The 248,321-nt window shown below is 40.5% G+C and overlaps 4 protein-coding genes across 7 annotated transcripts; all 4 read left to right on the top strand.

The window, feature by feature from the left end:
• The first annotated feature begins 6,120 nt into the window (after positions 1 to 6,120).
• On the top strand, positions 6,121 to 106,169 carry LOC149307304 (unconventional myosin-Va). Of its 2 annotated transcripts, XM_089538857.1 has the most exons (40): positions 6,121 to 6,360; positions 37,036 to 37,146; positions 37,538 to 37,709; positions 41,525 to 41,669; positions 45,822 to 45,978; positions 49,598 to 49,741; positions 50,961 to 51,042; positions 51,950 to 52,057; positions 52,927 to 53,033; positions 53,609 to 53,874; positions 55,461 to 55,542; positions 57,391 to 57,531; positions 58,946 to 59,071; positions 59,833 to 59,916; positions 60,455 to 60,613; positions 60,990 to 61,087; positions 62,893 to 62,979; positions 63,076 to 63,184; positions 64,593 to 64,804; positions 66,554 to 66,710; positions 71,247 to 71,486; positions 71,670 to 71,918; positions 72,879 to 72,972; positions 74,534 to 74,682; positions 75,486 to 75,596; positions 78,717 to 78,860; positions 79,903 to 79,956; positions 81,279 to 81,506; positions 83,464 to 83,564; positions 84,478 to 84,558; positions 87,580 to 87,778; positions 90,588 to 90,681; positions 93,042 to 93,188; positions 93,495 to 93,649; positions 95,515 to 95,604; positions 96,986 to 97,136; positions 97,588 to 97,870; positions 100,044 to 100,218; positions 101,113 to 101,193; positions 101,622 to 106,169. In XM_089538857.1, the coding sequence occupies exons 1-40, from the start codon at positions 6,334 to 6,336 to the stop codon at positions 101,772 to 101,774; spliced, it is 5,553 nt and encodes a 1,850-aa protein (XP_089394983.1). In that variant the 5' UTR covers positions 6,121 to 6,333; the 3' UTR covers positions 101,775 to 106,169. The 2 variants fall into 2 exon arrangements, with proteins under 2 accessions (XP_089394983.1, XP_089394984.1); XM_089538858.1 differs by lacking the exon at positions 84,478 to 84,558 and having other exon boundaries at positions 6,123 to 6,360.
• Positions 106,170 to 106,621: 452 nt separating this feature from the next.
• On the top strand, positions 106,622 to 166,354 carry MYO5C (myosin VC). Of its 3 annotated transcripts, none has more exons than XM_089538854.1 (41): positions 106,622 to 106,678; positions 114,341 to 114,451; positions 116,210 to 116,375; positions 116,462 to 116,606; positions 117,813 to 117,969; positions 121,069 to 121,212; positions 124,264 to 124,345; positions 126,335 to 126,442; positions 126,769 to 126,875; positions 130,331 to 130,596; positions 131,518 to 131,599; positions 132,878 to 133,018; positions 134,207 to 134,332; positions 134,971 to 135,054; positions 135,294 to 135,428; positions 136,878 to 136,975; positions 137,547 to 137,633; positions 137,761 to 137,872; positions 138,077 to 138,288; positions 139,621 to 139,786; positions 140,633 to 140,779; positions 142,607 to 142,771; positions 142,934 to 143,027; positions 143,623 to 143,686; positions 146,171 to 146,351; positions 146,702 to 146,795; positions 148,520 to 148,583; positions 148,680 to 148,760; positions 151,434 to 151,614; positions 152,868 to 152,961; positions 153,653 to 153,716; positions 154,366 to 154,522; positions 156,982 to 157,069; positions 157,792 to 157,890; positions 159,296 to 159,450; positions 159,981 to 160,070; positions 160,801 to 160,951; positions 162,383 to 162,665; positions 164,516 to 164,690; positions 165,488 to 165,568; positions 165,697 to 166,354. In XM_089538854.1, exons 1-41 carry the CDS (start codon positions 106,625 to 106,627, stop codon positions 165,847 to 165,849), a joined length of 5,244 nt encoding a protein of 1,747 aa, XP_089394980.1. In that variant the 5' UTR covers positions 106,622 to 106,624; the 3' UTR covers positions 165,850 to 166,354. The 3 variants fall into 3 exon arrangements, with proteins under 3 accessions (XP_089394980.1, XP_089394982.1, XP_089394981.1); XM_089538855.1 differs by lacking the exon at positions 106,622 to 106,678 and adding an exon at positions 107,491 to 107,581; XM_089538856.1 differs by lacking the exon at positions 132,878 to 133,018 and having other exon boundaries at positions 165,697 to 166,353.
• Positions 166,355 to 169,292: 2,938 nt separating this feature from the next.
• GNB5 (G protein subunit beta 5) lies at positions 169,293 to 202,809 on the top strand. Its single transcript, XM_089538849.1, has 13 exons — positions 169,293 to 169,335; positions 172,049 to 172,192; positions 173,478 to 173,589; positions 179,459 to 179,595; positions 181,713 to 181,754; positions 184,538 to 184,614; positions 185,548 to 185,680; positions 192,239 to 192,382; positions 193,798 to 193,889; positions 195,153 to 195,201; positions 197,210 to 197,306; positions 198,855 to 199,021; positions 200,813 to 202,809. Exons 2-13 carry the CDS (start codon positions 172,067 to 172,069, stop codon positions 200,822 to 200,824), a joined length of 1,188 nt encoding a protein of 395 aa, XP_089394975.1. The 5' UTR covers positions 169,293 to 169,335; positions 172,049 to 172,066; the 3' UTR covers positions 200,825 to 202,809.
• A 4,804-nt stretch (positions 202,810 to 207,613) lies between these two features.
• On the top strand, positions 207,614 to 223,735 carry BCL2L10 (BCL2 like 10). Its single transcript, XM_089538848.1, has 2 exons — positions 207,614 to 208,080; positions 222,518 to 223,735. The coding sequence occupies exons 1-2, from the start codon at positions 207,673 to 207,675 to the stop codon at positions 222,650 to 222,652; spliced, it is 543 nt and encodes a 180-aa protein (XP_089394974.1). The 5' UTR covers positions 207,614 to 207,672; the 3' UTR covers positions 222,653 to 223,735.
• The last annotated feature ends 24,586 nt before the right edge of the window (positions 223,736 to 248,321 follow it).

The raw sequence follows: 248,321 nt of genomic DNA, 5'->3' as shown, positions 1-248,321 counted from the left end.
TTTGCTTTTTGGCATATTTTGACATCTATAACGTGTAAAAACATATGAATTTCAGGATATTTACAATGTGAAAATGTGAGTAAACCTTGCTGCTATTCTCCAACACATACACATCATTTAGGAATTTTCTAGAATGGGAAGAGAAGGCGATGGTTACCTTTTTGTAGATATTATTCAAGATGGTCATGCGAATTCTGTGATTTGAAAATAGAAGTGTGGTTTGTCACTGTATAAATGCTTCAGGGGGGACTATCTTACATATTGGACACAAATTGATATCTCACACATGTAAAGTCTAGTCAACATTGATGGTAGCATTTTGTGTTTCAGAGGGAGTTCATATTCTTGTTCCCTGACACGTGTTGAGAATCAAGCTCTCAACTTAAGGGCAGTGTTCCTTTGTTACATTAAATGGTTGTTGTGTTAGATTGTTCCATGATAACTGTCATATGTAGTCTGTCCTCTCTAAGGTCCCTCTAAAAGGCAAATTTAATATGGCATGATATGCTAGCAAATCATGGCAGTTAACTCTGACCTATAATACAGATATAAATGGCTGGATTTCAGAGATACTGAACTCTGTCTCTCTTTGACTTCATCCCTTTCATAATTTAAAGTAACCCTAAATTTGATTCTATACCAAAAGTGGATCTCTTTTAATGTATGGGTAATAGGTTTATATTACTGGACTTTAACTTTAAGGTTGTTTGTGCAAGAATAATGCTATTACCCGATTTGTTGTAGGGGAACATATTTTCAAATTATGTAGCATATCCATTTTTCCTGGGTAGAAATGGTAGTTAATTCAGAGTTAATCCCCCTCTCACATAGGAATTCACATATTCATTGAATCAAATTTTACAGTGAAATGAAACTTAATAGACTAGGTTTGTTTAAAACAAGAACAAGGTCACATATGAAGCGAACTTTTACAGATAGCTGTTCTGGTAAATATTCACCATTTATTTTTGTATGATTAAGAGCAAAAGCCAGACCTGTGAGAACTGACTGCCACCTAAGCCTAATAGTTTCTAACAGAAAATGACCAGGCATATTTCCTAATTGTTACTACACTAGATCACTGATATCTTATGTAGGGAGGTATAAATAGCCATGTAAATCTCAACATTCCATTGCCCCAGTTATAATTTGCTATTTTGTATTGTGACTGTGCAAATTGTCCATGTCTGCCAGTGAACTGAACTAGACTGTAAAGAAAACAAGCTGGTGATCCATGAGAATATACTACAGAACCAACCAGTTCATCCTACTCTCTTGGTGAACTGGTGGCTCGGGATAAACGTCAACAACCGAAGGTAGTTTGGTCATCTGTGCTGTTAAGGACACAAGGAGGTAGATCGACAACAACTGTAGAAGATCAAATGGATGGCTAACTTGCAACCTTCAGCTTACTCCCAACAAGAAAAAGCTGTAAAGCTTTGTGTACATATTGTATAATATGAGTTTTACCATTTGATAAATGACCTTTTTCAGAGATCTATCTGCACTATCGTTTAGCAATCTATCCACTTTATGCAGTAATTAGTGCTTAAATATGTCTATAATGAAGACAGTATGTTGTAGTCCCCCCCCCCCCCCCCCCAAAATCTGTCCGGTCATAACCTAGTGGAGTAATGAAGTGATTCAAAACTGTTCTTCTCCCCACACTGATCCCACCTATTTATTATTCTTGGTCATAGGAGAGTATGTGTAGAGGGCACAAAAGAACTGTTTGGTTTGAAATGTTCCTTAATGCGTTCCTGATGCTGAAACAGTGACAATTTCAGTTGCTCCATATCGCCACCTTCCCTGTATAGTATGCATAATAAATTCAACTACTTAGTTTTCACTGCTCTGTAGAAGTCTGTCTGGTCTTTTACTCTGCTCCCCCGCCTTACTGCACTGAATTTATGAATTCTGACTAAATAATTCATGCCTGTAAACTTGCTTTACGCTTCTTTAAAAAGATATCTCTGCTTTCTGGTATGTTTTCAACTACAACACTAAAAGCGTTCTTTACTGTAAGCTTACATACCTCAGTGTTTAATTTTTCTAATAATAGTATTAAAATATACTGACTTTAACTCTGTCATGTGCTTGTTTCTGTGCTACTGAGATAAAACTAGACTATATCCCAAAATTCAGTAGTTTAGCAGGGAAGTTAATATTCAGCTATCTCATACTTGTCAGTGAAGATGAATACTTACTACAGTTTTCTCCTCACTGCATAGAAAATAATAATTGTTTTTGGCTGCTCTTAAATGGTATTCACATTTTCCAATAGGTTTCTGGAAATTACTTTGCACAGAAATACACATTGGTTTTTTGTGTGAGAATTGCATAGAGGAGGAAACACCTAGAAACCATGGTGTTTCCCCCCCCTCAAAGCCCTACAATTTACATTAAAATTGGATATATTTGTGCACAGAATGACTTCCAAAACTTCATTTTTGCTGCTGTATTCTTCCCAACTGGGCTTCCCATCATGTGTCATTTTGATCCCAGAAATGAATATTCTTTCCATCTGCAGTAACTAATAATAAGCTCCATTCTAGATTCTTCTGATAAACTATTTGAAGCAGGAATACAACATGGTCTTTGATATGTTGGGGCATGTTTGTAACCAGATTTGAACACATATTTGCACACTAAACTGAACCTAATTTGATGTGATGCAACATTCTTTTGTTAGTTTTTACAAATAGGCCAAACCATACATTTCACACAAAAACAAGGATTGACCCACCTCTACTATTCACTACTGTACTACTATCCCATTTTATCTTCCCTCTATAAACATAAACATTTTAAGTCCCCACCTTCCAGTTTAAAACAAAGGTGCTAATAAAGTTTACCTCCTTCGTTCCACTTGAACAAGATTAACCTCCTTGCTATTAATCGTTTATTTAAGCAGTATTCAAAACTTACCTTTGGCTTTTTAAATATAAACTCCAAACCATTAAAAAATTTACCACAGGCTTCTTTAATAATTATGGACAAGTTGTCCATTTCTGCCGTTTCAAAAATCTCGAGTATCCAGACTCTCTTTGTGGGTATCTTTGGGTTTCTCCACTTTTGAGGATATAGCAATCTAGTGGATAAAATAATATAGTGGTTCTAAGAATATTTTATGCTTTTAATGCCTTTACATCTATATGTGGGGCATCATGCCTCCCCTGCTCAACATAGTAAAATAAAACTATTTTGTTTGTTTAGTGTGTGTATTTTTGTTCAGACATTAATATACATATTTTAACATTTTGCAAGGAAACCGCTCTCCTCCTCCTCCAAGCAGAGGCTCCCATGCACTCCTTGCGTTTTATTTCCCCTGCAGGCTAGCAAAGGTTTGGGAAGAAGTGGAATCACAGCATCATAAGAGTTGGAACAGATCCCAAGGGCCATCCAGTCCAACCCTCTGCCATGCAGGGACTCACAATCAAAGGCAGGATCAGGGCCTCCATCTCCCGTGCCCCCATGTGAGTCCCACTTCACCATTTGAGAAATACTAAGTTCAAAGTCTTAATATGTTCATTAGAACACATGCATCATTTAAGTAGTGACCCGAAGCAGCTTTATTTTAGCCTGTCTGTATGGGCCCTTAGTCGTGCCCAAAATGGAGGCGTTGTGTGCTCCCTATAGCCAGCTCCAGTTAACCTGGCTGCAGCTCTTTCAGCCAGCTGAAGTTTCTGAGCACTACAAAGTGCAGTTGGCGCATGAGCTTTAGCTGTGCAAACGCACTCCTGGTCTCTGCTGAAACCTGGTCCTCCAGATTCAGCACTGAATCCAGAAGTACCCCCAAACTATGAAGCTGAGTTTTCACGGGGTGTGTAACTCCCATCTAACTGAATCCCTATTCCTAGATATGTCTTTCAACTGGCCAGGAGCACCTCTGTCTTGTCTGGATTAACCTTCAATTTGTTTGCCCTCATGGCAGCAGAATGTAGACTTTAAGATGCTGAGAGACTTGTGGCCTTTTTATTGAGTAGCAGAACTACCTGGTGCCTATTTCTAGGCAAGTAAAGTACTAGGATTGCAAACAGACTTACTAGGGAGTAAACTGCACTGCATCTACTTAGTAAACATGCATTACTTTATTACAGTGGAATCCTATGAAGGTTTAGTGAGGGATGAGTCTGTGTCCAGCTTTCTATAACTACACTGAGAAGCCTTTAAGGCCAGATGCTTTGATGCTCTAGCTTACTAAAGGTGGACTTCATCAGATGCACATTTAAGTGTCATGTTCAACTGGATCCTGATGTGTTTCTTTTCCTCGTACGATCTGGATGAACCATAGGCCACCAAAGTCTATACAATAGTAAAGCTATTAACATAATCCTAAGCATTTTAAAAGAAGTTAAATCCCAATGAGTATAATGAGACTTACTCCTAGTAAGTATATTTAAGCTTTATTTATTTTTATTTCATAATATTCTTTGTGGTTGTGTAATTTAATGGGACTACAGTCGCAAGTTTAACAGAAGACAAATCCTGCCGAATAGAGTAGGAGTAGATACTGGGTAAGCAGCATGCGAAGTCGGACAGCAACGTAAGTAATCCTTTGGGATTTCTTTACTACTTGTGTAGAGAATGCATGCAAAGCATAGACAGCGTGACGCCTCTGCTCTTTGAGGCATAATATTGAATGTGGGTATTTTCAAGTGTTGTGAGCTGCTTTGAAAAGTGGGATAACACTTTATAGAGTTGGAAGAGACCCCAAAAAGGGCCATCCAGTCCAACCCCATTCTGCCATGCAGGAACTCTCAAACGAAGCATCCCCATTGACAGATGGCCATCCAGCTTCTGCTTAAAGACCTCCAAGGAAGGAGACTCCAAATATTATATATCCCACTGTCAAACAGTCCTGTCAGGAAGTTCCTCCTAAGCTTTACATGAGTTCAAGGCTGTGCAATATCACTTATTCAACAATCCTGAACACATCCAGCGTCGGAATGAATTACAGAATCATAGAATGATAGAGTTGGAAGAGACCACAAGGGCCATCCAGTCCAACCCCATTCTGCCATGCAGGAACTCTCAATCAAAGCATCTCTGACAGATGGCCATCCAGCCTCTGTTTAAAGAGCTCCAAGGAGGAGGACTCCACTACACTCCGAGGAAGGAGAGTGTTCCACTGTGGAACAGCCCTTACTGTCAGGAAGTTCCTCCTAATGTTGAGGTGGAATCTCTTTTCCTGGAGCTTGCATCCATTGCTCTGGTTCCTAGTATCTGGAGCAGCAGAAAACAAGCTTGCTCCCTCCTCAATATGACATCCCTTCAAATATTTAAACAGGGCTATCATATCACCTCTTAACCTTCTCTTCTCCAGGCTAAACATACCCAGCTCCCTAAGTTGCTCCTCAAAGGGCATTTTAGTCGCCCTTCTTTGGAGACATGGCTCCAGTTTCTCAACATCCTTTTTAAATTGTGGTGCCCAGAACTGGACACAATATTCCAGGTGGGGCCTGACCAAAGCAGAACAGAGTGGCACTATGATTTCCCTTGATCTAGACACTAGACTTCTATTGATGCAGCTTAGAATCGCATTGGCCTTGTTAGCTGCCGCATCACAGCATTGGCTCATGTTCGACTTGTGGTCTCCTGGGACTCCAAGATCCCTTTCACACGTAGAAGTCTCTCATTCAGCCAGGTGTCATCCCACAATCCTATTACATCTGGGCACTTCATTTTCCCGCCTAAGTGAAGATGCCTAGAGAGGCTGCAGAGGCACAGTCTAGCGTCCCAAAACACACTCTGCAGAAGAGCAACAGCCCCGTCCGAGGCCCTTCGGCTGCCCTGGCTGAGCGCAGCGCTAGGGAACCCTGGGAGTTGTAGTTTCCTCGTGGCCCCAAGGGGCAACCTCTGACAAACACTACACTGAACCCCAGAGTTTTAGGGCAGTTAAAGCGGCCTCGAACTGGGTCATTGTTATCGTTATCATTATCATTACTTCTGCAGTGTGTGTGTTTTGGGCTGAACTCCTGAAGGGCGCTGCTGCTTCCAGGCTCTGCTTGTCCTTGTCCTACAATCCTCCATCCTTGCTCTGGAGAGGCCCTCCATCTTGCAGCCTCAGCCGGAGGGAGGGACCCACAATGCCGAGGAGGAGGAGGAGGAGGAGGCGGCCTTCCCATCGGAGGCATCATCCTCCTCCCCTTCATCCTCGCCATCCTCCTTCTCCTCCTCCTCAGGTACCAGCATTGACAACAACATGGCGAGGAGCTGCTGCTGCTGCTGCTGAGGAGGATCCCTTTCACCGCCCCGCCTTCCCCCGCCGCCGCCGCCGCCCTGAGGCGAAAGAAGGACTCTCCCCGCCGGCTCCAGCTCCCGGGGGAAAGCATGGCGGCCTCGGAGCTTTACACGAAGGTGAGGGAGAAGAAAGAAAGGGCGCGAAAGGGGAGCCCTGAGGGAAGGGAGAAAGGGAAGGGAGCCAGGCTCTGCGAGGGAGGGGGGCGTTGGCATGGAAACGGCCCTCGAGTGCCTGGCAACGCCGCGGGGGAGGGGGAGGGGGAGGGCCCCCCAAAAGAAGGCCCTCTGCAGGCCCTGAGGGAAAGCGGGCCTACTCCATTAACCCCCCCCCCAATACACACACACAGCCCTTGCCTTCCTGCACCTGTTTTGACAGTGGGGGGAGGTTGAGGCAAAGGGCCCTTTGGTGGCCTTAACCCCCCCCCCAAACTGGCCCCTTGCAGCCCCCTCCCCAGAGCCATTTATGATGGGGGCCAAGGGGAAGTCAAGGCAAGGGGCCCTTGGGTGCCCCCTCCCCAGAAGCTGGAAGCCCCATCCAAGAAGCCCCAAAGCTCTCTTGGCAGTGGGAGGGGGGAGGAGGAGGTAGGGATAAGGGGGTGGCCCTCCCCGCCTGGCTCTTTGTGCCCCCCTCTGAGCCACAAAGCCATCTTGACAAGGGGGGGGGGGTCAGGTGAGGTAGAGGCAAGGGGCCTTTGGGTGGCCTCCCTCCATCTGGCCCTTTGTGGCTTGAAAGAAAGGCCCCTCCAAACCACAGAGCCATTTCAGCAGCAGAGGAAGAGGAGGAGGCCAAGGCAAGGGTCCTTTGTGGCTTGGGAGAAGAAGGGTGACCCCAGGCCCTCCTTGTCCAGGACCTGGCCTCCACCTCAAACTTCCCTCCAGAAGGAAATCACAAGACAGGCCCTCCATTTTGAGCTTGAATAAGAAGCATGGCTTTACTTTTATATCAACGTTTTTAGCTTTTTATTTGGTCATGTTCTCCATCTTTTCCCCCCGAAGTGTCCTCTGTTTTGTGGTGCCTGGGCTTCCTTTGTGGCTCGGGCATCTGGTCAGCATGGGCTCATGGCTCCTCTCCCTCAAGGGCCTCCTTGGGCAGAGGAATATCTCTTGCTCTCCATCTCATGTCCTTCTCCTCCCCTTGCCCCTTGGTCTGTTTTTGGCATGTGTGTAAGTGATTTGAAACTGAGTGGGGGAGGAGAAGGGCTTTATATATGTATATGTATATGTATATTGCAATGGAGAGGGCACACTTTGCTTACCTACTGCATTGCTTTGCCATCCTCTTCCTCAGCCTTTCTCTCCTTGCAGTCTTTTGCATCCCTTGCAGACCAAAAAAGAGGAGACTTGTAGTCCCTGAATGGTTAGCAGCAGCAAAAGGGCATAAGCTTTGGATGAAGCGCAGCAGTACTTCCCAGGCTGGCTGATGTGTGTTTGTTTGTGTGTTGTGTGCGTTCAACTCATTTCCAACTTATGCCAACCTTAAGGTGACCCTCAGCCTCAGGTGAAGGCAATGGCAAACCTCCTCTGAACAAATCTTGCCAAGAATGTCCCATGGTATTGGTTTGCCTTCGGGTTGCCATAAGTTGAAGGCACATAACAGGAAAGTCAAACCTGTCAAGGGGTTTTCTTGGCAAGATTTGTTCAGAAGGGTAGAATTCAAAGATATAGGCATGTTAGTCAGTAGAATCAGTATGTAGAGAGAGTTTGTTGCACCTTTGAGACCAACTGAAATAAAGAGGTTACCAGCATGAACTTCTTTCGCAGACTACAATCTACTTCCTCAGATGCCAACTTCTTTATTTCAGTTTGTCTCAAAGATGCTACAAGATTTCTCTACATTCAGTTCAGAGAGGGTTTGCCATTGCCATCTTCTGAGGCTGAGAGAGCATGGCTTGCCGAAGGTCAGCCAGTGGGTTTTGTGGCTGAGCTGGGAATCGAATCCTGGTTTCCAGAGCTGTAGTCCAACACTCACATCACTACACAAGTAGGGCAATGGCAAGTCTGTGTTTACAATCTGCCAGGGATCACTAGTGTAGTGGTCCCCATTGGCTGCCACTCTTTCTTTCTTTCTGTCTGTCTTTCTTTCTTTCTTGGAAATGTACTGTGGATCAACAGCTGATAGCTTGTAAACTGGCATCAGTCCATGGACAACTACTGTATATACTCAACTATAAGTCAACCTCATGTACAAGTCGAGGGCAAATTTTGGGGCCAAAATTATGGATTTTGATATGACCCATGGATAAGTTGAAGATAAAACTTAGGGGCATAGAGCAAAGGATCTAAAAGGATGAAGTAAAGCAAAACAATGTCAAAGAACTTACAACATTCCAGCAGACATAGGTCTTTGTGCTCACTCCTAAGGCTGGGTAGATGAGAGAGTAGGGGGACTGGTGCTTCCAGGACAGATTATACTCTTGCCTTTGACAAGGGGATGGTTCCTTCTTTTAAATGAGAGTTAAAACACTGGGGCTGAACAGACAGGCCAAAATAAAGCTGCTTCAGGTCACTTTGGAAGTATGCTGTTTAAATGCTGCATGCGTCCTAAGAGGCCGGACGTTGCGCCAAAGCCGTGCTCCAGTCCTAAGGACTGGAACACAGCTTTGGCGCAGCTTCTGGCCTCTTAAGATGCATGTGTCATTTAAACAGCATACCTCCAAAGGGACCCAAAGCAGCTTTATTTTGGCCTGTCTGTTCAGGCCCAGTACTTACATTGACCCATGGATATGTTGACTCAGGTTTTTTGGTCAGTTTTTTGACCTAAACTTTTAGACTTATACATGAGTATATACAGTACTTTGAGCTGCACTGTGCTACAAGTCCACTGTGCTGGATTCATGAAGTGTTATCTATGTAATCATTGACTGATGAAGACTTGTGCGATTCCTGCTGCACATTTGTTTGAACCATTGTGTTTTTGGTATGATTCATTGGAATCAATGGTCCTTTCTTCTTCAGTAATGAAGTGGCCTCACTTGAGAATCTACACTCCTCTGAATTTGTGATGGAGTACAGATTGCTTGTCTTGGGGTGCTTTTTTAAAGCCTGCACCTCTCTGGTGGTGGACATGTGATAATAGATGCAAGATGCTTTTCGGGGTGGATTTTACTTGCCTTGGTTTTTCATGGTAACCTTCAAAGAATTGAGAATTTCATCATAAATGTGACTAATAGAAGTTGAGATTTTAAAAATAAAATGTGAGAAAGAAGTGAAATGGACAGAATCCTCATTTATGCTTTGAGTGCTGAACTCTTCACAGTGTGGGCTGAATCTCTATGCTCATCCATGTTCTTGTTGAGTTCCAGCCTTGTCATATCTCTTCCACCCCCAAAAAGGTTCTTACTTTTAGCTATTAAATGTCAGTCGTGATCCTCTGCATACTGGGTATAGTATACTGGGTATACTATAGTATACTCTGCATACTGCATATTTGCAATATGGCTATTGTAGGTAGTTGAGAATTTGGTTGGTTTAGATTCTGATAAGCATTTTCTGCAATTTACAAATGTCACCATGAATTTGACAGAAAAAAAAATTGGATTTGGAAAAATCCAAATGTGAATGAAAATGTTACTGACAGATTTGCTTGTCCCTAGCTTCTTGCCATTAGCTAACCCTAAAAGGTATTTCACTTTGGAAGCGTCAGCATTAATGAGAGAAGCAGTGAAATGTTGGGGAAACTGATTAAAAACAACTGTTATCTTAGCATAGCACCATGATGGTTGTCAAGCTAGGCTTTAAGTGTCTGTGGTTGCAGCTTCACCCACAATATGTTAGCATTGTATGTGTAGCAACACACATTAATGGAGCTTCAGTTTTTAAAAAGAGCAAGGAAGTTTACCATGGACAACCAAGAAGTCAAACAAATGGGTGCTAGAACAGATCAAACCAGAAACCTCTCTGGAAGTCAAATCTTGCTGAGAAAACCCTGTGATAGGTTCACCTTAAGATCGTCATAAGTCAGAAATAGCTTGAAGGCACACAACAACAACAACAGCAACAACAAGGGTTAACCTAGATATGTGAATGGCCAACTTTTTCAGCGTGTAAACATGGTGTTGATGCAATGCTTAGCACACAGTATTGTGGCCATTTGGTCTGCTTCTTACCTAAAAGCAGTCCATATGGAACAAGTAAAAATGTGTAGGATTACTTTTATAAGATGGCAGCGTATGCTGTTAACCATTAATCATTAACCAAATGCATTCAGTCCTCTGTATCCACGGATTCTGCATTCATGGATTCAACAATCCATAACTTGAAAATATTTTAAACATCCAAAAAGCAAACCTCGCTTTTGCCATTTTATATAAGGGACACCATTTTACCATGTCATTGTATATAATGGAACTTGAGCATCCACGGATTTTGGTATCCACAGGGTTCCTGGAACTAAACCCCAATGGATACTAAGGGATGACTGTAGAGAAAACAAGAAGCATCATTTTCCCATTGAAGTGCCCTCGATAACAAAGTAAAGAATTTTGCCACTTGGAGGCACTCGATCTTCTAGTAGCTGAAGTTGTAAATGGACCTTTTTATAGTAATGGATGACACTGCCCTTCAGTTCTCTATATTTCAACTCAAAACTGAGACCCATTATGCTCAGTGGGATTTACTTCTAAGCATCTAGGTACACAGCTTAGATGGTCTTTTGTTTTTTTCCTCCATTGAGTAGATGGCTGTCTTGGCACTACTGTTCACAAGTGGATTTATGTATGATCCATCAGAATCTAATATCCTTATCCAACACTTACTCATCCTGTGGGTATTCTGATATGAGTATATAGTTCCTGGCAGGCATGGGCTTCTTTATTCATTGTAATCTAGTAATGGAAGGAAATAGGCATGAGGAGAAATGAACACAGTTGTTTCTAGCCTAGGAATAGACAGGAAAGCTTGTATAGCTCTGAGGTCTCCTTCACGTGTCATTGCTGTTGTTCTGTGCCTTCAAGTAATTTCTGACTTGTCACATAGTTTAGCAAAACTTATTCAGAGGGTGTTTGATTTTGCCTTCCTCTAAGGCTGTGAGAGTGTGACTTGTCTGAGGTCAACCATGGGTTTCCATGCTCAAGTGGGGATTCAAACCCTGATATTCAGAGTAAAAGTCCAATGTGTAAGCCACTATACCATGCTGGTTCTTACTTCATATGTAAGAAGCCCTAAATCAGACTGTCTGTAAATGACTCATTTATTTCTACAGATATTCTGTGTAATGTAGTTAGGGTCTGGGTTGGATGATGAGTTGGAAAGTATCAGTCAAGGCAGAATAGTGATTATGGGGGGCCAGAGTAATGGGCATCATGGTAGGAATCTCTTCTGTGGGATAGGCTAAAGGACTTTATACTGTAGTTCAAACAAGAATGAAAGTATACCAATTCTTTACTTGTATCCCTCAAGAGAAGTGGCTGTATATTAGGGAGAGATGCAGAGGAGGAAATTGGCTAGGAAGCATATGCTGACATAGGAGAAACAGTAAAATTATGTATGGAACTGTAGATGTTTAATGTCTTCATATATAATAAATTAGATGTTGTTTGGAATAATTTGCAATAGCGCTTGCTTTATTGTGTTTTTTGCATGGCTGTGTTTTCCATGGCTGAAGATCTATAACCTGGTGTTTTTTCTTCTTCTAAATACCCTATTGGTGCTAGATCCTGTCACATCTTGGAAGCTAAGCAGGGTTGTCCATAGTTAATACTCAGATGGGAGACCACCAACAATACCAGGTGCAGTACACCATATTTGAGATGAAGAAACTGATAAAACCACCTCCAAGTATTCCTTGACTACGAAAACTCTATGAAATTCACGGGGTTGTCTTAAGTTGACAGGTGACTTGAATTCAAATATACACATGAAAAGTTTACATATTCATTTTTTGGATTATTCTGCCAAGGATACAGGTTTGGAGTATGTAAGCAAACCTTTTCTTTCTGTTACAGTACAACAAGGTCAGTGTATCAGGTCCTCTTCCCCTTTTGATTGAGGCACAGAAAAGTTGTTAACAGTTTAGGTTCTTCCCAATAATTGTCATTGCTCCATAAATGCATACTGCAGACTCAGTAGCTTTATTTGCAGATTTCCCTTCCCAGTTCCAACGAATAAGCAATAATGTGATTCCTAAGCTTCATTTTAGGCCGTTTTAAATTGTTCTATGAATGGTATGTGACCTGGGGACTAGAAAGCTTACTGACTGTGTTCCCTTAAAGTCAGAGTGGCTTCCTGTTGGCCTGTAGGCAAGCCTTTCTACAGTGGTTCCATAAATGGCTGATGATATATCAGTGATATATGTTTAGTTTGTAAGGAGTCTACATATGTCTTTAAGAACAGAGCATCATTTAATTTTTTTAAAATTTTTGCTTTTGCTGGCTAAGCTGAAAAAGCTTTTATGTTCCTGCTGTAAATAATCTATGTGGGTTAAGTGCACTTAACTCTGTATTGGATTGTGGCCATTGCTTTTACCATTTATCTCTCTGAAAGTCAGTGCTTTTGGGAAAAACAAGCAGTACCATATGTATGTTAAGAGGCCACTTGCTTTACATTGAACTTGCTAATTGCATGCTCTCGCTCCTTATAAATAAATTCTGTTTTAAAATCACAAATTTCACTTGTTGTTAACTGCCTTGGAGTTGACCCCGACTCATGGTGACCCTGTGGATGAGATACAGTGGTACCCCGGGATACGAATTCACCGCGTTACGAAATTTCCGGGGTACGAAAAAGTTACATTGGAAAAAACTGTTCCGGGTTACGAAAGATTTTTCGGGTTACGAAATTAATTTCGGCGTGAAATTCAAATCGGAAGCCGCGGCTAGCGGCTTTCCAGCGCCTTTTCGGGTTGCGAAATGTATCGGGTTACGAACGGCGCCGCGGAACGAATTAAATTCGTAACCCGAGGTAGCACTGTACTTCCAAGAGCTTTGTTCTCTACTGCTCTGCTTAGGTCCTGCAGACCTAGCCTGTGACCTCCCGGATTGAGTCCAGTCATCTGGCGTGGGGTCTTCCTCTCTTTCTATTACCCTCCATCTTTCTGTAGCATCATTGTCTTTTCTATTGTGTTATGCCTTCTTGTGACAGGGCCAAAGTATGACAGCCTCAGTTTCATCATCTTGGGTTCCAAGGAGAGTTCAGACTTGGTCTGTTCAAGAACTTGTTTGTTTGTCTTTTTGGCCATCTGTGGTATTCTCAGCACTATTCTCCAGCACCACATCTCAAATGAGTTGATTTTCTTCCTGTCTGCTTTCTTCACTGTCCAGCTCTCGCATCCATACATGGTGATGGGGAATGCAGTGTTATTGGACCAATCTAATTTTAGTGCTCAGTTGTATATCGTTACACTTTGGGATCTTTTTTAGTTCTTCTATAGCTGCCCTTCTCATTCCTAGTCTTCTGATTTCTTGACTGCAATCTCAGTTTGGATCAATATTTGATTCAAGGTGTGGGAAATCTTTATTTCAATTTGCTCCTTATCTAGGGCCCGGTACACACGGGCACTTTGTGGTGTGGCAGCGGCGATATTACGTTCGGGAGCCACCACACGCTCCCGAATCCTAATACGTACAGGCGCCGGCATCATGGCGGCCTCCCATCCATACAGGGGCTGCCATGATGTTGCTGCCACCGCCGCTGCCATACAACGACCAGATGTTGCTGCCAGGAGGTGGCGTCATGGCAGAGCCCCTTCGGCTTCCGGTGTCGCAAAAAAAGAAGCCGCTCTAGGCAGCCCTTTTTTTGTGGCGCGTTCGTGCTGCAGCATGGGGATGCTGCAGCACAGACATGGGGCTTACAGGGATGGCACGGAGTCTCCCGTCTGTACTGCCCCTAGTTTGAACGTAGATAGATCCTCTTTGGTCTTTATTTTTGTTTTGTTTATGTTCAGAATTAAGCCTGCCTTTCTACTTCTTTAATTTTCCTTTAAAATTGTTCCAAGCCTATGATGTTTCTGCTAGTATTATGGTGTCATCTGCATATCTTAGATTGTTTATGTTCCTTCCCCCTATCATCCCTCCTCCTTCTGAGTCTAAACCTGCTCTTTTTATGGGAATGCAGGCTTGCTGACCCCTTTGCCAATTGGAAACCATTCTGTTTCTCTATACTCTGTTCCAACAGTAGCCTCTTTTCTCAAATACATATTCTTCATCAGGACTATCAGATGTAGTGGCACTCCCATTTCTTTAAGAGCATTCAATAGCTTTTTATGATCTATGCAATCAATAGTTTTGCTATGATTTATAAACCACATCAGATTTTCTTCTGGAATTCTTTAGTTTGCTTCATTATCCTTCTTATGTTTGTCATGTGGTCCCAAGTGCCCCTTCCTTTACTGAACCTCACTTGCACCTCTGAGATTTCTCTCTCCATATACAATTGGATGCTGCAGAATTTTGGGCATAATTTTGTTTCCATAGGAAACTAATGCTATGGTCCTATGGCACTATGTTTCTTATAGGTCTTATATCTCACTTACTGTGATTGTTGAAACAAATTTAATAAGTTCTCTGCAGAATGGTTAGTCAAGTGAGCTTTTTTTCTTGGTATAGCATTACATACTGTTTATTTTAAGTAGTTTCTCTGTTTTTGTTATACGAAATGGAAGACTTTTTACTAGAAGGCAAATTTATGTCCTGTCAGCCCAATGGATCAATCCCTAGAATAGTCGCACCAGCAAATAAAATGCTTGACAGTTGTACATACAAGTCACAGTGACAGGGAGATACTGTAATGGTATGTTACGACAGCACTGGGAGTAAGGTGTAATATTTCTAGTCTACTGAGGCAAAGTAGACTTATTCTAGTATCCAATGTATAATGCTTTGTTAATTTGGTTTATGAAATATGTACAGTATTGTTTTCTAAGATCGTAAATCTTAGTGTATCTTAGTGTATCGTAAATCGGAGTGTAGTGGAGTCTCCTTCCTTGGAGGTCTTCAAGTAGAGGCTGGATGGCCATCTGTCGGGGATGCTTTGATTGGGATTTCCTGCAGGGGGTTGGACTGGATGGCCCTTGTGGTCTCTTCCAACTCTATGATTCTATGATTCTATGAAATGTTTCAATCCACTTTTTTTCACTTTGTTTTTCCACCTGCCCTTCCCTTTCAAAATAACTCTGATGGTTAGAAATACCCATTATTATCTTTTACAGATTCAGCCATGTGATAGCAGGAACTGTAGCCCATTCTTCAGATAAATAGGTTTTTCTGGGGCGGGGGGGGGGGGACCTGCCATAAAATTTAAGCAGCATGGTAAAACAGAAACAAGGTTGGCTGTTAGCAGTTAAACACAGGCATGGGTGAACAGCACTTGGCAAACAGCAGTGAGACCACTTTGTAGGTTGACAAATCTGAAGCAACAGTTTCATTTTAGAGATTTTTCTGTGAGTGAAAAAAATACAGAACAAATGATCAGCTAAATTTTTCCTCAGAGGGTTTGAATACTGGGTTTCTTCTGAGGAGGAAATGATATCAGCATGGGTAGGGCTGTCTGCAGTCTGGGAAGCAGAAGAGTTTATGAAAGCTTCTGTAGCTCCACATGGGGGTCATTGGGGGTGTGTTTTGTAATATGCGTTGTACAATCAAAACCTTGAAATTTAATTGGAATCTTTGCCCCTTGAGTATTGCTTCACTTAAATGGAATCAACAGGACTGTCTCTTACAAATGAACAAGAAAAAGCTGAACAAAATGTAAAATAATGCACTGAGCAAACACTCTCACTTTTGTTGGATATGTACATTTAAGATCTGAACATTTGAGGTTCTTTGAATGCAAACTAAGGATGCATACAGACAGGCCAAAATAAAGCTGCTTCAAGTCACTTTGGAGGTATGATATTTAAATGATGCATGCATCCTAAGAGTCTGGAAGCCGCGCCAAAGCCATGCTCCATTCCTTGGTGCCCCTCCTGGACTCTTAGGATGCATGCATTGGTTAAACAGCATACCTCAAAGTGACCAGAACCAGCTTTATTTTGGCCTGTCTGTACAGGGCCTAAGCCTATTTTGGGCATTCATTCAGTGTGTAGGAAAAGCATGCATTATGAAGTATATTATGTCTTTCTTGGAAATAAAGTAGCTTAGCTGTTGTTTTTCCCTGGCATAAGTGTCAGAAATAAAATAAAACATTTCTCATACAGTATAGTATGGGATGTGAAAGTGTGTGTGTTCTTAAGAGTGGTCATTATTTTTATATGTGAAGATCATTTCCGCATAGGAAAGAAAAAAAAAACCATTGTTAATGAAACAGCCTAAATTAAGGAATCTTGGTATGGTTATTTTCCAAGTGTTTGACTCCATTTTAAGATATTTCCTTAATACATGTATAATAATGAGAGAGTTTGACTCTTAAATACTTCTAAAACCCAAAGCAAAGCCAATTTACTCTGGGGTGTGGCAGTTCACTAGTAGATAAGTGCTGAATAGACTAAAATATCAAAACCACCAACCACTCCCTGGATTCTGTTCCTTAGTGAAGTGACTTATATGAACCAGCACCCTGCAAGATTGTTCATTAAATTTCTTTAAAGGGGATTAGAAAGAGCAAATTCCACACCTGCCTTGCTATCCTCCTCTGTAGGAGTGAATTTGCATATTTATTCCTGAAAAAGAAATCTATTTTTTTGTTTGCATGATAATTCCACATATGAATACTGAAACACATATACAAGGGTTAATTTGCAGTACTAACATGTACTTAGTTCCCATCCAAACGCAGATAGGCAATAGCAACTGTATCATAGCCACCTAAAGCATTTGGCATGGGAATATATCTATCGTGGAGTTATAACATAGAATCAAACAGATAATCACTGAATGCATTCCACGGCTTCTAGAGACAATATGGAATATCTGTACTTTAAATAGATGAGTCTGTTACTATATCTTTGAATGCCTTAAAATAAATCCAACCATTTTAGATGTTAAAGGATTTTAAAAATATAAATGCAAATAAGGAGGGTTGTAAAATAAGAGGAGGTGTTAAGTTAGGGAGGAATACATAAGATATAAATGTGGGCTGGGTGTGTGCATTCATATAAGCTGTTGTTATCCAACATTTATTTAGTTGGGGTTGACACCTGTAGAAATCACATTTATGTGTTTCCAAAGCAGTAGGACCTTCTGTCCATTGAGTGATAGTTGGTGTCCAGCCTTAGAGTATTTATTATTTATTTAAAGTATTTCTGTAGGAAGGGCTCCTGAGATGATTAAAAAACAGTTAAAACAACACAAAGATAAAACATTCTAAAAATACTTCAGAATACTATTCCAAAACTACTAAAAGCAGTCTAAAAATAATCTTAGAATCTAGCTTTGAAACAGTTAAAACAGCAAATCTGGGACCACATTGTTTGGGCTGCCTGCTGGGCCCTTAAAAGAAATGGGGCTAGCCTAACTTCCTTGGCAGGGATTGCGCTGTTTAGCTGCTGCAGGTCCATACAGCACTGTTCTACAGCACCACATTTCAAATTAGTTGATTTTCCTCCTATCCTCCTTCTTAACTGTCCAGCTCTGACATCCATACTTGGCAATAGGGAATACAACAGCTTGTACAATTCTAACTTTTGTGCTCAGTTGTATATCCTTGCATTTTAGGATCTTCTCTAGTTCTTTGATAGCTGTCCTTTCCATTCTTAATCTTCTCCTGATTTCCTGGTTGCAGTCTTCATTTCTATCAATGTTTGATCCCAGGTATGAGAATTCTTTTACTGTTTCTGTTTCTTCGTTGTCTAATTCAAATTTGTGTAGGTTCTCTGTGGTCATTATTTGTATCCATCCTCTGGGTCTTATTCTCTGGAGCTGCAGAAAACAAGCTTGCTCCATCTTCAGTATGACAGCACTTATGACTACTTTATCATGCCTGGTCCTGAGTGGCTGGTGAGAGCTTCTCTGTCCATACAAATGCCATTGCTGTGGACTGTGAGGGATAGAAGAGCAGCCAGGCCCTGCTTTATCATGCCTGAGTGGCTAGTGAGAGCCTCTCCTTGTATTCCAACTCCCATTGCTGTGGCAGTTGACAGAGAAGAAGAACAGCTAGGAACTGCTCAGCTTAGGCACCATTTCGCTTTACTTGTGTGCTGGCTCTTTTGTAAGCCTGAGGGCAGGGAACTGTCAGATTAACTAATTTTAAGATGTTTGGGAACATTTGTGGTTGAAGTGTGGGGTATAAATACTCTAAATAAAAAAAACAACTGGCTAATTTACAACAGAAATAAAAGCTTTCAGACTCCTCCTTGCTGCCCCTCTAGAGAAGATGAATGTAGGAATATTAGCCTAGAACTCACCATAGTTCATTCTTGTAACACTAAACTATAGTTTAAAAATAGCTGTAAGGCAATCAGTGTCTCTTCTAAGATCTGGTGACTGATTTAAAAAATTAGGAGATTTTATTTTTGGAAGAACCATTGCATCCATAACAAACAACACGTGGAAAGTTGTGTGTAGGGGTTTAAAAAGCATGACTGAGAACTCTCATCTCTCTTCAGAGAAATTTGGGAATATTCCGCCCCCTTTTTTATAAGCTACAAGAAGCACTGTTAACATTTGAAATCAGCAGGATGATGCAGAATCAACATATGCTGTTTTTGTAAGAATAATCGTGTTACATTCTTCTGTCTTCTTTCCTCCTTTCGACAGACAAGAAAAAGGAAAACATAGGAAGCAGCCTTATATCAGCTCAGACTGTTTTTTTTTAGGCCTGCTCTTGGCTTTCAAGAGTCTTTGATCTTTCCCATCATATACTAGACGGTGAAGCTGAAAGCTGTGTTTTCATAGTATCTGCCCTATCCCAGAACTACAGTTCTTCCTAAAAGGAGTTAATACCATGTGGGTGCACCTGATGCATAAGCAGTGGCTTGGACAGTTTCACAGTGGTTTGCTGACAAAACTGATATCCAACTCGATCTGGATACTACAAGTACTTGGGCTTCATTTGTTATCAAGTCCTTGAAACTGAGGGTATTTTGAAGAATGATGTGGATGAAACTTGCATTCCAGTCAAATCCAACTACATAATTGCTTTGGAGAAGCTATTCAGTGAAGTTGAGTATCCTGTTCAACTAATGATCCAGAATAATCTGGTGTGTGCATACCCAAAGAAACATGCAAGATACTAGTAAACAAGCATTGATGCTCAAGGGTGGGGACTGTAAACCCTTGAGATTCCACCTCTTTAGTGATGGAAAACAAAGTCTCAAGGAGCAAGCTTACAGGACTTGTGCTCAGAGCTTAAAAAAACCTTCATCTAGGCAATGCAAATTTTGTGGCTATAACATCAGAATTCAAATAAGTGTATATCTTTTGCAGTTTTGCAAGATTTCTCTTAACTTGCATTATTCTGACATTTTAAAATGATTTCAGTTATTTCTATTTTAAGTTGCTCCCTTTTTTTGCATGTGTGTAAAATGGCTGTTTGCACGAAACACAGTAAACTGACTGACTGACATTTTAAAATAATTTTTCAGAATATAATTCTCTTCTACTTTTCTTGGGGAGGAGAAGGAACTATGTATGTCAGTATGTTCATGCCCCGACACCACTGGAGAACTTATTTGGCAACTCTTCTGGCTTCTGAGATTGTTCATGTACTTCCCCAATCATATCTGTTCAACATAAGAGCAAAACAGTTGCCTACTACTACTACAAATCATAGCTCAGTTCTGTGTCCATTTTCCTTTTAACTTTTCTGAATTTCCACACCAATGCAGCATACTCATGAAACAAACAAAGGATAATTGTCTGTGTAGCAGGAACAACATACTAAGAGGTTACTTTTCTATGAATTGGGTTGCAGTCTTGTTCTTTCAAAGGTGGGGGAATCTCGGGGCAGGAGAAATCCCTTCCCTCTTGGAGTTCCTCAGATGGCCATGCAACTTTCCCATGATAACACAGTTTAACACTTTCCCAGGACCTTTCACACTACACAGTTATGGCACTATAAATCCAATTTAACTGCTGTTGTTGCATGCTATAGCATCCTGGAATTTGTAGTATGGTGGGGTACTAGACCTATCTGGCAGAGAATTCTAAATATTTCTTCCTAAGCTGCAGATCCCAAGACTCCTTAGTATGGAACCAGTGAATTGACATGGTATCATAGTGCTATGATATCATGTAGCATGAAGTGACTTTCCCACATTCTGTGCTTTCCTCCATTCTAAAAAGGGTGAAGCATATTTCCCAAAGTTTAGTTACTGGCAGCACAAGTTTAAGTTAAAATATTCTGATAGTCTGGCACACCCCATATCACCAGTTTCTCTGGAATTGGTGGCTCATGGCCTGAACGCTGCCTCACACATTTCATTGAGCAGAAGTATGGAGTCAGTATGCTAAACCTTCGATTCAGGTTTGTCTCTTTTTCTACTGTCTGAGTCCATCTCCTTCATAAATGGACCATGTATATTAATTAGTAATAACAAATTTACTGTAGACATTTCATCACCACCACATGAATCATTAAACTATTTAGACTGATAGAACAGAAAATATATTTAAGTATAAAACATAAGCATAATATGATATACAGTGGACCCTTGTTATAGGCTGGGGTTTTGTTCCAAGATCCCCCGTGGATGACACAATTCATGTATGCTCAAGTCCCTTTAAATATAATGACATAGCAAAATGGTGTCCCTTATAAACAATGGAAAATCAAGGTTTGATATTTGAAATTCATACTTTTTTTGAACATTTTCAAACTGTGAATCCTTGAATCCGTGTATAAAAAATCCATGTATAAGAAAGGCTGATTGTATTTATTTTGAAGCTGGAGTTCGAATCCGTACATTTCTTCCAACTCCAACTCCACAGCCCTGAGAGTAAGGGCCTGAAGAGACAGGCCAAAATAAAGTTGTTTCAGGTCACTTTGAAGGTATGCTGTTTAAATGATGCATGAGATCTAAGATGCTGGAAGCCATGCCAAATCCATGCTCCAGTCCTAAGGACTGGAGCGCAGCTTTGGCCTCTTAAAATGCATGTGTCATTTAAAAGTATACCTCCAAAGTGACCTGAAGCTGCTTTATTTTCACCTGTCTGTTCAGGCCTTAAGTCCCATGGAATTTATTTGGACTTAATTGGGAATAGGTACAGCACCTTTAAGCTATGTTTTACTCGAGGAAGTATTCGGTTCTGGTATCATGTCTACCTAGCTAAGGAGATCTGCATGGAAGCATGCTCATTTATTGTGATACCACCTAGTTTGCACTGGATTTTTCTCAGTCCATGGTTTGATACAGTTAGGGACACATTAATGCTTTTTAAATGGGGGCAGTAATGTGATCCTCCATATATTGCAACAACTAGCATCCCTCCCCATTGGCTATGTTGACTAGGGCTACATGAATTCCACACCTGTTTTAAATAGAGTGACTGACTGTGTTGTAAAAGTGACTGGAGAAGTGATGTGATTCAAGATAGCTGGGAACAGTCTTGTCTTGGTCACTATGTAGAATTGCTGCTATCTTTTCAGCAATTGCAGTTCTTATGCAGAGGTTTTTCAGTATATTTTGTGTGTAAGTAATGGGTGAGAAGAAGGGACAGTCAAAATTAGGACAGGGTTGACAGTTGATTCATGGACAGGAAAACTGAGTTATAGAGGCAGACGGCATCAAGACAGACTTTGTATTGCTCCCTGGAAGCTCCAGACCTTAAAACTTTTTTTAAAATGACTTCAGATTTTAGAAGCTAAATTTAGCTTCAGATTTCTTCTGCTTGTCAAATTATCATTTTTAATGGAAGGAATAACTTAGGTACATAATTTGATAAGCTGAAAGAGCAACAGTGCCAGCTGCTCGATGTGAATGAGGAAAACAAATTATTTACTGATGCTAGGAGCAATTTTTTTGAATTTCAGCATTTGATGACTATCACAAGATAGTGAGGTTTTGCCATTCTCTCAAGAGGCACAGAAAGAAAACACTCTTGCTCTTTGTGCTGTGAAAGAAGTCAACTGCACTTTTTTGAACAGCCTTGACAATGAAGGAATTCAGTGATCTGACATGGCTGTCACACATTGGCCTTTCCAGAGGCCTTAGGGTTTGTTCATATGTAGCTTTAAAAGTGGGTAATACCAGTCTTCTTGCAGATGAGCTAGAAGACGCTTGCTAGCATCAATTTGAATTGTCTGGCGGATCAGTTGCAAGACAGTGCGTCTTGTAGTATGGAGAACATATTACCTGGGGAGGCATCTGATCAGATTACCAAGACCTTACACCATCACCTATACTGGACAACAATCGATGATCTGGACTATATGTATGTTAAAGTAAGTTATATCTCTCCTCGTCAGTTGAGGATTCACTTGAATTAACTTTTCACTAATGCATGTTGTCTTCTTGGCCACATTGTCTACCAAGTTTGCAATCTTATGTTGTGTTTATAAATAGCTTGTTGATATCTATGGGCAGTATATAGTCTTATATACAGAGAGAGAGAGAGAGAGAGAGAGAGAGAGAGTTGTATAAATGAAAGTATTCAAACTGTGTTGGAAAGGTTTATTTCATGAGATTGTCTTGCAGGGTTCCAGAGGGGTAGTTGTATTCTTGTTTTTGTACTGGAAATGGTTATAGTTTTTGAACACGATTCCTCACATAAGATTGCCAAAGTGCTTATACATCTATTCAGATTTATTCTAAAATAAAGTAGTATCTCTGTGGAATTTACTTAGTTATGTTAAGCATTACTTTGGGGGATGCAATCTGATCTAGGTTCTTAGTTTAGTATTTTGTAATTCTACTTTGTAATATCTGATTTGAACCGGAAAATAGGGTTTTGGGGACTACAGATCTTTTTGGTTAGACAAGAAAGCATCCAACCTAATAAGTTTTGTTCCTCAGGGCTTTCTTTCCAGGGTGTGTCTTTCTAATAACAAGGGATGGGAAGCAATGGGTTTTTAAAAGAAAGAGACTTTTTAAAAGCCCCTTAATAGATTCTGGGTGAAGAATTCTGTTGTTGATTTTAACACAGATTACTTCCAGGCTTGTTAACTAATTCTTTTTGAAGGATTCTCCTGTTTTAAAAGCAGTCAGATTACTGTTTCAAAATAAAACAACATTCCCATTTACCATACTGAGTGGGGATGATAAGGTTTGTAATCTAACATATATGGAGGGTATCGGGTTTGGGACCTGTGTGGACGGTAGAGACTAGTAGAATGCGGGGGTTATTTAATATCCTAGAAGTCACACATCTGTAATTTAAAGATTTTAGCTCCAGGGGGCTTGCCTTATTTTCAAAGAATTAGATGTTCTAAATCAAAATTTTGGGGTTGTTGTTGACTAGGGTTAACTAGGGTTCTTTGAGTTATCTTAGAGTTGTTTTTTTACATCTTTATGGCTCAATAATAAATGTAGTGACCTTCATGCTTTGGAAAGGGACACATAGTCAAAATTTGCTGCCTTTTGATTCCTGAATGGAGCGATAACTTTATATATTGCATAATTTCAACAGAAGAGTTAGTTCAGCTCTATCTTAAGCCATTAATATTTAGTTTTAGGAAGTTCCCATGCTTACTTTAAAGAAAAAGATGTTCGACAAAACTAGGCATTTCAGCACGACTGTATTGTGCAATGTGAAGACTGTGTGTGCAAATAAACTATTTTGAAGAGGGCATTGCATTCTGATGGACATTACATTTTGGTATCATGAAACCGTGCTAAATGAAATGGCTAAATCAGACAATGTTACTTTCTTTCCTTTTTTAAAAGCCATTTATGTTGTTAACTGCCTTCAAGTCACTCTGCACGCATGGTGACCCCGTGGATGAGACATCTCCAACAAGACTCCTTATTCTCCACTGCTCTGCTTAGTTGCTTTAAATTCATACCCGTGACCTCCTTAATAGGGTCCATCCATCTAGCCTGCAGCCATCCTCCCTTTCTACTTCCCTCTGCCTTTCCTAGTATTACTGTTTTTTTCCATTGAGTCATGTCTTCTCATGACATGGCCAAAGTACAACAGCTTAATCATCTTGGCTTCCAGGGAGATTTCTGTCTTTGTTCTAGGACCCGTTTGGATAGAGCTCTTGTAGCACCTTTGAGACTAACTAAAGGAAGAAGTTGACAGCTTCATAGATTTAAATTCACTTCCTCAGATGCATTTGGAAGTAGATGCATGAGGAAGTAGACTTCTGTACAAAAGCTCATGCTGCAACTTCTTTCAATGAGTCTCAAAGGTGCTACAAGATCTCTCTACATACTGATTCTACAGACTAACACAGCTATATTTTTGAATTCTACCACCAGGACCTATTTGTCTTTTTGGCTGTTCACAGTATCTTCAGCACTCTTCTCGACCACCACATCTCAGATTAGTTGATTTTCTTCTTATCCACTTCCTTCGCTGTCCAGCTCTCACTTCTGTACATGGTGATGGGAAATACAGTGGCTTTTGCATTTCTAACTTTTGTGTTCCGTTGTTTACCTTTGCTCTTTAGAATCTCTTCTAGTTTCTTCATAGCTGTTCTCCCCACTCTTAGGGGCTGTTCAGACAGCCCCAAAGGGGCAGCATAGAGCTGCCCCTTCTTCAGATGGATTGGGGCCGTGGCAACCGCATGCTTTGGCCCCGATCCAGCCTTTCTAGGGCGCAAAAAGGAGCCACCAAAAACGGCTCCTTTTTGTGCCCTGGATAGGGCACGATAGCTGCAGTGGTGCGGCTATGAGGCACTCCTTTGGCTCTGCATCATATGGATGCAGCGCTGAAGGAACACAGTGATGCCATGCGTTGTGTGGAGCAGCATGCAGCATCACGGTACCCTGGGGGGCGGAGTTGAGGTGTGTGTCATGAGGATGCAATGCCCCGACTCCACCCCCATGCCGGCCCAAAGCGCTCGTCAGTATAGGGCAGTGATGGCGAACCTATGGCACGCGTGCCAGAGGTGGCACTCAGAGCCTTCTCTCTGGGCACATGTGCCGTCGCTCCAGCACAGAGTTTGCCAGAGTTTGTTACTAGAAAGCCAGAGGGACGTGGCACTTTGCAATTAATAAGTAGGTTTTGGGTTGCAGTTTGGGCACTTGGCTTCTAAAAGGTTCACCATCACTGGTAGAGGGCCTTAGTCTTCTTCTGATTTCTTCTTAGACTTCTTCTGATTTCTTCTCAATGTTTGATCCAAGATATGGGAACTCTTTTACTATTTCCTCGTTGTCTAGCTTGAATTTATATAGTTCCTCCATGGTCATTATTTTTGTTTTCTTTATTTTCAGCAGTAAGCCTGCCTTTGCACTTTCATCCTTGATCTTTCTTAGTAGTTGTTTTAGGTCTATAATGTTTTCTACTAGCAATATGGTGTCATCTCCATATCTTAGATTGAATGCCATTTATAATGCTTCCCATCCTAACAGCAATGTGGGCCAGTATGTTCATCATGTACCGGATGCTGTTAGTGTGACCACAAGATATTTTATTCCTGAGGCAGAGCGGTATACTATATAGTTAAAATTCATGGTGCCCAAACTCAATGAAACGATTTTGCAACCAGAGATAGAAGATTTTCTCTTGAAGTAAAAACATAGTGATAAAAGAATAATGGAGAGTTCTCTGCTTTTTCCTAGTCTTAAAAATCTGTATGAGGCAGCAGCTTCATCTTGTATAGCCATAGGGTCCGCCCTGCTGTTAACTTTCTATTTAAGTCTTACAAAAGAGCAAGCAAGACTTTTGAGTCCTATGAACATATTAAGAGGAATATTAAAGGCAGCAGTTTCTAGCTGTACACTTTGTTCAGTGAACAAGTAAACAAAAGGGAGTGAGAACTACCTGCCAAATTAAAACAACAACAACAACACAGTTAGACTTAAGGGATTTTTTTGAGCGAAGACTAGGATATTAGAATTTAGAAATTGCATTGCAACTCCCAGAATCCACCACTCAATATGGACAATGTCCATGCTCACCAATATCCATGTTGGCCAGGGGATTCTGGGAACTCTAGTCCCAAAAAAACATTTCCAGGTTTGGCATATCATTCACTGTTTGTGTCATTAAGGCATTACTTCTTTTTATCCACACATTTTGTGTTGTAAATTGAAGAGGTTCCTTTTGCCCACTTAAATAGTGCAGGATGTGAAACCAATGTGTGTTGCTGTGATCTGAGACTCTGCTATTGCTGAACATTCAAGCTAATATGAAATACATGCATAGAAAAGATGCAAATTTGTTTTTTTTTTTAAATAAACCCTAAATCCTCATATTAGGCAATCTTAAAGATAGGAGGAAAGCTATGCCTGTTTAGTCCCCTTCTTGGATTTTGCAGCAAGGAGTTCAGGCTTAATGGCAACTTTGTAAATATTGATGATGAGGCTTCCTGTCGAATTGTTTCCTTTTTATTGAGACACAATCAGGAAACTGGTTTCAATTTACACCATAAATAATTTGTCAAATTCCTTATCTACAGAGGAAGATAAAATTACTATTTGGGTAAAGAACATAGTTTCCTTTAGCTGTTTCTATTTTAGTGCTATGGTACAGTGTGCTTCTCTCCAGTTCATGAATACATCAGTCCTATATATATCTGGGAATAAGCCCTGTTGAATTCAACCAGAATTATTCTCAGGTAAGAGTTAATAGGATTGCAGTCCAGTTGTGACATGATCCTTTTATGCTTCTCTTTTGCCTTTCCTTGTGTTGCCCTAGTGGTAAAAGTGTTAAGCAATCCACTATTGAAATTGCTTCAGTATTAAACTACAAAAACAAATATAAAACAAGCTTCCTCTTTTTATAATGAGGAGGCCAGTAATAGCAAACAACAATTTGAATTCAAAGACATGGCCATTTTGGTCTGGAAACTCAGTATGCAAAAAGATCTTGTAGCACCTCTGAGGCTAACTGAAAGAGAGAAGTTTGTAGCATGAGCTTTTGTAGACTTGAATCTACTTGCTTCCCCATGCATCTAAGGAAGTAGAGTGAAGTCTGTGAAAGCTCATGCTACCAACTTCTCTCTTTCAGTTAGTCTCAAAGGTGCTACAAGGTCCCTTTGCATAAACAATTTGTATGACATTTTAGTCAGGACACATTGGATTATTTTCAGGTCAAGCCATCTGAATTTAGATTATTGGCTGATTTTTAAAAATGAGCATCTTTAGAAATAGTAGTCAGAGTCATCTGAGGAGTTTTCCAATCCATTTCAGTTAGATTTATAGCAAATCTTTTTGATGGATTCTGAGTAGCTAAGGAATTAAAATCTGACATCCATATGCAAAACAAGCTTCTGTACTTTTTCTGTGTGGTACACCTAAAATTAGCAGCAAGGCAGAGAAATTAGATTTCACTGGGGAACCCTTTAGTCTTTTTAGGAAGCTCTTGGGCTTTGAATCCCAGCAGACACAAACAAAAGGGCCATTTTAACCACAGATGAGAAAAGTAATTTTTAAATTACACATCCCAGAACACCCCCCCCCCCCCGGTCAGCATTCTGGGATTATATTCCCCAGATATATTTTTCCACGCTTTTAGCATAGCCTATACATTGGGGAAAGTTGCATTTGACTTAAGAAGGACATTAACAAGATAGAATGTGTCCAAAGGAGGTAGGTCAAGATGGTAAAAGGTCTAATAATGAAGCTGTGTGAGGAACCATTGAGGCAGCTGGGTATGTTTAGCCTAGAGAAGATAACACTGGAATGCGATATGATAGACATCTTGCCAGTATCTGAAAAGCTGCCACATAGAAGATGCAGTGAATTTGTCCGCACTGCAAAAATAATCCAGTTTGACATCACTTTAAGTCATGACTCGGTGTTATGGAATTCTGTCACTAGAACTCTCTGACACAGAAGGTTAAATGTCTTAAAGAACTACAGTTCGCAGTATCCCATCGCATTGAATCATGGCACTAAGTGTGGTAAGTAAGTGGTGATGTTTCTGTATTGGTCAGGTATGCTCTCTGTTGCACTTACATTAGAGGCAGTGCCTTGTCTGGTAATGGTATATTCACTCATTTTGTCCGTTAATTGGATAAAACCTAGCAGCATTTTTTTTTCTAGGCAGGAAAGAGCATCATGGCAATGTTACAGCGGGCAGCACCAGCTTGCTACTGATTCAGCTCTGGAAAATAATCATTGCTGAGAAGCTAGTGATCATATGATACTTTCTGTCTGAAGGTAAAAAAGATCCGTACAGTCCTATTGTGAGGTCTGAACTTGCATTGGCTGAATGGTGTGACAAATAATTGAGAGCTAATGTGGTTAGAGTGCTGAATTTAGTCTAAAGAAGCCAGTACAGTAGCTTGCTCAGCCATGAAAGCTGATGGGTAGCTTTAGGCCAATTATTTTAAACCACCTCACTGGGTTGTTGGGGAGAGGGAGAAAAACCTTGCATGCCACTTTTATTGGGAAGTTAAGCAGGATAAAATGGTACTGTAATTAAGAATGGTCTCCTGGGCTTGGCACTTTCATGTCTGCTTTTAAGAGCAATAAGGAGCAGCTGTGAGAGTAGCAGCGCAACTCTTTTTAAAATTAAGAAATTAGCTAAGAGTTTACTTAACACTAAATAGATAAGTAAGAAATATTGCACATGTTCCAGGAAATCCTTCCTAGTAGACTCCTATAGCGAGGAGTTCCAAGCATATTGTAAGACTGGAGCACTTCAGATTGCAGATGAGAATGATAAAGTTGAACATATCCTCCAGCTCTCCCAGTTTTGGCAGGGACCGTCCCAGTTACTCTTCTTCAGATATAGTCGGCCCTCCATTTTCAAGGGGGATCCGTTGCGGACCCCCCTGCGAAAACGGAGACTTGCCTATATTCAAGCCCCAATAATGGAGATCACCCCTCTATGAATATTCAAGACCACGGACTTCAAGCCCATGAGAAAGGAAGGGCAACTGTACTTTTAAAATGTCCCCACTTTCTCTCTCCTACTCCCACGCTTTCAGCTTACTGTATATACTTGACTATAAGTCGACCTTATGTATAAGTCGAGGGCAGGTTTTGGGGTCAAAATTATGGATTTTGATATGATCTGTGGATAAGTCCACAGTAAAACCTAGGAGCGAGTAATGAAGGATGTAAAGGACAAAGCAAAGGAAAACAATGCCAAAAAACCTACAAAATTCCAGCAGGCATAACTTTTTGAGTTCATACTAAAGGCTGGATGGATGAGAGAGTAAAAGGGGGTCAGTGCTTCCAAGGCAGATTCATCTTTTTTCGTTCACCAGGGGATAGTTTTACACACACACACACGTTAAAATACAGTACTCACATTGACCTGTGGATAAGTCGACTCAGGTTTTTGGGGTGAATTTTTAATCTAAATTTAATGTACATTTCTAGACTTATATATGAGTATATACAGTACTTCCATTGCTGTAGACCTGAGTTCAAAGAGCAAAAGTAGCTTGCACTCAGTTGACTCAGGTGGGAGATTAGAGCTTACTGTTTTCTGACTAGAGAAATGTGTAGGTGTTCTCCAGAGGTCCAAAAGAGGTAGCAACTGCTGATCTAAAGGGGGCTTGACTGCCATGAAGTGGCTTGTCATTAGACAGCAATTCAAAGGAGTACATGGACAGAAATTAACTAATAACAATTGTGTTCCTCTGCTATGCCTTCTTCTGTATGTTTCCCATTGGAAGAGAGAGATGCAGCACATTCCCTGCTATGTAGCAGATGCAGAGGTCATAAGAGGAGAAGCAACACATCTCTTGCTCTGTGTCCTCCTGGCAGGCCTACCAAGCAAAGGCAGCAGACTTCAGTTGCTTAGCTCCCACCTAAGCAAGCAAAGGAAATCCCTATCAGATACAGCAAAAGTACAAGATTCCAGTTTCTTCCTCCCTCTCACCCCCCTCCCTACAAAAGGCAAAGGAAACCCCTATCTTCCATCAGTGCCAAGATTTCAGTTTCTTTTTCCCATCCCCATTCCCCTCTCCTAGGTCAGGTCAAAGAAAACCAGTTACCTTTTCTTATTGCTCAGAATTACCCTCTAGAATCCAAATAGCCCCACTGTCTCATCCCACCCCCTTTGTTTTCTCACCACTTCCTCTTTTGCTTTCCTGCCTCAACTTCAGAGGCCTCCTGGGAGAGCTCTGCATTATGGACAAGACTTTCATTTATTTCATAGAAGAAACCACAAGGGCCATCCAGTCCAAACCCATTTAATTTTTGGAGAAACGCTGTAAATTTGAAAAGTAAATTGGGGTAAAGCAAATTGGAAATTGGTTATAATTTATTTTTGTGACAACTAAAAAAAACTAAGTTAGATTGTGACTATGACATACAAAAAGGTAACTTCTTTTGTGTTGTAAAGTTTAGTTATTTTTGTAACTGAAGGATGAATTTAGCCATTGTACATAGGTGTGTTTTGTTTCACATGTTAGTGGCTTGTGGCATTATGATGCTTAAAAAAGCAACTAAAATGGATTTATTATAGTTACTCTTATAAAATGAGAAATGATTTACTTTTCAAAATATACATACATAGGTTACTTAAAAATTTGGGTTAGAAGAGTGTCATTTTGGTCTCCCTGAGAAGGGAATTTCAGAGTCTAAGGTCAGCCACCAGGAAAGACTCTTTTGTCTTTCTTTCAACTATGCTTGCAATGGTAGTGAGACTGAGAAGAGGGCCTCTCCTGATGATCTCAGGTTCTAGGTAGCAATAGCAAGTACATTTTTATACCGCTTTAGCGAACTTAGGGAACTTAGTCACATTCACTCAGCCTCATAGCAAGGCAAATTTCTCTATAAACAAATCTTGGAAAGAAAAACTGTCATGATAGTTTCATAAGAAACTACTTGAAGGCAGACGACAACAACAACAACAACAACAACAGAAAGGAGGATCACTGTCAGAGGCTTTGTTAACTAGGGCATGACTATATGTTCGGAACAACCTAAAATGGAAGAAGGGGGCAATGTAGGAATCAACCAATGCCTTTAAGACTGATTTATTTTAGCATGAGTGTTTGTGAATATCAGGCCTGTTACAGACAGCCAAAATAAAGCTGCTTCGAGTCACTTTGGAGGTATGGTATTTCAATGATGCATGAGTCCTAAGAGTCTGAAAGCTTCACCAAAGCTGCACTCCAGTCCTTAGGACTGGAGCATGGCTTTGGTGCGGCCTTTGGACTCTTAGGCCGCATGTATCATTGAAATACCATACCTCCAAAGTGACTCGAAGCAGCTTTATTTTGGCTGTCTGTAACAGGCCTCAGTCTACTTCTTCAGTGCATGAAAGCTCATACCAAAATAAACCAGTCTCATAAGGTGCTTTTTGATTCCTTTATTCCTCCTGCTTTCCATTTTACACTGAACCAGACTAACATAGCTGTCTCCGTAATAAGTCTTAACGTATTTTTGTCTGTTTTATTTGGTAAGAAAAGGTGTTTGTCTTCTTTTCATATACTCAAACAATACTTATAAAAGAGTGTTGTTCAAATGTATGTCTTGCTCTGATGATACAGTGTCTCATTTAAGTTTAAATACTGTATAGCTATGCAAGATGTTTGTTCAGGTCCTGAACATTTTGATAGAGTTTGAGAAGCTTCTAATGTATTGTATCCTGCAAATATGATGTGAGAATGCCTAATAAAATGTTTGTTTATTTCTAGTGGTCAGTAGTGTCTTCAAGAGGTGAAAGCCTCAAGTGTGTCTTGTGATGTGAATGTTTTGGTGGTTAGTATGGTCTGATGATTTGTCCATGTGATCTTGGATGAGAGCATGAAGTACAAAAGAATTCTTGCCATAGTTCATGTCTGTTCGTTTTATAGGACTACATATTTTTCTCTATGCCCTTTATATCTAATCACATTTTGGCAGTGTGTGCAACAAAAATGATATCTTACATCTTTTCATCCTTCTTAACCGATCTTAACTGTTTAAGAGTTTCAGGGAGAAGCATTACTTGTTATTTACTAGTGTTTGGGAGGAAATAATTTGTCTGTGAGTGTTACTTGTGGATATCATTCTTCCCTTGAAATTTCTTTCTGATATTCTAGCAGGGCATCTGTGCTTCCTTCCAGCTGCCATTCAGTGAGCATTTTAAAAATTATGTCCTAGTTCTAGGTTTCAAAAGCATAGCTCTAGGTTTCAAAAGCATAGATAAATATATGCCCTTCTCCTTTGGGATAGAGCAGACTCAGGTTGAGAATAAATGGCAGCAAAATAATGCTACAGTACTTCCCTTGTAGCATAAATAGTGGCAGAAATATCTTCCGCTTTTTGACTTAAAAATTGAAATGTTTCTTGATTTTGCAGTAGAAGGATGGATGATGAAGCTTGGCAACAGCCTTCTGGTATTAGCAGGATCTTCATGTGGCTTAACTGTCTTAAAGAGGAGACTCAGTTGGCTCTGGAAGTCTGGTTTCTATGGTGATCTGTTTCACCCAATTCCTTGTTGTTGCAAGTACACTCGGTCCTCAACATTTGCGGATTTGACTTTTGCGGATTTGATTAATATATTCTCTCTAGGAATATCTAGGTCCTCCAGCGCAACTCTATGGTCAACTTCAACCAAAAGTCACACTGAAGGAACTAGAGATTCCTAGAGAGAACTCTCCACTAGGCATTTGTAGCTCCTCCAGCGCAATTCTATGGCCAATGTCTGGCAGATGTTGACCACAGAGTTGCACTGGAGGATCTAGAGAATCCTAGAGAGGTGTTCGCTCAGGTATAAACAGTGTTTTTGTTATTTGCGGTTTTTCCATATTCATGAGGATCCTGTGCTGCTAACCCCAGCGAATGTGGAGGGACGAGTGTATATGATGTTATGATTTTGCTACCAGATAACTGAAAATATGATCCTTCTGATATTGTAGCACTGGCTGATTGGTAAGAAATGCTACCTGCCACCTGATGATCTGGAAGCAAACTAGTGGACTGTGTTGATATACTATCCTTATTTGGTTCTCCCCCACTCTCTCTCTTTCTAATGGCCCATTCTGCATGTCCTGTTAGAAATTGTTTGATTGTACATTCCCCCTTTAAAGTACACCTTTCAGATATCCCAAATGGACAGAAGTATAGACAAGTGCATCACTTTTTTAAGTATTGTTTTACCAGAGGAGGAAGGTTAACACCGCTGGCTATTCTGGATAGGGTTGATGAGAAGTTACTGTTAGCAGCAGCTCTGGAGAGCCCCAAATTGTCCACTCCTGAGTAATCCCCTGATCTACCACTGGAAAGCTTCTAAGAGCTGCTTACAAATCAGATATGTTTTTTTTAAAGGGCAAGATTTTCATCTTTATTTAATAATCCCTCCTTTACCCACAAGGTCAATCACACCACAAGGATTATGGCTCAGGATCTGCAAGTGCTGGCATTGTGTCTCATGTTCCATCCTCCTAGGCTGGAACTTTTGACGTGGGTTACTTGGACTGAATATGGCCCAAGCAAATGCATCTATCTCATTGTCAGAGTGTGGAAAAGTTGTCTTTTGAACTAGAACTTCCAGAATATCCCAGACATTTGAGAGCCGTAGTCCAAAAAAATCTAACTTTTTCAGAGTTCTGCATATTGTGTATATGGATAGAGACTAATGAATAGTCTCTATCCATATGGTCCTCATGCCATTAGGCTTTAATTGTTGAAGGCACCCTGAATTAATGAACGCAACCTAGAAAGTGCTTTGTGGTTCTAATAGTAACCAAGAGGCAAGTTAACCATGCCAAGTACAATGGAAGGACATCTAAAAGTGTATGTGCCTTTAGTTTAGTTGGTACTGATAGGCATTATCTCTATGGTCTGTGTTCTATGTTCAGGCATAGTACCGAGGAGCTACAAAGGATATTTGGTGCTTCCATCTCAGTTTTCTTCTGACTGTTGGGCAGTCTCTTCATCTCTGCTACATAGAGCCTCTGCAGGGCACTTATGGGGCAAGTACATGCATGCACACTGCAGCCTTGTGCTCATTACTGTGTAAAATAGCAGTGTGGGCTTCAGCAGGTATATGAGTGCAAATTAATTTAAGAACTTAAAGTCTTTATTGCTTTGCTGTCCACCAGATTGCAATTATTTTTAGACACAATTTTTTAAAAACCAGCTAATAAAGGTAGAAGGTCAGTCAGAATAATATAGTTTTGGCTGCCCACCTGAAACTGAAAAGGAATAGAGCCAGTCAGACTTCACTTGGCAAGGAGTTCCACACCCAGGGTGCTGCTACAAAGAAAGCCCCGTTTCATGCATTCCCCAGCCTTGTCTCACAGAGTGATGGGACATGCAACAGAGTCTCCATTTAAGATCTCAGACGCCAAAGAGGCTCATGGAGAACAACACGGTCTTTCGGATATCATTGTCCTAAGCCGATTAGTGCTTTGCAGGTTGAAACTGACACTTCTTCTTCGTGGTCTCTGCGAAGCATACAAATGGGTTATTCTGCACCTGTGCAGCATTTCCGGATCCTATTGGAATTGCTAGGGAAGACTTTCAGTGCAAGTGTTAAAACTACATTAACATTGCTAGTGTGAGTGGTGTCCTTTCTTCCAAATTACAACAAATTTATGTCTAAAATTTATCTAGGGTTCTTGGGTTTTGTTTGTTTGTTCTAACAAGAGCTGTATAGTTATTGATGTTCATAGGTGGTGGTGTGTGACTTAAGTAGATGATGTGATAAAGCAGGCTTTTTAAAAAAATAAGCACACAAAAAGAACCCAACTGGTTACTAGATTTCCTATGGGAGGTATTAATATTGTCTACTCAGTCATGCAGGCCGACTTCAGAAGCTGTTCCAAGAGCATTAAAATGTTCTAAATTGGTAGCAACTGCCTCTTTGAGATTATATGCCCAGTTGCTCTATTTTTCACATCTAATGTGGCCAGCATTTCAGAATATTTAATGAATCTATAGGTCTTTCATGGGATTTTAGCACGTCCTGTGCTGTTTGAAAAATAGACACAACTAATATTTAATGGACTTTAAAAGGGGCATGTTTTGTGAATGGCAGATGGAACATTTTGGAGTGTATCTGCTGATGTTAAGAATCATTCCTCTGCCATACATTGGCACCATTTAGGGTCTTAGTTTAGAAGGCAATTTTTTTAACCTTCTAGCACTTTTTGTGCTACTGGGTAGGTTTTAAGTGCTGGAGGAGGCTGCAGAACCGACGAGCTAAAAATCTTGCCTCTACCACAAGAATCATGTTGAATTTAGGTCAAAGACTAAATCAGTCACTTATACAGTGATTTTCCAGTTAGACAACTCCATCATCTTTCTTCTGAAGAATGTGGCTGTGGCACAGGCAGATGGATATCTTCAAAAGAAAAATACACTGGAAGCCTCAGTTCTTGTATGGTTACATGGTTTTTCACTTTGGAAAATGAGAGCTTGCTCATTTATGTGTCTGCCTTTATGTATTTTAATCCACTGCTGAAAGGCATTCCTGTCTTCCCATTCCACAGTATAATAAACGTAGCTTATAATATCCCAGAGAAGGAGCAGACAGTCTGGGTTGTGGAAAATACACTGGAACGTGTCGTTGCAGGCCTCATGTGTTTTGCCTATATCTAGTTCACCCATCTCCAATTATGATTTAAATTCAACCCCACATCCTTCTATTATGCTGTGAGTGTATTGGTCACATTGACAACTAACCCCTTGCTAAAAATAAATAAATAATTGCATTAGCCCACTATATATCAAGAGTGCCTTGAAGACATTTTTGATTTTATGCTGTGGATTGTGTAACAATAAATAACAATTACCTCTAGCATCTGCATTTAGGAAGTATTCTGGGGTGTGGGAAACTGGAGAAAGGATGTTGCAAATGTACAGTATCAAGAGTTTCTGTCCTGCATGCTACAGTTCAGCCAGAGTGCTTCAGCGGAGGATGTGTAAATTTCCTCTTCTTTGCCACCAACTGATAAGCAACTGTTTAGTGCAAAGAGGTAACTCACCCAGCTAGGTACAAGAAAGAGTGTGCAGGGCAGTGTTGCCAACAAACCTCGAAGATATTCCCCAGAATGTTTGTCCAAAATCCCCAGAATTCCCCAATATTTATTATCATTCAGTCAAACTCCCCGGAAAGAAATTAATTAAATTCCCCAGATTTTGGGGAATTCCCCAGAAATTGCCAGCACTGGTTCAGGGACTTTGGGGGAGAAAGCTGTAGTCTTTGCTAGGGAAAAAGTAGAACTTGTCAAGTGAAACAGTATATCAAACAAATTTGCCCATTTGCTTGAACCTGAACAGAGCTGGGAAGTACATCTATAACACAGATAAGCTGTAAACTATGTACTAGTGAGGATATTTGGGAACAGTGTAGCTGGTATACTGTAGAATTCTGCTCCCTCAGGACTGAACCATGTTTTAAATGGGGTTTACTTTTGCTTAGTGAAGTATATATTCCTGATGCTTACAAAATACTTAGTCCTGGAGGTTTCAAAACTGTGTATGGCAATAAGAGAGCATAGAATATATATGATACACACAACTAAAATGCAATATTTACAATGTCCATAAAACTTACAGTAGTTTGGCTCCTAGTGCCAATTTGCAGACATAGGTAAACATGTGTTTAAAAATAATATATACATGTGCATAGTATTTGCTTGGCATGTTGTAGGCATCCCAAATCAGGTCTGCTTGGGAACTAACAACTTGAAAACAGAAATTTTGGTTCAGCCAGTGGGAGGTCAGACTTGGAGCCGGACGGAAAAACAACTTTGTGAGAGAGAGATATTTAAAAGTTTGTGAACAATGAATTTTAGTTTCAGCCCCGTTGTCTTGGGAGAAAGTGATAAAATGATACTTTAATTTATTTTATTTATTAAAAGAAAAATTAAGACACTGTTGAGAGAGAAGCTGAAAAGGTTAGTCCAAATGGATACATGTGGTTATGCTTCTTGTACTGGTATAAATCCAAGGTAAATTTCCTCCCCCTTTTTTTTCAGTATGCAAGGATTTGGATACCCGATTCAGAAGTAGTCTGGAAATCGGCAGAACTTGTAAAAGATTATAAACCAGGTGACAAAGTCCTCCATCTTAGACTTGAGGATGGCAAGGTAACTTATTCTTCTTTATTGTTAATACACTGAAATCTCTATTGTTGTTGTTTGCATTCAAATTCTTTCTGAGTCATGGTGACCCTGAGGTCTTGGCAAAAACACTTTAAAGGAAAAACCTTTTCCTGTTGAGATCCTATTTATTTATTTATTGGTGTGTCTGTAGCGTAGCTATGAAACAAAAGTTCTCAAAGCAGTACAATATATTTAAAATAAATAAAATAGATCAACTATGGATACCCAACTGTGACTGTTTACTTTAAAAAGTAACATTATCATGCTTTGTGTGATCTTTTTGTATGCATAAAACTTCCTTTCACTTTATCTGCTCTAGTCACAGAAGAGCCACATTTTTGTGACTTTAATATACATACTGTTATTTAATTTTCAGGATCTTGCATACAGCCTTGATCCTAAGAAAAAGGAGCTGCCGCCCTTGCGAAACCCTGATATACTTGTGGGTGAAAATGACTTGACAGCACTCAGCTATCTCCATGAACCTGCTGTTCTCCATAACTTAAAAGTTCGGTTTATAGACTCAAAACTCATTTATACATATTGTGGTAAGCACAGAACGAGGTTTTTGTATGTTGCTGTATCAGAGTACTAGGGAAAGACAAAGCTGCATGATGAACAGCTCCCTCTCAGAGTGAGTCTGTTTAACTTGAGTTGCTCTAAGAATCCAATATTCCTTCATTTTTAATTAGTGCAGTGTACAGTGTTTGATGCATAACAACAAAACATGCTAAAACTCATGAGATGGATGTGCAGTTGATCAGCCATCCAACAAAAAAGGAAATACTGTAGACTCAGTGGGGTCAGGGGGAACACAGGTATAAAAGCTGAGGCTGTAGCCAGAGAAGAGGAGGAAGCAATCAGAATGAACAGTGTTCCAGCCTTTGAAATTTGTCCCAGCCTTTGAAAACTGCCATAGGAAGATGAAGAATAAGGAAGAGCTGGCAACCTATCCAGGAAAGAAAGGCTTTCTTAGAGAGAGAGCCTCAGTTGGCCTTTTCTCCAAGTTTGGCTCTTGATCTTATGAGCTCCAGCTTGCCTTGCTCCTTCACACTCAAGCATTTCTCAAGAGCCAAGGGAGACTCCACTCTGGTAGAAGGGTCCCATCTACCATACCTGAAAAGACTATACAGTCTATTCAAGGAAAGGAGTTGTTCCAACATCCTTAGGAAAAAGCTTAGATGCTCCTCTCTTGCTATTCTGGTGTAATGAGTGGTTCTATAGAGTATAGCTCTGCGTAGAGTCACCCTCATGGGTGGTCTTAACTATGCTGGCATTGCAAAATAGGAGCATAGGCCTCTCTAGACCACCAAAAAACTGCTAGTCCTTCAGGTGGAAAACCTGGAAACTTTGTAACCACCCTGACAGGGTAGAAAGGCTGGGCATCTGAGCTGTGTAATGATTTGGGACCACTGAACATATCTGAAGTGTAATTCTTGACTATCTGGTTGGAAAGACATGGAGACAGAGGGATAGGATTGAGGGAGTGGAAAGCATCACACAGAACAGTACCAAAACAATGTGGAATAAAACAGCAGCACTAAGGAAAAAATCAGCAGGATGGGTTAGAAAACAAATAGGGATTGTAACTTGTCATGAATTATTAAGCAGATGATAAATTTTAGAATAAGTAATTAAGTAAAACTTCAAAATTTCTAATTGAATTGTCACAGTGGGGAAGTGAATTACTCAGTTTTCTTTGTTGCCCACTGGAAAATCAGATAGTTTTTAATTTAAAAAAAGAAATAATTTCCACTGACCACAGATAATAGTTGTCATGGTGCAACAGACAAACCTCTGTTGAAATTATATTGAATTATCTATATGTGACATAATAAAAATACAAGAATTTTGGCGCTTTAGAGACACTTTTTATATGCTTTTTCTTCTAAAAAGCATAATGTGTTGTCTTTAAAGCCATGGTAACATGTTCCATCTCTGCATAGTTGTAGTTCAGTGTTGCATTTGTTTTGTTCTTATACAGTCTACATGAAATGCCAATGCTACCACAACCATTTAGAATTTGGACATCAGTCAACCCAGTAAGATAATGTTGAGGGGCTTTTTGGCTGAGGAACCATGTTACTGCTGCTGCCGATGGCTTCCTTGTCAGTGGAGTGGTGAATCCACTCTGAATTTGATGAGCTTTTCAAGGTGCTGAAATTATTGGGCATCAGCACTTTGAAAGCTTCTTTAAAGTTCAGAGTTAAACCCACAACACGTTCATACACAAACCCTTCCCAGCATGGAAAATATCATCCACCACAATTGCCTAACACTGAGGGAAATCTATTGGATTTGCTTTCTGTGAAGTACTGTAAATTTCAAATTGAGTCTTCCTTAATGATAACAATAACACAATGTCTAATGGTTCCTTAAAGTAAGGGGCGAAGCACATGGACGATAAACAGCGGTTTCCGACTGCGGTCATGCTGGGATTACATTGACTGGACAGCCCACTCCCAAACTGGGCCGCTGCCTGCGGTCCCAAGCTGCATTGCCCAGGAGGTGGATTTAAATGGCTCCTTTTTGTGGTGGCTTTGGGCTATTTTAGGTGACCTCAGAGTGGTTACCAGCCACTTTAGGGGCATGCATTGTTTGAACACCAAGCCCCCGCAGTGACCAGAAGCCGCTTTATTTGGCACATATGTTCTGGGCCATAAGCTTTTATTTGGGATACACTTTTGTGGACTTTTGTATGTCCCACTTTATCAGATACAGGTAGTGTTGCCCTAGTTGGCAGAGAATTATACTCATACTTGGATAGGAGAACCATATGGAGAAAAGAAATGCAAAAAAAGCAAAAAAAGTTGAATGTCTTAACAAAATGATTTTTAAATAAACATTTGTTGGGAGGTGATATGGACTTCAGTGATGATTGGCCTTAATGACCCTAATATGATTACTATGCCTTTGCTCCACTTAGCCTGTCCATTCTGTACTGACTTGGATATAGTAGGGTTTATATCTCTTGGTTTCAATTGCTCTCACAGGCTCAACAAAGGAATTAATGTCGCATGCTACAGAACTCAGTAAATGTTGTAGAGGCAATTGCTCTTAAGATGCAGCCATATTTTAGCCCTTACAATGAGTATATTTTAAAAGAGCCTTGTTCAATTCAATTCATTTATTACGTCAAATAGCCAATATAAGAGCCTCCTTCATAGTCTGCCTAAATTTTTTAATGTGATACATCTATACTACTAATATTTGTGGAATGAATTCTGAAAATTCCTTGGAATATATCTTACACAACCACTAAGAATAGAATGTTTTAAAAATAGTGAGATCGTACAGTTGTATTACTGAAGCATGTATTCTATGTGGCCATCTAAACCCAGAGAGACTGGATCGTTGGAAATTTCTCATTCCTGGTCTAGATTAGCAGCTAAGAAAGCCATAGAAAAGACATGATAGCCAGATTGTTTCTTTTAAAGTGATCCTGGCATAGCATTGAGTTTACCTTGCCTAATCAGGTATAATTTAAGCTCTCATCTGCTGTAATTGAATAAAAAAGCCCCACATCTTTATGCATTCAAGCCATTAGGTTATACGCTCCTGAAATGTGAAGGCTAGAATATTTAGTAACCTCTGGTTTAGTTCCTTTAGGTATGAACAGTACAGTATTGCAGGGGTGAGGAATGTGTAGTTCTTCATGTAGGGAGGGAGTTGAACTCCCATCAACTCTAGCTAGCATGGCCTATGCTGATGAGTCATGGAGATACAGTCCAACACTGTCTGGTGAACCCCATGGTCCACCATCTTCATTTATTGTATGAAAGGATTCCATCATGCAGTTGTGGTCCAATACTGACCCACCAGGTCCTTGACAATTAGGAGAACATAAGAAGCTAGTTTAACAAGGCAGAAGAAGCATTTTCTGGCTTTGGGGTTAAAAATGAGGCAGGCTGGCAGTGTTTCTGTTTACCAGTATAATTCTTTGTTCTTTCGTATAGATCCTGGCCGTGTCTGTTATTCAGAAGCATACAAAAGTTCATATTTATTCTTTAATTCTGCCACCGTGTTCCTTTGAAGTTAGAATTGCTTTTAACTTAAGCTTATATGTTCATAGTTACAAATTCCATTCACTGTTAGTAGCAGTGGTGGTTACTAAATCAGATTATTTTATCGTTTGACTTAAACTAAGGACTTTCCCAGATAGTAACTAGTGCCATTTTAATCAGCTACATTTAATGTCACTTTGGGCTGCTTCTTTCCTTTTCCATATACACACACGCTTATAAAATGAAATAAAAGGCACTGTCTACTATTCCTTATTAATTGTTGTGCTGAATGAGATCTTACTTACATAGTTCTACTTACATAGTTCTTTCCAATAATATCTTTGTTTTTTTCTCGCCAGGCATAGTTTTAGTAGCCATAAATCCATATGAACAGCTGCCTATCTATGGCGAAGATATCATCAATGCTTACAGTGGCCAGAACATGGGGGATATGGACCCCCACATCTTTGCAGTGGCTGAGGAAGCATATAAACAAATGGCCAGGTTTGTGAGATAGGCATGTTCTTTCATAAGGACATAATCTTTATTTGTATTTATGTTTGTTTGTAAAGAAGACAGTAGCAGTGGGGAAAACCGCCTCTAGTTTTGGCTGTGCTTAACCTTTATAATAAAAGAAAAACTGAAATGAACTCATGATCATTTAAAGCAGGGGTAAGCAACTGCAGAGGAGACAAGGGTCAGTTTTCACCCCTGTACTACACTAAAGTCCACAGATCACTTTAAATGTTTTTAAAAATATCTGGGTAATTTTTTGTATGCCTTTCCCACTGAACAAGCTCCAAAACTGTTGCAAATCAAAACTTCTATTCTTTATTTCATCTTATAGTTGGCTTCTGGAGTGTTTTCAAATTATGCGGGGTGCTTGAGAGAGAAAAGTGCTTCATTTTGCAGATGTTTTGAACTGTCTGGGGAATCTGGTGGGAAATCACCTAGGAACTTTCAAAAAAATAGGAGGGAATCTGTAAATTTGGGTGAGATCTACCCCTGATCTAAAGAGTATATGAATTTGCACTGTTCTAGAATTCACCAATTTGCTTATTGGCTGATACTTTAGCAACAGTCCACTCATAAAGATTCATCACAAAAACATCCAGCTGCCATCCCAAAGGCAGTGGGGGTTACATACGGTTAGTGCTTGATCCTAAAGTTCATATGAGGTGTTGTGCTGGAAGCTGCTCACTGAGCATTAGCAGACGGTTGCAGCAGTGACCTCAAAGGAATAATCCCTGGAGAATAACTTTCACTATGCTGGCTCATCTTTCTGTCCAAAATACAGTTTGTCATGATTTTGCAGATATGGATGATTATTTGTGATGTCCTCTGGTGCGGCAGGGAGTGATACCCTGCCAAATAAAAAATGTATACAATAATGGAAAGTCTCTGTTGGTGTTCTTCAAATTGCCCTTTTGAGGTTTTATTTGAGCTTCTGTTACATCAAGCCAAAATAGATTAGATATGGTGTGAAAAAGACATCATTAAATTCTTGGCAGGTTTGACCCATGAAAATCAGGAACATAATCTGGAGTTACAAGCTTGGATGATACTGCGTCTCCCATTAGTAGCTTTTCCAGAGGAACTAGCATAATATCAGTTTGTATGTCCTTAAATCCATTTCTAGTAGTTTGTTATTTGCTTTGATTTTTAAAACCAGCTTCTCAAAATCATAGTGGCCAATTACAAGACCCATAGAATGGTTATCTTTAAATTTTCGGACAACTGATAACTAATATCCCTCATTTCATTTCTGAAAGGAAAAGTGATGTTTAGGCCTAAAGGCATTAAGCATCATTCTCCCTTTCAGAAATGAGATGAGGAATATTAAGTATCATTTGTCAGAAAATTTAAAGGTTACCATTCTATGGGGCTTGTAATTGGTCACTGTCATTTTGCAGAGGCAAATGGATATTACCGGACTCTTTTTTTCTGCAGTGAATTTATGAAGACAGTAATTAGCAAGATACTGAAAGTCTCTTTAAGAGCTGTTTTAATTGAAATGGAGTAGGAGCCGAAGAGAAATATGGCAAATTACACAGTTTTTGTCTGCTGGTTGGCCATACAAAAATAGTGCTACCAGCAGAAGAGCAAGATGGTAAGAACAGAATAACAAATGCAAATAACAGATTATGATACATTTTAGAGGAGGCTGAAGAAATGTGATAGACCAAAGTTTGTGCTAAGCCACAGAGATGGAAGAATCAGGAAACTGAGATCAATACATTCATTGCTATTCATCAGGATGATGAACTAGAGTTTGTTTGTTTATTTCATTGCTAATGGTTTCTCCTTTCCTCCAAGAAGCTCAAAGTATCATAAATCTCCCTCCTGTTTTGTCTTCATAACAACCCTGTGATGTGGAATAAACTGAGAGGTAGTAATTGGCATGGCGTTACCCAGTGAACCCCTTGGCTTAGTGGGGATATGAACCTTGTTTTTCTGATCTTACTCTGGCATGTCACCCCTTTGCCACAATCAGGGCTCCAATCTCTGCTCTGACCCTGAAATGCTCAGCTTTTGGAACATGGCCATGTCATTTGCTTTCAAAGCACATGATATATCTTCTTTCTCATTTTTAAAATGCTCCATTTTTGAAGAGGCTTTTGAAAATTGAGATTTGAATGTTTTGAAAGAGCTTTATATGACTGTAACTGACAACTATTTTAAAGGAACAACACAGCTGAATTTGTAAAAAGCAGTTACCAATTTTTGCTGTGCTGCCAGTTTTTTATTCTTTAAAGAATAAAACTGTGCTGCCAGTTTTTTTATAAACGTGGTTCCCCACCCCTAAATCCCTGGGCAATGGTTTCTGTGGAAGCTTTACTTACAAATTGGAGACTTAGGCCCAGTACAGACTGGCCGATTTTTTTAGGGCTCCGGAGGGCTGGGCATCCATATGCGCCCAGCCCTTCTAGCAGAGCCCATGCACCATCTTGCCGGTGCCCCCGCACACATGGCACGTGCAACAATGATGTGCAGGAGTTCGTATGCCCAAACATCTCTGGGCAAAAGAAGCGCAACAATGACACACGTGCGTCATTATCGTGCCCCTTCCAGGAAGCTGCTTTTAGCAGCAGCTTTTTGCTCCCGTGGAGGGGAGCGCATTGTTGCAGTGCTGTTTGGTTGATTACAATCTGTGTGATATCTTCTTAAAAGTGATTGGGTAACTGACTGATCAGATTGAGCTAGGTCGCTTACTCTCATTTTACATCATTAAAACTGCTTTCATGAAGCAAAAGGGAGAATGAGTTTGGTGGCATCTTTTAGAACCAACTGTTGTTCTTAAAGTTGTAAGCTTTGGCCTCTGTTTTGTCTGTAGTTTCCTTCTGGCCAAATCTTGAGACTGCTTCAAACATCTGGACAACAATGGCTCATTTATCGTCCCATAAAAAAATACAAAATGGTTTTGAAAGTCATGAAGGTCTCTACTCCTGGACTGGGAGACTACAAAATGCACAATGCGCTCTTGTTCAGTCACAACATTCACTGCAGAATAGACAACCCCAGCTTATTGTGTTTATATAGAGTCTCACTGTGCCAAGTACTTGCCAGATGGTTTTATAAAAGCCTGTATACACGAAATTTAATAGTGTATTCTACATAATCCTAGTTAACAGGGGCAGGGGAGACTAATTGTTTTAATGGTAAAAACAGTGCTAATATTCTTCAGAAAGATGACTCAAGAGCATTTATCACAAATTTTCATTAGCAATATATTAACCTTGCTCAACATTTTAGGAATGTTGTGATGGGAGAACTTCCCTGGCTCCCCTGCTGTCTCATTGCTGTCTGTCTTGGTCCATGGACTCTGTTGCAGAGCCCAGCTTCTTCAGCAGGGCTCAGCTGTATTTCTGGCAGAAACAGTCATCATACCAAAATATGACCTGAACAATATCCCAATAGAATTTACAGAGTTCTTCAGGGGAAGTGTGACCCCATCCAGAACTGGCTGGCATAACTCTATTCCTGGATTAGGGGTCCCTAGTTCTCTGTATAACAGCCAGGTTATTATCTCCAGCACCTGATGAAATCCTGCCCTCAAGAATACTGTCTCCTTCCCCCACATAACTCAGTTTAAATGCTTTCTGAACAGATTTTCCAGATGCTTACCAAAAATGTTCCTGCCCACTGCTGTGAGGTGAAATCCATTCCTTGCCAGAAGTCCATGTTCATGAAACTGCACATCATGGTCCAAGAAGCCAAATAGTTCTTAGTGATACATATGCAGAGCCAGTTGTTCAAATGTTAATACATACAAATTATGATATATAGTTCAAATGTTAGAATACTGAACATTTTTCTTGGCTAGTTCTATGTCTTGGATTGGAACAACATGTGTTTCAGCAGTGCTCATGGGTTCATAAAATGGAGTTTCTTTTTTGCTTGATGTTTGGTGAAATGCTACATTTTATATCAACAGCATATGAATAGAATATATTTGTGTTCCAAGTGCCATATGAAATACCTGTATACCTAAAAGCATTCTGTATGGGTTTTTTTTTTTTTAACCAGAGATGGAAGAGTGAAATTTATCTAAATTTTCAATCTGTTTGCATATATGTTATCTCAGACATAAGAAGCATGCCAAAGACAGGTAGAATCCACACAAATACAAGTGAAACAAATTTGTTTCCATTTCAGAGATGAACGGAACCAGTCAATCATTGTAAGTGGGGAATCAGGAGCTGGAAAAACAGTCTCTGCCAAATATGCGATGAGGTATTTTGCCACTGTAAGTGGGTCTGCCAGTGACGCTAATGTTGAAGAGAAAGTATTGGCTTCCAATCCCATAATGGAGGTAAATCTAGTAACATGGCTATTTTATAGATCTGCTTTGCTGTTTGGGATCTTCGTCCTCCTTGATTCCTAGATCCATGTTGATTCAAATGGTAAAAGATTTCTAAATCTCAGGATAGGTTGTTTTTTGAAGATGCCAGCCACAGATGCAGGTGAAACGTCAGGAATAAACTCTCCTAGAACATGGCCACATAGCCCAAAAAACCCACAAAAAAACTATGGATGCCAGCCATGAAAACCTTTGACATCACACTCAATAGGTTCTTAGAGAAGTGCTAGATGCTGAAGTAGAGAAGGCTTAAATCACTGCTTGGAATTTGCCCCTGAAAAATTGGCTGATAGAGGGCTTTTCTCTTGGCCTTTCAATAAATGCAAAGGAGATGGTAGAGTAAGTTGAGACAGTTAACCCCAGTTTCCAGAGCACTTTGCTTTATCAAACACTACTTTTCTTAAGGGGTTTTAAAATCTCCTTTTTTCTCTTATGCATTTTTATCATTTCCCTTTTAATTGTAACACCTTTAATATTCAATAGTTTGTTTCCTTTATTTATAATTTCAAACTATGTTTCCACTTTAAAAATACTGGAAATGGTGTACGGCATTAAAATATGTGTCATGTATCAAAACTGGAAACCTAAAGGAATGAAATGTCTCATTTTGTTTGCTTATTTGTTTTACTGATTGGTAAGCCACTCTAGGAGCCTTAAAGTTGAGTCTCATTACTGGGAGAAAGACAGTATATAATGAATAAATGTCTTAACCTTGTTGTACATTGCTTGGATGAAGTGTCAGGAGAAATACAGGTGCATACATGATCAAGCGAGGTAAACTGGAATTTGTTCAATGTGGTATAGAGTGGCATAGAAGAGTATTAGTATTTTAAAGTATTTTTACCTCCACCACAACTACCATCACCACCACCACCATCATCTCCACTGTAATCATTTATTCATTTCTATACTGCCTTTCTCCCAGTAATGAGACTCAACTTTAAGGCTCCTAGAGTGGCTTAGCAATCAGTAAAACAAATAAGAAAACTAAATGAGACATTTCATTCCTTTAGGTTTACAATCTTAAAAGACACAATGCAAAAGGAAGAGGAATAAATGGTGGATTTAATAATAACAATACAGTGCGCCCGTGTTATATGCGGGTGTGACTTATATGCTGAAAGCCACACCGGAAGAAGGCTTGGCATGCCCAAGAAAGGGTAATGATGTGTGCGTCTATGGCACGCACACTGCACTGTGGGCACAAGTCCCATTCTTTTGAATGGGGCTCAAACATACGTGGAATTCCCCTTATGTAGGGGGATTCGGAATGGATCCCCCCGCATAAGGGAAGGGCCCACTGTAATAAAATTTATTTCTACCCTGCCTCTCCAACAAGATCGACATAGGCTTGGAACCATTTTTAGTCTCAGTTGGCACTGGCCCATTGAATTAATTGATGAATAGTTAAGTCAACTGTTATGTAAATTCCATTGATTCAGTGGGACTTCTCAAGTTGGGAATGGCTATAGGAACTATAATGTCCAACTGATAAGTGCTATTCTTCATAGATGCTGAATGTTCACCAGATCTAGTTAAGAATTAAATCAATTTTCCTTTACCCCTTTACATTTTTAAAAAATATACTTTTTTCTTATTTTAAGAATTTCTTGAAACACAAACAAAAGTGGAGATGGCACTATTCACCATAATGCAACTTTGGTACAGGTGATTTTGATGTGTTCAGAGATAAGGTAATTTTGCCTGGTTTGCCGTGTTGTGTGGTGTTTCAAAGCAGTATTAGCGAATGCTTATCAGTGCCAAGCGAACAATCAAATGGATATATATTTTTCTCCCTTGTCTTGCCTATGTGTAATTATAAGAACCTTGCCTAGGGCTAGTTGCTGATCTGTGCAGCTGTTGTGATTGAGAACTGTGAGAAGTCAATGAGAGCTATTGTGAGGATGAATTTTATAGGGTTTGCAAAGTATGGCTACAATTAATATATCCTATAATCTCATTGCAGCCCTGTGATGAAGGTTAGGTTGCAAAAAACTTGCCCAAATCTTCCCAGGGCCTTTAGTTTGTATATGAGCAGTCCACTGTATTACTAAATAATAGTCAGTGTGGTACTATTTAATGCTTTAAAAATCTTTTTAAAATATCTGTTTAGCTAACTGGTTATATATTGTGCTTCCTATGATGGTGCAAATTGTGCAAATGCTCCCAACTCCAGGACAAATGGCTGCAGCAAAAGGCTAGAAAGTAGTAATAGTTTGTAGATGTGTGTCATAGGCATGCTCACTCATAATAGACAGCGCAAAGTCTGACTTATTAAATCATAATGTGAATGAAATATGTACATGTTCTTGTTTTGCTCTTTTCTTCCCATAAGCAGGTGAAAAAAAAATCAGAAGTGCATGGCTTTCTCTTGGGTCTGAACCTAGGATTATGGTTAAATTTGTTCAAACAAGTCAGGACTTGTAAGCGTACAACAAAGCCTTGCCTAAAGTTGGCTTATGATCCTGGATTGTCTCGTCACAATTCTAATTGCAAATTCAGTTCTCACACTAAACAATTCTATTCTTCTTTTTCTTTTTTTTTTTGGTTTTATCTGCTTGTGTGTGAAGGATACAGCTTGTTTCTGATGAAGTTTAGTAAAGTAGAATTCCAGACTTACTGAGATATTTGAATGCCTGGCTGTTGTGCTTCCTATGATATGCTCCTCCCAGAATAACAAATGCAGGAATAAGGTCACTGACATAGAGTGTAGTCTTTGTGTATGAATGTAGGCCAGACTGTCCCAAATGTACAGTTATTGTAACCCATGGAAGAAACCCATCTTTGAAACTAGGTTTGAGGAGTAGAGTTGTGTTCTACAAGGTTTGAATATGTTATTTCCCTGTTAAAGCTGCTTTATTTTTGAAAATGCAGAGGTTTGCTTGTGCCTGTAATTGACATGTATTTATAGTTGATATGGTGATACGACTATGATGTTTTTTTAGGACAAGCCATATATGAAAATTACATATGTATCCTGATTAAAGAATATTTAATTTGAATTAATCATAGGAACGAATGAAAGAAAAATAATAGTTCTAGAACAAGAGTCAGTTGACATTTTTAATTAATGCCTGCCTGTGTTGTCATGGAAGGCCAATCTTAGAAAAGGCATTATCTCCTCTGTGTGTAAGAAAAGAGGAATGGCTCTTCATATGCTAGTTCTAAATAGTTGTACTAAAATTATATATATACATTTTCAAAGACAATAGAATGTATTCTTTAATACACATTATACAGGGGTGTGTGTGTGTGTGTGTGTATACGTTCTTCTTAATAGGAGCACAAGCATATGCATGTCTGTTCAGTAGCAAGTCCTGCTAAATTCGATATGAAATATATACAGATCTATAAGACTGCATCCTTGAAGCTATTTTAATAAATTTGTGTAATCCATTAATAGGCAAAATAATATAGCCTAATTGAAAATCCATGCTTACAAGTCAAAGAGATAACATTACTAATTTCTTATCATTAAACTCATCATGCCATTGCAGTAAACTCCTCTGTCAGCTATTGCTGGCATCTTGAAACTATTAAACACTTTCTGTGTTTTTTTTTCCTTCCACAGTCTATTGGGAATGCCAAAACCACACGGAATGACAACAGCAGTCGTTTTGGGAAGTACATTGAAATAGGTTTTGATAAGAGGTATCGAATCACTGGTGCTAACATGAGAACATACCTTCTGGAAAAATCAAGAGTGGTGTTCCAGGTAAAATGAATGTAAATTTATCTTAAACTGTGTACATAGGAGTCATGTTAAAAACGTAGGTCTGATTCATGTGCCTAGGTAATGTAGCATCCATAGGGGAAGGCAGCTGATGGTACCCCTCAAAACATTTTCTAGGGCAAAAAACAGAAGAAACAATCATGTATCATTCAGCATTAAACTGCATTCACAAACACATAGGCTCCAGATTGCAAGAACGAACAGTTGCAATTTGATCAGGCCATAATCTGGACTGTGTCCAGTTCTGGGTGTCATAGTTTAAGAGATCAGAGACATAGCCATTTTAGTCTGGAATATCAGTATACAAAGGGATCTTTGAGACTAACTGAGCGAAAGACTTTGTAGCATAAGCTTTTGTAGACTCAGTCTGAGGATGTACACTGAGGTCCAAAACACACTGGAGAAATAATCCAATCTGGAATTGTTTTAATTGCCCTGTCTTATTCTAGGGAATTCTGAGAAATGCAGTTTTATTTAGCCTTCATTTAGCCTTCTCTGTCAGAGAGCTCTGATGTTACAATAAACTACAGTTCCCAGGATTTCCTCGCGCTGAGCCAGGGCAGATAAAGCAGTCTCAAACCGGCTTATTTCTTCAGTGTGTTTTGGACATAAGTCTTTAAAAGCTTCTGCTCCAATTTCTTTTGCTCACTTAGTCTCAAAGGCACTACACTTTGTATATCGATCTTTTGAGAAAGACATTGACAGGCTAGAGCCTGTAGAGAAAAAGTTGACCAGGATATTTAGGAGATTGGAAAAATTGTCCTATGAGAAGATGTGAAAGATCTGTGTATATTTATCCTGGAAAAAGTAAGATTAAGTGGAGATATAATAGCTGTCTTCAAATTGCTGAGAAGATGTGATGCCGAAGATTGTTAGAAAGTACAAGGAAGCAGATTTTGGCTAAACGTTGGAAGAAACAGATAGAGTTAAGAACTGTGCAACAGACATGGGAGATGGGAGATGGTGTGCTCTCTTTTGCTTTAAGCAGAGACTTGGATGACCAACTGTCAGGGATTAGATGAAAGAAGCTGGTGGTAGCATTTTGATGAATTATTGCAAGTTTGTTCAAAGAGAATCTTTGAAACTTCAGTTTCCATGCACTGCTACAACAGAATCAAGTAGTTTGTGAAAATAATAGGAAATAACATTTAAATAGAAAATTTGTCTTTAATATCTTATCTTTTATTTATTTGTATTAAAGGCAGAAGAAGAGAGAAATTACCATATCTTCTATCAGCTCTGTGCTTCTGCAGCATTACCTGAATTTAAAACATTGCGGTTAGGTACGCATTTATATCTGCTGTATTGTTTTTGCACTTACTGCATTATGTTGCTGGCATGGCATGTACCACAATACTATGGTGTGATTTACAACTTCTAAGAAATTACTCTTTATAAAGCATAGGCCTTTTTAAGGTGTCACACACTTAAACTTTGAATGTATAAAGGTGATCATATCTTATTAGAGCATGCATTGTTAAGCATATTTCATATATCTGAGAACACAGCATGGGTTTTACTGTTATCTTGATTACTCTGTCTACACTGAAGGAAAAACAAATCTGCAGCATTAAATCTTCAATTGAAACATCAACTTGATTCAGCTGAACCTTAATAACCCATATATTATATTTGCTTTTGTAACTTCAGTTCATAAGGCTGAGTTATAAATCGTTATAAATAAATGAAATGTTCTGCTTCTCAGTTTAACTTGAGCACAACTGTTTGCTCTTGCTCAAGCCTGTTAAGCAAGAACATTTTTGTAGGGCACGGTTGGGCAAAATGCAGCCCACAGGTTACATGTGTCCCGTGCAGGGGGGTGGGGTGTTCGAAACTGTTTATTTGGGCAACAAATTTTTAAAAAACACCCCAAAATGGCCCTGAAAACATGAGAAGTTCACCATATTTCTAGTCTCCCTTGTTCCAGTTCTTCTCTCCCTCCAAGGCCAGGGTGGTGGCAGTTAAGATGGTGGGGGTTCCTCCATTTAGGGCTAAATAAATAAATGACCGAAACATTTAAGAGTGGCCTAAAAACAGAACAAAATTCCCTAGAGGACATTTGAGGGTGAAAAATGTTTTGTTTTTGTCAAGAAAGGAGATACAGCTCTTCACGATCCCCCTGCCTTCAACGATTCTAGGGTGTATTTCTTTTAAGTAAGTGACAGTGATTATGTTTCATTGTTTAAATAGGGAATGCAGACTATTTTCACTATACAAAGCTAGGGGGCAGCCCAGTGATTGATGGTATTGATGACGCAAAGGAGATGACAAATACAAGGCGGGCTTGCACATTATTAGGTAAGTCTCAGAAATCTCAACAAATATATGCTTTACTTCAGGATTTGATGCTGATTTGAAGCTAGCAGTTCTGATGCTGCCTGAGTAAGCAGCAGTGCTCTGAGTAAGAGTACTCCTGCCTGGTAAGGGCACTGCTGTTTGTATTCTAATAAATCTGATTGAACTTATATATTTTCTTGAGGTTGGTATGACTTTACCACCTTCGCTAACTTGCTGGTCTCCCTGTTGTGTGAATCACAGAGACCACAAAGAGTTATGTACCTATAACCTAGTTCTTCAAGTGATTATCTATGAACACGCACAACCCTGCCCATTCTCTCCTCTTGGTGTTCTACATCCTTGGTCCTTGAGATGCTGCTGCTGTTGCAGCATCTTTTGGAACTTAGGTAGGTGAGCAGGAACAATGAAGGATAAAGTTGTGGGTGAGCAGAGCTACTGCACAAAAGCTTGTAGAAGGTTTTGAAGATGCACTGCATAGGCCTAGGATAATCCAATTGTGTGAGTTCACAGATGACCACTTGAAGAACTACAGTTACAGGTATACAACATGTCTGTATATACTTCACCCTGGGAAAGTCAGCTGAAAGGCTATACATTGCATAGATCCATACATCTAAACAAAATAAATATTTAATATCTGATGCAAAAGCAGTTTATCCATCTATACAAATCTGCCTTGTTCAATTATTAATGCCTAAGAAGACTTTTTGATAGGATTGCAGGTACTCACTCATTGATAGATAGGTTGAGTGGCACTTTCCCCATAGCAGTAGTTTTTGTCATCCTTGCAGTGAACTTTTTTGGATCATTAATTGTGCATGACTCTTATTTTTATCTTAACAAATGGATTTATTTTTTATTTTTGACAGGGATTGTTGATTCTTGTCAGATGGGAATTTTTCAGATCCTTGCTGCTATTCTTCACCTGGGCAATGTAGTATTTACATCTAAAGATGCTGATAGCTGCATAATACAAGTAAGTTCTAGATAAGCTTAAAGCTGCTGCTGCTGTACAATTTCTGATCTCCTTGATTATTCTTGCCTTTTTGCACTAGAGTTGAACTGCAAAAATGCACACAATTTCCATTTTCCTGCTGCTTTTACCTTCTTCCTCTGACCACATGGTCAAGTAGTTTCTTCCCTCTCTGTTCAAACTAACTGATTTAAATTTACAAACGATATATTTTAAGAGCAATGTTAACACATCTTTACATGAAATTCATGTTCTAGTGGCCAGAAATCACTCGTGTGATGCTTTGGAGACTGTGCAGAAATCTTGTTTTCTAGATGTGAAAATAATGGGTCTCACCTTAAGTACAAAAGCCAGCAATTGATAGAGTCATTCGCTTCCCAGGGCTTTCACAAATATATGGGATTAATTTTAAGAAATAAGAACAGTTATGGTATCAGTCTGTGTTCCACGGAATGTATTTCAAAACTTCTTCAAAGCTGAAATCTAAGATATGATTGAGGACTCTTTGCCTACTTGGGAGCATATATTGTTGATAGTAATTATTATTTTGAATTATAAGGTGTTTATTGTCATTGTAGCCAAAACATGAGCCCCTCAATATTTTCTGCGACCTCATGGGAGTGGAGTATGATCAAATGGCTCACTGGCTCTGCCATAGGAAGCTTGCTACTGCCACGGAGACGTACATCAAACCAATTTCCAAGCTGCAGGCCATAAATGCCAGGGATGCTCTTGCAAAACATATTTACGCTAATCTGTTTAACTGGATTGTAGATCATGTGAACAAAGCTCTGCATTCTCCCATAAAGCAGCATTCTTTCATTGGTGTATTGGACATTTATGGGTGAGTGGTTTCTGTCTGCATATCTTGATCCTTGTTATAATAACATTAATTATAGTGGCAATGTTATTAAACATATCACTATACCCATAGTCTTACTCAGCCAGATGTCTTCATTATATAATGTTGATTAGTGTGTGTGGATAGGTTGTTATGGAGTTATGTTAATGGAGTTCTTTTATCCTCATATCATCTGAAGCACAATGCTTCTCATTGGAATTAGTTCACATGTTCATTTGAGAGTCACTAATTGGTTATAAGAAACTATATGCTTTCCTATTGCCTGGGGCTGTTTTGGTGCCCTGAAAATGTAAGTTGAAAGTGGAAAGTGAAGTTGGAGTTGGGCACTCCTGCAAAGAGTTGGTTTCCTATCAGAGTGAGAGGGAGGACCAGCTCAAATGAGGATGGCCTCCATCCAATGGAGGGAATGAAAGGATCATGATATATACCAGTGCTCCTTTATCCATGGACTAGGAATGGGCATAGTGAGGTGGGGCCTTTCACTCCTCATGCTACAGGGTAATAAAGAGGCAGTGCATAGTCTCCCTCTTTCTTGAACCAGTTTGTGATTTTTTTTGCGCTCCCTTCCGAAATAAGGTAAATGCCTTTCTTCAAGTTGTCCAATATTTATGGGATGGCAAATTGGGGGAAGGCATTTGTCATCAGTTGTAGATTGAAGTAGTCCTCTTCTTACCCTAAAACTGGTATGTGCTAGGAATGAGATCATGACATACAGTGGCATTTCCTAGCCCTGAGATATTCCATTGTAGGAGCAAGATAGTGAAAAGTTAAACTTGTTTTACATAAGAGAAGCGGGTGGGCTGTGATAATTTGCCCTGTTTTATTTTGCTAGCATTATAACTGGCTTTAGTGTTTCTTTTTTTAGCTTGTTAAACTAGCTTACAGTTTACAGTTTAGCTTACAGTTGTAAACTGCTTAGACACTATTAGTTCAGTATGAAGTGGTATATAAATGAAGCTGATTGTTTTGTTTTTGTTTAATATATTTGATATGTTTTAACCTTTTAAAATAATTGTTTACATTATTTTTGAATTGATCATGTTGATTTTATTGTATGCTGCTGTGAGATCTTTATGTACAGGGTGTGATTTAAATATTTAAATAAATAAATTTTGCCCGTAGGCTTTCTGTTCTTCAGTTTTTTCACCCTTTGTCAGTTAAAAATTAACACTATAACAGTTAAAATGGAATAACCTGCACCCCAAATCCCACTAGAGGAGCCCTTAAAAATTTAGGATGGATTTTTTTGTGACAGAAGCTTATATTAGAGTCTTGTCTAGTCTGAAATTGCCTGTTCTCTTGGTTTTATTTCTGGAATAGTATGTCCACTAACTCATTCACACTTTTATTTGCTCTCAATCTATTTACCAAAACTTGTTCCACAATGATAAATTATAGGCACCAGTTTGCTTGTTACTACTTTTGAGTAGATTGATAATGGTCAGCTCTTCTCTTGCTAGCAGTACAGTATTAACTTTTTGAAAGTACTACAGCTTTGCCTCCTGCTCTTTGTAAGCATAAAGCTGCTCCTTTACCACTTTAAGTTGGCAACTGTCTCTTTTTTTTAGGTTTGAAACATTTGAGATCAACAGCTTTGAACAATTTTGTATCAACTATGCCAATGAGAAACTGCAGCAACAATTTAATATGGTAAGAAGGAAAAGGCTTTTCTGTGCTTCCATCCACAACTCACTAACAGTCCATTTTGCCAATGGATTACCACTGAACATCTCTAGGGACATGCCCACATCAACTTCCTTGAATAGCTTCCAAGAAAAGATGGTGCAGTCTGCATGTCATCTTGACACTGTGCCTAATCAGAGCTGTGTTTCTGTTAGTTGTGTTTAGTAGCCTTAGGAAAGTGGGTACCTCTTGCTTAAAATATTCCTTGGGATTTCTGGTGAACAATATTGGTAAATGTAGAGAACAACTCATATGTTGAACATCTGCACCATCTTAAGCAGGAGATAGGAGCCTTTATCATATCTTCATCATTTCTTATAATAGATGTGTTGGAATCAAGGCAGGAGGAAGGCAGTTGCCGTGCTTTCACTTCAGCAAATGTGCTACTAAGGAAGAACTCCAGTTTATGACATGACAAATTGTAACCCTTCATTGCCAGTGGATCTACTCCAGAGCCATTCCTATACTGCTATTTTGTGCGTATGGATGGCATGGAAGACTTTCTCCACAGGTGTGTTACTAGAATAGCTGCGCTTGTAGTTAAAAAAGACATTGGAATGGCTCAAATAGGATGTATTTTGCATAATGAACTAGGAAAACAATAGCTAACAGGACTAGAACAAACCAGGATCTGAAGCCACAAGTTTAAGTTGGTTTGAATCTTTTTTTGTCCTGAATCTGGTAATAATGTTTTATTTATATGCCGCTATTCGAAAGATCATAGCGGTGAACAGCAAGTAAGCTAATTAGCAAGTAAGCTAATTTTCCCCCAACAGTCTGGGTACTCATTTTGGCGACCTCGGAAGGATGCAAGCCTGAGTCAAGCTTGGGCCCTTTTTCTGGTCTTGAACTCGCAACCTTGTGGTTTCGAGTGAATGGCTGCAGTACAGGCATTTAACCACTGTGCCACCAGGGCTCCAGGTAGACACAACTTTCCTAGTTCAGAAGCAATGGAGAAGCTATGGTTAATTAATCCAGGAGGTTTTCAGTTGCAGTGTGTCAAGGTGAAAAGAAACAGTACTTACTTGCACAAAGCTTGTGGATATCTCAGCCTAATAAGCCAAGACATCTTATGTGCAAACCTAGTCTGTACTATAAATTTATTAACACCTGTTCCAGGTATGTGCACCAGAGGGAGCAAAACTACTCTGTGTGTTTGACTGCGAGTACAATACAACCTCCATATCCAGGGGTGGTGCATTCCCTGACTTACCACCAACAGTGGAAATTGTGGATAATAGCCAACCTTATTTCTGGTGGAAGTTGACCATAGAGTCACACTAGATGTCTAAACAGGTGTAATCTATAGGCATGTGGAACTCCTCCAGATGCCTAGAGAGACTGTATTTTTTCAGACATGGATAAATGAAACCATGGGTACCAGTCCTGTGGATATGGGAGTTGTACTGAATCTGCCATTTGGCTTTTCCTCTCTCAGAATGTCTCCCTCGGCGCCTATTCCTCCTGCTTTATGTAGTTAAATAGAATTAGTATCTAAATTACCTTGTTTGCTGTTTCCTTCCTGTCTTCTTTCCCAGAAGACTACTTAAGAGTACTTTCTTTTATTGTAATTGTAATTTGTTACATGCAGATTTCATTGTTCCTTTTGAAATAACTAAGCTCACACCAGTAAAAGTCTGCTTTTGTACTTTTAGTCTGAACAAATTCCAGAAAGATTGTCCACTTGAGTCTCCATCTAATTAAAATTGCCTTTGGTTTAAACTGTGTGTAACCTACATAAATGTACCATGAAGAAAGAAAGTCCCAAGTTGGTGAGCTGTGCTCTAATAATTCCATTTCCCCCCTATCTTTTAGCATGTCTTTAAGCTAGAGCAAGAAGAATATATGAGGGAGCAAATTCCATGGACCTTGATTGATTTTTATGACAACCAGCCCTGCATTAACCTAATAGAAGCCAAACTGGGAATTTTGGATTTATTAGATGAGGAATGTAAGGTAGGAGTTCAAATTACTAAAATTTTATGTTTCAAAGTTTGTTGGTGTTCAATTCTCCATAGTTAGGGGATGCGAGTGGTAGAGGTTATCTGACATGTTATTATTTGTATTTTATAAGTATTAGGAAGAACAGTTCTATTTGTTACAGGGTAAAGTGTTCAGTTTCTGTTTGCTCACCCTTCACTGCCAGAAGAGCCTCCATCTTTTAGTGCATCTTGTCTATACTTATAACTTGATATATTATAAGGGATGCATTGTTGCCCCAGGTATAAAATAAATGTATGACTTGATATTACATTTAGCATTTCTTCAAGCTTGGTCGTTTTTATTGATAATGCCTAGAAGGAGGTGGTGAATATTAAATATACAGTCAGCCCACCCCAATGGCGGGCTTGCCATCTGTAGATTGGAGCATTTGTAGATGGCCCCACCTCATTCTTCCAAATGGTGGCATGTGTATGTGGCTGCATCAGTGTCGCACACCAACATTAAAAACAACAGGACTTGAGGTTCCATGGGTTTTGGCATCCACGGGTGGTGGGGGTTCAGAATGGAACTCCCCCCATGGATACAAAGCGGGCTGCTGCCAGGATCCCAAATAAGCCACTGGCAGGAGCAGCTTTTTACCACTCCTTTTGCTGGAAGCTGCTCTGAGGCCACCTAAGATGGCCGAAAGCTGCCAGCAAAAGGAATGGTAAAAAGCTGCTCCTGCCAGCGGCTCATTTGGGATCCTGGTGGCAGCCCGCTTTAAGAGCTGGCTATCTGGTTGCCATGGTCCTGGGACGATTGGGGCCATCTGTTTCACTCCTGTGTTGTACTTCATTGTGTTGGAGTAACAGTCTTTCACACTGCAGAATTACAGCACTATGTTTCCACTAACTGCCATAGCTCAAACCTATAGAATCCTGGGAATCCTACTTTAGGGAAGGGTATTTAGAATTCTCATTCAAAGGACTCTAGTGTCTCACCAAACTGCAAACTACACAGAATAATCGTGCAGTATTAAAAGCTTTGCACATTATATTCAATATCTAATTTGATTAGCGTTCCCCCTCTGTTATACAGGGTTTCCCCCTATTTAGTTTTACTCAAATGGTGAAGGAATATGTTGTGTAAATCAGTTTATGTTATGGGACTTGGCTTAATTTTTAAAAAATTAAATGATGAAACAAGAATGGAATAGTAGCTCCGCCAGTATGCACTGAGATGTACAAATAGCACATTTAAAGAAGTATTTACCGAAGTAAATGGTCCAAGCATTTGTGTTCAGCAACAAAATGAGCTATTAATCCAATCATATTTGTTTGCATGGCAGTGATTTGGAATAAGTTACAGGCCAATACTGCATTTTAATATCTGCTTTATGTGACAAATTGTTCAAAATGCTTGAAATATTTAAATTTCCTTTTTCTAGATGCCTAAAGGTTCAGATAACAGTTGGGCCCAAAAATTATACAATACCCATTTGAACAAGACCGCGCTCTTTGAAAAGCCCCGTTTGTCAAATAAGGCTTTTATTATCCAACACTTCGCAGATAAGGTAGGGATTTTTCTTCTCTTGTAATCTGTAATGGGCCCATGATCTTTTTACTTGACTTTCAAGACTATTGGAGGAACAGTTCACTGTGATCCACAGCACTTTATGTGTGCTGATTCAGGTGCCACTTATAAGTTATTTTTAGCTGTTTTAAAAATATTCTATAGACTTTTTTGGTGGCAGTTCTTTTGCGGGAGTTTAATTTGAGGTTCTCAGTGAGTGAATAAGAATCAAATTAAGACACGTCAGACAATGATCTCTAGGTTGTTCACAGGAGATCTTCCAGTTTAACTATAAACAAAATAGTTTGGGGGTATCTACCTGCCTGTCTGTATCCTATTAAATCAAAATCTATTTTCATCAGGAGGGGTGAATCTTTGGCATACACAAGGGTAGGTATATTTGGCCTCCAGATGTTGTTGGACTGCAAACTCCTATCATACATATTCTTGGCTAGGTTGGCTAGGGCTAATTGGAGTTACAGTCTAACAGTATCTGGAAGGCTAACCACTCCTGGCCCCTAGAGAAGCATTGGAAGGTGACGCGATGAACTAGTCCATGACCCATAAAGATTTCACACACCATAGTAGCAAATCCTACATACCAATTTGTAAAGTAGCCTGTCTTGAAAGAAGCATTTGTATCTAAACCTTCTGTGAGATTTACTACATTTTCCCTAGTTTTCAGAATTTTTACTTCCATATTCTCATCCGTCTAAGATGGGAGTGCCGGTTGTTCATATTGTCTTATAATTTTCTTTTCAGGTGGAGTACCAGTGTGATGGCTTTTTGGAAAAAAACAAAGACACTGTCTATGAAGAACAGATCAAAGTTCTAAAATCAAGTAAGGTTAGTATTACTCCACTTTCCCTGCCTATACTGTGTTTACTAAAAGACGAGTTTTAGATCATCTTAGATCCAAAACAGACTGCAGAAATAATCCAGAATTGTAGTTTATTGTGGCACCACAGCTCTCTGACATTATCCCCCCGGCCCTTTTGTGTCACATATTGTAGATTGTGAGCCTGTGACCAAAGAGTTTTATTTTTAAATCTACGTTTAAAAAATCTACTTCCTGTCACTTTTTAATCTTTTTTAAAAAATTTAGGTACTTTAAAAATGATAAATATCAGTATGAATGATATCATTTTTAATATTTTTGGTTGCAAAATATATCCTATTAAAATTTTAGAAGTAGCAAATGTTTTTTATTCTGTTTCTCCCCCCCCCCCCCCCCAATCAGCAGTTAGAAGGTGTTGAGACTAGCAAATAAGTCTAAAGGTGATTTCTTCTTCACTTTTAGTTTTCCATTTTTATTGTCATTCTGTTAGCAAAGCTCTCCCTTTTCTAATGCAGCGGTAAACTTACTGTTCTTTATTTATATCAGTTTAAGATGTTGTCGGAGCTGTTTCAGGAAGAGAAGGACACCAGTCCCACTTCAGCCACCCCCTCTGGCCGTACACCATTATCTCGTGCAGCTGTAAAACCAGCCAAGTCTAAAGTAGCCCAAACAAACAAGGAACATAAGAAGACAGTGGGACATCAGGTGAGTAGGATCCATTGCTTTAAATTCAGTAACAGTCCCTTCCCCTGCTCCGTTGTCTTAATGAGACATTTTATTTGTATAAGACACAGGTGACGTGGTAAAAAACAACAACATTTAGAATAGGCTGTTTGGGTTCCTGGAGTATTGAAATAAACTGTGAACTATGTAATCAATATGAAAGATGTCAGCGTGTGTCTCCTAACAAATTGATCATATTAGATTATTTTGTGGTTATTTTGTACTTCCCAGAAACACTGTTAGGTATTGCTGGAATGAGAAGTTTTAGTTTATAGAATGATATTCTACTACAGAAGCCATCACAATGTTTCTGTGGGTTTTTTTAAAGTATTATTCTTTATTTGTCTTTTTCCTCTAGTTCAGAAATTCTCTGCATCTTCTGATGGAGACCCTTAATGCCACGACTCCACATTATGTGCGATGCATTAAACCAAATGACTTCAAGTTTCCATTTATGTAAGTTAGTTTCTGTATACTATCTGAAGCATGTCTTGCTGTTTAATGTACAGTGCAAAGAACAAAATTCAGATGTTTTCTCCGTTTCTTGTTTTGAACATAACAGAAAGTCTTCATTAGCTGCAGCCAGATACCTTGGTAAATGCCAGGGATATTTTCTGTGTTATTATTATTTTTTTGTGGAACTTGGAAGCATTAGATTACAAATCTCAGTGCCTATCTCCCATTTTATAATTGAAAAAACAGGTTTTCCATGCTCTGAGGTTTTGATAAAGTTTCCATGCTCTGTGATGGAACATGAGGACTTACCTTGATGTTTATTTAGGAATCAAGAAAGAGAAGCTGGGAGCTGTGTACTTGATGAAAGTACTTTCAGTATTTTGATTTTTTGTAGCACCCAACTTAGAGTATTTTAAATAAAAGAAAGCAACACATAAATTGAATGCCTCTTTAGAGAGGCAGAATAGGAATGCAAGGACTAAGGTAAGGTGAGAAACCTTTTCTAATTTGTTGCTGAGAAAAGGCCTTTTTCTGATTTGTTGCGTTGATGGTAACTTTTCCTTTTTATAAGATGGTATTTTGGATTGATTTTAATCGATCAGTTATGTGGTTCAGCACCAAAATGCTGGACAGTAATATAAAGACTCAGTCTTAACTCTACAGCTATGCCCCCCCCCCCCCCTCTATCTTGGTTGCATAGACTAAAGCAGAAGATGAATAGCTGTAATGTCTTTGGAGGAATGATAACATAAACATCTAATACATCCCATATTTGTAAAGAGGCATTCAATTTATGTGTTGGTTTTTTTATTTAAAATATTTTAAGTTGGGTGCTATGAAAAATCAAAATACCGAAAGTACTTTCACCAAGTACACAGCTCCCAGATTCTCTTTCTTGATTTCTAAATAAACTTATTTGAGGAATCGCCTGCTCCCACATAATCTGCCCCACACCCTCAGGTCCTCTGAGAGCAATCTATTGCAGCCTTTAAAAACCAGACTAACTGCTACCTCCCAGAGGGCCTTCTCTTCAATTGCTCCCAAACTATGGAATGGTCTGCCAGACGAGATCCGTCAAATTGCCAGCTTAGACAGCTTTAAAAAAGCTGTCAAGACAGATCTCTTCCAGCAGGCCTTTCCTGAATAAAAGTGCCTGGCCACAGAATGACTGCCCCCCGCATCATGTATCAGCCCACCGCTCTGTCCTCGTTGTATTTTTTATTGTGTTTTTAATAGATATTTTAATTGTAAAATGTTTAATCCTGTTTTAAGGGGGGGAATTTGGGACATAATTTTGTAAATGTGGATTTTAATGTGTTGTGAGCCACTTTGATTGTCTTGTCACAGAAAAGCGGGATACAAATAAAAGTTTTATTTTTATTTATTTATTTTATTTATGCAGTTACTTTCATGAAGTTTAATTGTGTTATCCAATTTACTCTGATTGCTCCAGGGGTGAGAATCACACAATCATTCAGATGTTGTTGTATGGCACACTCTAACCCTCATAGCTAGTAGTGAAGAATGCTGGTAGCTGTAGTCCAGCAACTTGTGAAGTTCCGTATCAGTCCCATCTCTGGACTAACCTGTCCTGAAGACTGTCTCATCTATGCTAATTGTGGGCCCATTTAATAGCTAAGCAATTAAAGTAATAGTTTTCTCTCTATTTGAGAAATTGTCCTTATAGTTTCATTTTTCTTTTACTTAATAAAAACCTTGTTATATGAATACATTGCTATCATTGGTAGTAATACCCATAGAACCTTATTATAGTTTGCTGATGAGATAGCACTTCTCACACATAGGTTTGATGAAAAACGAACAGTACAGCAGCTCAGAGCTTGTGGTGTGTTGGAAACTATCCGAATCAGTGCAGCTGGTTTTCCCTCAAGGTAAGCCTGCAAGTGGTGTCAAATTGTTTGCTGGAATATCACTGATACATGAGAAGCTTTTCTGTGGGTTAATGCCATGTTGCTTCTTGAACCCAGGTGGACATATCAAGAATTCTTCAGCCGCTATCGTGTCCTGATGAAACAGAAGGATGTTCTCAGTGACAGAAAGCAGACTTGTAAAAATGTTTTGGAGAAGCTGATTCTGGTAATAGACCTCTGTTTGGTGAAATTTGCTGAAGTAGGATCTCTGTTGTTAATGGGATAGTCAGGGTAATGGAAGACTGACATAGGATAATAAATTAGTACACATGTAGCTTTGCAAAGATGAAGTCTACACTTGCTTAAGCAAAGATGGATCCTAGTTCTCAACTGTGTCTCTTGCTTTTCCCTGCATATCCCTTCCAAAAAATCAGTTTTGCCTTTCCATTTAAAATGTCATAGAATATTCATAATTTTCCAGTGTTTAGGAGCCTTCACTTATGCTCCTAAAGTAAGGGTGGGCAAAGTGTAGAACATGGACCATATGTGGCCCCCAGGGGTCAAAGTATTTGCTCCAAAATGACATCCAGGGGATGTGTGGGTGCTTCCACCACATTTTGAGGGTGGTGGTGGTGGAGGAGGTCTCTGTACCAATTTAGGCCCAAGTGAGGCCTTTTTTTGAAATAGGAAGTGAACAGGAAAGGACTTCCAATCACTTCCTGTTTTGAAGGAAGACCTCTCTTGGGCCTAAAATAGCTCAGGAGGCCCCAATACATAGATGAAATGGAGAAAAAAACCCACACCTTTTGTGGAAGTGGGTACGGTGGGAGATGTGGTCCTTTAAGGTCTCCTAGGAAAGCAAAATGCTGTGTGTCTACACTAAGTAACCACATTGAATTCAATGAGACCTTCATTCAAGTCAATGTGTGTAAGACTGTAGACTAAGGCCTGTTACAGACAGGCCAAAATAAAGCTGCTTCGAGTCACTTTGGAGGTATAGTATTTCAATGATGCATGAGTCCTAAGAGTCTGGAAGCTGCACCAAAGCTGCACTCCAGTCCTTAGGATTGGAGCATGGCTTTGGTGTGGCTTTTGGACACTTAGGATGCATGCATCATTGAAATACCATACCTCCAAAGTGACTCGAAGCAGCTTTATTTTGGCCTGTCTGTAACAGGCCCAAGTTTCATGCTGTGGCAACTAGATTGGGGGAACCTTCTTTGGATGTCAACCAGAGAAGATTTAAAATAATGTAATGTCTCATATATATTTTCTCTGCCTTCTCTCACCAGCTTTTTAACGTGCTTCCTCAAATACATTGGTGTGTGCAGTCTTCATACTTTTTGGAAAGTATGAACAGTTATTAGAATAAATGATCTGAAAGAGGGTAAAGAATACTCCTTTTTTATCTGCTAAAATAACCTTTGTTGGTCAAAATAAGACTGGATAGTCCAGGTATATTTCCCCCTTAAAATTCCATGCAGCTGCACACTGAAAATAGCAGGTTTTTCAACTGTTCTGTTTGATTTGACTCTCAGAATTTCTTTTCAAGTGTCATAGGGTATGCTTACCTCCTTGCTAATTCTGTTGTCACTCTCAGCCTGACACTGATTGTACATTTCTTCTGTAAATAGGATAAGGATAAATACCAGTTTGGGAAAACAAAGATATTTTTCCGGGCTGGTCAAGTAGCATATTTGGAAAAAATAAGGGCTGACAAACTAAGAGCTGCTTGCATCCGCATTCAAAAGACCATCAGGGGGTGGCTAATGAGAAAGAAGTACTTACGCATGAGGAAAGCAGCCATCACTGTTCAAAGATATGTCCGAGGATACCAGGCACGATGGTAAGCTGGACACCTGGAGAAATGTCCTGTAATATTGTTCTAGATTGCTTTAAATAGAACATACAACCCTACATTCATTTTTTCCTATACTGATCAGGCACTAGACAGAGGCCAAAATTAGTATGCCATAGACCAGAACGGGAATTGTGTAGCCTTACAGATGTTTTTGGACTTCAGTACCCATCATTCCTCACCATTGGTTATACTGGCTAGGACTGCAAGAAGTTGCAGCCTCAGAACATGGACATCCACCCTTCCACCCAAGGACTAACTCTAAGGGCTAGAATAGACCCACTGAAGCAATTGTTGAATGTTAAGTCAGTATTTCTGTTAATCTCATAGATTTAATGCAGGTACTCTAGTTGGGACTATAATTGCATTTAAGTCTAAGTGTTTGTTGTTCATGAAGTGAAAATGACTGTACTAGCAGCTTGATACGTTTCTGGCACTGAGCTGTGTGGGATTTACTTCCCAATAAACAAGATTAGGTTTATGTTTAATAAAACTGGAAGGCTATTTTTAATGCTGTTTGGTCCCCCAAAGAGCTAAAGCAGTATTCCCCAAACCTTTTCCAACTACCGCTCCCTTTCGTCTTGGGCAATGATCCTTGTGCCCCAGCATATTTCTTGACATTAGATCCACTGTTCTACTGCAAATTCAAAACAACTCATCTTGGTCACTGCTCCCTTTGCATCTGGTCACCCTGGGAGCAGCAACCAAGCAGGCTGGCTGAAGAGCAACCGAGAAGTCTCTCACTCATGTCACCCCTCTAGCAAAGTCCAGAGGCAAGAGGCCTCTCAGTCGCTGCTCAGTTGCTGCTCCAAAGGTGACCAGGTGCAAAGGGAAGGACTCTCCATTCTTTTTCGCTTTGGTGGAGATGGGCACAACTGGTGCGTGTGTTAGGGGTTTACAGAGGCCACATGCCCTGGACTGGACACTGATGCAGAAGGGGAAAGGGAGAGATTTTAACTACAGGAGCCGCTCCAAGATGAAGGACTCTCCAAGAATCAATTCTAGACACTCCTCCCTCTCCTTCAGAGACATGTCTTCACTGCACAGCTTCAAGTGTTTCTCCCCACCCAAATGGGGCCATTCTGAGCCACAGTTTCCCAGCTGCCATCACCACCAGCAGCTAAAGGAGTGAGCTCATGTGGGCAGATGAAAAGTGGCCGACACCACCACACAAAATGATCAGCAAGGTTGTGTGGTGGTTTTAAGGGATCCTGAAAAGAAATGTCATGCAACTCTCATCCACCATGGGATGGTGATGGTTCCCTTTGTCTTTCTTGGACACCAATACTCTGACTGAAGGCTTCCCTGCCACCCTCTTTTCCCTCACGGCCCCCCTGCCACCTCTTTTTACCTCACCAACTTGCTGCTGTCTCCTTTTCCCTCACCACCACCCTGCTGCCTCCTTTACTTCTCACCACTCCCCTGGATCTTTTCACTGCCCCCAGGAGTGCGTATCACCCACTTTTGGAATCACTGGACTGAAGTCACCGAGATTTGTTCAGAGCTTGGAAATTGGCATTTTTTATTTACAACTCCCATAATCCTATAGGCTGTAACTGACGCTCGGAGACTCTGGGAGTTGCAGCCTAATACAGTTACTTTTCCAAACTCTGAAACTATGGTCCAGATCTCTCTACTGAATTGCAACTTTTCATAGGCATTAGCACTAAGACAGGAGTGTGAAACCGCTCTAGAAAGTGTATAATGGTTTTTTTTGTCTGCACTTTTCTTGATCAGCCTTGCCACCTTTCTTCGAAGAACCAAAGCTGCCACCATTATTCAGAAATTCCAGCGTATGTATGTTGCCCGCAAGCGATACCATTGTATACGAGCAGCTACTGTGGCTCTCCAGTCATATTTGCGAGGCTATATTGCCAGGAAGAAGTATCGCAAGGTAAGAAAACCTATTCTTCAACTCCTCATTTAGGTTTTGAATGATCTCTGGAACAGTTTATGTGTTAGTGCTTTCTTCAAGAGTGCTTTAGAATGGCTATTGTGTGCTTCATTATATATTTAAAGTTTCAGTTTTTATCATATTTGACATGATATGCATACATAGACATAGAGGATATAATATAATGCCAGTATTTGGATGCTGAAATTATGAGAAGGGTGTTGCGCATGAGCACTTCAGGGACTGCTTCCAGGTATGATGGGTCTAATGTGTGAATGAAGGTCCCTAGTCTAAGAATATCTGGATCCATTTCAGTTGGAAGATTTAATTTGAGGTCACAGGTTAGTTCTTACTCATGAAATGAATGGGAAAATTGATCTCTGGAGGGGAAACATAATCCTGTGCCAGTCATGGTAAGGATACCTTTAAACTTGTGAGATGAAAAATCATTTGTTTTATATGTATCCTGATTTATAGGACTCTTGTCATTTAAATTTCAGTTGTGACTAAGCAACTCTGCGTCTGTAAATGATAGTTTAGTTTGTGAATAAATCCAGAACTCAGTGGAAGACTAGCAGTGTTTTCTACAGCTGTTACTTCATATATGTGTGACAATCCTGGAGAAGATGAAAACGTGCCCCATTTGTGTTGACAGATAATGATACCTGTACTTAAGGAGGGTGTTATTAATGATGCAGTGTGGAATGTTTTGTTGTCTAGAGATGTGACTGCAACAGGTGGCAGTAGCTATTATAAAACTATGTGTAGAAGTCACATGGCTGTAATAACAATTTTGGAAAGATTGATCTACATGTTCTGGGGAGGCTTCCAGAAGATATGTGATGCCTGTCAGTTTCACAGGAAGCTTACCTAATATCTGAGTAATGTGTCAGGTAAAATTGCTAATACTGTAATGTGCCTCGAGTGTACTTGGATTTCATATAGTTTGGACCTGCAATATCTGCTGAATCAAGGTATTTTAAGGAAACATTAAAGACAACAGAATGTTGATAGCTGGAAATTATTTCATCATATGCCAGATGTCTTGGCATTACTTAATTACATAAAATTATAGGAGTGGTGATGGGATTTTAAGCACAAAAGAGACAATGATAAGCCATTCCAGTGTTTTAGAAGAGAGATCTTTTCTAATCTTCATTTTGTCAGTTCTACTTTTTGTAAATATTAATGTAATTGGTTTTGTTTCATGATGATAGAGGTATAATTTTTATGCTCTATGGTAAGGAAAGGCAAAGTTCCAAGTTGACTAATTCTCAGATTGAGTATATCAATTAGTACCAAGCAATTTAAGTTTATGAAATATAAAGTTTCCTCTACAATGATATGTAACATGAAGCATTGGTTAGAAACACTGTATAGATGAAGAATTTGCAAGCTGTTCATTAAATATCAAGAAGAGAGCATTAGACTGTGACTGAAGAACTTTTAAATTTGGTTTATGTATAAAAAATGTTGTCTGTAAAAATGCTTAATGTATAACAGTTACAAGACACTCTCTGGGTCTCTATGGGAAGCTGATAACACTGCCTCAGGGAAGAGTATTTACCCTTTCCCCCCAATAAATCTGGACTAGAAGAGGGAAAGTATGGAAAAGTTCCACAATAATGCAGTGTTCCTCAACTTGATGCCCTCCAGATGTGTTGAACTGCTGCTCCCATCTTGCCTAGCTACATGGACAATAACTAGGGGTGACATAAATTGTAGTCTATCACATCTAGAGGATGCCAGATGGGCAAAGGGTTGCTCTGATACATGTAACCCTCAAAATTCTTTATGCATCAGATATATGGGTTTTTGTGAGAGCAGAGTAACCCTCCTTGGATCCTTCGAGAAAGCTGAGATTTAGCATAGCCCTGCCCCCTCCATTATGTGTATGTATTAGACTCTTCCATTCTATTTTGTCCATCATGGCAGTAACACCTCCAGTAGAAATTCACTAAGTTCTGGTAGTGTTTTCATCATGTTTTCCTCCTTGATTTTTGAGAACATCTTTACTGTACTGTGTTGTTTTCTGTTGTTTTAAATATCACCCATTGTTTTGGGGTCACTTTCAGCCTAGAGGACTATGGCTTCTTGATTTCTCCTCAGTGTTCTGATTGCTAACCATAAAGTCCCTTTATCTGGCAGTCATGATCAATGTCTTTGATGTGTTAGATATTTGCAAGATCTGCCTGGGGTTTATTGACAAAGTAGGAAGGAATAGGTAGGACTACTAGGCTCTGACTTTGTAGGAACTGCAAGTCTGATCTATAGGACTGCCTGCAAGTTAGCAGTACTGTAGATTTACAAATCAACAAGCAGTCCTACTAGCAACACAAGATTCAACTCCATGTTCCTCTGTGCTTAATATTTTTCCATTTTTATTTCCCTTAGTAGACAAAGGAATTTGTTTGATAGTGTTTTCCCCCCAGCCATTTCTGCTTTTGTTACTCCAGTTGATTTTTCCACCACTTTGTTTTATTATCTGAAGTTGAAGCTTTTCTTAAAATAATTTGGGACTTACGTCTGTAAGACAATATGATAGCCATCTTTAACAGTTTAAAGGGATGTCACATAGAAGATGGAGCAAATTTGTTTTCTGCTGCTCCAGAGACTAGAATACAAATGCATGGATATAATTTACAAGAAAAGAGATTTTATTAGGAATAACTTACTGGTAGCTGTAAGAGCTGTTTGACAGTGAAATGGACTGCCTCGAAGGGTGGTGGACTCACCTTCGTTGGAAGTCTTTAAACAGAAGTTGGATGGCTATTTCTTGGGAGCGCTTTATTTGTGTTTTCCTACATGGCAGGAGGTTAGACTGTGCTGTTACTGCATTCCCTTCCAGTTCTGTGGTTCTGTCATATGAATAGCCTGCTGTTCTGTCTTCATGGAATATGTCAGTGGTATGATCACAGCTAAAGAAACCATCATTTGATCACTAAGCTACAGCATTTCTAGACTTTTTTGAATAAAATTTGGCTTTCTTGTTGCTATTAGCATGTTCACTGTGGGAGAGAACTCTGCGCTTTACAAAAGAATTCCCCATATCTTGTCTGGTACAAGGATAAGATAATTCAATAATTTACATTGTTTTCCTGACCCAAATAGAATAATTTCTTGAGACTTATGGAGCACTGATGGACTGATAGTAGTATTAGTGTTCCATATGTTTCAAGAAATTATACTACCAACTTTTTTTTTAACCAGGAGTCATCTATTTTGGTACACTTATTGCACTCCCTGAATGTAAGAAGGTCAGTGGCTGTCTGTACTAGTCAGACTGCATAATTCTTTCAGAGATGGCTTCCTTCCTTCCTTCCTTCCTTCCTTCCTTCCTTCCTTCCTTCTAGTCATTGGTCTAAAAAGTGTCTGTCTTCTCAAATCCTGGTGAAATAGTGAATGCCGTAACAGCTAGTCAAGCATCTGCTTCTACAAGCTATACAGACCCATTCTATAAGGGTTCAGGTTGTTTATTCAGCATTTTAAAGGGCTAGCTTTATGTAGGGCACTGATGTGGTTTGAGCCCTCAACCTTCATTAACCATTGCCACATTGATTTGAAAGCTTAAACAGAAACAAACCTTGGTAGAATAGGGCTGCCTGCCATACTCACATAATGTGCTTCCTACCAGTCATACTTTGTAACTTTGCTACATGTGATGTACAGAAAAATTGATGAAGTAAACCAGGTGCTTACCTGTAACTGACGTTCTTTAGTGGTCATCTGTGCATTTACAAAACTTGTCAAACCTCCAGTCAGTAGCTCATTTGGTTTATAAAATGCTATCTCTATCATGCATATAAGGAAGTGGGGTAGGGCTATCACAAGAACCAGTATAGTGTAGTGGTTTGAGCACTGGATTATGACTCTGGAGATTAGGGTTGAATCCCCATTCAGCCATGGAAGTCTACTGAGTGATCTTGGACAAGTCACATTCTCTCAGCCTCAGAAGAATGCAAAGGCAAAACCTATCCTGAATAATTCTTGCCAGCAACACCCCCCCCATGAAATGGTCACTTTAGAGTCTCCATAGGTCAGAAATGAGTTGAAGGCACACTAAAATAACAGCAAAAGTGCTAGCACAAAATTACAGCTTTCTAGAAGGGTTTGAGAAGGCTTAACCTGTGTAGGTTGCAAACCCATATGTCTAGACCCCTTGAATATTAGTTATACATAATCTACCTGCTTTTATCCAAATTTTGAATATTATTATGATTTTCTGGATGATTCAGAGTGAAGTAAGATTATACTATGTGTTTGAGTGTCTATATGTAAAATGAAATACAAATAACATTCTGATAGTGTTGCCTCAGAATTGTACCAAATGTGAACTTTCAGTTACCAGAACATATTTGTTTATGTACCAAGTAGACAGTTTTAGTGTTCTTTCCTAGTTTTACTGTTCTTACGTTTTCCATTCTTTAGTTTCATCAACTTTTCCTATAGATCTTTTATTAACCTCCTTTGGAAATATTTGTTAAGTTTTCTGGATTATAGGAAAAAGAACTTTCAATGTGTGTTTTTAATTTGTAGATGCTTAGGGAGCACAAGGCCACCATTATACAGAAGCATGTGCGTGGGTGGCTGACCCGCAGGCGCTACCACAGGACTTTGAGGGCAATTGTCTATCTGCAATGCTGCTGCCGGCGCATGATAGCAAAGAGGGAGTTGAAGAAGCTGAAGATAGAAGCACGCTCTGTGGAACACTACAAGAAGCTCAATGTTGGCATGGAGAACAAGATCATGCAGCTCCAGCGTAAAATTGATGAACAGGTATTGTTGTTCATGTTTTAGTAAAAGCCAGTTGTAATATTATCCATTTTCCCCTCACTCATAGCCTGATGGAATAGCCATATAATATTAGGTTTTTAGCACATCTTTTACTAACATGAACATTTATACTAAAATACAATAGGTTACAATAATTATTCTGTATTATTTTTGCTTTTGTTTAAGTCAAGAGACTCCAAATCTGTACTTGAGAAGCTAACCACCCTAGAAGCAGCATACAATTCTGAGACTGAAAAGCTGAGGAATGATGTAGAAAGACTTAGAATGAGTGAAGAAGAGGCCAAGAATACTACCAACCGGGTCCTTACCCTTCAAGATGAGATCACCAAACTCCGAAAGGAACTTCACCAAACACAGACTGAGAAGAAGACAATTGAGGAGCAGGCAGATATATATAAACAAAAAACAGACCAGGTAAAGGATGTCTTACCCTGCACTGCAGGACTTAAGACAATTTGAGGGTATATTTCTTTGACATAAAGGACAGAATATGTTTTCTAAGTGATGGAAGAGATTTCTTTATAAGAAATAATGTGTGACTACTGAGTGAAATACAACCACTGCAGTTTTCATCCTCCTTGCCTCCATAATGATGAAAAAGATGTAGGCAAGCTGGTTCTCTCTAGGTGGAGTGTAACTTCTCTCAGCCCCAGTTACTATTTCCTTGATAAGGATTATGGAAATAGTAGTCCAAAACGTGCCTGTCCTGATGTTGAATAACTAAAAATAAATGCTAGCAGATACATTTGGCATTTTCCATGTAATGTCTAATTCTGCTCTAACTTTTCAGCTAATGAAGTAAGAAGCAGTGACTTTCTGGCCTATATTCCCTCATTTTAGCTAATGTGCTTTCCCAAAAGAGCTATTATTAGCCCAGTCCTTGAAATTGTAGCACCACCATTGCCTTGTTTTGTCATGGCACTTTTTAGAGTTCAAGAGGACAAGTTCCTTCTCAAGGAATTTGCAATCTAAAATTTAATGTGTGAGAACAACAGTGAAAGAGTCTATGCATGTATTTTTGGTTTGTTCTTCTGTCTGGTCTGCAACCATAATAAATATTACTGTACTGTTGTGAAAATGAAGGGAAGTAGACACAGGGATGACTAAGATATGTATATACATTCCTTACATGTATTTATAAAAGCAGGGAATTGTCTAGTTTATCTGCCATATCATTTTCTTCATATCAGATTTGTCGAAAATGTTGCTAGTAGAGGACGCTAGGATATTAGTATAAGCAGTGCCAGTGTAAGTCTATTTTCTAACTTATAGCTTTGTCTGGAATCACATATTTTTTTTTTACTTAATTGCTGGCAGAGAATACTAGTTTAGAAAAATCATTTTGTTTTTAGCTTTTCTCATTTTTGTTTTAAGCTGGTGGTAGAACTAAAAGAGCAAAACACTTTGCTTAAAAAAGAAAAAGATGAGCTGAACCGGCGCATCCAGGACCAGGCCAAAGAGATAACAGGTAATTTTAATTCAGAAGTTTTGTTTGTCTTTTCCTCCATCCCATCATCACTTTTTAGCTATTAAAACTTTGTCCCCTGTCATAAAATTTCAGTTTGTGTAGCTGACAGAAAGATCCATGATTGCCCCTCATTATAGATCCTTCCTCCCCAAAAACTCCTCCTCATCATGGTATGGAGAACTTAACAAGTGAACTGGGCTGTACTAGTATCAGATTGATCATGTCTGATGCTGTGTGACTTAGGGCAGCATGCTGAGGATGTGTAGGGTCAGAATCAGAAGTCAGCAGAATTATCCCTTTATTCTTGCTCCTTCTTGTATTCCCCCTTTCCTATTGTGGCTTTGCCTACCTGGCTGCAGGAGATTTTGTAGTTTTGTATAAGGGCTACTAATTCAAATCTTTTTATTTATAATTGAAACAGTATACTAATATTAAGCCATTTAATTTTAAAAAACTGTTCCATTAGATGCTGTTTAGTTTCTTCATTTAACATTGTGCTATTTTGACTTTTTTTTAAAAATTGTTTTTAAGGTGTTTTATCTTGTAAGCTGCCTTTGGTCCCTTTTTGGGAGAAAGGCCCCATAAAAATGAAATGAAATGAAATTTAATGAAATTAAATAAATAAATAAATAAATAAAATCGTTCCTACAGTGTTAGCCTGGAGATTTAAGTAAACTTAAACTTAAAATTGATATAAAATCAAATATTAAACAACCATTATTGTTGTTTGACAGGTTACCTTACATTTGGGTATTGTTTGTCATTTCCCAATGATTGTATTTTTTATAAGCTACTATAAGGAGTCAGAAGTATTAGTACCCTTGCCTGTTGTGGACCATTGCCTTATAATGCACTGAGGGTTATAATGGAGAGTAAGTGGAAGATGCATCTAAATTGGAAAAAGTTACTTTTTTGGACTGTCTTCTGGAATCCTTCAGTGGCCATGCTGTCTGGTAGGTTCTGGGAGTTATAGTCCAAAAAAAGAAACTCTTCCAAGATTTGTGTTGGGGTCAGAGACTTGGGCATGAATTGGGGTAAGGAGACAGCGGAAAAAAGAGAGTCAAAAGACAGCAAGCCATTGTAGTATGGTAGTTAGAGTGCTGGACTGGCACTTGGAAAAACCATGCTAAGAACCAGTGAGCAGTGGAGCTCAATAAGTGACCTTGACCAATTACTTGCTCAGCCTGACCTATCTTACCTGGTTGTTGTGAAGATAACATGTGGAGGAGGAAAGGCAAGATAAAGTGGAAGTAATTATTCATAAATTAAACAATATGTGCATGATTATTGAGAGACCCAACAAGACTCCTCCTCCATAAATCCTTAGATAGTGGTGTAGTATAGGACAAAATGAGGCAAAAACTCAACATAAAACTAAAGAAAAGTTAAAGACAATTCTAATATTGGGTAAGTTATTCCAATGAGCCAGGCTTCTATGAGAAGAATAGCAGGAAGGACCCAAGTCCCTCATTCATTCTATTTAAAGAGAAGTTGGGGGCCAAACAGGCTTGAGATGTCTAGTTAGCAAACTCTTCATTTTACTGTTGTTGTTTTTTTATAGAGGTCATGGAGAAAAGACTTCTTGAGGAGACAAAACAGCTGGACCTGGATCTGAACAGTGAAAGGCAGAGGTATCAGAATCTGCTGCAAGAGTTTAGCCGGTTAGAGGAGCGATATGATGACCTCAAGGATGAGATGAAATTGATGGTGGTGAGTGACTTTTAGAAAGCCTGGGAAATGTGTGATGGGGAAAAGAATCCCATTGTGGAGAAAGATGGGATATAAATCCTGGAAAAAAATAAAATAAAAGACCAAAGACTGAGAATTTTGAGCTACAGACCTGGTTCCGGACACCCAGGTTGTGACAGTATAACTGAAAAGTAGCAAAGAAAGGGTAGCTTTATCCTTCTGCTTCTTTCTTAGCTCCTCTCACTTACAGTCAGCCTTCCACATTTTTGGGTTTAACTTTTATGGATATGATTATTCATGAATTATTTGCTACCTCCTCTACTGCTGCCCTATGACCTTTTTAATAGTAACTGGAAGCCTCAGGAGGCTAAAATACTGCAAACAAAGCTTGTAGGTCATTATATAAAAGGTGTAGGGCAGCAGCGGAGATGGTAGCAAGTCCTGCCACCCACCCACTTACTTTGTGAAGGAGCCCTGCTGCCTCAAAAGCATCCATGGTGGGTTGAATCTGCAGATCAAAATTTTTGTGTATGCTAAATATGGTTTGGGGGAGCCCAGAGGTATTCGTGATCTTTCCAATTTTGCAAATTTCCTATGCCCCTAACCCCAGCAAATGTGGATGGCTGACTGTATTTGACTTTTTTAAAAAGCAGGGATTCAAAAGCTTCCTGCCCCCACATATTTCCTTTCAAAGTTCTTACTGTTCAGATGATAAAACCACATCAGTCTTGATTTCTAAAAGTACTAAAGCACTTGAAACCTGGAATATGGAATAACAAATGCTGATTATTAGCGCTAAGGTTTGTTATCCTCTTCTCTTCCAGAACATATCTAAGCCTGGACACAAAAGAAGAGATTCCACACACAGCAATGAATCTGAATACACCTATAGTTCTGATATCACTGAATTTGAAGAACCACAGATGAGAACAGAGGTAAGCTTTGAAAATATAGGTGAAGGAGAATACACTCTGAAATCATGGTTGATTTCCCCCTCCAAACTGATATTTGGTGAATATACCCCCATCATTTTTCCAAATAGCAGCCAGTGATATTTTGAGAAAGGAACAGAACAAAAAACTGTAAAGAATGTATTCACAGTAGAAGAATGAAAGGAGACAAAGTCCCATGTGCTGTGTGAACTTTTATTTCTTAAAACACCTTTTAGGAAAGACATTTTATCTCTGGGAGCCTTAGCTTTTATGGAATTGTATATCATTTTCCATCATAAATGATACACATATATAGAATATTTGGCAGATTTAATTTCAAACATGTTTGTGTTGCCTTTCATCCGCTCTGGATATCAAGGCAAAAGAAATATTTATAACAAAAATACATTAATATAATAGTAGGTAAAATCCACAAAAAAGTTAAATTTCAACACATTAAAATGTCTAATAAATCAAAATGTTTTTGCCAAATGCCAAACAGATTGTAAAGTTGATACTGCATGAGCTTTTCTCAGATATAACTAGGATCAGAGCTAAACTGAGTTTGGAAATGTTTTGGTGGAATCTTAACTTCCAAACTCCATATCAGCATGGGCACTGCTCATCCTGGTGAGGGATTCTGGGAGCTGTAGACTGCAAAACATAGAATGCACCCTGCAGTCTCCCCAACATTTTCTTAAGCAGCTTGTCCATCACTGATACTCTTAAAAATGTTCCTAAGACTGTTGGTTGGAAATAGCTGCTTGAAGATATTGCTATAGCATTGTCTCTTTTACTGATAAAATAGCTCAGGATTTTTGAGAGCAAAGTGCTTAACTTCATTGGATACCTCAAACAATGTACTTTAAAAATTCAAGAATGGAGTAAGTGTCAAAGTAAGGAATCTTGTACCAATTAGTTCTTTATAAAATGTCAAGCTTTCAGCCTTTCATTTTCTTTAAGGCAGTATGTTCAGATGTCTTGGCATATCTCTATTGAGCCCCCAGAGCAGGGTTAAAAGCTATTATCTACAAGGTAATTTATCTATATGAGTACATAGTTATTTGGTTATGTTGGGGGAGGGATTTTTTTAAAAGAGCACCTTCTTAATAGAACCATTCTCTGCAATAACCAGTACTAGGAGATCTGGAATACTTCCATAATGATTACTCAGCTCTGTTACCATAATAGGAAATGAGTATCAGTTATAAATAATCAAGATGTTTCTCTTTTGTGATATTGGTTTATTTTAAATTCAGAACAAAATGATAAATATCTGGGGCTGAAGTGTTTTGCAAAAGTGCTATTCATGGTTTTGCCCCTTTTTTATTCTTTTCAGTACGTGTTGTATATAGATTTTTGGAAATAAATGAAAGTGAGCATGTGCTTTAAATCCAACTTCAAATAAGGGGGCTTCTGCTTGCACACTGGAACTTTCCCTTCCTCTTCTTGCCCTACAGTTCTCCTCCTGGTTTGTTTCAAAGCATCCCCAATTCCCTCTGTAGCAGGATTGAACTTTTTCAGGAGGGAAGGAATTAATTTTCCTGTCAGATGCTACTCTGCTGGTAAATGGACCAATAAAATAGAACCTTTATGTATCACTGCATGTTTACTTTTGCTTCCATTTCTCCATTGCTTCTGGAAGGGTTTGAAAAAAATATAGGGGTCAATTTCTTAGGATAAAAGACCATTGCCTTATAATCATTTATTATATAAAACCTCTCTCAACTCCTTTGTTCAAAGAGAGGTACTACAATGAGAAGATGTCCTTCACTTTCCTCTTTATTCTTGAATTATCTAAGAGTGTGACAGCTTGTCAGGTTTTCAGCACTCAGTTCATGTAATATACACTGTTTGCTTTCTTAAGTTTCGATCCAAAATTGTAAACGGTGGTGAGTATGTAAATATGTCATTACTGTGCACTTATACAAACTTACTGTGCTTATGATTTTCCTTTTAACCTAACCACAAACCTACTTTTTTTCTCCCCTCCCCTTCCAAACAAATAAGAAAGAAAGGTATGATTAACCATAGATTTTAAACCTTTTAGTTAGTTTATAGTTTGCTGCCTTTAAAACCTTAGGTTAGATGCCTTTAGGCTAGATTCATTTATCATTCAAATGACATTTTCAAAATTTGTGATTTGTAAAATAATCTTTGGAACAGCTTGAATGCAAGTAAGCAGCTCTCCTAATCAAGTAACACGTTTATGTACTCTGCATTATTCCTTTCTTACATTCTTGCTAACTCTTAAGGTCAGTCTATGCCTATGTGTTAACATGCTCACTGGAGCCAGCTTGGTATAGCATCTTTCTGGTGCTTTTGTACTGCTATTTTCCAATCTTCAGTGTCTGTTTCCCCACCAGAAACAATAACATGAATAATCTTGGTGGGAAACTTGGAATATATCTCATCGAACATAGATGAGAGCTTGTTTGAAGGTCAATGATCTGGCAGTGTGGGCAAGAAAATCAATTTTTTCTGCCACCATTGTGCCATCATTGGAGCTGTTTTGAGTGGTTAGGGGTCTTTTACACTCTGGCCCATGAGAGGACAATTCAGACCACTGAACAGTTCACTAGGAACATTTTGCCAAGTACTTTGCAGACAAAATTGTTCAGATCCATTCTGTCCTGAAACCTATTGTTGATACAGGCTTAGTAAGTTCCACTTTAGCTCCTGGTTGTTCAGTGCTAATGGATTCATTCTTATTTGTACAGCCCACAAATGTGGACAGAATCCTGTTGACCAGGGCTGACTACAGAGAGCACATCACTTCCTCCTTTTAGCAGCTGTACTTGCTACCCAGTCTGTTTCTGGACACAATTCATAGTGCTGGTGATAGCCTTATATGGCTTGAGTCCAGGCTAATTAAAGGCTCATATCCTTTCATATGATTATATCTGTTGGAAATGTGTGAGAGAAAGCATTCTCTGGGGCTACTCCCAGGCTCTGGAACTCCTTAGAGCACTGGGCAGGCTCCCTCCTTGTTGTCTTTCTGTCGGCAGATGATAACTTTAAAGTATTTGATTTTTGTGAGCCATCTTGCATTTCCATTTTGGGAGGGAAATAAATAAATAAATAAATAAACATTTTCAACTACCCATGCTTCTCTTGGGTCAGGAACCAAGTGAGAAGAAAGCACCTCTGGATATGTCTCTCTTCCTCAAGCTACAAAAACGGGTTACAGAGCTGGAGCAGGAAAAGCAATCCTTGCAGGATGAGCTGGACAGGAAGGAAGAACAAGCTCTCCGATTCAAGACCCAGGTAAAGGCCAAAAGGGTGTTGTCCTTCATTAGAATGCTGGTCTCTAGGAGTAACTATGAAAGTTGGAATTCTTCCATACTTTCTTTTCTTTTTTTGTTTTATTTTACTTATATATTGTCTTTCTCCTGGCATGAGCCCCAAAGAGGCTTTCAGCAAGACTGAAACAAGTGCATGGCTTTCAAAATTAAGACAGATGACCTCAAGGGGAGGTGCAGGAATTAACTAAGGCAAAGGTGGGGGATCCCCCTTTCAGTCTGAAGCCTGGGACTCCAGTGGAGCCAGTTTTAATCTCAGGGTCTATGTAAGCAAGTGGCCATTTGACTTTCCTTTGGTGGATTGTTCACTGTGTCAAAAGACAGCAGTTGTGGGCTCTTCCATTTGATTTTGTATTTACTGATTGGTGATGGAGCCCATACATCATCTTTCTATTTTTCTTCTATGCTAATTTTTTTAGACCCTAGAGCATTCACTCATCCTAATCTTTCATCTTATTTTAATTTTTCTTAATGTTGGGCCTTTCCAACGCCCTTGTCATGTCCTAGAGTTGCCTCGGGGCGGTGCTTCCAGACGCCCCTCGACCCTAGCATGTGATGAGGGCGTCAAAATGGCGGCACTCTGTAAACGCATGTGCTGCATGGCGCGGTGCGGCACTTGTGTAATGAGTGCGCCAGTGGTGCACTTGTTACTCCACAGGGAAGCCGCGCAGTTTGGCGGCTGCAGCTTCCCTGCGGAGAGAAAACAGGCGCCGGCACAGCACCGTCTTTCGGTGCTCTGTACCACGTCGTTGTCAATTAATTACCAGAATCACAATTTTAATTTTGGGGTGATCAAGCCACTTGCATTTAGGTTGCACACCTATATGTATACTGTACCTACTTCAGAGTAAACTTATTAAATTCAGCTACTTACAGATAAATATGCACAAAACTGGGTATTCAGACTGATGTGTCCAGGTCTTGCTAATGCCTCAGTATCTTCTGTGTTGCATTCTTATAGTACTAGCTAATGGTTGAAACTCTTTTTTGTTTTTCTGTTCACCTAGGAAGAAGAAAGGCCTCAGATGAGAGGTGCTGAGCTAGAATATGAATCACTTAAGGTAATTACACACACACACACACATTAAGAGTATGAAAGTTTAATATTGGTTATGACTTCTCAAGTCATAACATAAAACATTAGGCCTATATAGTCATTAAAACAGCAGCTTCAAAAATAATTATAGGTAAAAAATGCAAAGCAATGGTTACACATATAATATTTTAAAAATTATGAGCTTCAGTATGAATCACTTCAGGTAATTCTCTCCCTATGTTTATTTCCTTTCCTTTGCCATAGACAGTTTTTAAATTAGAAAAGCAGATTAGTATTTATACAGCACTTTAAAAAAATATTCAAAAATAATTCAGACACATATTTCTATCATCGTTGCAAATACAACGTGAGGGAAGTTGCTTTTCCTACCTGTTTATTAGTGAGGGAAATCTTAGACACAATTCTAGTGATTACAATGAAGTGCATGCACAAATGTGCCAGAAATGTACCTAGATTGCCCTCAAAAAAAGAGGTTGTATGCAGTGGCCATGATCCCAGTATGTCCAGAGAATTGTATAATGCCTTTTTGAGCTTGTTTAAAGGTCTGTTGGTGGCGATACGCATTTCATTAAAAATAGCTTTAATATACAGAAAAATTCCTGCTTTATTTGGAGGTGGGTGCTAATGTACCCAGTTACAAGGCCATTTTATGAGAGCCAGTGGAATATGATGGCTTACAGCTCAAACCTATGCATCTTAGAAATACATGTGGTTGTCTTTTGGTGAGGCTTACTCTTAGGAAAATGGATAGTGTTGCCAAAGAATAGTAGGCTTAAATGCAATGCAAACCATTGTAACTGTCCTTTGGATAAAAATTGCTCTGGGTGATATTGAACCAATCTGTCAACTCAACCTTCCTCACAGGATGGTTTTTAGGGTAGAGGGCTGGGTGAGGTTAAAGCAAAATTAATTTACAGATATTTCTGGCATGATCTAATGAGAGCTTGGAAACATTTATTTTTGAACACAAATCCCAAAATCCTTCAGATACCATGTTAATGGTCATGCTGATGGTGGTGATGGGGAGTCTGAGGGTTGTAGTCAAACCAGAAATTTCCAAATCAAGTGATGTTGTTAGTTTTGTGATTCATTGATGCAATCAAGCAGAAGGATAGAACTAGGTTCCGGTGTCCTTTAGGAGCAGCCATGACACTTCAAGTGATCTAAAGCAAATATAAGTATGTAATATATATAATGTATATAAAGCTCTACCAGCTGGTGACTAAAAACTGACCACTGACACCTGCATTCTCTGGATGACACAGAGAAGCAGTCCACAAAGATGGGTTATTCCCCACATGCCAGTGAATGTTTGTTTTATTGCAGCGCCAAGAGCTTGAATCAGAAAATAAGAAATTGAAGAATGAATTGAATGAGCTGAGGAAAGCCCTGATGGAAAAAAGCTCTCCAGACACTACTGCTCCTGGTGCCCCAGCATACAGAGTCCTCTTAGATCAGATGACCTCTGTCAGTGAGGAATTAGAGGTACGCAAGGAAGAAGTCCTCATCCTGAGATCTCAACTAATGAGCCAGAAGGAGGCAATTCCACCCAAGGTAAGGAATGGAAAAGAAAACTGGACCTACCATACATTTTCCCTTCTGCTTGACAGTGCAAGAGCAGCTACATGAGTGTGTAGTTGATTGTCTAGCCAGTATAATCCATGATTCAAACCAAAGCTTGGAAAAGTTATGCCTAACCTGACCACAGTGACTGGGGAATTCTGGGAGTTCAGATAGTGACTTTCCCAGGCTCTGGATCAGCCTGAATACTGTTAAGAACAAAAAAGCCAAACAAACAAAAAGCACAAACCTAAGATGGAAGCCCCATTTTGCTGATGTAAGATGCTATAATTCTATTGAGGCTTTTTAGAATTTTGCATTGTGTGGAAGAGAGATCCACTCCACATTGTGCCATTGACATGGAGGCCTTCATTAACTGTTGTTTTAATCCATGCGTAATTGATGGCTATGCCATGGGCCTTTGAAGCCTTCCTGAAATGTATTGTCAGAATGTACCAGACAAGAAAAATTTACAATGTAATAATAATGTCAAACTCTTCACTATTCATCAGAAGCAAAATATAGGATAGTGAGCATAAACCGAACATGTCCCAGGGCCTACAAATGCTGTCTAGATAAAATATGATATACCGAGGGCTGACTGTGAAGAAATGCATGGTACTGGTGCTATGCATGAATGATCATATATGCTCAGCTTTAATTGCACAGCCCTCCCTTTCTACATTGTGAGGCGAAAGGATAATTTCAACTGGGAAACAACAGGATGTAGACTAAAATAATAGCTGGCATCATTTTGGTTAGTCCCAACTAACTGTTGGTAAATCCCCAAATCCCCAAAAATAGGTAAATCTAGTTGTGGCTAGAGTAGATTAATCAGTCTACTCTAGTCATGACTAACAACAGAATTTAGACTACTGTATTATTTGTTTATCAATAAAGAATAAAAATAATTGTACATAGATCAGCATAAATACTAGCCAGATTTCTATTAACAGAGTGGCAAAACATGCATATATACCATTCTTGACCACTTACCCAAAGTTTACTTGGGCTTTTGTGTTGATTTGTGTATGGTCATTTTTAGTCCTTATTGACAAACTAATATTATTTTATAGTATACACTCTTGTTTTCCTGGATTAGTTTATTTTATTGATTTGTTGGTATATTGGCAATCAGGTATTGCTCTTGTTATCTTTCATTTCAATTGGGGCATCCACTCTGTATGTGCACTGCCACCATCATATTGTAACTACTATGGTTCTTGTACTACCCCACACCATGAATGTTGGGTTCTCCAGCCTGGCTATCCAATGTCTGTTGCAATGCATCTTATAATTTAGACTCACCAGTGAATTTCTTATGAAAAGAGCAGGGTCCAAAGCTTGCTAAAATTCCTTTTCCAGTCCCAAAGTAAGTTTTGAGCAGGACCTTTGCTAAGTCCTAAGCACCTATTCTGACAGTATCTGCTTGGGTACATGAAAAGGTAGTAAGCAGGTCAATTTTCCCACTGGGGCTCTATATCAAGGGCAAATACCACTGACCAAGTTTCTATCTTTATTTTCCTGCTTACAAATGGATTGTCAGGATGACAAGGTAAGTTAGTTTCCTTCTGCTGCCAACAGAGTGTGTGTGTATGTAAAATTATTTTTGCATCTCATTCCACTTTCAAGGAGCTCAGGGCAGCATTAATTCCCTTCCCACCATTTTATTATCTCAGTAACCTAGACAGTAAGGTAGACTTGGAGAAAATAACTGACCAAGGATTGTTTAGTGAGTTTCATAATAGTTTGAAGATTGGACCTCTGCTCTTCCAGTGCATTAAGATCCAACACATAGCCCCCTTCCCAACAGTCTGCCTACCCCTCTCTCTCTCTCTCTCTCTCATACACACACACACACACACACACTCATTCACACTCACACTCATATGCAATCTGACCTCTTTGTGTAATTCATTTTGTAAAACTGCTTTCTGTCATTCCTTCTCAGAACACGATGACTGACTCCTCAATCCTTTTGGAGGATGTACAGAAGATGAAGGACAAGGGAGAAATAGCCCAGGCGTATATTGGTTTGAAGGAGACCAACAGGTACTTCTACTTACATCGCTTCTACGTTTGATTCAGGTTTTCTTTGATGCCATAGGCTGTCATAACACAGAAGTTCAAAAACCATGTAATAAAAATGTTCAGATAGTAAACAATTCAACACCAAGTAGAAAGCATGCCAGTTATTTATAATATGGGGACGTAAGTATTGTCAACTTAGAGTGAAACTCTGTATTTTTGTCATTCGAACTGGATATAAGAAACAATAGCATTGGATCCTTATTTTTCTACTCTTCCCTACTTGTAATACTAACAGCAATAGCCACAATTTTAAACTAGCAACAAACTATGGCTAATGACTCCGATTAGTCTGAGGAGAGGAAAGCTAGAATTCCCAGTCTGAATGTCAAAATAAACCAAGACAAACGATCTGTTATTTGGTTAGTTTCTTCCATTGGGGAAAGAATCAAGTAGGAGCAGTTAGGTATCTATACCAGCATCTTGGCTTGATCATAATAAACCAGGATGTTCTAGGATCCTGGCTTATTATGACATGAACTCTTGGCCTATGATAGTAAAAACTAGTTGAGAAATTATTTTGTTCTTCTCCAAACCTTCAGTGCTACTTATTTATCATGGACAATGATATGCAATTACAGATGTAAGGGTAGAAAAGGCGCTAGCTGTGCCTTCTTACATGACAAGTCTCATTAAATTCAGGGGGGCTTCTTTCAAATTCTGCCTCTACACTGTATCTAGGAGGAAAACCCATTGAAGAGAAATGTGCCTAAGGTCACACTGTTTAAAGCAGTTTTAAATTTGTAGTTATGGAAATAATATATAATTTAGTAGCACTGACATGGCTTGCATTGTCCTTCTTAATAACATTTTGCACCACCATCATCATATACCCTTTTTTGTGTTTTTGCATTTTGAAAAACATTTTGCTTGGAAGATCGTCTCTTCAAGACTATCATACGCTGAATGAGGATGGAGAACTGTGGCTGGTATATGAAGGGCTAAAACAAGCCAACAGGTTACAACATTTCTCAGGATGGGTGTTGTTTCTTTCATCTGCATCCTTTCTTTCATGTTACTAACATGCTGTGGAATTGCTTTTGCAGCAAAGTTTCTTACAGTAGCTCAAACATATTTCATTTAATGAATGGTTAAAAGAAAAGAATGGAACTATCTAGCTCTGGCAGTCAGTATAACTGGACAAACTTTGGAGCTCATGGCCAGCAAGGCAGACATCAAAAATTACCATGCTAGAAGCTCTAAGTCAGTGATGGCAAACTTTTTAGGGACTGAGTGCCCAAACTAAAACCCTTTCTGGCACTGAGTTTTACCTGGTGCCAGGGGCGGGTCGTCGGGTGTGGGAAATGGGACCTCCGGGGCAGGACTTCCAGGGTGGAACGTCTTCCTCCCACCCTCCCGGGCCTTCAGCTGCCTCTCTAGAGGCAGCTAAAAACCCAGGATGGCTGGGAAAGAGGAGGACCAGGTGCACGCCTGTTCCTCCTTTTCCCCACTCGCCGCGTGCCATGAAAAATGGCTTCACATGCCATCTGTGCCACATGTGCCATAGGTTTGCCACCACGGCTCTAAGTCATAAAATGTTTGTCAGTCAGCTACAGTTAATGTTTGTCAGGAGAGAACAAGTAGGTGTGTGCAGGTGGCAGCTTCTGTTGCTCTGCTTTCACACCATATGTACCTACCCTCCTATCCTTGTGATGCTATAAGTTATTTCCCAAGGGAGCATTTCCCTATAGGAGGCTAAGATTCCATTTGCCATAGATTCTTCTCTCCTCCCAAACACACATTTAAAAAGTTTATATGCCAAGCTATTTATTATCCAAAACTGTGGCACATGGTATGTATAGTCCAGTACAAAACAATTACCCAGTTAGGGGCAGGGCAGGGAGAATTAAAAGCATTCTGTGCATTACTTGCCTTTTCTGTTTAATGCATGACAAATAGCTAATCTAGAAAGACAGATATATATATAAGAAATACTAGTATATAGAGAAATCTTGTAGCACCTTTGAGACTAACTGAAAGAAATAATAATAATAATAATAATAATAATAATAATAATAAATCCAGCAGTGATGCCCTTATTAGCCAACCAAAATGCACAATATACATGTTGTAATCTTTCGAAGCTTCACTGACTTCTTCATCAGGCAAAGTGTTATAAACCAAACAGGAGAAAAACATGTAAGATGTTAGTCACAGGCCTGCATTTTGCTGTTTCTGTTCTTAGTTAAGACATGGTTACCCTAGAACGTTTTTTGAAAGCAGCATGAGCTTTTGCAGACTTCAGTCTGCTTCCCCAGATGCTTCTTTATTTCAGCTAGTCTCAGAGGTGCTACAGGGTCTCTCTGCATACTGATTCTACAGGCTATCATGGCTATATCTTTGAATAAGATATACCAGCCGAAGAAAATACCAGTAGAATCCATTTAAGCTGCTTCATACTATTTTCAGACCTAATACTGGCAACAGAATCTGTGTGTAATACCTGCCCCCATGCATGTTGCTATCAATGCATCCACATTTTGACATTTCTTCCCCAAACATCAATTCCTGTTTCTGATAACTTAGGGGCCAAACAGACGGCTTCAAATAATTGGCTTGCCACCACCCCTTTGAGCGCTTGATTGGGCTGCAGCAACCACATGTCAGCCCTGATTTGGCAATTTGCCGGAACCAAAAGAAGCAGCAAAAAGCTGCTCCTTTTTGAGCCAGCAAAAAGCCATCCTTGCTGTGGCAGCAGCTTCTTTATCGCGTTTCTTCGGCGCAGTGTGTTTAAACTCCACCCCAGTGCCTGACCTTTTGGCCAGTCTGTACAGCCCCAAAGTTAATCTAGTAGTCAGTTGGTTAAGAGTGTAGTTCTGTGTGTACTTTAACAGAACAGATTAACTAGCTTAGTTACTTTGTCATGAATACTATTTTAACCAGTGTTTTTCCTTCTCTTATGCTGCTAACAAAACACTTAACATATTACCTACTGCTTTTGTAAGTCTGCTCAGAGTTAACATTGGGAGTAGTTACCATGCTGCAGAGAGAGCAAAGGATGAGGTGGCTCAGTAGCTTTTGTTTCTTGCTTCTGTGTTCTAGAAGAAAAGCATCTAGAACAAGCAGCAAAGAAATGAAAGGTAAATTGTTTACATTTACCTTCATGTGCTTGGTCAATGTAGCTGTTAGCTTGGTTTGCTTAAGTGTATTTAAAACCTGAAAGTGCATCTTCTGGAGCAGCTTAGATGAGGTACGTGCACATAAATGTACTAAATGTAGCATTATCAGATAATCACAGTTACTTGTACCATTCCTTCTCTTCAACAATTCATACATGCAGAATGATTCATTTGTTCACATTCCCAAACACATACTGTGAATCAGCAACACTACCGGCTTGGCTGCTGATTCTTGACTTTGCAGTTGACTCCAAAACCACCTCTAAATTACAGCCATCCATTTTAAGAATCTGCCGATTCATTATCAATATTTTTGGGGGATGTGTAGTTTTGTTTTCTGTTGGGACAATGTTGTTCCTTTTGGATTGCATTTCTTAATTTTCATGAGAACAGCTATAAAGGATCTTCTAGCAAACCTTAATTAGCAAGTGGTGCCATTAAATCTTCTGCCTGATATGAGCTGCCTGTTATTTAATGGTAGGCTTTGTCCTGTTAGGACAACATGCCCTTGTAATTCTGCATAGCCAAGGTGTTTTAAACAAGTATGAAGCCAAGGCAGTACAAAATAGGCGCAGTACTCATTTGTCTTTTTGTCCCATTGTTAATTAAATGGAGTCCTGATATATGGGAACAGTTTTAAAGAAGGCTCTGTGATTTTCTTTTTCATATAAACTGGCAGCTCTCTCTTATGTGTGGGTATGGGCTTATATCAACATACATACTCAAATAGCGACTCAAATTTCAGAACTTCTGTGCAAATCTGCAGTATACATTCTGAAAAACTGTTTTGCTTTTTCCCCACCTCCCCCCTTTCCCTTCTGTTTTCCCCAAATACCCTCTATTTTGCTGATTTCTCGCAGACTTTTGGAATCTCAGTTGCAGTCTCAGAAAAGGAGCCATGACAATGAACTGGAAGCCCTCCGTGGAGAGATTCAAAGTCTGAAGGAGGAGAACAACCGTCAGCAACAGTTGTTAGCACAGAATCTCCAGTTGCCCCCAGAAGCCCGGATAGAAGCCAGCCTACAGCATGAGATCACCCGCTTGACTAATGAAAACCTGGTATGCCAAATCTTGTCAAAAGAGGCACAAAGCGAGTTGCATTTCTATAGGCCTGGAAGCAAAATGTTGGGGGAGGGATGGGGATGTTGCCTTTAAAGTCTGATGTGCAGTAGGTTTTAAAGGGAAGGCTGCTCCTTCTAAAACAGAATTCTGAATCCTGTTGCTTTGAGACTAATTTAGCAGGACTAGACTGTTTTTTCTTCCTTGGGACAGTTGCCCTGCTCTATCCTGGAATAGGAAAAACACCCCTAATGTGATTCTCTTTAGTTTTGGAAGTCCTGTGGCCTTTCTGTACTGTTAAACACACATAATAGATTACCGCACTACACTCTTAAAGCACTGCCATTCCACTTTAACTGCTCTGGCTGCTTCCTGTTGCATTCTGGGATTTGAAGTCTAGGGAGAGGCATTTAGAATTCTCATCCAGAGAATAGCCCATTGAATTTGATGTCACTTACTTTTGACCAGAGATGCATACATAATCTGACTAGAAAAGATAGCTTTTAAAAATATATCAAAATGGTAAACATAAGTAATATTACAAGTGCAACAGTCTTAGTCTGCTTGCATACAAAGACTGAGGGGTGAATCACACTGCACAATCCAAATCAATTCAGTATCACATTCACACTTCCGCAGATGTGAATTGCTGCGGCGCCCCAAAAAAGGGTTATTTCATAGTGTGAATGATCCCATAGACAGTACTTGTAGGGAAGCCCTTTTGGTTATATTTCTGATATCTCAGAGCGTTCCCTACCAATTCAGGGCCACTGGGTAGCCCTAGGGTCTCAGAATACTACTGCACACTAGTCAAAGAAACTTGGCAATACAGCAAGATGCACAAAAGCCATTCAAGGCCCTCTTGTGTGTATATAGCTTCCACAGCTAAATTAGAAAGGTAGATAAGGTTGATTTCTGGTCTAGGGAACCAAACCTTGGCCAGGTACCTACTATTTAGTTGGACGTTGGTCTGTCCAGTCAAGGACTTCAACTTGGCTATGTGCTTGTCCTGTTTCATTAAGTCTGGATGATAGATGGAAGTAGATACATTGTATTTTGCTTCTATCAAGATGAAATTCTTCCTTAACTAGTTTACCATATGGGATTTAAGAATTGCAGGCATTCTTGCTTTTCCATGCCAGCTGGTTTTGTTATTGTGCTTCATGAGATTAACTCCATTGTGACCAGTATTCATGTTCATTCTCCAACCCATCATCATCTACACTCTATAACAGTAGATTGTATAACCTTAGAAGGCACAAGACAGCTTTTAGATGGTTTGCTGGTAGCTCTATAATGCCAACATACTGCTGCAAAAGTCACTCCCTTTTAATGTACCAGTTGGATTTCCCCACTTTTCCCCAGCCAAAATCTTCAAGAAGCTATCTGAAGATGGTAGTGCTTCTCCTTAGGCACACTGCTGCTTTTGCATACAGCATAATGAGAAAGGGAAGCCCCTTCCTAAGCCTGCAATACAGAAGAAAATTGACTTGCCTGGCAAGAAGCGAGAGTGCTCTTTTTCATCACAGGAAGCCTCCTCAGATTTTCACAGTGATGGCAGCTGGGTAAGGAAAGGTGATGCTCCTCCTCCTCTCTTGCTGCTGTCATTTTGAAGATCAGCTTCTCTGCCACATAGCATTTAGACTTACAAAACATGTCACTGCATGTGTAAACATACTTGGAGTTTACGCAGCTTTGCAGGTCTTACTCCAAATGGGTAAAACTATTTAGAAGGGTATGTATAGTTCTGACCTTCATAGGATGGGAAGAACCTATACTTTATACATGTTTTTTCAGTATTATGAGGAGTTATATGCAGATGACCCCATGAAGTATCAGACGTACCGGATTTCACTTTACAAACGGATGATTGTATGTACACAATGCAGACCCTCTTTCTTGTTTGCTGCTTCTGGAGAGCTAACTGAAGAGCTGGCTGCCTTGTCCACTAGCGAAGGAAATCCTTTTTGGAGATCTTCTTAATGTCACTCCTCTCCCCAGAGCTTATTGTTGTGTTAGTTGCGTTGGCACGTTTGTTTTTGTCAGTGCACAATTTGTTACTAATATCAATGTTGCAGCATGATTGAAGCAGGCTCTCTTAGCTATGAGGTTCTCATTTTGAAAAATTGCAAGTAATTCAGTATGCTTCCAAGTTAAATCAAGGGCAGCCAATTTCTGATCTTCCCAAATATTTTTGGTCTGTGTACTTATCTGTCTTTAACATTGGATACGTAGCTAGAGCTGATGGGAGCTGCAATCTGGCAACATTTAGAGAGTCGTGCATTGTTCAGCCCTGATTTATATGCAGTGCTGGAAACATTACAACTGGTGCCAAAAGATTTAGCAACAGGGTGGGAAGCTAAGCAGTGGGGAACCCTTTAGTCTCCCACCTGCTGTTGTTTTACTTCTGTGATTCTTCTCAAAGTTGGAGTTGGTCCTAGACTTACTGCCTCTTTTGTCCACTGTCCTCTCCATGAATAGAGATTGAAGTAGTCAATGTAGAATCTCCTTGGCCCTGTGAGGGAGAAATTACCAGAAAGCCAGATATGGGTATGTTGCCATCCATAAGATGTACCTATAGGAGAGATCTGCTGATCATGCTGCATATATTTCAACATCTTTTACAATAACATCTTGCTTACGATCTAGTCAATGTGCAGGCTTGCAAATTTCAGCCACATGGCACCATCACTTTCCAGCTGTGTTCATTTCCTCATATACTACTAACAGTGCTGGTGCTGTTTTTGTCTGTTGCATATATGGCATTTCTGAAGATTTAATCCTTCCCTTTCTCAACTTATTTTTATAGGATTTGATGGAACAGCTTGAAAAACAGGACAAGACTGTTCGCAAGCTGAAAAAACAGCTAAAAGTCTTTGCTAAAAAGATTGATGAACTTGAAGGTATGGTATTTGTGATCAAAAATGGCTTTACTTCTCACCTCTCAGAATAAGAGTTGATGTGTTTCACTACATGCTCATTGCCAAGGCAATGAACCTTCAGCTGTTAATAGTTGGATTAATAACTGGGAAAGTGTTGAATTTATGTGTACATGCCTATGAAAATATTCTGAAATAGTAATTAATATTCATATATTGACAAAAGTGTATGGTTTATTCTGGGAGCTCATTGCAAACTGGCTGACAGAGAATAGATGTTCATACTATTCTTTGTTTACCAGTGTCTTCTTTTTTGGTAAGAGCACATAATAATTTGTACAAAGATGGTTGGGCAGTAGGAAACCGCACCATTTCTTGAAACATAAAAGTGTGTGGCATCATACTTCTTAACAGTAATTTTTTTGCTTATGGGTTCTCCTCAACTCAACTTGAATGGCCATGTAAGATGATAGAGCTGCATACAAAGGAACCTAGGACTACACAGATAATGTTGTGATAATAATAGCTTAGCAATGGATCTCAAATTTGTTCCAAGTGAACAAAGTTTTCTCTACAGACTGAGATAGAATTCTTGCACATTTGCTGGTTTTCCATGTTAGTTTGTGGGTGCAGGTTTACTAGCAAGTTATCCACATCCAAAATGAGTGGATTAGTCATGTTTGGTGTACCATAATGAAATTAAAAACACTCATTAACATAATTGTGCTTTGGGGCCTTTTGTGAACCAAACACTGGGTAACAAATGTCAGCACAAGAAGCAGTAGTGACTTCCCATCTTATTAATCTTCATAGAAAATGCTTGCCAATGAGCCATCTATCTGCCAGATATAATATTTGCTGTACAGTGAAGGCTTAAATCCTTACTAAAACCATTTTTATCATGGGAAACACCACTCCTTGCTTGTCATAGTCCTTCTCTTGATTGTACTTTACCCTTTCAGGAAAATTACGCAGAGAAATTGCTGACTTTTTTGTGTTCAGTAAGCATTGTGTTGGCACACCTTAAGGGGGCGGGGGAAAAGTTGGTTACCTTAAGATTACATTAAGACCGTTTACTTAGTTCAGTAGTTGTAGGGAGTGGCTAAGGTCTAAATGTAGTCTTCACTTTGCCACACTAAATATAACTCTGAAGTACAGCCACAGATCAGTCTTATTTCAAGTGCTTAATTCCTGAATTACACAAGGTATGCAGGCAATATGTAGTATATTATTTTTTGCATAGATATCAGGGTGATATAAGCATCCTCTGGTTTATCTGATGTTCTGTTGACTGGCCCCACCAGCTTTTCTAGTGGTGTGTAGTTATATTAAATATTCTGGAGTGACACTAGATCAAGAGATACGGTAAGTTTCTAGTTGTTCAACATACCACATTTTGCTTTTAGTCTGCTTATTGAGAGCCTTCTTTTAGAATACTTTGGAAAAGCAAATCCTTGTTTCCAATATTTCCTTGATAGGACCTAGCAAGCTCAATTTTTATAGGAACAAATACTAAAAAAGATTTTTTACATTCACGTCTGGGGAAGTGTAAGAGCAAATACTGGTTGCATATATGACATGAAGGGATCTGTTTGATTTTGCAAGTGTTTCCACTTTTCACTCTTTAGTGAGAAGTAAATTGTACTAAGTGTCGTATGTATTTGTGTGTGTGTTTTGAAGGGACCATGGCTTGCTGGAGGTGAGCTGTGGAACTTTGTTATCTGGTTTCTTTCTCGTGGAGGAAGCTGAGGACAGTGAGGGAAGGAGGAAAAAGCACATATATGATATAGGATAGGCCATAATCTTTTTCCCAGTAGAGGAGGGAGTTTGTGACATAGCAGGAAATTAGAAAATGTGGTCTCTCTGTGTGTGTGTAAAGAGAGAGAGAGAAAACATAATGTTTTTTGGTTTAGTTTTGATAACTTTCTTATGTGCATCTTTCACATGTAGTATGCCCACGCTTCCCTTATTATTATTATTATTATTATTATTATTATTTTGGATTACAGCACCCATCATTAGCCACTTTGGGTCCCTCTGTTGGGAGAAAGGTGGGATATAACAGAATAAAATTAATAATAATAATAATAATAATCATCATCATCATCATCATCATCCCTCACCATTGGCTGTGGAAGTTATGGCTCATGCAAGTACACTCCAACTACATTTACAAGGTCACACCTTCCTCACCCCTGTTTTAGGCAGAAAATTGCAGTATGAAACAAAATGGTAACCATTCGGCTAAAACCAATTAAGAAAATGCCAGAATTCATTATCAAACCTCTTGATCAGAATTCTCAGGGTTTTTGTTGTTGTTGTTGCAAATGCCAATTACATTTGGTTTTTTCTTTTCTTAATATTTTCTTCCTCTTTTGATTCAGTGGGTCAAATGGAAAATATTTCACCTGGACAAATAATTGATGAGCCAATTCATCCTGTGAATATTCCAAGGAAAGAAAAAGACTTCCAGGGAATGCTAGAGTATAAGAAAGAGGATGAGCCAAAACTCATCAAGAACCTTATTTTAGGTGAGAATCCTTTCTGTGTTCAAAACGCGTTGTATGGTGATTTTTGCAATCACATGTTTTTGTTTCAGTTATGCCCAATTTTTCTAATGTCTATGGGAAAAAAGCAGATCCACATATGCTTAATTCTTGATAGCAATTGCATGCCATATCCCTCTGTTCGTTTTTGCATAAGGAACCATAATATTGAAATCAAATACACAGCTTTGCATGGTAAAAAAAATGACTATTAATTAGAGAGACGAAGTTTTATCAGACTGTGAGGTGAGATTTATATGAATTCATGTCTACTTTTGTTTTCTTCTTTAGACTTGAAACCACGTGGAGTGGCAGTCAACTTAATCCCAGGATTGCCAGCATATATTTTGTTCATGTGTGTCCGCCATGCAGACTATCTTAATGATGATCAAAAAGTGAGGTCTTTGCTGACTTCTACAATAAATGGCATCAAGAAAATTTTAAAGGTTGGCTTGTTTTTAGTTATAATGTCAAAATGGAACTTTAGTAAAAGTAGTTTTTATACTAAAGCATGGCATTTGCATTAGAGAAATACTGAAGTATTTGTTTTCAGCTTAGAGATAATATAGTACCTCTATATAACATTGTTTTTAAAAGAATTCTGATTCTGATTTCTAACTAAGGACATACAGACTGTTCTTTTTAATGCAGATTTCATCTTGCTTGGATTTATTGGTTTCTTTCAGTCTCTCCCAGAATGAGACATACTTCAGCTGCTGCTTGACTTGCAGCTTGAGCTATTGAAGTTAGAATTCTGGATATGTACATGAATTTTGTTTACGTCACATGCAGTGAAAAAGCCATATTTTCATACATGAGATGCTGTTTCAGTTGGAAAACACAGTCAACATTAAGACAGCACACGTAGATTAGCAGGCTTCTCTTTCATAATGGCTGATGTTTCTGCAATGGATAGGGATTGGAGACATTCCAAACCAATGCATAAGAAGAACTTCCTTGTGTAAGCAGTATCTATGGTAATCCAGAGTTTAAATACTGTGCATTTCAAAAATGGCCTCAGGTAGAGCAGACAGAGTATTTCCATGATGTTGTCAGAGGAAGTGTCAGCTGGGTACGGGTACAGGGTGCTCTGTTTCTGCAAAGATAATAGTTCTGGTCTGGGCTTTTGGAGGAGATGTGTTGTTTGTTAGCAAAGGATTTCTAGAATGTTAGTTTGCTGGAGGGGTTTATCTAATCACCTTGGTTTGACAGTGTGCCTTGGTAAAAGGAAGTCTAGCAACCCTCACATTTTTTTCAAGAGAACTTCATAACAGGGAAAGAGACCTCACCATTCCATTAAGTTATACCTTGTGAGTGTGGAAAAGGAGCAGATGCCTCTCTTTTCATGGGTCAGATTTTCTTCTGGTAAGCAGTCTTCCTCAACCTGGTACCCTCCATGTGTGCAGGACTGCAGCTTCCATCACCTCCATTCTAAATGCCTGATTGGAGATGTGGAGAAACACAGACAGAATATATCGTTGGGGCTGCTCTCAAAAGCAAGTATAAAAGGAGGAGGAACCAGTGATTTTGGAGGAGTGTGTCAAAGCCTGCTGAGGCAGGAGGTTGTTTCAGAACTGCCAGGAGGTGCAGTTAGAATTAAGGGAATTCAATATGGACGGGATTCAGACTCCCAGACCAGGAGAAGAACTTTATATGGGACAGGAGAAATCCATGATTAGAGTGTGTTAGTATTCAGAGGAATTTACAGCTAGGAAGGCTGAGAAATACAGTGGGCCATTGTTATCCGCTGGGGTTTGGTTCAAGGGTCCCCCATGGATAACAAAATCCGTGGATGTTCTAGTCCTATTAAATACAATGGAAAAGGAAAATGGTGTCTCATATAAAATGGAAAATCAAGGTTTGCTACTTGGAATTTATACTTTTTAAAAAATATTTTCAAGCCGTGGATGCTTGAATCCGCAGATAAAAAATCAGTGGATAAGGAAGGCCGACTGTATTAGGAACTGCCCGAGGAGTGGACTTTAAGGCTCACAACAACAGAACAAGAAGAGATTTCCCATGTAATAAAGACTCTGTGGCAGTGTGCCACTGTCCCATAAAAAGTGTGGTCAGAATTGGGTGTCATAGTGGTAATTTAATTTGCATTCACAGCATGACTTGGGTTTAAAGATGGGTGAAGTGAAATGGGATTAAAATGCCAAGAAAAATATCTAGAAAATGACGTGTAAATTCAATACAGTTTTGAATGCCTTGTTAAATAAGGTAGCATAAAAAATGTGGAATTATTTGTTATTAGGTTTTCTTCAAACGTCTTTTAATACACAACTGTATTTGATATATTTGCTTTCAGAAAAGAGGTGATGACTTTGAAACAGTTTCCTTCTGGCTGTCTAACACGTGCCGATTTTTGCACTGTTTGAAGCAATATAGCGGTGAAGAGGCAAGTTTGACTGTTTCAGTTTATACTTTTTTCCCTTTACCTTTTTCCGTGTATAAAATGTTTTGAAAGATTTTAACGTAATAATGTAGGGGTGCATGTCAGTGTCATGCACCTCAATAAAAACCTTTCAGAGGAAAGGTTCCAATAGAAGGTCAGATGAAAGCAAAAGATGGGTGAAATTGGAAACAAGGTGGTCTGGACTTGCAAAGCAAGAGGGTACTGAAATTAAGCTGAGGTCTGCATCCAGTCCTCAGATTGTAGGTTTCCCAGCCTTGCCCTATTATGGGTATGTACCTCTTTAAGATAAAAACACAACTTTGGTTTTTAAACTGCCAAGTGAGTATTTTCTAGTATCAGAGTTGCCACTTCCTTTGAGTTGGCAGTTTGTTGATAACCAACAAGGAGTTAATCTTATGAGTGTTTTAATTGTTTTAATTTAATTTAATTTAATTGATGGCACGTTACAAACCACCATTTAGTACGTGCTCCACACATACTAGGGTTAGAAAGGGGCGTGCTAGGGTTAGGAAGGGTCTTACCTTCCTAACCGGCCCCGTCTTTAGTACGCGCGGAGCATGTAGTAAATGGTGGCGCCCGTCCACACGGGCGCCACCATCTTTATGACTTGGACGCACAGCGTCCGGACATGGTGCAGTGGAAGTGACACCACGAGTGCACACCTCACACCTCACGGTGCCACTTCCTGGTGCCAAGAAGAAGCACCATTTTGGTGCTTGTTTTTAGCTGCGCCGGGAAGCCTCGTGGTCTGGCTGCTGGGGCTTCTCGGTGCAGCTAATGGCGGAGGCGGCAGACGGCCTGCTTTTGGGCGATCTGTAATGTGCTGATATTTCTTTAAAACATATTTTAAGGGTCTGGAAACTATGCCTTATGAGGAGGAGAGACTTAGGGAGCTAAGTATGTTTAGCCTGCAGAAGAGATGTTTAAGAGGTGATATGATAGCTCTGTTTAAGTTTTTAAAAGGGTGTCATATTGAGGATGGAGCAAGCTTGTTTTCTGCTGCTCCAGAGAATAAGACCCAGAACAATGGATGCAAGCTACGGGCAAAGAGATTCCACCTCAAAAGTAGGAAAAGCTTTCTGACAGTAAGAGCTGTTTGACAGTGTAAGACACTCCCTCGGAGTGTGGTGTGGTAGAGTCTCCTTCTTTGGAGGTCTTTAAGCAGAGACTGGATGGCCATCTGTCGGGGTGTGTGTGTGTTAATTGTGAGTTCCTGCATGGCAGGGGGTTGGACTGGGTGGTCCTTGCGGTCTCTTCCAACTCTGTGATTCTATGATTCTGTGATATTGCCTATTGTGTTAGTAAGGTATGGAAATATGTGAATACAAAAATCAGTGTGCACTGTTACCTTCTACAAATTCAGGGCTTCATGAAACACAACACTTCTCGTCAGAATGAACACTGCCTCACTAATTTTGATCTTGCTGAGTACCGACAAGTACTGAGTGACTTGGCCATTCAGATCTATCAGCAGCTTGTAAGAGTGTTGGAGAACATTCTTCAGCCAATGATTGGTAAGGCAAAATGGTGAATAATAAAAGACAAAAACTGTGGTTTCCTTCTTAAATTTATCTTGTTCTAATTAACTGTACATCTATATCTATCCATCCATCTGTCTTATCTATTGCACCATCACTATGCACGGTAGTTTACAAGAAATAAAGGAAAAACAGTTCCATACCCTTAGGCTTACAGTCTAAAGACACAGCACACAAGGAAAGGGGATGGAAGTGGAGGAAGGGGTTATGTCCAACATATAATGCCTCTTCTGAAGGCCGGGGCAGTGGCATTTGGGATGGAGGGAGGGCCATTCATCTGTTTCTGGGTCTAGGCATGGAGGAACTGTGATTGCCTTTTCTCTTCCTTTGAGGTCAGGGCAGTGGCAGTTGGGATGGAGGGAAGGGCCTTGTCAAATGCAAACTAATTAAATTGATTCCTTTTGGGCTTTCTGCATTTTTTGTTCAGTTTCAGGGATGTTGGAACATGAAACTATTCAAGGGGTCTCGGGTGTAAAACCAACTGGACTCAGAAAGAGAACCTCCAGCATTGCTGATGAAGGAACATACACGCTAGACTCTATCATTCGGCAACTGAATACCTTCCACTCAATCATGTGTCAACATGGAATGGATCCAGAGCTGATCAAGCAGGTGGTCAAACAGATGTTCTACATAATTGGGGCTGTGACCCTTAATAACCTTCTCCTGCGAAAAGACATGTGCTCCTGGAGCAAAGGGATGCAGATAAGGTGAGGCAATCCTCAACAGTATTTTCAGTCCTCTCAGGTATGGTAAGATAATGAAGTCTTCCTGAAGGAGGTGATGGTTTTAAGGTGGGGTGGGCAATTGCAGAAGACCCAGGAGCCACCTCTGGTTTTCGGAAATATGTATTTTTAATATTAAATGCTATATGTTAGCCTTGGAAACTACTTAAATAGTAGATTGTGTTACTTGAAGGCTTTTCTCTTTTTATCAGAAAAAATGAGTCTGAGGATTCTGTGGGTTTCAAAGGGTACAAATCATCTTTGGGGAGACTACACTTTGCCTACCCCTGTTTTTAAGGTATACTTGGGTTTTTACTCTTATTAGAAGGAATTGTTTTGAACTGCTTACATACTTGACAAACTGGAAGTTCTCAATTGTTATTTCACAATTGTGAAATATCTGTGAAACTTTGCATACCACATATGCTCACAGTCACAGATTACTCAGTTTCCTTAATTCCCCTTTCCTGTTTCTCTTATCTGTGAGTGAAGACCTGCAAAGATTCAGCATATTGTCTAGGACTCAGAGGTTCCCACACTGTGTTCTGAGGAACCCATTGGAGTCTGCGTGCACTTCCCAGGTGTTCCGTGACTGCTTCAGGAAAATGAAAGAAAGAAAAATTCAAGAAAAATAAAATATAAGAATATATTCTTATAAATACTCCTAAACACCATTAATTTGTAAGACGTAGGGTCGGTCTCTTAGGGGCTCTGCCATAGAAATAAGGGCTCCACGAGTCAAAAAGGTTGGGAATCCCTGGTCTAGGTAATCAAAGCTGGTGATATGCACAGTGGGGAAGTGGCACATACATGATTCTGATGTTCTCTGCCTTATGTAGGTCCGTTACAGACCGCCCAAAAGGGGTGGTCTTGGGCCGCTCCTTTTTTGCTCCGTGAAGGAGCCGCAGCAGCCAAACCGCGCGACTCCCTTACGGAGCAAAAAAGGAGCGCGCAAATCGTGCTCCTTCCAGGAACCCGGAAGATACGCCGCGAGTGCCAAAGTGCGCACTCGTGACGTCTTTTCTGGGTTTGGACGTGCGGACGCAGAGCGTCCGCTACGTCAAGATGGCGGCGCCCATCTGTATAGGGCGCCGCTATCTTGATGTATCAGTTACGCGCGAGGGGCAAGGCGCGTCCAGAAGCACCGCCCCTCGTGCGTAATCGCGGCACGAGGACTGCGCCTCTTAGGCCCGTCTGTAACGGGCCGTAGACAGTTGTTAGTTTGGTGAGGGTATGAATTGCTTTTAAAAGATTTCTAGCATTTAATCAGAAAACCTTGCAATCTGGACAAATGTTATTTTTAAAAACCAAGGTCTTTAGGTTATCTTGGCAAACACACTTTTCTTCTTTTCTTGGTTGCTAAAAAAGTAGAGGAGGGGATGTTCAACTGATTAGAAAGGGCTTTCTTCATCATTTGTCAAGCATCTATAACTGGATTTATTTCTGGATTTGGTGGTGGTAGAAGATCATGAGTGGGAAAGGTGATTTTAGGGCAGAAAAAAATCAGTGAAGGGTTACTATCCTGATGCCTCTTTCACTATCCCAGCATTACCCTTACAAAGCAAAGTCAAAAATGTTCTTTTAATTTTAAGGTTTTAACATGAAAGGGATTTCTTTGTGGGTGTACTAGGAAACAAATTTTGCTGTAAGCATGGATTCTGGTATTAGTTGCTGAGTTAGGATTTAGAGATGAAAAAAACTATATGCTTGGCTACCTTGTGAGCTTGCTGTGAAATGTATGGTAGTATTAGCTACCTTTCAGGTTTGCTGTGGAACATATTATTAAGTTGTTTTGTTGCTATAAGACTGGAAGTTGTGCAGGTTGGGTCCTGTGCTTGATTTCTAATAGATGCAGGATGAAAACAAAAACCTCTGGTCTCATATCGAAATAACTTTTAAAGTCCAAATCAAGATACAGTAACTTGCGGGGGGGGGTGTTCCCTCTTGAATACTACATGGACGAGAAGTATTCTGCTTTCTACAGGCATTATACATAAGTACTTAACAGTTACACTGGAACCAAGCAGCTTTTGCAGTAGTCAGAAAAGATTGTGTGAAGGAGAATAACTGAGCAAGAAATAATTAGGAAAATGTTTTTCTAATAGCTGGGGGAAAATCCTTATAGTTGTATATGTGTTTCAATATATTAAACTTCCAGGTACAATGTAAGTCAGCTTGAAGAATGGCTTCGTGACAAAAACCTGATGACTAGTGGTGCTAAGGAAACTCTGGAGCCCCTCATCCAGGCGGCACAGTTGTTGCAGGTGAAAAAGAAAACAGATGAAGATGCAGAGGCCATTTGCAGTATGTGCAATGCCTTAACTACTGCACAGGTAACCTTAAGACTTTCTTACATTTTTCTCTAACTTAATTGAAAATACCCACAAGCATAATGGGCTGTGTGTCAGTTTGTCATTTTGCACATATTGTTGAATTGTGTCATTAACAAAATATTGGCTGTATCCAGTATTGGACTTTTGTTTGTAAAAATTACGAGGTGGGGATGGCACAATCTCCCTTCTGGACTGCAACTCCCTCCCCTCCTCAAAAAACATCCTGCTCCCAGAGTTTGGGTAATACAGTGGGCCCTTGCTTTACGCGGAGGATCCGTTCTGGACACTCCCCCCCCCCCCCCCCGCGTCAAGCAAAAAACACGTAAGCTTGAGCTCCATTCTATCCGTATGGTGCGGGCTCACTGTATTCCAGAACATATGTTGTGTGGGCAAAAGTGAAGCATCATGTTAGAATTAGGTATCCAAAGTATTGAATATAAAATGAATATAAAAACAAAATTATGAAAAGAGAGTAGACTCCATAAAATAACATGCAAAATGCTGATTTCTGCATGGATAGCTTTAAAAATAAATAAATATTGGTCTTGGATTTATGATTTGTGTAAGGCTCAGCTAGTAACATTGTGTTCACAGGCTGCATGTATCTTGCAAGGACCTGTGCCCCACTCCTCTTTTTTAAAAACCTAAAGTCTTCTGGGTTTGTGAGGGATGCTGGGGCAGTTGTACCTCATTGTAAGACCTGCTGAGCTATTAGGACCTCCTGGTGCACCACGTAAATGGTACATCACTTAAAGAACTATATATTCTAATACTGAAAGTAAGAGGTTGTGATGAAAAGTTGCTTAAAATGTTGTTTGCAGTACTGCTGGAGTAAATAGGAAATACCAATTAATCTGCAAGAGAAAGAAATTAACAAATGTGTTTTTCTTACAGATTGTTAAAGTTTTGAACTTATATACTCCAGTTAATGAGTTTGAAGAAAGAGTGTCTGTGTCCTTCATCCGCACGATACAGGTAAAATAGTCCAAATTCCTATCCCTTCTTATATATGCAATCTGTCAAAGAAATCTCATGATAGTCACATATTTGTGTGTGTGAGAGAGAAATATAGAGAAACAGACATACGAGACTGTGACTGGAAAGGAATGATGGTGATTACAGTGGTACTTATATTTCTCTTCCTGTTCTGGACTGTTATCTTTACTAACAAAGGACCTTTGAGATTATGGGATACATAAAGAGGGCTTATTTATTGCAAAACCTTGTGTGTGTGTGTGTGTGTGTGTGTGTGTGTGTATAATGCCTGTAAGACTAAAAATCATTGGTTTGTTTTATAATATTTTTTTGGTTCTTCAAAAATATTTTGACAGTCATGGATGGAGAAGTATTGCATATATCTGTTTAAATGTAAGATACTAATGAACACCTTCTTACTTTTGCAGATGCGTATGAGAGACCGGAAAGATTCTCCTCAGCTGCTGATGGATGCTAAGCATATTTTCCCTGTTACTTTCCCATTTAACCCCTCATCTCTTGCATTAGAAACCATCCAGATTCCAGCAAGTTTGGGTCTAGGATTCATCACTCGCGTCTGAATCATGGATACACTTAGCTGTTGATCATGTGTTTTCAGCCTGTAAATGAACTTACAGAAAAGCCATGGGGATGGGATGGGGTGAAGAAAATAGGGGAAGAAGGCTTCTGAAAATATTGTAGATACCCTAAAATGCATTGTAGAAAGCTGGAATGCTGCATAGCTCTCACAGCTGAAGGCTGATGGAAGCATATATGTTTGTACAAATTCAGTATTCTCATGCTGAGGCCCATGTAACATTTTAACACTTAGACATTTTCCAGTACAGATCTTTCCCCTTACCTCTCCTATTGTTCACCTGCTGTCTGTTTGAATTCAGAACTGAATAGACAGTCTGTGACTAATAAAGTGAGAAGCATGCACACTCCTCCCTTCTGAGATCAAAATTGAACAAAAGGAAACAATAATGATCTATTCTGTAATTAGTGGGGAGAGAGAAACCATCATCCTTATCCTTGGTGTCACCTAAGGAATGGTTTTCCCAGTGTACCAAGGCTGAGGGTCACTTCACACATTCCAGATTCAAAGTGTACACATTATGTTTGAAGTGGCCATTTGAAGAGGCCATTAGCAGATCTCTGCAGCATGTACAATTGGTGGAATAAATGCAGCCAGATGCTTCCAATGTGATGTGTACACTCTATCCATAATGCATTTTTCTCTCATTCTGATAGTGAAGCAAAAGCGTGAGGGGACATCTCAGCTCTTTATAACACATTTCATTGTAATTAAATCATATGTATTCCACTGATAGACCAGGACCCAATAGGACACCGGAGGTAATGTAAGATGTGTAATCAATGTAAAATCAGTGAAGAATTTAAATATCTAAGGATATCATCTTTATACATTAGAGGATGGAAGGTATAATGTAAATGCTTGGTACAGGACACAATCCAAAGCCCCATTAAAATGAATAGTTACACAACGGTAGACACAGTCTTGGGAAATTCCAATCATTTCAAAGGGGCTTGCACAGTAGACATTCATGATCCATCACAACCAAGGAGCAGATAATCTGTCAAACAGCTTTCTTGTTTATGTCAGTGTGGCATAAATGATGAAGTATCAAAAAGTCTTTTGGCTTATTATATGGTACGATGTAGCTGTTCATTAGTTAGTATTGTTTCAAAGCATATCAAAGTGCTGCTGTGTACTGTGTTCTTTTAAATGTAAAATAATAATTGTTAGGTAAGAGAACTACAAGATTTCAAAACAAAATATAACTTTAATTGTCCAGTTTTTTTTTACACAAGAGTCAAGAAATATCACTAGTGATAGGAAATGGTAACTGAGCACAAATAACAAACTGGAAGCTGTATAATAATGGTTCAGAGTAAGTTAACTAAGTATTCAAGACTGTTCAGTGAACAAAAGCCAATCATATTATATTTTACTATTTATTTATCATTTTTGTGTATGTTAATTTTTCACAGTCATTTTTGTTGTCAGTTTTGTAATGGCAGTGTTTATGTTTTAATATTATTCATTTGGGAATTGTTTGGGATGGGGGAGGTACATTTCACACTTTAGAGGAATCTCAAAGGCCTCATTAAAGGAAAAAATATTTCAGCCTTCATCTCCTAGGTACCTTATGACTTTGCTGCACATACATTATTAGAACGCTAGACCAACCTCTGATTTGGATGCACTTAAAAAAATTAATACTATGCTTCTCTTTCTATGGGACTATTTCAACGGAGACATTAAGAACAAGGATGCTGCTTAAGATTTTTGCCAGAATCGCCCACATTTTGGATACTTGTTCAGATTTGCCTCAGTGGGAAGCTGACATTTTAAGATGTCCGATATGCCTTGCTCAATGTTTTCTGGGCCTGACATATACATATGAGGAAACTACTTATTTGGAAATTGCCATGTGCAATATTTTAATGTATTATAGCAATTATAATGTATATTTATTTTAAAACATATCTATATGCTATAATGGCATATTGTTAAAAGTTCTGATACTGAATATCATTTCTCTGCACATCCTTAGAACAATGTTGTCAGTTGAGAAGACCAGTAAGTTTCAAACAAGTTGTATATGAGAGTGATGTGCATCTGGTATATAATATGGTCAGTGACAAAGTAAATCAAGTAAGCATCTCTTAAGAGCTGATTTGGGCTCTCTTCTCTCCCTCTATTTTGTTTTGAGTTTTTGTTGTTGTTTGCAGAGAGATGTATGCTCTTCCACTGGAGGTTATTTTAGAAAACGTTTAGGTACTTTCACTCAGACATGGTCTTCTAAACTACTTTCATTATTTATGTTAAATGAACATGTCTTTACTTGAATCTATTTATTTTACATATGGCATCCAAGTTTACAAAAACGACTCTTAATACGGTGTGTTTCTTCTAGACCTACTTTTAAACTGCTCTTTCAAAAAATATAATGTCTGTGGTCTGGGGCAAACCAAACAGACAGAAGTTACTGCCTCAGAGAAAACTGTAAATTGGTCTCAGATTATTACACTGTTTTTTAAAACTAGGATGGGGTACCCTTAATATCCAAACATTGACTGGATTCCTACTGTATTATGTCAGAACTGTAAAAACACTGATTTAAAATAGCAGCACTTTTTAAAAGTTAGATGCACGGCTAAAACAGAGAGTCTCCAATATCTTCCTACTGATCCTCTGAATTAACTGGAAGTCTGCCCTGGAACAATTTTATCCTTTATCTTTAAAAATAGTTACTCCAGAAGTGATAAATGTTTATATGTTTTTATTTTTTCATTTTGTTTACCTGTAAAAAAAAAAGGCCTTACTGTACGTTGTTTACTTACGAGAGCGGTAGATGAAAATAGGCATTATCCTTATATTCAGGCATCTGACTAATATTACTTTGTGTCACATTAAAATTGTATGCTGCTTCACATGTTTTAAAGGAAGATATTTCTAAGTTTGGTATTTTGTAATTCATCAACTACTTTACATATTTGATTGTATGCTGCTTCACATGTTTTAAAGAAAGATCTTTCTAAGTTTAACTAGTATTTTGCAATTTTGTCAGATACTTCACAAAACAGTATTTACATGCACTTTTCATGAGTTAATGTTTTTAGTGTTGGTACACATATAAAACATTTTTAATTTTTTCCAAGTTAGAGTACTTAAAACTTTTAGTTTTACCTCCTCCCCCTTCTTTAAAGCAAAGGTATGCTCTTTTAATGTGGAAATGTCATTGTTTCTAATGTTAACTTGACCTGGAATCGTCTCTCTAGTGCTGGAAAAAATGCTTACCAGAGCCCTTCTGAAATGTAGAAACCTGAAGTATTGCAGAAATATTACCTCATTAGATGTCAGATCTTTTTTTGTTTTCCTTCAACGATAAGTTCACCAGTTTTGTAAATGTAGTCCTCCTGTCTCCAGATTTTACCAAAACCCTTCTCAATTTTCAATCTGGGTGGAACTTGAAAAATAAAGATTTTTGTTTAATTAAATATTAGATGATCATGTATGCAATCTTGTGCACAATTGTAAAGCCCTAACAAAGTAAGTGGGACGTATTTCCGTATAGGTGTGGACCATAGTGCACTCCTAGCTTTCACAGGTATGAAAACCATACATAGATCACATCTCCCTCATTCTAGAGATTCTCATTTGTGTATGGAATAGCTGCTGTGTCTCTAATCCCCTGACTTCCATAGAATCCTACCAGGCACATGAAATGGTAATGCTGTATAGATGGGTGGAGTGGATCTGTATCTTGGCAGTGCATGCAGAAGCAGTCACACTGACAATGCGCTGCCGATACATAGCCTGTCCTGTCGGCAGGAGGATGTCTGTGTAATAGATTCTGGCATTCAGCAGAATTTTAAAAAGGATAATCTCTGGTTTGGGGAAATTATGCAGATTTAGATCTTGATTCCAATAAAGGAAGCATGGCCAAATGACCCTCCAGGTCTTGTTGGAGTTGGAGTCCCATCAGACCTAGCCAGTGGAGAGGAATGCTGAGGGTTGCAACCCAACAAGATCCGAAGGGCTATACTTCACTTGTCCTGGCTGTAAACCATTTCTCTAAGTCTGTGTGGAAGTGCATCTTTTTCCTCAACCCGTTTGATCCATATCTCAAAGACACCAGCATTTGAAGGCTGAAGGTCTGTTTGATTTAAGGTTTAAACTGGATGCATTTCAATATACCACATTAAAGCTCTTTGAAGATTACACTTGTAAATTTCTTACTGTTCTGAAAGAAAGGCTTTGACAATTGATTATTTCCACTTGATATCGCCACAGTGCTTAGATGGAAACCAAAGTGGTACCAGAATGACATAAGATCAAAATTGTCATTGTGTCTGACATTGTACTTAGTAAAAATGTATGCTTCATAAATGCTGTATCCTAGCTATCACTGAGATGTCTAAATAAAAACAACAACAACTGTTAAGTGGTTTGCCTGTTTATTGTCTCCTATTTGAACAGATCATTCCTGAACTGATTAATGGGTTTAACTTAACCACACAATACTAAGTATGATCAGGAGGGCTTTAAACTGAGTTATGTGGGGAAAGGAGATGGTATTCTTGAGAGTAGGAGTTCTTGGGTGCTGGAGATAACCTGTTTGTTACACAGAGAAAATGCAAAGCCAGGCATGGTCAGGCACACATTCCAGACTCTGATTTCAGTAAACTTAAGGCAATGTTGGGGGTGACCAAGTGGTCAGGAATAGTAAAAGAGAAGGGAGTTCTTAAAAGTGAAATATTGAAGGTACAATTTCAGACAGTTCCAATGAGGAGGGGAAATGGAAGATGTTTAGGATGGATGTCTAAAGAAGTTTCAGCAGATATGAGATTTAAAAGGGACATTGACAAGAAATGAAAAAGGGGGAATCAACAAAGAGGAATGCAAACAAATAGCAAGAGGAAGTCAGAAAAGCTAAAGCGCAAACAAACCCAGGTTTGCTAGAGAGGTTAAAAACAATAAAGGGCTTTTTTGTTATGTCTGTAGCAAAAGGAAGAACAAGGAAATGGTAGGGTAGTGTGGAGAAGAAATGCTAATGGTTTAGAGAAAAGGCAGAGCTACTCAAGGCCACCTTTGCCTTGATCTGCCAAAAGGGAAAATGGCTTACCCTGGGGAAAATGGAGCAGATGATACTGTAGGGGAAATGCAGCACAGAATGAACTAAAGTAGTAGTAAAGAGCTGTTTGACAAGGAGTATGCTGCTTTGGGGTGGTCCTTGGAGGTTTTAAACAGAGGCTGCTGGATGGCTATCTTTTGGGGATGCTTGGGTTGTGAGTTCCTGCATGGCAGAATGGGGTTGGATTGGATGGCCTTTTTTGGGGTCTCTTCCATGATGATGATGATGATGATAACAATAATAAATCCTTCATTACCTATGACCACCTGAGGATGATAATAATAACAACAAACTTTATTACAGCCATTTGGCCAGCACAATTACAAAATTCCAATTTAAGACATAGGATGATGATAATAATCATCCCTTCCCCACTTATGACCACCTGAGAGTAACAACAACAACAACAACAACAATTCCCTTCCTTCCCCATCTATGAGGAGGGTAATCCCTGCCCTTCCACGAGGCAAGAAGTCAAAACAGGAGAAGGAGAGAAGGCCCAGCCCTGAGAGTAAACTTTCCAGCAGAGAGAGAGGGAAGGAAGGCGGGCAAAGAAGGGATTTGGGAGGAGGCTGAGCTGCTCCACCTTCCTCCTTCTCAGGAGAGGAGTGAGCAGCCAAGAAGAGGGCAGCCAAGCCGGGCAGCCAGGCTCCTGAGAGGCCCTCCTTCCTTTCTCCCCCAGCAGAGCCTTCCTCATGGCCCTGGACGACCTCTACACCCAGGTAAAGGAAGAGGAAGAAGAAGAAGGGGCTGCTACCTAGGCTGGGGCTGCAAAATGCATCCACACTGGGGAAATAACCCGCTTTGGCCCCGCTTTTTTGACTCTCTTTTTTCTTTCTCAAGGCTATGGAATCCTGGGAGTTGGAGCTGGCCTTCCTCTGAGGCTGAGAGAGTGTGGCTTCTTCCCCCAGGGCTCTCTCAGTGGGCTTCATGGCGACCTTAAGGGGAATCTATCATAGGGGTTTCTGGGCAAGATTTCTTCAGAGGGGGATTTTTGTTTGTTTGTTTATTGTGCCATTGCCTTCCTCTGAGGCTGAGAGAGTGTGACTTGGCCAAAGTGGGAGTCAAACCCTGGGCATCTTCTTAGAACAATATACCACTCAATGCACTTTCTGTCCCTCTTGTGTCCATTTCCGCTCCACAGATACCAGTCAAACCTGCCTGTTTTAATGTATTATTTTCTTAGTTCTGGTATGTTTCTGGTGTGCCTTCCAGACCTTTCCGACTTGGGCAACCCTAAAGTGCGGTTTCCTTGCAAGATTTCCTCAATGCCGAGGCCGAGAGAGTGTGCCTTGCCCATGGCCACTCAGTGGCTGCGTCCGCACTGGAGCCAGCTGCTGCCCTTTGTTTTGTTGTGTGCCTTCACATCATTTCCAATTTGTTGGCCTTATCATAGGACTTTCTTGGCAGCTTTCTTCAGGGAGGGTTTGCCATCGCCCTCCTCCGAGGCTGAGAGAGCGTGACTTGAAGCCACACAACAGCAATAACAATACGTAGCACACACATCGGACATATTGGTCCCAGTACTTGCCCAGTAAGGTAATATTTGCATTTGGGCTAAAGCTATAGCTATGGCAGGGGCAAAATGAGGGCAGTGTCCTCCCTCAATAAGACTTTTGCCTACGGAGACTATGGAGTTTATCACACGGAGGCAAATTGCTCAAATCCTGGGCAAAAACAGGATTTAAATGTCCACAAAAACAACCAAAACCCAAAGCGGGTTGTTTTTCAGACATGCTGGTGGAAAGGAGAAACAACACAACATTAACCTGAACGGGAAGTAGGCAAAACCCATTCCTTTTTACTTTCAGAAGTTGCTGAAAGTAAAAAGGAGCGGGTTTTGGCAACTTTCTGTTTGGGTTATGTTTGCATTATTTCTCTTTCACCCAAACACCATCCGAAAAACAACCCGTATTTGCAAGTTTTTTCTACTTTCTGTTTGGGTTAACCCTGAACGTCATGCAAAAAACAACCTGCAAAACCAAAAGAGGGTTGTTTTCACTTTAAAATGTAGTTTCTGCCTCCGTGTGATAAACTCCTAAGTGAAATAAAGAAGTTGGCAGCCTGAGCTTTCATAGGCTTCAGTCTACTTTCTCAGGTGCATATATCAGATCGATTCGGATCGCACCGCCACCATTCAGGAAATGGAGGTGCCTCCATTTTGATCCGGAACGGTGGCGAATGGCAACTTCAAATTGAAATGCCTTGGAGAGATTCTCTGCCTTAAAATCTAGTGGGAATGGTGAATTGGTTTTGAATTGATTCGAATTTGCACAGATGCGAATCTCTCCGTGCAAAAAAACCCCATAAGTGTGACTAACCCCTTAGTATACTAAATTTAGTCTAGGCATTTAATATAGGCATCTCAGGAAAAGAGGCAAGTAAAAAAGAAGTAAATGTGGCAATTGGGAGGCATCTAAATCAGCGTTTGTTACGGTTTCTTTGGTTGGACTGTGGTTCAAAACTGTGTCACCTAGATTAAAAACAGAGCTGGGAAAAGTTTGGTGTTTCTGTTGCTGTTGTTCATATCAAAGCTCAGAAAGGAGTTTATCACATTAAGGAGATGGAAAGTTTATCCCATGTGTAATTATGCGAAACGAATTCACATGACGTCACACAAAACCCGCCATTAAAGTGGTCACAAAGAAGCATTAACGCACATCTTTTTACTTTTGGGATTTCAGTAACAAGGCATTTCCAACGTCACTTTATTTGCACAATTGTGTGTGAAAATCATTCGCGCAATTACTCACCATTTTTGCTTTATTTGCGGGATGCTTTAAATGCGCTTTAATCTCTCTTTAATGCCGAAATTAGCCCCAGCAACCAAAAATTCTTCGATTGGATTACAACTTCCAAGTGTTTTCAAAGGTGTGAAAAACAGAGTTAGGAAACATTTCAGTCTGTTTACTGCACAATTTGGAAACTGTAATTTCCAGCCAGATATTTTTCCATTTGTTATACTACGATGCTTCGTGGATCATACTTTAATATACTTTTACCTGAAATCTCTGGATTTGGGATGCTCCTGGCTTGACAATCCTTATTCCACGTGGTTTTAAAATAAAATAAGTTGTTATGGATGACTTGCTGCCTGATAACAGCAGTTATAGGGATCACATCTTATCAGATGACCTTTCAAAATCTTGATGGATCCTTTTCGTTGGATACTTAAAGTACACTTGTCCTTCCATATTCACTGGGGTTAGGGGCACAGGACCCCTGTGAATGTGGAAAGACTGCAAATAACAAAAACACTATGTTTTTACCTGTGAGAATACCTCTCTAGAAATCTGTAGGTCCTCTAGTGCAACTCTGTGGTCGACATCTGCCAGACATTGACCATAGAGTTGCGCTGGAGGAGCTACAAATGCCTAGCGGAGTGTTCTCTCTAGGAATCTCTAGGTCCTTCAGTGCGGCTTTTGGTTAAAGTTGACCAGAGAATTGCGCTGGAGTACCTAGATATTCATAGAGAGCACATATTAATAAAATCCATGAATAATCAGAGTCAGAGCTTTAAATGTGGAAGGATGAGTTTCTTATATGAAATTCACACACTACATACGCTACTTACTGTGTGGAATTCCTGCATGTAATGTTTAGTTCAAATTCTGTTGTTGTTTTTTTAAAGACTAAACATGTTTCCAGAACTTGGGGAAGTGAGGAAATGCTAGATGTCTTCATAGGAGTTTATCACACGGGAGGAATGTCTCTTAATTTCGAATGAAAAGAAAGCGGGGCCAGAACGCATTCACGTGAATTTGCTAGTTCACTGAATTTACGTGAATTCGAATTGCATTTGAACTGACTTCCCATTGCCCAAAAATAGCTTGCCATTGCCAGAAATTGCATTGTGATCACCTCTCACACAATAACATGAAACCCCATGATTGCGTTCGGACTGACTTCCCATTGCCCGAAATTGCATGTGGTGGTCTATCACGCAATAACGTTAAACCTCATGATTGTGTTCGGATTGCCATTGGATTATGTTTCCAATTTCCCTTGTCTGATAACGTCCATAGTTACCTTTTGCTTGTTTGCTTCCTCACAGCTCTGTGGTGTCTTCCAGTTTTTCTCAGAGGTGTTTGTGCAACTGCGCTGTCATGTGCCTGCGCTAGTCTACAGCTAGATATTATAGTGCTGATTTATATTTATTTCTATATTCCCTGAGTAGCTGAAGCAACTCTCCATTTTGGGGTGGGGAAAGGGGAGGATGAGTGTGACTCAATGCAAAAGTAAACTCCTTTGTGTTTACTTGTAAGGCAGGGTTCACTGATCTCTAGGTGGCTCATTACATTTACCAATGGAGGTACCTGGAATAATCTGTTTTTATGACTAGATCTGGTTAGAATAATATTTGGATAAAAGCAGTATGCAACAAAATGTATATTAATACCTATGAACATACAGTGTACCTCTCCTTTAATTTATTGTCCCATCTACAGGAATCCTTTTGAGTGTTAATTTCTAAAGGGTTGGCCATGTTGATGTGTTGCAGCTAAAATAACAAAATACTGTGGTACCTTTAATAATAATAATAATAATAATAATAATAATAGCAGATGAGTAGATTTATTATAGCATGAACTTATTTTTAATTATAATTTAAATTTTAAATAAATATTTTTTAAATTACCTCAATTATAAATAAATCATATTCATTAAATTAATTATATATGATCATTGAATAAATACATATAATCATATGATAAATACTCCAACACATCTAGAAAGCAATCCAGCTGGGTAAGGCTGCTTTAACCAAAAGAAAGAGAGAATCTTTCAGTTTCATTGGGCAGAGTGAGGAGACTGCCCTAATAGCAGATTTAGGGAATTAAGAAAGCCTTTCCTTCCACTCCAGTGCTTCTGAGGGAAGGTTTAACAAGGAGTGATGGTTAATGGTTCAGTCTTCAGGTATTATTGATATAGTTGCTATTATTGTTGTTGTCGTGTGCCTTCAAGTCATTTCTGACTTATGGCAACCCTAAGGCGAACCTTTCATGGGATTTTCTCAGCAAGATTTCTTCAGGAGAGGTTTGCCATTGTCCCCCCCGAGGCTGAGAGAGTGTGACTTGCCCAAGATCACCCAGTGAGTTTCACAGATGAGCAGGGAATCAAACCCTGATTGCTAGAGTAGTAGTCCAACACTCAAACCATTATGTCATGCTGGCTCTCATCATCATCATCATCATCATCATCATCATCATCATCATCATCATCATTGTTTTAAATCTTGGGAGTCAGCAGCAATAAAATATGTTTAAAATGGGTCACTAGTAAAGAAAGGTTAAGAACCACTGAACTAGAATAGAATCCCATTCTTTCCCAGCTCAAACTTTTTTTTTGCATTGTAAAGTCGAAGGCTTTCATGGCCGGCATCCATAGTTTTTTTGTGGGTTTTTCAGGCTATGTGGCCATGTCCTAGAAGAACGCCAGGAAACGAAACACCAGGAATAAACTCTTCTAGAACATGGCCACATAGCCCAAAAAACCCACACAAAAACCTATTTTTTGCATTGTTTACTGCAGACATGCTGCTACAACTTAACAGTGAAAATCTATGTTACTCCATTACCCCTTTGCCATCCTCCCGATGGTACTGGAACTAAAAACTTCCATCTGGATAGAGAATGAGGGAGAAAAGGTGAGCTGGACAGGTGTAAAAAGATTGTGAAAAGGAGCTTATCTGTCAGTGGCTTTGTTAATGGAGACATGCCAATAACAACAACAAGAGCGGCAGCAACTTCAACAACAACAACAATAAATAATGTTTTGCCATTAGTTCAGCAGCTGGCACAATAAGCAACAAGGGCTTTTATGCAGTGGCAACTGAGTGAAAACATATTTCTTTGAATCGTTTGTTTATGAAAGAATTGGCTGTGTGGGAACCAGTCAGTTGGTTATATAAATGTCATGGGAAGCTAGCCAGCATAATGTGGGCCTCGGTGGTTAGAAATAAGAGAAAGTAAATCTAGTTGGATAATATTTTGTAAAAGACACATTTCTTGTGCTATTAAGATATGTCTGAAGAAAATAATTGCATTAAAATTAATCAGCAAAACTCTGCAAGGCTTTAACATTAATCAACAAAACTCTGTAAGACTCCTAAGCTCCTGTAGTGCTATTTAACGGTTTATTTATTTGTTCATTTACTTTGTCTATATGTTGCCTTTCTCCTAGGCCAGGACTCAAGGCTGCTTTTGGTCTTTGTCCTTCAGTACAATGATCTTTGCAACAATTGTGTTCCAAATGTTTTATGAAAGAATGAGATTCAGTGACATCAGTTGCAAAGGTCTTAAAACGACTTAAGGGGCTGTTCACATGGGAAGGAGGAGGCACATATTCCCCCTGGGCTCACATCATCCTGTTTGGACAATGCAGGCCAAAACCCTGGGCCCAGGATTGGGCCAGATCCTGGCAGACTGGATATGGATCCAATGGATCTGGCCTGATCCTGGGGTAAACAGACCATTACGTGGGTCAATTTGACCCCTGGTTTGCTAAACCCTGGGTGTTTAGATGCTTTGTGTGCTCCTTACCTGAATTTCTGCTAGTGAGCAGATCCCCATTACTACACCTGACTAGGAAAAAGGGCACCTGGCCTCACCCATGTGGCCAGGTGCCCCATTTTCATGTCAGGTGCAGTGACTGGGGTCTGCTCATTAGCAGAGATGCAGGGGGAAGGTAAGGAGTGCAAGCTGGTTGCAGGCTCCCAGGCCGGCTCAGGGGCAGGCGTGTAAACACCATTCCATCCCTGTGCCAGAATGGGGGCTGACACAGGTTAGCATCCAGGCTTTCCTGGGCTGTCTGCTAAGGGCCTAAGGCAGTGATTGAATGAATGAATGAATACAGTCATAATTTGTCCTTCTTGTTGCCTGCCCTGGGCTAGCATTGTACGCTCACATCTCTGTTATTCGCTGCATCATAGCAAAATATTGTTTCATAATGTACTTGCTCACACTCTTTCAGCACATTTGTGCTCTTAATATTTCTTCAATTCTATCTCCTCCACAATGTAAGAGTGGAGTTAAGATTCAAATGACACATAAGGATGGTAGACACTTTAAAATCCAGGCCTAGACAGGTCAGATATAGAATGAGTTATTTGGAGGGGGGGGGAGTAAATATAGGGAAACCTTATCACAAATATTTCATTTATTATTCTATAAGAAAAATATTCCGTAAACTGTTTTCTTCAACATTTTTTTGGGGGGGAGCCTTTGAAAAAAAGGGAAAAACATGCCCTCCCCTGAATTTACTAGTTCAGAGTATTTATTTATTTATTTATTTATTTATGGTATTAAATATTAAATTATTATTAATAATAATAATGGCACAATGATTTGAGAGTAAAATTATGTTCTGTGTGTTCTTGCACAGGTATATAAATGCTACATATTATTATTATTATTATTATTATTATTATTAACAAATAATGCTGCTTGTTAAGGTGAATTGCTTATGTTCTGTTTTCATAGTACAACAGAGTCTGGATCCCTGATAGTGAAGAAGTTTGGCAGTCTGCTGAAATTACAGCAGACTATAAGGTTGGAGACCGCATACTTCATCTACAACTAGAAGATGGCAAGGTAAGGGAAGAGCTGCATTTATTGAAAATAAACTTGTACACACTTTGATATATTTGTACACACAGTAATGTAGCTTACGTTTCTCCATAGGCTGCCTCTTCTCTTGGCCTGTCCAATGAAACAAAGCAAGAGCAGCAGCACAGCTCCAACCTGGCAGCCAAGCAGTGTTGCCAACAAGGCTCAAAGATATTCCCCAGAATGTTTTACCAAAATCCCTCAATATTTACTGGAATTCCTCAATATTTACTGGAATATTCAGTCAAAATCCCCAGAAAGACATTAATTAAATTCCCTGGATGCTGGGGAATTCCCCGGAAATTGACAACACTGCAGCCAAGACCTGGCAAAACTTAGGTCCTGTATAGACTGGCCTGAAAAGTCGGCTGGGGAGTGGAGTTGGGACATTGCGTCCACATGATGCATGCCCCAACTCCATCCCCAGGGCACCATGATGCTGCACACTCTTCCACATGGCGCGCGGTGTCATAGTGCTCCTCTGGTGCTGCATCAACACAACTCAGCACCAAAGGAGCACCGTAAAGCCATGGCACTATGGCTATGGCACCCTTTCCAGGGCGCAAAAAGGAGCCGCATTTTTGTTGCTCTTTTTTGCGCCCTGGAAAGGCCAGAAAGCCATGCAGTTGCCGTGGCCCCAATCTGACTGAAAAAGGGTCCTAAACATGAAAGCTTCTTTTTATTCTGCTAGGTTTCTCCTGAACTCTTGTTGATATTATTCAATTAGACTTTGCTTTATATCCGTTGACTGCTTTTGCTATATCTCTTCTCACTTTATCATCAGAATAATAGCCTCACAATAATAATCCCCACTCTCCACTTTAACCTCATAATAATAACCAAATGAGGTAAGTCATACTAAAGAGAATGGCTAGCTCAAGGTAACAGATTAATGGGAACCCGAATATGAATCTTGCAAGTCACAGTCCAGCACCATAGCTCATACCATGATGGCAATTTTCTTTAACATTCTCATTGGTGAAAGTGACCTCACTAAACTTAGTTGTTTAACAAAGAACCATCAAGTAGAGAATGGCTCTGATGAAAGGCTTTATATCTTTCTTCAAAGATTACCATGCCAAGCAACTGGCTGTGATGTGGAAGCTCCAATGTAGTGCATAGAGATTTCTTTCCTACATCAGGTTGTTCTATATTTCTCATTGAAGAGATCTGATTACCAAATCCACATTTAAACTGATACAGCTTTCTGTAACTTATCAGTCAGCAACCCTTTGCATAGAACAGCACTATGCAGTTCCCATGGAAATGAATAGTCTTTGTGCACTAGCCATTCCTAGTGGATTGGTTGATTGATCTTCTTGTCAACTGGGACATACATTCCTCAATTCTGGAGCAACTGATGGTGAAAACAAGCTTCATCCATATTTGTGTTCCTCTTTTCAGATTGGCGTTGACAGTGGTTGCTTTTTAGTTTCACTCAGTGAATTTAAGATTAAGGAAACTGTGATATATTTGATCATATTATCTCCTGCTGATACATTCAAGAGTTGGATTTTTAAAAAACAATTCATTCTGTTACTTATTATATAGTTTAAATAGTAGTCAATTTCCATTATTCATTGGAATGATAAAAACAGGTAACTTGTTATGTTACACATTACATGTTACGTGCTGGTTGAAGGATTCTAGAAGTTGTAGTCAAAAAAGTAATGTATCCAAACTGTGATATAAATCTTCAAAATAAATATTGTTTATCCATTTTAATTTTCTGTTTGTCTATAGGAATTGGATTATCCAGTTGACCCCAAGGCTTTGCCTCCTTTGCGAAATCCTGACATACTTGTTGGTGAAAATGACCTCACGGCACTTAGTTATCTTCATGAGCCTGCTGTCCTACACAATCTCAAAGTTCGTTTTGTGGAATCCAGACTGATCTATACCTACAGTGGTAAGCAATTGTTCACGCTTGGCATTTAAAACTTACAAAGCAAAATTGATGCATATCTTATTTTTTCCATGTGATAACCTCCACAGGAATAATTTTAGTTGCAATGAATCCCTACAAACAGCTGCCTATATATGGAGATGCCATTATTCACGCCTATAGTGGCCAGAATATGGGAGATATGGATCCACATATATTTGCTGTGGCAGAAGAAGCTTACAAGCAGATGGCAAGGTAGATTTAGGTGGTATTTTATATTACAGTTTAAATCTACACTATCAATTAACCTAGTGGGCTTTCTTTGCAAATGCTGATACATCCCTGTTTCTCTTAAAAGCTTAAAGGATGCAAGAAAGTGTCTCTTTCAAACTAGACAATTATAGCACTTTGATACCACTTCAACTAGCATGGCTGCATCCTATGGAGTCTTGGGATTTTTAGTTTTGTGGGGCATTTAGAATCTGCCAGAGAGAGCCTCATTAAACTACAATCCCAGGATTCTGTAGGATGCAACCATAGCAGTTAAAATGTTACCAAAGTGCTATAACTGTATGGTATGGAAGCAGTCATAGATTGAACAATTACCTTCACTGAGTCCTCTGGGAATTCCAGAAACTAAACTATGGCCTGATACAGACAGGCCAAAATAAAGCTGCTTTGAGTCACTTTGCAAGTATGCTGTTTAAATGATGCAGGCATCTTAAGAGTTCAGAAGCCACACCAAAGCCACACTCCAGTCCTAAGGACTGGAGTACAGCTTTGGTGCAGCTTCCAGACTCTTAGGACACATGCATCATTGAAACACCATACCTCCAAAGTGACCTGAAGCAGTTTTATTTTGACCTGTCTGTATAGGGCCTATAGTACCTAGGACACTTTGGGGCAGGGGAGATGAAAAATTGAAATGCTGTGTGGCTTCCGTTACAGATCTGACATAACAGTGGAATTCCCCTTAGCTGCACTTCATCCAATCCAGTGAGGAAGGCACAGGGCCAGGGAAAGCTGCTTTGATCAAAGCATTGATTGCAGGAACCTTCACTGTATGTAGGCTTTCCCTGGTTAGTAATAGGCCCTCACACATTGACATTGGCTTTCTTGGGGGCTTTCTGATAATATGCATTTGTAGTACTATGATTGCACTGACTGTAATGATTGCATTCTATGGAATCCCAGGGTTTCTGGGCACAATTCAAAGCCCAGGTTATCTGAAGGACCATATTCTCTCTTATAAACCTGCTCATGCTTTAAGCTCTGCTGGAGAGGCCCTTTAACAAACAATTTCCATCCATTCTGTATCAGATACTGATATACAAACAGTGTCTAATATAGTACCCACTAAATCATAATAAGAGTAGCAAAGTTATAGCAGCAGAAGAATGTTTAACTCCCTATGTAACAAAAAATTACATTGAGTAACATATTATTATCTCCTTGTTTTAGGAACAATAAGAATCAATCTATTATAGTCAGTGGAGAATCAGGAGCCGGGAAAACAGTTTCTGCTAGATATGCTATGAGATACTTTGCAACAGTCAGTAGGTCTACTAGCAACACGCAAGTGGAGGATAAAGTGCTGGCATCCAATCCCATAACAGAGGTAAATTATGGACAAATTTGGGAGGGGATAAAGCTGTCAATTAATTTATTTAGCCATCTAATTCTAACATGCTGCTTCCTGTAGCTGAAATTACAGTGGCGCCTCCGCATATGCGGACTTTTTATAAGCGGCTTTGAGCATATGCGCTCAAGCCGCTGGGCGCGCGTGGGGCGGAAGGAGCGGCGCGTCCCATTCAGTTGAATGGGCGCGCGTGCCCGTTGCGCTGTGTGCGCGCCCGTTGCGCCCCGCGCACCTCCGCGCCACCGTGCACGAGCCCCATTGTTTACAATGGGGCTCGAGCATAGTGGAAATCGCCATACGCGGCGGGATCCGGAACGGATCCCGCCGTGTATGGTGAGGTTCCACTGTATATCTCTCTGCTTTCTGAATTGGAAGGCTGTACTTAGATGTTTACTGTATTTCATTTCCACCATCAGCATTGTGATTTGGTTTGACAGTGACAGTTAGGCACAAACTTTTCAAGCTTGCTTCATAGATTGCAAGCATAAACAGCTGGACTACATAAGCTACTGGGCAATAAAGGATCAGGTATGAGGACAGTCAACATTTATGCACTAGTGCTGCAAGTCACCAATACCATGGGTTGCTGTTGTGTGCCCTCACGTAATTTCAGATTTAGGGTGACCCTGTAGTGACCCCATCATGGGGTTTTCTTTGCAAAATTTGTTCAGAGGGGATTTTCCCTTACCTTCATCTGAGGCTGAGACACAGTATGACTTGCCCAAAGTCATGTAGTGGGTTTCCTTGACCAAGATGGGATTCAGACCCTCATCTCCAGAGTTATAGACCTTATCCACATTGACAGGAAAATCCATTTTATCATCGGGGCTTCACAGAGCGGATGAGCTATCCTCACAAACATCACCCAGAACAGGCCAATATAGGCAGCACTGTCCATAGAGACCAGTGAGTCAGCAGCTCACCTGACCCAGTGCGCCTCCTCCTGGGCTGCTTTTTCTTCCACCCGTCAATGCTTGTACCCTCGTCTCTGCACTGGTGCACAGTCTGCATGCTCAGAGGATTGTCTTGAGCTTCCAGCATGTTCCGAAGTAAACAGGGATTCTTATTACTTTGTAGAATCACCCTGAGGCACAGATTGGACCCATGTTTCACCCATATTGGCCCCATACAACAGCTAAACAGTCAGTGCAGGAATGGAGTGGAAACATTCCCCCCCCCCCCCCATGTGGACATAGCCAAAGTCCAATGCTCAAACCACTACACCGTGATATTGCCAATAGCATGGGACTATAAGGTATAATTTGATGGTAGGATGCTTAGTTGGGATGTAAGAAAACTAGCCATAGCCCTACTATTAGACTGAATGAGATAACTACTTCAACAGCCCATGTTGTCGGGCAGCAGTGGCAGCTTCCCAACACTTCCTTCTGATCACTCTGGCTGTTTCTTCTGCTAGCGGAGAGGGTTATGTAGACCATACAATCTTTTCTGAGTATACTAAAGCAGCCTGTGGATGGTGGTGGATGATGTTCTCTCACAATTTTATTATATAAATCAACTGTCTGTCCCGTTGGTTACTGCACATGCCCTGGGGAAGGAAGCACCATCTTATTCTTTGCCTTAAGCAGAAAAATGACTTGGGTCAGCAATGGAAAAGACCCACAGAGGTTAGGACTGATTCTTCAAGTGATGCCAGTATATATATCTCTTCTGTCTGGTTCCTTTACCTTTTAGTTCAGGGTGAACCTTTGTTCACCCTGAGACAAGGAAGGGCAAATGTCCCCCATGTGTTATTGAAAACTGATTAAAATAGATTAATTTCATGGACATCTGTCAAACATCTGAAATTAATTTACTTTTAAGTGGGTCATTTCTGAAAGTGAAGCCTCTGGGCCCTAGTGTGTTACAGATAATAAATTAATTATCAATACAGTAAGTACTAGGAATAAAAAAGAAAGCAGATGCATGAAATAAAAATATAGTAGAAACATATCTTAACTATACATCTTTTTAAAAGTTCACATAATCATAGCAGTAAAAATTCCTTTTCAGTAGCACACTTTTTTCAAGGACAAAGGCAGAAATGCAAATACAGTAAATTGTGGGCTGGTACATTTAGATACCTAACACAAAAGCTGTGATGAAATTTCTCTCACTGAGTGCTACTTATAATTAAAATGAACAAACTGTTCATTTGTGGTATAAATGTATCATAACACAATACAAAGCTCATGGAGATAATAATGAACACAAAAATGTCTTACTGGATCTGAGTTAGCAAACAGGTTTCCCAGTCTCACAAACATAAATCAGCTGTTATAGCATAACAATCAAGCTCTTCATTCCCACATAGTATACAGTTACAGATAGTTTATAGTCAGTTTTCTCATTAAGACCCAGTAGTAAAAGAGGATTCAGTGTAAGGCTCCCAAAATGTCTCTACGTAATAGTATCCTGTTAGTGTCCACTTTGTAATATTAATGTAGTCTGGGTCTTTCTATGGAAAAAGAGAGGGAACGATGAAGACTCAAAAGAGTAAGAGAGACTAAATCAACATTATTTTAAATCTTTCTGTGATTTTTTTGAAAGTCTTCCCTAACAAGGTTTAGTGGCTTTATCCACATACAAAAAAAAATTACAAGCAGAAATTACACAGACGCTATTACAATTTGATACACATTTCAGTCGAAAGTGCTTAGCATCTCCAGGATGTATAAATTCTTGTTTTTGAGCAGCAGACATAATGGTCACATTTGTAGTAAGCCTTTAGATACAAAGGGGGTATCCACAACCAAGCATGGTGTTCTGTTTTCAAGCCCTGTATTCACCCCCAGCCTGGTGAGGATTTTCTTTGTCTGTCCCCTTCTGTTTGAAATCAAGGTAGCAACAGAAGTCCCGTTCTGGTGAGGAGTGGCACAAGAAGGCCTTGAATGTTCTCATGTGGACAAATCCAAATACCCTGGGAATTTCTACAATGCTGAGAATTGAAACTTCAGATTTGAGCACTATAGTAATGCATTCACTTCTACTAGTATGCAAGCAGGATCTGAGACAACTTCTTTAATGATTCTTTTGGGGCCGGGGAGTTTGTAATTTGAAATTGTTTTCCTTTTTTAGGCTGTTGGTAATGCTAAAACCACACGCAATGACAACAGCAGTCGTTTTGGAAAGTATACAGAAATCAGTTTTGATAAGAGGTATCAGATCATTGGTGCAAATATGAGGACCTACTTGCTTGAGAAATCCAGAGTTGTGTCTCAGGTTGGTAAAATTCAGCAGTATAATTGTGTTGCAGCTTTGTTAACTTTAGATAATGTCTTACATAGTAACAACTCTATAAGTCTACCTTGTCTTATTAAAACTGGAAGAATTTTGAACAAATTGAGTACCCACAAACTGCCCAAATTCTAGTGAAGCAGATTCTTGTGTGCTTGTCAATTACAGTATTGTTTCAGAGTCAGCATACAAGCAATGGTAATTTTTCAGGTTAAGGAAGCAGCTATTTTTGCATATTTAGAAAAGCTACTTATTGATTTCTGTGGGCTTTTCTTCAAGTAGTACTCCTTAGAGGCTTTATTAGTCAAAGTTCCAGTTCCTGTTAATATTTAACTGAAGCAGTTACTAGAGCAACAACAATGTACACTCCATTCAGCATATCTTATTTGGAAAGGACATACACTTGAATTCATTGGTGTATGCGATTGAGCTACAGAGATCAGCATTAAACTAAAAATGTTCTGTTAACTTTTATAAACTGCCATCTGTAGGATTTCATTTTTCTAGAATCATAATCGAAGTATTACAGTATTTCCAGTGCCAATTCTGTAGTGAGTTGCGTGGATTGATGAGCCATGCCACTGGGTTTGGGGGAGTTCTGGGTCCAAGATGCACTCTTTATGTTTTTCTATAAGACATTTTCTGTGCCATAGTTACCATTTTGTTCTCAAGAATTAAATCATGTTTAGCTTGTTCTGGGTTTCCCTGCTTAATTTGTTGTGATTTTCCAGTGAATCCAGTATTGCTTCCACTGTACTTGGGTAGTTTGGAAGACTTTGACTTGTGTGCATCTATTTATTTTATCTTGATACATTGCTAGGTTAGTATTTTTCTGATGTATAAAACACTATGCATTCTATAGCTATACCAATTTATTATATGTATTCTGTTTTAATTTTTGGCAACCTAGTTTCCTCTCCTTCAGCGGATCATGGGTTATAAGTATATTATTTCTCTTTCTGAAAAAAACCAGTTTCTCCCTTATTATGTTAGTAATAGCATGAATGCATTATGCAAGGCTTTTGGTTCTTTCCTTTTGTTCCTTCAACTTATCCCATTTCCTATATCATTACTTTTCTTTTCTTCTTGTTAAAGCATAACTCCATCCCTCAGACTAAATCTTCTTACTGCCGATCCAATCCAGCTCCGAACTTCTGTCCAGCAGCACTGAACTATATTGCCTCCTAAGAGGTCTGTTTTCCCCCTCTTTCTTCTCTTGCTTCTTCTCTGAGATCCACCCGCATTTCTCACTACCTGATGCTTTTCTGTACTTCTCTGTTTGGTGTGCTAGTGCTATAAGGCCATGCTGGGAAACAGTTTTAGTTCCTTTTTGAGGGGTCATGTGTGCCTTTTAAAAATGTTTTTATGTTGTTTTGTTACCATTGCATTATGGCGCTGTGATTTCTTCCATTTTCCATGTTGCACTACCAGCAACAGGTGCTTTTTGCTGCTCTCTTCTACAAGCACCCTAAGGCCTGTTACAGACTGCCAAAATAAAGCTGCTTCGGGTCTCTTTGGAGGTATGCTATTTAAATGATGCATGCATCCTAAGAATCCGGAAGCTGCACCAAAGCTGCACTCCAGTGCTTAGGAATGGAGTGTGGCTTTGGCATGACCTCCGGACTCATAGGACCCATGCATCATTTAAATAGCATACCTCCAAAGAGACCCGAAGCAGCTTTATTTTGGCAGTCTTTAACAGGCCTAAGACACCATGCTAGAACTGGGGAATTCAAGGATCATGTGACAACAGAGAGAACACACACACACCCTGGAAACTTTTCATCTGAAGAATAAGGGCATTGGGGTAAAAAGGTGGAATAGTGTTGTAACAAAGAAGGTAGAATGACTAGCTACCTAGCTTGTCAATGGCTAGCTACTAGGTTTGCCTCAGCTCAATCCAGAATGTAGGGTCAATGCTCATCACTCTGAGACATAGTGCATGAATAAAGTTAGTTTTGAAAAATACAACAAAAGAAAAATAAAAGAAAAAGAAAGATAAATACAGCAGATGAGTTTATCTGGGGAGCACCATAAGTGCAGCACAACACCCATGATGGCATTCAACTGCCAGTCTCTTTAGGTCATCAGCAAATGGCAAGGCAGAAGTGCTAGGAACTGATTTCAGTAAAGGAAGAGCTGAAAGAAGAGACAGAGGGAGAGTGGCCTGGGATGAGAACTGTGGGTCAAGTGAATAGATGGGGGAAAGGAAACACATGAAAGCACAGAACACCTATTTTCTGTGGCTCAGCAGCCCCTGCAGCATTGCAGGAAGAATGACAAAATGAATGTAGCATAGTTTGGAAACAAACACACCCAGAAGTTAAAAATTAAGCACAAATGGATGTAAGAACTGCGATAAACATTGGTTTCTGGAAGAACCTTTCAATGCAAGAGACACTCTTTTTGCTGTGATATACTGTATATACTCACGTATACGTCTAAAAATGTTTGTCAAAAATTGGCCCCAAAAAGCTGGGTCAACTTATCCATGGGTCAGTGTAAGCAGTGTATTTTAACTTTTCTCCTTTTCTGAGTAGAGTGGCAAAAGATAAGAGCTTAGTTCATCCTGGGAGTACCCAGAAGAAGCACCAGCCCCCTCTACTCTTTCCACCCTGATGCTGCTTCTGGCCTTTTTGAATGCTTGGGTGGGAAAACGGTACTGGTGGCACTTCATTGGTGCTTTCCCTCAAAGGAGTGCCAAGAGGAATTGGGCTTAGAAGGATCTGAACAAGACATTTTTGTATGAAGGCAGTAAACTTCATCCTTTACATCCTTTGTTACATGCCCCTAAGTTTTATCCTCGACTTATCCATGAGTCGTATCAAAATCCATAATTTTGGTCCCAAAACTTGCCCTCAACTTATACATGAGGTCGACTTATAGTTGAGTATATATGGTATATCAAAGTCATATGAAGAGCAAATCATATTGTTATTTCAGTAAAAGAACGACACATTCTAGAAGCTGGAAGAGGTTTCCTGTTGGTACATTTTTACGTTATTTATTTTATCTTTTCCCTCCTTTCACTGACAGTCGGCGAATGAAAGAAATTATCATATATTTTATCAGTTGTGCTCCTCAGCTCTGAGACCAGAATTTAAACATCTTAAACTGGGTATGTTTCAAAATATTAATTTGTTTCTTTTTTTCTCATTGCTTAATTTCAACTCTTTGACACATAGGTCACTAAATTCGGTTCTCATTTTAAACCTTTACCCTTTTAAAATCTTTATGGACAAGTACAAAGCAAAGAATGTATTCATATGATAACATAATGCACCAGATGTATTGGGTCTGAGTATGGTAATATTTGTATTAGGACTAAGAGTATACTATGGGGGGTAGAATGAGGGCATTGCCTCCCCCCAAATAAGAATTCTGACCCCTAATGATAATATAATTTTCCTTGAGTCTCCAAATTTCTATCAAGCCATGGGGTGGTAGTGGTGATGGTGGTACGAAAACCATGTATTATACAGCCTACTAAAGAGTTTTGGAAAATTGAAAACCTGCTCATATTTTTGGTAATATCTTTATCAGAATCAAATAAAATGTCACAAAATGGCTTTTGGATTTATTTATTTATTCATCCAATGTGCCAACACATCTACCTGCTATTTCAAATCTATCAACTGATTCCAATGTATAATATTGCTCCTGGATGTTAGCAAAGGTGCTGCAGACCACTGGAAATGTAACCTACACACTAAGCTGAAATAAAACTTCTCTATATTTCAAGAACAGAACTTGGAAAGTTCCCGTTAACCAGTAGAATTCAGAGGCATGGAATATCAGTATCCAAATGTATCTTGTAGTACCTTTGAGCCTCAGCTCTTAGCCATTTTATCATATCTCCTTTCTGGTTCCCGGTCATTCACCCATCCTGGCCTTAGGCAACATCTTTCCTCCAGCCTTTGCCCCCCTCCCCCAACAATAAACTTGTCACCTCATCACCATAAGTTTTGCATTTCTATGGCTATTCATATAGTCTCATTATAAAGGTCCTTCCTGGGCGACAGTTCATTCCATCCATCTCAGTAAGTAGACCAAGCCTATGAAAGCTTATGCTAAAATGCCTTTCACTCAGTTTCAAAGGTGCTACAGTATACCTCTGTATTCTGCTAAAAGGTAGTCATGATAATAGGCCTAAGGGTTCTGAATCATTAGATACAGTTATTGTTGCAGTTTAAAAAGGTAACATACTATTTTTCGGTTTCTGAAAATTAACAAATTAACTAAAATAAATACTTATAAAATAGTCATGACAAAATGTAGTTATATCAGAGTTATTGAGGAAAGAGATAAGTAATTAGTGTGCTAATGTGGTGTAGTGGTTTGAACATTTGACTTAGGGGCTCAACAGACGGGCAACGATCAGCTGCCCTCTCAGATGTTGCAGCAACGATCAGCTCTCTCTCAGGAGCAAAAAGAAACTGACGAAAGCAGCTTCTTGGAAGGTGCGCCATTATGGCACTCGCACGCCATGATGAGGCCCCATACACGAAGCACCATTTCGGTGCGCCAATGCCCATGAGTCATCACGGCGTGCCCCATGTGGACGAGTGCACACCAACATGATGCATGGGTGCCAATAGTAGGGCTGGGCATGTGTGGATACCCAGCCCTACCTAGCCCTACTTTCAGGCCCAGGCCAGTGCGAAGCACCTGTCTGTACCAGCTCTAAGACTCCAGGAGACCAGGGTTCACATCTCCACTCAAGTCATGGAAAACTGCAAGGTAATCTTGGATAAGTCACACTCTTTCAGCCTTAGAGTAAGTAAGTGACAAACCTGCTCTAAATAAATCTTGTCCCAAAAAAACCCCTAGCATAGGGTTGCTATAAACTGGAATTGTCATGCAGGCACATAACAAAAGCAACTATTATTTCCATTTGTTTCTTCCAAGTTCTGTTCAAAGGCATGATCATATAGCTGCAGCTTTATCTAATAAAATCAGTTCTTACTTATAAAAGTTCGTAGGTTTGTTAATAAAAAACAATCACAAAACTTCTATATTCACATAACTGCAGTAATTTGTCACTGATGGCCTTCTAACAGTAGATTCTTATCAGTCCATGTTAACATGTTTCCTTTTTCATCTGCAGCAAGTGCTGAAGAATTTAACTATACAAACATGGGTGGAAACACTGTGATTGAAGGAGTGGATGACAGAGCAAATATGATAGAAACTCAAAGGACATTCACTCTTCTTGGTAAGTGAACTTAATTTGCCTTTTATAAACTAGTAGAATTATAATGGCTGTGAAACCTAGCAAGATTATGGTGTTTTGGGGAAAACCCCTACTGAAACCAATGTGCTTGTTGTTTTTATGGTTCTGTCCATTGGGTTGAACCCTTATGTGCATTTACCTAGGAATAAGTCTTGCTGAATTTAACAGGGCTTACACTTAGGTAGACATGCACGGGATATAGGATAATAATAATAATAATAATAATAATAATAATAATACCTGATACCTACTTTTATTCCCATTTTGGAGAGCTTACTGTGGAAATATTTTCTTTTCTTTTCTTTCAGGTCTTAAGGAAGATTTTCAGATGGATGTTTTTAAAATACTGGCAGCTATTCTTCATTTAGGCAACATGGAAATAATTGCTGTTGGTGATGAAAGATCGTCTGTTAGTGTAAGAACTGCCTGCAAAATGTCCTGTGACTTAGGGCATGTCTACACGAGCAAATTAAACTGATTTCCCCCCACCTTCACCGGGACCTAGCTTCATGATGCAGGGCCAAATCCCCAATCTCTCAACCGTCTCTATGATATGCAGCCAATTCCATACTGAATCCATCTTACCCCTCCATTAAAGTGGTGCAAAAAACCCCTTACCTTTTACTTTGGATTTTGCAGGAAAATCCAGAATACTTGCTAGACAGTTGTGTACACACATGTCCTACAGTGCCACCTGGTGTCACTGCCTCTGGTGCGAGTCACTCCCTCTGAGGTCACAATGAAGGACACAGCCATATGAATGGGGCTGAACACCTTTTTTTTGACCTGAGAGGGAGTGACTTGTGCCAGCGGCATTGGCATTGGGTGGCATAGCAGGATACTTGTGTAGACTGCAGCCCAGAATCACTATAGAGTGTAATAGCAATAGCAAGTACATTTCTATACTGCTTATCAGTGCACTTAAGCACTCCCTAAGGCGGTTTACAAAGTGTAAGCTAATTGCCCCCAACAATCTGGGTACTCATTTTAGCAACCTTAGAAGGATGCAAGCCTGAGTCAAGCTTGAGCCCTTTGGCTGGTATTGAACTCGCAACCTTATGGCTTGTGAGTGAGTGGCTGCAGTACAGGCATTTAACCACTGCACCACTGTGCCAAAAGTAATGAGGGGAATCCCTGGTAGATCCAGGGCCCAAACACCCTGGGAGCAGGTCAGAGTATTCTGGCTAGTGTAGATGAGCCCATATTTTGCTTTGATAAACAATGGCAGGTCCTTATTTATATTTCCCAATAGTCTCTGTTAAGCCTTTGTATTATTAAATAAAAGCAATTACATTTACTTTGTAAATCCAGCAAGAAATGTGCAGTTCTTACAGCTCATTTGTGTTCTTCTGGAATGTAATCCTGTTAAGGCAATGTATTGACTACAGTGGGCCCTCCACATTCACTGGAGTTAGGAGTACAGGAGAGAACACATTAATCAAACTGCACACTTCTTGCTGTACATTCCTTTATGGAATTCGTAGTACCACTTTCACATCCCAACAACCATGATGTAGGTTAAATTGAGTGGTCCTCCCAGTTTGCTTCTTATGGCTCAGTACATTTTTTGAATCTGTGTTTTCTATAACCAAACATAGCACTTTGCACCATACTGACTTATTTTCAGTCTGGAGCAGAATACTCAGATTTCCTGAGTCAATTTTGCATCTGTTATTGCCATTGTTTTTAAGAGATAACTGTTGATACTGAAATAATGTGTGGTGGTCTTTCATGGTGGTTCATCACAGGCTGTAAAAAAAACCTTATCAATTTTAGAATTGTGTACAGCAGAGTTAAAAGCAGACTCACGTTGCAACCTATTGTACAGTGGACCTTTCCCGCATAAGGGAAAATCCATGTGTGCTTGCGCCCCTTAGGAAACAATTGGGCGCGTGCACACGACACCATTGTTTAGATTGTCACACGGCTTTTGCGTAAGCAGGAAGTGTGCCCGTGTATGGTAAGGGCGCACTGTATATCAGATTCCATGTCTTACTTTATAAGATTTAGTTCAGTGTCCGCAATGACATCACTATACATTTCCTTACACACTCCAGTAGCAGCCATTTATATAATGCACACATCATAGTGGTATCAGTTCTAAGAGGGGATGAACTAGATGTCATGGAGGAGGAAGGGGCAAACAGCTGGGCAGAACATGATACAAGGCTGCCATTTTTTGCATCATCTGTGTGCTCTTTGCAATGTGTAATTTGTAATGGTTCTAAATTTCTAAATAAAATGGTTCTTAACTTCCCAGAATAGAAGGTTAAGAGGTGATATGATAACTCTGTTTAAATATTTGAAGGGATGTCATATTGAGGAGGGAGCAAGCTTGTTTTCTGCTGCTCCAGAGACTAGGACCCGGAGCAATGGATGCAAGTTGCAGGAAAAGAGATTCCACCTCAACATTAGGAGGAACTTCCTGACAGTAAGGGCTGTTTGACAGTGGAATACACTTCCTCGGAGTGTAGTGGAGTCTCCCTCCTTGGAGGTCTTCAAACGGAGGCTGGATGGCCATCTGTCGGGGATCCTTTGATTTGGATTTCATGCATGGCAGGGGGTTGGACTGGATGGCCCTTGTGGTCTCTTCCAACTCTATGATTCTAGTTCAGTCTTATTTCTCTACTCTCCCTACTTTATGTAACCATTGCCTCTACTAGAAAATTGCTGTCATTTGAACAGGTTTAATTTTTAAACTGTATTGTATTCAATCCTGTTTCAAAAGGGAGTTGTCAATTTATTTATTGAAAGTATGTATTATTCTAACATATTCTAGTCATGTAAGCTGCCTTTATTGCTGCAGCAGAACGGCGGGGTATAAGAATAAAGTTTATTTTATTTATTTATTTAAATATTGAATAAGTCTCAGGGACATAGCCATGGCTGTAAGGAAATAAGGAGCTGGAGAGGACCTTGCCCTATGGTGTCACCCATAAACTCCCCTCAACATCAAAGTGCGCCATTTGATTTGTATGATTTTTATATATAACCCATAGACCAGGAGTGGGAAATTGCACAGGGAGCAAGGACAATTGCAAACACCTCAAGCAGTGTTGCAGCCATTTTTCGTTACCATTTTGAAAGGGACTAGGATGCAAATAGGTGTATTGGGAGTGGCAGGGGATTTCAGGGATTTGAGATGTTTTCATACATTTTAGGCATTTTATGGGGCTTTCCATGTGGTTTTTAGATGAAAATTGTCAGAAAATTGCAATGATTTTTAAAAACTTGATAGTTGGCAGGCTTTGGAGAACTGGTGGAGGGCTTCAGGGAGCACACAAATGCTGTCCAGGCGCCATGTACAGCCTGAACTGTCCAGAGGCCATGCACATCATTTTAATCACCTTGCTACTTATCAGCCACTTCAGGCAAGAATCCATTCATGTCCTTTGCAGGCAAAACTGTGTTGACATAGGTGATGGTGGTGGGGAGAAACATGTTATGGGTGCTGCAGCCATGAAGGAAGTTGGAGAAATAGGTTGCTTGAACTCAGAATATTTTCTCTGCTTTCTTGTACCACCACCACCATTAGAAAAAGTGCAACTGCTAGCATAATGAATTTACAGGATTATATCTTTAATTCACATTTGGGGCATGCTACTATATGGATACCGGAAAGCTTTGGGTTTGCTGTTCTTGCATCCTGGCTATGTTTATGAATGTAAAACAATTTTCTTCATTAAAATAATATTGAAATACCAGACTTGCGCATTTAGGTTTCTAACGTGGGAGTTTTATCATTTGTCTCTCCTCCCACCTTCATTTGTTACATTCACATTATTAAAAAAGTACATAGCATTTTGAACTATTTGTAGTATTTTAATTGAAATATGTGGCGAATGTTGTTTTCTTCTTTGTTCTTCAAAGGTGAATGATAAACATCTCAAAATATTTTGTGAACTACTGGATTTAGAAAGTGACAAACTGGCAAAATGGTTGTGCCACAGAAAAATTGTCACTACCTCAGAGACAGTAGTAAAACCAATGACAAAACTCCAAGCTCTTAATGCCCGTGATGCTTTGGCAAAGAAGATCTACGCTCATCTTTTTGATTTCATTGTGGAACGAATTAACAAGGCATTGCATTTCATTGGCAAACAGCACACATTTATTGGTGTGTTGGACATCTATGGGTAAGTTTTCTGCCTCCCCCTCCCCACAAGAAAGAATATTGATTGGTTTGATAATTTACTTTATTTCTCCAGAAGAGTAGGATGCGCCCCTTGTCCATATGTCTTGTCTAAAAACACATCTAACAATAATCTCATAAAATCTAACACATTTTTATCAGTTCCTTTAGAAAGTGGTGCTGGAGGAAAGCTCTGCAGATAATATAGGGGCTGTAAAGATGGCCCCAAAGGAGCTGTGTCTTGCCGCCCCTCTCAGCGCTGGATTGGGGCTGGAGCAACCGAGCGCTTTAAAGTGCTTTGCTGGCTCTGAAAGAAACTGCAAAATGCTGTTCCTTCCAGAGCTGGCAAAAAGTCGCCCTTCCTGCCATGGCGGCATTTTTCAGCACTCTTTGTGCCATGCTTCGTATAAACACTACGCCAAAGGAGAGCTGTGACGATGCCCCTCATGCAGTTGGGTGGATGGCGTGATGGGGGCATGCGCTTATTATGCGTATGTATGCCTCCAACGTGACTCCCACCACTATTTGCCAAAGGCAGCCAGACTCACAGAAGTAGTTTTCTATACAGTGGACCCTTGTTATACGCTGGGGTTTGGTTCCAAGATCCCCCGTGTATAACAAAATCCGTGTATGCTCAAGTCCCATTACATATAATGACATAGCAAAATGGTGTCCCTTATAAAAAAAGGAAAATCAAGGTAACTTTATACTTTTTTGGAACATTTTCAAACCGTGTATGCTTGAATCCGTGTATAAAAAATCCGTGTATAAGAAAGGCCGACTGTATTCTTCAGTCTTCTCTGCCAACAAGGTCAAACCCTCCACAAGATTTTTCTTTCCTTACACCCTAAACAAAATACAGAAATTAGTGCCTCAGATCGAATAAAATGTCATTAATTATTGCATTTCCAACATTTTATTTCAGATTTGAAACTTTTGATATGAACAGCTTTGAACAATTTTGCATAAATTATGCCAATGAAAAGCTACAGCAGCAATTTAACCTGGTATGATTTTTTTATTAAATTGGATTAGAATTGGTGTTATTGTTCTTGACAAAATAGTCTTTTAGATTTGTAAATTACTTTCAGTCACTTTTTCAGTAGAGGTTGAAGGTGTCCAAATCCTTAGGCATTTACAGATTTCATGCTAAGGCTTAGAAATTGAAATGTATTTTCTCTTTGTGCAGAGATGGGTCTACAAATGTTGTTTTCTGATCAGGATTTCTGCCCAAATAATTCTCTGTATGATTTTCAAGGACTATTTGATTGTAGACAAATAATTCTTTGTGTATATTTTTCAAAGACAATTGGGTTGAATTCAGATTTAGTCATGTTTAATTTGTAAGTTACCTTGCATCCTGTTATTGGGGGGGAAAGTGCAATATAAATGAATAAAGCAGCAACAATAATAACATTTAGAGTGGACTCTGTGAAATTAGTGGGATTTAGGGCCGAAACAGATGGCTCTAAAGGAGCAGTGTCACGATGCCCCTTTGAATGCCAGATTGAGGCCGCAACAACCATGCGCCGTGACCCTGATCTGGCATTTTTCGGTGATGTGGCATGTGTAAATGCTGCACTGTGGAAATGCTGTGAAGCCGCTCCACATGTGGTCAGCCATGTGGCTTCCCAGCAGCATGGATGTAGTGTCAGAGCATCAAAATGCCACACTTAGATGCTGCCCCCAACCTGGCGCTTAGTTCCAGTCTGTTTTGCCCCTTACATTACTAATGAATAACAGAAGTTTTATTCATTCAAAAGAGTTTAAGTCTAGTTTAAGTATTACTAAATCTGGATTCAACTCATAACCCATTGGTTGTGATGGAGAAGCCTCTGTCAAGTATGTTTAATGGGAATATGCAATTTCCATTCTTTCAAGTTACAGTAAAAACAATGAAATCTGGTGATATATGAGTAGTGGACATAGAGGAAGGATGCAGAGAGATAAGGGAAAAGATGTAGAGGACAGGTATGGGCTTCAGTTTGTATGGTAATAGTGACTTGAGTATTAAAAATGCATTCATAGAAAGTGAGAGGAATTTGGAACATTGAGCATTATGTTCAAAGCTGATAGACCAAATCTTCTTATTTTACCTGACTGATTTGTTAACATGTCACAATGCCAGTATCCTGCCTCAGGCGCAAAAGGTTGATTCATGCTGTCATTTTGTACTGACGCTTATCCCAATATTTGATTCAGCAAGGGTTCCTCTGCTGATGTTGTCAGTAATTGATGGGAGTAGTTGATGTCATTGTAATCATGTTTGACAATGTCATTATTAGCATGTCTTTAAACTTGAGCAAGAAGAATATATGAAAGAAAATATCCCATGGACTCTAATTGACTTCTATGACAATCAACCTGTCATTGATCTCATTGAAGCTAAAATGGGCATTTTGGAGCTACTGGATGAAGAGTGCCTGGTAAGTTTTTAATTTTTAGGTTCATCATTGAGCATGGTGTGGTGGTTTGAGTGTTGGACTATGATGACTATAGAAACCAAGGTTTGAATCCCTACTCAGCCACTGGGTGATGTTGGGCAAGTCACACTCTCTCAGCCTCAGAGGAAAGCAATGGCAAATCCGCTCTGAACAAATCTTGTCAAGAAAACCCTGTGATAGGGTTATCTTCAGGTCTCCATAAGTCAGAAATGACTCAAAGGCATAGAATAACAGTTCTTAATATAGGCATTCTCCTTTGTTATCCTGGGCCTCTATCTTTGTTTGTTTTGATATTGATATTGTTTCCGCTTCATATGCACAAATTAGCATTTCCAAAATTGGAAACATTTCAGAAAAAGATCTAATTAACATAAAGACAAGCTCAAAGGTTTTTATGCATGTACTGGCACTCTCTCAAGTAGGATACTATTCACATAATATCCAAAGATGTCAAGGCTGGCCCTTTGGAGATGAGCTGGGAAGCAAGGAAGCTAATCAAGCAAATGCACAAGGATGAGCAATCTAAGAGCTCAGCCTGAGAACCCAAGCCAAGTTACCTTTTTGGACCATATTCAACCATAACTTGTCTGAGCTTTGTGCCTGCCGTGGGTCAACCCTGCTGAGCTGTTAGTGGCACTGCCATGGTTCAGTGCTGTGGAATTCTGGGAACTGTAGTTTGTTGTGGCATCAGAGCTCTCTGAGAGAGAAGGCTAAATGTCTCACAAAGATACAGTTCCCAGAATTCCATAGCATTGAGCCATGGCAGTTAAAGTGGTGTCAAACTGCATTATTTCTGCAGTGCATATGCAGCCTCTGGTCATCAACAGTGGTGGTGGTGGTGCTGAAGAACAATAGACTTTTCCTGGAAGAAGCTACCATAGTAGTAGTAGTAATAATAATAATAATAATAATAACAACAACAACAACAACAACATTTATTTATATCCCGCCTCTCTACAAAATGCAGTTGTGGCGGCTTACAATAGTAGTACCATAGTACTATCTAGAGGAAGGTACCTGGGTCTTGTTACTGAACTTCCCTCATTTTAAAATACCTTTGTGCTACAGAAGATCTATCTTAGTAGCTGAATAAACCTCTAAAGACATTCCATGTCATTATCAAGTTTAGAAGTTAAACACCTGATGCTTCTTTTGTTTCTTTGTTTATAGTTGCCTCAAGGAGCAGATGAAAATTGGCTTCAGAAGTTATATAATAATTTTATAAACAAGAACCCCCTCTTTGAGAAACCAAGAATGTCAAATTCTTCTTTTATAATCCAGCACTTTGCTGATAAGGTAGGGTATTATCTTGCCATAATGGACCCTTTTCAAATCTAGATATGTTACTTGCAGTGGGAATAATATTCAGTTGTCTTGATGAATGCATTTACCTAAATGGTATTAATTATGTAATGTGCATCCATGAAAATGAAACCCTTGACCCCCAATGACCTCATAATTTAAGAAAATAATTTATTTATTTTTTTAAAAAGGCAACAGAGAATATGTATTTCTACTTTAGTCTAAAATTTTGTATACAGATTGAGGTACAAATGCTAGTAGATTGTCCCATTATTTTGAGGACATTGCATCATTCTGATGAAAATGGCCCAGAGTTGGAGCCAGTCTCTTGATATTGCACCGGAAACATCCTCCTAGGGCTTATTTTTGTCAAAAAAAAAAAAAAAAAGATACAAATATGTCTTTAAATCAGGAGTGGGAATTATGAAGCCCTCCAGAAGTCATTGCAGTGCTTCCCTTGGTGGTGCTCACCATTGGCTCTGCTGGCTAGGGCTGCTGGGCTGTGCCAGCCAACAACATCTTTAGAAGCAACCCATCATAGAGCTTGAAAACTGGATCAAATGCATTTTATTTTTCCTGCTTGCTGTATGTCATATTGCTTAGAATTTGTTGATTGTACCTTTCTTGCTCAGGTAGAGTACAAAAGTGAAGGATTTTTGGAAAAAAACAGAGACACGGTATATGAAGACTTGATTGAAATCTTGAAAAATAGCAAGGTTTGTAAATGTACTTTTATTTCAGCTTAATGACAACTATCATGTTTTTTGTGGTATATTTATGTACTTAACGCAGATAGATAGCAGCCTGGTTGCAAGTTCTGATGCCTGCCAGTCATTTTTGTGGATTTCAGGCTTATTTTCAGACACCTTAGTTGCTAATGAATAGCTTTCCAGGTGGGGTGGAAGTGGAATTGATCTGTAATATCATTACCATTAATTGTTTGTTTGTTTTTTAGTTTCAACTATGTGCAAACTTTTTCCAAGACAACCCCATCCCTATTTCACCATTCAGCTCAGCGATCCAGTTTAAGTCTGCAAAAATAGTGATCAAATCACCAAATAAACAGTTCCGTACCACAGTTGGCAACAAGGTATTTTTCTTTAAAAATTCATTTTGGAATATATTTTCTTTGTTTGCTGTAGTTATAGTCTAGATTTCTTCTAAGGAGTTCAGTATGCATGCTTCCTCCCTATTCCATTTTATCTTCCCAATAACTCTTAAGAAATAATGACTGACCCAATGCTATCCAGTCAGCTTTATGGATATTTGTACCTTCAGGTTTCCACAAAATGTGTTTTTTTAGGAATGCAAAAACTCCACTACATGGTGATCATAACATAGGTAAGTGTCATAACTCACCCTCTGGAGTCCAATGAGTTAAACACAGAGTCAGATGTCCACAAAGCTACAGCTCCTGATAATTGTAGTCTCTCTGGAGCTGAGGGCTGAGGTACAGTAGGCTCGAACAGGAGGTGGTTGTCATGCTCTGCCTTCTGGACCTCACTCTGAAGTTCTGGACCTTATTCTGACAATGACAGTGAATGTAGGGCAAGTGACAATGAGTGCCAGGGAGCTATATTGGTGCCAGAGACCCCCCCCCCCAGCAGCCGCTGTGTGACATAGCAGTATTCACCCCAGCAGAGCATCATCAAGAGAAGGAGGGATGGAGACGCTCCAAGCATTTATGTCTAAAACACACAGCAGTCGAAACAGCACCTGTGCGAAACTGCCAGATCATAAATAGCCCAACACACCTTCCTTCAGAAAGCTGTTGCCGACAACTGAGCCAGTAGCATTAATGAAGTCTCAGATGCAGAAAGCAGCAGGTTTTGCCCTATTGATAAAGCAAGTGAAGTCAACTTTCTGAGTATGATGTGGCTTACCCAATTCTAACCACCAGGATTGATCTTCCATTTCTTTCTTCCTTTATTTGCCTGACGCAGGGTCCATAACTAGATTCCAGCCTCAGAATACGATGACTGAAATATAAACTATAGATAATCTGATACTGAGTGAGAAGTATCTAATGCAAGGATGGAGTGGAGGCAGGACAGGCTATAAGCAGCTATCTATAGTAATCGAAACATCTTTGACTGGCTCATCTCATGTCCACCAGCCTCGGACTACTTCAGACCTCTGTCCCACCCACTATCCACCTCTGAGCATTCTCAGGTTGCGTGGGCAATATAAAAGGAAAGAATATGACATGTAGGGCTATCTGTTTCTGGCACATTTTCTTAGTGATATTGGGACATTTTGAGGATAGCGTAGGAGGGATGGACTTGGGACAGGTTAAGTAAGAGAGATGGGACTGAAATTAGCTGAAGGATGGAAGGAGGAAAGGATGAAAAGGAGAACCCAAACATATATGCCTACCTACCCATCTAGTTCACAGACACTTACTTAGTTTTGCAAACAATGAAACCCTGTTGTATTATTAAGCTGTACTTCCATGTTTCAAATCTATTCACAAATTAGATTTGAAATATATTTATTTTGAATCTCAAGGTATGCAATTTTTCCCCATAATATATTCCAGTTCCGCAGTTCCTTATACTTGTTAATGGAGACGCTCAATGCAACTACACCTCACTATGTACGATGCATAAAGCCAAATGATCAGAAGTTAGCATTTGAGTGAGTACATTTATTCAGCTGAAACATAATTTTACCTTTCATCTAGATGCCTTTCTTTGAGACCGAGTATCAATACGCTTCTACATCAAATTATTGTATAGTGTAGTCACTTTCCAAGTAGTGAATATAAGTAATCTACTTTCCTTAATGTTGTTGTTGTTGTTGTTTTGTGTTTTCACGTCATTTCTGACTTATGACGACACTAAGGTGAATCTATCATACGGATTTCATGTAAAGTTATGTTCAGAGGGAGCTTGTTTTGCCTTCCTCTGAGGCTGAGAGAGTGTGATTTACCCAAGGTCACCCAGTGGGTTTCCTTGACTGAGCAGGATTCAGGCCCTGGTCTCTAGACTACACAGTTGTAGTTCAATGCTCAAACCACTGCACCATTCTGATTCTATATATATTATTTGGTTTATCTTTTACAGGAATGTAGTATGGAGGTTTATAACTTACAGTTTAGTTTTGCCCCTTGTTAAAATCTCACACAATGATATGTAGGTGATAAAAAATTAGGGCATAATCATTAACAAATATGGCAGATAATAACATTTTTATCCTGCTCCTTTAGGTTTGATGCCAAAAGAGTGGTTCAGCAATTGCGAGCGTGCGGTGTTTTAGAAACAATTAGGATTAGCTCTCAGAGTTACCCATCTAGGTTTGTATCAATCCTTAAGGTTATTTATTTGATCTGATTTATATCCTAGCTTTCTCTCAGCAAAGGACCCAAGCTAGGTATTTAATTTATATATTTAATCAGCTCAAACGTTCTTTTTATTTTATAGATGGACTTACATTGAATTTTACAGCCGCTACAGCATTCTCATGTCTCAACATGAACTCTCTCTATCAGATAAAAAACAAATTTGCAAGATAGTGTTGCAACGACTGATCCAGGTGAGAAGTTTTTGTAAATCAGGTATGGAAATGCCAGTCCCCATTCAACACCTAAACCTGATATGTCATCCGTAAATGAAAATGTACGCGTATATCATAGTGTTCCTTTATAAGATCTAGAATTACAATTTTTGAATCATATCAGAACAGATTTTAAATGCTTTGAAACTATCTTTTGTGCTCTTTCCCCACCCTCGCCTTCAGGATCCAAGTCAGTACCAGTTTGGCAGGACAAAAATATTCTTCAGAGCAGGACAGGTTGCTTATTTGGAAAAGTTAAGGTCAGATAAGCTGAGGCAAGCATGTATCATGATTCAAAAAAATATGCGAGGCTGGCTGCAGCGAAAGAAATTCCTCCGTATCAGACAAGCAGCAGTTACAATACAACAGTACTTCCGAGGACAACGTACTGTGAGGTAACTTCAGAAAATAACCTTATTCATTATTGAGAAGGCCAAGGATCATTCCTGTAAAAACCATCTTGATGTAAATGTGGGAGAAGGTTTAGCACTCTGGACTACCACTTTTTTCTCCTGTTGCACATACTTTTATATCTACAAATCATGAAATCTAAAGGACTGCTTCTACAATAGGTTTTAAATGGGGGTTAGCTAGCTCCCTAAGGGTGGCTCAGCATAAAGGTTTGGAGCCCCTTTCAACACAAGATCTAATCCAATCTCAGAGATGTTGAGGACCACATGCCAGGGACGGATAGGGCCAAAATGAGAAGGAGGAGTCCAAACATCCCAGCATAGCTTTGCTTATAACCCTTGTAGTCAGTAAGTAAGTGTAATGAGAGATGTTTCAACCTTTTAGAATGTGGAAAAATCTTTACAAAAATTTGCACCCAATGATGGTGGCAAAGGGAAAGGATGTGACCATTGGAAAAACCCCAATAGCAGGTACAGGGGTACCTCTGGAAGGGCAGAACCCCACAGGTCTTAATATTTTCCACCTTTCTTTGAACATGGGGCCCAAGGTGACTTGCAACAAATTTAATATAAGATAAAAACCTGATGATAACGAAGTTAAAATGCAATTTAAAAGGTACCATATTAAAATGCCATTAATTTAAATGGGTGTATTTTTTTTCAAAAGCCCACACACTGTAACATTAAAGATAAAAATACAACAGACACACACCATAAAAGACTCCCCTCAATCACTTAACCATCAAATATCTGTTTAAATAAGAACATCTTTGCTTGCTCTCCCCATGGATCAAGGTGGGGAATACCTGTGGTGTACATGAGTGTGCTGGCACAGATGTTTTCTTGCCACAGGGTGATCAGTGCCTGTGCTCTTGGGAATAATGGTATGGTAATATGGGAGACAGATATGTCTTTTATAGCGTAAGTGAACCTCATGATCAGAGCGATCTGCCAAAGTTGGTGCCATCTAGCAATCAGGTTTTTCATAATTTTGTGCCAATGTTTGCTTTGGCAGAGCCAGGGCATTCCATACCAAATCCAAAAAAGATCTAATTTTAATTTGTAGAATATTTTAACATCTTACTATTTAAAAATGGCTTTTCCTTCTGCTTCTGAATGAAACTGTCAGCCATCCTTTTAATGTTATTTTACAAATCTGGTCATCAGAGCCAACTAAAATTGCTCAGGAATTACTCCAGCCCATATCTTGACCCTTGGCCATCTCTTGGCCATATAGACTTCCTTGCTATTGAATACCCTGTTCTTGAGCATCTTCTCAACGTTGTGTTTTAAATAATTATTTTATTTTGTCTTTAGACAAGCGATAACAGCAGCTGCCTTAAAAGAAACATGGGCAGCGATTGTTATCCAGAAACACTGCCGAGGATATTTAGTACGTAGACTTTGCCAACTCATCCGTGTGGCTGCTTTGACAATTCAAGCTTTTACACGAGGATTCCTAGCAAGGAAGAAATACAGAAAGGTAAAGACAATAAACAAATTCATCTAGGAACCACAACCTATGTATTAAATCTAGATTTCAGTGAAAAAAGTAATTCTTACATTCACTAGGTTGTTTCTTTCTTTCCCACTATCTTGACTAGTGCTGTATCTTTTTAAAGACATGTCTCTGAAATTTGCTGCGTATGGGTTTAGAACTGTATTACATTGTGTTCACAATTGTGAATTCTAACCATTTTAGAATTGTTAATCAAAGCAAGTCCATCAAATGTAGACCAACACTTCTAAAATGCTTTTGGTGGAATTACTTGTTGTCCAAATTAGCATGCTGAATAGATCTGTATGAGAGTCTGAGTCAGTGTTAGTTTTGAGCCACTAAGTCCCCAGTTCAAACAATATGTTAGTCAAATTCCAAAGGTGACCATTGGAGGCACTGGTTGCTTACCTCAGATTTCCATTTGCCAAATGAGAATTGTAATGTAGTCAGCCCTCCACACTTTGCAGCTTTGACTTTTGTGGATTTTATTATTTGCTGACTTGCTTAAAGTGTTCTCTCTAGTAATCTCTAGGTCCTCCAGCACAGCTTTGTGGCCAACTATTATAAGACCTTGTGTTGGAGGGCCTAGAAATTCCTAGAAAAGTGTTCTCTCCAGTTAAAAAAATAGTGTTTTTTCACTTTCTTGGGGGTCCTGTTTCCCTAGCCCCAATGACTGTGGAGGGCCTACTGTACTCGTAGTAGGAACTAAAGAGGAGGAAAGGAGAATGACAAGATTTATATTGTGGTATTATTGTAAAGTTTTCTGAGATAGCATTTGTTAGAACAGTAAAACACTAGAAAGAGCTTCTGTTTGTTTTCTTTAAAATAAAGATGGTTGAAGAACAGAAGGCATTGGTTCTGCAAAAATATGCTCGAGCTTGGCTTGCTAGACGCAGATTCCAGAATATTCGCCGTTTCGTGCTGAACATCCAGCTTTCATACAGGGTGCAACGATTGCAGAAAAAACTGGAAGACCAGGTAGTTAAGAAGTTTGCATTGATTTTAGATACATTTATTTTAAGTACAAAGTGTCTCAACACAAGATGATGATGATGATGATGATGATGATGATGATGATGATGATGATGATGATGATACTGTAATAATAATAATTTCTTATATGCCACTCCCCATGGATCAAGGTGGGGAACAACAAAATTTAACAGACAACATAACTTAAAAAGCATCAGTTAAAATGCATGTCAGTTTAAAAGGACAAACAAGATTACATATATTAAAACAATCCACATTCAAAATAATTGCTGATTTGGAAGGAATGTGCCTTTTCTGTGGTCAAAATTTTCTATTATCTCAATGCAGAGGTGGGAATCATGTGGCCCTCCAGGTCTTTAAGCAGAGGCTGGATGGCCATCTGTCAGGGATGCTTTGATTGAGAGTTCCTGCATGGCAGGGGGTTGGACTGGATGGCCATTCTTGGGGTCTCTTCCAATTCTACGATTCTATGATTCTATATTGTTAGTCTGTGAATCCCAATCCAATCACATCTGGAGGATCACATGATTCCAGCCCATCCATTTTAAACCTAGATGCAGAATTCCAGTGGTGTAGAAAACAGAATTTTACAGAACTTGAAGAAGCTGGAGCTTTGCCAAGACGGAATAATTTCCCGAAGCCCCAGCTCACCATGCTTGGTGTGAGATTCTGGGAGTTCTATTACAAAAATACCTTTTCAAAGCTCTGACTGCTTGTGGGTTTTTTTCTTCACATTCTAACTACTGTTTAACAGACATTTGTATGCTGTCGATATGATCATCACCCTGATGCCAGTGGAAAATTGTTTCAGTTACCTGAAACTCAGTCAGTGATGGACTCTCCTTCTTGGGAGGTCTTTAAACAAAGGAGTTTATCACATGGGAGGCTAAGTGCCCAAATCCTGTGCAGAAACTGGGAAAATCCAGAAAGTAAAAAGCGGCTGATTTTGTCCACTTTCTGTGCGAGTTAATGTTGGATTAATGTTCAGTGCCCTCGATGTGTCTGAAAGTGATCCTGCTTTTGCGGGATTTGTCCACTTTCAATGCAAGTTAATTTCGGATTAATGCTCAATGCGTCTGAAAACTATCTTGCTTTGGTGGATTTAAATCCCATTTCTACATGGGGTTTGGCTGATTCCCTCCCGTGTGATAAATTCAAGAGGTTGGATGGGCATTTTTTAGCAATATTCCTATGTGAATCGGGGTTGGACTGAATGGCTCTTTTACTCCCTTCCAACCCTAAGATTCTAGGATCCCCCCAAACCACTTCTTGTGTGTGCTTGATTACATGTGTATTTATTGCTATTTTTCCACAGCTAGAGCAGCTAGACCAGAGTTTCACAATCAGACTTCACTGGAACTCTTTGGTTCTGTAAGAGATTGCTAGGAGTTGCATACTCTGATTGTACTTGAGGTGGCTTCTGAGCACTTGAGACTATGGCCTGTTACAGGCTTCCAAAATAAAGCTGCTTCGGGTCTCTTTGGAGGTATGCTGTTTAAATGATGCATGCATCCTAAGAATCCGGAAGCTGCACCAAAGCTGCACTCCAGTGCTTAGGAATGGAGTATGGCTTTGGCGCGACCTCCGGACTCTTAGGACCCATGCATCATTTAAATAGCATACCTCCAAAGAGACCCAAAGCAGCTTTATTTTGGCAGTCTGTAACAGGCCTGAGTGATTATGTGTGGATTCTGGAGAATTGGGGGTGAAGGGAAGACAATTGCAATTGCATTCCCTAGTCATAATGCTAAACAAATTAATAGAATTATTTTTCTCACTCCTAATACAGTACTAATTTTATATTGATTTTAGAATAAAGAGAATAATGTCCTGTTGGAAAGGTTGACTACTCTTGCCTCAAATCACTCCAGTGATGTAGAAACTATTCAGAAGCTTCAACTGGATCTTGAAAAATTAGCCACACAAAAGAAAATGTCTGAAGAAAAAGGGAAGAAGCACAAGGATGAATATGAACAGGTTAATCTTAATAGTGCGTCCAACAAACTAAAGAGACAAGTGGGATTAGGTTGGGAGTAATATAATTCTGAACAATTTTGAATTAATTGAAGTAAGGAAGTGGTCTTAAAGATATGGTATGTATTTAACACATTTTGCCCTGTCTTTACTTTTTCCATATAGAGAGTCTCAAAACTTGAAAATCACAATTTAGAGTTACAGGAACAGAAGAAAAAACTAGAAAAGGAGCTTCAAGAGAAAACGGAGGAAATGAAAGGTACAATAATTCAGATTAATCACCTGGAGAACTTTAGAATCAGGATAGTATTGTTGGGTTGCTTTTGGAGCAAGCTGAAAATTAAAATATTGCACATGAGGCCGAAATGATAAGATGTGACAAAAAGGCAGCAGAATAGAGAACTCGATTTGTTCTACATCCACAAATAAACAATGAGGATGATATGCTTTTATTGTAGCAGAAGCTGACTTTTATGGACTGAGGTAAAGCATAGCAAGAAAGTTTTCTTAAGCAGGCTTATGTAAATTAATGTGTGCTGCACACGATAATTTCCTGGTATACTAAACCCTGTTCTATAGTTTATTGCCAAAGATGCAAGCAGGTCTCTAGGATCTGCATGCTGTACTTTTCATAAGCAGTGGTTATATGTGATCCCTAATCTGAAAATTAATTTTAAAGTACCATTGTGTCTTTTCAAAACCTGTGTGACATAAGTCCTAGCTGTATAAAATTGTCCATTTAAATTGAGACACATTAACATTTACTTTTATACTACAGCTTACATGTACTCTTGGTTTTAAAGTATGTTTTTCTGTTAAGATTTTGTTTCAAATATAGCATTATCTTTCTACAGAGAAAATGGATCACCTAACAAAACAGCTCTTCGCTGATGTCCAGAAAGAAGAAAAACAACGAATGTATGGAATTGTGATTTTAATTTGCCTTTTACAGTTTTGTTATATTTATTGATATTCCCATTCTCCAAAGAACTAGGCATGTGCAATGGAAGTAAAAATGATACTAACAGAAGGTAGTAAATTTAAATAGTATAAATAACTGGGTAGTTTACCTTGCAAGCCTTTTAATGGATTTATGGAAAGAGTTGCTCCAGTGTATCACTGACGTCAGCATCTATTTGGAGATCTATATATTTACAATCTTTTGGACTATGTATAGGATTCAAGAACTTCCAGCTAATGAATTTATGCAAACTGGGGGTATAAATCCTCTCTTCTTTTGTTCTTGTATGCAAGAATGAAAAATTTGAACAGTTTTCTTCTTGTTGCATCAGAATAGTGTTTGGTTATTATTTGCACTTCAAGACACTTATTGGAAAACCTATTTTGTACCTTAGAATTTTTCCCCCAGAAGATTTGTTAGTATTGGAATCTTTCTCTCCCTCATCCCAGAAATGTTGCTTTTTGCAAGAAGGCAACTTTTCTGCACAAAAAAGATATATATATATATATATATATATATATATATATATATATATATATAAAAAATATATATATGAATGATTTTTTCCAGAAAAGCTCCTGAAGTGTGAAGAATCTTATAGCTATTCCCCATTTTCATGGAAGGAAGTTTTGAAATTTCATGCCCCATCCTTTTCCACAAAAAATTATGAGTATTTTTACACCCCTAATGCAAATTAAAAATTCATAGAGGAGAGTGTGAATATGCATATGGACAATTTGTCTGAGAGTGCCAATCAGTAGGCATTTATGAAATTAATATTTAATAAAAATGATTTAAGGCATGCCATTATATTTCAGATACCCTAGGAGGAGCTGTGTCTGCACTCCTTTTGTGACTGAAGATTGAGTCAGCAGATTTATGGTGTTATGAGACAGCAGATCAGCTGAATTATTATGTTTCTGAGTCATGTCCCTTGCATTATTTTACCACAGGAAGGTTGAGGAGTATAGCACTCCAGATATTGCACTGCTGGTCTTGTTAACTTTAACCAGCCTAGCCAAGGATGGGGAATTGTGGGAACTGCTGTTTAGGGCACTACACAGTTCTCACATCTGTTTTAGGACATATCCTCATATTGCTGGTATAACAAGGTATCAGTGATATTTAGATAATTCTTAGACATTGGAGACATCAGAATACTTCTTTTGGAATGGGGTTCATGGGGCTATTGAAAGACAGTGGAATAGCTGAAAATTGGATGGCAACACCATGCATGAGCTCCAGTCATGGAAGGCTACTCGGTCTAGTTCTTAGTGAGTACACTTACTGGATCCCTCTGCGGTGCACTCCAAGCTGTTCTATTGAGCCCCCATACTGTTTTGGAGAGGAGGAGGAGATGGAAGGGTATTCCTTTGTATCCATTCCTGGGTTCTATTGAGCCAAGCATAATGGAATATTGTAAACACAATTGCAATGTAAGTCCCAATACGTGTTTTCAACAACAGTACAAGAAATTATATTTTAAATTTGACACCTGTGCACTGTCCCCAAAGTTCCAAACATTCAATGAGATTCCAGCCGGGGACCTGATTACAAGACTGGACACTTCTGTCTATGCTGTTCAGTTTTGTAGAGTAATTTAAGGCTATATCCTAATCTAGCTAGTGCATACACTGGAAGCTGCACCAGAAAAAGCCTTGTGCGCCCTGGAAGAAGTAATGGGGCATGCGCCTGTGCCATGTTTGGTGCCACGCAGCAGGCGTGAGCCCCATTGCTTTCAATGGGGCTCAAGCTTACACGTTTTTTCTTTTATGCGGGGAAATCTGGAACTTTTGGGTGTATGGGCCTTCAAGTCATCTGTCAACTTACAGTGACCCCAAAAAATTTTCATAGCTTTTTCTTAGGCAAGCAATACTCAGAGGTTGTTTTGCCAGTTCCTTCCTCTGAAATACAGCCTACAGCACTTGAGGTTCATTAGCAGTCTCCCATCCCAAATACTAAACTGGGCTGAACCTGCTTTGCTTCAAGATCAGATGGGATCTAGTGCCTTTAAGATATTTAGGTTGAACTACACAACTGAAAATACTACTGTACTACTGCTGAAAATAGTACTTGAGAATTCAAGGAGAAAAGGGACTACTCCTTAGCCCTGGCAACTGTAAGACCACTCCAGCTCTCCCTTTCTTTCTGAACAAAGCCAGCAAGTATGGCCCTTTCATTTGGGTTTTGCTACCCACTGGGTAAAATTCAATAACTCGTAGATATAACACTTGCAATACCTTCCATCTATTTGTGGTAGTTAGGCTCCAGTGTGATGTTAGAATGAAGTTCTGAGATACATCTAGAGAGAGAGAGAGAGAGAGACAATGAATTGCACCAAAACAATTTGTTTATTACTGTTTTTAGATTTTATGTCATTTTTGTAGTTACAGATATATATAGAAAAAATGAGTTTACAACTTCTTCCTAAATTTTTGTAGACTGCTTGAGAAGAACTTCCATAACCAGAAACAAGAGTATGAGAAAAAGATTGAGTTGCTCATGGCAGAAATAAAATCTCTCAAAAATGAAAATGACCAGCTTCAAAATCAAATCCGGGAAGAACAACAAATTCAAGGCGGCTTAAAAATGGAAGCAGAGGAACTTGCAAACCAAGCCAAGGTAAGATACAATTTAAACAGATACATCCTGTGACTAGAATTAATTAACATAAGATGCATAAATGTTCAGGATTTAATGGAAGGGCTGTATGACTCTGTGAAATGCTCTAAATTAGTATGCTTGACACCTCAAGCATCTTTAATCTAAAAGTATCCTCATCTGTAAATTGTCTTAATAGCATTGTCTTTTATTTTGTCTCCATATATATATTTAGGGCAAGTAAATAACATTTTTCTAAAAAAAAAAAGAGATGCTTTTTATCCAGTCATAAATTCTTGTTGTTACTGTTACTGCGATTTACTCCATCTCATTGTTCTCTGTCTCATTTTATAAATGTTTAATGAATGTAGACAATTCCTGAACTGCAAAAAGAAATTGAACTAATTCAAATGCAAAAAATGGACGTGGAGAAGCAACTGCAGCACCAGAAACGTGAAATGAGAGGTAAATTTAATATCTTTCTCATTACATATGATTAAAATACAGTGCGCCCGCGTTATACGCGCTCAAGCCGTGGGGGGTGCAAGGGGCGGCACATCCCATTCATATGAATGGGGTGTGTGCCCATGGCGCGTGCGCGCCGCCATGCCACCATGCATACGAGACCCACTCAAGTGAATGGGGCTCCGGCATAGGCGGAATTCGCCTTACTTGGGGGGTCCGGAACGGATCCCCCGCATAAGGCAAGGGTCCACTGTATGTTGATATTATCTTTTTGATTTGTTCCTCAACATGTTGAAATATTGCTGAATTTCTAAATTCGTTGATTATGTGTACATGTGTACTAAGCCCAGAAAGTCAGAAACATTGATATGGTGTGCATTCAGTGGATATTGTCAAGTACTTTATCCCAAGTGGGAAAAATAACTTTGCATGTATGTGTGCACGTGTCATGTCCAACAATTAACCAGGTCTAGACATTCAGGTTTTAGTAGTTAAAACTCAGTGAACATTTATTCAGTAACTGTAATTCTACACTAGAGATATTCAGAAGTAAAAAGCACGCATGAGCAGTCACCACTTAAACTACAAATAATTTAAAGATTTGTAGCAGGTTCATTATTCATTGCTTGCAAACTCAAACCAATTTTGTTTTCCCTCATTTGCCATACTAAACCCACTGTGTTCTTTCATAATTTACTTACCAGCTGAATGATGTTGGTATTTTGGTCTAAGCCAGCTTCTGTTGCTTTGTTCTACAGTACTAGTTGGGCAATAACCATTTCCTTACAGTAATTGCATTTCCATCAGTTCGCCCTTAAAATCATGGCAGGTAAAATGCAATAAATTGCAGCCTCTGGCAGCATGCCTTCAAGTTGACTGGCAACTTATGGCAACCCCATGAATTTCATAAGGTTTTCTTAGTCAAGGAATTATTATTATTATTATTATTATTATTATTATTATTATTATTATTATTATTATTCAGTCTCAGAGGATGGCAATGGCAAAAACCCTCCTGAACAAATCTTGCCAAGAAAACCCATGATAACTTCATCTAAGAGTCAACGTAAGGTAGAAATGACTTGAATGAACACAAGAAAAAAAAGAAAGAAAGAAAGAAAGAAAGAAAGAAAGATAGAGTAACACAATGCATACAAAAAAATTTTTTTGGGGGGGTCCTAAAATAGATGCCAGATTGAACTTAAATAGAAAAGGGTTAGTCATATAAATATTTGTTTACATCTTTATTTCTTTTTGCTTAAACTACTTGTGCTGGGGAAATTAGCTACTCACCAAAAATAAAATGAAATAATGCAAGTATAATAGAGTGCACCCATGTTTTATGCGGGCGCAGCATACCCAGCTTTCAGCATACACTGAAAGTCACACCGGAAAAGCCCCTTGCACACTTCAATTTCTTTATTTTTCTTGGTAAGAATGGATTATTCTGAAGCAAGTTCTCTGCAATTTGTTCAGAGTGAGAAAGGAGCTGAGTCATTTCAAGGTGCCTTTTGTGGTCACCATCAGGTCACTTCTTGTAATAAAGCTAAGGTGAGTGGTTGCCAGGGAAGGGGCCATTTGGTTTGGTTCTTCATTGCTTACTGCTATCTAACTGAGATTTATCTGTGAGACAAAATGAGTGGTTGCAGTAAAACCATCAACATTTATAAAACTATGCTGCCAAAGTGGAAATGGAGTGCTCATGTAACATCTTTTCTTTACAGATAAAATGTCAGAGATTACAAGGCAACTTCGTGAGAGCTATGACTTTGCAGGTGTAAGAAGCAGGTACAGAGATATTGTTTTTCTTTTTAGCAAAGGGAGCATCTCACTTTTGTCTGAGATTCTTCCTTCATAGTCTTTTCTCCTTTTGCCTTGTCACAGATTGTCTACTGAAGATTTGGAACATTTAAATGAAGATGGGGAACTTTGGTTTGCATATGAAGGTTTGAAAAAAGCTACAAGGTTAGTCTTATCTGTTACTTGAATACAGTTCTTGCCTGAATATTGATAGAATAATGGAGACATCATCATGAATCTTAAATATAATCAGTCATTGCTCTGTAGCAGAGAGACCAATATTTTCAGTACTGTGGGGAAAATTACCCACTTAAAAATATTGCCCTTCCATCAATCAGCTTTAACAGAAATATGCCAACCTTGCAAATAATCAGCCATTCTGAAGCTATACTTGTACAAGTATTGGAAGGGTTCTTTTGCTCCCATACTCACTTACCTAATCCATTCAGCTGGGTTTCTTCTTCTTCTTCTTCTTCTTCTTCTTCTTCTTCTTCTTATTATTATTATTATTATTATTAACCTTTATTTATAAAGCGCTGTAAATTTACACAGCGCTGTACATACAATCTTTTTAATTGGACGGTTCCCTGCCCTAAGGCTTACAATCTAAAAAGACACGACACAAAAGGAGAAGGGGAAGAGGATGAGGGCCAACAGTTCTTCTCTACCTGCGAGGCCTGGATCAGGGGAGATGGACTGGAGGGAGGACATAGCAATACAGGAAATGATTCAAAAGATGTCTTTTGCTGAGTCAAACTATTTGTCCATCTCAGAGATTGGAACTACAGCTTCCCAAACCCTGAAAACAGCACAGCTAATGTCCAAGCAGAGATGACTTGCCAAGACTTATTTTTGTGAGTTCCTCCTTCTCACTGCATGCTAATACACTGAACTCAGCTCAACCATTTAAAGCCAAGATTGGAAAGATATATCAACATCTCTGGTTTTATAAGACAGAAGAGAGATGGACAGAACTGCAGTGTTTATTGATTTTGAAATTATCAATTGCTCCAAAATTCAAGCTGCAACATTTGCTCTCTCTTAGCTCCGTGTGTAATGTTCTCAGTTTTCTTGCTTTAAAGGGTTGCTGGCTTGAAAAAGTAGGCAGAGGGCAATTCACATTGGCAGCATTGACTTTCAGTGGCCTTGGAAGGCATGGTGGGATGACCAATGAGGCAATATGCACTGTGTTACAATTTGCACTTTTTCTTGTGTTTATTTGGGATATTTGCAGATGCTGTTACATGTCTGAACTGTACTGTGTTTAAGAGAACATTGAAAACCAAATTTTGCTTTAGAAGATGTGTAGTGCTTGTTTGTTTGAACTCACGAAAATAAGTCTTGGCAGGTCATCTCTGCTTGGACATTAGGGAACTTATAAGCCGCCCTGAGTCCCAGTCCTGGGAGAAGGGTGGGATGATGATGATGATGATCATCATCAACAACAACAACAACTGCTTTCAGGTACACTTGAACAAGATGGACCAGAGCTTGAAAAATTACTTTTTTGAACACTAGCTGTGCTGTTTTCAGGGTTTGGGAAGCTGTAGTTCCAGTCTCTGAGATGGACAAATAGTTTGACTCAGCAAAAGACATCTTCAAGTGTTATTCCTATGTGCTTGTGGTCTGATAAGAAAATAAGTACTATTTTGGCTGCTCCAAAGGCAGAAATTTTATAGTAGTCCTGCTATGTGGGATATGTTTGAATAGGCCTCTTCCTTATCGCCACAAGGGCTTAATTTGAAGGTTCCCATGTCAGCAGCTTACTTATAAATAGCTTAGATTCACTATGCTATCTGTTCTTCCTTCATATTTTTTAAAATACTGTGTATTCAGTCTGTAGACATTGGCAATTTTATATAATGAATTTGTCTTAACTCCCTTCCCTTTGACCATACTTTCATGCAGCTAAACCAGAGAAAAGAGTTCAGTTTGGTTTAAGAAACTTTCTGGGACAGTGCCCTTGTCAAGCCTAATGCAGCATTAGAATTTTAATTATGGGCATTTTGAACTAAAACAACCTTTCCCCACTTGAACTTTTTGCAGTATTAATTGCTAGAGTTCCTATAGTCCATTTCAGCTTCCACCACCCTAGCATCATCCAGAGACTACAACTCCCATCATCTTTGCCTGTGCTGGCTTGCACCCAAATTAAGAAGGCTGGCCTTTGTTAATTGATCTTCGTAATTCTCTTCTGCTGCACAAAATATGGCTGCATGGGGGAAAAAATTGGCATTGAATTGATTTTGATTATGGGTCCTGTCTGCATGGGCCAAATAAACTGGCCTCTCCTTGTCCTCTCAGTGAGGGGTACGGATGAGTCTTGCGCAAACAAACTGGATAATATCTGGCTGGCTGTGCACTAGATCTGGGCTATACCCCTGGTAACATGCTTTTTAGAAACTCAGAATTTGCTCTGGATCTTCTTGGAAAATTGAAAGCCTTTCATTTCGATGCTGGGTGGCTGTTTGCACACGTGTCCATTATGCCTCCAAGTATCTCTGCTACCCCCATGGCCACTCACTTTGAGGTCAGAATGAGGTGCCCAGCCATGTGATTGTCTCTGGGTCCCACATTCTGTCCTTGGAGTGAAGTGACGTGCTGTTGCAGCGAATGTGCCAGAAGGCACAGCAGGACACGCATGCAAACAGCCACCTGGAATCAGAGTAGAGGGTCAGAGGTAAAGGCTCCTTAGAGTCAGGGCAACTCCAGGACCAGGATGTTCTGGTCTGTCAGAATATTCTGACTAGTGCAACCAGGACCTTAGCAGGGATATCCATTGCATTAAGGGAGCAGTGCTGTTTCTTTTACTCTAATGCATGTTTATTTCTTCAACAGAGTATTAGAAAGCCATTTCCAGTCTCAGAGAGAGAGCTATGAAAGGGAGATAGAAGGCCTCAGTTCTAAAGTAGAGCATCTTAGTCAAGAAATAACCCACTTACAGAAGCTGTTCAGAGAAGAGAATGACATAAATGACAGTATCCGACTCCAAGTCGCCAGGCTGACCTCAGAAAACATGGTGAGCAGCAAATATTGTATTATAACACTCAGAAACAACTTGTAGAAGCAGATTGCTTGGTCGCCAGTTAAGTAACATCAACTGCTGTTGAGCAGCTTCTAGTTGTAAGGCATCCTTCTACAGTTCTGGTTGGCATCTTGGTTAGTCTCAATTACAGTATATCCATTCAGTTGTTAGATGGCGAGTTAATGCATAGATAAATATATCCGCAGATACATTTCAAACCAGCTTTAGCACAGCATATGGAGTTGAGACTGCCATGGTTGCCTTAGCTGATGACCTTAGTCTGGGCATCAACAGGGGAAGTGTGGCCCTGTTGGTGCTGTTAGACTTCTCAGCAGTTTTTGACATGATTGATCATGACATCCTCCTGGAACGCCTGAGAGAGTAAGGAATTGGAGACATTGCAATGCAATGGTTCCGTTCCTTCCTCTCGGGCAGATTCCAAATGGTGATGCTTGGGGATAGTCGCTCTGCAAAAAAAGAGCTTAATTGTGGTGTCCCCCAAGGCGCCATCCTGTCCCTGATACTATTCAATATATATAAGAAGCTGCTGGGAGGGATCATCTGGAGACATGGGGCGGGTTGTTATCAGTATGCTGATGACATCCAGATATATTTCTCCATGTCTCGGTCTACAGCTAAGACTACAGGTGGCATCTCTCCTCTCAGTGAATGTTTTAAAGTGGTAATGGACTGGATGAGGAAAAACAGACTAAAACTGAATCCAGACAAAATGGAGGTATTCACAATAGGGACCCCTAATCCAGGTATTGTGATACAACCACCAGGCCTAGACGGGGTCACACTCTCCTCAAGGGACTGTGTTCGCAGTCTGGGGGTGCTCCTAGACTTGTCGCTCCAGATGACAAATCAGGTAAATGCAATGGTCAGGAGTGCTTGCTATCAGCTTCAGCTGATACGCCAGCTGCATCCTTTCCTGGAAGTGGGGGACTTGGAAACTGTGGCACATGTGCTGGTAACCTCACAACTCAATTTCTGCAATGGGAATACCCTTGTGCTTAGTCCAGAAACTCCAATTAGTTCAGAACATGGCAGCCATGTTGGTTACTGGTAAAACCAGACATGATCATATAACACCTATTTTAAAATCACTCCACTGGCTGCCCATTGGTTTCCAGGTGCAGTACAAGGTGTTGGTTATGACCTTTAAAGCCTTAAATGGCTTGGGTCCAACCTATCTGCCCACTATAGGCAGTTGAATACTGAATATTCTCTCCATTTCTATGAAGATGATTCCAGATCTTAAACAGCAGATTTCTGAGCTTCAGAAGCAGAAAATGAACCTTGAAAGCTATCTTCAGGAGGAAACTGCAAATAATAAAGGTAATTTGTCCCAAAGAACCTTGATTTTGCAAGCAGGTCTTTTGTGATTTTTTAAATATGAGAACATTTTAACAATTAAATGATAGAACACATAACTTGGTATAGCGACAGTCCAAGCCATCCCTAGTGAAGACTGTCCACCAGCATCCTTAGTTAAAAGGGTGACAGGGAGTAGGATTATTACCCCAGACTCTAAAGACCCACCACTGTTCACAGTAGATAATGTTTTCACTAGTAAATACTGTACTCACAGGCTGTAAACATCACTCCCTAGCTATGGAAGTTGTCACTTCTCCATTTTATCCTGTGCATGAGCAAACACACAAACATTTTGGTCAAAATATGGACAGCTGTATTCCAGGAAGTGCAATTTCTCATTAAGCCAAAGTTGCACAGTTCCTATGTGCTTTATATTCACTAAAAGGGAATGGGAGGACGTTTTTGTGAAGCCGGAAGCAAACTTCTGGCCATTTCCAGTTTCTCTGGGATGGGGTGGTATATGTGCAAGGTCTGAAAAATTAACCTCTATGTTCTCCAAAGTAGTCCACCCTATACTAGATGGATGACCAACACTCTCAATAGATGGCTATCCCATATGTCTTTGCTGTCATGCCTCCAGTATATAAGAACACAGTTATTCTTAATTTATTAAAGACACTAAGTTCTAATCCTAGCTTTATTTTCTCTAAAGAGAAAATGGAAGAAATTGCAAATCTGTTGCAGCACAACATGGAAAAAGATGGAACAAAAAGGAGGTAAGAAAATAATTGTTCTTGTTAATTCTTTTTAAAGTTGAGTAATATTGGCCCTAGGTTATCAATATAATATTGAACCACACAGAGAAGGAAGCAGAGTTCTGAAATGAATACAGCCAGCCCTCCATATCCACGGATTCTTTATCCACAGATTCAGCCATCCAAACTTGAAATATTTCCAAAAGATCTAAATTCCAAAAAGCAAACCTTGATTTTGCCATTTTATATAAGGGGCACAATTTTACTAGGCCATTGTATTTAATGGTACTTGATCATTCATGGATTTTGGTATCCACGGGTGTCCTGGAACCAAACCCCAGAAGATATCAAAGGCCCATGGTATATGGCATCAGTTTCATACAAAATTTCCACTTGTTTTTTAAAGTACTGCCTGTGTAATATCAATTGGCAGTTTATCATTTGATGAAAAGTTTCACCTGTGTATTTCTTCAGGCCAATCCAACTTGACAGGCGACGAAAGCTGACTGGGCTTGTTTATTTTTCTGACCAGTTGGAAACCCTAGTTGAAAAAATTCAAAAATGTTGGTGAGCTTCAAGTGAATGAAAAAAAGAAAGAACGTATAGCAGAACTTTATAGCAGAACTCTTCTTCACAGAGGAGAACAAAAACATTTTTTTTCTCTTTTCAGAGTACTACAAGTTCAAAATGAAATATACACTAAGGAAAAAGAAAAGCTGATAGCAACTTTTCAAGAAATTCAGGAGACAAGCAATCACATGGATAACGAGAATGAAACCAAAAGTAAAATATGGCAGGATGTAGCATATCTTACCATGGAAAATACGGTAAGGAGGTAAATAATGGTTTATTTAAATGTTGCTAAATAAATTTTTCATAAATTTATATGAAAACACAATTAAGAATGAGATATTTAAGCTAGATATTCAAGAAAAGAGAAGGAAGACAAAACATATCTATCTTTATATGCTTATTTGAAGAAAGTCTTTTAGCTAAGATCCTGCTGAATATCTAAGATAATGTAACTATGCCAGCAGTGGCATGAGGGCAGCAGAAGAAAAAGGGTTAAGCATAGAATCATAGAGTTGAAAGTGACCACGAGGACCATCACGTCCATGTCCTAGTCTCTGGAGCAGCAGAAAACAAGCTTTCTCCATCCTCAATGTGGCATTATTTCAAAAATTTAAACGTGGCTGTCATACCACCTTTTAGCTTCTCTTTCCCAGGCTATATATAATCAGCTGCCTAAGATACTCCTCATAGGGCTTGGTTTCCAGATCTTTCCCATGTTTGTTGCCCTCCTCTGGACACACTCCAGCTTGTCAATAGCTAAGTGTACTGGGGAAGAGTGTCTTCAGAGACAAGGTTCTTGGGAAGGTTGGCCTATGAAGTTGCCTCTTCCGTGGTGTCACTAAGAGCTCTTTCACACAACACAACTGTACTGCCATGATTCCACTCTAATTGACATGACAACCTATGGAATCCTGGGATTTGCAATTTAGGGAAGAGTTGATAGAATTCTTAGTTAGAGAGCTCTAGAGCATACAAATCCAAGGATTCCACAGGATGCTGCCATGGCACTTAAAGTGGAACCATAGTACTATAACTGTGTAGTGTCAAAGGGCCTCAGACTAAAAATGCAACTGCTAGCATAAAGGACCATTACAGTATATTAGTGTGTATCTCAACAGGATTCCAGCCAATGAATTCAATGGGATTTACTCTGGGGCATGTATGCTTTGGATTGGAGCCTTATTTCCTTGAAATGGGTAGATATCATGCTGTTCACAAGCCAGAGGTGGCCCTGAGATTGCCCCACGCTGCACATCCCTAGATAGGCCTGATACAGACAGCCAAAATAAAGCTGCTTCAAGTTACAGTGGAGGTATAGTGTTTCAATGATGCATGTGTCCTAAGAGTCCAGAAGCCACACCAAAGCCATGCTCCAGTCCTTAGGGCTGGAGCGTGGCTTTGGTGCGACTTCTGGACTCTTAGGATGCATGCATCATTGAAACACCTTACCTCCACTGTGACTGGAAGCAGCTTTATTTTGGCTGTCTGTAACAGGCCTAGATCGATTGATCTGTCATCTATCATCTATCTATCATTTATCAAGTTATTTATCTATACTCTCTCTCTCACTCTCTCTCTCTCTCTCTCATCTATCTATCTATGCTCTATCAATCATCTATCTATTTATCAATTATCTATCTTGGTCTAAACATGGACAACAGCCTCCAAATGCCTCTACAATTGGCCATTTTAGGCAATTTTAGGAAGGACAGACCTGTTTAGGCCCCATTAAGGCTTTTTTCAAACTGGAAATAACTGGAAGGAAAATATAATGTAATGTTTTTAATAGGGTAGGTTGTATGCCAATTTTATATGACACACGTTTCCCAAGCTGATTTCCTAATGCATCTTAATCATGGGATTCTATAAAACCATGTTGCAGTGGAAACACTGTTTATGACCTGGAATTTTGTGTTCATTATCAACTTACACTGCAAACCATTTGCTTGTATTAGATTAACCTGTTAAAACATGATTTTGTGTCTCCATCATGCATTTAGGAATTAAAAGCTTTTGACTTCAGCTTTATGCAATTGCACTTTAGTTCAGTGAGGCTGTTTACCACATTAGAGATTAGTATATTCCTAAATAGAGCCAGAATGGTGTAGTGGTTTGAGCATTGGACTAAAACCTTGGAGGGTTTGAAGCCCCACTCAGCCATTGAAACCCACTGGGAGAACTGTGGGCAAGTCACACTCTCTCAGCTTCAGATAAAGGCAAAAGCAATCCCCCTCTGAAAAAAAACTTGCCAATAAAGTCCCATAATAGAGATTTTGCTTAGGGTAGCTAGAAGTCAGAAACGACTTGAATGCATACAACAACCATATTCATAAATTGTTACAGAATTATAATTTAATATTGTCGATACTGCAATGCATAAACCAGGAACAGGATTCAATAGGACTATGACTAAGGTTTATTAATAGAACTATAAAGAACAAGGAAATTATAGAACAGTACAATACACAGTAGACCATGAAAAATTCTGCTTGTGCTTTTTACCAGTATTTATTAGGAAACATTCATTTGTAATGTTCCTACAAAACCTGATTTTCCTGTTTCTACTGCAAGTAACAGTGCTGTTTATAAACCAGAATTTTGTCCTGCATATAAAGATTAATTTAAATAGTATCATAAAGAAGTCAAAATTCTATGTAGACGGGAGGTCTTTTTAATGTACTTTATTCTTTGTCAACTCTACTGGCGACTGCAGGATCTAGAGGAAGAACTTGATAAGAAGGACAGATTAATAAAGAAACTACAGGATCAGATCAAGACTCTCAGAAAGTCAATAGAAACAGGTGAGAGAATTTAATATGCACTTCAGATCTTTTTATACATTACAAACTACGTTAAAAACAAAACTAAAATTAAGGTCATAATTGCAGGAGCTCATGGGGACAGGTTCATCTTGCTGTGCTGTCTGTCAGTTATAGTCCTGCTTGTAATAGATAGCTGCTACGAAATACCAGCAGGACAGACACAAAACATTTTGGTACTTGAGGCAAACAACAACAAGTTGATGCATCCTTCATTCAGTGGACAAAAGCTAGCTGAAATACCTGTTGAATTCAGTGTACAAAAGCTACCTGGACTACCTCAACAGTAGTGATGATACACCAGCAACCTCCACTACACCTGGATGAGCTAAATAAAGGTCTATTTATTTTGATTATTTATTTCATTTCATTTGTATGCCACCTTTCTCCCAGAAGGGGACCCAAAGTGGTTAAGGACAGACTGTGTGATACAAACTACTACTAGGCACATTCTACTACTAGGCACATTCCCCATACATCTGAGAAATTAGACTGAAATCTATGAAAGCTCATGCTACCAGCTTCTTTCTTTCAGTTAGTCTTGAAGATGCTACAAGAACCCTTTGCATACTAGGCATGTTTCACTCTGCTCAATGAGAGTAATTTGTATCTCGAATCATTCCCAGTAACTTTATAATGCTAGGGAAACATTTTTTCTAAATTATTAAACAGCAAATATAAATATATTTATTGATTTTTAACAGCTAATGAAGCGCCCATGCTATCCACACCAAAGGAATACATTGGAATGTTGCAGTACAGAAATGAAGATGAAGCAAAAATAATTCAGAATCTGATTCTTGGTACTTCAATAATACATTGAATTTCAGCTAAGTATAATCGCAAGCAATGCCAAATAGTAACTGAAGTTGCTAAGTTTTTTAGTATTGGTCAATATCAGTGTTTCTTTTTATTATTTATCTATTTTCTGTCTTAAAAGGGACTATAGAGTTTCTAATTGCTTCAGAATAGAAATGGAAAATGTGTCTCATACCTTTTCTTTTCCTATAATTCCTAAACGTTTCACTCTTGAAGCTAAACTCATGGAAGATTCCTGTGTTTCGACCCCCAAATTCTAAAAAGTGAGGCGTTTTTCCTTCTCATATCTATCATTACTGTAAGTTCTTACAGCAAATAAACTAGTTTGGCATCACCTTAGGTGAAGTATTTCCCCCTTATTCCATTTAAATTCATGTAACGTCCTTTATAAACCAGCCCCATACACACACACACACACACACACACACACACACACACACTACAGTAATTCTTTTTCATTTCTTTTTCACATACCCTTCTGCTGTCATCTGCTATTGTGATCTCCACTTTTCCCATTCACAAGCATTTATAGCATTTAAATTACCATAGACATTTCTTCCTCTGAATTTTAAAATTTCATTTATGCTTCTGCAGACATTTCTTAAGTCTTTGCTTCTTTCTAGACCTCTCGTTCATTTTAATTCTGTAAATCTCACCAATCTATATTGTTTCCTTAGTATCCACTGGGGTTCTGTTCCAGGACACCCCCATTGATACCAAAATATGTGGCTGCTCAAGTCCCGTTATATACAATAGGGTAGTAAAATTGTGTCCCTTATATCAAATGGCAAAATAAAGGTTTGCTTCTTGGAATGTATATAGCTTTTAAATATTTTCAAACCATGGATGCTTCAATCTGTGGATAAAAAAATCAGTGGATACAGAGGGCTGACTTTACAGGAATACTGTATTAGTATAATCACATTTCTTATATGCTTAATTTTTTCCTGTATGTTTAGTATCAGGTAAAAACCTTTTGTGATACACTTCCAAACTGTCTAAATACACATCTTCTTTAGGACCATGTTGCTTACTGGAAGGATTTGCACTTTGGTGACATATTTTAACACTTTTTCAGCAACAAGCATTTTTTCTGCATTTTAATAGTGTAATAGTACAAGAACAGTTGCATCTAATGGGATTTGTAATCAATGAGCAAAGAGTGCAATATGGACTCAGAGCAGCTTCATGAATTGAAAGCAAGTAACTTGTGCAAATGTTCTTATTCCTGGATATTTTGCATTGATTCTTAACCGTGGCGTTTCAAACAATACAATTAAAATATGAATCTGTGAGAAATTAATTTGTCTCATATCCTTTAAAAATGACTAATAGAATTACATTAGCTTCTCTTAGATAATGCACTAATTGATTCTTGGTTTTATGCAGAACTGAAGCCCCGTGGGGTTGTGGTAAATATGATACCAGGCCTCCCAGCCCACATTCTCTTCATGTGTATAAGATATGCAGATTATCTAAATGATGATGGCATGCTGAAATCTTTCATGAATATGACAATCAATGGCATCAAGCAAGTAATTAAGGTATTATCATTTATTTATCTATTTAGTGCCATTACTGTACATGGCTGGCGCCTTACAAGAAAAAGAAAAAAACCCACTTCCTTACATTGTACTCTACTTGCCATTTTAGTGCCTATTTCTCCCTGAATCATTTTTTATTATGGATATCCAAAATAATTTGGCATCATCTACCAACTCTGTCACATCACTGTTTATCCCTAGCTCCAAATAAATTAAGGATAAGAAAGATATAGCAGTAAATGCTGGCCTAAATCCACTTGGTAATCCCAAGCACAGTAGACACATTTAGTCAATCGACATTTGGTAAGTCAACCTTACCAAATTCTGTTGATTCATTTTTGTTATATTCTATTGATTCAAAGCATGCATTGTAGTTGAAACTAGCAATTGTATTTAAGCAATTTGTGGCTTTCCTTATGTAATGAATCAGGAATTTTGCAATTCCTACATGCGATGTTTAGTTAGGCTCTAAAGCCAGAGGTTTTATAAGAATACATAAAATATAATTTAAACAGTGTTCTGTTGTTTAGGAACATGTTGAAGACTTTGAGATGTTGTCATTCTGGCTTTCAAATACATGCCACTTTCTCAACTGTCTGAAACAGTATAGCGGTGAAGAGGTAAGAATGGTTTCACACACCTTTTAATGTATGTAGAGAGATCTCGTAGCACCTTTGAGACTTTTAATGTAGTTGAACATCCTAATATATTCTGTGATAGAAATTTATCAATACTGTATTGCCATTTCATTCAACTTCAGCAGTGAAATTACAAACTAGTTGTAACAAGCATATATAACGTGTAATATATTGGGACTTCTCATTCTAAGATATTACTTTTATTATTATTCACTAATTGTAATTTGCTCACTAAGTTGTGATGAAGTCCAGCTGTCAGATGTGGAACAGACAGATGAGATGTTAAGAAATATTAGATTTAATGGAGTGATATAATTTAACAATAGATTATGCTTTCAGAAAGTTAAGGAAAAACCAAAAGTAAGCAGAACTATGACAGACATATAACATGGCAATTACGGTGGTTGTTGTGGATTTTATGTATTGTAAGAAAACAATATGTGTACAATGTGACATCTATATAGACTGTTGGAATAAAAATTAAACTAAAAAAAGAAAGAAAATGTGTGTATGGATGTTCATGGCTTGAGTACATCCCTGTTTTATGTATGGTGCTGCTTCGGATAACATCTATCTTTTTTCTCTTTGCTGTCGTGAGTACCTGTACCTGTACGTATTAGTTCTAGTTTAGTTAATGTGTAATAATGTAAAACCTGCAGTTTATCTGTAGGCTTAATTGCCATGTGTTTATAACTGTACAACTGACTTTCAGGAATTCATGAAGCATAACACTCCACAACAAAACAAGAACAATCTGAAGCACTTTGATCTGTCGGAATACAGGCAGGTTCTTAGTGACCTGGCCATTAGGATTTATCATCAATTTATTATTGTAATGGAGAACAATATTCAGCCAATGATAGGTAAGAAAGAGGCAAACACGTGTGAACAGTCATATACTTTTTCAAGTGTATTGGTTTTCTTGTTTCTTTGTGCATCTGAAAAGTGTATGTAGACATCCATGTGTTTGCATACATATGTGTTTGCATTCTTGTGTTGAAATCTAATTATCATGTCCTTCGGAGCATGCGCCATTGAACATAGTGACACTTAAGTCTGAGTAAATGTGCATAGCTCATGGTTAGTCTTAGTCTGTGAAAAACACTCATGGAAGTATAATACCAGAAAAAAATAATACATTTGAAAAATATGAAAAAGAGTTTCTGATCTTTCCATGGCTCAGCTTCTTCTGCTGAATTGTGTGGAGGTTTTCTTGCTTTGCAAATGAAACTGGAAAGAGACACTTCAGTGCAAGCAAGCTTAAGACAGAACTTTGTTGATTCACTTTTCTTGCAGCTGAACTTTTCCTAAGAGGAGAAAGACAAAATCTGCTACCTACAAGCAAACAGGTTCCTCTGTGTCTTACATCCTTCACGACAGCCATACAGCTACTGATGCCACTGCCAACATTGACAAAGTTACACTTTACATTGCAAACTGTTATTCAGGCTAGCATAACTTGTTGATGGAGCAGTAATTTTCCATGCACTGGGTCAAGCATGAACTATAATATAAGGATATTAGGCACAATAGAGGCCAGCATGGTGTAGTGGTTTGAGCTTTGGACTGTGGCTCTGGAAACCAGAGTAAAATCCCTCTTCAGACATGGAAACCCACTGAGTGACCTGGGGCATGCCTGTGACAGCCTCAGAGGAGGGCAAAGGGAAACTCCCTCTTAACAAATCTTGTCAAGAAAACCCTGTGATAGATTTGCTTTAGAGTCACCGTAATTTGGAAATGACTTGAAGGTAGAAACAAACAAACAAATTAGCCACAATGAGGAGTAACGATGCCTATCTGTGATCAACAGACAAAAGCCACAGTGAGGTCTGTTCACAGGAGACTGGAGCCCTGAAAGACCTGGAATGGCCAGGTATTTGGCTCATCTAGGGATAATGCAAGACAGTTATCTTTTGACAATTGATTTTGATTTTTTTATTTTGATGGCAACAGTATCTGGAAACCCCAGCTCACAAAGAATCACAGACTACTCTGCCTGTTCTGTAGAACCCCTGAAGCCCACCAAGTCAGTTCCTAAGAGACCACAGGTTAAGAACCCCAGACTGACCATATTTCCTTAGCATGAGTGTTTCCATTTTACAGCTGAATCTAAATGGCTGCTGAATATGGGATTTTCAAAATGCCTCACCAAATGGCTTCCTCTTGCTTGATTGTAATAAGCTAGCTGATACTTAAAACCTTTAAGCAGCTTTGAAACCACAATTTATTTCCAGAGCCAAATGATATTTTCAGAAATCTTTTTCTTTCTGCTTGCTTGCTATTATATTCTCCAGTGCCAGGAATGCTGGAGTATGAAAGCCTCCAGGGGATTTCAGGCTTAAAACCAACTGGATTCCGCAAGCGCTCTTCTAGCATAGACGACACAGATGCCTACACTATGACCTCCATCCTGCAACAGCTCAGCTATTTTTATACCACAATGTGTCAGAATGGCTTGGACTCAGAGCTTCTAAAGCAGGCTGTGAAGCAGCTTTTCTTTCTGATAGGAGCAGTCACCCTTAATAGCCTCTTCCTACGCAAGGACATGTGCTCTTGTCGCAAAGGGATGCAGATAAGGTAAAAAAGGGGTGTTTTTTAAAAAATCGAAACAGTCATAATGTGTCTTTCTGTTAGAATCAGAGAACCAGAGAGTTGGAAGAGACCTCGAGGGCCATCCAGTCCAACCTCCTCCTGTTCACAATCAACAGAATAGAAGTAGCTCCTAATAATGTTATCACAGAATCACAGAATCCAAGTAGCTCCTTAATAATTAGTAAACACATACATGCACACGCCAGAATTCAATTTAAAATCAAATCTCATAAAAACAGAGTATCATCACACTAATAAAATCAAAAGAAGTAAAGGGCATTAACTAAATTTAAGCATTCAGTTACAGATTTTAAAGAGTTAGAGTACTCTGAAATAGATAGCCTGGTGCCTAAGAGCAAGGTTGGTGTGTGTAGAGAAGGGGTGGGGAAAGCTTGGTCGAAGGGCCATGTGTAGCTCCCAGGTCTCTTTGGCAGTACAATATTTTTGGAACACATTTAGGGACAGTTTAGCTACATTTCCCCATCTCCTAGCTCAGTGATGGCGAACCTATGGCACTCGTGCCAGAGGTGGCACTCAGAGCCCTCTCTGTGGACAAACATGCTATCGCCCTAGCACAGAGTTCACCAGACTTTCTTACTAGAAAGCCAGAGGGACGTGGCACTTTGCAATAAATAAGTGGGGTCCGGGTTGCAGTTTGGGCACTCGGTCTGTAAAAGGTTCTCCATCACTGTCCTAGCTGTTTTAGGCTCACAAGAGGCCCTTTTTCATCAGGAAGTCTCTTGGAAGTCAATATTCAAATCACTTCCTGTTAGGGGGGGAAAAGGCTTCTTCTGGGCCTAAAATGATGTGTGTTGGAGTAGTATGGCCTTGAGAGATCCCTTGTGGAAGCAATGTGTCTCCCTAAACCCAAGAGTTGCCTTCTCCTGGTGTAGAATCATAGAACCATAAAATTGGAAGAGACCACAAGGGCCATTTAGTCCAACCCCCTGCTATGCAGGAAATCACAATCAAAGCATCCCTGATGGATGGCCATCCAGCCTCTTTAAAGGCCTCCAAAGAAGGAGACACCACCACATTCCAAGGGAGTGTGTTTCCCTGTCGAACAGCCCTTACTGTCAAGAAGTTCCTCCTAATATTGAGGTGGAATGTCTTTTCTGTAGCTTGCATCCATTGTTCCATGTCCTATTCTCTGGAGCAGCAGAAAACAAGCTTGCTCTATTCTTAATGTGACACCCCTTCAAATACTTAAAAAGGGCTATCATATCACCTCTTAACCATCTCTTCTCCAGGCTAAACATACCCATCTTCCTAGATCTTTCCTCATAGGTTATGGTTTCCAGATCCTTCACCATTTTAGTTGCCCTCCTTTGGACACGCTCCATTTTCTGAACATCCTTTTTGAATTGTGCTGCCCTGAACTGGACACAGTATTCCAGGTGAGGCCTGACCAAAGCAGAATACAGTGGCACTATTACTTCCCTTGATCTAAACACTATAGTTTTATTGATGCAGCCTAAAATTGCATTGGCCTTTTTAGCTACCGCATCACACTGTTGACTCATGTTCAACTTGCGGTCTACTTGGACTCCTAGATCCCTTTCACATGTAGTCTCCTTAAGCCAAGGGTCCCCCATCCTATATCTGTGCATTTCACTTTTCTGCCCTAAGTGCAGTACCTTACATTTCTCCGTGTTGAAATTCATGTTGTTAGCTTTGGCCCAGCTTTCTAATTTAGTCAGGTCTTCTTGAATTTTGTTCCTGCCTTCTAGGGTATTAGCTACTCCTCCTGATTTGATGTCATCTGCAAATTTGATAAGCATCCCTGTATTCTTTCATCCAAGTCACTGTGTTCCTTTCTCTTTGTTAATGTCTAGGTGTAATATCAGCTACCTGGAAGAATGGCTGAAGGATAAGAACCTTCAGAGCAGCTCTGCCAAAGAGACCTTGGAGCCTCTTTCCCAAGCAGCCTGGCTCCTCCAGGTCAAAAAGACCACAGACGATGATGCTAAAGAGATCTATGAACGTTGTACATCTCTTTCTGCTGTTCAGGTATTGATATTCTAGGGCCAAACTGTGGCCCTCCACAGAGGCTGCAACTCCCTAGTTCTTATTGATTGGCCATGCTGCCTTGGAATAATGGCCAAAAACATCTGGAGAGCCACTATTGCCCACTCCTGCTGTGAGGAATTCCTTGGAAGAAAAGTACTGGTTTATGAAATTTGCTGTGCAGAGTCTATTTGGAGTCTTTTAAGCCTTGTATGACACTTCACTCAGGGCCAAAACAGATGGCCCTAAAGGGGTGGCTTAATGCCGCCCCATGTTTGCTGGTTTGGGGCCATGGCAACTACATGCCATGGCCCCTATCCAGCATTTTTCTGTTCCAAAAAGAAGCAGTGATATGCTGCTCCTTTTTGGACCAGAAAAGGCGGGGGGGGGGGGGGGCTTTTCTGCTGTTGCGCCGGCTTTTTGGCACTCCTGCAGCATGCAGTGTATAAACACCGCGATGCCGGAGCACCACAACACTGCCCACCATCTGGCCAGGTGGGTGGCATGACACCAGCTTGGGGGCATCATCAGGGTGTGTGTCATTACACGTCACGCTTCCACACCACCCCAAGCCAGCATATTGTGCCGATCTGTTTCAGCCATCAGTTTCCCTGAGTGTAATTTTCTTTTGTCACCTTGCTTTCTGTAGTATTTCCCTCCCATTCTGTACCTTTTGGCAGCCGGTTGTGGTGCGTTTCTTTTAACCATGATTATGGAATTACAGTAATTTCACTTCTTTTCAGACTGTAACTTACAACTGTTAGTTTACTTAAATTAGTTTATTTAAATCATTTATACAGATAGTGAAAATCCTCAACGCCTACACTCCCATAGATGACTTTGAGAAAAGAGTGACACCATCATTTGTTCGTAAAGTGCAGGTATGTTTATTAAATCACATTCAACAAACTCTTGCATGTGCTGTGTTTTTAGATAAAAAAATGTTTCTACGTTGACAGTTTTATTTCTTGCTACTTCAGTTTTCTTTCTCCCTCTGTTCTAATTTCAGGCAATGCTGAGCAACAGAGAGAATTCTGCACAATTGATGCTAGATACGAAATATCTCTTTCAAGTGACATTTCCTTTCACCCCTTCACCACATGCTTTGGAAGCAATACAAATCCCCAGCAGTTTCAAACTTGGCTTTCTCACCAGAATATAACAAGAAAGAGTAGATTGTAAATTCACTCTGTGCTTGAAGAGTAAAAGAGTATCATTCAACTCTGTGCTCACTCAAAACTCTGTAAACTTTCTTAGTGTAATAATTAATTTTGCCAAAGCATTTGGAAATCAGGTTGTCAGACGTGAAGGACTCCACATTCTGTATGGTACTCTAAGCAATTAAATCATCTTCCTTCTCTTCTTTTAAGCGGGGTCTTGCTGTTGTTTTACAGGTACTCAGTGCTGAAACTATGGCACTGGATCGTTGGTAGTCCTCCATTTTACAAAATACTTTCCATAATGAAGGATTAATGCATCCATTCTTTGTAAATTTTACTCCAATATTTTAAACACTCTTGTATATTTTCATCATGGTGTATGTATATTTTTAAGATGAAGTAATATTAGATATTTAATAAATTGTCCATGAGAAAACAGGTAGCTATTAAACTGTGCCAATATATATATATGTGTGTGTGTTGTATCAGATTATTGTTACTTACTATATAAGTAACATTTCACACTCAAACGATTTAGAGAAGACAAGGGAACTTAACTTGCTAAGGTGCTGGTGCATTATCCATGTATCATTATTTAAAAAGTGGTACTCCCAGATTAAATTCAGAGGCTGCTTTCTTCCTTACTAGCTTCCCTTCACCCTGTTGATACCATTTACTTGGGACTGCAACTTGTTGGAGTGCAATTTCCCAGCAGCCCCAGCTGGCATAGGTAAAGGTGAGGAATGCTGGAAGTTGCAGTTCAACAACATCGGAGGGGCATAGAATTTCAACCTCTCTCCTAACCTGTACTATTATAGCAATTAAAAGTGCTGTTTTGTGTAGGTTTCTGGAGCTTCTGTCAGAATTATTTTATACTCCTTTCAGGTGCAAACTCTTATCAATCACATTGCTTCCTTTACAAAGTGATATTTGGAGAAATTTTTATGGAAGGGCAGGGGATGTTACACAGACTTCCCAAACAATTTAGCTGGAAATGTGCCTCTGATGGTTTTACTGGAACTAACCTCCAAGCGAGGTACAAATTAGATGCCTTTGAAAATTAGCAAAAGCCCCAACATCTTTTCTCATCTATTTAAAATATGAAAGTGCTAGGTGAGTCACACACATGACAAGAGGAAATACTGACTGATTTTTCTCAAGGAGGAACTCTCTCTATAGCCTTACTTATGTTGGCTTCCAGCAGCCTTCACCACTGGTTATGCTGACTGGGGCTGCTGGGAGTAGCACTCCAACAAGATCCAGAGAATGGTATGATTCTATATCTGGATTGCAGGAATGGGGATGTTCTAACATAGAAGTGACTGATGTCTTTTTCACCTGAATGAGTTTATATATGAAACAAATTCTAGTACAGCTTATTTATGTATTTATTTAATTTATTCTATTCCCCATTATGTTTAGGAGAACTGAACTGATTTGTGTTTATGAGAACATAAGAAAGAATAGTTTCTTTATAATATATATTTCATGCTACCTGCATTGAGTTGGTTTCCCTTTGTAATACATTCATCTTATTGTAACAACGTGCTTCAGGTTATGTGCATTTTAGTTACTGTGATTGATTCATATATATAACCTTGTACTTGCTAAAGTCCTACATAGCCGTATGAACACAGGCAGAGAAAAGGGTGTACACAGAAAGTAGTTTACGCTGTATTGCTATGTCCATCTGCTGTCTGCATAAGCGCTGTGGTCAATGACAACATTACAAATGAAAATAAATTCTAGGCATTACTATATAGTTAGATTTCACAGTGCTCTCTCCTCCTGGGGCTCTTGGAAATGAAGAGATCTGTTGGTGTCCTTTGAGGATGGAAAGAACAACAAAGAAAGGTTTCCTGCCCAGGTGGCCTAATTTTCATGGCCAAATTACCAAATTTCCAGGATTCTGTATCCTAATGGGGTTGTATCTCAGTGGAAGAGCACATGCTTTGTAAGCAAAAGGTCCTAAAGTAACTCTCCTCCAAAGGCTGTTTTACTTTTCAGTTCTTTTGGTCATCTGGTGATGGATTTCAGAGAAGAAGGGAGATGGCAAAATTCATTCCAATATTTCCTTGGAATGTTGTTCCACAACAGGGAACATCACAGATCCTTAGGTCCCATTCCAGGGAAAAGGCAGCATATATAATAAAATAAAATAAACATCCCAAGCTAAGCAGATCTAGTATGGTACAATGATTAGAATGGATGACCAGGCCTTGGGAAATCTGGGTTCTAGTCCCCACTAGGCCATGCAACTTACTGGGTGACCGGCCAGCTGCTCTCTCTCAGCCTAGCTTACTGATTGTAAGGATAAAGTGGAAAGGAGCAGAGCCATGTATTTCACTTTGAGTTCAGTGAAAGAAAAACGAGTCTTATGTGTAATAAGATCAATGGATTTGTTTTGAGAGATTATTTCCCCTGCTATCACAAAATAAAACCTTTATTTATTTATTTATTATGATTTATATCTTGTCTTTCTCCCAGATGAGGCTCAAACCTTTCTTCTAGGACTTAGGGTTTACATAGTGTATATACACTCTCAAGATTATATGGGCTCAGAGATGGCTCCTTGAGTTGTTGTTACCCACTAAGGATCTACTAACATTCTCATGTTACAACAGCACATCCTTTTTCGTTCATGGCTCTAGGCAGTGCATCACTAAAGGTGCGCAGGGGGTACAGACCACACCAGGTGACATCCTAAGGAGGGATGACACCACTGTTCCTCAAACGTCTGCCTTTTGGCAGAAATGGGCTCTGGTGTTCTCCTGCATCCCTTTAAAACACTGAAGAGATGATGTGACTGGTGTGAGGCTCAATGGGAAAAGAAGGGAGAGGCCCCAGGTCTTTAACTTTTTAATTAATTTTTAAAAAATCTTTAAGAACATCACATCTTACCAAAATGTTTTACTTTAACCACATAAAATTATGCACATGTAAATACATTTAGACTGTGTGTGTCTCTTAATGTGAAAGTATAATTTTAATTTGGCAAGTAGTTTACCTCACAACTATTACCATTACATTGAGTGTTATACAGGAATTACCGTTTATGAGTAATATTAGTGCAAAAACATTACTGAGGATTCCGTATGGTGTAGTATGGGAGGAGGTCGGTCCAAGGGATGACACCATGAGTTACCACACCGTGTGATGCCACTGGCTCTAGGCACATTTATACAGAATGTATAACCTTGTAAAGTGCAAAACACCAAAATGGGCACAGTCCTGCCAAAGTTATGGGCTGGTGTTCTTGGATTTTCCCTTTCCCCGATGGGGACTTGTGACTTGAGAACAATTGTTAGTTTCCGAACCTTAAACCCAGCAACAGGAAAGGTGCTACAGTACAAAAAAACAGGCTTGTGACTTAATACTGTCTAAGTAGATTACCACAGCATTAAGATTGTCCTTGTACATTTCCAGTTGCAAACCAATTAGTTCCTTGCCGTCCTGGTGACTTGAAGTGTTTGCCCTTCAAAAAGAAGGTACGTAACATTTCTTATTTTATAAAACATTGTCTTACGATATCAAATGTGTCTAGAAGCCACGGTGAAATATCAGGCTAGATTTTACAGTTTCCATATTATTTAGATTCAATATTTTTAAGAAGAAAAAAGTTTTGAAATGCTTGCCTTATGAACAGATAGGCCTTTGCAAGGATTTTATACCTGTTTCTCTTCTCCTAAGCTTATTTCCTCTCCTATTACACAAATAGCTACTACAGCACCCATCCTATAATCCAAAAGGATCACTGGAGCTTTTTCTAAGGAAGGAAAGAGCATATGAAAGGATATTTAATTTTTTGCTTAAAATATTATTGTTGCTGTTAATTGTCAGCTTCAGCTTATGGTGACTCTATTAATGAGAATCCCCCAAGACACCCAGTTAAACTGTTATTCAGATCTTCCCAACTCAGAGATGTGGCCTCTTTGATTGAGATAATCCACCTGTAATGTAGTTTTCTTCTTTCCTTGCTGCTTTCCACTTTGCTGAGCAGTGTCATCTTTTCTAATGAGTCTAATAATTTGCACTGGCCCTTGTAGCTGTTGTTTTTTTAAAGGCAATGGACATAATATGAGAGGATTAGAGAAGCCCAGGATGATGGGGAAGAGTTTAGGAGCCCCTTCCACAATGATTTGAATTCTGTCTTGCACTCAAGAGCCCAGGAGTTGGGGGGGGATTAGCTCACTTGAAATGATCTGACTAAATTGACCATCAAAACCTCTGTGTCTGAAATAATCAAGCCCTAAAATTTTTGAGACAGTTATTGTAGTTGAGCCCTCCCAGCACTAACTAAAGCTTGCTGCATGCAGGCTGTTGTATATACACTTACTAATTTATCATTGCTTTCATGGTAGTCAGACTGTTAACTGTTTCACTTGGTTTGTTGTTGGTGTTGTTTTAATGCAATGTATTCTGTATTTTTGCTGTTTTGTAAAATTGTACCTATAATTAGAATCATAGAATAATAGAGTTGGAAGAGACCACAAGGGCCATCTAGTCCAACCCCATTCTGCCATGCAGGAAATCTCAACAAAAGCATCCCCGACAGATGGCCATACAGCCTCTGCTTAAAGGAGACTCCACTACACTCCCAGGGAGTTTGTTCCACTGACGAACAGCCCTTACTGTCAGGAAGGCCAGTTACAGACTGCCAAAATAAAGCTGCTTCGGGTCTCTTTGGAAGTGTGCTATTTAAATGATGCATGGGTCCTCAGAGTCCGGAGGTCCCGCCAAAGCCCCACTCCATTCCTAAGCACTGGAGTGCAGCTTTGGTGCAGCTTCCGGATTCTTAGGATGCATGCATCATTTAAACAGCATACCTCCAAAGAGACCTGAAGCAGCTTTATTTTGGCAGTCTGTAACAGGCCGAAGTTCCTCCTAATGTTGAGGTGGAGCTTGCATCCATTGCTCCAGGCCCTAATCTCTGTAGCAGCAGAATTAGGCAACATTCATAATGATCTGCTTGCTGTCTTGACCCACTCTACCTTAGAAACAGTCCTGGGGACCCCAGAGTCTCATAAACCTGACATTGGACAGGGCAGGAACTGTGCGGGCCCCCAGATGTCTCATCAGCCCTAGCCAGTATGGGCAATGCTGAGGGATGGTGGAGATTCCAGTTCCAACAGTATCTGGAGGGCCACATGAGTCCCATCCCAGTTTACAACATGTGTGGGCAAAATCTGGCCATTCAGATGTCCTTGGATTGCAATCCCCAGCCTCCTTCACCATTGGCTATACTAGCTAGGTTTGATGAGAGTTGCAATTCAACGATAGCTGGAGGATTACAAATAGCCCACCATTGACTCAGGGGCCCAAAATGTTTTAATTCGATCACAGCTCTGCCTACTAGTATAATGAACAGGCAATGTTGTATCTCTAACCGGTTAAAAACTATTCACGACTAGCATATATGAGTGTGGGGACATGGCCACAGTGGTCAAGCTCACCGATATGATGAAGTATGAAACCTTGAATAATTTATTCCCTTCATTTTGTGTGGAATGATGAGGTATAGGGTGCAGTACGGTCAGCCCTCTGTATTCTTGGATTCTTTATCCACAGACTGAAGCATCGATGGGTTGAATATCTATTGCAAAAACCAAACCTTGGTTTGGCCTTTTTAAAAAAATAAGGGACACCATTTTACTATGCCATTGTATTTAATGCGACTTGAACATCCACAAATGTTGGTCTCCACGGAGGGTCCTGGAACAAAACCCCAGGAGATACCAAGGCCCACCATTTTATTCTTTGTTGGGAGCCTTATGATATGACTTAAGCTCCTTGGATAAAAGATATGTTATTGTAAATAACCCGAAAGTAAAAAAGCTGCCACTTTTCTCTGCTTTGCGTTTGGATTAACTTCATGTTATTTCACTTGGGCAGTCCCTTAGTGTGATAAACTACCTGAATTTGCAAGTTTTGTTTAAATTCGAATCTCGTTTAACTCCCGTTTTCCCACAGGATCTCCCTAGTGTGATAAGACTTATGTTATGTTGGCATACGGGGCAGAAAATCCACAAGATGTTCTTCACATCATTGGCAGTGAAAATGCAACAACAAAGCAAAACAACTATTTGCTGGACTTTCATGAAACCTCAGATCTGGTGCCTAATGATAGGGCCGGCCCTGTTTAAAGCAAAGGCTTTCTACCTCACTTTAAGAATCTACCTGCTTTCCTTTTCTTTCTTCTAGCTCCAGCACTTAGCGAAAATGTGCGACCAGACATTTTTGGCCAACGTATTTGGTCCATGCGACAGCTGTTCCCAAAACAGAGCCCTCCGGGAGATTTACCGCAAGTCGGAAAAAGTCAGCTACTGCTCACTATGCGTGGAAATGGTATGGGACTGCGTCTATTCTGATGGGTTTTGTTTTGATTTCTCGGCGTATGTTGCACACTCTTGAAAAAAAATACTTTGTATTTAAATCAAAGGCTGGAGAAATTTACTTTTTAGGGGGGGCTGCAGGTACTGTCCTGTGGCACCTTAAAGACATAATCTCTCTATCCTTCCCTTAACTATTTAAACACTGTAAAAGGCATTTACCACATGCTTTTTCATACCTTGCTGAAAGATATAGTCAAGATCTCTCCTTGCTTCATTTTGGTCCCATAATTTGAGCACTGGGATCTTGCCACAATAATATATGAATAAACTCTGCCTTTTGTTTTGTTATTAGGACTCTTCTGGTTCCCTATTGCATAGTTTTCCAGCAGGATCCAAAACACACTGCAGAAATAATCCAGTCTGAGACTGCTTTTTTAACTGCCCTGGCTCAATGCTACGGAATTCTGGGAACTGTAGTTTTGTGAGCCATTTTGCCTTCTCTGTCAGAGAGCTCTGGTGCCACCATAAACTACCGTTCCCAGGATTCCCTAGTACTGAGTCAGGGCAGTTAAAGTGGTCTCAGAGTGGATTATGTCTGCAGCGAGGAAAGACCTTGCTTTTAGATACAGGTATGTGCTAAAGAATGTTGTAGGCCATGGATTGATGCCTGGCTAAGCTTTGCAGGAGCTCAGCTCCATTGGAGAATAGTGGAGACCAGGCAGCCCTCCCAATGCTAATGGACTCCAACTCCCAGCAGGCTTAGGCAACTTGGCCAATGGCCAGGGACAGACAAGGGGGGAAGAAGCCTCTCAGCTTCTTTCTTTCAGGGAGTCTCCTGATACCCATCCTGATGCCTTGGCATCCTGAGCTGCTCCTCCAAGATCCCTGGGGAGGATGCAAGCAGGGCAAGGGAAGGCTCTGGCAGGGCAGGCAGAGAAGGCCCAGGTCCCCAAAGGGATGTCTTCCTCTGCATCCCTGGTCCAGCCTTTGGCCTTGAGGATGCTGCTTGAAAGGCGGAGGAGGAGGGCTGGACCAGGGATGGAGCCAAAGGGCTCCTCCCTGCTCCTCCTTTGGATAGAAGAGCATCCGGACTTGGATGGCCAATCAGTGCGGACGGGGCGGGACCAACCCGCTCGATCCTCCTCCTCTCCTCTTGTTTTGGGGCAGGGCCAGAGAAGCAGAGAGGCCTCTTCTTTCCATCCCTGCTGCTCTCACTCCTGCCTCCTCCTCCTCTCTCTCTCTCTCTTCCTTCCCTCCCTCTTTGGCTGTTTTCCTCCCTCGATCCTCCCTTGGCAAAGATGGCAACCGAGGGGCTGCAGGAGAACGAGACCCTGGCCTCCCTGAAGACCGAGGCCGAGAGCCTCAAGGGCAAGCTGGAGGAGGAGAGAGCCAAGCTGCACGACGTCGAGCGTGAGTCCCTGGATGCTGGGGAGGGATGGGAAAGAAGGGGTCCCCCACAAGCAGCAGCTGCTAAGGGGGCTTGCCTGGGCTGCCTTGCACTGGGATGCCCCCACAAGCCATCCACAGCAAAGCAGTCTTTCATGGGATGCTCTGATTTGGGTTGCCCCCCCCCCCAAAAAAAAACACCACCATCCAGAGCTAAGGGGTCTTTCCTGGGATGCTTTGCTTTTGATGCCCCCTCAAACCATCCAAAGCTAAGAGGGCTTTCCTGGGATGCCTTGCTTTAGGGATGCCTCCCTAGCCATCCAGAACAAAGCAGTCTTTCCTGGGATGCCCTGATTTGGGTTGCCCCCCAAGCCATCCAAAGTTCAGGGGTCTTTCCTGGCCAGGGCTGGGGATGCTGAGCATGGCCAGGTCCTTCTAGCTGTACCTCCTCCCTTTTAGATTTGACATCATTGGATCCCTCCAGAGGGGGGCAAAATGGGGCTTTATTGCTCCCCCCAAAAGGCCTCTCTGCCCCTACCCTCCCTTTGAAATGTTCCTTCCCTCCCTCCATTTCTAGCATTGCAGGAACTTCAGATTTCAGAGGGGCCTTGGAGAAATCCAGTGCAAGCACTCAAGCCACCAAGGGAAGGCCAATGTCCAGGGGTCCAGTCTCTCTCTCTCTCACTGCAATGCTAGAGAAGGAGGATTTAATTGGGTGTGTGTGTGTGTGTGTTGAATTGTCATCAGAGGCCTTTTGTTGTGGTTGTGTGGTTGTTTCCGACTTAGGGCAACCCTGAGGCAAACCTATCCTGGAGTTTTCTTGGCAAGATTAGTTCAGAGGAGGTTTGCCATTGCCTTCCTCTGAGGCTGAGAGAGTGTGCCCGGCCCAAGGTCACCCACTAAGCTGGGAATTGAACCCTGGTCCCCAGAGTCATAATCCAACACTCAGATCACTACATATGCCCTCATTTTTATCCACACAGTAGCTACATACCTTCCTTCTTCCCCCCATAAATTGGGGGCCTGGTCCTCCCTTCTAGTGTGATGGACTTCCAGAGAAACACCACTAGGCTAAGTCTTTTGGTGCAAGCTTGTAAAGGTCTGGGGTACCCAAGCAGATTTCTTATAGCAGGTGCTTCCATGTAATAGATCTCCACCTCTTCCCCTTGAAGGGCATCTATTGGCAAGGGGTGCACCCATATTCCTGGGAATGTGGCAGAGGAGATAGATGGATGCCATGTAAACAGTGGAGTCAAATAGCCAGGAAATTCAAGGCCTGTAAGTGTGGGTGCAATGCTTATTTTGAGGTCCAGTCCTCATCTTAAGGAGAATGAAAAGGAAGGCAGAACTCAGCCAAGAGAAGTAGGGCCTTTCACATACCGTGTACACACAGACACATGCGTACACATTCTTTGTCGATAAACAACATCCTGATCACAGTGCATTATTTTTTGTTATATTTATCTCATCTTTTCTCCAGTGAACTCAAGATAGTGTACACACACACACACCATATCTCACAATAGCCTTGTGAATTTTGAGGCCTGTTATTTCTGGTGCTCTTCAAAATGGAAAAGGGGACTTGTATGACATCACTTTAACTGCCATAGCTCTGCTCTGGTGCCACTACAGTTCCCAGAATTCCATAGCATTGAGCCATGGCAGTTAAAGTGGTGTCAAACCACTTTATTGCTGCAGTATGGATGCAGCGTATGTGTCTGCTTCTAAGCACAAGGCCATCCCTGTTTGCATGGTCAAAGGCAGTCCAAAGGTGGGATCATTACAAGAAGCAACCTGAAGTGGCAGCAGCCTGAAAGTCCAACATAAGGAGGGTCTAGTGCAGCGGTTCTCAACCTGTGGGTTGCGACCCCTTTGGGAGTCAAACAACCCTTTTCACAGGGGTCACCTAAGACCATCAAAAAACACATATTTTCAATGGTCTTAGGAACCAAGACACCGCAATTTTATGGCTGGGGGGTCACCACAACATGAGGAACTGTATTAAAGGGTCACAGCATTAGGAAGGTTGAGAACCACTGGTCTAGTGAAAGTCAAGGAAAACACAGCCTTGTCACGTGGTGCAGAAACTCTATCTATGCACTCTGGAACTACCATATATACTCAACTACAAGTAGACCTCATGTATAGACTTATAAATGAGTATATATACAGTAAAGGTTTTTTAGCTTGAATCCTTAGAATGCCAGTCTGAGCACAGTGTTTTTTGTGTCTTCTTGCATGGCAGGGGGTCTCTTCCAACTCTATGTTTCTGTAAGAGTCACCTGTGGAACTGGTCTACCTACCATGTGGAGTATCTTGCTCTTGTGTACCTCTTTAAGACTTGAGGAGTCCCCATTGTTGAAGTATTCCCCTTTACTTGACGCAGAGCCTGGAAAAACTATTTTACAACTTCCAGAATTCCCTAGCCAGCATGGTGAGTGGTTATGCTGACTGGGGGATTCTGGGAGCTGCAGCACAAACACATAGCGTTTCCAAAGTCTGATCTTGCAGCTGACCAGCACACAGCCCATTAGGCCCTCGTTTTGCCTTGGATGAAGTGACCACTTCACTTCTATCTGTGACTGATACTGTATGGAACTGAATCGGAAGTGATTCATATCAGGAGAGGAAGATTCAACTCCTATCTCTCCCAAGGGCCCAGTATGGGCTGATTTTTAATGTGGGAGGCCTTCAGGTCACCCCTCAAAAGAGCAAGAGCCCAACGCATTTTTCTTTATGGAATTTATTGATCTAGTTGACAGACTTCATAATAGAATTCATCTATATCAAATATAACAGACACAAAAGCATTAAAGAACAGTGATAAAATCCATCAAAATGATCTATCTATGTACAGTAAAAGCCTATTGTTTTAATTAGATGAAATGTTCACTTGCTTCCTCATTGTTCTTAGCAAATATTTCTTAACAATTTCTCTGTAAAACTTTTTTTGTGTGTCAAACAGGCAAAAGAGACATAGCATATAGCTTGTCACATTTCTTTCAGTGTGGCTGCCATATATTTTACACTGGGGTGGCCCGGTCTACTGGTAGATAACTGAATAATGTGCAGTTACTGACTACCAGTGGCAACAATAAAATCACTTTTTTTCAAGAAGCAACTGCTAGCTATCCTGGAAAAGAAGCAAGAACTGACCCTGATGATGCTGATATTTGGGCTGTCTGCCTTTTGAAAACAACCTAAATTAGGCTGCTGAAATGAATGAATTGGGATAATTCATTGGGATAATTAGAAATAGATTTTTGGGAAACAAGAATGTAAATTTTGGCCCTGAAACAAGTTCTTCGGCCCACTGTGTACTTACAAAGCACCCTTATATTTCTAAGTCTACATCTTTTGTACACTTAAGGAGGCAGCTCCCCACTCTTCTCATTTTTGCATGAAAGAATGGGAAGCCACAAAATTGTCTGTGAGCTGGTGAGATAACTTTCTTTTGGTCTCACACTTTTGCATCTGTGAGAATGACATTTGCATTAATTTCCAAAAAACAAGCATAGCTATATTTCTGAGTGGGAACAGAGAGATATTGCAGACCATCAGGAATGGGGTGCAAGCTGCATAGAAGTAGATGAAAAAATTGCCCAGGGGCAATGCACTGTCTGAAGAAAGCTTAAGCGTGGATGCGTAAGATGTCTGGCTGGAATTGATGGTGAAATGGGTTTGGATTAAATTGTGCCATACAAGTCTCATGACTTGCTCTCTTTCTCTGCTTCCTGGTCCTCAGAATACATTGAAATATAGGTTAAAAGCATTTTATACACTGGATGTATGAGGCAATTGTGAGACTGGTGTTGGAGAAACAGTTGGAAGAATTGGACCTTATGTGATGCCCAGCTTCCCTGTAGTCCTCATGCTCACATTTTGACATTCAGTACTTCTTCTTTTCAGATGTGTGGAGTTTTTGAATAGTTCCAGGGACAACCATGTCTTTTACAGTAAAAACAATAGTCTTGTGGGACCAAAGTGAAAACCTGAGAGGGCTCCTGTGCTTTTCATGATTGCATAGAAGAGGGAATTTCACCAAGAGTCACTTTTTATGCAACCAGGTAACACTACCTGTTGAAATTCCTTCTTCTGTACAACCATTAGAGGTATAGGAGCCATATCTAGTTTTTACTCTGACAGTCCTAGCGACTGTAGCCCTTCAGATGTGGACTATAGCTCCCATGATTTTTTCACTAACCACCATTGGCTATGGGGTCCTTGATTTGTGGAAGGTACAGTCCAACAATATCTGGAGGACCACATCATGCCCACCTCTGCCTTATAGACTAACCATGGCATGTGAAGAAGCAAACTATAGTCCATAATGTTTTTATGCCATGCTGCAGCTGGTTAGGCTTGAAGGTGCCATGAGACTTTTGCCTGTTCTTGAAGATATATGTGGGTAGGAGTCAAAGTCCAGGAGGCCCAAATAACACAGTCAGTTCTTGGTTTTTATTTCAGATATTATAGAGAGAGATGTGCTGGCTTGGCAAGACGGGAAGTCCCAATATCCCTCCCTATTAGAGCTTAGGAAAGTTACTTTTTGGGCAACAGTTTCCAGGATTCCCCAACCAGCATGCCTACCAACCATGCTAGCTGGAAGATGCTAGGAGCTTTAGTTTAAAAAAGTAACTTTTCTAATTTCTTCCCATGTAGGAGGAGTTAATTCAGGACATGGTATTGCCCTATCAAGCCTCTCAAACTTTTAAAAATAAACCTGCACGTGGGATAAAGGAGATCATCAGATTTCAGGTCTTGGAAAGCAACAGCTCTCATTTTGGCTTTGAGTCTTTGCAGGGTGAGGTAGTTCTTCTCAGCTTTTGTAGCTTCCTCCACTTTGAGAGGAAGATGCAGGCGAATGCAACTTGGGAGACTAATGATCCATCAGAGTGAGACATAAAGAGACAGAAATGCATTGTTTGAGCTTCTGCCAGAAAAGCTTGTAAGGCATCATTACCAGGTTCCGGAATCCTGCCAAAAAAACTAGCAAACCTGTCAGTGAAGCCAAAAGCAAGGGGCATACAGCAGATTTTGGGAGCTGATGCTTGGCCTTAAGTGAGGGTGGGAAAGTTATGCCTTCTCCAGGTTTCTTTGGTCCTCTAGGTGTTGTTGGCTGTCTTGGCTGGGATTTATGGGAATTGCAGTCCAAGAACATCTGTAGAACCACAAATTATCCATCCTAGACATATACTTCTTCTTTTGTTTTTTCAAAGGAGAAGTCTGTTCTGGACATTAGCTAAACTCTCCTATCTTCGATTGCAGGATTGCACCATCGGTTATTTGACTATTATTTTTATTCTTGTCATCATTGTTGTCATAATTATCATATTTTTATCATGATTCTCATCTTTTTCTCAGTTTGAGAAGGTGGCTTCTAATAATTAAACATGGTTAAAAATTAAGAGCATACAAGTCCTGGTTGATAGATTAGCTCTGAGAGTTGTAAACCAAACTGTCTGGTCTCTTCCCAGACAATTCCAGACTTTCCCACAAATGTCCAGCATTTATTAATGACATTTCTCACTTAGAAATAAACTGTTGCAGTGGTAACCCCCTTTGAAGAAAACCTGCCAAGAAAACCCATGATAGGGTCATCTTAGAATTGCCATAAGCCAGAAATGACTTAAAGGCACACAGCAACAACAAAAGTAGCTTCAAACCTGTTTGGTGGCCTATATCAAAGTTTTGCATCTTCCAACAGCTCCTCGTCCTTGTAGGTTCTTTGGTCTCAGTACTTCTAGGGACAGGCCAGTTGAGCATCTCTGCTCTTAAATGGAGAAGGTTGGGCAGCTCTACTCTTAGATTCCCATTGACTCCTGTGTGAGTCGGCTAACATGGCAGTTGTTGCGCCAAGAGGTGGTGACTTGCTGTGGTGAATTTCTTACAGTTCATCAAGTGGCAGAGCGCGTGGAGGCTTTGGGTCAGTTTGTGATGAAGACAAGAAGGACGTTGAAAGGCCATGGCAATAAAGTCCTCTGCATGGACTGGTGCAAAGATAAAAGAAGAATCGTCAGCTCTTCCCAGGTAAAGACATCTTGGCAATATCACTTAGCCATTTAGGGAAGGGGAGGTGGTACAACAGAATCTCCTGAGGGCTAGTTGACGTATAAGTGTATTATATGCATTGCTATGGATTTTCACACATTCACGTTGATGGTTAATTGTCTTCACTTTCCTGAAAAATTTTGCATGTGTTCACCCTCCCTCTGCTGAAAATGCACAGCCATCTGAATACATGTCAAGCAGACGGATGACTACATGTGCGATAATGCGTATTTCTGTGGATTTTCATACATATGGACTAAACCATGGCCCTATACAGACAGGCCAAAATAAAGCTGCTTCAGGTCACTTTGGAGGTATGGTGTTTTAATGATGCATGTGTCCTAAGAGCCTGGAAGCTGCATCAAAACGGCACTCCAGTCCTTAGGACTGGAGCGTGTCTTTGGTGCGGCTTCTGGACTCTTAGGACGCATGTATCATTTAAACAGCATACCTCCAAAGTGACTCGAAGCCGCTTTATTTTGGCCTGTCCATATCAGGCCTATGAAACCTTTTTCTGCAGAGTTTAAGGAGTTTTTAAGGCATTTCCCACAAATAGCCTTATGTTGGGGAAATGGAATAGGAATAAAGTTTTGTATGAAAGGACCAGAGCTGAGAAACATTCTTTTCTTTGGACCACAACTCTAGTTGACCATGATGAATGGGTGATTCTGGCAATTGTAGACCAAAAGAATATCTTCTCCAACACCTATGGATAGGACTGTGAACTTGGTTCTGGTGCTGAAAATCTATTGCTGAGTTGGGATTTCCAACCTTGCTCCTTTATTATAAAAATAAGTTCTCCTGTCCTCCTGAGCCATCCTTTTGCACTCGAATGTGGTGGGTGAGCACTAGCAAAACAGCGACAACAGTGATTATAATCCTGTAAGCTTAAAGTCTGCCCTACTTGATATCGAGAGTCCTGTGCTTTGGTAGGAGGTCCAGCTGTCCTCCTGGCTGCAACAACATGTTTTGTTCTGCTCAGATATCTTCTAATAAGCAATCTCTGAAGCAGAAGCTCTTTTTTTCATTAAGCTCCATGTCAGGGAAAAAACAACTTTCCCTCCTTTAATATTTATAGATCAGAGCTGTTCTAAAAGCCATAGCTAGAGGGGGGAAAAGGATGAAACTTACTAAACGGTGCCAGAGAGAACATTCTGGGACCCAAAGGGAAACATCTCCAGAGAACTGAAATATGCCCCTAACCTAAAACATGGGTGGCCACAGTGCAGCTTTGCAGGGGTTGGTGGTGTCTTAAATTTTTAAGCACTTTCTTCTGACAAAAATTGCTCCCAGTGACTTTTGTGGGGGCATTCCCCTTCTCCCCCAATTGGGTCAGTTGAGGCCTAGGAGAGGCCTTTTTGAAACAGGACGTGAATGGGAAGTGACTTCTACTCATTTTTAATGCCTCATTTGGATCTAAAACAGTCCAGGAAGCCTAAAACCATGGCAAAAATGCCCCCTGTGTCTCCTGGAAGGCATTTGGGGGGATTTATTTTGTTTTTGTGGGATGTGTTTGGGATGTGCAGAGTCCTGTGATATGGAGACTGCTGGGCTTTACGGTTTGCTGTTGAGCATGCTGCACTTCATAGTTTTTTGCTTTAATTTCTTGAAGCCCTGCATTGTCTGTTCTTGGAGCTCTGCCGTCGAATTCTGGGAATGCACTCAAAGGCAAACACTGATAAGCACTGAAAGATACTGAAAGAAAGTGCCCTGTAGAGCTTTTTCAGCAGAACATTAGCAAGGGGTGGCAGACAATGAGGCAGTTGCCTCACTGCTGTCTCTTACTGCCTGTGCAGCATTGTTAAGCCAATCAATTATAGGAAAGATAAGATTCCTAAAAGTATATAAGCTTTGTTTGTTTGCTTGTTTACCCAGGGTTCACCATCTTGTTGTTTTTGGTGCACTGCTGCTTTAAGTAAAACATCCTTGTTCTCAAAGTTCACTGTGCATCACTTTTCTCATGCCAGTCCTCCAAGGGCTTCTGGGGGGCTAATGCAGACTAGCTTTCCAAAGTTGTCTATCCCTGTCCTAAAGGGAATCAAATGCAACTGAACCTCTGAGTGTCAGAAATTCATATGTCCTTTTTTCTACTATAGGATGGGAAAGTGATTGTTTGGGATGCCTTTACTACAAACAAGGTGAGTTATTTTGCAGGTAATCCTGTAAGATGTAGAGAATATAGAATTAATGTTTTTGATAAATGTAAGTTCTTAGTCCCCATCCTGCCTTCTGTTGCATTGAGAGACAGGACTTCCCACATTTTGGTTGGTCTTTATGTTAGTGAGTCAAAAGTTGTGACTGACCTGACCTTAATGGCTAGAGCGGGAACCTTTGTCATCATACGGAGCTTTGGGGGAGATCAGAGTCCCTATCAAACTTAGTGCAATGAAGTATGTTTGTGAGTATGAGCAACAAGGATCCTTCTTCTGTTGAGCTCTGGAGCTTCTTCTAGCACCCACAAAACCCAGCACAACTGAGTGGGGGGAGAAATTGCTTTTTGAACAAGAGTCCTCAGATATCCCTAGCCAGCATGACCCTGAATATTTGAGGACCAAAACTCCTAGAAGATTGCCATTTACATATCTCTAAATGACCACTGATATCTCCAGGGAAGGCTTTATTTGTTGTTCTACAACCAAAAGAATGCCATCTGGCCATGGTAGCTGAGGGATGCTGTAAGATGTTCCTTGGCTCCATGGATTCCTCCACCAAAGCCAGGCATTCAGAAAACAGGCAGTACACAAAGTTATCAGTCTCTTTTCCTGTTGCTACTTCTCTCTAAATGCAAAGTAAGGCAAGTATAGTGTAATGGACCATTATGCTAACCCAACAGAGGAGCACTTGTTGGTTTGGACTATGTGCTTTAGCAGAGTCTCCTGGAAAAAATAACTGCATGCATATGAATTGGTTTGCTGAATAATGAGGAAAAAGAGACGGCCTCCTGTTGCTGTGCCACCTGTCCATTTCTTTGTGGGTTCTGTTATTCCCTTCCATCCCCCACCTGCTATAGAACAACATTATATTTCAAGAGATCCCTGGCCAGATGAGCAGGATCAGCTGCCTTTCTCCCAAAGCTGGGAGTCAAGCTGGCTTACAATTTAAAAACAAAAAACAGATAAAAACATACAAAAAAGGTAAACATTAAAATAGCATTAAATTGTTGACAATATTAAAATGATTTAAAGGTTCACTTTAGAAAGATAAAAAGCTATTAAAACAGTTTAGCCTAAGACAATATAGCACCCTCAGCCCATTCTTTTAAAACTTTTAAAAGCTTGCCGGAATAAAAAGGTCTTTACCTGGCTATGGACATAACAGCAGGAAAGGGGCCACTCCAGCTCCCCAGGAAGAAAGGTCAAAACCCTAAGGGCAGCCACCGAGAAGGCTCTCTCTTGCATCCCTACCAGTTGTGTTTGAGTTACGTTAACCAGCAAAGAGCAAGATGGATAAAGGAATAGAGTCATCTTTTCCTTCTGGATTGGTTTCATTAAAGATAAAAAATGATTCTTAGGGCTGCAAGAGTATAAAGCAAAGGTAATAATAATAATAATAATAATAATTTGTTTTATTTATATACCGCTATTCCAAAGATCATAGCGGTGAACAGCAAGTAAGCTAATTAGCAAGTAAGCTAATTTGCCCCCAACAGTCTGGGTACTCATTTTAGCGACCTCGGAAGGATGCAAGCCTGAGTCGAGCTTGGGCCCTTTTGCTGGTCTTGAACTCGCAACCTTGTGGTTTTGAGTAAATGGCTGCAGTACAGACACATAATGGATCCTGCTTATTTTGGAGTCCCTAGAAGTTTTTAAAAATCAAACGTGGAGAAGCAGGCTTCTTCAAGAAATGTGATTATTCCTTGAACCAAGGTGTCTAGGCTCTGGCACCTTGTTTCATTTATTTTATTTTACAAAGTATCTTCCAAGTGTACTTCTGGCCTCTTCTGTTCCAGTGACATCCAGTTTACAGTGGGTCCTGGACTTTATGAATTCGATCACCCCCGATATAAATAAACCTTTGCCCCAATTATGGATTGATATGGCACAACTGCCTTTGAATGGAGACTTCTTGGATTGTTCTGCAAAGGTTAAAACACAGTAGGTCTGTATGCAGAATGAGTGATGTATCAACCTCAAAGGGATCATTGAAGCTCTTCTTTCTGAGCAGTTGCTGAGTGAAAGAGGGCATCTGCTTTATTCTCCCACCATGAACTATTTGCCTTGGACAATGTCTTCCTGGGCTTTTAAGGCTTTAAGGGGAAGGCAGCTATTTAGAGTAATGGAGACTGGCAAAGGAGAATGTTGTGGATTGTTGGGTGGAATTGGTTGGTAGAAAGCAGGGTTATTTCTTCTCATATGTGGCATAGAAGAAGGAACAAAATTATTTCTAAGAAATATGGGGCAAGCTTGTGCATGTCTGATACTGAGTTGGAGCACAGTGAGTAAGATCCAGAGGCCAAGGCATCTCTCCCCTAAACTGAAAGGGGATGTGTCTAGAAGCCCATTTCTGCTTTCATTTTAAAAAATGGGGCAAAACAAGATGAAGGGAAGGTTCCACCTTGTTTTCCAGAGGGATGACCATTGTTGGAGGCTTTCAGAAGCAGTCATTTTCCTTCCGCTGCACCCATAGGGCGGTGGTTCAGAAGGAACTGGGACCTGTAAAAATAGGTATTGCCACATGTCACCTTTGGCCCATGTGTTGGCCACTCTTTGAGCTAGAGAGACAGAAGATCTAAAAGAATAATGTACACTCCTTGTTACTCTTCAGTCACAGACATGATCACCTTGCACCATAAATTGTGATAGTTTTCCACTTCTGTACAATAAAATAAGATGTCAGATATTTTCCCTGTCTTATTATCATGTAGCGATTGGGGAAAGTTTGCAAATTGCTTGTGAGATTCAAAGAATACTCTTTGTTTCAGGAACATGCAGTGACAATGCCCTGTACTTGGGTGATGGCCTGTGCCTATGCCCCGTCGGGATGTGCCATTGCTTGTGGGTAAGTCTGTAGCTAACGGATACAAATATGGTGTCCATTAGAAAAAAATTACCAATCCCTCATGTCATATAGCCTAAGCTGCCTCTGTCAGATTCATAGGGAGATGGGAATAGATATGAGAGAAGACAGTCCCTAAAATTTCTTAGTATTAGGCTGTTGAAAGTGTTAAAAGTCAAAATCAGGATATTCATTTGGTCTAGAAACAGGAACCAGTGGGCTTCAGTGCTACATAGATCTGCAGTTGGATTACCAGGCTGTGCAGCAATATCGGACACATGAGGCAGGCTTACATAAGGCTGTCTCATGTCTCATGAGAGGAAAGCCTTTAGCAAAATCCCAGGGCTCCTGTGAAATTTCCAATCTTATGGGAACTTCTGTGCAGATCTAATGATAGGAGACTAACCATTGCGAGGTGAGAACTTTATCACTCAGCATCAGCCTGGAACAGAGAAGGAAAAGTTGTGCCATGCAAGCCACAGTGCCAACAGACAGACTTGATTGCTGCATTTGGAACAAATGATGGTCTGGTGAGATCGTGGCTAGTGCCCACTTTCAAATATACGATTTGGGTGTCCTGTATCATCTTGATATGGGATTCAACTTTAGGACCCCCAGATTTGATGCGTTTCATACAAAATGGGACTCCTAGGAACCCTCCCTTGCAGTTTGCTTTGCACCGTTTTGATATTGTATTCTAGCTTTAGGTTTAACCCTATGTAGAATATACTGGAGTAGACAAAGCAAGTGGTTACAAAAGCATGTGAAAACAGTTGTTCTCTAACCTAAATTTCCCAAGGGACTAATGAATTTTACAGAAAATGAGGAGCCTGCAATTTGTAAGAGAAGTGATGAACACTAGGATGTATGGCACTGTGGTGACCTCATGCATCCAATGCTTCTGTGGTTTCTTCCCTTCACTGTTTTTAATTTTAGAGGTCTAGACAACAAATGCTCTGTATATCCACTGACATTTGAAAAAAATGAGAATATGGCAGCGAAGAAGAAGTCAGTCGCCATGCATACCAACTACCTGTCAGCTTGCAGCTTCACTAATTCAGACATGCAGGCAAGTACATTCAAATGTTTGATGTTGATATTTGAGCATGTATGCATACAGACCTATTGAGTAGAACAGGGTGTGTGTGTGTATGCTCAAAGTGCTCTTTTTTTTTACTTCTACACTTTTAAAGACACTTGTACGTATTTGTGGATCAAATCCCAGTTGCTTTTAAAACAAAGAGGTAATTAAGTGCATGCATTTATTTATTTTTAGGGGCTAAACAGACTGGCAAAAAATGGCAGCATTGGGGTGGAGTAATGGCATGGTGGCCACACATCCCGACTCTGCCCTAATGCTGGTGTTACGCCTCCTGCTCATCCGCCTACCTGGCAGGCGGTGTCACACCATTTCTTTGGTGTAGCGTTTAGATGTGCTGCGCCAAAGAAACCTGGAAAAGCTGCTGCTCTAAGGGTGGCTTTTTGCCGCTCTAAAAAGGAGTAGCATTTGCCAGTCTTTTTAGAGCTGGCAAAGTACCGGATCAGGCCTGTGGCGTGCAGTTGTTGTGGGCCTGATCTAGCTCAGTGTGGAATAAGATCACAGTCTGCAAGAGTATTCAGATGGGGAGAAGTGTAGCATTAAGGGCATGATCTGAGGGCATGTGAGGTAGCAACCTTGCTGATGCAAACAAGGTCTAAGCCTCATCAATATCTGGATAGGAAGATGACTGGGAACCCACTGTTTGCTGTTAGCTGCCCTCGAGTTGATTTTGACTCATGGCGACCCTGTGGATGAGACATTTCCAAGTCCCCCTGTCCTTGACCTCTCTGCTCAGGTCCTGCAGGCCCAGACTCATGTCTCCCTTGATCTAGTCTAACCATCTGGCATGTGTTCTTCTTTTCTTTCTACTGTCTTCTACATTTCCAAGCATCATTGTCTTTTCTAATAATTCATTTTTCCTCATGATGTGGCCTATGTACGACAGCCTCAATTTAATCAACTTGGCTTCTGGAGAGAGTTTAGGTTTGATTTGTTCTATAACCCATTTGTTTGTTTTCTTGGCCGTCCATGGTATCTTCAGCACTTTTCCCCAGCACCACAATTCAAATAAGTTGATTTTCTATCCGTTTTTCCGTTGTCCAGCTCTCGCAGCTATACGTGGTGCTGGGGAATATTGGGCTATCCTCATTTTAGTATTCAGAACTGTATATATGACATATTGAGTTCTGTGAATGAAAAATGTAATGGCCAGGAACCAGTGGTGTACCTCTACTGGAACCCACTGCTTCACCTAAAAACCCCTGTGTCCTTCAGTCCCCCCCACCCAGCAGTACTCAACTATCTGAGAAACCCTCTGAAGCACATTCTTGATATCTAAAGGGGGAGTGGGAAGAGAATCACAATTCTGCTAATGCTTAGGATTGCCAGCTTTTCTGCAGAGCAATGTGGGTTGCTGTTCCTGCTCAAGACTAGCCAGGACATGTGAGACAAGCCTCTATAAGACTGCCTCAAGTCTTGCAAGAGTAGGGCCTCTCATTGAGATCTCATGGCTCCTGTGTGATTTCAGGTCTCAAGGGCACCCAAAAAGTAATGGGATCCTTGTGATGGCATGTCAGTCATTGTGAGATAAAATGTGTGTGTCTGTCTATCTGTCCCTCTATCTCAGAGATGGGCAACAGAGATGGACCTGCTAGTTGTTGATAGGTTGCAACGTCCATGGGTCTAGCCAGCGGTGGTAGGGATCACCAGAGTTGCAGTCCAGCAGCACCTGGTCATAGGTTTGCCCATTTATCACAGTGTAATAACTACTGTTCAAATTATAGGGGAAAGGAACAATATAATATCATCTCTTTATTTTATTTTATAATAGCCCTCTGGCCTAATTGTGAGATTCTGCCCTCAGCTAAACATGTACAAAAAAAGCGAGGAGCTATTTTAGTTTCTCTTCCTGGGGAAAAAAAAAGAAAGAACAGGTTCATGTATGTCTCTCCACCAGATACTTAAATTCTTCCTCACAAAACACCATCTCTGACTGAGTCTATTCTGGGATGCGAGAAGCTCCAAAGTAAGCTATTATTTCCCCATTCTGTGGTTTCCCATAATAAACCTGAGATGACAATGATGCACATCTGTTGCCCTGGAAACTGAAGTCAAATATCCACCTGTGGGGGCTGAATGTGCCAAATGCTAGCTTTAAAAGCAGTAGTTGGGTGTAATTTCATCAAGCATGGCATCTCGGTTCTAATTCTGTGCTTCCATTTGAATCTTACCTTTGGTCCGTGCACATTTGTGACACTGAAATCTTCAACTTGACATTTTGTGACAGTATTCTGCCAGTGTCTTTACCAAGGAGTGGGAGCACTTAATGGGGAATTACTGACAAAAACACACCTAGGTGTGGATGTAAGTTCTCTGAGTGGGGATGTTTCAGAATTTGAGGAATTGAATGTCAGAATAAATCAGCCTTTGAGATACTGTCATTTTTGAAGGCAGAAGAGGAAATGAAATTATGTTTGGTGGACAAAACTGAATAGCCTGTGCAGTGGTCTAGCATTGCAATAATTTAAAACTTAAGATGAACATTTCAAAATACGGCATAGAAGGCATCCAAAAAAGGTCAAAGTTAAGGGAATACAAACACAGCAAATAGAAGACTTCTAGGTGTGAACGATTTCTAGTGTTTCACTCTGCAGTGGTAGAAATTTGGTGACTGAAGGAAAATTTCATTTCCAGGGGCAGAGTTCATATTTTGGCGGGGTAATACCATCATGTAGCCCTTTGCCCTATAACTGCACCTGAATCCTGCACTTGCACCTCCCCACAGCTCCACCGTCTTACTACTATGGTCTTGAAGTTTCCATTTTTGTAGAATCCTATCTTCCCCTTTTAAAACAAAGTGCAAACGTTCATTTTGGGGTTAGCTGGTTATTAGTTGCCGCAAGGGTGGGAAACATCTTTCAATCTGAGAGCCAAGTCTAATTTCAAAGATGTCCTCAAGAGCCACCTTCTAGTACTGGGTATAGGATCATAGTTGGTAGAGACCACAAGGGGCATCCAGTCTGGGGTTGGACTTTCTGCCATACAGGAACTCTCAATCAAAGCATCCCCAATAGATGGCCATCCAGCGTCTGCTTAAAAACCCCCAAAGAAGGAGACTCCAACACTCTCCGAGGCAGTGCCTTCTTACTGTCAGGAAGTTCCTCCTAATGTTGAGCTGGAATCTCTTTTCCTGTAGCTTGCATCCATTGTTCTGGGTCCTGTTCTCTGGAGCAGCAGAAAACAAGCTTGCCCCCTCCCTAATATGTCATCCCTTCAAATATTTAAACAGGGCTATCATGTCACGTCTGAACCAGCCCTTCTCCAGGCTAAACATCCCCAGCTCCCTAAATCTTTCCTCATAAGGCATGCTTTCCAGTCTCTTCACCATTTTGGTGGCACTCCTCTGGACATGCTCCGGCTTGTCAACATCCTTTTTGAATTGTGGTGTCCTGAACTGGATACTGTATTCCAGGTGAGGCCTGACCAAAGCAGAAAGGCAAGATCCAAGGAGAAACAAGTGACGCCAAAAATACCAGCATATTTGATCATAAAGCTTTTTTCTGCCAGTTCCTAAGCCTTGGAAGAAGTACTGTATTTAAACCTTGGGGGGCAGGGGGGGCAGTACAAATGCCTCCCCAAGGGTCTGAGGATCTATTGTGTGTGTGTGCTCATATGCAACAGATGCACCTTCAGACTTTGCCATTGTTTTGGATATGCTGCATGGTACTTGTGGGTGTGTGCCTTCAAGTTGCTTGTTGATATAATAATAATAATATTTATTTATTTGTTTTCTGCTTTTTCACAAAGGAATCAAAGTGGATTCCAACAGTATAATTAAAACATCAAACAATTAAAATTACAATTTAAAACCCCAACTCTCCCCTCAATCATAAGGTGACCCTGTGATTTAAGCTGACCCTGTGATTTCCTAGGGTTTTTTAAAGCAAGGGATATTCAGAGATGGCTTGCCATCTCCTTCTTCTGAAATATAGCCTTACAGCATTACTTGGTGGCCTCCCACCCATCCAAGCTTAACTTCCAAGATCAGATTTGGTGCCGTTGGGGTGGTAAGTATGGTTGCTTGCCCTCTTGCTTATTCGTTGCCAGGATAGTGGCTGATGGAATGGAGGCTTAATCGCAGCTAAAACCTTGAGGCTTAAACTGTGTTTCCCAAGTTTGATTTGTTTACTGCAAACCATCTCTTTAAACATTGCCAGCATGTTGATTGCACAGGAAGAGGCAAAGCAAAGCTCTGATTTTCGTTTTTAAGCCTCAAAGCATCCTGGTGTTTTATGCTTGCCAGTGTTCTTTGCTGTTCCAGAGACATGACGTCAAACTTTTCCACTAGAGACATGGTTTAAAATGCAACCACAAGGGGGCAATTACTGTCTTCATCAAACAATCCAGCGCTTTCTGGGTTGCTGATAGTGCAGAGCCGGAACAAAACTGAAATGCAAAGTACACATTCACAACATCTGCTGTCCTGGCTGTGCCTCTTCTTTCTCCCCCACTCTTTCTGGATTAAAGAGGAAGGAGAGTTTTATGCTAAAAATGGATCATCCTTTTATCTGGCTGACATGTGTGGTGTTCCCTTCACTGTCCACCTCTCACATCCCTAAATAGTAATGGGGAATATCGTAGCCCGAACGGTTCTGACTTTAGTATTCAGTTGTATGTCTTTACTCTTCAGGATCTTCTCTAGTTCTTTCATAGCTGCTCTTTCCATTCCTAGTCTTGTTATTTCTTGACTGCAGTCACCATTCTGGTCAATGTTTGATCCTAGGTATGAGAATTCTGCTAGATTTCACCAGTTTCAATATAAGCTGCTCTTTGTCTTTGATTCTTTCTATCCCACCTTAGTCCTGGCATCATCTGTCCATGCTTCCCACCAGGTGAAGACCAATGTTCTACCATCCCCTTCCTTTGTTTGAATCAGCCGAAAGGCTATATTGAGGCCACATAAAAATACATTTACAAACACATCTTGCAAAATATTGGAAGCGAATATTCTAGAAAAATTCATTTTGAACTTAATTCATATGACTAAGTAAAAATGCAGTGAAACAGACTGGAAGACCATGCAAGTCTAGGATATGCATACAAGGCATATTTGTTACCCTCAGAAATTGGAGCCTCCTTCACAATCGATTGCAACAGCCTCTAAAAAACAAAATCTCCTTCAGTTCGCTGCCTCAGCTGCAAAAATTGCAACCATTTAAGTACCATACTGCTTTGTTCCTTATAATAACACAGGGCCTCAACAGACAGGCCAAAATAAAGCTGCTTCAGGTCACCTTGGAGGTATGCTGTTTAAATGCTGCATGCATCCTAAGAGGCTGGAAGCCGCGCGAAAGCCACACTCCTTAGGACTAGAGCACAGCTTTGGCACAGCTTCTGACCTCTTAAAATGCATGTGTCATTTAAATAGCATACCTCCAAAGTGACCCAAAGTAGCATTATTTTGGCCTGTCTGTTCAGGCCCTTAGGGTCACTTTGGAGGTATGCTGTTTAAATGACACTCGCATCTTAAGAAGCCAGAAGCTGCACCAAAGCTGTGCTCCAGTCCTTAGGACTGGAGTGTGGCTTTGCCATGGCTTTTAGACTTTTAGGACGCATGCATCATTTAAACAGCATACCTCCAAAGTGACCCGAAGCAACTTTATTTTGGCCTGTCTGTTTGGACCCTTAGTTTCTTATTCATTCTTATTCTTATACATTCATTCTTCCGTGCTTTATATTATTTAGTTAAGGGCACTAAGTACTGTTTGCTGATGTCAGAGTAAATCTAATATTCAGCATATAGTGAGGTAAAGCCTTCAGTGTTGCAGTTCCACATGTACATAATCTATTTTGGGCTGGATTATCTAAAATTCCACCCAGTTGAACTGGTGGCTCCATCTGTTCAAAACAGAGAAGAAGAAAATCTTTTGGTGCTCTGTTTTTATACACTGATGGTGACCTTGCTAGATACAGTTACATCTGAAAGAGTGATGTTTTAATAAATCAGTGTTTTGGGAGAATTCTTTACTTTAACATGAATCCATCAATCAAGCGAGTAAGTGGGGAATAATTTAAAATAAATGGATGGACAATCATGTATCGGTGCCACAACCTGAGTTGTGATTTATTTCTGTGGCCATCCAGATATTGGATTGCAGGCCCCAGCATTGATCAGCATTGGCTGTGCTGGCTGGGGCTGCTGGGCGTTGCAATCCAGCAACATCCAAAATTCCACGATTCCACCTCTGATCTGCAGGAATGAGGATGTTTTAGCATAGAAGTCATTTGCATTGTGTTCATATAAAAACCAGATGGCTTTTGCAGCTGGAGAAGTTTGTAGATTAAACAAATTCTACCAAAGTATTGTTATTCCACTCATGTTCATGTTTATGATCTTATAAGGAGTGAACATTCTGTTTATAATTCATATTCTGCACAACCTGTGTCTAGCTGGCTTCTATTTTTGATACAGTTATATTATTCTAAGAGTGTGTTTGGAGGGCTGCATGGTTCTTGCTCCAGTTTAAAACCAATCATGGGATTTTTTTTTAATAACTTGTTTCTTTCATTTCATTCTGTCCCCTGAAGATCTTGACTGCGAGTGGAGACGGCACTTGCGCACTTTGGGATGTGGAAAGCGGGCAACTTTTGCAGAGTTTTCATGGCCATGGGGCAGATGTCTTGTGTCTAGATCTTGCTCCTTCAGAAACGGGAAACACGTTTGTGTCTGGGGTAAGACAATCTATGTAGAGTGGGAAAATGTGTGTGTGTGTGTGTTTTTATGGGGGAATGAATCAATGAATCTTAAACTCAGAAAGAATCTTTGCAGTTGCCAAACAGCTATGACTGGGTAAGTCAGACAGTGCCTTTGTTTTTATCCAGTTTGTCCTTGCAAAAAGCTTTGAGCTTTCAGTTAGGGTTCTTTCAAAGGCAAGTGCCCCATATCAAAATGTTTGTAAGATTAGGGCAGAGGTGGGCAAAGTGTGGCCAATGAGCCTCATGTTTCCCTCTATATTAATAATAATATTTTGCCATGCTTTTGGTGCCACCTTAGGCCCAGGTTTATAGAATCATAGAATCATAGAGTTTGAAGAGATCCCAAGGGGTCATCCAGTCCAATCCCTTGCCATGCAGGAACACAGAACCAAAGCACCCCTGACATATGGCCCTCCAGCCTCTGTTTAAAAACCTCCAAAGAAAGAGACTATACCACTCTCCAAGGGAGTGTGTTCCACTGTCAAACAGCTCTTACTGTCAGGTAGTTCTTCCTTATGCTGAGGTGGAACCTCTTTACCAATAGTTTGAATCCATTGCTCCATGTCCCATTCTCTGGAGCAGCAGAAAACAAGCTTGCTCCATCTTCAATATGACACCCTTTCAAATATTTAAACCAGGCTATCATATCACCTCTTAACCTTCTCTTCTCCAGGCTAAACATACTCAGCATCCTAAACTGTCTTTCATAGGGCATGATTTTCACACCTTTCACCATGTTGTTCACCATCCTCTGGACAGGCTCCAGCTTCCCAACATTCTCAAACATTATAATTGACTTGAGCTGGGAAAACTACCATGAGACAACGTTTTCCTCTTTCTGTTTTTCAGTGTAATAAGTACCTTGGAATTTTTGGAATTCTTTCAGAAAATTGGTCTGTATGCCGCTCAGACTGCCTTTTGGTATTTTAGGAGGAAGCTGGTCTGTCCATTTTGCCACTGCTTTGTGAAGAAATATGAAAGCATCCACAGAGCTGCTTGTGTGCTTTAAAAGAACAAACATTTTCCCAACAGTGCCACTGTTTGGGTTAATGCAGGGTTGAGCAACCTCAGAGGTTTGAGGCTCAGTGTGTGGAGTTTCTTTGGGCATCAGATTCCCATCTGTTCTGTGATGAAACAAAAAGGCGGTTTAAAAATAAAAATTATAGCAATTCTTGACAGTTGAATAATAATAATAATAATAATAATATTTTTTATTTATATACCACCCTTCCAATAGATCAGGGCGGTTCACAACAGGTTAAAAACAGTACATAAGCCAATAACGATAGTATCATAAAATCAGCCTTTTCAAACTATTATAATTTCCATTATTTCTTCCTGTTTTCTTCTTCTTCTTTGAGGTTGTAACTGGATATTCTTTATTTTGTTAGGGGTGTGATAAAAAAGCGATGGTCTGGGACATGCGGACTGGGCAATGTATTCAATCGTTTGAAACCCATGAATCAGATATTAACAGTGTCAGGTGGGTTAACTACTGTCAGATATTCCTGCCATGCATACCATTGTGTGTAAATATTGGCCAGCAGATTGTTTTTATGAATAGTAGGCAGGGGTGTGAGTACGGTTTGGGTAGGGCTGGGAAAGGGTTTCTTCTTTTTTTGGGGGGGGGGGTATCATTTTCCAGAATCCCTCAGACAGTATAGCCTAATGGTCATGCTTCTGTCTGCTTCTTCTGCAAAGAAGCTTCTGATAGTTTATACTGAAATCATCTTTCCTCTTGATTTTTGTAACTATCTTTGGATTGCTCTTCCACAAGTCAGTTTAATCATCTGATTCAGTGCTTCTCAGGCTATACGTGGGGGAATAGTAGTTTTGGGTTTCTCATGCAGTATGATTGAACAATATATTTGTGCCCATTGGCTACAACTGTTTTTTTCCTTCCTGGAAACTCCTTATGTACCAGCAGCTGATGTATTGCAGAGTGGCATTCGTCCACAGACCACCTTTGTGAATAGTGCTGCTTATAGGTTATATTTCAAAGGAAGGAACTGGCAAATACGTCCGAGTATTCCTTGATTAAGAAAATCCTATGAAATTCATGGCATTGTTATGAGTCAACAGGTGATTTCAAGTCACATATATGCACACATATGTGTGTATATGACAGCCGGCATTGTGTAGTGGTCTGAGTATAACTCTGGAGACCAGGGTTCAAATCCCCACTCAGCCATGGAAACCCACTGGTGACTTTGAGCAAGTCACTGTCTCAGTCTCAGAGGGAGGCAAAGGCAAACTCTCCAAATATCTTCAGACTATTCTCGGTTACTGTTTCAAATTTTCATTAAAATGTTTTTGTCAGCTTTTATTTTTTGAAACTCCTGTTTAATTTTACCTTTACAGTTTTGTATATTTTGATTAAGTGCAACTGGACTATTGATTTTAGTTTTTTAATTAGTCCTTTCTGTGCCTGCATAACTGGGCCTACCCATGCCTTCACTTGCCTAACCCTTGCCTTTGCTTGCCCAATGGTCATGGTAAATCTTGATGATTGGTGAAATGGCTGCATGAAAGGCTGAAGGAAAGACTCCAATTGCAGTGATCCTGTTGGACCTGCTTCACAGCCACATACCAACACAACCAAGTGAAAGTCAAAGAAATTGGCTTTTATATTTGTTGATTAGGATTTATATATCCTCCTACATATTACAAGCATTGATATTTTGCCAATATCATTTTTAAAGTCCTATGTTACTGACACAACATTTTTTTTTTGTTCTCCGTATAGGTACTACCCAAGTGGAGATGCCTTTGCGTCTGGCTCAGATGATGCCACAGTATGTTGTGCTGTTATTGTTCTGAAAAACTTAATGTTTTCCTAAAGGAGGTCTGGAACCATGACCATTAGAGCTTAGAAAGGTGACTCTTTGGTCTAAAGCTCTAGAACAGGGGTTCCCAACCTTTTTGACTCGCAGAGACCTTATTTTAATGGTCGAGCTCCTAAGATGCCTACCCTGTGTCTTACAAGTTAATGGTGTTTAGGAGTATATATAAGAATATATTATTATTCTTCAATTTCATTCAATTTTTATTCATTTCATTTTCCTGGAATGGCCACAGAGCACCTGAGAAGCACACATGGAACCCTAAAGGATCCTTGGAGCACAGGTTGGGAACTCCTGCTCTAGAATTCCCCTGTCAGCATGGCCAGTGTCCATGTTGACTGGGGGCCTTTGGAAACTATAGCTGAGAGCATTTCCAGACTCCAGGATGTATGTCGAATGTATTGTGTGTGGTTTGCTGGACACACACTGAGAAGCAGGTAGAGATGCAAATGAGGGCACATAAATTGAGGGCTTTCCTCAGCTTAGGTAATGGTTTCCCATACTGGCACCTTCTAGATGGCGGACTATAACTCTTCTCATCCCCAGTCAGCATGGCTGACAGTCAGAAATGGTTGGACACCATAATCCTAAACAGGTTGGGGAAGACAGCTTTAAAAACTTTCTCTGCCATGTGAATTAACAGCTTCTGAAAGGTACAGTGGGATAAGTATTACCATCTTGCCCAGTTTAAAGGCTCCCTAACCAAGGTGGCAGTGCATTACTCATAGCATGTGGGAGGTTAAGAAGGAAAGTTTTGGCGTGGTTCTGGAATTTATTTAGATTTCCTTCAGGCTCTTTTTTTTTAGGGGCTCAACATGGGTTAGAAACATATCTGCATCTCATTTTAACCTCACCACAGTCTTGTGATAGAATTAAGCTGGGGAGAGAGGCACTTTCCCAAGACCACCTAGGGTGCTTCATGGCTGAGCAGAGAGCCAAATATGGTCTCCTTGCATCCAAGAACAACACCAACTCTCTTCTACTGTGGTGCTTTAGCACTCTCTAGTTTGCATATGTCATGTCTACACAAGTCTGCTGTGATTTCAGCCATTTTGTTGTATTGCATAGGCAATGAGCTACTGGGTTCCTTTGAAGAAAGGTAGTTTGCACCAATTTGTTTTTGTTGGGTGCATGTCTGGATGAGAAAAACTTGCCAGCAGGCAGGGATATTGGAGGGCTTAATTGTTAGCAGCCAGCAACAAAGGGAAGAGCTGTAGTTCAGTGATAGAAGACATATGTTTCCAGAGTTTTAGGCATGGGAGAAGTTAATTTTTTAAATGTTGAAAACATTATAGATTTTTGCATTGTTGATTTATTATTAAACTGTGAAACCATGAAATGAGGAATGTGATTTAAGTTTGCTAAAAATAGCCAGCAGCAAATTAAACGGGAGCACTGCCTGGTTTACATTTCACAATTAAGATAGCCAATTTTAAATTACTGTTGAAAATTGTATCAAATTAATATCTAACAAATGAGTTCTAAGCTCTGTATATTGCACATTGAAGAAAAAAGACCCACAGATACAAATCTTGGCATCTCTCTCTTTAAAAGGTTGCATTTGCAATTTTTCTGTACTCTCTTTAAAAGGGCTTGGGGATCAAGGAGTAGGTGAAGGGAACAGTCTTTGCCTGAGGCTTTTGCAAATAGTTGCCCATGTAAGAGTAGACAACACCAGACTAGATGGACCAGTTGCCTGATCTTCTGAAAGGCATTTTCCAGTGGTGAAAAACATTTTGGTACATGGATGATCAGTTGGGTACTTCAGTCTCCCCTTCCCATCTTCCTCTCTTTATCCAGTGATGTCCTGCTTTCCATTTTGGCTTTAGGGAAACCATGGTTTCACCTTGTGTCTGAACTTTCATGCTGTCAGTTGTATATGGACACATGGTAGAATGTATACATTTATGTGGGATAACTAATGTATTTGTCCTCTGTATTTCTTTTTCTCCCCTCTCAGTGCCGTTTATATGACCTGCGAGCTGACAGAGAAGTTGCCATTTATTCCAAAGACAGTATCATCTTTGGGGTCTCCAGTGTGGACTTTTCTCTTAGTGGTAAGACATGAATTTGAATGCCCTGCTCTTTTGGGGAGCAGTAAACAGGACAGTAATGTTCCTTTTTTCAGTCTAACTTTGCTGGATAACCTGTGCACTCTAATATTGTTGGACTCCAACTCACATCTTCTGCAGCCACTAATGGTCAGAAATCATGGGAGTTGTTGTCTGGCAACATCCGGAGAAGATGAATTTTTCCATTCCTGGGTTAGCTTGACTTATTCTTAAAAATAGATATTATCGGCCTCCAATTCCCATCTTGCTCAGCCACCAGTGGTCAGGAATGAATGGGAATTTTAGTCTGGCAACATCTAGAGAGCATGGGCTTCCTGGCTTAGCTTAACCTGTTCTTTAAACCAGATATTGTTAGAGCCCTCTGGCACCAATGTTTGGGTGATGGGAATTGTAGTCCAGCAATATCTGGTGAACATGGGCTTTCCACTCGTGGTTTAGCTTGAGCCATTCTTAAAATCAAATTCTATTGGACATGGAGGAAAACCTCATTGTAACTAATTAATTCTTCCGTACCCCAGAAATCTTCGAAAGGATATGCTTGGGCCTTCCTTTTGAAAATGAGATGTGTAGCTTTGTTTGCTTTTTCAGTGTTTCATTAGCTCAGTGGTGGACGAAGTGTAGCTCCAGGGCCACATAAGGCCCCCAAGGCTGTTTTTGTGGTCTTTGATCCCAGCACACGCTGTGAATCACCCCCTTCACACTGCACAATTACTGTACAGCACTGTGATAGTGCTTTAAATTGCCATAGTTCCATCCTATGTAATACTTGGATTTGCAGTTTAGGGAGAGGTATCTCGAATTCCCAACCAGAGAGCTCTAGTATATTACCAAAGTGCAAACCCTAGAGTTCCATAGGGTGCAGCCATGGCAATTATAGTGGAATCATAGTGCATGGATTTATATTTATATGAGTGTTTTTAGCTTTTATTTTGTAATGTCCTATATTTTTCTTGAATGTCCTACATTTTGTGGTGCCTTGTCCTTTGCAGTTATGGCATCAGGTCATCCTACCCTGACACTGTAGGCTCCACTGTCATTGTTCAAATTTCATTTACTTATCTATTTAATCCAGGAATGGGGAAGATCCAACCCTTCAGATAATCGATCAGTCAGTCAATCAATTAATCATTTCATTTATATGCTGACTTTCTCCCAGAGTGAAACCCAAGGCAGCTCACAAAAAGAATTGGCTTTAAAACCTAACAACAAAAGTTTAAATCACACACACATCCAACAGGCCTCTTGAAATAATGACTTACAAATACAATTCAGGCCCTGGTTTCAGTTCATCCTTGAGGATGAAACCATGGTTTGCATCAACAAGTGTTTACAAGTGTTGGCATGGCAGTGTTGTGTAATTACTTGCTCTGAATTAAATTTAAAATTGTTCTACATTGTTTTGATTTGGAGCAAAAAATGTTAACTGTGTTTTTCTGTCTGTGAAAATTATGGCTAAAACCACAGTTTCTAAAAATAGAAATTTTGTTTTTAGTTTAATATCATTATTCCTTATGAATGTAATCTCTTTTGCAGGCCGCTTACTGTTTGCTGGTTACAATGACTATACCATCAATGTGTGGGATGTTTTGAAAGGGGCTCGTGTGTCTATTTTGTTTGGACATGAGAATCGCGTCAGCACTTTGCGGGTTTCACCCGATGGGACTGCATTTTGTTCAGGATCATGGGATCATACTCTAAGAGTAAGGAAACTTCCACTATTCTTTTTCACTCCCTGCTTCCTTTTCTTTTGTCTTATGTGTACAGTATGGCTAATTCAGAAGTCAAGTCATTTGTATCAATGGTCTCCAAACTTTCAAAATCTATTTTTTAAATCAAGGTGACTATTGGCCAGTGGTATAATATATACTACTGATAGGTCTCAATACCCACCATCTCCAGATGGGTGGGGGAACCCTCTGCTTGAGATCATGGAAGAAACTGATTCTATGTATATATGTATTTAGAGTATTTGTACTCTATGCTTCAGCCATAAAAGGTTTCCAGAGCAGCTTACAAATCATTAACTTGATGGTATCTATCCTTCAGGCTTACAGTCTAAGACACAAAATATAAAGAAAAGGGAATGACATGGAAGCCATCCCTATGAGAAGCGAGTTTGGGAGCTGGGTATGTTTTGAGCCTGGAGAAGAGAAGGTTAAGAGGTGATATGATAGCCCAGTTTAAATATTTGAAAGGATGTCATATTGAGGATGGAGCAAGTTTGTTTTGTAGTGCTCCAGAGATAGGACACAAAGCAATGATAGGAAAAGAGATTCCACCTCAACATTAGGAAGAACTTCCTAACAATAAGAGCTTTTTGACAGAGGAACACACTCCATGTAGAATAGTGGAGTCTCCTTCATTGGAGGTTTTTAAACAGAGGCTGGATGGCCATTTGTCGGGAGTGCTTTGATTGCGTCTTCCTGCATGGCAGAGAGTCGGACTTGATGGCCCTTGAGGTTTCTTCCAACTCTATGACTCTTTGATTCTATGGCATTGGAGGTGGGAATTAAATCCAGCAGATACTGGCTGCTCTTCTCCCACATTAGAGATCAGAGCAATGGCAGTTGGAATATGGAGGGAGACCTTCTTACTGGCTGTTGGGGACCAGGCATGGTGCAGATGGACCTGGCAGTTCTTTCCTCCTTCAGAGGCTAGAGCAATGCGTTCAATGGAAACCCATTGAATCAATTTGTTTTATGCACTTGTTGACTCATTATTCTACAGTTGATTTAGCGGGTCTACGCTAGTTGGACAGACCAATATGATTCAGGCAGGCATCTCCAGTCAGGTGGGGTATAATGTGGTTCTTGATCTTAGCGGCATTATGAAATTACTTTTGAAAGAAATAATACCTTTCTTGAGTGGCTATACGAATGAAACAAACGCCTGTTACAGACAGCCAAAATAAAGCTGCTTCGAGTCACTTTGGAGGCATTGTATTTCAATGATACATGCGTCCTAAGAGTCCAAAGGCCGCACCAAAGCCACGCTCCAGTCCTAAGGACTGGAGTGCAGCTTTGGTGAAGCTTCCAGACTCTTAGGACTCATGCATCATTGAAATACCATACCTCCAAAGTGACTCGAAGCAGCTTTATTTTGGCTGTCTGTAACAGGCCTAAGACAATTTCTTAGGCTATGTCTTTGGGGAGTTTTAACCCTTCATTGTCTGGTCCTTTTTATTGCTGCAGCTGCTGCCAAACTTTAGTGGCAACTATGGCAGCTCTATGATCCTGCATCCTACTATGCCATAAAGTGCTATGAGACATTGGACTATTGAAAGATGTTGACATTATTGAGTGGAAGACAAAAAGGGACTGGCAGCTGCAGTTCTAGTGGCACTTTGCATGGGCTATTTTAGTGACGGTGATTTTGCCTGTCCTTGATCTAAGAGGAGAACATGTTTTTCTTACAGCAGAAATTTGAGCGATTTTGGAAAAAACCCATTGCCCTTCAAGATCTTAATCACTGTTTGACTTTTCTCTCTACAGATCTGGGCTTAATCCTCAGTGCTTTTTTCCCAAATACACATTAAAAATGACATCATGGGATCAACCTGCTCACACCCCTCCTAAAAATCTCAATTTGGGGGTAGAAGGAAAGCTGTAATAAAGAAACCAACTGCAACACGGTGATAGTCAGAAGATGGAATGCTCCATTGTTAGTGTTTACCACATTTTTGCCCAAATGCAAACACTACTAGTTAGAAAAGGGGTCATATCCTTTTATCATACAGTTTTTTAAAAATATCTGTGTGTGGTATAATAAGCTGTTTTTAATTCTGTTTTTGAAACTACCATCCCCCCCTTTAGAAATAGTTTAATAACTCTAAAGCCAGACTTCTACTTAATTAACCTATAAAACAAGAGTTTAGTATTTTAGTGCACATTATGTATGTGGTATTTGCATGAGATATTTCTTACTAAAGTCAACTTAAATAAAACGGACTTTAGCTTTTTATCAGGGTATCCAAGGGCTTCTTGACACATTCCATGGAAGCAGCAAGAGAGAAATGATGAGTGATTTACACTTGCTTCCTCTGCTCTCTTGCATAAGAGCCAGATGTAGGGTAGTATTTGGAGTGGCAAATTAGGCCTGGGGAGAGTTGGATTCAGATCCCCATTCAGCCATAAAACTCCCTGGGTGACTTTGAGCCCAATCACTGACTCCCATCCTAGCCTACCTCATAGGGTTTTTGTGAGGAAAATATACTGAGTACTTGTATACTGCCTTGACCACCTTTGAGACAAAGTGGGGTATAAATATGATGACTAATGTAATTGCCTGCTGTGCCAGGAGTATGTATAAATCCCCATGGGAGGGCGAGCCATTTTGTGCCCTCTCCTCCACATATGTGATCTGATTTGGTGATAGAACATGCATCTCCTCTCCTTCCTATGAAATACCAGAACATGGGGGAGAGGAAATGTGATGCTCCTTCTCTCTCTCTCTTTCTCTGCTTTTGTGGAATGTGTAAAACAGCCCTGACTCTTGAAACATTCCTTTGTTGGGAAGAGAAGAAGCAAAGGGAGTTGCTTTCAGAATCAAAATCAGTGGGATTTTATTTTCCGTGTCTTTATGTTGGGTATGGGTTATACCTATTGGTTGGTTGTTACTTAACTTTAGGTGCTTCCAGAAGGAGGGTCCTATTTCTACCAGTCGGAAGGCATTGTACAACTATTTTGTCTGGTCAGATTCCTACTAGTATACTACGCCAGCATAGTTGGTGGTAGTAGAAGGCAAAAGGCTTGTGGACACAGTGGCATTGGAGACAAGGGCTGAGATTCATCCAGGCAGTTCCATGTTCTCTTCTCCCAGCTCTGGCAGCTTTCAGACCTTGGGCAGGATACTTGCTGCTGTCGTGACCAGGGTTCAAATCCCTGTTCAGATATGGAAACCTACTGGGTGACCTTGGGCAAGTCACATTCTCTCAGCCACAGAGGAAGGCAAAGGCAACCCCCCTCTGAACAAATCTTGCCAAGAAAATCCCACGATAGGGTCACCTTTGGGTTGCCATAAGTCAGAAATGACTTGAAGGAACACAACAAGAAGTGATAGATCAGCCCACTAATTAAAATTTGCTAATGGGACGTAATTTGAGGGAGGAAAATATTTATTTTTTAACTAAAGATGTAAATACATATACTAGATAGGAGGGCTTTTTTTGTTCGTGAAACTTTCTGGCTGCATAAACCAAGATGTAATGTAGTAGACCTTATATCATTACATGGGAACATCTTGGATCTTTTATGTCCTCCAACAATTCACTGTCCAGTTTTAAGTTTGGAAAATGGACTACTGGGTTTTGCAGTGTATGTGGGTAAATTTATGTCAGTACCAAACTTGAATGCACTATTAAAAACTGTATATGTTAAACGCTCATTGTGCAATACTAAATTAACACACTGTACACTTTGATTAGGCAGTATTTATTGATGAGATATTTGGAGTTTTGAATGGAATATGTTGTGTTGATACTTATATGAATGGCCTCACTGTAATAAATTGTATTTTACATACTGAGGATCTTTGACTGTGTGCTTGTTTTCATGATGCCACTCAATGCCTGCTTTTCTTAAAATAGGGGTGAAGACGTTTGGCTTTCCAGATGTTTTGTACTTCAACCTCCAGATGCCACAGTCAGCCTGGCTTATGGTAAAGGCTGTAGTCCAAAACATATGGTAGGCGAAAAGTTCTCAATCCTTAAATATTTGAAGGGATGTCATATTGAGGAGGGAGCAAGCTTGTTTTCCGCTGCTCCAGAGATTACAACACGGAACAATGGATGCAAGCTACAGGAAAAGAGATTACACCTCAACATTAGGAGGAACTTCCTGACAGTGGAACAAACTCCTTCCTCGGAGTGCAGTGGAGTCTCCTTCCTTGGAGGTCTTTAAACAGAGGCTGGATGGCCATCTGTCGGGTATGCTTTGATTGAGAGTTCCTGCATGGCAAGGGAGTTTGACTGGATGGCATTTGTGGTCTCTTCCAACTCAATGATTCTATGATCGGAAAGTTCTGCACAAGTGGGACTAGGTTACCTCCCCCCCCATGGCCATTTACTGGCTGTCAGGGAGGCAGATGGCTGGTAGGCAGAAAAGTGTCCATCACTCCTCCACCTGCCATTAAATGGCTATACTGGGGAAGGGGCTGCTGTTACCCAAAACGCCTGAGTCCCAAGAAGGCACCCACAACCAATATTTAATGGGAGGAGGGTGTTATTAGCTCAGTTGCAGCATCCAAGAGGGCTTGGGCAACTCAAAGCAGGGATCAAGCCTGTGTATATCTGTTCTGAGAAACAGAAATCCAGACTGCAAGTCTAAAATAGCCTTATCCATAAAAGGGAATCTCCATTCATACAAAGACACGCTTACATACATAAGAACTGACAATATAAAAAGTGGTAGCAGATAGAGATTTTAGGGATTGCAGAGGGCAATACTGTGCTGGTTCCAGGAGCAGAGGTTCCATTTGGAGGACGCTGTGAAGTGAAATGCTAAGGAGTCAAGCAAGATATTAACAGAGTGTCTGTCTGAATCTTAGGTGAGACCAAATTGAGAGTGACTTGGAAGACAGCTGTGAGAGAATCTGCCTTAAAATCAAGAATAGATTTACCATCCCAGCTCTATCAGCTGCCCCTGAAAAATAATTTCCAACACAGTTTTTGGACCTCCATATACAGAAAAGTTTTTCATAACAATGATGTCAGCATTGAAAGCCACAAATAAGGGTCTGGATGGCTGTTGTGTTTTCTAAATCACATTTCAGAAGTTAAGTGAATCAATTTATGACATAGTAAATTAGGACAGGCCCATGGTTTGGGTAAAAATGAAGGAAGCTTGAGGAGAAGAAAGCTCCATTGATCGAAAAGAGAATGAGAGCTTAGGTGATGAACGATTCTTCAAGGGCAGATAAAAGATCAATGTGGGAAAATTCAACCATTTTTCATGTCAGGCTCACTTTCCAGTTTCTGGTGACCTTCAGCTGATACCAAAAGTTAAGCAGCTTCTTGGGAGATCGAAACCAACTTTCCAAAGTTCTCTAACCCTCAAAACATAGCAACCGCCAATAAGGGAATATGACGGTCCTCTGCTTTCGTTTTATCATGCAGAGAGCAGTGCTTGCTAAGCAAGAAGGAAAGTCCATTCCATAGAACTGTGGCACTAGCACAAGCATTGGCACAGTGACCATTTGGGAAATGCTGACTTTAGAGGAAGCAAATGTACAGACAAGTTCACTGTCTTCTTTGTTCATTTCCCCCTTTCCTTTTCATTATTTCTGTATGTCTCAAAGATTTCTGGGTTGCCTTCCAAAATGTCCCACCCAGAACAACACAATAAATCATTTTAAAGCAAACGTGACGATCAACATTTAGTTCAGAGATTTAGCGTGGCCCTCCAAACGCTGCTGCATTGCTAATCCCATCACCCATAGCCAACACAGGCAAAGGTGAAGAATCATGGGACTTGTGGTCCAACAACATCTGGAGGTCCATAAGCCCCACCAAAAGCCATGCTCCAGTTCTTAGGATTAGAGCGTGACTTTGGCGCTGCTTACAGACTCTTAGGATGCATGCATCATTTAAACAGCATACTTCCAAAGTGACCCGAAGCAGCTTTATTTTGGCCTGTCTGTATGGAGCCAATATTTACCAAAGTAGAAAAGCTTTGAGTATAATGCAGTTTGAAGCTACAGGAGTATAATGTCCAGATCAAATGAACTAATAATACTATTCCATTCAGCTTTACTCTGACCTCACCTGGAATAGTGTGTCCTGTTGAATCAGCCATCTGATGCAGAAGCCTAAAAAGCCAATGCAATTCTGGGCTCCATCAACAGGAATATAGTGTTTAGATCAAATGAAATAGAAGTACCACTTTATTCTGCGTTGGTCAGACCTCACCTGGAATACTGTGTTCAGCTCTGGGCACTTGTTCAAGAAGGATATTGACAATCTGGAGCATGTCCAGAGGAGGGGAACCAAGATGCTCAAAGATCTGGAAGCCAAGCCCAGTGAGAAACAACTTCGGGAGCTGGATGTGTTTAATGTGGAGAAGATTGAAATATGAAATATGTATATAGTTATCTTTAAGTATGTGAAATCAGTGGTTTTCCAACTGTGGGGAAAGAGCATGTACATGAATAGACATGAACGCATTCCTGCATGGCAAGAGACTGGATCTGATAGCCCTTGTGGTCCCTTTCCTTCAGCTGCATGACTCTAGAAACTCTACATCCCTGTTGTTGGATTGTACATCTACTGTGGACCAAAACACACTGGAGAAATAATCCTGTTTGAGGCTGATTTAACTGCCCTGGTCCAATGCTAGGGAATTCTGGGAACAGTAGTTTTGTGAGACATTGAGCCTTTTCTGTCAAAGAGCTCTGGTGCCACAATAAAGTACCATTCCTAGGATTCCCTTGCACTGAGCCAGGGCAGTTAAAGTAGTGTCAAACTGGATTACTCCTGCAGTGCGTTTTGGACTTGTCTGAGGTACAATGCAGCTCAGTACAGAGAGATTGGCTGCCAAGTGAAGCATTAACCCCAGCAACTATAAACACAACAACAATTTGGAACAGTTGTAATGTGTGCTGGTCAAGAAACGGTCTTCATCAATGAAGCCAAGATCTCCAAGCTACTGATGGTAGACACAACTGCAATACATTGAACATTAAAATGGGCTCAGGAGTTTATCACACGGGAGGAATTTCTCTTCATTTCGAATGAAAAGAAAGGGGGGCCAGTTCAGCAAATTTATGTGAATTCGAACTGCATTCGAACTGACTTCCTATTGCCCCAAAATAGCTTGCCATTGCCCGAAATTGCGTGTGATCACCTCTCACGCCATAACGTGAAACCCCATGATTGTGTTCGGACTGACTTCCCATTGCCCGAAATTGTGTGTGGTAGTCTATCACACAATACACGTGAAACCCCACAATCGTGTTCGGATTGGCATTGGATTATACTTCCAATTTCCCTTGTCTGATAAACTCCTAAGAGGATGATAAGGGATGGTTTATTATACTCATAGGAGCACAGGACAGCCAGCAGTCTACATAAAAACACAAAGTTAAAGTCACACATCACAAATATCTAAAATAATGAATTACAGATATCTCCAAAATGCAGTAGAAATGTTTACAGAGCGCTGTAGAATTTGCACAGCACTTTACCTATCTATCTATCTATCTATCTATCTATCTATCCATCCATCTATCATCTATCTATCTATCTATCTATCTATCTATCTATCTATCTATCTATCTATTATTGCTATTATTGTCATTTATTTATAGTGTAGAATTTCCACAGCTATCTATCTATCTATCTATCTATCTATCTATCTATCATCCATCCATTATTGCTATTATTGTTATTTATTTATAGTGTAGAATTTCCACAGCTATCTATCATCTATCTATCTATCTATCTATCTATCTATCCATCTATCTATCATCTATCCATCTATCATCTATCTATCTATCATCTATCTATCTATCTATCTATCTATTATTGCTATTATTGTTATTTATTTATAGTGTAGAATTTCCACAGCTATCTATCATCTATCTATCTATCTATCTATCATCTATCTATCTATCTATCTATCTATCTATCTATCCATCTATCTATCATCTATCCATCTATCTATCTATCATCTATCTATCATCTATCTATCTATCTATTATTGCTATTATTGTCATTTATTTATAGTGTAGAATTTCCACATCTATCTTTCTTCTTCTTCTTCTTCTTCTTCTTCTTCTTCTTAACGTTTATTTATAAAGTGCTTTATATCTATCTATAACTATGTATCTATTAATTATTATTACTATTACTATTATTAACATTTATTTATAGAGAGCTGCAGAGTTTGCACACAGCACTCTTATCTATCTGTCTTATATCTCTTCAGTGGTTCTGAACTTTTGGCCCTCTAGGCCTTTTTTTGAGACTTCAACTCCCAGAGTTCCTGAATAGTAGAGCCTACCGACTGGGGCTTCTGGGAATTGAAGTCCAAAATTATCTGTAGGGGCAAAGTTTGAGAGCCACTGATTGGCTCTAATCTCTGTCAATCATCCCCTCAGAGCAGAGTTGCTCCCTCCTTCCCTCCCTCCTTTCGGCCTCCGCCTTGCAGTTCCTCTTCCCGCCGGAAGTGGGCGCTGCAGGGCCTCTCTGCCTGGCGCGGCCGGGAAAGGGGCGGGGCTTGGCGTGCGTGCGTTGCGTGGCGTGCGTCGCCTCCGCCGCCGCCGCGGTGTTCTTAGTCAGCGCCGCGCCCGGCCGGCCAGCAGTAGTGCCAGCAGCAGCAGCAGCAGCGGCGCCATCCTCGCGGTCGGAACGAGCGCCATGCCGGGGGCGCTGCGGGAGGAGACGTCGCGGCTGCTGGCCGACTACCTGCAGCACCGCCTGGGCGCTACGCCGCTGCCTCCGCCTCCGAGCCGCGCGGCGGAGACCCTGCGGCGGGTGGGCGCCGAGCTGGAGAGCCGGGAGCGGGCCTTCTTCCGCAGCACAGCCCTGCCGGAGCCCGGCCAGGCGGCAGCCTTGGTCTCGCGGGTGGCGGCCCAGATGGAGGCCGAGGGCGGGCTGAACTGGGGCCGCGTGGTCGCCCTGGTCGCCTTCGCCGGGAGCCTGGCCGCCGCCTTGGCCGAAGAGAGGGGCGCCCCCGGCCGGGAGGAGAGCGAGGAAGTGGCCGAGGCACTGGCCGCCTACTTGGCCGGAGAGAAGAGGGCCTGGATGGAGGAGCACGGAGGATGGGTAAGGACTCCTCAGCAGGGCCTCCCTCCGGGGCTGGCAGCGCCTGCGGCCTCCTCTGGGAATGGGCTCCGGAATGTTCCCCACTGGTTCTCTATAGACAATTCCCCATTGATTCCCTATAGTCAGGTATTCCCCATTGATTCCCTATGGGCAAATATTCCCCAATGATTCCCTATAGACAGGTATTCCCCATTAATTCCCCATAGACAAGTATTCCCCATTGATTCCCTATGGGCAAATATTCCCCATTGATTCCCTATAGACAAGTATTCTCCATTTATTTCCTATGGGTAAATATTCCCCATTAATTCCCCATAGACAAGTATTCCCCATTGATTCCATATGGACAAGTATTCCCCATTGATTCCCTATTGCAAATATTCCCCAATGATTCCCTATAGACAGGTATTCCCCAATGATTCCCTATGGACAAATATTCCCCATTGGTTCCATATGGACAAGTATTCCCCATTGATTCCCTATTGCAAATATTCCCCAATGATTCCCTATAGACAGGTATTCCCCAATGATTCCCTATGGACAAATATTCCCCATTGGTTCCATATGGACAAGTATTCCCCATTGATTCCCTATTGCAAATATTCCCCAATGATTCCCTATAGACAGGTATTCCCCAATGATTCCCTATGGACAAATATTCCCCATTGGTTCCATATGGACAAGTATTCCCCATTGATTCCCTATTGCAAATATTCCCCAATGATTCCCTATAGACAGGTATTCCCCATTGATTCCCTATGGGCAAATATTCCCCACTGATTCTCTATAGACAAGTATTCTCCATTTATTTCCTATGGGTAAATATTCCCCATTGATTCCCTATGGGCAAATATTCCCTATTGATTCCCTATAGACAGGTATTCCCCATTAATTCCGCATAGACAAGTATTCCCCATTGATTCCCTATGGGCAAATATTCCCCATTGATTCCCTATTGCAAATATTCCCCAATGATTCCCTATAGACAGGTATTCCCCAATGATTCCCTATGGGCAGATATTCCCAATGATAAGGTTCAAGGCCTCTTTCAACCTTCCCTTTCTCCTTGCTCTGGAATTCTGGGAATGGGCGTTTGTGGTAGCACTGGAGCGGAGCAGGAATATTTGCCCATAGGAAATCATTGGGAATATTTGCATGTAGAGAATCATTGGGGAATGCTTGCCGCTGGGGAACCATTGGGGAATACCTGCCCATAAGGGAACATAATTAATTGGGAAATAACTGCCCATAGGGAATCATTCATACTGGTCAGTGACTGGAATAAAAATTTGTTGTTGTTGCCCATGAAGAATCATTGGGGAATGCTTGCCCATAGGGAATCATTGGGGAATGCTTGCCCATAGGGAATCATTGGGGAATGCTTGCCCATAGGGAATCATTGGGGAATGCTTGCCCATAGGGAATCATTGGGGAATGCTTGCCCATAGGGAATCATTGGGGAATACTTGCCCATAGGGAATCATTGGGGAATGCTTGCCCATAGGGAATCATTGGGGAATGCTTGCCCATAGGGAATCATTGGGGAATGCTTGCCCATAGGGAATCATTGGGGAATGCTTGCCCATAGGGAATCATTGGGGAATACTTGCCCAGTGACTCCCCAGTCATACCCCAGTGATTCTGAATGGCAGGTACACTTTCTCTAGGGGCAAGTAGTGTCATTTGTTTTAGTATGTCTTGTCTGCAAAGGTCTGCAAGGCCCAGTCTTTCCATCCCAGCTTCCATGTCTGAGGTTGCTTTCCTTGTTTTGATTTATTACGTTATTTTGGCAATAAGAGTTTTGGAGGTTGGGGAAAAGTGCTGCCTGCTCCCAAGGGGGAACATCCATCTTTCCTGCATGCCTCCACTACACCAACCCAAAGGGGGAAGACCATCAAAGGAGGACCATCGATCCTTTCTGCATGCCCCCCCAGCCCAAATGAGGACCATCCAAGGTGTCCAACCTAAAGAAGACTATCTTTTTTCATGCCACCATTCAACCCAAGGGAGGACCATCCTTCCTGTTTTCCCCACTTCCTACATGCCCCCCCTCCCACATACAAAAGGAGGGCCAGAGGCTGGATGGCCATCTGTCGGGGATGCTTTGATTGAAAGTTCCTGCATGGCAGGGGGTTGGACTGGATGGCCCTTGGGATCTCTCCCAGCTCTAGGATTTTGTGATTCTATGACCATTGAAGGAGGCCCAACTCAAAGGAAGACTGTTCTTCATGCATCCCCCCATCTTTCCTGCATGCCCCCTTCCACCAACACAAAAGAAGACTATTGAAGGAGGTCCAACCCAAAGGAGGACCATCCATTCTTTCTGCATCCCCCCCACCATCCCAAAGGAGGAACATCAAGGGGCCCAACTCAAAGAGGACCATCCTTCCTTCATGCCCCTCCCACCAGCCTTCCTACATGCCCTCCTTCCTGCATGCCCCTTCCAACTCATAGGAGAAGCATCTTTCCTCATCCAGCCCAAAAGAGGACTATCCTTCTTGCATCCCCCCACCAGTTCAAAGGAGGAATAACCTTTGTGCATACCCCCTACCAATCTAAAGAAGGACCATCTTTCCTGGGTGCCCCCATTTTTCCTGCATGCCCTGCAGGAAAGACAGTTGAAGGAGGTCCAACTGAAAGGTGGACTATCCACCCTTTCTGCACCCCCTCTAACCTAAAGGAGTTAAAGAGGGTCCAACCCAAAGAGGCATACCCCCCCCCTTCCTGCATGCCCATTCCAATTCATAGGCGAACCATCTTTCTTCCTCCCACCCATAGAGGACCATCCTTCCTGCATGGCTGCCCATCAACCCAGCGGAGGACCATCCTTCCTGCATACTCCCCACATACCCAAAGGAGGACCATTGAAGGAGATCCAACTCAAAGGAAGACCATTCTTCCTTCATACCCCACCCCCACCCAAGGAGAACCATCCTTCTTGCATCTCCCCACCAACTCAAAGGAGGGCCATCCTTTGTGCATGCTTCCTCACCAACCCAAAGGAGGACCATCCTTCCTGCATCCCGCTACCCCATAGGTTCTCCATTGCAGTTGCCTCCTCCAATGCCAATTTTGCCAAGCCAGCATCCCCTTTCTTCTGTTCCTTTTGGGTCTGGCTGCTGAGGCTGGGAATGACCTTGACACAAGGGTGGGGGGAGAGATAGCAACCCTGATCTGCCTGCCTTCTGGTTCCTGGGCTCAGTGTCTGTTTCTCCCCCTCCCCTTGCTTTACAATAAGGTTTCCTCCAAGGCTGGGGGCCTTGGAGATCTTGCCTTTGCTGGCCAGCCAGCCCCCCCTCGTTCCGCAAGGGAGGACTGACAAAGGGGAGGGAAGAGCGAGTTGCATTAGGGAAGCCGGGATAATTTTTTTGGCCATATAAGGGAAGCAAACGCTGTGACAAAGCATGAGAAGTTGCCTTGGAAAAGAGCTTGGGTTGGAGTCAGCCCCCCTCTTTCCTTCCTTCTCTCTCTCTTGCTCCCCCCTCCTGCCATTTCTCTCCATATGGTGGGCTTGGTCCTTGCCAGTTGCCCCTCCTTGGGGCATCTGTCTTGCTCAATACCATGGCCTAGTTCTGGGCTTGGGCAGATTGTGCCAGGAAGGATGGGGGGAGTTGGGTTAATATGTCCAACAAGGCCATCGTTCACCAGGTTGAGACATTCTGCCCTTGGAATGATTGTGCAAACACACATCCACATCTGACCTTAAGAATATCAGCTGGGTGTATGTTACACTAACATCCAAAAATCCACAAAACATTTATGGGCCAACCAGAATGCACAAAATGCATGTTGCAAGCTTTCGAAGCTCCAGTGGCTTTTTCATCAAGCAAAGATACTATAAATCATACAGGGGAAGAAAAACTTATGATTGTTTGGAAGCTCCACTGGCTTCTTCATCAGGCAGAGATGTTAAAACGCATACAGGAGGGGGGGAAATTGTGACCATTTGGAAGCGCCACTGGTTTCTTCATCATATGCAGGCTTGTGACTAACATCATCTTATTTATTTCTCCTGTATGATTATTAACACCTCTATTGATGAAGAAGCTAGTGGAGCTTAGAAAGCTTGCAACATGTCTTTTGTTAATTTTGTTTTGCCCAAGAAAGATGTCACTGTTTTGTGGATTTTGGATGTTACTGTATTTTGCTATATGGCCAGCACAGCTACCCCAGATATGTTTTCTGTCTGTTTATTGAAATCCTTGTAAGGAGCTAGGAGAGGACTGGCATGAAGGAGATCTGGGACTTTCTGAGCCTTCAGGGTCCACTTGGCAATCTGCTGTAATAAATATTTAAACTTGCTTTTTAAAAAAATTAAAATGCAGATGATTCAGAGAAAGGTAACCTGAGTCTGTATAGAGCTGTGGAACCCTGCAGGGTCAGAATTTTCCCTATGGATAGCAGAGATCATTAGATGTCTATACTCTTTGCAAACTGACTGTGGAAACTCCAACATTAGCTCAGTACTGTGCATTTTTGCATAAGGTAATGCCCTCTCTACTGATGGACTTCCACATTATCAAGCTGCAGAGTGGATTAACTCCCCTCCATGCTGCATCATGTTGTGTTCCTGCTCTGAACAATTTGTCTGAATTAATAATGCAGCCTGCACTGTCCCCCCCCCCCCCCCCCAAAGTTGGGAAAGGCCTGATGCTGGGCAGCTGTCTCATTCAGACAGATGTGACTTGGTGAACCAATTGTGGTGATCTCACCTGCCTGCACTGCAGATGCAAATGTACATTGCTGGCTTGGAATAGACATCAGATGCATAATCTGTTTTGCATCTCTTCTTGCTGGATGGCCTTGTTCATGAGAGCAGTCATTCTTTGAAAAAAAAGGAGACGTGATAGGAACCCTAGGATCAACTATGAATTCTAGCATGGAAACAGGTGCAGTGCAGCTGTCCTGGGGTATGCTGTTCTCAGTTAGAGAGGAAGAGAAGGTTTAGTGTTAATTCAGATAATCCAGCCATAATGTAGCGTAGAAACTAAGTAGATATAAGACAAAATTCTTTGAAGGACTCAGAAATGCATGTCCTGGATCAACTGATGGATAGCTGTACAATTATAGCCATTTCCAACCTGGTATCCTCAAGGTATTTTGGGCTACAACTCTCCTAACTATTGGCCATGCTGTGTTGAGTTGATAGGAGCTGAAGTTTAAAGTTTGTGGAGGATACCAGGTTGCAGAAAGCTGGTCTTGTGCATCACAAGTAAAGAAGTGCCATTCTCTTGCCCACATCATTCATGCTTGTATTTAATGACTGCAGGTGTGATGTGGCATTTGACTTAACCAGAAAGATCTTCTGTCTGGCCCAGAGCAAAGAGGATAGCAGAGATCAGCATGTAGAGAGCCTTTGGCGCTCTAGATGTTTTGGACTTCACTTACCAACATCCTCAATCAGCATGACCAATAATGAGGGATTGTGGAAATTGTAGTGCCAAATATTAGGTAGGCCAAAGGTTTTATAACTAGGCTTTCAGGATACCTAGAAAGAGAGAGAAGACAGTGGTGATATTAGATATCAGATGTCTAAACAGCTCTTTGCTTTCATCTTGTCCATTTCATCACAGAACCCCCGTATCATTGGGGGATAAATTCCCAGAGTTAGTGCAGATAATAGCAAACAAATTACTTGCGAAGGAAATTGACCATCAAGTTGTGCTGGAGGACCTAGAGATTTCTAGAGACTACTCCTCTAGGCATTTCAAAGTCCCCAGTGCGACTGGTCAGCATCTGCCAGAAACTCACCATAGAATTGCACTGGAGGACCTAGCAAATGTCTAAAGAGAATTTTTTTTCAGATGTGGTTAAGTGAAACCACGGGTACTGGTCCCACAGATATAGGGTTGTATTGTAGTTGGAAAGTTCATTCTGAAACCCTTGGAAGAGTGGGATGAAAAGAATAACAGATATCCTAGGTAACTAGGACTTTTGTGTTCTTAAAGGACTTGATAATTGAAAAACCATAATCCGATAGTTGTGAGTTTTCTTGAGACTTGAACATTTCAGGGTTTCAGGGATGCTGATTATATCCTTTTGCTTTATTTCCTCCCTCAAACTATGACCAGTGAAAGAACAGTTAGGTTGTTTTTCTGTTATCCAGAACTTGGACCATTTTTTGGCTCTTGGGGTCAGAGATAGAAGAAATTCAGAATCAGAGTTAGTTATGATATGTGAATGAGAGTTGTGTGTTAGCATCAGGATATACAGTAAGCCCTTGGTATCTGCGTGGATCCATTCTGGATCCCCCCTCCCCCCCCCCCCGCACGAATGCCAAAATCCACATGTGCTCAAGTCCCATTTACTTCAATAGTAGCGTGGCTATGCAACTGCACCACCACAGTGGCAATTTGAAGGAGCTTCCTCCTCCTTCTCTCACCCCCGTTGCCTCTTTCTCTTCCTTCCTCCACCTCTTCCCTATCACTCTTCTTCCTCCTCCTACCTCACATTGCATTGTGCCTTCTTCCTCCTCCTGCCTCACCTCATCTTCCTCCTTCTGCCTCTCCTCCCTTCTTCCTTCCACCTCGTGCTGTGCCTTCTTCCTCCTCTTCTTCGCATTGTGTCCTGCTCCTCCTGCAGTGCCACCTCCTTCTCCTCTTTCCCCCCCACAGGCTTGCCATCCGCAGATGCTCAAATGTGCGGATGGCAAGTCTGTGTATAAGGAGGGCCCACTGTTTATGTATTTAATTAGTCTGTGATGTTATGTTCAATTTCTTTTTAATATAGCCTTATTTTTGGATTATATATTGGGGCCTCCAAGAATGCTACATGTCTGTGGTGGCAGCAGTCAATGCAGAGAAGCGGTGTCCAGGAGAGAGATAAGATGAATAAAGTCTCACATCAGGAACACGAGAGCATCTGAAAGTTCTCCACAGTTGGTGGCCACAGAAGTCCATAGCTAGATGGCAGAGGGTAGATGGTGCGATAGAAGACCCTCACTTTTGGCAGCAGTGATTGGGATAAGGGAAAACCTCAATGTTGGTGTCAGGAATGGGATAGGTAGAAGCCATCATAGCCAGCACCTTGAATTTGGCCTGGAAGCAAACAGGAAATGAGTGGTGGTCGGAAGTAAATGATGCAAGTCCTGAATCATTCTTTATCCACAATAATCCATGGACATTAGCTACATTCTGGACCAGCTGAAATTGCAGAGGCAGTCAAGAACCAACCTAGATATAGCACATTAAAGTAAGTTCATCATCATACTGTAACTAGAAAAAGTTACTTTTTTGGACTAGCCTTATGGCAGGGAGATTCTGGGAATTGTAGTCCAAAGAAGTAACATTTCCCAGTTTTGGTGCTGAATCGGTACACACTTGGAACCAACAGTGTGGGTGTTTGCTGATTCTGAAAACATTAAGGCAAAGTAAAGCAAGCATATTTTCTATGTTGGGAGGTGTTCTGTTTCAGATCAGAACTGGAATCTTAAGCAGTTACCATGGAGTAAGTCTTGCTAAATGCAATGGGACTTGCTTCCACATAGACATAGGGTTGCACTGTTAGTGAAAGGAAGCATTACTCCAGAGCAATGATGTTTGTACAAAGCACTTTGTCATTATTGTTAAATATAGAGTGTTTTGTGTGTACTGTAAATAACATGAGCCACAAAAAACCCAACTTAGAATGAATGTTGAGAAGAATTGGTGCAGGGCTACGGGAATTACATGTGAAACAAGAGTGACTATAGGAAGCAAATCTTGGCTTCATGGATCTCACTTTTAGATAATTTTTTCAGCTCCACTTTAGGAATAAGCTTGTTCCACTACCTAGTAGATACTCAATTCTAGAGGTCCTTGACTGGAGTTCCCATACTCCCGAGTCTCCTCTCCAGGATTTAAAGCAGTGTTGTTGTCCATTGTTCTTCCAGATGTTTTGTATTTCACTTCCCAGAATTCGTCACTATTGACCATGAATTTGACCTTTGAAACATCTTGAGCACCAAAGGTTGAGAGCCAGTGGCTTGCAGTAGACATGGGGAAAATGTGTGGGTTTCCAGATGTGGTTGGACCAAAGTTCAGCAGTCAGCATACTCAGTGGTGAGGGAGGATAGGTTCCATAGTACAACATCTGATGGACCATACGTTTTACATCCATGACTTATAGGGTATCTTCCCTCTAAGGAACTACAGGGACTTGGTGAGGTTAACAGCTTTTACTAGACCTTGGGTCTATGGTGGAGTGCACCCAACAGTAGGTTTTACCCAACACTCACTTCCAGTGGGATATGTCTGTGGAGGGTGTCCATGCCACCTGCCAGGAAAAAGGAGTTCTCATGCACTTCTATTAAGTCCTACTGAGACCATGTTATGACTTTTATGTAGATGAGCACTTATGGTAATTTTTAGTGCTTTCCTCTCTGAGCTTGAAAATGTTTTCTGGCATTTCCCAAGAAAACTCCATAAGTTCACCTAACTCAGAAACAACTTGAAGGCATACAATAGCAACAAATTCCTAAAACCTCTTAACCAGTACAGGCAGTAGCCCTGCAGATTGGAGCATTTTAGGGTTGTAGTCCAAAAATGTAGTGTTTCCTAATTTTGCCTTTTCATTGACATATGTCCCTTAATTTTTCTACTGCGGTATACAGAAGCTGCCAAATGTTGAATGCTATAAATGGAAGTTCATAATTCAGAGTATGATGAAGACATGAACAACTGGCAGTTGTGATGTATGGCTTCCCCCTGTAGAGAGCCAATGATGTGGTGGAGCAGGATCGCCTTGCTTTAATGTCATCACAACTGGGCTAAACCTATGAGTATTCAAGTGGCAGGTGGAAGCTCCTTTGGACGTCAGTTTCACCCCAAAGTGACATTCCACTGTGTCAGGTGAGGCTGATCAAAGTACAAGGTTGGGCCACGTGCAACTCCTAGTAGAGGTCTAAGCTGCTCTGTGAATACTTTAATAGCATAGTTTGCTGTTACTGGGTCTTTTGCAAGCTTTTTGTATTGATCTACTGGGTTGGTGGCGGGGGAGAGTGAGCACTCTGCCAACAAAAGCCTTTGTTTTGTCTTGGATATAATCAGACCTAGAGATAAATATTTTACATTCTTAAGTGTTTGGAATCTTTCCAATCCTCATTTATAACCCGAGACGTTCTGCCTTCTGGATAGAAGCTTGCTGCAAACAAATTTAGGAATCCCAGTATTGTGGATAGCTCTGAGCAATAAGCATCCTTTTTTAATGCTAAGAATAATGGAAAGAAGAAAGATACTTCTATTGCTGATTCTGGAGGTCAGCAGTAATAAAAGAATGGCTTTTCTTGATTTTTTTCCCCAGATGCAAGCAAAGGCATTAGCAAAAGGCTACAGAGATTTCCCTGTGCTTATGTTAACTGTAAGAGGTTCTCCCCCTCCCTTGGGTAGAGTTTCTTGCTGCTCTGAAAAATCTGGTGCTAGCCATTGTTGAGTGGGTGCGGGTTTAAATCTCGGCCAGGAATGTGAATAATCAACTTCAAAGCAACTATTTCCCACAGCACTAAGGGTAAAGAATACATAGAAACCTGCATTCAGTTCTCAGTTTTCAAACAGACCATTGGAGGGAAAGTAAGTCTATTCAAAAGTGCCTCTTTGCTGGATGAGAACTCTAGCCCTGGTTCTTTCCCCCCACTTCAGTTCTCCCTCCCAGCATCTTTGTAACCATATTCTGCAGTCAGTGCACTCGCACAATGAAAGCATAAGAGATTTTATTGGACAAAAGCTTATTTTCTAACCCGTGAAAGGTGTAATGAGATACCCCTTCCCAGCTTGCTGTGCTTGGAAGCTGGTGGGGCAGCCTATATACAGATGATCTTTAAAGGGTCACTGGCATCAGTGTGTGAGTCATGTGTCTGGAAATCATTTTCAGACACATGGGCTTGAAATACTCTCGTGGCTCTTCCATATGATGGGGTGTGTCTGATACTGTGCCTCTAAGGAAGTAAAGGTTGTGGGAACTATTTCTTGAATCCTAAGCATCCTGGTATGTTGTAGTTTTGTAGCTTTGAGAGCTAGTAAGGCAGCTTTTCTCGAGCTTTGAAATAATTCTCAAGTCTCAGGGAAACCCTGCATAAAATTATAGGCCTATACCTGAAAGATTTTTTTAAAAAGGTCATGTTTTTTGCAGTCCTCCTAGAGACCTCTCCAGGAACCCTGGGGTTTCTGGGAACCCTGGTTGAGAAACACTGCAGTGGAGCGGAGGAAGTTTAAGAATACAGTCAACCTTCCATATCCACAGATTTTTTAATCCATGGATTCAATCACCCACATCTTGGCAATATTCCAAAACAATATAAATTCCAAAAAGCTTCTTTGATTTTGTCATTTTATTAGGGACACCATTTTACTATTCCATTGGGATTTCAGCATAGATGCATTTTGGTTTCAATGGGGGGTGTGTGTGTCCTGGAATTAGACCCCAGCAGAAACCAAGGGCCCACTGTATAAGAAGAGCAATGGTGGATCAAGTTACAGACACGTTTAGTCCAACATTCTGTTTGCAAAGCGGTTCCTGCCAATAGGACATGGGTACAACTGTACCCTCCATCTCACACCCCAGCAGTTGATAAACAGAGGCAATAGTAAACCCTTTCTGAACAAATCTTGCCAAGAAAAGCCTCTTGATAGGTTTGCCATAGGGATACGATAAATTGCAAATGACTTGAAGGGACACACCAACAAACAACAATGCTGCCTATAGCACTGGAGGTGGTAGTGCAGCTGTCTCAGCTAATAGCCATTGATGGCCCCATCTTCCAAAAAAGCTTTAACCATCCCAGTTAGTAGCCATCTTGTGACAGTGAGTTCTACAGTTTTAACTCCACACTGTGTGAAGGGGTACATGCATATCTCCATTATTGAAGTAGATGTGTTCCTGGGCATGACTTCTTTAATGGACAGTTTGATAACAGAGGCAGAAATAACATGAAAACAGTCCTTTTCAAAGACATTGCCACCTTGGTCTCTTGTAGCATAAAAAGGAGGAAGGGAAGGGGAGAACAGTGTGCCAGCATCATTTAAGTCTAACTGGAATAGGTTCTTGTACAACAAAAATGAAGGGCAGTTTTAACATCTTTCAGAATTTTAAAAAATTCAAAATTACCAATGTGCACATTGTGAAATGAAACCACCATAACAAGTAAGCTTTGTATTTGTAAACAAAAATATTTGAACTCTCTAGTGAGCACTTGAAATTTTCATCCAAAATTCATCCAGGGAGCTATATATTTTTTTTTTCATTTCACCCACTAGCCTCCACTTTTCTTATGATTTCCATTTTGATGCCCAAACATAGATCTCTGTGTTTTGTGTTTTAATATGCTGGAGAGGGGGACTGGTGAGGTAGCCTTACCTGCTTTTCCATTTTCTCTCTGTTTTGCTGTGCATGCATGCACTGTAAAGAATTCTAGAGGCAGTTGCTGTTTACCATGCTGATTTTAAGTTGGCACACGCAGATACAGTGGGATAATCTATAGTTGAATCCTATTCTTTCCAGGTGAAACTTTATTTCACTGTTTAGTGGAGACCTACTGCTACAACCTGACAGCAAAAGACAGTACAGTCAGACCTCTGTATCTGCAGGGGATCTATTCTAGACCCCTCCTGTGGATACCAAAATCTGTAAATGCTCAAGTTTCATTTTTCTTAATGGCAGCACAGTGTGTGTTGCCATTAAGAAAAATGGGGGCTTGCTATTAAATCCAGGGATGGCAAATCCGCCAATATGGAAGGCAGACTGTATTTCTCCAGCCCTCTTTCACCATCTTCCCAATGCAGGTGCTGCTTAAAAACAACTAGCTAGACAGGATGAGGAAGAAGGGGGGCTGGATGGATATAAAAAGACTTTGGAAGGAGGCTTTGTTAACTGAGGTATACCTGCATGTCCTGTTACCTTTTCTGATCGTCCCACCATTCAGCTTCAGTGGATGACTGATTCATTTAACCACTTTGTAATCTATCTCACAGGGTTGACCTACCACTGAAGTGCGGAGGAAGGAGCTGTGTATGTTACGTTGAACCTACTGGATATAAATAGTAAAGCAAAGCAAAAAACAAAAACAACAAAATCTCTAGCATTGCCTCCCAGTTGCCAGTAACCCTGGCACTGATCCAGAAGATTGCAGGTGAATGGGCTTAGCGTTAATGGCTGTAGAAAGGGATAAAATGAAAAGGAAAAAAGCTTTGTTTGCACACCTCTTTGCAATGCTGGCTTGAAATTTTACTAGATTACAGCCCTTTTATTTTAGTAGTTTGGAGACTTAAAAGTGCAGTCCCCATGTCATAATGATAACCCCACCGTTTTGCTAACTGCTGAATGGATCCTGCCCCTCTTCAAGTTCTTGCTAAACTTGAAGGCTAAAAGTGAAAAACAAAATACTTGCAAATATAAAACTATTGACCAGGTAGTGTTTTGTTTTTCAACAAATTGAAGCCACCCTGCTTGTAGCAGCAAGAGGCAGGTGGAGTTTCTAATCTGTTGGGAATCAATCTGCTGCCACTCTTAATTTCTTTTGCAATCTGTGCTTCTTGTTTTTTTTTTTTTTAATTATAAAGCTTTTTATTGTACTGCTATTGATCAATCTCAAGTAGTTCTTAACAGGATTTCAATATCTATGGCAGTAAAATGGGCAGGCAGTAGGAGGTACGACATCTATAGTTCATTCAGAATCTCCCATTTTTATTATTTATATGTATTTGGCTTTGCAATAACTAGTCTGCTTTCAGCAGAGCCACTTTTAAAGGTGACTGGCCCAATTCTTGATCCCTTTATGGAAGAAAGAAGGGTTGACTCCGTCTCCTCCAACAGGCCCACCTAAATGCTAATGACCCCACAGCAGCTGCCGGCAAAAGTGTAAACTGACATTCAGCTTAAAATGCACCTATTGTTTGCCCAAATGGAAGTGTAAAGAACAAAGTTCCGGAAGAAATTAAGAACATAACTCATTTACATAGACAGCTGCCAAATAGGAGTTCAAACATGGCCATCTGGCATCATATTACTGTCATTCTTGATTATTCAGAAGAAAGATCTGGCGACGCAGCTGCTGGGGGGCCCTTTCTAGCATGGGTCAGCTCTGAATTGGGTGGCCACAGCCAATAAAAGAACCATGTGTCACAAAAATGGTGTTTAGAGACAAATGGATAGCAGGCTTTTGTTCCCAGGGCTGCATCCACACTGCAGAAATAATCTGGTTTGACACCATTTCAAGTGCCATCACTCCATGCTATAGAATAAACTACCATGCCCAGAAAACCATAGCATGGAGCCATGGCACTTAAAGTGGTGTTAAACAAGATTATTCCTGCAGTGTGGATGCAGCCCATGTGGAACTTGTGCCACAGCATTCTAACTTTTCTGGAGCTGATAAGGCAGCTGTTGAATACACCCTTGTAATATCCACGCCTTATTTCCTAGGGGGAATTTAAAAAAAAATCTAGCTCATGCTTGTTCCTGTTTGGTTTATACATGTTGGTAGTTGTCTCCTAGTTTCACTCTATTTTGAACTGTAAGTCAATATCAGAGTGACTGTATGTATAAACCGCCACTTCTCTTGACTTCAATGGACAGTTTGACTTTGATGCGAAACCCTACCTTGGTTCATTAGTTGCTGGGCTGAAATCATTTACTCAGCAGCTTTTAGTATGCAAAGGGATCGTATACCACCTTTGAGTTTAACTGGAAGAAAAAAGTTGGTAGCTTGAGCTTTCGTAGACTTGGGCCTGCTTGCTTCCCCATGCTTGTGAGGAAGTAGGCTCAAGTCTTCAAAAGCTCATGCTGCCAACTATGAAAGCTCATGCTACTCAAGTCTATGAGAATGAGAGCTCATGCTAACTGAAAGGTGCTACAAGATCCCTCTGAATACTTATTTTCCAGACAGACCGGGCTAAGTCTGAATTCTATCAACAGCTTTTAGTTCACCTTGTACCTTAGGGCTGATTTGTATTGCTAGATGACACATTGCTGCTTCAGTTGTGATATGCTTCCCCTTTGGTTTTCTGGGTGAGCCATGGAAGTGTCAGCATTCCTAATAACAGTGGAGAATTGCCTTAATAGATCTGTCTTTACCCCCCTTCCCTCATCATTGGGAGGAACGGCTAGTTAACTGTTGTATATTACCTAGCACACAGGAAAAATAACTAGACTGAGTTAGCATTCAAAGATGGCTAATGACACCATTACACCTCTTTAGAAAGCAACTGTCTATTTAAAATACGTTCAATCCTTGGGTGCTTCAATCTGTGGATAAAAGCTATGTGGATACAGAGTGGTGCCTGTATTTTGTAACCCTGGTCAGCTTAAATCACTATTTCGTCCCTGTCCGCATCCTATGTATGTCCCCTTCCCTTGTCTCCTCCCCCTCCTTTTATTTCTTCTTTATAAGCATACTTTTATTAATCCAGTTACAAAATAGTGAATGAGAAATAGGTTGGACTAAAGATCTTGCTTTCTCTTTTTCTAGGATGGTTTCTATCACTTCTTCAATAAACATGGCTCCGATCCAGCTGACCAGAACAGTACCATAAGCAATGCCATAATGGCGGCAGCGGCAGGATTTGGCCTGGCAGGTTTGGCCTTCCTCTTGGCTGTGCGATAAGACTGCACCCACGGACTTGGACGAAAGGGGCGGGCGGGCGGGCACTCTCTTCTGAAACTGCCAACATGCTAGTGAAGAGTCCATTCTATATTTCTATGATGGCTGAAAACAGAAGCATATTATATATACATATATATTTTTAACTAGAGTTGGATCAGAACCTTTTGACAAGCACATTACATCCGGGCAGTACAAATGGGGTAAAAACAACAACTCGCAAAATGCCGCTTAATACGAATGCTCAGATTGGACATCTTCTGGATCTTGGTATGAGAGCTGTGACTGTCGCAGGTCATTCTGGGAAACTGCTGATTGCTGGATGTTAATGCTATATGTTAGTGGTGGGCTTGCCATGGAACCCAAGTGAAGATGTGTGTGGATTTCTTCTTAGTGTGTATGAGTGTATGTGGCGCAGTGGGGGGGTGTCTAGAGGGGCGGGGGGGAGTTGTTGCCTTGTGATATGTGAGCCAGTATTAACAAGAATGAAGAGCTTAACTCCACCTGTGCCCAAATGCAAATGAAGTCTTGTGGCCGCTCATTGATGTATAGCTGCAAGGTCCGTATTGCACAGAGCATTATAGCTTACATGTTTTTGTTATAATGACATTAGTAGAAATTACACTACAACTAGGGGTAAGGAGAATGTTGATACCAAAACAGTAGAGGCTGCAGAACCAGTTCTTTAACTGAAGTGACTTTTAACGGTTGAAAACCCTTTTGGAGAAGAAGAGAAGAATAAATTGGTATATTTGGAAGTCCATTGAAGGCTGGGATTTCTGTGGATTTCCTGTCAAATCCAGAAACTCCATATAACTTAATATATTTTTGAAGTATTTATCATTGTATAATACTGGGTAGCTGGTTAACATCTATTTTTGTTAAATTCCATTTTTTTAAAACAAAACAAAACAGGCTCTCAAACTGCTTTCTTGGCTGTATCTGTCTTAACCTAACAGTTCTAGTTTTGGTATCTGCTATATTGTGTATTGTAAAAATTAGTCTTCAGATGTTTTCAATGTCATTTCCTTTAGCTTGTACAATTTTAATATGTGAATAAACATAACTGAATATTTTTATTTTAAATTACCATGCATTTTTAGCTTGACTGGAACTTCCATGAAATTTTTTTAAAGAGGCTGAACCAATACCTGCTTCTCTTGACAACAGTTTGCTTCTAAATAGCGCCTTTTGGGTGGTGCAGTGTGTGTGTGTGTGTGTGTGTGTGTAGCTATCCTGTAGTTCTTGATTTTTTTTTACTGTTTGCTATAGGTGGAGAAAGATGCTATCGCTATAACCTTAAATATTTTTCAAAGCACCAAGATTGCATGGAACCTGATAGCAGGCTCTTAGAATCATAGACTTGGAAGAGACCACAAGGGCCATCCAGTCCAATCCCCTGCCATGCAGGAATTCTCATTGAAAGCATCCCCGACAGATGGCCATCCAGCCTCTTGATACATGACAAACGTTTAAAACAGAAGTGGGCTGATGTGGGAGAAAATATTGTAATGGTCCCCTAGAAGAACTGGGGGCTATGCACACACACCCTGCTGCAGACAAAAATGCCCCCCAATGCCCTCTAGGAGCTGTGGGCACCATTTTGGCACATTTTTAAGCCCCCTTGGGCCATTTCAGACCCAAGAGAATTCATTTTTTAAAACAGGAATTGACAGGAAATCACTTCTAGTTTATAGGTTCTTTTGTGGGTTTTTCGGGCTATGTGGTCATGTTCTGGAAGAGTTTGTTCCTGATGTTTCACCAGCATCTGTGGCTGGCATCGTTAGGGTTAGAGTTAACGTCAGGAATAAACTCTTCCAGAACATGGCCACATAGCCTGAAAAACCCACAAAAAACTATGGATGCTGGCTGTGAAAGCCTTTGACATCACACTTCTAGTTTACATCCGGTTTTTTTTAAAAAGACCATTCCTGGGCCTAAAGTGGAGGCCCCCAAAATGATGATTAAAAACACAGCACACTGCAATTGAAAGTTCTTTTGCAAGAGAGTGGAGGAGGCCAACTTAGGCTTCCCTGGGAGTGAATTCCATTGCCTGGGAGCAGCCCCCAAGAAGGCTCTTCTCCATATCCTCACCCACGATTACTTTCGATGCTGGCCTTCCCCCAAGGGTATTAAAATTCAGGCAGACTGGTTGCACTCTCTTGAGATACTTTTTTCTTTTGGCAGAATGGGCATTGCCCAAATAAGTGAGTCAGATAGAGATTTACCAAGGGGGTTATTTATACTGGCACTGCAACCCTCCAAAATCTAGGCAGTGCTTACATACAAATACAATTATAACAAGGCACAGTGTGCGGGGGGGGGGGGGAATCCTATGCTCCCCATATGTTTTGGACTACAGTTCCTGTCATTCTTGGCCATCAAGGTCAATTCTTGGGAATATGAGAATTGTCATCAAAACATTTGGAGGACCTGCCTAGAGTATCAACTCTTACTGTCAGGAAATGTAGTTTCTTCTTGTGCTCTTTCTCATTTTGCGTTGCAGCACGTAGAAGGAAAGACTAGTTTATGAGCAGAAGTACAGTTTATTGAATAGCCCAAGGGCCATTTCAAAGACTAGTTTATGGAATTAGGAGAAGATGTGAAGATGGCAGAGCCATGACATAACTGGCCAAGAAGTGGCAGATGACAACAAAGGAGTAGACCTGAATATTCTGCCACAGTCATTTAAAGACCGCACAAATGCTGGATTGTTGTTAATTGCTGTCAAGTTGGGTTTGAGTTGTGACAATTCTATGAATGAGAGACTCCCAAAACACTCTTTTTATTAGCATCCTGCTCAGATCTTGCAGACTCAGGGCCATGGCTTGTTTGAGTAAGTCTCTCCACCTGGAATGCTGTCATCTTTTCCTGCTGCCTGCCACTCTGCTGATCATTATCATTGTTTAACAATCACAATATCTACAATTTACACAGTATGTGCATCCTTATTTGGTAAGTGTTTTTTAATATTGTACTTCAGAATATTGGTTTGCCTGCATTTTATTGGAATCCTTACATTATCTCCTGATTACTGAGGAAGACCATTGGTTCCTGGTTTTGACCCTAAGGCAAGGCAAGGCAAGGCAGTGCAGTGCAATGCAATGCAATGTCTTGCTCTTGGTTCAAATAATGTTGAGCTGCACCTCCCATCAGCCCTAGCTAACATAGCCAGTGGTGGGAATCTTGGGAACTACAGTTAGGTAGGAACTGGGAGGCCACAAATTGACCTTGTTGATGTGTGCCATCAAGTTGTTTCCAACTTACAGTGCCCTAAGGAACCTATCATGGGATTTTCTTGGCAAGTTTCTTCAGAGGCAGTTTGCCATTGCCATCCTGTGAGACTGAGAGATTGTGACTTACTCAAAGTCACCCAGTGAATTTCCATGGCTGAGTGGGGATTTGAATCCTGGTCTCCAGAGTTCAGTCCAACACTCAAACCACTACACTATGCTGGCTCCCACAAGTTGCCCACTCCTCCTTTAAGGTCATATAATACATTCATGGTAGAAGTGAAATATGAACCCTGCTCTTCCTAATTCACAGCTCAGCTTCTTCCCAGCAGCTCTCAGATAGAGACTACACATATGTTTAGCTGCACCTGCTATATCCCTGTGTGTGCGCTTGCAGATCCCCCCCCCCCAAAAAAAAAAAAAAAACAAAAAACCCAGTGCAGGGACCTGCTGTCTCTGAGTAGAGTTGAATTTAATTTAGATCACTAGTGGCCAGACCTTACCTTCACTGAAAAAAACTCAACCTTGTTGGGATAAAATTACATTGCTCTGTAGAAGCCTGTACCTTTAATCAATGTTGTCTCCTTTTTCCTTTCCAAAAAGCTCAGAATAGTTATTTACAGCAAACAGTTATCTGAAGTCACAGTTTCTCATAAAACAGAAATGTGGATATGCAGCCTGCACACCCCTTTCTTAAAACAATTTTTGTGCCTGTTTGGTAGCTGTTAGTTAAATGTGTTAATTCTCTACCCTTATGTAGGGTGTAACAGCACCTTTTATTTCAGTCTACTAGCTTGTTCAACTGTGACACTATATAAAAGCTTCTGTGAATAGAAGTACCACCTTGACCTTGTACTGGCACACTAGTTGCGAGCTGTGGGTCAAGTGTTATATAGATTTATTTTCAAGAACTGCTTGAAAAAATGCATTAGAAAACCTAACACAGGAGCATTAGTAGTTACCTTGTTTTCATTTTAGGTTTTTTTGATGTTGAGATTCGTCATTGAATTTGTTTTGTATTGCTTTGCTTTGTGGACAAAATTAATTTGAACTTTTTCCTTAACTTACATTGATATTTTCATTTTTTAAAATAAAAAAAATGTACTTTGAAAATATAAGGCATGGCAAAAAAAAAAAAAATCCTTCCAAAGGATTGCTTTATGTTGTGGTCTCCAGAAGCAATGTTACACAGCACACATTTATATACATGCATGATGTGCTGTTACAGATTGTTATATTCATGAAAATAACATGATTATGGGCTTTGCTCTGGTTTCATATCTTGCCTATGGCCCAATGCTGGACTGCCATGAACTGTTGAAGAACAGAGCAAAGTAGACTATGAAACCTGCAGTGTGTCCCTTAAGCTAGCCTGGGCCTCACAGGTGTGATGCAGGAAACTATCCTGGACAAACCTATCACAGGGTTTTCTTGGCACTATTCATTCAAAGGGGGTTTGCCATTGCTTTTCTCTGAGGCTGAGAGAGTGTGACTTGCCCAAGGTCACCCAGTGTGATTCCATGACCAAGGAGAGATTTTGAACGGTGATTCCCCAGATCCTAGTCCAATACTTAAGCCGCTGCACTGCCCTTCCAGGCCAGTCATACATGGAAGTGGATAACATCTTGTTTTTTGCTTCAGCCAGTGAGAAATCCTGGGCTCCCTGGCCATGTAAGTACTTTCCACACTTGGTGCAGAAGCCATGTCAGCAAGCGATATAACCGGCCACCTGTCAAAAATCCCCTCTTCTGGCACAGCTCTTAAAGCTCCTAGAATCTTATTATTTTAAGCACAGTGCTGGCTGCATGGAGTTTTAGCTCATTGTTTGAGAATAGTCCCTAGAAGGATGCAGGTTGGGATCCTTTGAAGCCATTGGAACCAGTTGCAAACTGTGAGGTCAGCTTTGGGAGTGTGGAGGAGGGATGGATCGGTTTATTAGATCCTGAGACTCAAGGCGTTTCACAGTTTGGATTAATGCAGTAAAGGCTACAAAAGCAAGACAGTGGTATAGAAAAGTTCACTCTCAAGTCTTTGCTCTTTTCAGGAGTTGATGGCATTGATCAGAATTGTCTGGGTAGTGATAAAAGATGTGGCAGCCCCAGTAGTTAATTGATGTTCTAGAAGACAGGCTTGTGAATGCATAGGCCAATTCTACGTTTTTTCCCCATTATACTGAAAAATGAGTGGTAATATTTTTTATGTAGGAAGACTGCTGGACATGCTACAACAGGTAAGATCTCTTAACAGCTTGACACACAGTAACAACAACAACAAAGGTTAATTAAATGAAATGGACGAAGGAAGTGTTTCTGTGTGTGTAAGAGAGACACTCAGTCACTTCTTTCTCTCGTCTTATCCTTTGTATAAAGTCTCACTCTTCACATGTTCTGGGTTTTCACTTCTGGTTTATTATGAATGAAGTTTAACCAGATAGTTATATAAGGAAGTTACTAGAGTTCCAAGAAAGCTGATTTTTTTTCCCAAGCAGGGTATTAGTACAATGGGATTTGGTTTCGCGTTTAAGATGCAATCCTCCAAATTATTTAGGCATTATAAAAATGTATTATTCTGGAAGAAGCCTAGAGTAACTTCCTCTTGAGAAAAAACCCAACCCTCACTGCCCACCCAGCCGGACATGGTTTCAGCTCTGGTTCTCATCTCTTTAATGATTCTGACCTATGTCAGCGATTCACTGAGGGGAGTTCCTGTGTTTAATTTAGCATGGCCTTGTATTTTCTTTCTAACAAAGCAGCCTCCTCCCATTGTAAACCTAGATATATGAAGAAGAATAAAAGGAACTCCACACCCATTCTTTTAATACTGTCTCTGTTTCACATTGTTCATATTAGTCAATTTGCCTCCTGGGTGGTACCAGCAGGAAGTGGTTATGGCATTTCTGACTACAGCCAGGAAAAGTTACTTTTCTGGTTATCCAGCCAGGGCCATGCTGACTGGGGGATTCTGAGTATTCGAATCCAAAAAAATTACTTTTCCAGACTCTGTTCCTGTTTGTTTCTATGATGGTGTGTGTTTTGCTTTCAAGTCATTTCCATCTTACGTCAACCCTAACACAAACCTGTTAGGGTTTTTTCTGGGGCTGAGATGGTATGACCTGCCGAAGGGTGTTCTTGCCCAAGCGGGAAATCGAACCCTGATCCAGTCCAACCTCTTGCCATGGAGGAACTCACTATGAAAGCATCCCTGACAGATGGCTGTCCAGCCTCTGTTTAAAGACCTCCAGAGATGGAGACACCACCACACTCCAAAGGAGTGTGTTCCACTCTTGAACAGCCCTTACTGTCAGGAAGTTCCTCCTAATGTTGAGGTGGAATCTCATCCATCTCGTCTCCTGTCCACCACTTTTCAGCAAATGACCTCTCCTGTCTGCATACAGCTGTGTGCACACTAGGGATGCTAATATTCAACTATTTTGTCCTTGCAAATAAGGACAAATAATTTCCACAGTTTTTTCCTCTGCTGTTTGGAAAACAAATATTTCCCATACAGTTTCTTGTTTGATAATCCACATATCTTGAAGTGTTCAGGAAATTTTTGTATGTGAAAATTGTGGGGTTTGACATGCACACACACAAACTGTTTTCAGGCACCCATGTGTGTTTTTGTGCAATATTGATGTTTTTAACATAAAAGCAGCAATCTGGCACATCAAAAATTAGCAAACTTGCATAATTAGAAACTATGTGGCTATTTTTTTTAATAGTAAGATTTCTGTTTTGGGTATAATTTTTATATAAGGTTTTTTGTTGGGCAAGATTGCTTTTTTTACAAAAAAAACCAACAACCACAAAACAAATACATTGTGGCTGTCTGGAAATAATGTTTTTTTTTAGCAAAATGCACAATTCACATGCAAAAAAGTTTGTTTGTGCACAGAAATATTCCAATTACATGCAAATTCTGGGCAAAAATTGTGCAAAAGTCTTGCCTGTATTATTCTTTCTAACCAGTTTCCTGAGTGCTGGGAAATTCATTTTTGGACAAGGAATGAATAAGACAGTATATATGCTTTCCATCCCTAGTGCATACCAGGGCTTTTGCCTTTGTTTTCTCTTGCTTTTTTTGGTTGGGGAACCTACTGATAGAATCTAAGCCTAATTGCACTCAACAAACCAGAATTATGCCTGGAATGGCCTGTTTTTTGTTGTGTACTTTCAAGTTGTTTCTGACTTATAATGACTTGGTCACCCTAAGGCGAACCTAAGAAAGCCAGTGTGGGAAGTGGTTTGAGCACTGGGCTATGACTCTGAAGACCAGGGTAGGGATTACCTGCTGGGCAATGAAACCCACTGGGTGACCTTAGGCAAATCACTCTCCCAGCCTCAGGAGAAAGCAATGGCAAAGTTGCTGTGAACAAATCTTCCCAAGAAAGCCCCGTGATAGGGTTGACATAAGTTGGAAACAATTTGAAGGCACACAGCACACAAAAGAAGGTGAACCTAAGATTGGATTTTCTTGCCAAGATTTGGTCTGATGGGGTTGGCCTTTACCTTTGTCTGAGGCTGAGAGTGCATGACTTGCTCAAGGTCACCAATTGGATTTCCATGACTGCTCAGGGACTCCAACCCTGGTCAAGCAGAGTCCTAGTCCAATGCTCAAGCCACTACACAAGGCTAGCCATGAATGGGCTGTATCATTTATTGTTGTCGTATGCCTTCAAGTCACATCTGACTTATGATAATCCTAAGGGAAATCTGCCATGGGTTTTCTTGGCAAGATGTGTTCAGAGGAGGTTTCTCATTGCCTTCCTCTGAGGCTGAGAGCATGTGACTTGCCCAAGATAACCCAGTGGGTTTTATGGCTGAGTTGGGAATCGGATCCTGATCTCCAGAGTAGTAGCTCAACACTCAGACCAATATGTCAAGCTGGTCTCATGTATTTCATAGAATCATAGAGTTGGACGAGACCACAAGGGCCATCCAGTCTAACCCCCTGCCATGCAGGAAATCTAAATCAAAGCATCCCCGACAGGTGGCCATCTAGCCTCTGTTTGAAGACCTCTAAGGAAGGTCTCAATTTATTATCTTATTTATTAGTAATCAGTAATAGGTGTAACCACCATTCCTTCAATGCGTGGTAGTGCTGTATGTAGCTCTCTTTCTCCCCACTTTGTCTTCACTACAACCCAATGAGTTAGAACAGCTGAGAGAGAAGAACAAGCCCAAGTTCTCCAAATGAGTTTCATGACTTAAGTGTAGACTTTCGAACCTCCGAGTGGGCAACCTATTCCTCTCCAGATGTTTGACTGCAGCTTTTATCAGCCTTCACCAGCCAAACCAATGGTAAGGGATGCTGAGATTTACAGTCCCATCATGTCTTGAAGTCTAGACGTTGCCTACGCTACACTAGCTCAGGCAGTGGGTGGGGATTTACCTATCTGAGTGCTTTGCTATGAGAAAAGAAAAGGATGCCTGTGCAAGTTGAAACTAGTACAACTCTGAGCTGTCTGGAACAGAATCCTTCACCTTCATTCACCAGTCTGTTTTTTTGGTTTTTTTAAAAATGCAAGGAATTCCTGCACACCCCCAATCTAAATAAAAGTAAATTGTAGTTATTCAAGTGGGCTTCCATGAGGGAAGCCCACTTGATTCATAATAACTGCATTTTTTCACTAAGCTCTATGTCCTTTTGATAAATTCTGCTTCATTCCCCATTCCCAGCTTCACGTAAAAACAAAGAGATCTGCATGTTTTAACAGATCTTTATAGTCTCCAGTTCACAAACATATTTGAGAAATACAAAGTGTTTCCCACCGTATCACATATACCAGACTGAAAACTGAGTTCAATGACATAGAGGCCATCCCTTGATGGTCACATAGTTGGCGTACATTCATCAGCCTGTGTTCTTGGTTAAGCCACTTATCAAAGCATCTGGAATGCTTTCCTTTTTTTCAATGATGTATTTTTTGTGGGCGGAATCAATTAACTGTGTGGTTTGGATAGGTCAGATGACGACGTGAAACCAGAAACTGAACTCTGAGCACTCTACCATCTGGTGAAAATTCAATCCAGTGTTATATGTGGCTTCCAGTAACCATTGATGCCCCATTGTTGCTATGTGCATTGTTGGGAGGCTTTGAACTCTCACAAATGGCCGCTGGAGAGCTGCCCTGGATTTGCATTACCTCCCGTAACAGGAACTGCCCTTCAGGAGCTCTTAACATAGCCTGGACTTAGCAGCTGATTCGAGTGCCTTGCTCTGTCTTTCCGTTTCTCAGCTGTCCATCAGTGAAATGTAATAGTAGCCGAAAACCCATTTGAGTTTCTTTGGAAAATGGTAGAGACTTGATCATTATTACAATTTCTAATGAACACAACAGCTGCCAAGGGCTGTTCTAAGGGATGTCAGCTGGTGTCACAAACAAGGCACTATTTTGCTGAGGTGGGACTGCTGGTCTTTTGGACCTCGGTTATGCTTTCTCTCCCTCCAACCTCTCTTATTCTTCCTCCTCCTACACTTTGCCACATGCTTGGAGGACCTTCCAGGTCCTAGTAATTGTATTTGCATATGCATATGTTTGTAATTTTTTGAATGTGGCTCTAGCATTTCCTAGATAAAAAATAGGGACATAGTGCCCAAGTGACATCGCAGCATAATGAAGATGGCAAAAGTTATTAGTGAGGAAACCACACCAGATAGCAGAGGCTGCAGCAGTTTACTTTGGCCTGGGCCTACTGGGTAGTGCAAGATTCTTCTCCCTCCTTTTATTTCCCTACGCTGAGCTAACTGAATGCAAACTAATTTTGCACTTTCAGCTCAGTTTGCAGCAATGAAAGTTAGCAGCGGATGAAGGGAGAAAGTGATGGAGGAGAGAGAAACATGTTAAAAGGAACTGAAAAAGCAGGAGGACAAAGGATTAATTGGGTCTCTCCCTGCCAAACTGGGGCAGCTGATGGGGGTTATGATGTAGCCAAATTTGGTTACAGACTCTAGATAACAGCAACCTAAAGTTTTGCAGTCTCCTCACCAAACGCTTCCAAATGTTTTTCTTGAGTGGTTGCACAAAGTACCTCAGTGAAGACTGTTTCTATCCACTGGGCAAGTGACTATTCCAGAGGGTTGTAAGGAAAACAAGGAAGGGGAATAAAACAGCAAAATGTGTTATAGATTGCACAACTTTGGGCTGCAGGAGAGAGACAAGACATTTCTGTTTGCACGCTCTCTGGTGGAAAAATAAAGCTCCCTTCATGTTGAACCAGGGGAGCACGTACCCTGCAGCCCTTGGCTGTTCTTGTGAGTTTGGCTATTGCCTGCCACCATAAATACTTTGTGATGAAAATGTACTCTGGAATCTTCCCTAAACCTCCTCTCTTTGAGCGAGACCTTCCCATGATGCTGTCATGACCAGCAAAACCACTTCCTCCTGTGATGCTTCCTCCTCTGCAGACAGGAAACTTCACTTCCTATCCTCCATAAACCTTGCTGTATGGCATGAGAGAGCCCCTCTCTCAATACACACTCTGGTCCGAAAACCTTTCTAGCCATAGAAAGAGATAGCAGTGGCGGTAAAACTGCACTGCTTCCAGAGTGCCTGAGCAAGGACTCATTTGGATGCAAACAACAGAAACATGGAAATATAAAAGCAACAGAGGCTGCATCTGCACAGCTGAAATAATCCACTTTGGCTCCACTTTAGCTGCCATGGCTCCTTGCTGTGGAATTCTGGGAATTGTAGTTTGTTGCGGCACCAGTTATGTCTGAGTAAACATGCATAAGATTATGCTGCAAGATAACTTTATCCAACCCACAACTCAGCAAATCTGTAGTTGGCTACTAAGACTAGTTTGAACCATCTGGAGTGTTGGGCCTGGGAACTCCCTGGTTGTTTAATGTTCATCTTGAAGTCAAGCTGTGTTTACCCAGGAGGCTTCCTAATTATATTTTATTCCTTTTTGGTTATCCCTGTTTACAGAATAGGGTTTTTTTTGTTTTTGTTTTTGGCTGTCTGCTCTTTCTACAGCTTCACTTTCCCAAATTGCTACTGGGTTTGCTCAGTGCAGGATGGAAGGGAGTCAGCATGGTATAATGCTCTGAGTATTTGGACTATGGCTCTGGAGACCACAGTTTGAATCACTGTACAGCCTTAGAAACCCACTTAAGCAAGTCACATTCTCTCAGCTTAAGAAGAGGAAGGAGAAGGCAAACCCCTTCTGCTATGTGTTTTTCTACTATGTATTTTTTTTAATGCAGTAAGGGATCTACTCATGAATTTCCCATGTCACATACATTATGGCCCTTGTTTTCTGTTCCTTCTGCCCATTTTCTCCCCAGACCACCATTGTTTAGAATTGAGGACGTGCTGTTTCCTGCCTATCCTCCAGCATTAGGAGCTGGGTAGAGGAGGAAACACTCCACAGCATGATTTGAGAGATGATTTGAAGGCTCACACACACACAGCTCAGGGATGGGCTGTGTGCACCCCCAAACTCCCCTTTTCCACACACACCAGTTAAGTCACACTGCAGTTTGCTGCTGATGTGGAATCTCACCCATCTAGTAACCTCCACTCCACGAAATATTTATCTGCTGCCATTACTGTCAGGCAAAGGCAAAATTTAGAAAAGGTTTTGGACCTGTTTGTACTACAACACCCAGAATCCTTCATCCACCTGGCCGAGCAACAGATACTTATGGCTTCAGCTGTGGGCAGAGACCAAGGCCGAGAGATAATCAGCATGTAAACTCATCCAGCCTTTCTTAGGCAATATTGCTGACTTACCACTTACTTGACTGCTGGTTATGATGGAAGTAAGTCAAAAGCCACCAAATACTGTGCATTCCAGTGGTGAATTCCTTTCCTGAGCACAAATGAAAGGTTTTTCTCTCCCTCATCGCACCCACTCCCCCACCATGCTTACCCGTATTTGATTTCTGCCTTCAATTATATTCTCCACGTCTGTTCTCTCTCTTTCTCAACCACCACAGTGTTGCATTTTTGCTCTGGAATGTGCCCTTGCCCTCTTGATTATGTGCAGACAAAACACTGCCACTACTCTTTTTTTTTAAGCATTTCATCAGAAGAAGAAAAGCATTTTCCTTTGGGAGTCTATATGGGAGAGCTACATGTGGTTCCCAAGACAAGAAGAAACCCAGTTGTTGCAAATAAAAGTCACTAGTTCTTCATGCAAAGTGTCCTCCTCCACACTTGACTGCAGCAGCTGATCAGCGGGGTAAGGACAAGCTGTCTGGTGCATACAGTTTGGTCCTCTAAGAGAGCGGTCATGAGAATAGACCTCCTGTCCAGGACATTACTATGTTTTAATGGTAAGGATGTGCCTCATTCTCTTTTGAAACTTCAAGAAACCATACTCTCTTATTGTCCAGGAAAGGAACAGTTCTAGTTAATCCTCTGCTGTCCCACTTTTTCAGCTACTTTGAAAATGTCCCAGTTTCTCTCTCGTCCTCTTTTCCCTCTTTGTCCACAACTTACTTCAGTTGCTGCAAACAGAGTTTACACTCATTTAACTCAGGAGTGGGAATGGAGAAAATCATAGAATCATAGAGTTAAAAGAGATCATAAGAGTCATCCAGTCCAACCCTCTGCCATGTACGAACTCACAATCAAAGCATCCCCGACAGATGGCCACCCAGCCTCTGTTTAAAGACCTCTAAGGAAGGAGACTCCACTACACTCCGAGGAAGAAGTGTGTTCCACTGTCAAATAGTTCTTACTGTCAGGAAGTTCCTCCTAATCTTGAGCTGGAATCTCTTTTCCTGTAGCTTGCATCCATTATTCTGTGTTCTAGTCTCTGGAGCAGCAGAAAAAAAGCTTGCTCCCTCCTCAACGTGACACCCCTTCAAATACTTAAACAGGGCTATCATATCACCTCTTAACCGTTTCTTCTCCAGGCTAAACGTAATCAGCTCTCTAGGTTGCTCCTCATAGGGCATGGTTTCCAGACCTTTCACCATTTTGGTCACCTTCCTCTGGACCCTCTCCAGCTTCTCAACATCCTTTTTGAATTGTGGTGCCCAGAACTAGACACAATATTCCAGGTGGGGCCTAACCAAAGCAAAATAGAGTGGCACTATTGCTTCCCTTGATCTAGGCACTATATTTCTATTGCTGCAGCCTAAAATTGCATTAGCCTTTTTAGCTGCTGCATCACACTGTTGACTCATGTTCAACTTGTGATCTACTAGGATTCCTAGATCCCTTTCACACATAGGAATGTATCACACGGGGTAATTGGAAGTATAAATGCTGATTAATCCATCAATGTAGTGCATTCATGATTAACATATTCACACAACATCACATTCAAAGCATGATTATCCCAGGAACATCCTGTGATAATTGCACAACTGTGCTAATGGTTTTCACATGATGTTGCAGTGAAAAACGATTAAAATGCCATTCTGTGACTAACCAAGCAACAAACAGCAACAAATAATTCATGGGATTTTTTGCCGTTTATTGCTGGTTACTCCCTGGTTATTCCTGGGATAATGGCTCCCAGGTATGAAAATGTTAATTGTGTTTTTAATCACGTTTTAATCTCAGTTGCATGATTTTGATGGGTTAATCACAGTTTAAACTACCACTTTTCCCCTGTGTGATAAACTCCATAGACTCATTCAGCCAGGTGTTCCCCATCCTATATCTATGCATTTCATTTTTTCTAACTAAGTGCAGTATCTTACATTTCTTCCTGTTGAAGTTCAATTTGTTAGTTTTGGCCCAGCTTTCTAATCTATTAAGGTAATTCTGAATTTTGATCTTCTCCTTTGGAGTATTAGCTACTCCTCCTAATTTGGTTTCATCTGCAAATTTGATAAGTATTCCCTCTAGTTCTTCATTCAAGTCATTGATAAAGATGTTGAATAGCACTGGGCCCAGGACAGAACCCCACTGGACATCCCACTGGTCACTTTTTTCCATGATGAAGAGGAGCCATTGTTGAGTACCCTTTGGGTTCAGCCGGTCAACCAATTACAAATTCATTTAATGGTTGCATTGTCTAGCCCACATTTTACTATCTTGTTTGCAAGAATATCATGGGGGACCTTGTCAAAGGCCTTACTGAATCCAAGATATGCTATATCTACAGCATTACCTTCATCTACCAAACTGGTAATTTTATCCAAAAAGAAGATCAGGTTTGTCTGGCATGACTTGTTTCTCTGAAACCCATGTTGACCTTTTCATAGAATCATAGAATCATAGAGTTGGAAGAGACCACAAGGGCCATCCAGTCCAACCCCCTGCCATGCAGGAAATCCAAATCAAAGCATCCCTGACAGATGGCCATCCAGCCTCTGTTTAAAGACCTCCAAGGAAGGAGACTCTATCACCCTCCGAGGGAGTGCATTCCACTGTCGAACAGCCCTTACTGTCAGGAAGTTCCTCCTAATGTTGAGGTGGAATCTCTTTTCCTGTAGCTTGCATCCATTGTTCCGGGTTCTGTTCTCTGGAGCAGAAGAAAACAAGCTTGTTCCCTCCTCAATATGACACCCCTTCAAATATTAAAATAGCGCTATCATATCACCTCTTAACCTTCTTTTCTCCAGGCTAAACATCCCCAGCTCCCTAAGTCGTTCCTCATAGGACATGGTTTCCAGACCCTTCACCATTTTTGTCGCCCTCCTTTGGACACGCTCCAGTTTCTCAATGTCCTTTCTGAATTGTGGTGCCCAGTATTGTGATTATGGCATTGCTTTCTAAGTGTTCACAGACTCTTTCTTTAATATTTCAGAAAAAGGAGTGCAAATATACACATAAGCAAACAGAAAAAACACCGTGCTGTAAAATATGTAAAGGAAATTTGGTGTTCTTTGCTGGTTTTCTGTAGGCTTGCATAATGCATTCTTAACAAAATGAGTAACAAGCAACTGATGGAGTAATTACATGTTATGAATGGAAACTGCTCCAAAAATCTCAGAGCATATTTCCACCAGTGCTGGGAAACATGAAGGTCTGAACAAACTGTGAAATTAATGGAGACATCTAGTTCCTTCCAAATGTTTGGTGTTGCATTCTGCACCTTCCTATGGGCCCAGATTATATTTATTATTGCTTTTCTCTTTGTTAAAAACCCCCAGCAATAACAAACTATTCCAAAAAATGTATTAAATCATTTATCAGTTAAACCAGGGGCATCACTAAGGTGGTGCGGCTGGCATCTTTAGAGAAGATGCCAGCCACAGATGCTGGTGAAACGTCAGGGAGAAACCCTTCTAGAACATGGCCACAGAGCCCAAAAACCCCACAAAAAACCTTATTTTTTATTGTTTTTAAATTTTCTTTTAAAACATCAAATCTTATCAAATTTGAAAATACCTGCAAATACATTTAGGCTGTGCATATGAAACTGTAATTTAAAGGCATAATTTTAATTTTGCTAGTCGTTTTATGTCACAGCTATTGCTGTTACATTCAGTGATAATACGGGGATTACAATTTATGAGTAACAGTACAGAAAACATTACTAAGGATTCTGCATGGTGGGGTATGGGAGGCGGTCAGTGGGGTGTGTGTGACACCATGAGTTACCACACCGGGTGAGTTAAAGCCAAACAAATTAAAACAATTTAAAATCATGCCAATACTGATCTGAATGAGCCAGCATTGAGTGCTGTTTGCAGTACTGGACTTGAAATGGGAGACCTAGGTCCAAATCGCTTGATCATAGAATTTACAATTATCTCTCTCTCTCTCCTTCCTTTCTTTTCCTATTCCTATTCCTTTCGTATTCCTCCCTGCACAATCCCTTTCCTTCTATTTGCTCTCTCAACTCATCTCATAATGTACACTTTCCTTGCTTCTTGTACTCAACCATTCATACTACTTTCTCTCCTTACCTTTGTGTTCCGCATCTCACCTTATGCTTTCTCAGTGCCCCCTCCTTTGCTTCTTCTGTTTATACCATTCATTCTCCCTTTACTTCAACTCCCTTCCTCACATCATCTTGCACAGCACCATTGCCTTGTTTCTTGTGCTCCATGACATACATTGCTCACAGTCCCTTTCTTCTGATCTCTCTTTCACCACACTTGGTGCCCTCACAATGCATCCCTCCATTTGAATGGCTCTCTTCCCCTTCCTGTGCAGCTGAAGGGCAGGAGTGGTCTTGATTCTCACAGAGCAATTTCACAGAAGAATGCCTCCACATTTCCCCAGCATCTCGGCACTTATGAGTCTAGAGACCTGCGGCTGGCATCCTGGCACAATATCAAAAGCTCAGTGTACAACATCTGGAGTGCTGGTGCTTCATGTCTGTGGTCATGAATGACTAAACATGATCCTCAAAACCTACTTTCAAAGCCTGGCAGCACTCTAACTGAAACATTTGTGAGGGGATGGCGATGAGAACACTGGAGAATGACAGCCGCAACACACTCCCGGTCACGGGATGCCTTGGGGAAAGCAATTGTGACAAGACCCCAAGGAGTCACCCCAGCTGCCTGTTCGCAAGGCATCCCTTGATGGAGAGGGCACTGCAGATGTCATTCTTCAGTGCTTTGATCTCCAGTGCCTCCAAAACACTTTGGCTGGGGCGTTGCCAGGCTGCGAAGGTAGTTTTGGGATGGCACCATCAGTCATAGCTACAATCACAGAGCTCTGCCATTTAAGATGACAGCGTAGCATCTAGGTCTAGGATCTGAGTCTTTCTTTAAAAAAACAACAAACTAAACCTTGGAATCTGGGCAAAATGGTGGTCTAAATAGGCACCAGATGGCTGTCTCTAGGTATATATTGTCGAGACTGAGAGAAGTAATAGTGCCACTCTATTCTGCTTTGGTCAGACTTCATCTGGAATATTCTAGGCATCACAATTTTAGAAGGATGAAGATAAACTGTAGAGTGTCCAGAGGAGGGTGGCCAAAATGCTGAAAGGTTTGGAAACCAGGCCCTATGAAGAGTAGATTAAGGAGCTGGGTATATTTTGCCTCAAGTAGAGAAAGTTAAGAGGTGACATGATATTTAAATATTTGAACGGATGTCATACTAAGGATGAAGCAAGCTTGTTTTTCTGATGCTACAGGGACTAGGACATGGAGCAATAGATTCAAGCTGCAGGAAAGAGGTGCCACCTAAACTTTAGAAAGAACTTCCTGATGATAAGAGCTGTTCAACAGTGGAACACACTCCCTTGAAGTGTGGCTCCTTCTTTGGAGGTTTTTAAACATAGGCTGGATGGCTGTCTGTCTGGAGGGCTTTGATTGTACTGTATATACCTGGACAGCATTCAAAAGCATACACACACCCTAATGAAAGGGCTCTTCCTGTAACTGAACCATTTTTATTTAAGTCTTGGACCTAGTTCTTTTTTTATTGTTTCAAAAGCATCACAGGATTGAATGAAATGGGCTGAACAGACATGGGCCAACAGAGCAGGCTTTCATTAATATTGAATGGATTCAGCAAACATTGTGCAGAACAGATAATAAAAATGGACACTGCAAGGATGTCTTGCAAAGTCTCTGCTTTCTTTAGATGGGACAGGGAAGGGTGCCCTTTTGAAACCTGAATACCTACTGTCAGTGAGCCTGGGTTCTCATGATTTACATGGGCCAATGGTCTGACTTGATAAGAGTTGCTAGGTCAAGCACATCCCAGCCCCAGTGATTTCATGGCCAAACTCTGAGACCTAGAGGTGATATCTGGAAAGGTGTCAGGGCTTGGCAATGCCATTTGATACATCCAGTTGCCAGGTGAGGACTATCCGAGACATTGAAATTTCAGGTCCCAAACTCTCAAGGCATAAACCGTTATGTTGTCATTGGGTGAGTCTGGTGATGAGAAAGCCCCAGTAATGTCATTAAACGTAATACATAAATCGCCAACCATAGTTGCACAAAGAACTTCCTGATGGTAAGAGCTGGGATGGAATGGACCTGGTGATGAGGAAGCCCCAGTAATGTCATTAAGCACTATACGTTAATAACCAACTATAGTTGCACAAAGTATGACATTAAAATATTAAAAAGCCTAACAAATGAGGATTACACGCTTCCACACTTTTCAAGGCAGTGTTCTTGCCTGGAGATTTTTCCTCTTCACCCTGATGACTGGAGGAGGACTGGCAACTGACATGGCATAAGTCAGTTTCCGATGGCCTCAGACAGTAAGATATACAGATGAGCCGTGCAGAAGAATATGAGAGGGAAGGTGATAAAAAGGGAGAATGGCCAGAAGGGAAAAAACTGAAGTGAAAAGGAAAAGAAAGAACCTTAAAGCTTGAAAAGAAAGGGACTTAAAAAAAGGAAAATAAACAATAGCATTGGCCAAAGTTATGAAATACTACAGTTGGTTGGAAAAGCATCAGATAATCTAGCCCAAAATACATGGTAGTTGTGAATAACAGGTGAGCCATAAAGAAGGCAGGTAGCAGTTAAATGAAAGAATGAACAAAAACAGGTTCTTACTTGTTGCACCTGAACAGCAAACATAGTGGGTTTCTCTTTCCTCTCCCCTTCTTTTCATTATAAAACAGTTTACAGGGCTGACATTAGCTTTTTCTCATATTACAGCCATCCCCTCCCATTCGCAGACTTGGGATTCGCGAATTTGATTATTTGCGACCTCAGCATGAGCCCCAGCCACTGCTCCTCCTCCTGTCCTTGGGACCGCTGGCTGCAGCTTTCCAGGCATCGAAGGAGGAGGTGGCGGGCAGGGCTTGCACTATTCGCAAATTATCCATATTCGTAGGGGTCTTGTTCCTCTAATCCCCACGAAAATGGAGGGATGACTGTACAGTTGGCTTTTCTTATACACGGATTCAAGCATCCATGGTTTGAAAATGTTCAAAAGAAGTATAAATTTCAACTATCAAACCTTGATTTTCCATTCTTTATAAGGGACACCCCTTTGCTATGTCATTATATTTAATGGGACTTGAGCATCCATGGATTTTTTTTATCCACGGAGGATCTTGGAACCAAACTCCAGTGTATAACAAGGGTGCACTGTATATACAAAGGCAGTTGCTACTTGAGGTCTAGCAATTCAGAAAGCAAAAAGTTGAGTAATTCTGTGTCTTTTCATATGTGTTTTACCCAATACATTTATTCCTTCAAGTATTATATTAAAGTGGTGGGGGTGTGTATCACTGTGGATAAGGCCTAAAGAGCACCTTTGGAGCAGCCTGCCCCCATCCCTTTCAGCGCTGGATTGGGACCGCAGCAACTACATGCTGTGGTCCCGATCGAGCCTTTTCCCAACACTTAAAAGAAACAGCAAAATGCCACTCCTTTTTGCACTAGACAAAGGGCACCTTTGCCACCGCGGCGCCACTTTCTAGCGCTTCTTTTGGCACTGCATCATCTGGCTAAACGAGTGCTGTGACGCTGCCCACCATGCGGTCGGATGCATGGCATGACAGCGGTGTCAGGGTAGCATTGAGGCATGCATTGTGCGGACCCCATGACCCCATTCTGCCCTGAGGCTGGAGTATAATGCTGGTCTGTACAGCCATTCACTCATTTATTTGTAGCATAGTAGCATTTGTAGAATACTTATACATTTGTTGGTCCTTAAACAGCTAATTAATTCAATTTGCAACACTGGGAGCAAATGGAGCAAAAAGTCTGGCGGAGGGCAGGAGAAGGAGGAGAGGGAAACAGGGGCATTTTAGAAGCAATTGAAAAGGTGGGAGGGCAGAGGATCAATTGGGATTGTCCCTACCAAATGCAAAGTTTAAAAAGCTTTGAACTCTGAACTCAGTACATACACATTTAGGGTTTGGGCCTGAGAGACTTCAAGTTTAAAATAGTCATGAAATCACTGGTTGACCTCAGAAAAAATTCTTACAATATTTGTCTGGATGCAGGAATGTTGGCTTGATGTCACCTGGTTGTTGTTATAAAATAAGGGGATAAACACTACAAAGTTATAAATGCATTTGCATCTGTATCAAAAAAGAGAGAGAGAGAGAGATGGCTCACATGTGTGTGTGAAAAGAAAGAAGGAAAGGGGAAAAAGGAATGCAGCATCACCTTTAAGACTAACTGGTTTTTATTTTTGCATGAGCTTTCATAGATATAATCCCACTTCTTTGGATCCTTTACAGAATGACAATAAATACTCAGGTATAAGGCACAGTTCTGGGAGTGGGATGCGACGTAATAGGATCCAGAAGAATGCAAATCATGCCCTTGTCCTAGGTTTTCAAAGGGCTGCGTATGGTATGAAGGAGCCTTTTGTTTGCAGTTGGATTCTATGAATATAAGAAACGCCCCACTGAAGCAGAGCAGCATTGTGTTTCCAGTAGTGGCCAGCCATATGCTTCCATAAAGCCCATGAGCAAGCCAATAAATAAATTGTTTTTATTTATTTGTGTTTCCAACTCATTTTCAGTGGCAGGCTGCCCCTGACCCAGAAGGTTCCATCTCAGCAAAATTGAAAGATGTGTCCGCCATGAATTTGTCTAATGCTGGGAGAACGTAATCCCATAAGAGCCTGGATGATGCATGCATAGCTTGGATAACCATAGTGGCTATGGCTATCTAAAACTTAAGCAAATGTCACCATTATGGAAATGATGGCAGCCAGGTAAAGATCTCTTGTATGGATGAGACAGTGAGGAATCATGGTCTAAATGGAGATGCTAAAAATTTGTAGCATATAAATGCAAATATAAACTGAGTCAGAGTGGTGTTTATGTGTGAGAGAGACAGGGACTACCCAAGGAACTATATAGAATCCTGGGACCTGTAGTTAAGAGAGGCACTAGAGCTCTCTGGCTGAGAAATCCAGTTACACCTCTCTATACTGTAAATCCCAGAATTCCATCAGATGGAACCATGGATGTTAAAGTGGAATCATAATGTTCTAATTGTGTGGTGTGAAAGGTAGGCAACCTGGTACAGTCTGCCCTCCAAATCCACAATTTTTTAATTGATAGATTCAAGCATCCAGGACTTGAAAATATTCCAAGAAATATATAAATCGTGAAGAGCAAATCTTGATTTTGCCATTTTGTATAAGGGACACTATTTTATTATCCACTGTATTTACTGCGACTTGAGCATCCATGGATTTTGTTATCTGCAGGGAGTCCTGGAACCAAACCCCAGCGGATTCCCCAGCGGCCCATTGTATTCTACAAATGTTTTGAACTGCACCTTCTATACTTCCTGACCTTTGGTCATACTAACTGTGGATTATGGGAATTTAAATTAAGAAATTTAGGGAGGGGGTCCTGGGTTACCAACCCCTGGCCTAGATCAACTTTGAATGTGGCAATGGTTCATACTTTTTTGGCTAGGCGGGGGGATTAAATGGAGTGGAGTAAGGAGTGTCACCTTGAGCATGAACCAAGCACCTCGTAGTCATCCTGGCTTTGGCCTGGTGCACAAATAACTATGGGGAGCTAAAACAGCTTCCCTGCCGATGGAGCATGTTGCATGTTACTGCTCCAACGTGAGCCTGGAAGCACGTGGCTTTTTGGCAACAGTCATGTCACAGTGTGTACTTTATGAACTGGGCATATGACATATCCTATAGTGAAGCTAAGCATGAAAAAACAAGAGCACTCTGACTGGGTATGAAGCCGTTTCTCCGATGTTGTGTAAGGAGGAATAAGAATAGGCTTAATGTGATTCAAATGGTTATTCTAACCCCCCCCCCCCCCCCGCCAAAAAGCCAACTGCTGACTGAATAGAGTTATTGTGAATGGTTATTCAGAATGTAGTTGCTGGGTTTGGCTGAATCCCCAATCCCATAGGCGTTTTATCAGTCAAAAACGTGAGATGTTTCCAAATGTTTGGGATTTTTGAGGAGGAGGTGCCACCCCCAGTTTCTGGAAACTTGAATATCCTTTCACAGATTTGCATTCAGCAGGATGGAGATGTTTGTGGATCTTTTGCCTAGTTGGAACTAGTGATGTATATTAGTCCCTCTCAGGTGACATTTCAGACTCAGAGTGAATTGTGGGTGTTGTAAAAATGTAATGTGGAAAACAGCCTTTAACCTTCAGGGCAGTGAAAAGAGGAACAACTGTTTTCCATCTTCTTTAGGGTAGACTCTCTGCTATTAGTAGGCTGTTAAAATCCCCCCTTCTCTTGAACTTTTCTTCTAGGTCATATACAACGGTACATTGTTAGAGGTATAGAGGAATTTACACAACAGTTGTCGAGAAAGCCTTTGAGTCTTCAAAGGCTCTAGTTTCCCAGGGGCAAGTTATTCTACACATGTTGCCTACCCTTATAGATCTACTGGATTATTTATGGCAAAATTACATTTGAGCATGAAGGGCCACATTCTGTTTAAGGTTACTTTCCTTCTTTTTTAAACACCACCTTCCATTAGTATTCACTGAAAGGTAACTAATATGAGAAATAAATATGCCATTTTTGTCAGCTCATCATCACATTTATCTACATACTAGCCTATCCCATAATGTACATAATATACTTGGTTTCATTCATCTCAGAAGAAGCAAACAGCACGAATCTCAGGTAGTGCTTGCCCAAGATATTCTGTTGCCTGAGACAGAGCAATAAATGGCATTTTCTCCACCACTCAAGACAAGATGCCAGCCTTAGTTTTAGTGCAAGGGGCAGAAAATCCCATAACCATCTCTTCTTGTCCTCAGGCAATAAAAATCATACAAAAATAACAATTTGCTGCCTTTTCATGACACCTAAATCTGCCGCATCATGGGATGATCACCTCCCTAAGGGAAGGCTACCCCATTTAGGAATGATCTTGCTCCTTCTCAAATAATCCAAACACTTATCACACTAAGCTCTTCTTCCACTAAAATAGCATTATTTCTAAAACACTGTGGAATCAGGATTCATGTCTTTTCTGTTGCACCTTTCTAGGTTTACAACCTTTGTTTGTTTTAAAAGCTTGTTACACACAATATTTGGGACAGCCCACTCACTACCTCCTCTATAACATTATTCCTACTCCTTTTGCTGGGTAGCCATCTGTCAGGGATGCTTTGATTGAGATTTCCTGCATGGCAGGGGCTGGACTGCATGGCCCTTGCGGTCTCTTCTATGATTCTATAATTCTTAGTTTGGCTCACAGACACACAGATGCACTGGAAAATGTAGCAAAAGAGTAGTGGGAAAGGTCATTGATAAAGTTTTGGCATTAAGACAGTTGTCTCCCACCAGGGAGGGCTGACGCCATGTGATGAGTCCTAAGTAGAGACACTATTATCCTGGTGTTCTCATTATTCTAGTGTTATCCTGCCTTGTGTGATAAAGAGGCTGTACAGACCGGCCATTAAGGCTGAACTGGGGGCGGAGTTGGGGGGTGGCATTCATACAATGCACACCCTGACTCTGCCCCCAGGCTGGTGTGACACCGTGTGCTGCACCACATGGTGTGCAGTGTCATGGCGCATCTTTGGCGCTGCATCTAGATGACACAGTGCCAAAAGAGTGCCAAAAAGCCATGGTGCTGGCAGCTACAGTGCCCTTTCCACGGCGCAGAAAGGATCCGCTTTTTGCAGCTCCTTTTTGCTCTGTGGAAAGGCGAGATCGGGGCTGCAGCATGTGGTTGCCACGGCCCTGATCTGGCGCTAAAAGGGGTGGCTGCAGGTGGTCTGTACAGCGCCAAAATTCTCAGAGCTGCACACATAATGGCTGTCATGCAGATGTATTATTGCAAAAGTGAAACCTGGAGAGGGCTCCTGTACTTTTAACAGCTCTGGAGAAGCAGGAATTTTGACAGGTGCTAATTATTACCTTGTTGTGTAACAAGCCACACCTGTTGAAATGCCCTCTTCTGTACCACCATTAAAGGTACATGAACCCTCTGCCAGTTTCAACCTGGCAACCCTAGAAGATTGTTTTAAATTCTGTCTCCAGTGTAGATGAGTCTAGCTCAAAAGATGAAGTTTCCTGGGCTATAAAGATTATGAGATTATCTGCTGATTAAACGCGGGGCACAATTAAATGGAAAGTTCTTCCATACAAGCTTCATTTAAATGAATGGGAGCTTCAAAAGAGTCCTGTGGTTTTACCAATTATTCCATGGATAGATCTCTCTCTCTTTCGCTGCAACTTCTAACGGTACTCCAAACACGTTCATTCTATCTGGCAGCCTCATTTTGCCAAATTGACATTTAGGTGAAGAAAAGGTCTAAATGTTAAGACTGTTTTAAGAGCAGTAACACCATGAAAAGCCTGGGAATTCTAATGGGAGGCTGGCATCCCAATGAGATGCCAAACAAAAATTCATTTAACACTACACAGAGTGATAGCTTTTTAATTTCCTGGCTTGGTTGTTTTGTATCACACAGCATGAGCTTCCCCAAAGAAAGCTTACTTTGCTCCCTTTTAAAGCTTAAATTACTTTGCAAAGTCAGTTCCAGGCCCCTCTGAAACACACCTCCCACCCTGAGAAAAGACTTGTGAACATAATTAAGTGAAGACACACAGCTGTTGGCAGCTGGAGGCATTTGTGCTATTAGCTCATTATTGAAATCTAAACTTTGAAGAGGCTGAAAGTTCCCTTAGTGAGTAACTGAAATAAATCAGAGATTCTGGCTTGTTTTGAAAGAGCCCTATACTGCTGTGGTAAGTAACACATTCCACGGAGGTTTCTAAGCTTCAGAACAGGCACAGAGTGGTTGTTAGACCACACAAGGGCCTTTACTCCAAACTACCTTCTTGCGTACACCTACCCACAACTAGGAAAGTTCCTTGGTTAGAAATACTCCCAGTATTCTGGGAGTTATGGTTCATCTTAGGAAGAGAAGGAGAAGGAGGACCCTTTCCCCAATACAGCAGGGCATTTTGAAGGAAATAAATACAAATTTCCATTCAAAGAGAGATTCCCTTGTAAGTTCAAAATACTGAACTATACCACGCCGTGATCTGTTTGGCTGCTTCTGTTTGGTATTCCACTACAATGCCTCTCCTTCAACAGATTCTATTAAATGAAATCTCCTTGGAAGCCAAGATGATAACACTTGGCAATAGCATTTACATTTCTATACCACTGATAGTGAACTCAGCACTCCCTAAGCGATTTACAATCTGTAAGCCAATTGCCCCAACAAGCTGGGTATTCATTTTACCGACCTATAAAAGGATGGAAGGCTGAGTCAACCTTGGACTCCTGGGATCACACTCACAACGTTGTCGCTGCACCACCAAGACTCCTCCACTGCACCACCAGAGCATACTGAGGCTGACATATTATGACCACATCATAAGAAAGAATAACATACTGTGATCAAAAAGACTTGGAAAGATGGAGGAGGACCAAACACCAGATAGGTTGACTCAACCAGGGAAGTCATGGGTATGAATCAACAGGACTTGAGCAGAGCACAGGAGTGGTGGTGGTGTCTTGGAGATGTCTCATCCATGGGGTTGCCATGGGCTGGGGCCAACTCAAGGGCAGTTAACAACAAGATAATTGATGTGTCGCCATATAACCTTATGTGTTTTCATCTCACTTAAGAAACCATGGGCAAGATTCTGCATGGGATAGAGATCTACATTGTTAT

Source organism: Sceloporus occidentalis, unplaced genomic scaffold (genome assembly GCF_023333645.1).
Source record: "Sceloporus occidentalis isolate IW3139 unplaced genomic scaffold, rSceOcc1.0.p SCAF_9, whole genome shotgun sequence".
NCBI classification, from domain to species: domain Eukaryota; kingdom Metazoa; phylum Chordata; class Lepidosauria; order Squamata; family Phrynosomatidae; genus Sceloporus; species Sceloporus occidentalis.
Note: the sequence above shows the minus strand (reverse complement) of the source record. Positions and strands in the feature narration are given on the sequence as shown.

Excerpts from the sequence above, each read along its gene's own strand:
- LOC149307304 (XM_089538857.1), top strand. The coding sequence starts at position 6,334 with ATGGCGGCCTCGGAGCTTTACACGAAG. Across the intron at positions 64,805-66,553 it reads CGAGGATACCAGGCACGATG|CCTTGCCACCTTTCTTCGAA; the intron begins GTAAGCTGGACA and ends TTTCTTGATCAG. Across the intron at positions 81,507-83,463 it reads AGGAGGCAATTCCACCCAAG|AACACGATGACTGACTCCTC; the intron begins GTAAGGAATGGA and ends ATTCCTTCTCAG.
- MYO5C (XM_089538854.1), top strand. The coding sequence starts at position 106,625 with ATGCAAACAAATAGCAAGAGGAAGTCAGAAAAGCTAAAGCGCAAACAA. Across the intron at positions 162,666-164,515 it reads CGCAAAGGGATGCAGATAAG|GTGTAATATCAGCTACCTGG; the intron begins GTAAAAAAGGGG and ends GTTAATGTCTAG. Across the intron at positions 165,569-165,696 it reads CATTTGTTCGTAAAGTGCAG|GCAATGCTGAGCAACAGAGA; the intron begins GTATGTTTATTA and ends TTCTAATTTCAG.
- GNB5 (XM_089538849.1), top strand. The coding sequence starts at position 172,067 with ATGTGCGACCAGACATTTTTGGCCAACGTATTTGGTCCATGCGACAGC. Across the intron at positions 173,590-179,458 it reads CAAGCTGCACGACGTCGAGC|TTCATCAAGTGGCAGAGCGC; the intron begins GTGAGTCCCTGG and ends AATTTCTTACAG. Across the intron at positions 195,202-197,209 it reads CTGGCTCAGATGATGCCACA|TGCCGTTTATATGACCTGCG; the intron begins GTATGTTGTGCT and ends CTCCCCTCTCAG.
- BCL2L10 (XM_089538848.1), top strand. The coding sequence starts at position 207,673 with ATGCCGGGGGCGCTGCGGGAGGAGACGTCGCGGCTGCTGGCCGACTAC. Across the intron at positions 208,081-222,517 it reads TGGAGGAGCACGGAGGATGG|GATGGTTTCTATCACTTCTT; the intron begins GTAAGGACTCCT and ends CTCTTTTTCTAG.